This window comes from Alligator mississippiensis, chromosome 16 (assembly GCF_030867095.1).
Source record: "Alligator mississippiensis isolate rAllMis1 chromosome 16, rAllMis1, whole genome shotgun sequence".
In the NCBI taxonomy this organism is placed as follows: Eukaryota; Metazoa; Chordata; order Crocodylia; family Alligatoridae; genus Alligator; species Alligator mississippiensis.
The window spans coordinates 11,382,593-11,640,164 of NC_081839.1; the positions used below are offsets into that span (position 1 = coordinate 11,382,593).

At 47.7% G+C, this 257,572-nt stretch overlaps 2 protein-coding genes and 1 long non-coding RNA gene across 5 annotated transcripts; 2 read left to right on the top strand and 1 right to left on the bottom strand.

Annotated features, from left to right (window-relative positions):
* Nucleotides 1–1,732: 1,732 nt before the first annotated feature.
* LOC109284077 (uncharacterized) lies at nucleotides 1,733–9,743 on the top strand. The gene is made up of 4 exons (XR_009457860.1): nucleotides 1,733–1,795; nucleotides 5,598–5,714; nucleotides 6,847–6,898; nucleotides 7,172–9,743. It is a non-coding gene; the product is annotated as an uncharacterized LOC109284077 (long non-coding RNA).
* Nucleotides 9,744–27,434: 17,691 nt separating this feature from the next.
* LSM7 (LSM7 homolog, U6 small nuclear RNA and mRNA degradation associated) lies at nucleotides 27,435–35,835 on the bottom strand (the record flags this gene model as incomplete). Its single annotated transcript, XM_014599789.3, has 4 exons — nucleotides 27,435–27,983; nucleotides 31,007–31,078; nucleotides 31,214–31,304; nucleotides 35,626–35,835. Coding segments are annotated over 4 exons (516 nt in total), but the record flags the coding sequence as incomplete, so codon positions are not given.
* SPPL2B (signal peptide peptidase like 2B) lies at nucleotides 35,815–193,114 on the top strand. 3 transcript variants are annotated; one of them, XM_059719606.1, is made up of 16 exons: nucleotides 53,459–53,482; nucleotides 62,695–62,814; nucleotides 87,060–87,242; nucleotides 103,187–103,276; nucleotides 108,919–109,058; nucleotides 109,801–109,943; nucleotides 123,820–123,916; nucleotides 124,217–124,333; nucleotides 130,240–130,321; nucleotides 135,245–135,319; nucleotides 135,456–135,518; nucleotides 141,295–141,394; nucleotides 141,472–141,486; nucleotides 167,458–167,535; nucleotides 172,620–172,780; nucleotides 177,169–193,114. In XM_059719606.1, the coding sequence occupies exons 1-16, from the start codon at nucleotides 53,474–53,476 to the stop codon at nucleotides 177,484–177,486; spliced, it is 1,791 nt and encodes a 596-aa protein (XP_059575589.1). In that variant the 5' UTR covers nucleotides 53,459–53,473; the 3' UTR covers nucleotides 177,487–193,114. The 3 variants fall into 3 exon arrangements, with proteins under 3 accessions (XP_014455332.2, XP_014455333.2, XP_059575589.1); XM_014599846.3 differs by lacking the exons at nucleotides 53,459–53,482; nucleotides 141,472–141,486 and adding an exon at nucleotides 35,815–35,894; XM_014599847.3 differs by lacking the exons at nucleotides 53,459–53,482; nucleotides 141,472–141,486 and adding an exon at nucleotides 35,815–35,894 and having other exon boundaries at nucleotides 172,620–172,845; nucleotides 177,169–177,302.
* The last annotated feature ends 64,458 nt before the right edge of the window (nucleotides 193,115–257,572 follow it).

Consider the following 257,572-nt stretch of genomic DNA (forward strand, 5'->3'; position numbering starts at 1 on the left):
AGGAGGGGAAGCAAAGACAACCCCGAGGCTGCTCTGAGTGGAGACAGTCGGGGCATCAGGGCTGGACTGACCTCAGAACTGGGGCAGGGTCACGGTCCTGGGTCTCCCATCATGTGGTGAGGTCTGTACTCTCCTTTCCCGCAGGCAACCCCAGAGACTGTTGACGGGCACTGTGCATGAGTGCAGGGAGAGCAAAAGCCCAGGCCCTGGCTGGGTGAGGCCTCTCCTGGGGGAGACAGTGGCTGCTGCGCTGCAGCCCGCAGCAGCTGTGGCCCTTCCCTTCACAGCCTTGCTGCAGCCTGAGGTGGTGCTCAGGGAGCAGGACCCAGGAGGACTCCACGCAGGAGCTGAGCAGGCAGGAAAAGTCCCTCGTGTCACCCAGGCTGGGACCAGGGGGGCATCCTTGCGGTGCTCGGTACCACAGCCAGCAAAGCAGCAGCTGCAGGACCTGGTTCGACACCAGGAGATCCGGGGGCAGGAGGTGATGCAGACTATGAAGCCCCTTCCTGAAGCTGAGATTCCCTCAGAGACCCCACAGCTGGCACCGGGACACAACCTCCCCACCCCAGAGACCCGGTGTCAGTGCTCCCAGGGCCTCTGCTACCTGGAAGCCAAGGGGCCACAGGAGGTTTGCAGCTGCCTGCAGGAGCTCTGCCAGTGCTGGCTGGAGCCCCAGCACCACATCAAGGAGCAAATCCTGGAGCTGGTGGTACTGGAGCAGTTCCTGGCCATCCTGCCCCAGGGGATGCAGAGCTGGGAGTGGGGGCGCAGTGTGCAGACCTTCACTGAGGCTGTGGCCCTGGCAGAGGGGTTTCAGCTGGGCAGGAGGAGAGCGAGAAACTCCAGATGAGCATTTCACTCTGATCGTGGATGCTGCTGTCCCCATCTCCATGTGCTTGGGGGATGTTCCCACATAGCCCTGTCTCTCCCAGATCCCAGCTCTGCAGTCACATACTTATCTCATCCCCAGGTCACAGTGAGTGTGAAGGTCGAGGAGGTATCCTCTGACAAGTTGCAGTCCACTGTAGCATTACAGGAACCTGGTGATCCTGGCTGGAACAACCAAAGGTCCAAGGTGTGGACAAGCCTCTGGAGGAGGCAGGAGAGAGGGAAACACTGTGGCCTCGGGACAAGCCACCTCATGTCCCCAGACAGGAGCCCCTGCCCCCACCAGGAGTCAGGTGTAAGGCTTACTAAATGTAAGGCTCAAGTATGGGTCTGGGTGCTTGAGTGGTTGTCCTGCATTCAGGGGAAGAGGCTTCAATGTCTGCCCCTGTCTGGGATAGGCTTGCAATATTCGTTACCACGTGGCTGGGCTGGGACCAAGCTCTGATCTCTGTGGCTGGGCAGCTCCCAGGCTCGGCCCTGATCCTTCTCATTATGTGTGTGCAGCTCCCAGCACAAAGAAGCTGTATCTTGGGCCTTGTCGTGCTGCCATGGTAACAATCAGTAAACTTATTCAAGTTCCAGCGGTCAACGTTCACTTGCCCCTACCCCTTTTTCGTGCCCCCATGAGCCCTCTGTGCCCAGTAAGGGCATGGGAAGACCTGGTCAGAGTGAGTGGAACCAGGGCTCCCTGCCTCTAAAAGGACTGAGCAGACAGAACATGATGAGCTGGTGTGGCAGGGCACTGTGTGTGCCTGCCACTTTAAGGGCCTGGAGCTGGCAGCCACCAGGTGCCTGATGAGGGCAGCCATTTTGGAGTCCAGGGCTGCATATATAAACAGGGCAGTTTAGCTGCTGGAGGTCAGGCAAAAACATTGCCTGGTTGGAGTGCCGCTGAGAACATCTGGAGGTAAGGGAGGAGTTGTAGGGGATGGTTGGGAGGCTCCTGGTCCTGGGCATGACCTAAAACTGCGCCCTGCTGGGAGTGGGTGGCCTGGTGGGGCTCTCAGTGGTGCGGAAGCCCCCAGGAAATGCCAGGCCAGTTACCACCCTGGTGAAAGGTGGGTTGGGGCACCCAAGGGGAAAATGGTTTTGGGGGGCTAGGTAGCCTGAATGAAGGTAGAGAGGCTGAGTGGAGGGATCATGGAGGGGTCCTGTTAGGATGATTCTGGGGCCCAGTGTGGGGACTGGTGACTATGTGAACATCAAGATGCCATCTGTGAGGCTTGGGCTGCAGTATAGGGGAAGAAAGGAGCTGCAGAGAGTGCCCCCTGGCATTGGGGCACTAAAATGGGCAGCTTCCTGCCTAATTGACATCCATTAATGAATCAACTAACATCAAGGTGTGGTGGATGAGAAGGCAGGTGGTTGGCCCAAAAACAAGTAGGTGGGCCACTGGGATTCCCCCTGAGGAGGCCCCCTGTTACAGCTGGGCTAAGGCTGACACATGAGCTCCTATGACCACAGCTGCATCCACATCATATGTCAGCTGACTAATGGGGAATCTTGCACCCCTACCTGTCATGGCTAAGCCTGAAATTAGTGGTAATCCAGAGTGACTGCAAGCAGGTCTGTGAGGGCTGGAAGCAGCTGGCACAGGAGGCCCTGATGCTGTAGTGCTTGTGACTGCAGCTCTGGGAGGTGTTTGAGGATGTATTTTGCACAAGAGGAGTAGGAGCTGCTGGAAGATGAAAACCAGGTGCTTTACCAGTACCAGATGCTGAAGAATTACCAAGCCTTCATTTCCCTGGGTAAAGCTCTGGTTCTTGCTTTTCCACGGAGCTGTGTGGACTCAAACATGTTGTAGTCATCTCCTTGTGTTTCAATAGACTCATCCGCATGAACTTTTGGCTGGCAGTTTAAATCCACACTACTCTGTCAGTGACTAGACCTCTCACACTACGTATTGATATATCCTCCTTCATTTGATCCAGCCTCCTTCACTTGTGTCTTCCCCATTCTTGTAACACCTGGTGCTTCCATATTCAGCAGTTGCTTCACAACATAATTTCCCTTTGCCTTGTCAGTGTATTCATATCATCTCCACTTCATTGTATGTAAATGCACTAAGGGCTGTTCCTTTCAGAGTGATTCTTATTTCCTCCCACTTTTGCCTAGCATTTAATCTCCAAACACACTGAACAAGCCTAGTGTGCTCAGTTCTGTGATATCTAAATCCCCTTTCTCCTTTCATTACAACCTAGCAGAAGTTAATATGAAGTCTTATCTGCTGCTGCTACAACACATGAGGAAATGCATCGTTCAAGTCTTCCTCTAGTGATCTATGTATGAGTGATGTAACCCAGGCACTTCTACCAAGGGGTCACTGGAAGCTTCTATCCACATTCCTTCCTAATATCTTCATTTTAATGGACCAGAGACTCTGGCTCTGCTGTATTTATGTTAAGACCTGTGTTCTCAAGCTCACTCTGCAATTCTCAAAAGTTTTCTTTTCTTGTCCTCTCCCTAACATCCCTCCCCCAGATCAGACCCCCATCACAATGATAAAAAGAAGCGGGCTAGGTGCAGGGCCTAGTGAGAACCAGTTTTCATTTCCAGAGGATTTCTAATACAGGGGTTTGTTCTGGCTTAATGTCCAGCCTTGCAGTACTTGTCTTTTCCTAGGTCAGTTTGCTTTTCTCATGCTTTCTCTACCTTCCCTTTTCCCCAGAGGATTTTCTTAGGGAAGTGCTCAAATGCTTTTTCTAGCTCAACAAAGACCACATTGACTGGAGGTGCACTGATACATTGGTCCAATATTGGATTGGCACCAACATAAAGAAAATTTACTATATTGGAAATTGGCCATATCAGGCCATTAATTTTGGCTGATAAATGGCCTGTGCATGCATGCGGCTGCAGCGCAGCACAGGCAGCGAGGAGCACAGCCTGGCAGCTTGGAGAGCCGTCTCCAGCTGGTAAGTCTGGTGTGGCGGAAGGGGAGGGAAGGCGCTAGGCGGACAGATCAAAGTGAGGGAGGCATGAGGCTGGGCCTGGGGCAGGGCTGGGACAAGTGCTGCTGGGGTATGTCTGGGGGGCGACTCCTACCACTGTGCACTGCTCGGCCAAGAGCCACTAGTCCGGCAGCTCATCTGGTGCTTGCCTGCTCACCCAGCGGCTCCCGCCACTCATCTGGGAGGGCACAGGGGGAGGAGGGGTGCATGCCCCCAGATCTGTGTGTGGCAGGGCAGGCTGGGGCCAGGGCTGCACCAAGCTCTTCCCAGTGGGGCAGGGCTGTGCTGGGAATGGGCTATGGGGGTGGGGGGCTGCAGCCACAAATTCACCATTGCCCTTCCCCAGCGCAGCCCCGCTCTGCCAAGAAAAGCTTGGCACAGCCCCCCCCCCCCCCATGTCCTCCTAGATGAGCACTGGATGAGCTGCTGAACCAGCAGCTCCTGGACAAGCAGTGCGCAGCAGTGGGATTGGCTCCCCCACCTCCCCACACCCCCTGGACAAGCCATGGCTCCATCCCATGCCCACACTACCCAGCTGAGCAGCGCTTGCCCTGGTCCCAGCCCCATGCCTCCCTCCCCACAGGGGCCTTGATCTGACCCTGTACTGCCCTTCCCTCCCCCCACACCAGACTTACCAGCAGAAGGCAGCTCTTCATGCTGCCGGGCTGGGTATCAGAAATCCAATTGATATTGGCCAATATACCTTCTTAAAAATGGGCTATCGGTATTGGCCACAAAAATCTCTATTGGTGCATCCCTAACATAGACCATTTCTATATTGTGGCCTTTCACATGTTGTGAAATGTGTGTCCTTCTGCTTCCTTTTGTCCATATCCATGACTCCCAGGAATGTTGTGTTAAACCCTGCAGTATTCGCCATCCTGTGCACTCATCTCCCCTCCTGGGATGATCGTCCCATTGGATGGGATGATCAGAGCTGACCCTAGGGGTGTGCAGAGCCCGGAGAATATCAGCCTTTGCAGGGCCTGTGCAGGAAGAGGGGTGGCAAGCAGCCGGAGCGTGAAGCCAGTGGCATGTGGAGTGGTACTGCCCTCAGCACATGCCAATGGCACTATTCATGGGACCTATACAGCACTGTCTGTGGGGGGCCCCCCCAAAGTGTGGAGCCCGGGGTGGTTGCCCTGATTCACAACCCCCAAGGTATGGCTCTGGGGATGATTGCTGCTTACAGCTACAGTTATTCTAAAATCATCCTTTCCTGTGCCCTGGTGATGTTGAATTACCCTCTCCCAGAAAAAAAATCTCATTATCAGCCACCTGTCAGATGCTTTTCACTGCCACAAGTCCTCGCTTTAAACCTTCACTTTAGCTAAGCCCATTTTCACTCCTTTTCCTGGAATTACACTGATAAGATAAATGTTATCCATCCATAAGTGGGTCTAATATCTCTTCTTTTTTGTACCTTGAAAACAGTAAAAGCTTTATCTTTCTGCTCCCTGGTACATCATGGATCACTACATCTCCATGCCCATCACTGGTTAATGCCATTTCTTAGCCAGGAGTGGTTGGTGCCTTGTTTCCTATGACCATCCCTCCACTACCTGGGTGACAAGGACCATCATCTGTTGCAGGCTTCTCCCTTCAGTGCCTTCTCTTTCCTACATGCCCATCCTCCCTTGTCCATCAAGGCCCTCGTAGAGAAACCTTGAGTTTATTGGATCCATTCTCCAAATACTAGTTGGTTATTCTGCATCCAGTACCCAGTCACTAACCCTCTTTAATCACTGCCCCAAATAGGATACCGAGGTCCCACACCTGACTTAATCTGAAGCATCCAGCAAGCACAGGTGGAGCTCTAGGTCTGTGATAATGGAGACCATGGGAAAATCTCAAGATCAGAGGACCTGCTTCCAGGTGAGTTGTGGCTGTCCCCTCCACCCTACTCTTCTTTCAGAAATGCTCTGTGCCCAGAGTGCCAGGAGGACCTGGAAACTGCAGTTCTGCCCTGTGCTGCCCTTCCAGCATGCTGACTTCAAACATGGTACATTATCCTATAATGTGTCCAGGGAGGTGTTGTTCCCACTCCCTGAAATTCAACAATTTGGAGACAAGCAGCTGTTCCCTTCTTCTAATGACAAACCCTCTAATGACATGTTGGGGGACAATCAGGTTTGCTGTCTTGATTTTTGGCCCAGATCTCGTTTCCCTGGGATACCGTTATCTTAAATTTCCATCTTCACCCGGCAATCTGGGAGTTCATTCCCCAGACCAAGGTAGCCATACTTCTCTAATACCTTCTCCTAGGGCATGATGGGATTTGTAGTCCACCATGAAAATTGGCATAATATAAGGAAGCTCAGTGTAACCATTACTGTTGGACAAGAAGGAAGCTGAGGCTCTCCCTGGATTCTCCTGATCAGGTTAACATGGAACTTGGGAAGTGTTTTGCCATGGTCTCAGGCAGCATTAAATGGCTCCATAGCATGGGTGGGATTCAGAAACTTTCAGGTTGTGTGGGGAAGTGAATCCCCAATGGCTTGCACCACAATTGTCCCTTTTCTGTTTCACCTCTGGGGCCCTGAGTGTCATGAAGCCGAGACTCGGCACAGAGCCCAGGCTCAAGTTCATGCCAAGGCCTTACGTTGGTGCAGACTCCTGTGACACGGAGGCCACCTGGGACCCATCAGCAGAGGAAAGCTCCATGGGATATTTCCCTGTACCAGACCTTGCCCTGGAAGCAGGCAAGATGCACAACCCTACTTCTTGCAGAAGAGAGAGCCACAGCTCTAAGTCCTCCTTAGCCCGTTAGAACATGAAGTTATTCAGGTACTGTCCTAACCCATGTGTCCCATGTATACTTCTCCTAGCACAGTCTGAGGTCATGGGTCTGACAGGTGGGCCAGAAACTCTGAGATTCTGGCTCAGAACTGCAACAAGTAGGGAACATATTAGTCCAGCCCAGGGACCTGCCCCTCCCTCACCTAGGAGTGCACTGATGGAGATTTTGGGGGCCAAAGTAATAGCTGATTTTTTTTTTTTTTTTAAGGAGGCATATCGGCCGATACCAATCCAATTTCTGATACAGCTGTGTCCAGCTGGTAAGTCTGTTGTGGTGGAAGAGGAGTGGGGAGGGAAGGGGCATGGGGGTGCAGATCAATGCCCCCCCCCCCCCCCACAGTGAGGGAGGAAGTGGGGCTGGGGCAGACCCTGCCCAGCTGGGCAGGGTGGGGCACAGGACAGCTGCAGCTCATCTGGACACCAGTCCCAGCACCAGTGTGTGCAGAGGCAGGAGCAGCCACACTACTGCACCAAGTGTGGGAGGAGCTTCAACTTGTCCTCCAACCTGACCAAACACCAACTTATACACACAGGGGAGAAGCCACATTAGTATTTGGAGTGTGGGAAGAGCTTCATCCAGTTCTCCAACATGGGCTTATTCACACGCAAGAGAAGCCACGTTGGAGCTCAGACTGTAGGAACAGTTTCATCTGCTTCTCTAAATTGGCCCAGCACCAGCTGATTCACATGTGGGAGAAGTCACATCAGTGCTCTGAGTGCAGGACAAGCTTCACCTGATCCTCCAACCTGACCAAACACTGGGTCATCCACACAGGGGAGAAGCCACATCAGTACTCATAGCATGCAAAGAGCTTCACCCAATTCTCCCTCCTGGTCCAGCACCAGCTCATCCACAGAAAAGAGAAGCCACATTGATACTCAGAAGTATTGGAAAAGCTTCACTCAGTTCTCTGATCTGGCCTGGCACCAGCTTATCCAAATGGGGAGAAGCCACATCAGTGCTTGGAATATGGGAAGACTTTCAACCTGTCCTCCAACCTGACTCAACGCAGCTCATCTACATGGGGAAGAAGCCACATTGGTGCTCGCACTATGGGAAGAGATTCCTGCACTCCTCAAAACTGGCCCACCACCAGTGCACCCACATCCAGGAGCATCCATAATTTTGCCAGCAATGTGGAAAGGGTTTGGGGACATCTACCTGCTCAGCACTCGCCATTGTCTGCATCCAGGCAAGCAGACTCATACTTGTAGACTGCAACAATAGTTCACCTATTGTTCGACCCTTCTAGGGCACTGCAGAACCCAAAGGACACAGACTGGCTCCAAAAGTTTGAGGGGGAGGGATTAAAAGGAAACCCCTCAGACAGAGGCCAGCCCAGATGCTGGGGGAACCTGTGAGGAAATGATCTTTGCCTTGGAGCCTGTGCCATCCCCACCATTCTTTAAAACCAGTCGGTGCTCCCAGGGGGAAAAATGCCTTCACAATAGGGTGCCATCCCAAAGACAACTGGCTCCAAATGACACCGGGGACTGTCTTTGGCTGACTCCTAGCTTTGTTCTCTCTCCTGGCCCCGAGGTTCTGGTATGTGAGGCTCTTGAGTTGCAGGAAGGAGGACACTTATTGTTGGGGAAACATTAGGGCTGTGCGAAGCTTCAGGTGGTAATTAGATTTGGAGGAGATTCGGCCCGATTTGGTGGTGAATCTCCAAATAAAGAATTGAATCGGGACCAATTTAAAAGTCCGAATCGATTTCCTAGTTGGTAGGATTAGAAGGGACCTGAGGAGATCATCTAGTCTGACCCCCTGCTGTGGCAGGAAAGAGTACTGGGGTCAAACAACCCTGGCCAGATGTTTGTCCAGCCTCGTTTTAAAGACCCCCAGGGTAGGAGCCAGCACCACTTCTTTTGGAAGCTGGTTCCAGGTCCTAGCCGCCCTGACAGCGAAATAGCACCTCCTAATGTCTAGCCTGAAACTACCCTCTGCCAGCTTGTGTCCATTGTTTCTTGTAACTCCCGGGAGCACTCGGGGGAACAGGGACTCTCCCAATGCCTGTTGGTCCCCCTTGACTAGTTTGTAGACTGCCACTAGATCCCCTCTCAGCCTTCTCTTTTGGAGGCTGAACAGGTTCAGGTCCCTCAGCCTCTCCTCATAGGGCCTGCCTTGCTGACCCCTGATCATGCGGATGGCCCTCCTTTGGACCCTCTCCATATTGGCCACATCCCTCCTGAAGTGCAGCGTCCAGAACTGGACACAGTACTCCAGCTGCGGCCTGACCAGTGTCGCATAGAGGGGGAGGATCACCTCCTTGGACCTGCTTGAGATGTATCTGGATGTACAACAAGGTATGGTTGGCCTTCCTGACCGTGTCCCCGCTTTGTCGGCCCATGTTCATTGTGGCATCAATGATGACTCCAAGATACTTTTCTGTCTCAACACTGGCGAGAAGAGAGTTCCCCAGCCTGTAGGTATGCTGCTGGTTCTTCCTCCCCAGGTGCATTACCCTGCACTTGTCAGTGTTGAAACCCATCCTGTTCTCATCGGCCCACCCCTGTAACCTGTCTAGATCCGCTTGCAGCCTCTTCCTTCCTACTAGTGTACCCACTTCACCCCACATCTTTCCCAAAGATTCAAAGCTCTCCGAATCTTTGATTCGGAGAGCTTTGATTCAAGCAGTCCCTGGTGACTGCAGCAGGGAGCTGTAGCCGACTCTGAGCTGGTAAGTACTAGGGATGGGGCAGGGGGGAGGGGACCATGGGGGGACCTCTCCCAGCCCGCTCTGCTCCCCCAGACGTCCCATGGCTGTTCCTCCCCCACACCCACCTTGGTACTTTAAAGAAAAGTCCTGGTGTTCACCAAGTGCTGCCAGATGGGGAGGGATCCCTGCTGCCCCCCACTGCCCCATGCTGAATGGGGAGCTCTGCCATGAGTCCCCCAACCCCTGCTCCCCCAGTCCCACCACGGGTACCTGGCCTGGGCCAGGTCTGGCCCTTTTAAGGGGAAAAAAGCCAAGAAAAGCCCCAGGACTCGCCACTCCTGCAGCAACCTCAGGGCTTCAGGGGCTCATGCAGAGCCCCCACACATGGTGGGGGGCAACAGGGATTGCCCCCTGCTGGCAGGAGCAGTAAGTTTTGAGGAGGGGTTGGGGGGGGTTTCTTAAAGGGCCGGAGCTGGCCCATGTGGGGCACTTGGGGGAGTGAGGGGGGGTCAGGGGGCTTACACAGAGACCCCATGCAGCATGGGGCAGTGGGGAGCAAAAGGGATTGCCCCCTGCCCACCAGCACCCAGTGAGCCAGGGCTCTTTTTTTTTTTTTTACAAGTGCTGGGAGCTGGTGTAGGCAGGGCAGCCATTGCTGGGCTGAGAGAGGGGTGGGGAATGGTCCTGGTCCTGGCCTGGCTGATTTGGAGATTCAGACATTCAACTGCTGTCGAATCCCCGAATCAGTTCCCGATTTAATTGAATCGGGTCAGTGACTTTTGAATCACTGTCCCCCAAATCATCCGAATCTGAAGCGAATACTAGCCGCTTCACACAGGCTTAGGAAACATGCCCTGCCTTCCACCCTGACCTCCCCTTTCCTTCCCACCACATCACCCCTCTTCTGGGCCTGCACATGCCCATCAGGGTCTGCAAGAAGCTGCTACTGCCACTCCATGAACTCAGTTTGGCAGGTTTTGCTTCTTAGCCCGTCATCAGAACTCTGCACCACCAGTCGCCAGCTGTATTCCCTCCTTCTTCCCATTCTCTATAACAGACTCCTTGCTAATCAAGCCCTGCAACTTAACATGATATCCCTGTGGTTGGTCTCTCTGTCCTCTCGAGAACTGTGAAATGGGAACAGACCAGGGCCTAGAACCCCTCCCAGGGCCAATTGTTATGCAAATGGCATAAATACCAGCTTTATATTGGGTAAATAACATGGAGATAGACTGTTGCCTGTTGTCTTAATCTTATGTATTTTCTTGAGTTTTGCATTGCCTTAAGAAACTCTATTTTGTATTGCTCTGTAGCTTGATATAAGTGCTTGAACTTCATATGCTGTATGTGTGAGAGAATGGATGAGAGTATGCCTGTGGAAAAGGGAAAAACACCAGCTGGTGACTGACTAAAGAATGCAGACAGATAAAAGACCAAAACAAAAAGAATCCAAGCCAGAACAGTGAGAGAATAATATCAATTGAGCTTCAAGGAAGAACACAATAATAACACAGCAAAAGCCCAGAGAACTGGGTGAATTGACAAGGCTATAAAAGATGGAGCAAGACATACTGATTTTGGGTCTTGTTCTGCATGTCATGTGGAGCATCAGTCCATCTGATGAGATGGACTGGCAGGAGCGTGGCTCCCACTCGTGATCAGCTTGGCTGGCTTCTAAGTTGATCTGAGCACCGATAAGACTGGTAACATATACCAGTGCAGAACAGAAATTGGGGTATGAATGTGGGGGGGGGGGGGGTGTCTGTGTGTTAAGCGCTTAATCAATAAGCATAGCACTTTGCCTTATCCCCCTCATAAGGTCTCGCTCACGATTTGAGCAATTGGCAATTTGTGTAACACGATGTCTCTGTGATTTCCCAACCGCTTCCCCTGCCAGAGGAAATAGTCTCTTTTCTTGGTTAAATGTGATAGTAGGGGTAAAGGAGGTGCGACCTGTGACAGCTCCTGCCTCTTTGTCAGAAAGGTGGAGGATGTATGAATGCATCCTATGGGTGAAAGGCAGCACTGAATGGCAGGGGAAAGCAGGTGCTTCAAGTGCCAGAGGCCAGGGCCTCTCCACCAGGAGTGCCTTGTGGGCCACCAGATAAGGTATCATGAGCTCCTGCCACAGGGTGGAGTGCCAACATGGCACCCTGGCCTCGGCACCCAGTCCTCCAGCAGGCTCAAAGGACTCTGTACCTCAACAACCAGTAGGAACCCAGGGAGGAGGAGAGAGGTGACCTTCTCCCTTCCCCCTCCATTCCTGTCCATGCTACCCACCACCACCAGTTCTAAGCCTACCACCACCCTGAGCTAACCCAGAGGAAAAAATACTTCTAGGGGTTCTCAGGGTTGTTGGTTGTAGATGTGTCGGTCTAAGGCAGTGCTCCCCAACTGGCCTATCAGAGTGGGGTGAGTTTGGGGGGGGTGACGAGTAGCCAGAGCATGGAGCCAGTGGTGCGCAGCAGCTTGGAGGGGCCTGTATGGCATTGTCCATGGGGCCCCCCAAAGTGCAGGGCCCAGGGTGGTCACCCCGATTCACACCCACCATTCCCAAGGGATGGCATCAGACTGCTCCCAAGCCAGCTGCAGTGGGGTTTGAGGTGCAGCATGCAGTGAAAGCTGCCTCCACCACCTCCACCCTGTGCACATATAGGGCTGGCATAGTATGTATTATAGTGGGTAACCCAGTAGACCCTGGGTTGGATTTTAATTCAAAAAGTGATCTTATACTTAAAAGGTTGGAGACCACTGGTCTAAGGACATCAGCAGACAAGGTTCTTTGGGTAGATGTGATATATTTTACTAGACCAACAAAATAATTGGAAAAATTGTTCTTTGCAAGCTTTCAGGCACAAACACCCTTTTTCAGGCATGGGAAGAGACTGCTGGTGAATTTTATGCTCTCCTGGGTAGAATAGAAACCAATATGCAAAATGCAGGTCTGTGAACATGCAAATGTGAGGCAGGGAGGATCAGAGGGCATCCTTTTGTGCCCATGGCAGGGTGTCAGACTAGATGATCTGCTTAGGTCCCCTCTGACCCTACCAACTATGAAACTAAGTGTGAGACAAGTAGGTGGGGAGGGGGGGGTAAGAGAGAATGTTGAACTATTGATAAAAGAATGTAGCTGGTAAAATGCAGACAGGTTACCTGGGGTTATCAGATGGCAGGCGGTTATAATGTGCCATAAATCCAATGTCTATATTTAGTCCATTACTTTGTATCCAGTAGATTTAAGAAGTGAAGTTCATAGGCTCATCTATGAAAGGTGCTTTATAAATTACCTTTGAGGGTTAGAACTGAGAGATTGGAGAGAGTGTGGTTGTCTTGTAATAAGTGTGCACCTACAGGTAATTGGGTATTTTTGTCTTTGATAGATTTCCAGTGTGTATTCATTCTGGCATGCAGTTGTTACTTGGTTTCTCCTACATATTTTACATTGGTGGATTTAGTGCACTGGATGAGCTATGTTACATTTCTGGAGGTGCAGATGTAAGATCCAGGAATGGTGATGGTTCTGTTGTGGGGTGTAGCAATTGTGGAAGTGGTTGAGATGTGTTGGCAGGTTTTACACTTTTTGTCCCAGCATGGTTTGGATCCACTTGGTGTGCTTTAGGCCATAGGAAGCTTGTTTCTGGTGACGTGGTTGGCAAGGTTCAGTGCTTGTTTAAAGGGTAGGATGGGTGGTTCTTGAAATTTCTCTTTAAGAATTGGGTCTTCTTCTAGTATGGGTTGTAATTGTTTGAGGGGTGAGAGTTATTGATTTCCATCACATATTCAATCAGACTGCAGGTTTTGGGCCCAAATGGTGAAGATGTCCTCTATATATCTCAGGTATGGCATGGGTTTCATGGTGCAGTTCTTGAGGAATTCTTCTTCCAAGTGGTCCATAACAAGTTTGGCATATTGTGGGGCCATTTTGGTGCCCATAGCTGCGTCCATGGTCTGGAGGAAGCATTGGTTATTGAAACTGAAGTCATGTGTGAGGATGAAGTATATAAATTCAGTAATATCTTTAGGTCTGTACTCTGAGTTGTAATCTTGCTCTTGTAGATATGTAAAGAGGGCCTGGATGCCATCCTGGTGTGGGATATTGGTATACAAGCTAGTAACATCTATGATGGCTAGGAGGGTATTGCTTGGAAGGTAGTCTATGTTTTTAAGTTTTTGTAGAAAGTCTGTCGTGTCTTGGACAAATATCAATCTTTGGGTCACAAGAGGCTTTCAGATGGAGGAAACCAAATATTTCCTCAGTTAAGGTTCCATGGTCAGATATTATAGGTAAGCCCCAAAGCCCTATGGAAAATCCTGTCCAAAATTGGTTGCCCAAACAAGCTTATCAGTATTCTGAGACTTCTCTGCGACAATGTGTCAGCAAGGGTTCTCAGCAACGGGAATCAAACAGAACCATTTGTGGTGAAAACTGGAGTGAAGCAAGGTTGCATCATTGCCTCAACTTTGTTTTCCATCTTCATCTCCACCATAATGTACCTCGTCAACAGAAAACTCCCACCTGGAACTGAAATTGTGTATAGGATGGATGGAAGGCTCTTCAACCTTAACAGGTTCAAGTCCAAAATGAAGACCACGACAAAATCCATAACGGAGTTCCAGTATGCTCAATCTGAAATGGACCTCCAAACCATTCTTAATGTATTCACAGAAGTCTACGAGAGTATTGGTCTAACTCTAAACATTAGGAAAAAGCAAGTCCTTTACCAACCTGCTCCAAATGAAGAAACAAATCGGGCTGGGTGAAACAGCATGTTCCGTTTTAACTTCAGTTTCAAGGTTTTGACAGAACAGCATTTTGTTTCAAATTTCATTTTGAGTCAAAACAGCTGTTCTGTTTTACTTCATCAAAACAGTGAGGCTGTTTCAACATTTTGCCCATTCACTATGTAACAGTCACAGTTGCAACTCTGTTACTAATGAAGGTTGACAGCTGAGGATAGTTGCCACAGGATGGGGAAAAGGCGCGCCACACCCTTGAGAGCCAATGAGGCTCTGGAAGGAAGAATAAGAAGGGGAGAAAATGGGAGAGAAGCTGCCTTCGGGCATGTCCATATAGAGAGAAGCAAGTGAGGAGCCCAGCGACAAAGGATTACGAGGAAGGTCCAGTGGTAGGGACTCGCCCCACAGATGCTGAAAGGACTGGTGAAACAACATCCCTCAAGTGGCTGTCTCCCTGAAGAACCCAACTGCTGCAATGAGTCCCAGGGAACGGAGCAGTGGTGCGGAGAAGAGCCGCAGCTCCAAGTCGAGACGTGGCGGAGTGGCCTGGGGGAGAGGGTGCGTGGGGAGGAAATGCCTGACCCTGCCCGAGAGCAATGGGACCCCAATTCCTCCACCCAGACAGAGAGAGGGTGAGCAAGGAAAAAGGGACATGGTGAAAGAGCCATGCTCCACATGCCAGCGCAGGATGCTACCGGGGAATCCTGGTATTGCTGTTAATCAGCCGCTAATGAGGCAATTGCATTGTTTCAGTAATCGGCTGCTATCATACTTACTGTCTGTCAGATGACAAAGACCCTTGGTATACTGGAGAGCCCTCGGTGGTGGATCTGGCAGACTGCCCCCTTTTCCCTGGTCCTCCCGGGGAGAGAGTTAGACCAGATGAAGTAATAAAGCACCTGTATCAGACCTCGAGACAGCCTGGTTCTTCCCGTGAGTGCCTGCCTTAATAACATCTCCTCCCTCCCCCAATTTTGTTTAAAGATCAAAGTCATGGCAGGTGAGAATAGCAGGGTTTGGGGGTACCCGGTTTGGACCCACTGACACTATAATGGGGAAGCTCAAAACCAGTCTCTCATCTGGCAGGCAGATCGGGGCTCAACCCTGGGAGGGCTGCGGGGGATGTGCCAGTCCTCCCGGGGCTGAGGGCCCCCGATCTGCCTGCCAGATGAGGGAGGGAAGCCAGTGCTGACACTTGGCACTGGGGACAGGACCTGAGCCTGATTGCTCAGTTTTCCTCCCCAGTGCTAGATTGGGCTGGGAAAAGGAAGTCAGCCCTGCTGGGCTGAGTTTCCCACCCCAAAGCAACCATCAGGCTGGGGAAATTAATTTGGTACTTCCAGTCCACTTCCAGGTCTGCCACCGAGCATGTGGAGGGCCTCCCTCCACACTCTGCTGTGGGATGTTCCATCCGCCCCAGTATTGCAGCAATCACAAGCTGCACTAATACCTTGAGGTATGTAGAAAAAACTTTTAAAGCTGTATCTGTGTCCGAATCACTGATTCTCTGAATCGGCATCAAATCTTTAGATTTTGATTTGGCTGAATCAAATCAAGGACAGTGATCCGAATCAACTAATTGAATCACTGTCCATGATTTGGGCTGAATCCAAATCAAATGGGGCCCACGTCGCACACCCCTACAGAAGACATCTCAAGGGATTGGAAAAGTACCACCAATGGTGCCTTCACAGGATCCTTTGGATTAGCTGGAAGCAGTGGCAATGCATAGGGGGTGCACTCCCAGAAGCAGCTGCAGCAATTGCAGCAATCGGCCACAGCGATTGGCCGTTGTGGGATTTCCTGGGGGGAACCCCCACCACAGTCCTCGGGATCCCCCACGGGGGACCTTGCCCCACCCAGTTGGCAGGATCAGCCAGGGGGGATTCATTCCCCCAGTTGACAAGACTCGTCGCAGGGGGGGCATGTGCCCTCCCTGCCCAAGGTGGCACCAGTTGCCCATGCCTAGGAGGACAGACGCACAAACATCAGTGTCTTGGGCAAAGCAAAATCCAACAGCACTGAGGCCATGATCACCCAAAACCAACTTCACTGGACAGGTCGTGCTGTTTGTATGCCTGACTCCCGCCTTCCAAAGAGAATCTTTTTCTTACAGCCAAAAGAAGGTCAGTGAAATAGCGGACGGCAAAGAAAGTGTTTCAAAGACACCCTGAAGGCAAACATGAAGAGGTGTAACATGAACATCAACACTTGGGAGACCCTTGCTCAGGACCAGCCAAAATGGAGGAAGGCTCTTTGGGAGGGACCTCAATACTTTGAAACACCGTATTGACAGGTAGAAGAGGGGAAAAAGGAACAGGCAAAAAGAACATCCAGTGCAGCAACACAGTGCCCATCCCTCCTGGAAACACCTGTCCTCACTGAGACAAGACATGTGGAACTAGAATTGGGCTATGGAGCCACCTGCAGACTCATATTAAGATCCTTGGGAGACAATCTTACTTGTTCGCGAGTGATCGCCCATCAATCAATCATTATAGTCTTGCCTGGGTTTCCTTGTTTGGATTTTAGGGAGTATGTTCCTAAAATCAGTGGGGAGGTCAAATTTTGTGGGGGGATTAGTGGGGAGGTCAAATTCTGTAGCTTTTCTTGTAGTCCAGTTGGAAATGATGTGATTGGTTGTTTTCAGTTTTAAGGTAAAAAGGGGAGTTGGATCCTCCTCTATTTTTTTCATAGTAGATGGTGTCAGAGAGTTGTCTGTTGGCTTCTTTTATGTAGTCTTCACAGTTAAGACTAACTATAGCTCCTGCTTTATCTGCTGGTTTTATTATTGTTTAGAGATTGGATCTTAAAGATTCTATGGCCCTTCTCTCTGACAGGGAGAAGTTTGTTATGGTGGTGTTTGTTGATCAGTATTTCAGTGTTCATTCTTTCCCTGAAGCAGTCAATATAGATTCATAGATGATCTATCGAGGTCCCTTCCGACCCTAACGTCAAGTCCGACCCCCTGCACAGGCAGGAAAGAGTGCTGGGTTTAGATGACCCCAGCTAGATGCATATCTAACCTCCTCTTGAAGACCCCCAGGGTAGGGGAGAGCACCACCTCCCTTGAGAGCTGTCACGGAGCACTGAGGTGCCCTGCTCCTAGAGAAGGGAACCTGCCAGGGAAAGAGCCCTAGCAGGGAATAAGGAGCCCATCTGTGGTTTGCCAGGGCAACCAAAGAAGGTCAGCTGACCAGAGGGGGCAGGGCCTGGCTCCTATATAAAGCACAGACGGGAAGCCAGAGGGAGTTCCCTGCCAGCAGCCAGAGAGTCAGGAGCTCCCTAAGCCAGGGTGCAGGAAGAAGCCTGACCACAGGTACAGCGTATGACAGCTCTTAAGGCTTCAGCAATATTGTTATAGCCAGGCGACTTATGTTTATGTTATAGCCCAGGGGCTTGTGTTTTGTTGCTGTTAGAACCGGTGGTTTGGGTGAGGCTATTAGGGGTTGGAAGAGGCCTCATGGAGAACCTACAGTAATGTGGGGACCCCAGCACCAGTACGGGTGCAGCGTACGGGGTACGTAGACCCCAGCCCAGAGAGGGGGCACTGGGGCTTCTCAGTAGTGTGGGCGTAGCGAGCCCCAGGAGAGGGCAGCATTATTGAGGAGCCCAAGTGTGAGCACTGTGAGCCCCAGATAAGGGCAGCACTGTAGATAAGGCCCCAGAGAAAGGGCCAGAGGGAGCATGCCTCAAAGGAAGAAAGGCCCAAGAGAGAACAGGAAGGGGCCAGACAATGATAGAGCTGAGACAACAGCTATTCCATTGGCAAGGTGTGGACTGTGGCGTAGGGGAGGAAACGGAGCCACAGATAACGCCCCCTAGCAGTGGGGTAGTACAAAGGCAGCCTCCTGCTAATCAATACTGATTGATCAATTAAGAACAAGGCATGGCAGGTGAGTAGGCGGGCGGTTGCCCCGGGAACAGGTGTGCGGGCCACATTTAGGTTGGCCCAGATCATGTACCTGTCACAGGAGCCCACTCCAAACTTTGGCCACTCTCTAACTGGTGAAGAAGTTCTTCCTAATGTCTAGTCTAAATCTGCTCTCTGCTAGCTTGTGGCCATTATTTCTTGTAACCCCCAGGGGTGCCTTGGTGAGTAAAGTCTCACCAATTCCCTTCTATGCCCCCATGATGAGAGGCAACCTTGTGGCTGCCTATAAGTTCAACCTTCTCTTGTGGAGGCTGAAGAGGTCCAGGTGCCCTAGTCTCTCCTTGTAGGGCTTGGCCTGCAAGCACTCATATGGTTAAGGGGCCCTTCTCTGGACCCTCTCCAGGTTATCCACATCCCTCTTGAAGTGCGGCGCCCAAAATTGCACGCAGTGTTCCAACTGCGGTCTGACCAGCGTCCGATAGAGGGGAAGTATCACCTCCTTGGTTCTGTTCGTCATGCATCTGCTGATGCACGATAAAGTGCCATTAGCTTTTCTGATGAACATGAATCATCAGTGTGATGAAGTCATCTTGGAGTCCACTAGGACTCCAAGATCCCTTTCCGCTTCTGTGCTACCAAGCAGGTCACTTCCTAGGCAGTAAGTATGCTGGACATTTTTTTCCTCCCTAGGTGCAGCACTTTGCATTTCTCCTTGTTGAATTGCAGTGGTGGTCCGGGTTTGAATTTCATCCACTGTGAGGTGTCTAATCTGGTGGGTTTTTGGATTTTTTTTTTGGTGTTAATCTTTTCCACAATGTTGTCACAGGATAAAGAGTTGTTGAAAGTGACTTTTTTTTTTTTTTTTAGTTATGGAAATTATTCCTTAAGACAGAGGTGTAAAAATTCTTCTAGTTCTCCACATTTGTAGCATCTTATTAGGGTATTTTTCTGGGCAGAAATAAAGGCCTTTAGAGACGACAGATTTTTCAACTTTGGTAAGTGCGTACATGGAGAGATTGATAATAGTTGAGGGTTGACTGGCTCGTTCAGTTTCATCAGGTATGAGATTGCAATGCTGTATGTTGTTGGTGTTGTTTCTCTGATGGTTGTTCAGAGCCTGGGAAAGTTGTTCCTGTAGTAATTGGTTCCATCTTTTCTTTTTATGTTGGATGGATGTTGTAAATTTTTTATAGTCTTTTTGTAGCTGTTGTATAATGGTTGGGAAGATATCCTGATTTATTTCTTAAGTTTTTTGTAGCATGTATTGATTTCCTTCTTGAGTTGATCTCTTTTAGAGTAGGTTATGTGAAGGAGTTGATTTCTAAAGTGTTGTTTTTTTTTTTTTGTTTTTTTCTGAAGTTCTTCTGCAGTTTTCTGAAGTTTTTGGCACTTGTGCCCAAAAGAAGGCTTTTTCCAACTATTTATTTGGTCTAATAAAAGAGATCACAACTACCCAAAGAACCTTGTCTGTGGGTTCTCTGGTCTCGCCCAACTATGGCTCCATGCTGAGAGCAGAGCTGCTGAGGATTCACCTCCAGCAGCTCTACTCTCAGTGCAGAGCTGCTTCATTAGGATGCCATGGCACCCTGGGGTTCCTTGAGATCCTTTCAAGGGTGCCACACTAGGTTAGCACTGTTAAGTTTATAAACATGATTCGCAAGATAAACTCAGAGATTTCAAATACGAATCCATAGTGTCAGAACCATTCTGCCCTGTTGGGCTCTTTCCACATTCTTTGCCACAGAAGAACTGATTTATTATTTTTCTATAATATAAAAATGAGGAAAAACTAAGAGCTGGCATTTACTGAGAGTCACCCCACATCTATTAAGTAGTGTCTTCAGTTTATTGAGGGGTGCCTCAAATAGCTCCCTGTCAAGGGTATTTAAATGCACCCTGTTCACTAGAGCTGGTAGGGGAGAGACAAAAAGCAGCTGGGAAGGCATGTCCAGACATTGCTGTCTTTTTGGGCAAGCAGCAACTGAAGCCATACTTAGCTCTTATGCGAAACTTGTGATTCATGTGTTCAAAGCACTTTGCAAAGAAAGCTCAAAATTGTCTCTCACAGTGGGAAACCGGCAGAGAGGCTTCCCAACAACACTTCGCAAACTAGCCGCAGAACCAGGGCCAGAACTCGGTTCTCCTAATTGATGGATCGGAGCAAAAGCTAGAGCAGAGGTGAGCAAAATATGGCCTATGGGCCAAATCTGGCCTATCAATCGACTGGATCTGGCCCATGGCTGCCTCTGTGGCACTTTGCATGGGGCTGGCAGTCTGTGCCATGCTCCCACCTGCACCCACTGGCCTGGGCCCCAGCCAGTGTGTAGCTTCCAGCAGGGCAGTTCCCAGTACAGGTGCAGCTGGCAAGGTGCTGCTCTGTTTCTCTTACCTCTAGTTGCATCCTACCCCGCTCCTTCCCCTGCTGCACTGTTCTGAGCAGGGGGTGGAGATTTTAGCCAGGCCTCCTGCCCCAGTGTGCAGGCCTCCAGCCCCAGTTGCCTTCTACCTGCTCCATCTGCTCAGAGTAATGAGCAGCCACCTGTGAGTGGGTAGATCAGATGGAAGGCAGCCAGGAGCTGAAGCCAGAGTCCTGCACACTGGGACAGGAGCTGCCTGGCTGAAGCGCGCCCCCCCCCCCCCCCCCCCCCCCCCCCCTGAGTCCAGAGTGGCATAGCAGGGGCAGGAAGGAGCCTATGCTGGAAACAAGGGGAGCAGAACAGCACCCAGCTGACCATCCACTTCTACATCCCCCACAAATTCTTTCCTGTTTGTGAGTAATAAGTCAAGGAGAGCATGGTCACTAGTTGGCCTCTCCAAAACTTGCACCAGGAAATTGTCTCTAGCACTCTCCAAAAGCTTCCTGGATTGCCTGTGCACTGCTGTGTTGCCATCCCAGCAGATGCCAGGGTGACTGAAGTCCCCCAGGAGAACCAGGGCCTGTGATCTGGAAACTTCTTCAGACAACTAGCAGAAAACCTTATCCTCCTGGTCTGGTGGTCTATAGCAGACCCCCACCACGACATCAGCCTTGTTGCTCTCCATCCCCATCCTCTCCACCCCCATGGTTGTTCACCATCCCCTGTGGAATCTAGTTTAAAGCTTTGCGTACTAGGTTGGCCAGATGGTTCCAAAAGATGATCTTCCCGGTTCTTGTTAGATGGATGCCATCTCTGGATAGCAGTCCTTGTTCCCAGAACATGTGCCCATTGTGGAAGGATTCAAAGTCTTCATGCTTACATCACCTTTTCAGCCATGCATTTACCTCCATGTTGTGATGGTCACTGCCTAGACCCCTACCTTCCGCTGGGAGGATTGATGAAAAGATTTCACTATGTACCAGTACTGCTTAGTTCAAGAGGTTAAAGCTATCCCACTGCCCACATTCCTTGCTTACATATAACAGGTCCTGTGGAAGGTAGCCCCTATCCACCTATATCCCTCTGCCTCCTGGAGTTAGTCATGAGGCCCTACTTTGCCAATAGGGCTGTGCGAGGTTTCGGATTCGGAGAAGCTTCAGACACTTTGGCATCTGAAGCAGCATGTCTGGATAGAAGCGCTGGCCTCGTTTAGCTTCCCGAAGCGGTTTGGAGCTTCCTCGGAGATCTGGCCATAGGGTATAATAGGGAAACAATAAAATATCTATACTTTGTTGTTTTTTTGTCTGATTTGAATTAAATGTTTAGGGATGGTAAACTCTACAGAGAGCATTAAGTCTGCCAAATTTCAAGAAGATTGGTGCAGGGGTTTTGGGGGAACTGCACCCCAAATTCTTGAAAGGAAAACTCCTGCCACGCCTATGTGTTACAGCACAGTGGGGTCAAAACTGCAGGGCTGGTAGCTCTTGCTGAGGCCTCAAAGCCTGCCAAGTTTCAAGAAGATCAGTGCAGGGGTTTGGGGGGAGCTGCTCTTCAAGCTGCAGACAAGTACAACTCATGCCATGGGTGACACTGTGTGTGTTAAGGCGCAGCGGGGTGACAGCTCCAGGGATGGTGGCCCCTCCTGAGGCCACAACACCTGCCAGCTGTTGAGAAGATCAGTGCAGGGGGGTTCTGGGGCCCTGCGCCCCTAGCTGCTCACAGGCAAAACTTGTGACATGGGTGCTTGTGGGACTGACTCTGTCTGTCTTGGGGCAGGGAGGGGAGATACTACTACAGGCCTGGCTGCTAAGCTGCTGTGTTACCAGTTACAAATCAATCGTGATTCACTCAGGAACCAGCTGAATACCAGCTCAATACACGGGACCTAGCTAATGTAGCCAGTTAATTGCCATCAATTAGCACCTACAAAACCAGAGGAAATAATCAATACCGACAATCAACTGCCCCAAGACAGACAGTCAGTTGCACAAGCACCCATGGCACGAATTTTGTGTCAGCAGCTAGGGGTGCAGAGCCCCAGAACCCCCCTGCACCGATCTCCTCCACAGCTGGCAGGCTTTGTGGCCTCAGAAGGGGCCACCATCCTGCAGCTGTCACCCTGCTGTGCCTGAACACATGCAGTGTCACCCATGGCACGAGTTTTGCTTGTCTGCAGCTTGAGGTGCAGTTCCCCCAAGCCCCTGCACCGATCTCCTTGAAACTTGGCAGGGTTTGTGACCTCAGCAAGAGCTACCAGTCCTGCAGTTTTGACCCCGTTATGTTGTAACACATAGATGTGACAGGAGTTTTGCTTTCAAGAATTTGGGGTATAGTTCCTCCCAAACCCCTGCACCGATCTTCTTGAAACGTGGCAGGCTTCATTCTCTCAGTAGAGGCTACCATCTCTGCAAGTTTCATTCAAATCAGACAAAAAACAACAGTTAGATATTTAATTGATTCCCCATTATACCCCATGGCCGGATCTCCAAGGCGGCTCCGAAGCTTTGGCCAGATCAAGGCGGAAACCCGGTCCAGAGCTCCAGATTGGATCGTGGCCAGATCTGAAGCTGGATCGGATCGCTGCTGATTCGCAAAGGCCTACTTGCCAAGTCCTCTAGCAGTCACTGCTGCACCATCTCAGCAGGCATAGGGACATCAGACTGGTCCACTTCAGAAAAGCCCATTGCTGTCAGCTCTATATGCTTGTGCGCCATACTGTCAGCTCTACATGCTGGCACTCCATACCATTTACAGACACCAAATGGTGGGACATCCATGTTGAGGGAGAAGAGCCACAGGAGACCAGCCTGTATTACACCTTAATGGTATTGCACCTTCCACTCCTGAAAGAAGTCCTCAGCATGGATGTAAACCTGGCATGTTTTACTGATCCCTTTCACACCAGCAACCAGAGGTAAACCCTGGCACACATCCTTGGAATGGGCTAGGCTGCAGCTCCCCCATCCGTCACCTCAAAAACTTCTAATTGTGGTTCTGGTTGCACTTTTCCTCATACCTTTTAATTTATGCACGTCCCATATGTGGCCCCAAATAGTATTGGGACCATCTGGTCAGCCTGGCCCTCCTGGCCCTGTCCAAACCTTCCATCTATCAAACCAGGAAGGAGATGCTGGCAGGAGGCAGCCCAGGTAACTGTAGGGCTCTCTTCCTTTCTTTTGTGTATGTCTCCAAATAGGGTTTTGCTGGGCAGCATCACACAGCTCTTTAGAAATGTTCAAGGGTGGTAGCCAGACTCCTGTGCTGGTGTCCTTCCTTGACACCCTATTTGTTAACCTATAATCTGCATGTCTATTCTTGCACTCCCATTACTATTTTATTATTTTCCCCACTAAATTCGTTGTTCAAGTTCAGTGGCCTTTGTCTAACTCAGTGGATCTCAACATTTTCAATCCCAAGGCATCCCTTCAACATTTTTTGGAATTTAGAGGCACCCCAGCCAAGAACCACTGAGTTGGAGTCAAGTTCGTGCCAGGTGAGGGTGAGGGGGCAGACTCTCCCCCTCACTGTGCTTTTTCCACCATCTGTCCCCTCCCAGCCCTTGGTCTGTACCTGAAGGTCCAAGCACTGCTCAAATTTGGACTCAAATGCTGGTGACCAGAGCTATGTGCACACATCGGCCCCAGGAACATGGGAGGGAGGAAGGAAGGACAGGGGATAAGATGGACTGAATACAACCTCACAGCCCCATGGCTGCCCATCTGCTTGCACTCATGCAGCAGCGCAAGCTGCTGGCAGCACAGGGGCCAGCGTGGGAGGTGCTGGGGGTCGGGGGGCAGCCACAGGAATTGCTTGTCTGTGGAACGCTGGGGTACTTGGCACCAGGACAAAGGAAGAACAATTTCTTACCTCCTGGCAGAGGAGCTAAGTACTGCAGCACCCTGTGAAAATCACTGGTCTAACTGTTGAAAGGGCTTGTAGTTATTGGTAACTAGGCCTGTAGTCATCATACAAGAAATAGGCTGGACTCCACCAGTGGCAAGGTGGTATTTTAAAGGGAGAATGCTTTACCTGGCAGGGGAAATACCATGACCACTAAGGCAGTTTTCCTAGTCGTTGGGGTAAGCGCTTTTCTGGCATGGTGTAGTATCCACAGAGGTAATGTATAGCAAACCTCCCACTTGGTGCTCGAGTGGGAAGATCTTGGCTTTATGCTCACTTTATGGAAATGGGAGACTTCTCCCTAGCTTGCTCCTGTGGCCATACAGCTTAGGGCAAGCAAAGCTCGGGGGCATCCAAATCCTAAGCCTCCAGGTTTGGGCCTGCACATAGGATGCCTGCCAAATGATTTGGAAACATCTGAAGCCCCAGGTGGGGTTGGAGGTTTGCCATAGGGCCACTTATGGTTCTTGACTGACTCATGGATTTGGAATTGATTTAGATGATTTGGCTTGGAACACGAAAAATTTTCATGAAAAAAACCCAAACTTTGGCATGAAGCAGCATTGCTTTAGGGATATCACAGGATAATACATCCCCCAATATTTTATTGAATATTTCCTTCATTAGAGTCTAATCCATATTTGAACCTGGGTAAACCATCTGCCTCATCAGCCTCCTGTGGCAAAAGTTAACTCTGTGAGCTCCACATGTCAACTCTGTGCTGCAAAAATAAGAAGCATCTCTTATTTATTTTAAATCTGTCTCCTGTTAATCTCTCTGGGTGTCTCCTAATTTTAGTATTTTGACACTTGGTGAATAACAGTTCTTTATTCACTTTATGGACACCCTTCATGATCTTGTACACCAAGGCTGTCCAACTTCCAAGGGGCCAGGGGCCACATGCCCTACAGGATGCACCAGGGGAGTCACATACCCCATAGGCCACACGAGGAAAGCTACAACCCTCCTAGGCCACACACCTCATGGATGTACTGCAGGCTTCAACATGCCACACCTGAAACTTGAACCAACCCCCTTCAGGTAGACAGACCCAATTATAGACCTCTATTATATCCCTTCTCAATTTTCTTGTTTCCAAACTGAAGAGGCCTATGCTTTTCAGTCTCTTCTGCTACAGTAGCTGCTTCATACCCCTGATCATGCTGGTTGTCCTTCTCAGTCCTTTTTCCAATTTGACTATATCCTTTTTGGGGATATACTCCAAAACTGCACACAGCATTCAAGACGTGAATTTATTAAGTGGTGTGATGTTCTCACTTTTGTTTTCAGCTCCTTAATGGGTGCATCTACTTGCAACACTACATCACTTTAGCAATCTGCTATGGCAACATAGCGACCACGTGCGTCTCCATGTGACCAGCATCTATTTCACCATAGCAGCGTGCTCCGTTATAGTGTGCCACTACAGTGAAGTAGCAGCTAAAAATAACCGTGTGCCTAGTGTATGGCACAGTACAGGCTGCTACTACACTGTGCTTTAGTACTTCCATAAAGTACTAAAAGGAACTTGGGAAGTACTAAAAGGAACCTCTAAAAGGAAGTACTAAAGCACAGCGCAGCAGCAACATCACTGTAGGGACACAGGTAGACAAGTTTCATAGATTTCATAGACATTAGGGCTGGAAGGGACCTTGGAAAATCTTCAAGTCCAGCCCCCTGCCTGAGGGGCAGGAAGTCAGCAGGGTCATAGGATCCCAGCAAGATAAACATCCAAATTTCTCTTGAAGGCGTTCAAAGTAGGTACTTGAACCACCTCCGGCGGCAGTCTATTCCAAACCTTGGGAGCTCAGACAGTAAAGTTCTTCCTTATGTCCAGCCTGAAACGGTCATGGAGGAGTTTGAGACTGTTTGACCTCATCATCCCTTGGGGTGCTCTGGTGAACAGATATTCCCCCAGATCCTGGTGAGCACCCCTGATAAACTTACAGGCAGCCACCAGATCACCCCTGAGCCTGCACTTTTCCAGGCTGAAAAGTCCCATAGCTCTCAGGCTCTTGTCATAAGGTCTGTTTTCCTGACCTCTGATAGTTCAATGATAACTAACATTTTATTTGCTTTTTAGGTTGCCACTACATTTTATAACAATGTTTTTAGAGCACTATCTACAATGAGTGCAAGGTTTCTTTCCCAAATTGTAAGATGTACTTCAGATTACATACACAGTACTTGAAGTTGAGGCTACTGTTCCCCACAAGCATTACTTTGTACCTATCAACACTGAAGTTCACCTGCCACTTTTTTACACACACATTTTGGTTTTGTGAGCTCTTTCTGCAGCTCCTCACCATCAGCTTGGAGTTTGATTCCTCAGAAATATTTGTCTGCCTTCAATCCACTTCATGTTTGCATTAAGTCTGTCTATGCTTCTCAATGACAAAAATGTAAGAAAAACCATTTTCAAGTCTGTAAAGCACAGTTAGAAACATTCTGTATCTTTTGTCTCAGTACCCCTACCTGACCATTAGATAGGAACATGCTTTTCTTAATAAATTTGCTTGACAGAGAAAAAGCTGTATGTTCACATACTCAGACCTCTTTAGTATTGATGCTATGAGGTAAAAAAACGTAGCTGTTTCACACCTTCCATATTGAGCTTACACATTTTACAGTTAAACATTTACCCGTGACCCAAAAAAATCATTTGAATTGATAGATATGGAACATTCCACAATGCCTTTTCACCCCAGCAACTTTTCCGATTAAAAGAGATGTGCAAAAGCCAAAAGGAAACTAACCTTTTAATAACTTGTATTGATTCATAGCTCTCTTCTTGAGAAGCATGACATATTAAAAAAAAAAGTATACTTACAGATCAAGTAAAATTAAAATCATACACAATTGCTAATAGGTTCGCTTACAAGATATGTAAGTAGCCCAAGACAGAGTTCCTGGAGTTGAACATTTACAAAAGTGTTCTTTTCCTTGAAATTCTCTCTGTCACATAAGAGAAAACAGATACTTCAGAAAGTTTTGAAATCATGACTAAGTGACCTAAACATAATGGAGTTTTTAAGATGAACTCCAAGTTTCTGGGAGAAACAGAATTTACAGACCTACCACTGGCAGACTGGGTGGGGAAGAGGGAGAGAAGCAGATTCCTTTTTTACCTGTAGCATTTGTAAATGGTGGTAATAGTTATAGCAACATATATCCCTGTACCCTAAATTATCAGTGGGCAGACGCACAAGAACCATTAACAGAGCCTAAGATGATTCCTGCCTGCAAGTATTGAAATCTAGAACAGCAGTGCAATAATAAAAAAAATCATGTTTATTGTTTCAAAGTTTCATACTCGGTCTTCTGTGTACTTCTGCTGGCGGCTACCACTGTGAAGTCTTAACGTAGTCACTTTAAATCCACAATATGGGGAGCATCCATGTACAGTTTGTTAATACTTTACTTTCAACATTGATTGGAGAACAGTAATTAAAAATCTTTATTGAACCAAATTCAAACTTGTTTTGCAGATGACTCAGTGTATTGCTGCTGTTACCTGTGGCAACTTGTAAAACTAAAGGGTCAAAGTCACTCTGCCATCTATAAAATGAAAATAAAATTTTAATTCTTCCCAAGAAAGGAGATTTTGCATATATTATTGGTTGTTGCACCAGTGACTTGCAGCCTGGAGGCTTCAGTGAGAATACCAAGAAGCATTAGCCATCTTGCTGCTGAATGAAAGGGTTTGGAATAGCTTCCATTCCATCCTGTGGACAAATAAGAACTACAGATGTTCCTCTGCACACCACAAGTCCCAGCTGGCGGGTGTCCTCTGTAAGTTTATACTGGTCATCTGGATCTGGGGGGGGGGGGGGGAAGGTGGATGGAAAAAAAGAAAGAAAAGAATATAGCAGGAAGCTTAAGGTTAGTGACAGTGTAAAAGGAGAAGACAGTTCACCCACACAGCACACAACTTACATGTGCTCTCTTTGGGCATCTTTGCACTATTTAACTGAATCATTATTTTTTATTGCTTTTTATAACCTTTGATAGCTTCAGAAGTTCTTGAAAATCAAGGATTTAAATTGTCCATATCCTGTGATAAGACAAGCTCTGCTTTGAAGCATATGTCGCTCCAGTTCTTTACACTTTTCTCCAGTCACACTGGAGAAAAACAAACAGGTGACGAAAGACAAAAAGGACTCCCATCTGAAACTCTTCCAAATATTTTGGGACCAATGCAAAAAATAGTCCCAACCGGACTACTAAAAGGGAAACTCTTCCATGCATAATTGTTGTTTGTTCAGTAAAAATTATACTTGCATCTCCTCCACACTTAGTTGTTATATGCTGCCAAGATAAAAACAGAGACGCCCTTTCGCAACCCTGAAAACCATTCTTTTTTGGAACCTGAAAACATTTAGCAATTACCACATTTAGTTGAATCCAACATGAAGTTTGCCACCCCACTCAGTCAATATGGAAGGGGGCTGGAGATCCTCATAATAGATTCAAACACTGGTCCATGGCATGCACGAGCCCAAGCTCTGGCTTTGGCTCTGGGAGAGACCAGAGCTGAACCACTGCCAGTCCTAGGCTGGGGTAACTTGTGGATGTGGAAGATGGAAGTCATGGTGGGAGCACCTGGGGGAGACCACAGTCTGTCCTCCAACCCCACCCCTGCCTTTACTTTCAGTTTCAGCTCTGGCCTGACCCAGAGCTGCTGCCATTGCTTCTACTTGGCTGGGCTGGGCCCACTGCTGCAGACTGCCCTGGCCCCAAAGCAGAGCCATCACAAGAAGTAGGCGGTGGAGGGGTACAGGCAAGTGACAGGGACGTAGGCACAGCCACAGGAGGTACAAGGGGCAAGTGTCATGGGAGACAGGTACAGGGGTACAGACAGGGAGGGCAAGGGATAGGGGATCTGGCCCTTTGCTTCTTGCTTTCCCCAACCACAGTGGTGGCTCTGGCAGTAGTGGGGGCACAAATTTAAGGCAACCTTCGAATAATTAGGTTCTATACATGGAAAAGAGTAAAAAATGTATATTTTTCCATTATAGACCCTAAAGGGGGGGGGCATGTCTTGAATTCAAAGTCAGCTTGGATTTGGGTAAATACAGTACAGTAAAATCCCTGTTATCCAGCACAAGTGGGGAATGGGAGGTACCAGGTATCTAAAAAATGCCGGTTACCTGAGGCCAGTGATTTTCGGCCAGACATGGAGTGAGGGGGTGGGGGTGGCAGCAGCCGCACGTAGAGCAGCTGCAGTGCAGAGTGGTGGGTGGCAGGCAAGCTCCACCCCCACCCACCCAAATTCTGTTTAATAGTGTTTTGGTTACACAAATGTGGGATAACAGGGATTTTACTGTATTTAGGACTAAGCAAGTGTCTTTAAAAATCTGCTAATAGTAAAATTCAAACCTAAAACTGTGGTTGACAGGGCAGACATTGTCTTACAACAGATTAATTAAGTGCTCATGCACTTTTGTCCTTGCATACCCACAGAAAATAGTTTCAAGCTATTAACTTCAAGCTGTATAAGAATCAAAAAGAAAACAAAGTAAAATGTTATGGCACAACAAACCAAGTCAGAGTCAGCTGTACATTTTCATAGTTGTCAGGCTGCTTGTTTTGGCCAATTATAACATTTTATAGGAGTGATCCACTCATTTTCATAAAATAACCAAGAACAGTATTTTTCTAAGTAGCCTAAGGAATGAGACAATGAGCTCCTGCAGAGATCCATTTTCCATTTTGAGAGAAAAGGGTGATGTCAGATGCTGGACACAATTACTAACTAAGAAGTCACTGCTGTGTACAAGAGTACAGAGAGAAATCAACACCACCTGTATGTCCTGGAGGACAGTCAATCAAAATGACTTTTGTAGACCAGTTGTTCTCAGCTGGGGTGCTGTGATACCAGCACCACTGCCACTGAGGGGTGAAAGTGTCCTGTATGCCTCAGGCTTCAGCAGGCACATTGGAACCAAACTGGAAACAGCTGCAACAGAAGTGGTGCATCTGCCTGCATAACATAATACAGGCAGATGTATCTATCTGCCACAAGTCACTTCCCAATTTGGCTCTGCATGAGCAGTTCCACTCAGCAGCAGGGGCAGTGATAGTGCCACAGCAGCAATTGGTCTGCACCCTCCCCACTCAAGCCATATACAATATTTTGCCTACCCTCTGCCCCTTCAGTCCCTCAGTACTAACTCCCTGCGTGCTACTTGTGCAAACCCAGCACCTCAGTTGTTACAACACCAGAACTAGAGTTTGGGAAGAAATTGCCCTGGAGTAAGGGAAGAACTTGACTGAGTGATTCCTGATCCCCACCAGTGACCTAGAGCCATACATGGGGAGTCCACTGCTACACTGGGAGCAAATGTGTGCAGGGCCAGCCAGCAGCCAGCTAGGGGAGCACTCCCAGCCAGCAGCCTGAAGGACTGAATATAATATAATAATTACATAATCCATTAATAACATTAATCCATCAAACACTTAGTAATATAAATACACTAAAAATATAATATATTCTTTTTTTTAAATGGGGTGCCACTAAATTCTGAAAAATTTTGGAGGGGTGCCTTTAGTTTAAAAATGTTGAGAGCTACTACTGTAGACAATGAAACACTGATTCAGCAACAATATACTTACCGTACTTTTCTCCACAGAGTCACTTTTATTGGCCTAATACTTTTAATCTTGTTTTCCTTCTATGGATTAAACTGTCAGTCAGATCACAGGTACTAGGGTTCTCTGCCTTTTAGATGCATTTTATGGTTAAAATGGTTTGAAGGTGCTTTCAGATTTCACCATAAAGCAATCCTTATAAGAAAAGAAGCTTCCATAGTTAAAGGTTTCAAATAGCATATTACATACCTCTCATATATTCAATAGTACCATCAAGTACAAGATTTAGAAGAGGGTCAAATCCTTTCAAGACTCCACTAGCTATTAAAGACAAAAAGAAAAGACCCAAAGCATACAGTTAGAGACCATAATATATAAATACAGAAAAATACTTAAGGAAGAAATCTTTCAAAGTCAAGATGCAAGGAAAAATAACATATTCAGTTTGAAGCTCACCTTCCCTACCACCTTGAAACTTTACTCGAATTGTTTTGTCTATGTACTTTGAGAGATCCAAGATACTTTCTTTCTTCTTCTTCTCTTTATCCTGGAAAAAAAGAAAAAGAACTAACAGGAAGTAAAAGTAAAGCAAGGTCATCATTTGATTATGCCGATATACTGCACAGAAGAATAAAATCCTGTAACACAAGTTATTACTATTAACAAATACCAAAAAAGTGTCTGTATACGTGCATTTTTCAATGTGGACTGCCAATATCCCAACTATAGGTTAATCTAAGCCTAAAATTCCTCTTGCACAACAAATCCTTGTTCAATCTGGAACGCTGCATAAGTTTTATGTGACAACAGGTATACTTGAACTAAAACAACTACAGCCTACTTTATTAGATGGGTCCTTCAAATCCAAGTCAAGTTATTCAAAGACTTGACCTCACTCATATGTGTAACATATGCCCTAATCATTGATCCATCCTAACAAAGCACACTACAAGCCCTTTAGATTTCATTTTCAACAACAGCATTACTGACTTACAAATCATGTACAATGTTTCACTTTCTCCATATAGATAACGTAGCATAAGGGGGTAGGCAATTATTTGGGCCCACAGGCCACATAGGGAGTTTTGCTGAGGTGCCACGGGCCAGGTCAACACCCCACCTCTTCCTGATTCACCAAAACTCCCTATGTGGGATGGGGTTGTGACCAGACTGGGAGTGGTGCCCAGGAGCAGGAGGGGTGGGTAAGGCTGGGGTCATGGGGTGGGGTTGATCTGCTGCCCACAAGTCCCTGTGATGGGAGCAGGTTCCATGGGCAGGGGCATGCAGAGAACAGATTGTGGGTCTGCCCTGGCCCAGTCCTGTGCTACTACTACCCCAAGATCCTGGGATTTCCATGCAAACCAGCCAGGGACCATGCAGGCAGGGCACGCTAATCAAATCTGCCCAGTGGATTGCCCTGCCCGCAGTTTCCAGGTGGTCTCCATGGAGCCCCTGGGATCTTGGGGAGGTGACAGCGCAAGGCCAGGGCAGAGCCCCAATTCTGCAAGAAAGGTTGTGCACTGAGTGCATCGCAGCTCTGCCCCAGTCCTGCACTGTCACCAGCTACCCCAAGATGCTGGGGTCTCCCTGGCCCTGCTTGGCTGTTCTGCTCCCAAACAGTGCTCCCCACTGACCCATGGTCCCATCCCAGTCAAGTGCACTGCTGGTATGGCTCCCACCACTGGTGATGGGTGTGGGGTGGATGGGCCCAGCAGCAGTGGCAGCTGGAAGGAGCCACTGCTGCTTCCAGGGCTGCCAAGAAATGGGGTCCAGGAGCTGCCCTACCCCAGCCCCACTGTGTGTCCAGGCACACACAACAGCCCAGGCACTTGCCATGGGCCAGGCAAAAATCACTCTGTGGGCCATACATGGCCCTACAGCAGGGGCGGGCAACTATTTCGGGTGGAGGGCCATTTACCCAGTTTTGGCAGGCTGTCGAGGGCTGCATGGGTAGCCCTGCCCCTTAACAGGTGCCCCGCCCCCTGGTCACCATCTTGGGACCAATGTCCCAGTGTCTTGGGGCCAATGTCCCAGGGCCAGCACTGGTAGGGCCCAAAGCAGGGCACAGGCTGGCAGGGGCTTGTGGAGCCGGGTTGGGCTGCACCAGCAAGGAGAGAGTGGGGAGCTGGCCCAGCTCCATAGAGCCCTGCCAGCTGTGGCCCCACGCTCCTGCCACCCTGCTCTGGGCCCCGGGACACCAGTGCGGGCCCCGTGCTCCCACTGGCTCCCTGCCCACTCACTCCCAGTGCCCCCCAGTCCCACGGTACAGGTGGGGGACAGCACATAGCCCCGACCCCCAGGAGCTGGTGCCGAGCGTGGGGAAAAGTGGCCCCTCACCCGCCCCATGGCCAGCGTTCCCTGCTGCAGGCGCTCACAGCCCATGCGGGGCCCAGGCTGGCAGCAGAGCCGGGTTACATGGTGGTGCCTGCTCCATGGCCGGCACCCTGCACTGCAGCTGCTCGCAGCCCATGTGGGGCTGCCTGTGCCTGCTCTGGACAGCTCCATGTGGGCTGTGAGTGGCTGTAGAGCAGGAGGCTGGCCATGTGGTGGGCGAGAGGCCGTTTTTCCCCATGCTGGGAAGGAGCCCAGGGAAAAGCTGGGGGGGGGGGGGGGGGGGGGGGGAGCAGCCCTTCCCCCACCCCGTGGCCAGTGCTCCCTGCTTTAGCCACTCGCAGCCCGTGCGGGGCTGTCCGAAGCAGGCACAGGCAGCCACACATGGGCTGCAAGCGGCTGCAGCGTGGGACACCAGCCACAGGGCGGGCAAGGGGCCACTTTTACCCACCTGTGCTCAGCTTTTCCCCACACTCCTTCCCTGCCCGGGGTCCTTTCCTGACCTCCCCCACTCCTTACCTAAGCTTCCCACGCAGGGGCAGCCATGTGGTCCCAGGCCAGAAGCCCCAGCTGGGGAGGAAGAGACCAGGGAAAAGAGCCCAGGGAAAAGCGGCCCCTCGCCCACCCCATGGTTATTGCCCTGCGCTGCAGCTGCTCACAGCCTGCCTGGGGCTGCCTGTGCCTGCTCAGGACAGCCCCACGCTGCGAGCAACTGCAGCAGAGAGCTCCAGGCACAGGGCAGGGGAAGGTCCGCTTTTCCCAATGCTCAGCTTTTCCCCGGGCTCCTTCCATGCTCCTTCCCAGGGTGGAGGAAAGTGGCCCTTCTCCCACCCTGTGCCCAGAGCTCCCTGCTGCAGTTGCTCACAGCCTGTGTGGGGCCGTCCTGAGCAGGCACAAGCAGCCCCAGGCTTGCCGTGCCAAGCACGAGCTCCGGGCAGGCAGCAGCAGCAAACACTGCCCAGTGTAGGAAGCAGGTCGGGGGCCACAGCTGCTGTGGTTGTGCACAGCCCCAACGGGTGAGCCCAGAGCTGGCAGGGCCCAGGCTGGCAGCCAGGACGGGTTACAAGTTGGTGCTGAGCATGGGGAAAAGCAGCTCCTCGCCCAGCCCGTGCTCGGTGCCCCACACTGTAGCCACTTGCAGCCTGCATGGGGCTGCCTCTGCCTGCTCAGGACAGCCCTGTGCAGGCTGCAAGCGGCTGCAGCTGGGAACGCCAGCCACAGGGTGGGTGAGGGCTGCTTTTCCCCACGCTCAGCGCCAGCTTCTTCCCTGCCAATGAGCAGGGGGATGGGGCTGTGCACTGCCCCCCACCTGTACCACGGGGGAGGGGGGCACTAGGAGTGCGTGGGCTGGGAGCCAGCGGGAGCATGGGTGTCCCGGGGCCAGTGCTGGCAGGGCCCAGAGCAGGGTGGCAGGAGCGCAGGGTCCCAGCTGGCAGGAGCTCTGTGGAGCCAGACTAGCTCCCCAGCTCCCTGCTGGTGCAGCCCAGCCCGGCTCCACAGACCCCTGCCAGTCTGTGCCCCACTTTCAGCCCACCAGTGCTGGCCCTGGGACATTGGTCCCAAGATCGTGACCAGGGGGTGGGGCACCTGTCAAGGGGCAGGGCTACCCATGCAGCCCTCGACAGCCTGCCAAAACTGGGTAAGCAGCCCTCCTCCCAAAATAATTGCCTGCCCCAGGCAAGACCCTCTAGCCAGGAACATCTGGTTTTGGCTCCCGTAGAAGCGCTGGCACACTCCAGTCAAAATCCCCAGCCTTGGCTGCAGCCAGCACTCAGTGCCTCTGAGGAAAGCCTAAAACCACCCTGAGGTGTGGAAGAGAACAGACGAGGGACCAGCCAGGCCAGAAGCACGGGAAATCCCCACGTCAGAACCGAGACACTGATTGCTGTGCCTAGATTACCCAGATCAGCGTCTGTCCAACCTCTTCTTGAACGCCTCCAGCGATAAAGAGCCCACAGCTTCTGTTCCCTGCCTCCCTGCTCTAAGCGAAGATGTTTTCCAGGATATCCAATCTAAACTTAGGTTACGGCAACTTCAAGTCCCTGGCCTGTCGTGGGCGGCTCATTCCGGGGGCGCGGGGAGGGCGGCTGCCTGCTGCAGGGCGCACCCCCCAGGCTGCCTCCCTCCCCGGGGAGCCCGGCAGCAGCGGGGTGCGCGGTGGCTGCACTGAGTCGTGCCCCTCTCTGGCGCGGGGCTCCCGGGGCGGGCAGCAGGGCGGGGAGCGCCGGGCAAGGAGCGAGCAGCCCGCGCCCGCTCGTGCCCCGCCTTCCCCCCGAGCGGGGCGGTCACCCCACGCCTCGCGGCTCGGCCTCTCGTCCCAGGACTTGCTGTTCCAGCCCCGGACCCCCTCCGGGGACCGGGCGGAGGCGAGCAGCGTCCCCCCTGCGGACGCGGCATCCGCGCACGTGCTCGGCACCGGCAGGAGCAAGGGCGGGACCGGGCCACGGCCGCCCGCCCGTGCTGCCCCAGGCCTCGGCGCGGGCGCGGGCTCGGCCCAAACAAGCGGGGCCGGCCCTACCCGCGCAGCCGCAACCTACCGCCATTTCGCCCGCCGCGCCGCGCCGCCGCCCTCTCGCGCACCGCTTCCGGGCCGCGGCTGCCCGCCATTGGCTGCTCGGGTTGTTTTCCGCCCTGCCCCGGACGGCGGGGGCGGGACTTCCGCGCGGGCGCCGGTTGCTGGGTGACTGGGCTCGGCGCGCCCGGCCGGGCTCGCTCCGGGACAATCGGCGGCGGCGGCGGCGGCGTCGTCATGGCGGCGCGGGCCGGTCGGATCCAGCTCCGGCTGGTGCTGCTCTTCGTGGCGCAGGTGAATGCCCGGCTCCTGCGTCTGCCCCCGCTGCCCGGCCCGGCCCCTCCCCGGTGCGAGGGCTTCTCAGCCCCGCGCGCCATTCCCCGCCGTCCTGCCGGGTCCGGCCTGCGCTCCGAGCGCCCCGGCGGCTCTGGGGAGGGCAGAGACGGGCCGGCCCCTTCCCGCGGACGGCTCGTGTGCGCCGGCAGGCGACGGGCCTCCCCCCTGGCGCCCGGCATGCCCTCGAGGCCTTCGTCTCCTCAGGTGCCCTGGGGCGGAGCATGCTTCTTCCCGCGAGGGCCCGAAGGGCTAAGGGATCCTTTGCGGCTGGGTCGTGCCTGTGGCGTGAAGGGGAACCAGGGTCTTCGGGCTCAGTGGCCAGCCCCAAAGCCCAGCGCTGCTAGCAGAAATTCCCTTCTGAGCAGCTCTTCAAAACGTCTGCTCTGGCAAAGCAAACCAACTTCTTGGTGATTTCCAGGGACCACCTGCAACACTTGGGAGCTCGGTGTCCTCCTGCGCTTCCCTGGCAAGCGGTTCTTTCAGGCTGTCTTGCCTGTTCCACCCCAAGGAAATGTTCCTGTAGCAAGCCACGAAAACCTAAATGTTTGCCATCTCCCTGCATGGCAGAGGGCTGGGAAGTAAATCCCCAACTAGGAAATGGGGTTCCTATGCTCCTAAATGGTAGCAGGAAATGTGCTGAGGGAAATGAAAGGTCATGTGCAAAAGTCAACTGAACTTGAACCTCAGTCTCCTTTGTACCTGGGATTTCATAGATTTCATAGACATTAGGGCTGGAAGGGACCTCAGAAGATCATCAAGTCCAGCCCCCCGCCCAAAGGGCAGGACGTCAGCTGGGGTCATAGGATCCCAGCAAGATAAGCAACCAGTTTCATCTTGAAGGTGTTCAATGTAGGCGCTTGAACCACCTCCGGTGGCAGGCTGTTCCAGACCTTGGGGGCTCAGACAGTAAAGAAATTCTTCCTTATGTCCAGCCTGAAACGATCTTGTAGTAGTTTATGACCACTCGTCCTCGTCATCCCTTGGGGCGCTTTGGTGAACAAACGTTCCCCCAGATACTGGTGGTCACCCCTGATAAACTTGTAGGTGACCATCAGATCACCCCTGAGCCTGCGCTTTTCCAGGCTAAAGAGCCCCAGGGCTCTCAGCCTGTCATCGTAGGGTCTGCTTCCCCGACCTCTGATCATGCGCGTGGCTCTTCTCTGGACTCTCTCAAGCTTCTCCACATCCTTTTTGAATTGTGGAGCCCAAAACTGGACGCAGTACTCCAGCTGCGGCCTCACTAAGGCCGAGTACAGGGGGAGAATGACGTCCCGGGATTTGCTTGAGAAGCATCTATGGATGCAAGCCAGCGTTTTGGTCGCTTTACTAGCCACAGCATCGCATTGCAGATGTTCATCTTGTGGTCAATGATGACCCCCAAGTCTCTTTCTTCCATAGTGCTAACCAACATAGCACTGCCGAGCCTATAAGGATGCTGCGGGTTTTTTTTCCCAAGGTGGAGAACCTTGCATTTATCGGCGTTGAACACCATCAGATTCTCATCCGCCCACTTGCTGAGCCTGTCCAGGTCAGCCTGGATCACCCGCCTGTCTTCTGGCGTGGATGCTTTGCCCCAAAGTTTGGTGTCATCGGCGAACTTGGCCAGTCCGCTTCTGACTCCAGTGTCCACATCGTTAATGAAGATGTTGAACAGTATGGGTCCAAGGACAGAGCCCTGGGGGACCCCACTGGTCACAGGACACCATGATGAGTGACTTCCATCAATTACTACCCTCTGGGTCCGACCCCGGAGACAATTTTCCAGCCAGTGGATCGTGGGGGACCCAAGGCGACAATTGGCAGTTTCTCCAAGAGACGATCATGGGACACCAGATCGAAGGCTTTTTTGAAGTCAAGATATATGACATCAATCTCATCTCCCTTGTCCAGGTGATAGGTCACCTGGTCATGGAAGGAAATGAGATTGGTCAAGCAAGACCTACCCGCAACAAACCCGTGCTGGCTATCCCTTAAGATGTTGGCGTCGGCCAGTCCATTAAGAATGGCCTCCTTAATAAACTTTTCTAAGATCTTCCCCAGGATAGAAGTCAGGCTGATGGGCCTATAGTTAGCCGGATCCACTTTCCTCCCTTTCTTGAAGATAGGCACCACGTTGGCCTTCTTCCAGTCTTCGGGCACTACACCAGAGCGCCAAGAGTTTTCAAAGATCCGCGCTAGAGGCTGGGCTATGATGCTCGCCAGCTCCTTGAGTACCCTGGGGTGAAGATTGTCAGGGCCAGCTGACTTGAAGGTATCCAGCTTCTCAAGATGTTCCTTCACAAAGTCAGCATTAATGGAGGGCAGGGATCACCCTCACCCGGACTTCCCGGCCCTGTAGCAGGCACAGGCGTCCCATGGGGCTGATGAAAGACCGACGCAAAGTACCTATTTAATAGGTTGGCTTTTTCCTGGGCGTCAGTTGTCAGTTGCCCCATCTGGTTCAGCAGGGGTCCAACATTGCCCCTGCTTTTCCTCCGGCTCCCCACATATCTGAAAAAGGACTTTTTATTGTCCTTGATGCTCAAAGCTAGCTGGAGTTCAGTTGCAGCCTTGGGATCTTTCATTTCTCTTAGGATCCAGCACTGTGTTGCCAAAACCATGTTTTTTTCCTCCACACTCATGAAACCTATGCTGGGATACACTTGGGAAAGTGGGTGTAAGTCTTGGTTATATGTTAATATGTTACAATGGAAATTTCGTCCAGTTTTGTGTCTAGAAATTTTCAGCTGTAGCAACCTCTTAAATATACATCAGAAGAAATATTACCAATGCGAAGTGGATAGCGTCAGTTCTGACTGCAAACAACTCCATTGTAGTAGCATAGATATTCAGCATTGCAAGTAACACTGGGATATAACTGAGCACATCATTTGCTTGCTTTTTGATTACCAAAGGACCCTGAACTGTCCTGGAACCTTGTTAAGGACAAACGGAGTATCAAGTAGTGCCAGACTGCCTCTAAATCCTTGTAAGCATGACTAAAGTTATCCAATTGAGATGGGTTGCTCTGAATGTTTACAGGACAGTAACTAAAAAAACTTTATTTTTTCCCCCTTACATGTGGGCAAATTCTTCTTGAATCTGAGTACCAAAACGGAATCTCAGGTTGCCAAATGTGATCACTAGTAATAAGTGCCCTAGAGTAAACTGAGTCTTTGTTAACTCAGTGCTTTATGTCCGTAATTGGCAATTTTTTTCAGAGCTACAGGCTGAAATTACTCATCTTGAGTCTGAAGCAAGCTGGTGTTCTCACCTAGCTGCCACCTCTTTTCCATACTGTTGCTTTTCCTCTGATCCCAGCTGCAGTGTGCATGTAATGCCCCCACTACCTGTCTCCAGTGCAGGGCAGCCTCATGGGCCAGATGCTCCACAGGCTGAATGCTGCCAACCCCTGCTTTATGTAGAACCACACAATGAATGTGATCGGAAATTTTTAGTCATGTTTGTTTACTTCTGCTGCCAAAGTCAACAGATCAGCCTGGATTTACTAAGTAAGATGTATCGTTTTTACATAGTACATCTTCAGGTAAAAGAATTTTAAGAATCATTGTAATTCTCACTGTAACCTGGGTTGTATTTCCAGTGGTGGTAATGCAGAGATTTTGTTGTCTAATTTTATTGTCTTTATTGTCTAATTTTTCCATAACTTCTCCTGACTGCATACCTTGCTCAATAGAAGTCATCATATCATTGGTATTTTGGGGTGTCTACTACCATAATAGGCAAAAAATCCAATTTCATAAGAGTCTTAAAATTTCTAAAAAAATGCTATTGGAGTACACCTCAAAAGACATAACTTTTGAGCCAGGTGTTGGTCCCATCTTTTTCAGACATGGGGAGATAGCTACAGAGAGGTGAGGTAACTTGTCCCATGTCTAACAGGATGCATGTGAAACTTCAAGCATGAATCTTAATGATCTTAGTGTTTTTAGTGTTGTGTTGTAAGTATAATACTGTGATCTTCAATGCATCTGTTTCAAATTAGTGGTCTCTCAGGCTTACTGAGAGGTAAGTGAAGGCAGTGTCACAGAAATAATTCTTTAAGCAAAGACAGTTGTAACATCTAGCAGGTTTGGGCGATTTGTGTGGAATAGGGTCACTCTTAAATGTAGGCAATTTCTGTTTCTCTGCGTGACCTAAACCCAAGTTTGTCTTAGCCGTGGCCAGGCCTATGTTTGAAGCTCCAGGGGAGGGTGGGTGAGTTCTTTAGCTCTGGGCAGATACTTGGCATCAGAGTATTTGGAGCTTTTCAAAACACAGCAGAGCCATGTAGCTCTGCAGCCAGGGCACTGGAGAACAAACATCCCCAGATGCTTCCCAGAGGCCTCGTCTTTGAAGGTTCCCAAAGGACTGCAACCAGGAGGGCTTTGTGGGTCTCTAGATGTCCTGAGCAAAGACCCTTGCTTACAAGTGGGGTTGTGACTAGGTGCAGTCCAGAGCCCTGGTCCCAGTCTTGCTGCAGGGTGATGGGGAAGCTCTGTGTATAGGAGCTCAGACTGATGGCAAATGGCCTAAGCCAGAGGAGTGAAGGGCTGCCTCTGCATTGGGGTTTGGGGCTAGTGCTGCTCAAACCACTGACTTGGTGGGCAGGGTCCTCAGTTACTAGGCTGGGTCGGTCTGCTGTAGGGAGAAAGAGGGATGCATTCCTGTGACTACAGCATAGTTTGGTCACTGCTGGTAGGCTGTAGCCTGAAGACCATGGATACTGGGAGTGGGTACCTGAGTGAAGTAGCTGCTAGTATCCCTGGTCTGTTGTCTGGGCGACTGAGGCCTGGAGAGGGTAGGGGTGCAGACTGACTGGAACATTCATGCTCCTGTGAGCGTCCTGGTTTGGGGTCTGTTGTGAACCGCAGGAATGGGGAACGAGTACTAGAAGGTGCTGTAGGTACACTGGCCCCAGTAAGGGGTGTACGTTGTCAGTGACAGAGGATGAGTAGGCTGAAGGCTGTGGAGGTGGGGCCATGTGGTGAGCACCCAGAATACTCTGCCTGCTAGCTGAGGGTTGTTATAAAAGTGTTTTGCACGACCCTTTAGCTTTAGAGTGTCAGGCAGCATCTCTCTGGTCTGTTTTGCCATGGCCACTGTCTGAGTAGTAGCTTCCATATTCTTCCCAACCTGAAACACAGCCATGCACCTGTCCTGGGAGAGATTCCCTTCCTCACTAGGTCCTCACAGCAGGCCTGTTGAAACTCTGCCTGTGCCTGTCTTCAGCAGTTGTTACCCTGTGCTTGGAGGAGACCATGAGGTTGCTCATGCCCTTTGCACCTACATCTGACTGAGAACTGTCCTATCATTACAGAACTCTTTTACTTCTGATGTGTTCCTGATGAGGATGACCCTGGGATGGAGGCAGGAGCTGTTCTGGGTGGGGAGAAGCAACTTTCCTCCTCTCCTTCTGGAGGACATGAAGCTCCCAGATTACTTAGAATTGTAGAAAATTAGGGTTGAAAGGAGACCTCAGGAAGTCATCTAGTTCAACCCTCCTGCTCAAAGCAGGACCATCCCTAACTAGATCAGCCCAGCCAAGGCCTTGTCTAGCCCGGTATTAAAAGCCTATAAGGATGGAGATTCTAAAACCTCTCTGGTTAACCTGTTCCAGTTAGAGGTGCATCGATACATCAGATCAGCAGCTTGTCCGGGGTTGGGGGCGGCTCTTGCTCCTGTGTGCTGCTGGTCCAGCACTTACCTACCCATCCCTGCCGCTGTGTGCTGCTGGTCCAGCGGCTTGTCCAGTGCTCATCTACTCATCCAGCTGGTCCAGCCTCTCGCTGCTCATCAGGGAGGGCATGGGAAAGAGAGTGTACTCCCGGGTCTGCACAGGGCGGGCTGGGGCTGTGCCAAACTCTTCCCAGTGAGGTGGGACAAGGCAGGGCTGCGCACTGAACAGGCAGCGATGGTGCTGGGAGGGGGATGGGGGGGGCTACGGTGACTTCTGGGGTGGCTGCAGACCCTCACAGCCCCCTCCCAGTGCTGCTGCCACCCACCCCAAGCACAGGCGTGCCTTGGTGGAAAGAGCCCTGCCCCCCCCCCCCCCAACAGATCTGGGGGCACGCACCTCTCCCATACTTTCCTGGACAATGGGAGCCACTGGACCAGTGGGTGAGTGCCAAATGAGCCACTGGACCAGTGGCAGGAGCCTGCTCCCCACCTCCTTCCCCCTTGTGACCCCCAGACAAACTGAGGCTCCATCCCGTGCCCGCCCCACCCTGGCTGGGTAGTGCTTGCCCCAGCCCCACTCCTCCCGCACCACGGGAGCCTTGATCTGCGCCCCCTACATCCCTTCCCTTCCACCACACTAGACCTACCAGCTGCACGCGGCTCTTCAAGCTGCTAGGCTGGTATTGGAAATGCCTCATGCTGGAACCGCAGGTAAGTGGGGGGACTGGGGGGGACCCTGGGCAGGGAAGGAGTGCGAGGTGGGGGAAGCGGCTCCTTCCCTGCCCCATGGCTGTTGCCCTGCGCTGCAGCTGCTTGCAGCCCGCGTGGGGCTGCCTGTGCCTGCTCCCAACAGCCCTGTGCAGGCTGCAAGCACTTGCAGCAGGGAGTGCTGGACATGTGGCAGGGGAGGGGCTGCTTTTCTCCCCCCACACTCAGCTTTTCCCTGGGCTCCTTCCCTGCATGGAGGAAAGCGGCCCCTTGCCCTCCCCATAGCTGGCGCTCCGTGCTGCAGGCGCTTGCAGCCCATGCAGGGCTGTCTGGAGCAGGCACAGGCAGCCCCAGGTGTGCTGTGAGCAGCTGCAGTGTGGGGCACCGGGCATGGGGAGGGCAAGGGGCTGCTTTTCCCCCCCCCCTCCCCCCAGTTCAGCACCATCTTGTAACCCAGCCCCGCTGCCAGGCTGGCAGTGAGGGTGGGTTACAAACTGGTGCTGAGCATGGGGAAAAGCAGCCCCGTGCCCAGCACCCCATGATGTAGCCACTCACAGCCCTCCTGGGACTGCCTGTGCCTGCTCCAGACAGCCCTGTGCAGGCTGCGAGCACCTGCAGCAGGGAGCACCAGCCATGGGGTGAGCAAGTGGCCGCTTTTCCCCATGCTCAGCACTAGCTTCTTCCCTGCCAGCAAGCAGGGGGTCAGGGCTGTGCACTGCCCCATGTCTGTACTGCGGGGCTGGGGGGGCACTGGGTGTGAGTGGGCGGGGAGCCAGTGGGAGCATGGGGCCTGTGCCGGCAGGGCCCAGAGAAGGGTGGCAGGAGCGCGGGGTCCCAGCTGGCAGCCCTCTGGAGCCAGGCCAGCTCCTGTCTCTCTCTACTGGTGCAGACCAGCCCAGCTCCATGGACCCCTGCCAGCCTGTGCCCTGCTTTGGGCCCTACTGGTGCTGGCCCTGGGACATTGGTCCCAAGGTGGTGACCAGGGGGTGGGGCAGTGTCAAGGGGTGGGGCACCTGTTAAGGGGCGGGGCTACCCATGCAGCCCTGGACAGCCTGCCAAAACTGTGTAAGCGGCCCTCCGCCCGAAATAATTGCCCGCCCCTGCTCTAAATACTTCATCCTTTTCTACCTCGTCTGTCACCAGGTTGCCACCCCCATTTAGTAAGGGACCCACAGTTGCCCTGATCTTCCTCTTGTTGCTGCCATACTAAAGAAACTCTTCTTGTTACCCTTCATGTCCCTTGCTAGTTGCAACTCCAGTTGCACTTTGGCCTTCCTCATTTCATCCCTGCATGCCTGGGCAATACTGTTATACCTCTCCCTAGCTGTTTGTCCAAGTTTCCACTTCTTGTAAGCTTCTTTGTTTGTTAGCACACTGAAAAATGCTAAGCCAAGCTGATGTGCTACCATACTTGCTGCAGTTGCAGCAAATACTTCCTTACTTTGTTGCAGTTGCCATCCACTACTACATTCCCCACATCAGGTTGGTTTGTTCCTGTTGCCTTGAAGAGGTTTCTTTAAATTACAGCCAGCTCTTCTGGACACCTTTAAATACTCAGATTGGCCTCCTAGGGGATCCTGCCTATCAGTTCCCTGAGGGAGTCAAAGTCTTCATATCAGAAGTTCAGGGACCATCCTTTGATACTCCTTCCTTCCTTTCCTCAGGATTCTGAACTCAGTCATTCCCTTGTCACTGCTGCCCAAGTTGCCATCCATTACTACGTTCCCCAGCAATTCCTCCCTGTTTGGGAGCAGTAGGTCAAGAAAAACATGGTCCCTAGTTGGCCTCTCCAACACTTGCAACAGGAAGTTGTCTCCAACACTCTCCAAAAACTTCCTGGATGGTTTGTGTACTACTGCATTGCCCTCCTAGCTGATGTCAGGGTGATTGAAGTGCCCTACGGGAACCAGGGCCTGTTTCCTGATAGGGAAACTTTGGTAGCTGTTTGAAGAAAGCCTCATCCATCACATTCTCCTGGTCTGGTGCTTTATAGCAGACACCCACCATGATGTCACCCTGTTGCTCTCACCCCTGACCCAAACCCAGAGACTTTCAACAGGCCTGTCTCCAGTTTCACGTTGGACCTCTGAGCAATCATACAGCTCCTTTACCTAAAGCGCAGCGCCTCTTCCTCATCTCCCTTGCCTGTCCTTCATGAACAGTTTATACCCATTCATGACAGTGTTTCAGTTATATGAGCTATCCCACCAAGTCTCTCTTACAGGTTTCCCTCGATTTATGCTGTACATGTGTTCCTGGAGAACAGTGAATAAATTACATTTGCATAAAGTGAACCCACTTTACAATGGAACAAATAGGGATAGGTTCCCATGGTGGTGAGAGTGGGAGAGAGTCAGGCTGGGATTAGGGAATGGGTGGGGGAGGGGTGCTGCTCCTGGGGCTGCACAAGGCTGCAAAGCAGAGGAAACAGAGCGGCACTCACCCCAGCCCCAGCTGCAGCTCCGCCTGCTCCCACTCACCTCTGCTCCTGGGCTGTGCTGTGCTGTGGTACAGGCAGTTAGTGTTGGCTGCTCCTGGGGCCGCTGGGGCTGGGGTGAGTGCTGCACCCTGCGCCGCCCAGGGCTCCGCTTGCCTGCACTGACCCCAGCCTATGCTGGAGCAGCCCTGGGAGCAGCCGACACCAACTGCCTGCACCACGGCAGGGTGGAGCCCAGCAGCTGGGGTGAACTCAGGTGCGGGAGGGACAGACGGAGCACAGTGCAGCCCAGCAGCTGCAGTCAGCTGGTGCCAGCCACTCCCGGGGCTGCTGCAGCCAGGGCTGGGGCCATGGCCCTTTCCCCTCCCCCTACAGACTTACCTGCTTAGGCGGGGGGGGGTATCTATGCTGATCGCATGAGAGCGAATTCACATATAAAGAAAGCACATAAATTGAGGGAAACCTGTATTCCAATCTTGTCATTGTTCTGTTACTGTGCAAGGACTTCCAGCTCTTCCTGCTCGCTTCCCAGGCCCTGTGCATTTGTATACAGACACTTGAGGTGATTGCCCTACTTTCTCAGGAAGAATAATAAGGCCTCCTTTGTTGCCCCCTCCTACTTCTGCTTTCTTCAGGTCACCCAGTTCCCCCACTTACCTCTGGGCTTTGGCCTTCCAGTTTCAGAAGGAGCAAGCTAGGTATGCCTCTATGGAAAGAGGTGCTTTTGAATGTGAGGTACAGATTCATAAGCCACTTGAAAGTGTGGTACCAGTTTGTCTTATCACATGACTTACAAAATAAGCAACATGACCATCAATCCAGTTCTTGCCTGGCGAACAGTTTGGACACCTCTTCTCCCACCCTTGTTCTACAGATGCTGCTGCACAGCAGCAGAATGCATGCTTTGAAAGTCATCTCTTAAAAACAGTAAACACTACAAGCATCCATGCCTGCATCCCCCTTGAAGTTGTGTCACTGCCAGGAGACAGTGCTATACTCTAAACAAAGTCTGTGCTAGATGTTTCCACCCCATGCAGACAGGACCTGGGGGCAGACCACAAAAGAGGGAATTTATTTCCTACCACTTTCTCTCCAGCCCTGGATACCTTGTGAAGACTGATCCCCCAGGAACTTTACTTATCTTTGCAGGACCTGAATGGGACTCTTCAGTGTGCTGCCAACTTGTCCAATCCATCACCAGTAATGGTCACTGTGGATATGAGACCTGTGATGGGTGACTGTGTGCTAGATCTGGCAACACTTCAGGGAAATGTATCAGCTCATAATGGGTTCCTTCAGCTGGGCTTCTCCCCCACACACCATATTTATGGATCGTTTCCAGTGCTAATAGTGAGAGTGCTAAATGTTTGGAGGGAGGTGGTGTCCCGCTCTGTTACTGAGCAACCTCTGCTTGAGTCACTCTTCTTTTCTCCTAATCCACCTCATTCCTTCTTCCTGCTTGTTAACATACCAAAATAAAAGCCTTTATTCTTTGTTAATCAGTTCTTTACTGATGGGCAAGGCTGTCTTAGTGTTTTTTCACATGCTGCTATCAGTAATAAACTGTTTTCAAAAGGAGTGCCCAAGAAGGGAATTGGGGGGGGGGGGTTGGCCCTGTACCCCTGCCCTGTAACTGGCAGAGAGGGGAAGGGGAAGAAAGGAGGGAGGGGCATGTTCATAATGTTTTCTTTTCCACATTGTGCTAAAATGGAGAGGGCCAGGTTCAAAAACTGTGCGAGTATCATTGCCACAAGACTGTCCCCTGCCAATTCCCATTATTCAGTCTTTGGCAGTTCCCAAAGCCCATTCAACCCATCTTCCCCAACAAACATACTGTACTGTACGGTTTACAAGAGTTAAACAGGGTGAAACATGAAATGGTCTCGCTGGGGTATGGAGAAAAAAGCTCAGAGATGAGTAAAGAGCCAACAGACCTAGATCACGAGTTGGCAGTGTTCTTGGGCAGAGTGCCAAAAACACCTGAAACCTTGAGTTGGAAGATGTTTGTGTACCAGGGGCAGATGATGGGGCAGTCACAAAGGGCCCAGTCCTTGTTGTGGCAGCGAAGCCCAGGCCCCTTCCCCACCATCTGTCCCAAGGCGTGCGTGTACCTGCTGCCAGCAGTGAGCTGGGCAGGGGTCCGCAGAACCCAGTGCAGCTGCTTGCAGCCTCCCTGCTGGGGCCTGCCCAGAGCCCAGGCTAGCAGTGGCAGGCAGCTGGGAGGCTGAAAGTAGCTGCACTGGTCCATGGAGCCCTGCCCTAGTTTGTTGCTGGCAGTAGGTGTATCTGCATTTCATGGCGGATTGTGGGAGAGGTGCCAGGGCTGAGCTAGGGGGCTGGGACTAGGGAAGAAATGTGACATAGTTCGTCGACCACTCCTGGGGCTGCAGCAGGGAGCAAAGTGGGGGGAGCTGTCAGTGGGTGTGGGACAGTGGGGGCAGGGCTCTTGCTGCTACGCTGCCCCCAGGCGGGCTGCGGGCTGGGGGCTGTGCTGGGCTCTTTCTGCAGGATGCACGCTCCCACATCTGTGCATGGGACAAGAGCAGGCTGCCACTGCAGGCTGGGTACGGCAGTGGCACTGGGAAACCTGTGCCTCAGGTAATCAGCACAGCGGCACTTGTAGCTTATTGGCACACCCGTTTTTCAGTTCAGATCCCTGCACCCTTTTCCACTCATGCTAGTTAACAGGGAATTGTACTGAAGCACTTGTGTAAATCAGTAAAAACCGAATGACTTAAAAAAAAAAAAAATCTGGGAACTTATCAGTGAGAATCAGTAAAAACCCAGAAAGCAAAACATTACTTGTTCAGAAAGGATAGGCAGGGGGGAAAAAGGAGATGCTTCTATATACCTACAAGCAATGTGTGCATGTTTGGAGGTGCAGTGTGAAGTGGAAGGTAGGCCTGTTGAAAGCTTCTGGGTAAAGGTCAGAGGGGAGAGTGGCTGGGCGGGGAGGGGATGTCATGATGAGCACCTGGTACAGGTCACTAAACCAGGAAGAGAAGGTAGGTGGGGCCTTCTTTAGACAATTGACAGAAGCTTCCAAACCATAAATCCTGGTTCCCATGAGGACTGTAATTATTGAGACATCTTCTGGGAGGGAAATGCAGCAGTACAAAAGGAGTCCATGGAGCATACTGAAGATAACTTTTTGATACGGGTGATAGGCCAACCATGAGGGAAGCTGTCGTAGACTTGCTGCTCCCAAGCAAGAAGGAATAGATTCAGAATATGAAGGTAACTTAGGTGACAGTGACAACAAAATGGTAAGAGTTCAAGAGGTAAAAGGAGAGGTAGAAAGGAGAGCAGCCGAAAAAAGACACTGTGCTTTGGAAAAGCAAACTTTAACAGATTCAGGAAATTCGTGGGTAGGATCCTCTGAGGGGCAAGTCTTAAGGTAAAAAAATGTCCAGGACAGCTGGTTATACTTTTAAGGGTATGTTAACCCAGTTAACATACCAGTATAGGCTGTTCTTGCTCCATTTATCTGTATATCAGATACACGCTTAATTTGCCTAACTGCAAAATAAGAAGCCTATCCTAATTTTTTTGCCTATTGCTTTCTTTTACCAAAACAGATAACCAATCTTTGTTGCAGAGCTATGGAGCACTTCCCAGGACTGTCTGTCTTGTAGGTGTAGTATACTTCCCTTCTACTCAGAAGACAAGGTGAAGCTGCCTAGCATCTCTGAAATTGACTACCAGTCATCAGCTTTGAGGGGGAAGTCATAAAGCTGGCACTGCAGTTAGCAATTAAATGTAGCAGCTGAGATGCATGTGCATATGGTCACAAATGATTTAGATTTCTCTTGTAGTCTAAGCTTTAACTATGTATAGACAAAAGTGTGAAAACTGACATTAGCAGAGGGAATTGAAGTGCTTGGAAAACAAGGAAGGTCAGATTTCAAAAGGGATAAAATAAAACCCCATTTTTAGGATCCTGGAAAAGAAAACAGCAACCACAATGTTAGGCAGTAATAATGGCAAAACAATACCAATCCTGAAAAATAAAAAAGCATTGGAAGTCTGGAAAAACTAAAGATATAGAGAGAGCCCTTCTGAGCTGGTTTAGCTAAACTCATAGTGCAGGGGTTGTCAACTGGGTGTATGTGTACCCCCAGGGGTACTTGGGAGGGCCCCAGGGGGTACACATGGGCAGATGGTGGGAGGGCAAGGGCAGCAGTGCCCATCTGTGGGCTGTGTAGGTGCTGCCCAGGCAGCCAGATGCGTGGGGGTCGGGGGAAGCTCACATGCGGTGGCTACTGCTGCTTCCCACCACCCTGTGCTGCCGCCACTCCGCATCTGACCTCACGCCACCCCACCCCATCGGGGTCTGCATCCAGCCACATACCATCTCTTTTGAACACCCCCCCCTCTTTTTAACACACTCTGCATCTGGCCACACACCATCCCCCTCCCCCCCCCATTACACTGCAGGGGGGGGGTACAGCTATTAGGGTACATGTGCTGGGGATACACCTACTAAAAAAAGGTTGAAAACCCCTGGTATAGCAGATAAGTAATCCGTGTTGATGGAACCCCCTATTGACAGCACACAATTGAGGCTTTTCTGATTAGTAAAGAAACAAAGGGATGTCTAGAAAGATGAAAGCACAATTCGATTAGATTTAAGAAGCAGCTTGGATAGTGGCAGGATATTAATTTATTTTATAGCTAAGGAATGGATTGTTGAAGTTTTGTCAGAACTCATCAAAGAATATATTCTTTCACACATTTTCAGTCAAATCTGGTTTGCACTGGAAGGTCTTCCAGTGGTTTCAGTGTCATTTAAAGACTCTCATGTGACTCTTGCTATTTTAGGAAGCAACAAAAAAAAGGTTGAGAGTATTGCTTGCTGATGGTAGGGATGGCAGTGAGAAACTATTGGCATTGATTACTGTGAAAAGGAAAAAAATCCCTGCTGTTTTAAGAATGTGAAGAAAATTGCTAGTGTTCTGTGAATCGGGTATGAATGCTATGACAACAGGACATACATGAGAGCAAAGTAGGAGGGAAGGAGCGAGGGAGGAATAATGTTTTGTGATAACTGCTCAGCCTATAACAGTGACATTAAATTACAGATGTCCATCTGACTCCAAAGCCAGATGTTAGTCCAAATGTCAGTTTGGGTTCCTTTGTTGAAGAACTGCTACCATAACATAGCTCCACCCTATCCCACCTCCCCCCAACCCTCCAGGCAGCATTGGGGCTCAGCCTGGGCACCATCGCAGTCACTTGAAGGAGGGAGAAAGAGTCTGCAGGCCCTCCAGAGTCAACAGGAATCTTTGAACAAGTACCACTAAAGCACGGGTGGGCAAAATACAGCTTGCGGGCTGAATCCAGCCTGTAAGCCAATTCCATTCAGCTGAAAGGTAGGCACCCACCAATTAATTGTATCCAGCTCCATCAACACCTGCCCCTGCTATGGGGCCGAGTCCTGCCCTCTCCAGCCTGGGGCAGCACCTGCTGTGCTCCTAGCCTCCTCCGCTGGAGGGCACCAGCCTCGGTGAGCAGGCACAGCTTCTGGGCATGGCTGCTGCTGTCACTGCCCAGGGAACTGCTGAGATCCCCCAGCCTCCAGCGACGATGACTGCTGTCCTTGCTGCAGTGCTCTGGGCCACAAGTAGGAAGGGAAGCAGGGTGGGTTCTGTTGCAGCTTGCTTTGATCCTTCTTGTGCATGGCTCGGTGGAGGGGTGTGTGGATGGAGTGGGGGGCATGAAGGAGCTTGGCTGCTCACAAAGCCCTATGGAACAGCCAGGTGGGATGGGAGCAGCAGCAGGAGCCAGCATGTACTTGCTACAGCCCTGCCAGGCAGGCATGTGGGATGAATGGAGCAGCAACTGGCTCTCAGGTCCTTATCCCCCTTTCTCCTCTCCTAGTGGCTTCTCTTGTTGCCTGCTGTGGGCAGCTGCTTTCCCACCCTTTGCAGTGCTGATCCCCTCCTCCCCCAGCTTGGGGAGGGGCTGGGTTCAGCCACGTCATAGAGTGGGCGGAGGAAGCCACCCACACACGCATGGCCAACCAACGCAAACTCCCTCACACACACCCCCTGCCACCATACCCACACAAACCCCGCATACTGTTACCAAATTTGCCCATTACTTTGGGGTGTGCTCATTTATTAGGGATAGTTTCTAGGGTCTTGGTGATTCTGTCAATGTGCTGCTTGTGTTACTATATGGAGCTGTATTTCTCCCTTCTGCAAGCCCTCACCCCCAGTGGAGCTATCTTGCAGGACTCAATCTCAATGGGACTGGGTTCCTCCAGTCACCAAATCAGTCATACACACAAACACATACACAAATTAACATGACACGCCTGACCTGGCCGGGCTGATCAGCATGGACAGGCTGACACCCTCATATGCCAAGAATCAGTTCATAAGAGCAACAATAAAATGCAGTCAAACACAAGCACACAGGTGAACAGAATCCCTCTGAATCCGGCTGGGTGTCCAGCTGACACCCTCATGGGCCAGCATTCAGTTCATAAGGGCACGTCTGAGTCAAACTGGGTCAATCAGCCTGTACAAGCTGATCCCCTTATGTGTTTCAAACTCAGCACGTCCCAATCTTTGGCCTCTTGATGAGCAGACCCCACAATAATTTGGGCTTCACAGGGATCTTTAGCGTAGGTAAAAGAAGCGTTGCTGCAGAGCACGGGAGGAAAAAGAAGCAGAGAAGGAAAAATATACCCAATTACTACCAGTTTGACTATAAAAGTTATTTATTGCTAAGCATATGAAATATATAATAGTACTAGTAGTAATAGACATGCAAAAGAAAAACAAACACAAACAATGACAATACTACCCTGGTTTCACTAAGTATTTGGGGAAACTTAGCTCAAGCTTAACTAATACAGTTCGGGTTCAGAAGTTTATGCCTGGAGAGAAGAGATAGAGAGAGAGAGAGCGTTGGGGTCTCATCTAGTCCACGGTACTCAGGCTGCAAAACTGACAGGCACAGTCCGTAGCACAATCCTTGAAGAGAGAGACGATCTGCTCTTCCAGCGTCCCAAGAACGACAGGGGATGGTGTCAGCACAGGAGTTTTCTTCTTCTTTCCTTTTCCTCTCCTTCTCCTTTTCTCCTCCTCCTTTTTGCAGCATACACACTTACAGATTTTTATACCCTCAGTTCAGCTGCTTCAAGCACCCTCAGTAGTGTAAATCATTGTCTTTTCTATTGACAAGGGGTTATCTGGTTTGGACCATCTCAGGAAACTGATTGATAATCAGGAAACACTTAAGATTAGGGAGTAACCCAAATACTTGGGAGCCATCTTGAGATTCCTATGGATGGCAGATATACTGATGGGATATTTCATGGTTTCTTCAGGAACAATAGATACCTTGCAGCATCAGGATTATGGATTTTTACTTGTTGTGCACAAGCCTCAGCATGACTTTTCCAGATCTTACTATAGTCTTTTAACAGACTTAAAGCAATTATTGGGGTGCTCATAACCTTTTGTGGAGAGGACTTCCACCAGTCATCTCGGGAAAGATATGACAACACATGGGATTAGGGCTCCAGCAGGCTGGATGCTGCGATGAACCCTTAACCATTGTTCCAATGTTGCCCGTACCCCCTCGGACTCGGTCTCTTGCCTCAGCATTCCCTAACCCGGCAACTGAGTTTTAGTCAATCAAGTTTAAATAGGCCTCCCATAGTGGGACCGGGGAATGTACGTCCCGAGATGCCTATTAAACTTAGAGCTGTGTGTGTGTGTGTGTGTGTGTGTGTGTGTGTGTGTGTGTGTGTGTGTGTGTTGGGGGGGGGGGGAAAGTCCTTAGCAAATCCAGATTAGAACTGGTCTGATAAATGCTGAGCTGGGTGTGTGTGAACATGGGTTGATTAACATTGGAAGCACAGATTCCCCATCATGCAGCGCTCTCCTGCTTCTCTGGTCCCAGAATTCACTGCAGTCTCTGCTTCAGGCTTTCTGTTTTCCATCTGTCATGTAAATGAATGGTCATCTGGTTCCATCTCGGATGTAAATGAGATCTAGGGCAGTTGTTCACTCTTATCACCCTTATCTGGAGAATTTTAGTTGCGTCTCTCACTGCATCTTAATCAGTTTCGTTTAGGTAGAGGAGGGGAGGGAGCGGGGGTGAGTCCTTGTGAGTCAGACAGACTGCATCCTGTGCCAGGGTTGCCCAAGAATACAGAGCTGAGGCGTAACAATACCCCCCACCATACGCATATACACCCCCCACAAACACATCCGCACACATACCCATACCCCGCACACACCTGACCCAGACCCCCTCACACACCCTGCTCTCTGTGGCAGAAGGCCACCTCTGTTTCTTCCCAAAAACTCTGCTCTGTGACAGTTTGGTTAAGATGGACCCTGCAGAGGGTACACACCTTACCCTATCTCTTTAGGTAACCTGAGCTGGATACATTCCTGAGGGAGGGGGGAAACCTGCTCTCTCTGCCTATGTGACTGGCATCACATACCTGGGTGAGGGGCTTGGACTCCCTGGGGAGCTAGGAACTGCCAGTCTGCCCAGCAACTAGTGATGCATTTCAAATTGGTTGACTGACAGCCAACAGGTGCTGGCCTCCATTGGACCAGGTGAATGAGGTCATATGGGCTATATAAATTAAGGACTGCCCAGGAGGAGGGGGCAGCAGCCATGAGGAAGATGCAGAGAGAGAGAAGAGCTGAACCATCCGCGCTCTCTCTCTCTCAAAACTCATGATCAAGGAACTGCCTGCCTCTGGATGATACTTGTGAGTAAGCTACCTGAGATCTAACTAGATAGATAGCTTGCAGTAACTCAGATGCGTGATCAAAGGCTACCCAGCCATGCCAGTTTGCTCTATGGGATTTCTCTGATATTGCTGTACCCTGTACCCTATTCCAACCCTACCCCTTGTAACCAGTAAAGTTCTCCTTTGCACCTAGCATGGGAGACTTATTGGGAGTGGGTCTAGATTATGCCTTGGGGTCCCCTTGGTTTGGCTGACTGAGGGAAGCATCCCAAGTTCTTGAAGTGAATCAAGTAGCCTTGAGAGCTACTAGGCCTGTTTCCCAGGGTGCACAGAGCCAGAATCAAGCCCATCCCTGGGTGGTGGCAGTGTTACCCCCAGGCTAGTGGGTGTGCTCCAGGAAGGGGGTCAGCCAGATGTGAGGCTCCCCCAGTGAGGCACTCAGAGCCATGAAGGTGGTTGGGTGCAGTGAGGTGGATGGCTCAACACAGGAGTGCCCCCTACTGGCCCACCCTTCACCATCCGCCACATGCATCCAACAGTCCCACACACCCCACACCCTAACCACATATCCCACACCCCACACAAACACATTGACACACCCCTGCACACACACCCACATACACCCTGCCCTGCACCATACCCACACATACCCAAGTCCCACACGCCTCCCACATACAACCCCCAGCACTTTCCCAAAAGGAGTATTTCCTGGGTAAGGGGAGAGACTTCTGGTGGCAAAGATCAGAGGTTAGGGGGCAGGATTTCTGGTCACAAAATGGTCACCAAGGGGTGGGGCACCTGTCAAGGGGTGGACCTACCCTTGACAGCCTCAGTGCCTCACCAAAACTCATTAAGTGACCCTTCAGCCAGAGTAATTACCCACCTCTGCACTAAAGGGTGTCCTGTAGCTTTGGACTTAAGCGGTGATTGAGGCAGGGATTGGGGGTCTTTCTGTATCTTTTTTGTTGGGGTTCCTTTGGGTTTAATAGTGTGTTTGTTGGGAGGAGAGGGAGTTGTGGCAGTGAGGGGTCAAAGCAGCAGCCCCTCTGCAGGAAGGGGCCTGTGGGCTTGGAGGAGAGGTCCTAGGAGTAAGGGATGGGGTGAGATAAGGCTTCTTGTAACAGTACAGCTGGCAGTTGGGTAGTGTGGTTAGGACTGGTGGTATGGTTTGCTTGTGTTGGGGTTTGAGCAGAGATGGTGGTTGGGGGAAAGTGGGTGAAGTAGGAGTTCTTGGGTTTGGAGGTTCCTGTTTGGGGAGTCCCCTCTGTGGGTTGTTTATTTTATGCTGCTGTGTGCCATTTGGCTGGAGTGGGATATAAATCTAGTAAATACATTAATCAAAAATAAATTTCTGTCACATAGCAGATGGATCAAAAGCATCATTTCAGGCTTTAAGAAACAGTGCATATTGCTTATTATGTCATATTATTGATATAATTGATAGCAGAACCAATCAAAGCAATGTAGCTAGCACAAAAACTGTTGCTATTGGATATTTTACGTATGCAGATAGAAACCAGGAGCCAAATTGCTATAAATGTTCTGGCTGTGCTCTTGGTAACGAATCTGACTTCAATTGTTGTGCTGAACTGTCCAAGAAATTAGTAAAGAATCGTGAATGTTTGAGGTCAAGTCCGTCGGTGGTGATTAACATACAGACAAAAGCATTTTGATATTCCTCACAATTCCTTTAAAAAGATTTTACAAGACATGTTTTCTCCACTGCCTGGGGAGCATCCTTGTAGCCTGGGTGTTGGAAAAGTTCTGAATAGATGTATTTAGACTGGGTGGGTGAATGGGATTTATCTACCTATTTAGAGTGGGTGGGTGGGTGGTTCTGCTTTAAATGGCAGAAGCAATACAGAAATATTCCTGAATTAAAAAGGAACTCTTTTGTACTGTTACATTATGTGTACTATGCTTAACATATTCACGTGCACTGTAGCGCTAAAGGGTCTCGATCCTCCATAATCCTATGCCAGGGGTGGGCAAAATGCAGGCCAGATGCAGCCTGCTAAGCCATTTTTTGTGGCCCACAGGGCTCCTAAAAACATTTAGAAAATTAATATTTATCTGTCCCTGGTTCCTGTCAAAGATGACGGGAGCCAGGGGCAGTAGGACCCAGGGGAAGCCCCAGCAGGCTCCTACGACAACAGAGCTGGCCTGCCTCCCCCCCCCAAGCCCCTGCCTAGCAGGGGCTTCTGGCCCGGGACCATGTGGCTCCTTATGGCTACACAGGCACAGGAAACTCAAGTAAGAAGGAGGGAAGGGGGGGCAGCAGTGGAGGACTGTGGGCATTGCCTCAGTCCTTGGGGCTGGGCCACCTCAGCTCCTCTCCCTCAGGACTGCACCAGCAGGGAGGGTGGGGAGCTGGCCCGGATCCGTAGAGCCCCTGCCTGCCAAGACCCCACACTCTTGCCGGTGCTGGCCCTGGAACACCAGTGTGGGCCCCATGCTCCCACTGGCTCTCATGCCCAGGCGGTCAGCAGTAGCAAACACTGCCTGGCACAGCAAGCGGGGACATGCTTTCCTCCATGCTGAGCAGCTGCTGCCACCAGCACAGGGCCCAGGCTGGCAGTGGTGGCAGGTTACAAGCTGGTGCTGAGCACAAGGAAAAGCGGCTCCACTGGTACCCTGTGCTGCAGCTGCTCACAGCCTGCGTGGGGCTGTCTGTGCCTGCTCAAGACAGCCCCGCATGGGCTGCAAGCAGCTGCAGCATGGGGCACTGGCCACAGGGCAGGAGAGGATTCACTTTTTTCCCCCGTGTTCAGCACCAACTCGTTCCCTGCCAGTGAGCATGGGGTTGGGGCTACGCGCTGCCCCCCGCCTGTACCACGGGGCTATGGGGGCACTGGGAGTGAGCAGGCATGGGAGCCGGTGGGAGCACGGGGCCTGCACTGATGTGCCAGCAGGGCCCAGAGCAGGGTGGCAGGAGTACAGGGTCCCAGCCAGCGGGGTCTCTATGGAGCTGGGCCAGCTCCCCCCTCTCCCTGCTCGTGCAGCCCAGCCCGACTCCACAGACACCTGCCAGCCTGCGCCCCGCTTTGGGCCCCACCAGTGCTGGCCCTGGGACATTGGTCTCAAGATGGTGACCACAGGGCGGGGCACCTGTCAATGTGCAGGGCTACCCCTGCAGCCCTCGACAGCTTGCCCAAGCTGGGTAAGCGGCCCTCCACCTGAAATAATTGCCTGCCCTGCTCTATGCCATATTCCAAGTCATTCATGAAGACGTTGAACAAAACCAGCCCCAGGACTGGCCCCTGGAGCACTCCACATGATACCAGCTTGACATTGAGCCATTGATTACTGCCCGATGATGCAGCCAGTTTTCTATCCATGTTACAGTCTGTTCATCCAGCCCATGCTTCCTTAGCTTGCCTGGGAGAATGTTGTGGGAGACTGTATTAAAAGCCCTGCTAAAATGAAGGTGCACCACATCCACAGAGCCAGTCATCTCATCATAGAAGGTAATCAGGTTCGTCAGGCATGATGTGCCCCTGGTGAATCCATGCTGACTGTTCCTAATCACCTTTTTCTCCTCCAAGTGCTTAGAAATAGATTCCTTGAGGATCTAATGCATGATTTTTCCAGGGACAAAGGTGAGGCTGACTGGTCTGTAGTTCCCTGGATCCTTCTTTTTCCCTTTCTTAAGTACGGGCACAATATTTCCAATCATCTGGGACCTTTCCTGATTGCCATGAGTTTTCAAAGATGATGGCCAATGGCTCTACAGTTGCATCTGCCAACTCCTTTATCACCCTCAGGTGCAACACATCCAGCCCCATGGACCTGTATGTGTGCAGCTTTTCTAAATAGTCCCTTACCTATTCTTTTACCACTGAGGGCTGCTCACCTCCTTCCCAAACTGTGCTGCCAGGTGCAGTAGTCTGGGACCTGACCTTGTCTGTAAAGACTGAGGCAAAAAAGGCATTGAGCACTTCAGCCTCTTTTGCATCCTCTGTCACAGGGTTGTCTCCACCATTCTGTAAGGGCTCCACACTTTCCCTGATCCTCCACTTGCTACTGGCATACTTGTAGAAACCCTTCTTGTTACCCTTCATATCCCATGCTAGCTGCAACTTCAGTTGTGCTTTAGCCTTCCTGATGTCATGCCTTCATGCCTGAGCAATGTTCTTGTATTCATCCCTAGTTATTTGTTCACATTTCCACTTTTTATAAGCTTCCTTTTTATGATTTAGTTTACTGAAGAGTTCCCTGCTAAGGCAAGCTGGTGTTCTGCCATACTTGCTAGTCTTCCTGCACATCTGGATGGCTTCTTCCTGCACTCTCAATAAGGCTTCTTTAAAGTATAGCCAGCTCTCCTGGACTCTTCTCCCCCTCAGACTGGCTTTCTAGGGGATCCTGCCCATGAGTTCCCTGAGTGAGTCGAAGTCTGCTTTTCTGAAGTCCAGGGTCCTTACTCTGCTGTTCTCCATGCTTTTTTCCCCTCAAGATCCTGAACTCAATCATTGCGTGATCACTGCTGCCCAAGTTGCCATCCACTACTACATTCCACAACCAATTCTTCCCAGTTTGTGAGGAGCAGGTCAAGAACAGTACAGCCCCTAGTTGGTTGCTCCAGCACTTGCACCAGGAAGTTGTCTCCAACACTCACCAAAAACTTCCTGGATTGCCTGCACACTGCTGTATTGCCCTCCTAGCAGATGTCAGGGTGATTTGAAGTCCCCCATGAGAACCAGGGCCTGTGATTGGGGAAACTTCCACCAGCTGTTTGAAGAAAGTCTCATCCACTACTTCCTTCTGGTCTGCTGGTGTATAGCAGACCCCCCACCATGGCATCACCTTCTGTTGCTCTCACCAATAACCTTAAGCTAGAGACTCTCAACAGTCCAGTCTCCAGGTCCATACTGGAGCTCTGAGCAATCATATGGCTCTGTCACATCAAGTGCAACTCCCCATCTCCCCTGCCTGTCCTTCCTGAACAGTTTGTATCCATCCATGACAGTGCTCCAGTCATGCGAGCTCCCTCCAAGTCTCTGTTATTCTAGTTGTGTCATAGTTTTGTGACTGCAAGGACTTCTGCTTGTTTTCCAGGCTCTATGCATTTGTGTACAGCAGGGTCAGGCAATTATTTCAGACGGAGGGCCACTTACCCACTTTTGGCAAGCTGTCCAGGGCCACGTGGGTGGCCCCGCCCCTTGACAGGTGTCCCGCCCCTTGGTCACCATCTTGGGACCAATGTCTTGGGGCCAGCACTAGTGAGGCCCAAAGCGGGGCGCAGGCTGGTAGGGGTCTGTGGAGCCAGGCTGGGCTGCACCAGCAGGGAGAGGGGGGAGCTGGCCCAGCTCCATAGAGCCCCTGCCGACCAGGACCTCATACTCCTGCCACCCTGCTCTGGCCCCCGCCGGCACTGACCCCAGGACACCGCTGTGGGTCCCGTGCACCCACTCACTCCCAGTACCCCCCAACCCCATGGTACAGGCTGGGGGCAGCATGTATTCCCAACCCCCTGGTCCCCGGCAGAGAATGAGCTGGTGCCGAGTGCGGAGGAAAATCGGCCCCTTCCCCACCCCATGGCTGGTGCTCCCTGTTGCAGCTCCTCGCAGCCCGTGTAGGGCTGTCCTGGGCAGGCACAGGCAGCCCCATGTGGGCTGCGAGCGGCTACAGTGTGGGGTGCCGGTCACGGGGCGGGTGAGGGCCCGCTTTTCCCTGCGCTCGGTACCAGCTTGTAATCTACCCTTGCTGCCAGCCTGGGCCCTGGGCTGGCTCCAGACTCGCCTGTTGGGGCTGCTCCGCAACGGGAGCAGCTGTGGCCCCTCTGCATGCCACGCCAGGCAATGTTTGCCACTGCCATCTTTGGGCTGCCCAGCACATGAGCTCCAGGCAGGCAGCGGCAGCAAACACTGCTTGATGTAGCAAGCAGAGGGGGGGGGGCGCAGCTGCTCCCACTGCGGAACAGCCCCGACAGGAGAGCCCAGAGCTGGTGTGGGGCCCAGGCTGGCAGCAGGGGCAGGTTACAAGCTGGTGCTGAGCACAGGGAAAAGCAGCCCCTCCCATGGCCAGTGCCCCACGCTGCAGCTGCTCGCAGCCCATGTGGGGCTGCCTGTGCCTGCTCAGGACAGTCCCGCGCAGGCTGTGAGTATCTGCAGCAGGGAGCACCGGCCATGGGGCGGTGGAGGGACCGCTTTTTCCCTGGGCTCCTTCCCTGCCTGCAGTCCTCCCTGTCCTTACCTGAGGCAGCGTGGTAAGCCATATGGTCCCTGCTGGGGCGGGGGGGGGTGGACCCTGCTGTTGTGGGAGCCTGCCGGGCTTCCCCTGGATCTTGCTGCCCCTGGCTCCTGTCACTTTTGATGGGAACTAAGGGCAGATAAATATTAATTTTTCAAAATTTTTTAGGGTCCCCACGGGCCAGATATGGCCCACAGGCCGTATTTTACCCACCGCTGGTGTACAGGCACCTGAGGTAACTAGTCAATTGCCCCAATTTCTCAGGAAGTATGAGAGCACCTCTCCTGTTGCCCCTCCTGCTTGCTTTTCCTCCAGGTCTCCTGCTTTGCCACTTACCTCAGGACTTTGGTCTCCATTCCCTGGATGGACACCAAAATCAACAGTTCAATATCTAGTTGGCAGCCAGTATGAAGTGAAGTGCTCCAGGGGTGGTTAGTCCTGGGGCCAGTTTTGTTCAACGTCTTCTTCAACAACCTGGAAGATGGGATGGAGTGCACCTTCAGCAAGTCTGCAGATGACACCAAGCTGGGGGTGTAGTAGATACGCTGGAGGGTAGGGCTAGGATTCAGAGTGACCTAGACAAATTGGAGGATTGGACCAAAACGAATCTCGTAAGGTTCAATAAGGACAAGTGCAAGGTCCTGCACTTAAAATGGAATAATCGCATTCACTGGTACAGGCTGGGGGGCTGACTGGCTGGGCAGCAGCTCTGCAGAAAAGGACCTGGAGGTTACAGTAGACAATAAGCTGAATGTGAGCCAACAATGTACCCTTGTTGCCAAGAAGGCTAATGACATACTGGACTGCACTGGTAGGTGTGTTGCCAGCAGGTCAGGGAAGTGATTCTTCCCCTCTTTTCAGCACTGGTAATGCTGAGGTATTTTATGGCCTCTCAAGGGAACACTTAACACTTAGGATGACTGTTATTCAGGTTTTCTCTTCCTTGAGATTAACTGCTTTGATTGCACTTACCTGCACAGGCAGATGCAAACCATTCTTTAGCTAAGAGGTTGGTGTGTTGTTGTTTTTGGGGGGGGGTTTAGTTTGGATTCCTTTTTATAGGTATGTTTTCAATTTTTCTTGAGCTTTGGGCTGGAAAGCAGCTGCAGGTGAGGAACATAAGCCAATATGTACATAGACAGTATATACAGGGTTTTGCAGTCCTGTTATGTATAGGTTGGTTGAAATCAAAGCAGGTCACGTTCATTCCCACAGCAAGGACCGTGGGGTGACATCAGGGTGGGGAATTTCCTGTCTTTCTTGGGCCTGTGCCAAGTCCATGTTATTACTGTTATTGAATTATTCTGGGTTCACCTCAAAGCTCTTGATGAAGTGCAGCTCAGTGAAGTTGTACTCGGTGAAGTACAGAAGACCCTCGCCATTCACGGAAGATACGTTTTCGACATCCCTGCAAATGGTGAAATCCACGAATAAGGCGCTGTGTTCATGAACACTGTCTGCATTCATGAACACAGTGCCCCCAGCAGCTGGGTGGGGGGAGCCTGCTGGCAGCAAGTGCAGAGCTCCTGAGGAGCTTGTATGTAAGCATGTATTTAAGATGGGGGTTCAGCATTCGCGAATATTCGAAACCATGAATGCCAAACCCACGAATAACAAGGGTTTCCTGTATATGCGACAGCTCCTTGTACAAAGCTTGTGTCACCCTTTGGGCATCTGAATCACTTATTCTCTTGTACTGGGCCTTCAGAACCTTTGATTTGGTCCAGCATTGATAGCGGTCCCAGTTGTAGCTCTGAAGTGTTGCGTCTGCCATGATCTGTTCGAACCTTGTCTGGTTCTATTGGCCCTTCCTGGTGCTGTCCTCGCACCAGGTGGAAAAAAGAGCCATGACCTTGGCTTGCTTCCAGTTGAGGGAGCATTTTGAGGTTTCGGACATTTTGTGCCAGAGGGTGTAGTGAGTGAGTGAGATGCTTGAGAGTACACTGCGCTTGAGAAACTAAATCCCTGAGGTGGTGGTCTATACCAGGGGTCGTCAACCAGGGGTACGTGTACCTCTGGGGGTACTTGGGAAGGCCCCAGGGGGTATGTGGCAGAGGTACCTAAGAAGCGGTGATATAGGGGGCAGGGCTGCCGCAACCATCCATCACTGTACTGCTGCCGGGTGCCGCACACCACTTTCCAGCACCTAGGTATCCCCGCTTCTCCATGCCGCCAGCTTTGCATCTGGCCAGCCATCAGCACCCCCTAACCCCGGCACGGCCAAGTATTTTATGGACCCCTAGTCTATAAATACAGACTCAGCATGCCTTTGTCTAGCTTTGAGAAGGCAAATTCACATGTTGGGCAGGGCCTTTGATCCCAGGACAGTGGCACTGGGAGCAGGTTGCAAAGAGGTAACTGCCTTGGTATGGTGGGGGTGGGAAGAAGAGCAGTATAACTCCCTGTCAGTCTGCTGGAGACTATAAAATTAATGCAAAAACCTCCATAATGAAATACTTCAGAGTTGTTCTTTTTCATCCCAGGGCATTTTTAAAACAGTATGGACCACATTTTAAGCACTTTTAAGTCTGTTTGTCTGTCTCCTCACACTTTATAATGCTTTAAAGGGATACCCTAAGAGAACTTACTGTTTCCCTAATTGAAACAAAGCTTGTTGACTGTTTGCCTGCCTCTCTCAGGGTACTGTATTAATCCCATCACACTGATATCAAAGCACCTTGCCAGCAAAAGAATGCTATAAAAGAAACATCGAATTCCATAGGTCATGTCAAAATTGACAGATTGTGTTTAGTTGGCCATCGTCAGTTGTCAGCTAAACCATTTCACAGGGAAGTTTTTGGGGGGTTTTTTTTACAGTTTTGCAGGGTGTTTTTTTACATCAAAAGTTTTATGAGCCCTATAAGTCAGAAATATAAATGTGACGCTTTATAATAAGTAATACGGAAACCAAGTTGCTACTTTTTCTACTTCTTCTCTGAAGGGCTTTTTTTACTTTTGCGGAAGAGTGGTATGTTTATGATCTGTTTATGATTGAAATTACCTGTACTTATTGTTGTTAAATAAATGTTTTGTGTTTTCAGGTGTACTGTGAATATGGCATGGTACATGTTCTGTCAGAAAAGGGGAGCAGTAAAGGGAAGGACTACTGTATCCTTTTCAACTCTCAATGGGCCCATTTACCACATGACCTTGGCAAAGCTGTAAGTACTCTAGACTAAGGTGTAATAGTAATATTTTGAAGACTTTGGAGTGTCTAGTGTGTGAGGAGGGAACTGATATGGGTTCTAAATTTATTTGTCCATCTGCTAGTCAGACTAGAAGGTTAAGAGTCTTGGGAGGGATCCAAGTATGGTGCCCTAGTAGGAATCCTAAAGCTTGGGGAAGGAACCCCTCTTTTCCTAAAGGAATCTCCCATTTTCTAAACCTTTTGCAGGAAGATTGTAGCAAAGTGTTGTTTTTCCCCTTTGAATACCATGCTTTTGCTAGGAGATTTAGGGATACTATGATACTAAAACTTTGTGAAAAAGTGAGGTGAAACATGGGAAAGAAGGTAAAAGAAGAAAAGGGGATATAAGGTAAGGAAAACATGGTAGGGGTAAGGGGATCATGGAAAAATGGAAATCTATTTGACATATAAAAGGAAAGGGGCAAGGTGAAATGTGAGGCTAAAAATGGAAAATGGGTATAATAAAAATAAAAGTTAATGATTTATTTTAAATGTACATAATCCTCTGTATGTTACATGTTTATATATTAATTAGCTATTTTACCTTACTAATGTCATAGAGTATGGTAGTGAAAGTATTTTAAAAGCTCTGGAAATGCATTACTTTTTTTTCTTTAGAAAGTAATGGCTGCTTGGGAGCATTTAAAATGCTCTTTGGAATGTTAATTAACATGAGGAATAATTCATCACAGTGGTTTAATTTGTCACTTCTTCCAGTTCCCCTGCCAGCACCTCCTTCAATCATCAGCTCCTAGTAGTTGGTTCCAACTGGATAGTTTGCCTGTATTTGGATTTTTGTTGGAGTTGCAAATTAACCAGAGAACCAGAGTTTACTGTACAACAACATGGAAAAGGATCACCTAGTTCCAAATAGCATATTTACTTGCATACCATCTGCACCTTTTCCCCCCAAAACCAGCCCTCCAGAATTGGGGTGCTTCCCTTAAGTGAAAAATGTATCTGCCACTTACAGCAGCAGGGGGTGGAGTCCAGTGTTGACCCTCTCGCAGCCACTGGCAAGGCGGTTGCTTTTGGCTGAAGGATAGCTGAGCTGGTTGAGGGTAAGGGAACTGCTACATGCAGTTAGTAGCATCTTGATGAGGCTTGCAGTATGAAAGCAACACTGTTTGCAGGAACTTTATGTAAAGAGCTATATAAAGTTAAAGAAGTAAGACTTTTACTACTACCCTTGAAAGAATCAGCATTGTTGGTGTCCTATCACACCAGGAATTCCCACTGCCTCACCCAGGCTTCCTCTGGAATGCCACATTTCCTGGGCACACTATATGTCTAGGAAGGCCATGTCTTCCCCCCCTTCCCCCTTACGTTCTGTCTTCCAAAAACAATGGGTGCATGCCCACAACTTAAGATAAGGTGACTTAACTAAGTTGACTTAACTTAAGCGACATTGGAGCATACATGTACGTTACATTACATGTACATTAGGGATGTGTGAAGCAGGCAATATTCAGTTCAGATTTGGCCCAATTCGGGAGACAGTGATTCAAATCACTGTCCCAATTCGATTCGGCTGAATCTGAATATGAAGATTCGATGCTGATTCAGGGAATCAGCATTTCGGCCATAGACATAGCTTTATATGTGGGAGAAGTTTTTTTGTTTTTTCTACGTATCTCGAGGTACTGGGGGGAGGATGGAGCATCCCATGAGAGTTCAGGAGTGGTCCCCATGTGCTTGGCAGTGGGGCCCCCCCCTCCCCCGACCCAGGAGGCACCAGTTGCCGGGGGGGGAAGGCCTCCCCATGTGTTTTGCAGCAGACCCGGAAGTGGACCGAAAGTACTTTTGGTCCATTTCTGGATCCACTACCGAGCGCATGGGGGGACCGTGCCCCTTCTCCCCCACCCTGCTCCCATGAGATGGTCCGTCTGCCCCAACATCTCAGCGTTCATGAGCCGCTCCTGGTACCTCAAGGTATATAAAGAAAGTGTGTGTGTGTAAAGCTGCGTCTATGGCCAAATCGTCAAATCTCTTGGAATCGAATCGGACGCTTCCAATTCAATTTGGAGAGATTAATGGGTCTCCTGATTCAATTCAGATTCAGAGATTCGGCCGCTGAATCGGGCTGAATCTCCTCCATATCAGATCAGCGACCAAACCTTTGCACAGCCCTAATGTACATCTCCTTCGTATGATGGCATCTACCTTGTGAGCGAAGTCAACTTAATAAATGCAACTCAAGAAAATGCTCCTTGGAGGTGTATTATCTTGCACCATATTTAAGTTGACCCTGCTCCGTGTGTGTGTGTGTGTGTGTGTGTGTGTGTGTGTGTACACTGGCAGTTAAGTCGACTTAAATTTTAAGCCAGCTTAACTGTCAGAAAGTTAGGCTGTGTATACACACCCAATGTGCCTATGTTGGGGTGGGGAGAGGGGAGGACGTATGTGATAAAATACAGTAAACCATTCAGCAGATTAAAATAAAACAATATTTTGGGTTTTGGCGTTATTGCTATGTTAGTATCTGCTTCTCCCTTTCTGTAACATTTAGTGAGGGTAATGATAGTTAATGTGCATGTTTCTTAGGATAGACTCTGGATTCGTTTCTTGTGAACACTGACTTCATTTTTGTTTAGATGCGTTTAGATCTTGTGCAAAGAATTCTTTTTTTCAAAAACCATTTATCCATAAGATTGGAAGGCACCTCAAAAACACCCCTTGCATGAATGCTGAAGCACTGTTCCTAGACCTTCCTGATCAAAATGTCCATCCATCCACTTCTTGGAAATCTCCAATGGAAGATTCCACAACTTTGCTAAATAACTCATTTCATTGACATATGGTTTTACAGTTATGATTTGGACTTACCATATTTTCTTGTGTACCAGTACACCTTTCTTCCCAAATATCAGCTGTGTGTGTGTGGGGGGGGGGGGAAGGGGAGTGCATCTTAAGCAAGGAAATCCAGCCAAACCCCATATTCTTACTGTGCTGTACCCTGTCCAGCACACACTGGGTTATTTTCCCTTTCTGCATCTTGCTTTGTTAATGGGACGTTCAAGCTATGCTGAGTTTGTAGGGTTCCCTAGCTGCTGGCTGTAAACCTAGAGGTGGGCAAAATATGGCCTGCGGGCCAGACCTGGCTCACCAGGCCATTCTTTCTGGCCCGTGGAGCCCCTAAAAAATTTAGAAAATGTATATTTATATGCTCCTGGCTGGCTGTCAAAGATGACAGGACCCATGGGGAGCCAGCAGGACTCAGTAGCAACACCAGCCTAGCCCTGAAATGCCCCCCAGCCCCCTCCCACCCCTGCTTCTCCCAGCCTCTGCCTGCTGCAACTTTCACTGCTTCCCTGCACACCTGGCGGCCGCTCCAGCACCATGTGGCCCCTGGCTGCATCAACGAACTGTGGGAGTGCACACTGGCACCACAGGGCCGGGGGGGGGGGGGGGAGAGAGAGAGAGAGGTGTCATAGGGTGAGTGTCCCACACAGACCCCACATATACCCCCTCACATACCTCAGCCACCCTCCCCCACTCACAGCCCCCCACAAACCCAGTACCCACCCACGCCCCACATATCCACACACCAACAGCCCCCCACAAACCTATCCCTACCCTTCCATCCCCCACCCCCGAATATCTAAGAGTAAGACTTCATCTTAAGTTATTATATACAATCACCTCTATATACACTACACAAACACATGTAAATCAGGACAAAAATATTTCTTGAAATCAAATTAATGAATGTTGTAGATGTTTGATTTTTAGAATATGGCATTGTGGTTTTTAGTATTTTTCTGGTCCTGAGATGGCAAAACCCCTTGCTGAAAAGAGTACTCCTGGGGGCAAGAGGAGGGCCTTCTGGTGGCAAAGGTCAGGGGTTAGGGGGTGGGGCTTCTGATCACAAGATGGCAGCCAGGGGGCACAGCACTTGTCAAGGGGCAGGGCTACCTATGTGGCCCTCAACAACTCTACCTAAACTTGGTAAGCAGCCCTCCACCCAAATTAATTGCCCTCCCCTGCTGTAAACAGTAGGATTTCCATGTACTCACTATGCTGCCAGCAAGAACAGGGTTACTTTCCCTTTCCCTGGGGCAAGCTGCTACTGATTGAGCAGCAGCTTCTGTAGCAGAAGCCTGAGGTTATCCCTTGAACAAAGTGAAAAGGATGGGGAATGGAAAGTAACCCTGCATGTGGTGAAAGAATGTCCTCAAGTTGCCGACATGGCGAATACTGTTTCTGATGCTGCTTCTGAGGAGGGAATTGTCCACAGCCAGCCACTGGCTAGGGGATTAATAGAGCAGCTGCACACAGGTTGTTGCTCCTCCTTCTGCAGATGCTGCTGTTTTCACTGCTGGCACGGGAAAATATTTTCTTCTTTCCACATTTGGAAAACAAGGTGGGTATCAATTTAATGCTGGAGGAGACCTCTGGGACTAGAGGAAGAAATGCCAGAGGCAGCACTAGAGAAGAGAAAGGATATGGACACTCAAGAGGGTGGAAGCTGGAGGCTTGTGACTTCTGGCAGCAATTGGAGAAATTCACTTCCACCTGTAGTAGTTCATCTTGAGAACAGATGTGCAGCTCTAGCAGCGCAGAGGGAGGAGCACGTTCCACTGGTGGAGGAAGACAGGCCAGGCCTCACCAAAGTGGGAAGGATCGAGACGACCGCCACCAAGAACAAGTAATGGATGGTGGTGGTTGGAGGCTCCCTTCTGCAGTGGACGGAGGGAGCCATCTGCCAACCTGACCTGTTGTCTTGGGAGGTCTGCTGTTTGCCCGGAGCCCAGATCTGATGTCACAGGGGGACTACCAAGGCTCATTCAGCCCCCTGACTACTACCCTATGTTGCTCATCCACATGGGCACCAATGATACTACCAGGCGAGACTCTGAGTATATCAACAGTGACTAAAGAGCTCTGGGTGCAAGGGTGAAGGGGTCTGCGGCTCAGGTTGTGTTCTTGTCAATCCTTCCAGTCAAAGGAAAGGGCCCAGGCAGGAGCAGGTGCATCCTACAGGTCAACACCTGGCTATGGCTTCTTTGACCATGGGACATTATTCCAAGAAGATGGATTGCTGGGAAGAGGTGGGATCCACCTGCTGAAGACAGTCTCACTAACCTAGTGTGGAGTGCTTTAAACTAGGTTCTCCAGGGGAGGGGTAGAGACCAAAGCCCTGAGGGAAGTGGGGACATGGGAGACCTGGAGGAAGAGCAAGCAGGAGAGGGCAAAAGAGAAGGTGCTCTCATACTTCCTGAGAAAGCAGTGCAATCAACTAGTTACCTCAGGTGCCTGTACACAAATGCACAGAGCCTGGGGAACAAGCAGGAAGAGTTGAAAGTCCTTGCACAATCATGGAGCTATGACGTGATTGGAATAACAGGCTTGGTGGGAGCTCACATGGCTGGAGCATTGTCATGGATGGGTACAAACTGTTCAGGAAGGACAGGCAGGGGAGACGAGGAGGAGTATGTAACAGAGCCATATGATTGCTCAGAGTATGAAGCTGGAGATTGGCTTGTTGAGTGTCTCTGGGTTAGGGTTAGAGGGGAGAGCAGCAAGGATGATGTTGTGGTGGGGGTCTGCTATAGACCACCAGACCCAGAGGAAGTGGCAGATGAGGCGTTCTTCAAACAGCTAGTGGAAGTTTCCTGATCACAGACCTGGTTCTTATGGAGAACTTCAATCATCCTGACATCTGCTGGGAGGGCAATACAGCAGTGTGCAAGCAATCCAGGAAGATTTTGGGGAGTATTGGGGACAACTTCCTGCTGCAAGTGCTGGAGCAGCCAACCAGGGGCCATGCTTTTCTTGACCTACTTCTCACAAACACAGAAGAATTGTGGGGGGAATGTAGTAGTGGTCGGCAACATGGGCAGCAGGGATCATGAGATGATTGAGTTGACGATTCTGAGGAAAGGAAGGATGGAGAGCAGCAGAGTAAGGACCCTGGACTTCAGAAAAGCAGACTTCGACTCGCTCAGGGAACTGATGGGCAGGATCCTCTGGGAAGCCAGTCTGAGTGGGCAAGGAGTCTAGGAGAGCTGGCTGTACTTTAAAGAAGCTTTACTGAGAGTGCAGGAATAAACCATCCCGATGCAGAGGAAGACTAGCAAGTATGGCAAAAGAGCATGTATAGCTGGAGCATCGGCCTCAGAGAGTAGCAATCAATGGGTCGATGTCTAGTTGGCAGCCAGTGTCAAGTGGAGTCCCCCAGGGTTTGGTCCTGGGCCTGGTTTTGTTCCATGTCTTCATGAACAACTTGGAAGATGGCATAGAGTGCACCCTCAGCAAGTTTGCAGATGACACCAAGCTGAGGGGAGTAGTAGATATGCCAGAGGGTAGGGCTAGGATTCAGAGTGACCTAGACAAATTGGAGGATTGAGCCAAAACAAATCTCATGAGGTTCAACAAGGACAAGTGCTAAGTCCTGCACTTAGGACAGAACAATCACACGCACGTGTACAAGGTGGGGGCTGACTGGCTGGGCAGCGGCTCTGCCAAAAAGGATCTGGGCTTACAGTGGACAATAAATTGAGTATGTGTTGTTAGCAGTGTGCCCTTGTTGCCAAGAAGACCAACGGCATCCTGGGCTGCATTAGTAGGTGTTGCCAGTAGGTCAAGGGAAGTGATTTATTCCCTTCTATTCAGTACTGGTGAGGCCACATCTGGAGTAGTGTTCAGTTTTGGACCCCCCCCCCCCCCCCCAACTACAGAAGGGATGTGGACATATTGGATAGAGTCCAGCAGAAGGCAACAAAAATGGTGGGGTGGGGCATGACTTATGAGGAGTGGCTGAAGGAACTGGGCTTATTTAGTCTAGAGAAGAGGAGTCTGAGGGGAATTAATAGCATCCTTCAGCTACCTGAAGTGGGGTTTGAAAGAGGATGGAGCTGGACTGTTCTCAGTGGTGGCAGATGACAGAACAAGGAGCAATGGGCTCAAGTTGCAGCAAGGGAAGGTTAGGTTAGATGCTAGGAAGAACTTTCTCACTAGGAGGGTAAAAACACTGGAACAGGTTACCCAGAGAGGTAGTGGATGCTCCATCCATGGAGGCTTTCAAAACCTGGCTAGACAAACTTTGGCTGGGCTGATCTAGTTGGGGCTGGTCCTGCTTTGAGCAAGGGGTTGGACTAGATGACCGAGGTCCCTTCCAACCCTAATTTTCTATTATTCTTGGTTTGGGGACTTGCATTTTACTGCAGGTTTTTATACTCACTGTTTCATGTCCTGTTGTCTGGGGTTTTTTTGTTTTTGTTTTTTGTGGTGGCTTTTCAGATATTTGAAAAAAGGTGTCATGTTACCCCTTAGTGACCCTTTTTCATACTTGGCATACCTAATTCTCTCAGTTTTTCCTTTTATGGCTGGCTTTCCAATCACTTTACTGTCTTGTTGGTTACCTCTATATCTTCTCAAGTTTTTCTACAAAAACTAATTATTTTATAGAAAACAAGGGGGAAAAACCCCTCCCCCACCACCTATCAGTACATTCTGAATCCTGAATCTTCAGCACAGATTTATACCACTGGAACTACAGGACTAACTATTACTTGGTACTAAGTGATGGCAAGCCAGTGATATAATTTCTGAATGTTTGGTTTAATGGGTTAACTAGTGAACAAGTCTTAAGTTGTAGGGACTTAGTTTCAAATACTTACATATTATTTCTGTTTGTAAATAATATAACACTTTCCTTTGCTGATGGCTTCAAGGTGTTCTAGAAGTATTAGTCCTCTCAACTTTTGTGAGCTGTGTACTGTAAATATGGTTCTTATTTTACAGTTGGTTTAACAAGTCATTAGCAGAACTGAAACTAGTGTGCATGATGTGAAAGCTTGTATTTGCTCCTTAAGACTATGGTATTGTTATAAGTTACCTACTATCTGTGTAAATCACACCAACATGCCAGCTCTGCAGGGAGGTCTCTAAGTTAGGTGTTAAGTGGTTTGACAAAGTTGCAAGTTAAAATCATTAATAGACTACAATGAGCCTACTTCAGATGCTTATTTGACATGTCTGCATGTGCACTTTAATATTCAGTGGCCTATTCTACTGCACTTTAAAGCAACATTTAAAAAAAGTGTTAATATGCTAATGCACGGTAAAATAGGTTACTATGCATTGTGTCACCTAAGAAGCTTGTGCTACTGTGCACTAGTGCTGCAGCCTAATGCACAATTATTTAGTACCTCATATTGGAGGTACTAAATTTAATGTGCATTAGGGAAAGCGCATTAATGCATGTGTAGATGTGACCATTGTCATGCACATTAAATTTAGATTTGGCTTTTTAAAGAAAAAATACAAGGCAAGTCATTTATTTTCAACAAAGTCTTAGTATCTAATCTGATTTCCCCCCTCCCCTGTGTCAATTGAAGCATTTGGACAAAGTATATTGTGGAGCCTGTTAAAAGAGGCTGTTGACTTGCTGCTCCTTGTCTTCGCTGCTTTTCTTTCAGAAGAGTTTGTTTTCCTCTGAGGTACTTAAAACGATTTCACCTTACTATGTGCCATTTACTGTGTTACCTAGCTACAGGGCACTGCACTTGAGTTCTTGTACCTATTGCTGCTGACAGAAGTCGGGGGGTGGGGGGAACCAAACCAGTGCTTTACCAGAAGAGGAGTTGCATCAGTTTGACCTGGCTTCTCAGCATCTTTATAGCTTGCATGCTTCAGCAGGGCTTTTTGATGCTTTTTTTGTCTAATAGTTGATTTAATCAGCTATTGGTTAAAAGTACCAAAAAGCCCTGCTGAAATGCAAAAGCTATGCAGATGCTGGGCAAGCTGGGTCAAACTGCAGTTCCCCTTCTGGGCTTGCACTGCACTTGGTGCGTGGGTTCGCCAAGCTGAAAGTAAAGCGCTGAGTGGTTTTGGGGGGCTTTTTCCACATCTGTAAGCACCAGTGTGATCATGGGATCATACGAAAGCAGGACTGGAAGGGTCTTCATGAGGTCACCTGGTTTCAGTCCCCTGCTCAAAGCAGGATCATCCCTGACTATAAATCATCCCAGTTAAGCGACTGTCTAATCTGCTTGATGATTCTTCAGTTTTTTGAGGTAGTCTCCAATGCTTGATCACCTTCATAGGCAGAAATTTATGTTCAGGTGTAATTAATTGGTATCAGGCTGCTGCCTCAGGAGATAAAGAAAAAGGCTTCCTCAAAAATGAACAAATGACAATTTCAGAAAACACAAGGCATACACACATACCTTTTAACTACTGTGCATGTTCCTAACAATTTACAAAGGATTGCTGATAGCAGGATTATAAATTATAATCTGCAAGATATCAGTGGTAGCCATGTGTAGTGAGAAGGAACAGGAAAATGTTAAGTGGCTCTGTCCTTTCTGTATTAAGGCAGAGATACAAGGACAGTCCTTTCTTCTTGTACATACTTACTTGTCATGGAAAGGGCCTGGCTCAAAATCATTAAGTTCACAGGTGCCAGCAGAACATATCTTTATACAGTCATTCTTCTATGGTGAAAAGGAAGGCAGAAAAAGATAGTTTGACTCCCACATCTCAGGGTGAGTTTTTAATGGCTGGCAGGCAAGGAAAAACATCTTTACACTTGTAAATGGAGCAAACATGGTATGAAAGCCATGGAGACAAACATCAAGAGGGATGCGGATAACCTGGAGAGGGTCCAGAGAAGGGCCACTCGTATGGTTAAGGGCTTGCAGGCCAAGCCCTACGAGGAGAGACTAGAGAACCTGGACCTTTTCAGCCTCCACAAGAGAATGTTGAGAGGCGACCTTGTGGCCGCCTATAAGTTCATCACGGGGGCACAGAAGGGAATTGGTGAGTCTTTATTCACCAAGGCGCCCCCGGGGGTTACAAGAAACAATGGCCACAAGCTAGCAGAGAGCAGATTTAGACTGGACATTAGGAAGAACTTCTTCACAGTTCGAGTGGCCAAGGTCTGGAACGGGCTCCCAAGGGAGGTGGTGCTCTCCCCTACCCTGGGGGTCTTCAAGAGGAGGTTAGATAGGCATCTAGCTGGGGTCATCTAGACCCAGCACTCTTTCCTGCCTATGCAGGGGGTTGGACTCGATGATCTATTGAGGTCCCTTCCAACCCTAACATCTTTGAATCTATGAAGTTTCTAGAAGCATTTTTGAAGAATCCATTTTCTTACTAGAACTATAATTAAAGTTTTGAAAGTCTTGCTGCCTTTTTAAAGGTTTATTTATAAGAGTGTTTAATTCAATTCGATGAGTTCAGTTCAGGCTGTGACCAAGGTAAATTAGTTACTTATAACCAGGGATTCAGATTTTCAGTTTGCCATGGAAAAATGTGGTAAAACACAGATTTTCTCCTTTAAAAGAGAACATTCCAGGAAATATTGGGTTTCCCCTTGAGAATTTCAGCCTGCAAGGGTTGGGGAGAGCAGGAGGAGGGCGATTAGGCGAGGCAGTGCCATGTGCATGTATGTGCCGTCATGTGCACATGGTAGCCAGGCAGCATGGAGAGCAGCTCCTGCAGTTCTCTTCAGGTAAGTTGAGGAAGAGGGTGGGACCAAGGGCCCCAGAGGGAGAGGGATTTGGGCAGAGCTCGGCCTGGGGGTGCTGCCCAGCTGGGGCAGTGCCGTGGGGCTTGGAGCCCGGGGCCAGGGCAGGACTGTGCAGCTGCAGGCCCTGGGTGGGTAGCAGGAAGGAGATGTGGGCAGCTCGCCTGCGGGGCAGTGGGGGGGCTCCTTACTCCCTACTGCTACATGTACTCCTGAGGGAGCATTAGGGGCCGTGTGCCCCCCAGATTCGTGTGCCAGCATGGGGCAACTGTGGGCTGGCTGCTGTGGGCTCAGGGCTTCCTACCCTGCTACCCTTCCCCCTGGGTCCTTTGCAGCCCAACAGGCAGGACCTGGCATGGCAGAGCAGAGTGCGGTGGGGAGACTTGATGCTGCCTTCAGGAGCCCTGCACCGCCATGGGGAGGCACCCCTGCTCTTCTGGCAGCAGTGGGGGTGGCGTCAATTGTGCCAGGAGAAAAGGGGATGCCTCGCCATGTTGGCACGGGGTTCCTGGTGGCGGCACCAAGCCGCCCCGCCCCGCTGTGCCAGGTTCCATGCATTGGGCTGCAGAGGCACCGGGGGGAGCAGCCCACATCTGTCACCCCCCACACCTCTTTTGGGCTCTGCTCCATCTGTGCTGCCTGTGGGGGAGGGGGTGTAACTGGGCTCCAAACTCCACTCCAGTCACAGAAGCCACTACCTCCCATGGGTGGCAGGCAGGCAGAGCTTGGGCACTGCTGGGTGGCAGGGAGAGGGGAGGGAGGGGGAGGGGGCTGCAGACATGGGTCCCTGGCCCCATAGCCCTAGCAGCTGGGGGCCCCCTCTGGCAAGGCAGGAAGTGGCAGGCAGGTGAGGGGCACTGGCCTGGCCCCGGTGGGTGGGTGGAGGAGTGTGGGTTGAGAGGTGAGGGGCCAGGAACTGTGAGTCAGGAGTGAGAAGTAACAGCATTGGCAGTGAACCAGCATATCAGGATTGCTCAGTGCCACAATACACCGGGGGGGGGGGGCAGCTGCAGCTAGACCCACCTCCTAGTGAGTGTATCTGATCTTCTCGGATAAAACAACAAAACAAAATCAAAGCCAAAATTATATAGGTATTTAGAATTTCATTCATTATGATTGAGGTACTGTTAGGCCTCCAAATTGCTTAAAAGTTGTAAATATATCAATAAAACATTCTGTTAAATTGATACCTATATATAGAGTGGTGTTTTATTGTAATCATGGAAAAATGCAGATTTGGGGGGGGTTAATAGGAGAATTTAGGGGGTGGGGTCCAGAGAATTTGCCATTTCTTTAAACAGAAAACCCGAATCCCTGTTTCTAATTACTTAATTTTGAAATGTCCTATTATTGCTGCTATACAAAGACACAATTATATGTGTATGATTAATGTTTATTGGATTGTATCAAAAGGAAAGTCACTTACAAATCAAGGGAAGCGATTCTTCTGCTCCGTTCAGCACTAGTGAGGCCTCAGTTGGACTGGTTTTGGGCCCCATAGTTGAAAAAGCATGTGAGCAGTTTGGAAAGAGTCTAGTACAGAGCAACAAAAATGAGAGGAGCCTGGAAGTCAAGACTTATGAGGAAAGGCTGAAAGAACTAGGGTTATTTAGTCTGGAGAAGAGAAGATTTGCTTGAATACTTTAGTCTTTGAGTGAAAGCATCCCAGATTTGAGAGGCTCTCCATCTGTTTGGTATTCATTGTCAATTCTAGAAGGGATGTGTTGCTTGATGAGAACCAGGATAACTTAAAAAACAAAACAAAACATTGAAGTGATAATGCACCCTTACTTGACCCCAGTTTTGATGAGAAATGGATCAGTCTCCAATCCACTACATAGAATGGTTGCAGTTGTCTAGTTGTGGAGAAGCCTCAGGATCTTGATGTACTTTTCAGGTCATCTAAATATGGCCAGTACTTTCCACAAAGCTTCAAGATTGATGTAGTCAAAGGCCTTAGTATGGTAAATAAAGGTTACAAACAGGTCCTGATGTTGTTCCCAGCACTTTTCTTGGTCCAGGTGGACAGCAGGGGTCATGTCAGTTGCCCCACAGGATGGTCTGCAGCCACTCTGAGATTTGGCAGGACTTTCTCAACAAGAGGTAGAAGATGGTTCAGGGGGATGCATGTGAGGATGTGGAATGGAGAGCAATACCTCAATAGTTCCTGCGCACAGATTTACCTTCTTTCTTAAAGGTAATCATGATGTCAGCATTCCTCAGGTCCCCAGGGATCTCCTCGTTGTTCTAAATCTGAAGAATAAATTTGTGGAATCTCAGTACCAGTTCCTTGCTGCCAGCCTTGGAGGTTTTGACAAGTATGCCATCCATTCCAGTAGCCTTGTTGTTCTTGGCTTCCTTGTGGCATTCCAGACTTCTAGGATAGGAAGGGTGGTAAGGGATCCCCTTTTTGAAGTGTTGAGGTAAGGGTAGGCAAAATACAGCCCGTGGGCTAAATGCAGGCCACAGAGAGGCTTTGTGCATCCCTCAGTGAGTCATTTGGTCCCACCTGGACAAGGCATCACACAGTTGTGCCACATCCTGCCGCCCCCTGGGCACAAAGTGGGGCTGGCGCGTCTCTGTGGCTGGACTGCCTTTCTAGGCAACCCAGGTGGTGGCAGCTCCTTCCAGCTGCTGCTGCTGGCCCCAGCCCTGCGGTAGCGAGGGGAACCAGCATGCTTTAGCCTCAAATCTGCATACCCCACGCCAGCTCTGAGCATACCCGTCTGGGCTGAGCAGCAGCAACATGGGACAGAAACTGCTAATCAGCATGGTAAAAGTAGCATCTCCTCACCACTGCTGGTGCTTCTTGATGTAGCCACCCGAAGCCTGTGCGGGGCTGCCCTCTCTCTACGCTGCATCACCACTGCCTCTGGGCTGCCTGGCGGGGCAGTGGTGGTACTGCAGAGCAGATGCAGGGCAGTCCCACACAGGTTCCAAGTGGCTACACCAGGAAGTGCTGGCAATGGTGAGGGGCTACTTTTTACCCTGTGCTGAGTAGCAGTTTCTCTCCCCCACCACTGCTGCTGAGCCTGTGCTGCAGCTCCTGCTCTGGGCTCGCCTGTCAGGACTGAGAGGCAGCTGTGCAGAAACTGTTGCTCAGCACAGGGGGAGAAAGTGGCCTCTTCCCTTCACCACAGCCGAGCGGTTCTTGGTGCAGCCGGCAGAGCCTGCACTGCACCACATCTCACCAAGCTGCCCTGCATCTCTGTCACCGCTGCCTCTGGGCTGCCCTGTGGCTGCTCTGCACTGTCACTACTGCTGTGCTTGGCAGTCCAAAGGCAGCAGTAATGGAAATGAGAGCAGCCTGGCCTGGCACAGACTCTGCCCGCTGCACCAAGAACTTCCCAGCTCTGGCAAGGGAAAGTGCTGCTTCCTCCCCCATGCTGAACAACAGTTGCTGCCGCCTCTGCTGCTGCTACTCAGCCCTGAAGGGCGAGTCCGGAGCAGGCATGGGGCACGTGGGGTCGGGGCTGCCCAGGAGTGGCAGGACACTCCACAGCCAGGCAGTGTGGAGCAGGCTTAAGCTGTGCTGAAGTTGCTCACTGTCGTCGGTAGTGGGGAGTCACCACAGGGCATGTGTGCTCTGGGTTGTTGGGGGCCGGGGTGCTGACCAGCTCAGGGGTGTGCATATGGGGGGGGGGGCTCCCATGCACACCCCACCCTAACCACACCCTTTCTCTCACACAGTCGCATACACCCATGTGCCTTGGGGGTAGCCCCGCTCCCTGCTATATGCACACACCCCATCACACACGTGCACCCCAGCCACCCTCCCCTTCCACACACCCCACAGCTTCCCATACCCCCCACACAATATAGAAGGGTAAGACTTCATTTTGAGCTATTATGTAATCCCTTCTATGTATACAGCACAAACACGCATCAGGACAAATTTAAAATAAAAAATGTTATTATGGATGTTTTATTTTTTCTGGTTCTAAGATGGCAAACCCCACTTCCCAAAAGGAGTAGTTCCAGGGCCAAGGGGAGGGACTTCTGGTTGAAACGTCAGAAGTTAGGGGCAGTACTTCTGGTCCCAAGATAGTGACCAAGGGGTGAGGCCACGCTTGCAGCCCTCGACAGCTCCCCAAGACTCATGAACCAGTAAGGCTTTGTGAAGCTCCTGTAGCTGATTTGATTCGGAGGAGATTCGGCCCGATTCGGGGACCGAATCTCCCAATCCGAATCGAATTGGGAGGCCGATTTAAAACCTCCGAATCAATTTGAAGCATCTGAATCGTTTCAGAAAAGATTTGGCCGTTTCAGAGATTTGGCCATAGACTAAACAGGCAGCTGACACAGCTGCCTCCAGCTGATAAATCTTCTGGGGTAGGGGGAAGGTGGGGAGGGAGGGATTGGGGCTGGGGAGGCATTATTCGGGATACAGGTATGGCAGTGCTGAGAGCAGGGGCTCTGTCCTGCTGCTGCTTGCCTAGCCGGGGTGGAGGGATCAAGGATGAAGGCGTGGCTCACTCCGGGCAGAAGGGGGTAAGTGGCAGCAGAGCATAGCTGCCATTGCCGCACCCACATCTTCCACCATCCGTGCTGGCTGGCAATCAGTGGCAGAACAGAGCCCCTACTCCCAGCATTGATGCGAGCGCAGCAGCACTGGGAGCGGCGGCTATGCCCTGCTGCTGCCTGGAGTGAGCTGTCTGCATCATGCCCCCCACCCCCTTGTGCCAGCTGGGCAAGCAGCAGCAGGGCATAGCCCCACCCTGCACTGTGGCAGAGGCAGGCACAACCAGAGGCCATGAGAGAAGCCCTCATGGCTCTCCTGCCTAGCCTGACCCCATCTCCCACCTGGCCCAGCCTCCTGGCACTTTAAAATAAATAAAAAGCCCCATACTCACTGGCTTTGGCAGCAGCAATCGGAGCCTCTGAGGGCTTGTGGCAGAGCCTCCCTGCACAGCGCAGGGCAGTAGGAATCGCCCCCTCCCCACTGCCTGGCACCTGCATGGAAGCTGCCCCATGGCGCAGGTGCAGCGTGGCTCTGCAGAGCACTGTGCACTGTCTGGGAGCTGGGCTGGCTCCACCTGTCAGCTGGAGCCCAGCACCACTCAGCCCCAGAGGCCCCAGGTGCTCTGCCAAGCCACACTGCACCTGCACGATGTGGCAGTTGCCACGCAGGTGCCAAGCGGCAGCGGGGAGGAGGCGATTCCCGCTGCCTCCCACTGCTCTGCTCTGTGCTATGCTGGCGGGGCCTCAGCCATAAGCGCCCAGAGGCTGCGCTCACCGCTGCTGTAGCCAGTGAGTGTGGAGGTTTTTTAAAAAAAAAAGCATCCCGTATTCACTGACTGCAGCAGTGGTGATTGGCGCCTCTGGGCACTTGTAGAAAAGCCTCCCTGCTCAACGCAGGGCAGTGGGGGGCAGCAGGGCTTGGGCTTGCCCTCTCCCCTGCCCACCTGGCACCTGTGTGGTAGCTGCCCCATGGCACAGGTGGCATACAGCTCAGCAAGGCACTGTGCGCTGTCTGGAAGTTGGAGTAGCTCCACCTGTCAGCCAGAGCCCCAACAGCCCCAACTCCCAGACCATGTGGTCAGTGAGTGTGGGGCTTTTAAAAAAGAAAAAAGTGCCAGGACTAGGCTGGGCCAGGCAGGGGTTGGGGCTGGGCAGGGCAGCCATGGGGGCTTCTCCCACAGCTCTCCCCGTCCGAGCCGAATCACCGCATTTTCCAAAGCCAATTCGACCAAATCTATTTGGGACAGTGATCCAAATCTACAAATTGAATCACTGTCCTCCAAATCAACCAAATCCAAATAGAGTATTTCCCTCCAGCCAAAATAATAATGGTTTGGCCCTGCATCGAGGGATGGACTTGGTGGTGGTATCCACCACAGTCAACTTATGGCTCAGGGGTGCCTCAGAAGTGTTCTTTCTATCTAGCTTAGATAAATTTGTTGTCTTTGAGTCAGAGTGTTGAGCCATCCTGCAAGCACAGGGAAGTTGGACCACAGATGGCTTTCACTGCCTGGAAAAAACTGTTCAAGTATTTGGAACAACTATCCTTGACCTTCAATACGTGCTATCCTTGCACACACTGAGGAAAACCTCCAGATTGCGCTGGATCTGGATGGAGGCATTCTGAACTTTGGGCTTCTTTCTCAACATGAAGAAGACAGCTAGTTTGAGCTAGTGCTTCAAGGGCTAGATTAAACAAGAGTGGGGAGAGAGGGCCACCCTGTCTTATACCTCTCTAACCAAATGAGCTCAGTCAGAGTACTGCTGATTAGAGTCTGTGAGCGCTTCTTTATAAATTGCAACAAGCCAAGTAACAAAATTCCTAGTAAACCCCATGTAACTCCTTTTCAAATGAAAAAGCCTATTTAGTTCTGTCAAATGCCTTCTCTGCATCTAATAAAGCAATTAGCTGTTGGGTTTTTTTAGTCATCATTCCTGGGTGTGTTTATAGTCGTAGTTCTTCTGATGTTGCCCAATCCAAATCTGCCAGGGATAAATCCGGTTTGGTCTGGATTTATCAGCAAGCCAGTAACGAAGCATAATTTGTTGGCTAAAGCTTTTTTATAGGATTTTGTAACCTACATTTAACAGGGATATTGGCCTATAATTTTCACATTCCTCTTCCCCTTTGCCTTCTTTATGACAGAGTGATGGCAGTGTCATAGAAGGTTTTGGGCTGTTCTTTGCAATCCAATATATGATTATAGATCTTGCATGAAATGGGAGTGTTTTTCTTAGATTATAACTTATAAAATTCATTTAGGTAGCCATCTAGACCTTGAGCCTTTTTATTAGGAAGAGGTTTAATGATTTCTAGACTTTCATTTGATACATATTTTTTTTAATTCAAACTGTGTAGTATATAAGGAGGGTAAGTTCATTTTCTCAAAAAAATTGCTAATTTCTGATTTGTTTGTTTTTTTTGGTTGGTTGGTTGGTTTGTTTGTTTTAAAGGCCTAGAATCCCACTTTAATTGCTTCCCTCCTTGTTAGGATACCATCCTCTTTCCTGCAAACCCTGGTAATTATTTTCTTTTGTCTTTAAAAAAAAAAAAACCCCAAAAAACCAAGCAAGTGCTTTATCTTCTTTTATTCCATTTTTCACAAAAATCTCTTCAAGGCCCTAATTCTGTTTTTCTGTCTGACATTTCAGTTATCTGTCCCCTACTTTCGATTAGTTCTAATACAGTGGTATGATTTATGGAATTCCTCTGCCTTATTTATAGCTCCCAAAAAAGTTGTTTTGAGGTTGCTTTATTAATAAAATTTAGTAATTTCAATGAATTTGCCTCTAACTGCTTTGGCAGCACTCCATAATACCATAATTTCTTGCATACAACATGCACATTTTCCCTAAACACAAGCTGTGTCTGCATTTTATGTGAGGGAACTTGCCCTGCAGAGCTGTTGCAGGGTGTGTATCCCTAGCTGGACTTGCAGACTGCTCACAGCAGCCTGTGTCAATAGGCAGCCTGTCCCTCCTTAGAAATAGGGCAGCTATGCAAGTAGGTCAAGGCTGCATGGACTCTCCTCCTGTAAGGCTTGATAGTTAGAAGTTTTAAAAAGTGCTGCATTTCTAACAATCTGTATGTTAGAGTATTATGCAGTGGTAGACTATGGTGCAAGTTCCTTAGGAGGCAGTGAAAAAAGTTGTCATATATATTTGAGAGAGTTTTCATTATGAACAGAAATATCCACAGTTTCCTGATCTAACCACAAATGAATGTGCCATGTTTGCCTTTGAAAAATGTCCTTTTTTTGAAATGCTGCTCTTGCTATTACCAGGGATCCTGGTTTTCTCTGATTTAAAAAAAAAAATCAAATTCTCTGATAAAAAATCCCTAAATCCACAATTGAAATGCTACTATATATAGGTATAAATTGAACACAATGTTTTATCAATTATATTTACAATTATAAAGCAATTTGGAAACCTACCAGTGGCTCAGTCACTATAGTAAAATACATTCTAAGTACCTATAAATTTTTGGTATTTGATTTTGAGTTTGGTGTCATAGAAAATCAGAGCTCCTCCTGCTTCCTTAGCTTGCCAGGATGCAGGTCCAGGCCCCTCACTCCCAAGCCACAGCCTCCCCAGCCCTGCCAGTTGTTCGTCTTCTTGTGGGAATGCAAGAGAAGAAATAGTTATGAATCCCTTTTGCATTAAACAGATTAGTATATCTTTATTTATATTTTTGTTGCTCTGTGCTAGACTCTTTCCAACCTATGCACATCCTTCTTGAAGTGTGGAGTCCAAAACTGGATGCAATGCGCCAGGTGAGGCCTAAGTGCTGAATAGAGTGGAAGAATTGCTTCCTTTTGATTTGGGAGTGATTTGTTGATACAACCCAGTATGCTGTTGGCTTTTTTTCCAAAAAGAGCACACCATTGACTTATGTTCAGCATACGGTCTACTGCAAAGGTGGGCAAAATACAGCCTACAGACTGAATCTGGCCTGCCAACTGACTGGGTCCACCAAGCCCCACCCCACCCCCAACCGCAGCATGCACTGCGCACCGCAGCATGTACCTGCTGGCCTGGACCCCAACCAGCGCACACAGCTTCTGGTGGGGTTGTTCCCAGTGTGGCTGCAGCTGGCTGGGTGCTGCTCTGCTCCCATTACCTCCAGTGGGAGCCGCCTGGCTGAAGTTTTCCCCACCATCTGCAGCAAGGGCAGGAACGGGAGAAGGAGCCACCACTGGAGGCAAGGGGAACAGAACAGTATCTGACTGTCTGCAGCCATGCCAGAAACAGGTGAGTGGTGGGGAGCTTCAACTGGCCAACTCTTGCCTCAGGGCACAGTTCTCTGGCTCAAGCTCCTGGCTGCCTGCCACCTGCTCCACCTGCTCAGTGTGATGAGCAGCCCCCTGCAGGTGGGCAGAGTGGGTGAAAGGCAGCTGAGCAGGGGGTGGGGAAGCTTCAGCCAGGCATTCCTACTGGAGGCAAGGGGAGCAGAGCAGCACCTAGCCAGCTGCAGCCACACTGGGAACAGTCCTACCAGAACCTGCATGCTGGCCAGGGCTGGGTCAGTGGGCGTGAGCAGGAGTATGGCATGGGCTGCCACAGGTGTGGCTTGTCCCTATGCAGAGTGCTGGAGGGACAGCTGCAGACCTCACCACCCCAGGCAAGCTACACTGCACATACCTCCCCCACCACCCCTGCTGCCGCTTCCTCCCTCCCTTCACTCCCCGTCTGGCTCCCTGGACCTAGTGCCTAGGCAGCACCTCCTCACCCCCAACACACCCCTATACACCTTGCACCCCGCCTACCACCACAGGACAAGGTGTGCAGGGAGCAGATCAGCTTTGCCCACCCATCCCGTTCCTGATCATTGCTCCCCACCCACCCACACACTGCCAGCGCTGCTGCCATCCACCACCTTATGCTGCCACCACTCTGCATGTGGCGCCCCCTGTGCCCCACTTACTCCACAGGGGTCTTCAAACCCCTTCCTCAGATGACCGGAGTTTTTAGATACCTGGCACCTCCCATTCCCCACTCATGCCGGTTAACACTTTGTATGGCCCTTACCAGTTGCATGTCAAATCATCACTTTTGCTTCCCCTTATTAAGATTTATCTGGATCTAGGATCTCTCTCTCTCATAACATGCATATATCTACATATTGATCTTCTAGCTATCTTATTCTATTTCTTTTTGAGCAGTATTCATAGAGATCTTTTCGAGTAGTCACGGTATTATTTTACTATTTCAGCCATTGCTAAAAGTGGCAGCAGTGACATAACAATGCAAAACCAGCAGTTTTAATGGCAGGGGTTTCTGATTGGGGGAGGGGGGGGGCGGGGCAGGGCTGGGCAGACATTGCTGCTGGGTCCTGCCACCAGCTTCCTCTGGGTCGTACTGCCCCTGTCTCCTGTCATCTGCATGTGGCCAAGGTGTTTATAATCCATGTTTTTTTGGTCCAGTGATGATTATGGTCTGCGTTAATGAGGGGATATAGCTGGTATCTGGGTCCATTGCCTTGGTGAGAATAGGAGATGGGCTGTTTGGAGTTGGCCTGTAAGCCAAGATAAGCATGTCCTGGAAGGTTGCCTTGAGATTATCATTTTCCAGAAAGGTTGGAGGTTGTTAATGATGTGTCCCAGGTGTTCAAGCTGGGGGCTGTAGGTGACAACAAGAAGGATTCTGATGTGCTCATTTTGGGGCTGGTATTGTAGCAGGTCAAAGCAGGGTATGAGTCTGGCTGTGATTTGAGTGGCTACAGTTTTAGGATTGTACAGCTACCCCTCATGTAACATTGTAGCTAGTTTCTTGCAAAGTGCAACTTTAAGCCAAACGATGGTAAGCAAATCCAATTTCCCCATAAGAATTAAAGTAAATAGCAGGGTTAGGGTCCAGGGAATTTTTTTCCCCAGACAAAAGACATTATATATCCAGGCCCACAGCCCCCTGCCCCCACTCCCCTGTGCTGCAGCCTAGAGCGCACTCCCACAGGTAAGTGGTGGTGTGAGAAAGAGATTTAGGTGCCTGTAGGGAGGGAGCTGGGCAGCCAGGTAGGGCTTGCAGCCCAGGGCTGCAGTGCACGGCTGCAGGGCCCCAGAGGAGAGCAGGACATGCCACAAGTGGCTCATCTGAGGGAGGGCTGGCTCCCTGCTGCTGCATACACTCCTGGGGGGCAGGGGGGACCTGCGACCCCCAGATCTATACCCGGTGCAGGCTGCAGACGCAGGTTCCCACACTTTTTCCCCTGCCTTGGGACCTCTGCAGCCCTAAGGACACAACCTGGCATGGCTGAGGACAGCGGGGCGTGCAGGGATCTCTGCACTGCTGCGAGCTCCCCCCCCCCCGTTGCCCTGGCAACACAGCCTCTGCTTGTGCTGTTGTTTTGAGGGGCGCAGCGCCATGAGCAGGAGGCATATTGCCAGGGCAATGGTGGGGGGGGGAGCTGCGCGCCACCCCACCACTGCCTGCTGAGATTTCAGGGGAGCAAAGTAGGGCTGAGCTGGCAATGGCTAGCAGCATCTTGGCACGCCCTGCTTCCCTGCCCCACAGCCCTGTGGGCATGACCCAGTGCAGCAACCACCAGTGAGTTGTGCGGGGATCTCCTGGCTGCTGTTCGCTCCCTACAGGGGCCTCAATCCCCCCCCACACTTATCTGCTGGAACTGCTCTGCAGGTCGCCTGTGGCCACATGCATATACATATATGCACGTGGCACCCCCATCTCACCGCGTGTCTCACTAGCAGGCGACAACCAAACAACATTATAACGGGACATCGCATGACATTAAATGAGTATATTCCCTAATAGATCAGCGATGTAATAACAAAGCAACGTTAACTGGTACAGCATTACGTGAGGAGTACCTGTATTGTAAGTGTCAGAATCCTTGCTTCAGATCCTAAAGGTGTGCATCCCAGTTAGTGGGATCAGAGCAAATACAGTTGAAGGACATGTGGCCACATGGGAACTCCCTGCCTAGCCACAGTGCTGGTCTCCCCACCTGCCTCTGGGCACGCTGCCCACCTTTCTCACCTGCCATGCCTTGATGACACATAATTAAGGTGTTAATTAGGCGGGAGGCTGCCCTTCGAATGCCCTGGTCTCCTGGGCCTATGTGTGCAGCTCCAACCACCCCTAGAGTGCACCCCATGCCTCACAGATGTTCCTAACAGCCGAGCTCTGCTTCAGCCTGAGGCCAGGCTCAACTCATCCTGGTGTTAGGCCTCTCACTTTCTGCCCTATTACAGGCCACACTTTTATACAGCCTCCCTCTCAGTGAGGCCTCTCCCACTCCACCCCCTCTCACACAGTCTCTCTCATACTGCCCCATTGCGGAGCCGCTCTCATACCACCCCTCCTTTTCCCGGAGCCACATTCACCGTGCCCTCACCCAAAGGGTCCTGAGGCTTGTTTCCCTGCGCTCTCCAGCCAGCAAGCGTGTGGCCTCTTGGGCTTCTCCCGCGACCCTCATCCGAGCGAGAGCTGGGCGGTTTGCAGAACGCTGGAGTGACTCTGCCTCTCGTCCCTCCCCAGGTTGCCCACCCACCTGCCCTGAATTAGGGGCTCCTGACTCGCCCTGTTGTTTACCCGTGGCACTTCCTCAGCTGCTCCACCCAGTTGGCCTCTAGCCCACCTGTGGCCTCACATGCCTGAAGGCTTACCTGGACCTAACCTGGCCCCCATGTTAGCAGGGCCTACCCTTGAGCCCCTTGCTCACCGGGACCTACTTCATGCTCTTGCCTCCCAGGGCCGCATCTTAGGCCCCCTGTTCATAGGGCCTCCATACAGTCCCCTCTCGGCATTCACATGTTGCCACTATATCCCAGCCCCTAACTCTGGCCTTTCTTCTTAAACTCTGAGCCCCTCATTCTCACTGGGCTCCTTCCCCCACACATGCACAGGCATGTGCGCATGGCTCCTAACTGCTGGGCGCCTTGCCTCTTCACTAGGCTCCAGACCCCTTACTAGGCTCTCCAGGCCTCTCAACTGCCACTCTGATGCAGACTGTCAGGTGCCCCACTGCACCCCGCTCTACACCTCTACCTCCATGGAGGCCTATACTCTGCCACCCTACGCTGGGGCCTGGGGCCGCCCCCCTGCCCCGGCTCAGGTGACTGCAGCCATGCCTGGCCCCACTCTCCAGGGTCTTGCACCCCAGATAGGCTCAGGTGGCTGCAGCTGTACCTGGTCCCAAACTACCTCCAATGTTAATTGACCCACCTGAAGATGGGGGCTGGGGTTTAGGCACACCTACTTGCCTTCCACCGGGGTGGTAACTGGCCTGGCATTTCTGGGGGGGCTAGTCCACATGCCAGCCTATCTAGGTCTGCTTGTATCTGCAGCCTATCTGCGGGTGTGTCCACACAACCCCATATCTTGGTGTCATTGACGAACTTGGCCAGTGGGCTTTTCACCCCCTCATTCTGGTCGTTGATGAAGATATTGAACAGCACTGGGCCAAGCATCTCAGTGAAGCTGGGAGTGTGGTTAGATAGGCTGATGATATTGGATTGTGGGATTGTTGCAACATATATGTTTGAAAAGTTTTGCTTTCTTCATCTTCTTTAAGGAGGGCAGGCATTTGCAATATCTGCATCCAACTGTGAAGCCTTTCCCCTCCTGGTACATGGCTGTTATGTCCCAATAGCTCTGTATGCTGTTTGTTAGTTCTGCAAGTCTGGTGTTGGCTTCTTCCTGTTTGCTTTATAAAACATTAATAAAATGGTTCTTCAATTTCTCGGAGACTGTAAAACAGTTTTTCCAACTAGGCTGTGTGGTACTTGTATCTCTCATTTCTTTGTGACAGGTTTGTAACAAGGCAGTGTATCTTGGGTAATAAGTAAAAGGTTTGTAACAAGGCATGATGCCTATTCAGAAGAATTGGGAGAACCAAGGAGCCGCCAGCCTTATTCTAAGCAAGGCAACCAAGTCAGTGAGAGATTCAGTGAAGATTTCAAGCCAAGTGCTTAGTAGTTTGGAAAAATAATAAACAGCTGAAAGTTATAGGCAATGTTAGTGAAAAACTGTGCAGCCTGCCTGTGTATAACAAGGTAAGCAGTCTCAGTATTCGGGCTTCTGTGAAAAGTGCATCTTTTGTGTCTGACTTGAATTTTCAAAAAACCTTAACTAATAACCTAGTATTATAGAGATTTAAGTGTTCTATTTTAGTAAAACTTAATTTAATGTGTGTTTTTTTTATTATTATCTTAGAACTTACAGTTTTTTAAAATGCCAATTCTTGTTTCATATAAATAAAGAGTTGGTTTTTTTCCAAAACTTTTATAGTTGCTGTTCTGAAACACATTTCTCTATCCTTTCAGTCCCTTTTGCAGCTTCAGGATCAGACAACATCTGTCTTGTGTTCTCCTTCTGATGTGCCTGATGGGGGATTTAATAACAGAATCCCCATGGTGATGCGGGGGAACTGCACCTTCTATGAAAAAGTGAGGCTTGCTCAGATCAATGGAGCTCGTGGCTTGCTGATAGTTAGCAGAGAGAGACTGGTGAGTGTATGCTTAGGTTTTATTGGAAGTTCTATTATATCTCTGATATCAAATTCTTGTTTGCATAATTTAATGTTTCACCTGGTATTTTATTCCTAATTTTTGACATGTCTCAATTCTTCCTGGACCTGCTGTATTTAGTTTTAGACCTGGAGTGTTCTTTGTGTGACGGACCAGTAGGGGGAGTTCCTGCATTGAGCCACCCACCTCACTGTGCCTGACCACCTACCAAGCTCTGAGTGCCCCTCCTGGGGTGTCTCATGTCTGGCCAACCCCCTTCCTAGAGCACACCTGCAAGCTTAGGGTAACCACTGCCACCACCCAGGACTCTGGTCTGTATCCAGGCCCAGTGCCCCCTGTGGTACACAGGCCTTTTAGACCTTGAGGGTGCTTGACCCACTGTGAGAACTTAGGGTGCTTCCTTTAACCTGAAGCACAAAGAGGTGTCACAACTTCTTCAAAACTAGGGTGTCCAGACTATGGAACAAGCTCCCCCTAGGGTGGCCAGACTATGGAACAAGCTCCCCACAGAGGTGGTGCAAACATCTACCCTAGAGGTCTTCAAGAGAAGACTGGATGGTCATCTGGCTGGGGTCACCTAACCCCAGATGTCTTTCCTGGTCATGCAAGGGGCTGGACCTGATAAACCTTCAGGGTCCCTTCCAGCCCTATGATTGTATGAGTAGCCTCCCTTAGTTAGCCAAGCATAGGGAGCTTAAAGGCATGCCCTAATCCTTCTCCCGGCAAGTCCACAATGCTTATTATAGTGGAGATCTTTATTGTTTAAAGAGGTTAGGCATGGGGAAGGGTACAGGATAGAAAAGTATCAGATGATAACCCAGAGCAAACCATGTCAGCTTAATAGCTGTTTGATATGCTTCTGCATTACAGTAAGCTATATATCTAGATAAGTTCCAAGTAGTTTACTTACTTCAGCATCCTGAGGGGAAAAAAGAGAGTTGCCGATGTTCCAGTTGCTGCATGTAACTTAACACAGCTGCTCCCCGCTCCTAGGGTGTCTTAGCTCTATATAACCCTTTTGACATCACCTTCAAGACCCAATCAAGGCCAGGTGGTGTTTGAGGCTGACCAACCAATTTAAAAAGCACCACTGGTCACCTTAAGAGACTGACATGCGCTCAAGCCCCTGCCCTCATGCCATGAGGTCAGTGCTAACACAGTAGAGATGTGGAGTTCCCACCCGCTTACCTGAAGTCCCCCATGTCCGCAGTAACCTGGGGCAGCCAAATTGACAGACAGGTGAAAAGACAATAGCAAGGAAAAACCTAATAGAAGACTTTGGGAAGAAACTGGGATAGCATTCTTCCACACTTTCCCAGTGAGATGCTAGAATAGACACCTTCCTCCTAGCCTTACAGCCGTCGATGGGAAGCAGCCTCAAATACTGGGTGCTGTTCTTGACTTCATGCTAAAGTATGTTCAGCTCTCTGCCCATGCTTGATGCCCTACTTAAACAACTTTGGAAGCTGCTTTGCTGAAGTATAGCAGCTCAGAGCTCAGTGATCCTGGCATTGGAAAGGTGATCCTTAAAACTGTATTCTCTGCTGCCTACAGCCTTGAACCCAAGGTCTTGGCCTGACCAGCAATGCCATTGTTCCCAACCTGCTACCTTAATGTTGTTTCCAGAGGCTGGATAGAGCTTATCCAAGAGTTTGCCCACTCCCTAATACGTGGGTGGCTGGCTCCTATCACTAGACGCTCCACTTCTGCTATGTAAGTCCAGAGAGAGGAAAAGGAACTGTCTGGCCTGTGTGTATTTAGTGACTGACATTGACCATTGTCTTCAGAAAAGGAGAGAAGAAAAGAAGTACCCTTTGCCTGGTCCTCTGCCCCATTCAGATAACCCTACTGCTGAACTCATGCAGGTAGATGGCCAGGGGAGGAAGACAGGGCAGGGGGAGGAGTGCTGTCATCTCACCTGAAATATAATGGGATGACTATCAGCAGAACTTGTTTCTCCTGTGGCACATCAGGACATGTGCTTACCTGCTGCCCTATAGAAAAGGATGCAGGAAATGTGCCAACCCAGGCCCTGCAAGGGCGGGGAGTCAGCTTGGGGTTGACACAAAACTCAGCTGGGCCCAGGCAGGACTCCCAACAGATACCAGTCCATGGGGGGTTCTGTTTCCCATGGAAGGACCTGGGCTACCTAAGAAATGCAGAGACCATCCCTCAACACAGGAACTACAGCTACCCCACTGGCTTAAAGCGTGAAGCAAAGATCATGCAGTAGGGTCCATCTATGCCATGTCTGAGATGGAACTAGCTGCCTTCCAGGAGTAAATCCACAAGAACCTGGCCTAGGGATATGGTGGCCATCATACAGGACATTCCAGTTTTCTGCTACTCTTGTCTTCTATTGATACAAAACTAGACACCTTTATGTCCTCTATATTTCTCTTAAGAGAAAAATAGAGGACATAAAGGCATCCGATTTTGAATCAGCCGGCCTGTCCTCTATGATGGCCACCCTACCTAGGGATTTACAAGGAAATTTCACATTGGCTGGTGCCCCTGGCCTGTTCTTCAAGGAGAAAGATGGAAGGTCTCTGTGTGGACTACTGGACCCTGAACTGAATCACTGTGTGAAATCATTATGAAATGAAAGGGATATGAAATCGTTACCCCTTACTTCTAATCCTAGAGCTACAAGATCATCTAAAAACTCTCTGCATGTTTAAAGAACTTGATCTCACTGGTGCATGCAATATGGTTAAAGTAAGGGTTGGCAATGAATAGAAAATGGCCCTCTGAATCTGTATGGACATTTTGAGTACCTGGTTATACTGTTTGGGCTAACTAGTACAGCAGCCACTTTTCAGCCCATTTTCAGCGGCAAAGCTTGAAAAATGTGTATTTAGCCAGTCTTCTGCTGAGTTCCTTGCCTTTATTATGTTCCTAGAAGGTCTGGAAATGGAGCCTTGGAAGGTACAGGAAGTCTGCAGGTGGAGGGCACCCTAAAATGTCAAGGAACTCCAGAGATTTCTGGGGTTCACAAATTTTTATGAGCAAGTCATCACCAATTTTGCCCAGGTAATGACCCCCCTGTCACCATCCTGCTTTATAAAAACATTCAGTTCTGTTCGTCTGCTGAGGCCTAGCCTGTCTTTGAGCACCTGAAGCAATACTTTACCTTAGCATAGTGACCATATACCCCAGTTTGGCAGGGACACTCCTGGATTCCATAGCCTGGTCCCAGCAGGTTGGTCAAAAGTCCCAGGCTAGAGTCTGGCAGGGAAGTGGGGTGGCATGGTGCACCAGGCAGGCAGCCACGCAGGCACCCCTTCTGCTGTGCAAGCCCAAGGACGTGCCATGTGCAGGCAGGGTGGTGCCTGCTCCAGTCTGCCTGTCTTGCTCCTGCATAGGAGCAGCAGTGCCTGCCCAGCCACCTGCCTGGCATACCATACTGCTCCACCTCCCTGCTGGACTCTGGCTTGGGACTTCAGACCAACCAGCTGGGACAGGGCTATGGAATCTGGGAGGGTCCTAGCCAAACAGGGGTGTGTGCTAACCCTACCTCAGCCCCAGTTTTGGCTCACCCAGACCCAGCCTTGGCTTTGTGGTGGAAACAGCTGCCTCTAGCATAGTAAATGGCACACTAGTCTCTCAACAAAAGGGCCCAGAGCAGACACTACATTCGTGTGCTGCCTTTTTCTCCAGGCTCTTTCCAGCAGAACAAAACTAAGAAATCTTGGACTGCCATTAGAGTGGACTTTGGAGACTAACAGCATCACCTGAAAGGAAGTTATCATACAATTCAGGTCTTTAGCAACCGCAAAAAATTGGAATACTTTCAGAAAGCCAAAGTTTTTAACCACAGGCATCTCTGATGGGTTTTCCCCTCCCACACTGTTTGACTTTCAGGTAACATACCAGTGTGGGCCTCAAAGTGGGAAGGCAGGTGCTCTCTCCCAAACAGCTGAGTATGATACAGACTCTTCACAAGACATTCCAGAAGCTAGCCCTTTCCTAAAGCCCCAAACTTCATTAGTGTTACATTACCCTTGGATCTACCCTGTGCAACCACTAGGGAAGAGTGAGCCCCAAAAGACCAGCCCATCTCCATAAAGAAGAAATATTGCATTAGGATGGGGTTATGTTTACTAGGGAAAAGATCTCACTACCCCTGGCTCTGCTAGGTTGACTATCATATGTTTTTTGTCTAAGCTATGACTTTCCGCTGGCAGGACCTCATGGAACAAAAACCCATACTCACTCACCTCTCATTATTTCTGGTGGTTGTAGCTGCACAGACAGTGCAGGCCTTTGTCTATTCCTGTGACATGTGCTTGCACTAAAAGGCTTCCTCAGAAGACGTGAGGCTCCTCCAAACCTTTCCCACTGCCACCTTGACAGTGGGCTGCTGTTGCCCTAGATTTCCATCATGGAGCCAGCAGGCTTGAACAATTTTTGTGTGATTCTGACTATGACAGATCAGCTTACCCAATGGTCCATTTAATTTCATGTGGTACAACTCCATGGACTTCCAGATCGTTTTTCATCGGACTTCAGTTGACTGTTGGCTCTAGCGTAAAGCCCTATGGCCACTGGGAGTCTGCACCTACCTCTCCTCTGCCTCTTATCTCCAGAATGATGCCCAAGTTGAAAAATCAAATCAGATCTTCAAGCAGTACCTCCATTACTGCTTGAACTTCCAGCAAGACCATTGGTCTACCTTACTGAGAATTTGCATATAAAAATTTTGAGTACTCCTAGACCAGGCAGTTTTTTACTACCCTTGGTTTCACCCAGCACTACCCATAGGATCCATCAACCCAACAGCTATGGAATTGATTCAACATATTAGGTTCAAGAAGTACTGAAACAACACCTCAAAAAGGCAAAGGAAGATTATAAGGAAAAGGTGGACCCATGCTGCCAGCCAGGGTCTGCTTACTTCATGGACCAGAATGACTTTGTTGAACACCTTCATACCAGTTAGTCCTCATGAAGCCTGGACCACCACTTCCTAGGACCTTATTCCATTAGCTGGCAGATCAACCCAATGGCATATGAATTTCAACTGCATATATGGCAGTGCGAGGGGGGGGGGTGCATGTGTATGGTGGGGTGTGCGTGTAGGACTCAGCCTATGAACTCACACACTGTCCCTGCCTGCGTGCACGTGCGCACACACTTGCACTGCTCTTGCTTTCACACACACACACTGTTCCTGCCTGTGCGTACACACACGCACATACACACCAGCATGGCCCTGTGCTCCCCAGTCCAGGGATGCAGTCAGGAGCCATGTGGTGGCAGGAGCAGTGGGGGCAGGAAGGTAGTGAAATGCCTGGGGGTGGGGTGAGGCTGGGCTGCTCAGTTCTGCTGAGGGCTCCCCCTGGATCCTACTGCCCCTGGCTCCTGTCAGCTTTGATGGGCAGTCAGAAGAAAATAAATATTAATTTACTAACTTTTTTAGGGGCCCCGCAGACTGAATAGAATGGTCTGGTGGGCCGAATCTGGCCCATGGGCTGTATTTTGCCTGCCTCTGATTTATAGTGTGGGAAGGACTTCACTAGCCCCAATTTCTACCACCCCCTGTGACAGTTGAGGGACAAGAAAATACCTCACCTATGAAATCTTAGTTTCAAAGTGGATGTGGGGGAAATTTACCTTGTTAAATGGGAGGGATATTACCCTGAGGACTGCACACAGGAATCTGCAGAATACATCCATGCCCCTAACGTGCTGAAGGAGTTCCACCAAAACCACCCTGATAAACCAGTGCCAGTGCCACCCAGGAGCTGCTCTAAAGGGACAGTTGATGTTAGGCATACAGGTTTCGGACCAAGCCAGAATGAAGTTAAGTGGCAGGGGAGGGGAGGGCACGTGGGAGCAGAGGTTGTGGTGGGAGAGGCCAGGGCAGGAGATAGCAGGGGAGCCAGGTACAGGGCAGGTGGCAGGGGGTGTAGGCAATTCTTAGTGGTGGCAGATGACTTGGGGTCCTGGTTTTCACAGTTTGGAAGCCTACCAATGCCTCAATCACTATAATAAAATAAATTCCCAGTACCTGTATGTTTTAGTAATTGATATGGGGTTTTTTATCATGGAAAATCAGAGCTCCCCTGCCCCCTTAGCTCACCAGGATCCAGGTCCAGGGCCCTCTCTTCCCAAGCCACAGCCCCCGAGCCCTGCTGTTACCCCTGCCCCCCCCGCCCTGCCAAAGCAGAACCTCAGCTGCCAGAGCTACGGGGCCAGTGACCTGGGTCCGCAGCCCCCTGCCCCCCACAGCAGCACCTGAGCCCCAGCTGATGTCTGCAGGAGGCAGCGGCTGCTGCAGTGTAGCAGAGCCCAGCTTCCCCCCCCCACCCCCCCACCCCCGGCAGCTTGGCCAGAGTGGAACCCGTTGGGGGGGGGGGCGGGTGTGGGCTGCCCGTTGTGGGCTTGGGGAGGGGCGGGGGGGGGCAGCTCCCTACCACTGTGTACACTCCCTGGGGGATGGGGGTCACGTGCCACCCAGATCTGTGCGTGGGGTGGGTGTGGGCTCGGGCTCCCCGCCCCACTGCCTTCCCTTGGGGCATCTGCCTTCCCTTGGGGGTCTGGCAGGCCAGGCAGGGAAGCTCGTGACTGCTGCAAGCCCCGTGCTGCCCTGGCAACATGCCCTTTGTCCTCCTCAGAGTGGAGGCCCTGGGGGAGGGCAGCAGGGCAGGGAACCTGAGCCTGCAGCAGGCAGCCCTCACGCACCCTGCTCCGTGCACAGATCTGGGGGGCATGTGCGCCGCCCCCCCGTGAGTGCATGCAGTGGTGGGGAGCTAGCCCCCTGCCCCCCGGATGAGCCTCCCGCAGCCCTGTCCTGCTCCCCACTGGTGCCCTGTGGGTGCTTGTGGCCCCAAGCCCTATGCACTGCCAGGCTGGGCAGCAGCCCCAGCCCCAACCCTGGTCCTGCCCAACTCCCTCTGTATGGGAGCCTCAATTGTTTCCTCCTCCTCCCCCCCGCAACCCCCGGCCTGACTTGACTTGACTGCGGGAGCTGCTTTCTAACCTGCCTGGTGGCCATTTGCACGTAAGTGCACGTGGTGTCCCCTGCCTGACCGCCTCTTCCCACTCCCCCTGGCTAGAGCTCTGCCAACCTGCACAGAGCTCTTTGCAAAAGAGCAAAATCCAGGTTTCTCTGTTAAATTGAAAAATCCATGTTTCATAGTTTCATAGTTGGTAGGGTCGGAAGGGACCTGAGGAGATCATCTAGTCCGACCCCCTGCCGTGGCAGGAAAGAGTACTGGGGTCAAAAGACCCCGGCCAGATGTTTGTCCAGCCTCCTTTTAAAGACCCCCAGAGTAGGAGCCAGCACCACTTCTTTTGGAAGCTGGTTCCAGGTCCTAGCCGCCCTGACAGTGAAATAGCGCTTCCTAACGTCTAGCCTGAAACTACCCTCTGCCAGCTTGTGTCCATTGTTTCTTGTAACTCCTGGGAGTGCTCGGGGGAACAGGGACTCTCCCAATGCCTGTTGGTCCCCCTTGACTAGTTTGTAGACTGCCGCTAGATCCCCTCTCAGCCTTCTCTTTTGGAGACTGAGCAGGTTCAGGTCCCTCAGCCTCTCCTTGTAGAGCCTGCCCTGCTGACCCCTGATCATGCGGGTGGCCCTCCTTTGGACCCTGTCCAGATTGGCCACATCCCTCCTGAAGTGCGGCGCCCAGAACTGGACGCAGTACTCCAGCTGCGGCCTGACCAGTGTCGCATAGAGGAGGAGGATCACCTCCTTGGACCTGCTTGAGATGCATCTGTGGATACACAACAAGGTATGGTTGGCCTTCCTGACCGCGTCCCCACTTTGTCGGCCCATGTTCATTATGGCATCAGTAATGACTCCAAGATCCTTTTCTGTCTCAACACTGGCGGGAAGGGAGTTTCCCAGCCTGTAGATGTGCTGCTGGTTCTTCCTCCCTAGGTGCATTACCCTGCACTTGTCAGTGTTGAACCCCATCCTGTTCTCTTTGGCCCACCCCTGTAACCTGTCTCCATCTGCTTGCAGCCTGTTCCTTCCTACTAGCGTACCCACTTCACCCCACATATTAGTGTCATCTGCGAACTTGAGCAGGGTGCTTTCTTCCCCCTCGCCCAAGTCACTGATGAAGATGTTGAATAGTGCGGGCCAGAGGACCAAGCCCTGGGGAACCCCACTGCCCACATCCCTCCAGGTCGAATAAGACCCATCCACCACCGCCCTCTGGGTGCAGCCCTCCAGCCAGTTAGTGACCCATCTGACCGTGTAGGCATCAACACCACTGTCTCCTAGTTTCTTACTGAGAATGGGGAGAGAGACCATGTCAAAGGCCTTCCTGAAGTCCAGAAAGACTATATCCACTAAGACACCTGCATCCAAGGACTTGGTGACCTGGTCGTAGAAGGCCACCAGGCTGGTTTGACAAGACCTGCCCCTAAGGAACCCATGCTGGTTGCCCCTGAACATAGCCTCCTGTGCTGGCCCTTCCTGGACATGTACCAGGATAATTCTTTCGAAAAGCTTCCCCAGGACTGAGGTAAAACTCACGGGCCTATAGTTTCCTGGGTCCTCTTTCCTCCTTTTTTTGAAGATAGGGACCACACTGGCCCTTTTCCAGTCCTCTGGCACATCACCCGAGCACCATGAGTGCTCGTAGAGCTGTGCCAGAGGTCCTGCAATGACCCTGCTAGTTCCTTCAGCACTCTGGGGTGGAGATCATCAGGACCTGCAGATTTAAATACATCTAGTCCCTCCAGAAGTTTTTCTTTGGTAAAAGGGAAAATCCATTTTTTTTTTTCCATTTTTCCATGGGAAATGGAAAACCCAGATCCTTTCAGATGACAGAACTAGGAGCAGTGGTCTCAAGTTGCAGCAAGGGAAGTTTAAGTTGGATACTAGGAAAAACTTTTTCACTAAGAAGGTAGTAAAGCAGTGGAGAACAGGTTACCCCAAGAGGTTGTGGACTCTGCATCCTCGGAGGTTTTAAGACCTAGCTAGTCAAAGCTTTGGCTGAGATGATCTCGGTGGGGATAGTCCTGGTTTGAGCAGGGGGTTGGGCTAGGTGACCTCTTGAGGTCCCCTCTATTCCTATTTTTCTATGAATGAAGTGGGGGAGAATGGGGGCAAGCAGGAAGGAGCAGGGGCCAGGCTGCTTGACCCCTTATCTCATTACTGCCTCCTCTACCACCTCTTCCACTGCTTTCCCTGCTGTAGTGGTGGGGGACAACAAATTTAAGATGACCCTCCTATATTTAGGATCTGTTCTTGGAAAATTATAACAAATTTATCAATTTTTTTATGTATAGAATCTAATTATTAGGAGGTTGTCTTGAAGTCTGAGTTGTTTTGGATTTGCCTAAATACAATATAGGTGAGGCCAGTGGGGAATCTGTTGTAGAAGCCTGGTGATTTGAAGCAAGACCCAGAGGCTTTCAAGTAGGTATCACACTGCAGAAACAGCATCTTTCAAGTGACAGTTGGCAAGCCCTTCTCATGAGCGATGCCATGGAAAACTGTTTCCAACACTGCCAAGGTGCTGGCCAAGAGGATAGGACATCAGCAGGAATCTTGGTTTTCTCTGTTAAATCCAAAATTCTCTGATTTAAAAAAACAAAACCAAAAACAAACCCAACCCACAAATCCACTTTTTTTCATGATTAAAATGAAACACCACTATTTATATATCTATATCTATATAGATATCGGTTGAGCATGATGTTTTACTGATATATTTGCAATTTGGAAGCTTACCAGTACCTCAGTCATTATAATAGATTCATATAAAATTAATTCTAAATACCTATATATTTTGGCATTTGACTTTTTTTTTTTTATTATGGAAAATCAGAGCTCCCCCTGCCCCCTCCACTCACCAGAATATGGTGGACAGCTGTGGCTGTCTCCTTCACTGCTTTGTGGCATTGAGCAGCCCTGATATGCAGGCGCCCCTCACTTCCAAGCCATGACTTGCAGACAGAGCTGGCCTTAGGGTGGGCAGCAAGGATTACTGCCCAGGGCATCATGGCTGGTAGCAGAGGCATCCCAGCACCCCAGGACAGGGCCCCACCTCAGCTCGGCCAGGAGCAGAGGAGACGGCAGCAAGCCTGGGGTGCTTCTCATTCCTGACCTGCAGCCCTGCTGTGGGGGTACAGTTGCCCACCACCCCCAGGCTCCAGCTCCCAAGTGTGTGTGTAGGGGAAGGCACCCAACCATAGGTGACATGTTTGTGTGGGGAGCATAGGGAGATATTCACCTCCCTCCAGATTTCTACGCCCAGTGGGGCACAGGGCTGCAGCCTGGCTAAACTGGCACCGAACAGGAGCTGCCTTCGCAGCCTAGCCGGCAGAAACCAGTGTTGGAGTGTGGTGTGGGGCAGCGAGACTCGCTGCTACTGCTGCTGCCACAAATCTGCACCAGCCGCACTGCCATGGTGAGGTGCCCCCTGCCCACCACCACAGTGAGGAGGCACAAGCTTCTGCTATTGCAATGGCAAGCAGAGGGCACCTCACTTTGGCACCCATGGTAGCACAGTTGACGCAGGGCTTGCAGCGGCAAAAGCAGCAATGAGTTTCACTGCCGTGGTCTGTCCTCCTGCACCAGACATGGAGGTGGCTTCTGCCCAGTGCTGGTCCAGCCAGGCTGCAACCCTGCTATGGGTGCAGAAATCTGGAGAGACATTTTACCACCCTACCTTCCAACGTGTCAGCTCTGGCACCTGAACCCTCCCCACGAGTGTGCACAGCAGCAGGGAGCCACCCTAGCCAAGCTGCCTGTGGTGACATCCCATTCCACAACCGGGCCGCGCATTTCCACCTGGCCACCGCCTACTGCCCTGGCTGGGCAGTGCCCCCAGCCACCAACCCCGCCCCACTCCCTCCCTCATTGTGCAGGCTCTGCACAAGCTGCTGCCTCAATCTCCTCACAGGTTGTGTCTGTTCCCACTTCCCACACATGGCCTACGCCACCCTCTCCACTCTCAACTTGCCTAAAGGCAGCTGTGGGAGCTGCTCTTCACCAGGCTGCCTGGGGCTGTATTGCTAGCAATGCGCGTGTGTGTACATGCACATGGTGCTCCCTGCCTCTCATCACCCTCCTCCAGCCCCTTGGAGGCTGGAACTGTGACAGCCTGCAAGGAGAAACCTTCAGTTTCCTGCATTTTTCTCCTTTAAAGGGGAAAATTTGCATTTTTCTGTAGCAAATGGGAAACGCAGATCCCTGGACATCAGTGTAAAACTGTATCAAAAAAGACAATACATGTCTCTTGTTTAACAAGCTTGTCTTTTTTGGTTAGTAAACCAAATGTATGCTGTTCAAAGCTTAAAAACAAAATTCCTTTATTGAGGGGAATTAGGTTTGGGGTATTCCCTAGAATTGTGTGCACTTGGGTGAAGAATGTGATTCAAAGTCATAGGGTGGATGCTTAGATTATACTGTTTTTTTCTCAAGTTTATACCATTTTCCTTCCTAAATCTTTGTTTAATACTGTTTGTGAGGATAGAAATGAACACAGGTCTCTGGTGCTTACCGTGCATGGAGTGTGGTGGGATTTCTCTGATTATTAAATGTACTCCACTAGGGCCTCTGATATACCTTAAAGTAAAGGCACTATGGGATCTGATGCAGGATCCCAACAATTGCACTTCAAGCAATGCGTCATGTGCATGGCAGGAGGCACAATGTGGGATCCCACATTAGATCCCATTGTGCCGTATCACCAGTGCAGGGGGAGCTCGATCTTGATCAAGTAGCAAGCTTCTCTTCCTCCGTTTCCCAGCTTGGAAGCTCCAGTCGTCTAACCAGGGCTCCCAGCCATGGGAGCACATAGTGCATTTCCCCCAGCTGGGAGCCCCAGCTCCCAGTTAGCTGAGTGGTGTTTCCAGCTTCTAGAACATATGGGAGTCTTGAAAGGGTTCCCTGTGCTCCAGAAGCTAGACACCTGTTCAATTAAATTGATAGGAGCCAATCACTAAGTTATTACACTTTTTGTGCAATACCTTTGTGGCTTGTTCCTTATTTTATCACACCATTAATTGATTAAATATGTGGCCAGGTCATTATGTAGGATGTGATAAAACAGTTAATCATGGCTTAATTGTAATATCCATCAATGGCCTAGGTCTCGGGCTCCTTCACTGTTTGCTGCTTCACCACTCAGATCAGTCTGTAGAAATCCACATAGCTCCAGAAACCAGTTGTCCCTTTGACATCTTTGTGCCAGCTTTCTTCAAGATGCTTGCCTCTGGGGTGGGGGACAGTACTGGTATAGAAAACCACAGCAGAATATCGTCTTGTTGGGGGACCGAGCTACAGATTCCTGTGTACGAATTTTGCAGCTTCTGTAACATGTAAACATTGGATATTTGCCTTGGGTGTATCTCTCTGTATTTTCATTCTTTATACATCATGCATTACAAACTCATGACCACTCTTTGAAAGGAGATTTTAATAATTTGTGCTTTATATTTTATTTAAAATCTGGCTTGGGTTCTCTGTTAGTGCTTTAAGCGTTACCACATTGGTGAGGGAAGGGAAATATTTTTGTGATAGTAATGAATAACAGAACTTTTGCTCTCCATTTTCTCCGTGTTGCTGTTCATTTTTTGCGAGCGGAGAAGCTCTGTTTCCAGGACCCTATCACAAAATAGACTTGAAGGTTCTCTGGGATAAAGGTTACAACATGATAGGGAAAGGGGTATCATTGTGGCTGCTGTATTTTTTCACATACAAGATCAGCCAACAGGAGGGGTAGTATAAAGCAGTGGTTTTCAACCTTTTTTGTACCAGGACCCATTCATAAATATCAATGGCCAGTCCCAACTCAATACCCCTCACCCCCTACCTGCTGCCCCCCCATCCCCAGGTCCTACCTTCTGCAGTGTGTGGGGCAGGGGTTGGGTGTGTGAGGCAGTGGGGTGTGTGTAGGGCATGGAGGGCCCCAAGCAGCCCCTTGCAGGCTGGAATTTTGCCAGCCTCCAAGGGAAAAGCCACAGTTTTCAATGTTTTTCTCCTCTAAAGGAGAATCTATTTTTAAAGTTTGTTGATCCATTTTTAATGTTTGTTCGTGACCCTTTCATATGTTCTTGTGACCCACTTATGGGTCACGACCCACAGGTTGAGAAACACTGGTATAGAGGAAGTACAGTGCAATCCTGCTAGTTAGTTTTCTTTCCCTCCTAGCTCACTGGCTTCCTTGCAGGTGGGAGTGGGGGAAGGGGGGAGGGGGTTGAGAGGTCAGTGGGAGGGGATGGCCTCCTTATGCATAGTCAAAAAAAGAAAAGGCTTCTTAAATGAAATGTAAGCCCCACAACAACGACTATGCATAGACTGAAAGCTGGGAGGTATAAATAGCAAGCAGGACTCGTAGTAGAGATATCTTTTATTAGACCAATGAGACTTTTTCCAAAAAAAATTATTTAATTGCAAGCTTTCGGGCACAAACACCCTTTATCAGGCATTAGAGAAAAGATTGTAAAAGTTCTGCTGGATGGAAAACTCTGCTGGGCAGTCAGTTCAGAAGACTCCTCGGAGCAGACTGCCCAGAGGAGTTTTCCATCTATTGACTCCTCTGTGAAATCCTCTGACACATGAACTTTCTTTTCTACCCAGGAGAACTTGTATAGTCTTTTCTCCAATGCCTGATGAAGGGTGTTTGTGTCTGAAAGCTTGCAATTAAAGACATTTATTTGCAAAAATCTTGTTGGTCTAATAAAAGTTATCATCTCTACTACAAGTCCTGATCTCTTCCTGTAGATCAATACGGCTACAACCTGGATACCTGATGCACAGGAGGTATAAACGGTTTTTGAAACTTCACAAACTCTGAATGTCCCAAAGCAAAGGACCAGAAAGGTAATGGTTAAATTTGTCTCTAGTGCCATAAAGAAGCTGAAAGCTGTAAGATGCTAACAGGTTTTACCCATGCCCACTCTGAATGCCTTCAAGCAGGGTTCCAGGAAAATTTCCTTTGAAAGCTCCACAATACCACAGTAGCAGCCATGGAGGTCAGGCAAATTCTCGTTTTCAGGATCACCACTAGTGGCCATAAAAAGGTGAAGACTAGTTTTGAAGGGTGAACCAGGTGAAGACTAGTTGTGACCTCACCTCACCTCACCCCCCCCCCCCCCAATCTATAACTACTCTCAGACATGGGGCCTGAATGTTTTCACTTGCAGCTCCCCTAATTAGAAATGTTTACTGGCAATGGACTTGCACACTGCACACCCTGTCAGTGCCATTTTAACACAGAACGGTAAGATGAGCAAACTCATTTCCCCCCACCCCTGGCTGGGAATGCCTGCCAACAAGGGTTGCCATCACCTTGGATGCATAGTGGGTGCAAGCAGTGTTTGGGGATGGGTGGAGAACTGGGTGGCATTTTAGAGAAGATGCTGTAGTTTTGATAAATTGCCATTCATCAATAGATTCTGTAGCTGGGCATGCAGGAGTCATAAAATCATAGAAAATTAGGGTTGGAAGGGACCTCAGAATCGCTTCCCTTGACCTGCTGGCAACACACCTGCCAATGCAGCCCAGTATGGCGGTAGCCTTTGTAACAAGGGCACATTGCTGGCTCCTATTTAGCTTATTGTCCACTGTAACCCCCAGGGCCTTTTTTGCAGCTGCTGCCCAGCCAGCCAGCCCCCAGTGTGTACCGGTTCATGGAGTTGTTCCATCCTAAGTGCAGGACTTTGCACTTGTCCTTGTTGAACCTCATGAGATTCCTTTTTTGCCCAATCCTCCAATTTGTCTAGCTCACTCTGAACCCTAACCCTACCCTCCAGTGTATCTACTACTCCCCCCAGCTTGGTGTCATCTGCAGACTTGCTGAGGGTGTACTCTATGCCATCTTCCAGGTCACTGATGAAGATATTGAACAAAATTGGTCCCAGGACCAATCCCTGGGACACTCCACTTGATCCTGGCTGCCAGCTAGACATTGAGCCATTGATTACTACACTCTGAGCCCGATGCTTCAGCCTCTCCCCTTCACTCAGGCCATGGTGCTGAGAGAATGCAGGTTTGGATCCTCCAAACCTTTCATTCTGGCACTCTGGTTGGGCCTGTTTAAGAGCCTATTCCAGGGCTGTTATGGTTCTCCTCTTCCTTCCCCCATTGCTGTTCTCAGATTGCCTAGGATCTGCCCCTGAGGTGGCAACAAAGCACAGCTTGATAGAGGTGTTTCAGGTCAGGATCTGCGACAGGTCTTTTATAGTAAGATCATGTTGTCCACCTGGTGCCTGAAAACTGATTAGTATCCTGCTCCCTCTTGTACTGGGACTTTCAAACCTTGGCTTTTGTCACTCACTAAACATCAAATGGCAACCTCACATTGCCACCTCTGCAGATTCCTTGGTTTCCCTCTCCCCGGCAATGGAGAGGAAATTGAGAACTGAGTGAATCTGTTTGGAAAAGCCAAATTGGAAGGATTGTAGTCTCCCACAAAATGGCAACAGCTTACTTGCAAACCTAATTTATAAAAGGCAGGTCACGTCTATTGTGCTCATGATCCCAGAGCTGTAGAATTGTGATGGGGACCTGGAGTGGCTGCCTCATGGGGACACTAAGCACTGTGTTAATGTGGAGCTAATTAATCCTGTTGGGGTAGAAGGCAGATGTGTAACCTAAAATAAGTTGTTGTTTTCCATATCAGAGTTATCCATGATTTATCTGGGTTGTTTTTGATACAGAGAGGTCTAAATTATGCTGTAATATCACTGTGCATCATCTATCTACTCAATTTCATTATGCTTTTAAGCCTCAGCACGTAATAAGTGTTATGTCTGCTGACCGCCCCCCCGCCCCCCTTTCATTAATGTGTTTGGTTATTTTTTCCTTTCAGTAATAATGCCAGAAGATTGCTATGTCTTGTTATTTTCAGAATCTCTTCCAAATGTTGGAAATGGAGCTCAAGCCTTTAATCCTCCATTAAAAAAAATCCAGTTAGAGATTCTGTTCTTACCCAGTTGTTTCTGACTTTCAGGTTCCTCCAGGAGGTAATCGGAGTCAGTATGAAGAGATTGATATTCCTGTGGCTCTTCTCAGCTACAATGACATGTTAGATATTGGCAAGGTAAATTCACCATAGAACATTTTCTATAATAGTGCAGCGTTGTGTTTGCAATGCATCTCGGAAGTAGATGTTGAAATAATTGCTTTTCTGAAGAAGTGAACTGTACATTTTAGTTTTGAGCATCCACCAGAATGCAGTTTCCAAGAGAAGGGACAATTCTTTATCTTCACTATGAAATCCAGTTGGCACTGAGATAACGCGATTCAAAATGTCATGGTATTTAACAGACAAGGTTCCTTGGGTGAATTTGATATCTTTTATTAGACCAACCCAATTATGGTATTTAACATAAACACATAAATAAGTACACGTAGCACTTTTCTGCTAAATATTTTTAGTAAGACTTGAGTCTGCAAATTGTTCAATAAAAGTGAATTAACCAGAACTCAGGGTATTTTTGGGTCTCATGTCTTGTCAATTGGGGAAAAAAGTACTTTTCTACATATTGGCAAACAGGTTCTCTGTCTTTTCTGTCTTGAATTTATGGAGAACATAGAGCTAGAAAAGATCTCTTCGATGATCCTGACAGCCCCTCTCACAGACAGCACATCAGATTCTTCTTTTCATAATCTGGTAGTCAGGCTTCTTTCATAAGTGGAACACTATTGCAGAATGCTACTGTCCTTTATGGTTAGGAATCTTCTTTTCATTTCTAGCCTAAATTAATTCATGGTCAGTTTTATACCCATGTTTCTTAATGCCACATTTCTCTCTAGCTTAAAAAGCTCTTCTTTTCTCCTCCTGAGTGTTTACCCTCCTGAATATATTTATGGACAGCATTCATATCCACCTTCAGCCTTTGTGTTGCCAGACTAAAATAACTATGCTGTTCTAATATCCTCTCGTTCTCCATTCCCCCAGTCATCCTGACAATCCTCTTTTACATCTGTTCACTTTTAATTCATTTTTCTTGAACTTGAGGGACTGGAATTGCATACAGTATTATTCCAGCTGCGATTTATATCAGTTCCTTCTACAATGTTATGAATACCTCCCTGTTTCTACTAGAAATACTTTGCCTGATATACCCTAGGATTGTATTTGCTTGTTTCACAGCTGCATCCCATTGATTGATTTATATGTCAAATACAATAGCACTATAAATCCAGGTCTCTACTTCATGCCTTTCCATTATGTGATCTCCAGACTGTTTGTTTGTGCCACCCTTGCCAACAAAGGCTCAGGATAGCTTAAAGTAATAAAATAATTTATCAAACAAAAGACAGACGAGAACAGAATAACATATACAATCAAGTAGAATATTAAAAATATAAAACATTCCCCTCCCTTCCTCCAATATTCCAGTTTAATCTTACTTGCTAATTGCCTACCAAAATAGGGAAAGTCTTACAGCATTTCCAAAAGATTTCCGTGCTTGGGCTTTAGAGAGCCTGAAAGTGGGGTGGGTCTTCTAAGGCTGAGGAACAACTATTGAGAATGCCCTCCCATGCGTTTTTGCCACCCAGACTTGTTTCATTGATGGTGCTTGCCAGAGATTGCTCCTGGTTGACCATAGGGATTGCAATAGGGCATAAGGAAACAGGTCCTTATAGGTCAAAACCTTGCTGTGCATCTGGAAAACTGTTGGAAGCCAGTACAGACTGAGGAATACTGGAGATATGGGCTCCTGGGGACCATTCCTGTCAGAACATGTGCTACTGTGTTCTGCATCAGTTGCAGCTTCTAGAGGGTCTTCAAGGGAAGAGTGTATTGCAGTAGACTAGCAATGAGGTTATGAAGGCATAGATAATGGTGGCCAGATCCAAATTTGTAAGAAAGGGTTACAGCCTTCTCAGCAGCCGGAGTTAGTGAAAGGTACAAGTGGAGGCTGAATCCCATCAATATAGGTGTCCCAGTCTCCCCAAGTCAGGTGTTCTGCCCAGTGCAATCTGTCTGGTTTCAGCTTCAACTGCTTCACCCACTTCCAATCCCCAAATGTGCTGGGAAAAGACTGAGACTTCTGAGGTCCAGATCAGATGAGAGAGAGCTGGGTGTTACAAGCATACTAATGACAACTCACTCCAGGCCTCTGCACAATCTCATCCAGCAGCCTGAGATGCATGTTGAACAGGAGCGGCAGCAAGATGAAGTCCTGGGGGATCTTCCAGAGAAGGTTGTGGGGGGACAATGAGTACTTGCCTATTGCCACCTTCTCAGACCTCCCTGCAAGGAAAGAGTGAAACCAGTTTAGATGGGTCTCATGTATACCTGCCAGGCCAGGTAATTGCTTTTATCTGCACCTCATGATATATTGCAGGAGTTCCCAACCCCCAGGCCACGGCCCAGCACCAGTCCGCAGGAGGGCTGGGTGGCTGCCGGGCTGGAAGTGACCACAGACTGGCAAACTGCAGACTGGAAGTGACTGGTATTCTGTGGCCCGGCAGCCAACCCTTTTTTACACTGAGTATAAAATAGGGTTGGCTACCTGCCTACAGTATGCTAGTCACTGGTGGTCCGCAGCTTGCCAGTCCATGGTCACTTCCGGCCCATGGCTTGCCGGTCCTTAGCCTGAAATGGTTGGGAACCCCTGATATATTGTATTAAAGGCTGCTGATAGATCAAGTAAGATCAGCAGAACATGGTTTCCCTGACAATCTCCAAGTGAAGATTGTCAACCAAGGCCACAAGTGCAATTTCCATGCTGTATCACGGTTGAGAGCCAGACTGGCAAGGATCCAGGAATCCAATAGCATCCAGATATATCTGGTGAGAAACCATCCATTCAGTGACCTTCCCTAAAAAAGTGAAGTTGGCAGTGGGTAATAACTAGCATCATATGACAGTTCCTTGAGCATCAGCCAGGCAGTCACAAACTTAACATCTGGCACTCCCCTCCTAGGTTCTGGAGGGGGTTGACAACCCCTGTCAGCAATGGTCCCAGTCTCCCTTGGCTGGCTTTTAGAAGTCAGGTTGGGCATAGGTCCAATTGACAACTGGTTACCCCCTCTCCTATCCTCCTCTCCCCCCCAAGCAGATCCTCTGCATCAGCGGACAGCAGCAATTGCAACCGATCCATATACACATGACAAGACTGAGCTTCCCACAGTTAGGGATGTAATTACCGGTTTTAAAAATAATCCATTTAACCTGTTATAATTACAGTGGTTAAACGATTAATCGGTATGACACCCCCCTGGCCTAGCCCTTGTGGGGCTGCTTCAGCCTGGCCTGCAAGGCTCTCCTGCCCAGCCTAACACCAGCGGAGCACTTCCAGCCCCCTGAGTTGTGGCAGAGATGCAGTGGCTCCCTGGAGCCCTGGTTCCTCAGAGCCACACCTCACAATGAGCCAGGTGGGCTAGCAGGGCACACCATGGAGCTGAGCCACAGGCCCAGGGGAGCTGCCCTGTGCTCCCTTACCTCCATCTTGCCCCTACCAGGCCCTGCCGCCTCCGCAGGTCTGGCTAGTGGGTGTGTTGGTGCCACCGGCTGCTGCAGTGGCAATTGCAGCAACCAAAGGTGCTGCATCTTGCTGCCCAGAGAAGGAGCTGAGCTGCCTTTTAGACAGCAAAGTAGGGGGAAACGGGGGACTCATACCTAATAGTTAGGCTTTGTGGACCAGGCCCAGTACAGCCATTTGCCGCCCCCCAGCTGCCTGTTGCAAGCAGCCTGGGCTCTGTGGTGGACAGCAGGTGCCTGCCCAGAGCCTGGGCTGCTTGTGGCAGGTGGCTTGGAGGCTGTAGGTGGCTGCACCAGGGTCTGCAGAGCCTAGCTACAGGTACTAGCATCCCTCCCTCCCTCTTCCCCTCAATACTCTCCTCCCTCCTTCCCTCCTGCCTGCCTTGCCACCTTCTGGGTTTTGCTAGGGCATTGTGCAGCTTCTTTTCCTTGCTAGATTGTAACCCAGCCTGTGCAAAACGATAACTGGTAAACTACTTTGTTCTCACTGGGCTTGTCAGCTAAACAGTTGTTTAGTTGTTCACATCCCAGCCCTCAATCCTGAATTCTGACTGCAGCAAAAGTGCTGTGCTGGATATGGGCAATTTTGTCTGCAAAGTAGGTCATAACCAATTTAGACCTACAAACTCATTGCAGTGGACTGTAGAAGACTCAGTTTCTAGGTGAAGACCATTTGGATTAACCAGGCCGTGTGCCATGCAGATCAGTTCCGTTGGACAGCATTTTGCAGATGCAGTGATATTGGAAAAGAAAAGCTTCTTCACCCATGCCACTGTCACTGGTGTTGCTATGACTGTCCATTATGAAGGATCCATCCCACAAATTCAAACTTATAGCAGAAATTCTTATTGGTATCCAAGTGCATGACCTTATATTTTATACTATTGAATTTCATCCTATTTCTTTTACTCCAATCCTCAAGGTCATCCATTTCTTTTTGTATAGTGTCCTGGTCTTCCTCTATATTAACAATGCCTCTTGCTTTGTCATCAGTAAAATACTTCCTGTGCCCAAGTTCTTAATTAATATTAATCAAGGTTGGCCTCAAGACCAGTCCTTAAGAATTGTACTAGTAATCTCCTTCCAACTGATACTTCCCCTTTCATCACTGGCCATTGCTGTTTTTTTTCCTGTAGCTAGTTCCTTTCATACCTTACAGTTTCTGTGCTTGTCTCCACCTTTGCTAGTTTTATTAATGTCTAACTGCTTGACTGTTGACATTCTCAACCAGACCATTTTTCTAGTGTATCAAAACTGTCAGTATCAAGCTAGGAGCATTTGTGGTAAAGTGGGAAGAGTTTATCAAAAGTTTGTTGTCTTTGAGGGGAGCATGTCAAGTTTTTTAAATAATCTAATAATATTATAATATCACTAGATTTAGGGCTGCTTTTTTGGGGAATCTCTTTTTTGGGAGGGGTGAAAAGAGGGACTACTTGAAACGGTAAAGGTGTATGGGTCAGATTTTCAAAAGTACTCAACATTGGTCTAACTACTCCTATTGAAAACAACTGAGTCAGTGAGCTGTTTTGAAAATCCCAACACATTTTTTGAGAGGAGGTGGGTCACATTGTTAAAGTATGTCCTGCAGACACTGAAATTGTGAACAGCTAATATCAATATCAGTCTGACGTCTAAAGAACAGATCCAAAACAGGATTGAGGTACTTACATGTTAGGCATTAACAGAATCCAGAATCCTGTATGAGATGTTTAGGCTTCCTACCCACAGGGAGAGCTGGATGCCTCATAGTGATGAAGGGCAGATGTTGAGCAGGGAGCTTCTGAGAAATCACTAACAGGCATTGTGAAATACAGAGAGCTATATAAAATCCTGATCTGCAGAAGTTAGGCAGGCATCTTTCTCAGGACTGCAGTCAGATGCCTCTATCCATATGGGAACAAAAGCTAGAATTGTCTCCCAGTATAAGTACCTACAGCTATTCTGCAGACACCCTACAGAGGTCATTTTTTTTTTCTTTTAAAACAAAAGGGGAAAGAGTATGAAGGCAGACACACTGCTCACCTTTTTTGGATTGCAGTTCTAAACTTACATGGATTTAGATGAAGCTTTAGGCATGTATGGTTTGGGGTTTTTTTGGATCTAGCCCAAAGTGTAGAAGTGACAAAAGCACTTTCATACAGAAAGATGGTGCTATAAATTAGATGTGGGGGGGGTTAAGGAAATAGTTAATTCTGATTAAGCTGAAACATTAAGCTTTCTCTAATTCATACATGTCTCTGTTGCAGAGTTTTAGCAGATCAGTGAAGGTGGCAATGTATGCACCAAATGAACCTGTGCTTGATTACAACATGGTGATTATTTTTGTAATGGCAGTGGGCACTGTTGCAACTGGAGGCTATTGGGCAGGAAGCAGGGATGTGAAAAAGTAAGTAGTACAAATTGAATCCTGTGCCAAAGTTCTTAAGAGCTCTTATCTTTCAAATAACAGTTAGTGAATGAAAACCAGAGAAATGGAACGTACTTCTGCTGTTACTACAGTGGCTGTCTACAGATCTGGAATTGAAGTATGTCAGAGGCCTAACACTGACAATTTGGGAATTATTACAGTATTAACTGCTTGTGCTACTCTAGCGTATCAACTTTAAAAAAAAAAAAACGAGATGGCTTTTTATGAGTCTTGGCATAGAGAGAAGTTCACTTGTCTACCTGAAAATGGGGATGAATTATATTACACAATATAATGTGTATTATCTTTTCTTATTTTAAATACAGCGTTTGTCATCAAGCCATTGTTAAAATGTGTACATTCTCTTTTCTGATGGAGAGAAATGATCTGTGTAGCTTAGATTTTTAAGTGTTCTCACTTACAAGCATTCTGAATTGGTTATGACTTACTCTGTAATAATTTGTTGTCTATTCAGTGCAACTAGTAGGTCCAGGATAATAATGTTGGCACAGTTAAGACAGATTATACCTGACACATTTCCTTCTCGCATAAATTATAGGTTTTAGTCTTGTGTTGGGTTCTGCAGAGGCAGATCCCTTAGTGTAGTTCCTTGTGCGTTTTAGTAGGGCTCTGTGTAAGCAAAGGTGTGTTGACTAAGATTAGAACCCTTGCTCTGCTGCAGGAGGAAGCATCTAATTCTAGACATGCTGCTCTCTTTCAGGCGATATATGAAGCACAAACGTGATGATGGGGCAGAGAAACATGAAGATGAAACTGTTGATGTCACTCCGATCATGATCTGTGTATTTGTGGTGATGTGCTGCTCAATGCTCGTCCTTCTTTATTTCTTCTATGACCAATTAGGTGCTTTTTGCAATATTTCTATTAAACTGTTTTATTTTGTTCCTATTAGACTACTGTTGCTCAGTGTGCACTCCTAGTTTGAAAAGTGACTTAAAATGGCCATGGAATCACCAAGATTCTTTTTGTTTAGAGGTGTACCTAATTATCCCAGTGATTAATACCATATTATTACATCTGTAGCACTGAAGATCTAGAGCTGTTGTTTGAGGTTGAACTTCTTTTCTGGCATGTACATCAACAAGGACTGTTTGCTCCCACTGCAGGCCAGGTTCAGCCCTCAGTTACCCTTCTGTAGCTTTGTTGAAGTAAATGAATTTGCAGAGGATTTAACTGGCACCAGAATTTGGGTAGTAGATTCTAGACTGGTGGTGATTTCTAGTCACTTCTCAGAGTAGAATGCACTTCAGAAATTGCTTTCTAATTTAAAATGCATAATGCCCACAAAAGCCTCTTTCTTAGGAGCATTTACTGGTCCATCTACGGGGTAGTCTTCAACACAGAAACAGTGCCCTCTTATGGTTACAAAAAATGAAGTTACTTAGGCACATTTTTCATTTGTAATGCTACAAATTCAGGGGAATTTTGTAACACTATAGAAATGTAGTGTGCAATGCTTATCCATAGGTGCAAGTGCCCACTAGCCAGGAGTGAAAAAAAACAGAGCAGGAGCATGCACTGGGCACTGCTGGCATTCTGCAGCCAGAGGTCAGTGAGCAGAAGTCTCACCGTGTCTTGCGGTGAGGAGGTTCCCAAGGTCAGTGCAGAGAAAAGCACTGATTGCCTGCTAGTCTGGAAACTGCCCCCTGCTGGGAGTGCGGAGCTATAGCATGCCTGGTAAGTGTCCGTTCCAAAGGTTCATCTTCTACAGGCCGAGCCTGGAACGGAAACTTGCCACCTGCATGCCTGTGCCCCATGTCCATCAGAGAAGGGAGCTGTTGTGCCTGCTCCTCTTGTGCAGGAGGAGAATCTAGGGCTACCACTATATGCATGGTCTACTCGTTTAGCACCTTTGTGGGATACTAAGCAGCACTATGTATGCGCTTGGTGAGATGATCCAGGCCTTAAAAGGCCTATCCTTGAGTGTTTCTCCCCGCTCATGTCATCTTCCAATACTTGTGTGGCTAATGAAGGCAATGTCATGAGGGACAGCATGGAAACCAGCCTTCTCTGGGACCAGACTCTGGGTACAGGACGTGAGCACCAGCTGGTTGGAGCACATCATCCTGGGGTTCTTGGATAACAAGCAGTGACAGTAGAACTTCCAGATGTGCCAGGCCACCTTCATGAAGAGCTATGCTGAGCTGGCCCCCATCCTCAAATGGGAGGGCATCAGGATAAAGCCACCCCTCACCATTGGGAAGCACATTTCCAGTGCCACCTGGAAGCTCACAACTCCAGACAACCTCTGGTCCATTGCGAGCCAGTTCAGTGTGAGCATTTCAGCTATCAGCGTGGCTCTATGGAACAGGTACCTGGCTGGACAGCCAGTGATGGCACCATGCTTCATCTGCTTCACCAACCTGATGGAGGTCATGGCCAGATTTAACTGGATTGAACTTGCTGAACTGCATCAGTGTCATCAGCAGAACTCATCCCCATCATGTTCTCTGCCCACCACAGCTCAGAGTATGTCACAAGTCCTTCTTTTCTATCATGCTTCAGGGTCTCATGGACCACCAGGAGTTTCAGTGTCATCTGGTTGGAGAAGGTTCACAACTCTGGGGTCTTCCACAACTCTGGCCTACTGGATCTTGTAGAGTGGGGAGAGTCCACCTACAGAGCTCTAATAATTTGGGACCCAGCCTATACATACCTCCCCTGGCTCGGGGAGCTATGCACAAAAGGAACAGTTCAATGGCCTCATCAGTTGCCATGAGACTGTGAAGTGTGTCTTTGAGCGCCTGAAGGTGCACTGGAGGCTGCTAGAGATATGCCTTGATGCCAACAAGCACTATCTGCTATACTTTGTCACTTCCATCTGTGTCCCGCACAGGATCTGAGAGGCCAAGGGGCAGGTTTTCAACAATGCCTGTGTGAAGGAGCACAGCACCTCAAGATTTGCCATGGTATGCCTGCATCTAAGTGAGTGTCTAGAGCACAGCAACCACCAGGAAGCTTGTCAGGGAAGACCTGGCAGACCACCTCCCAGTACTCAAGACATGGAGTGGGAGGGGGTCATGGGAGAGTAGGAGGCCAAGAAGTCTCAGGTCTGTTTCTCTTTTGCAGAACCAACACTTTTTAAAAACATTTTAAACCATTAAATAATCTCTTTACTTTACTTTCCTAAAGTACTTAATGAGGGAGCAGGGGGTTATCCCAGGCAAGAACAGACTTGGGTTTTCTTGGAAACATCTATATTTCCAAACAGGCAGCAGCCTCAGTGTTTGTTTTTTCGGGGAAGGGGTTGTTTTTTATTGTTTTTCTGTTTTGGGGTGGGTTTTTTTACCTTTTAATAAAATGCTGAGGGAATGGGGGTGGCAGGTGTGGGGGGGAAGGGGGAGTGAGGATGAGTGAAGTTGGATGGCCAGGCATTCAGCCAGGCATTCAGCCAAGTGGTAGGCAACCTTAGGTGTCATGGTAGGGTGAGGTGCCACAACATGGACCACGAGGAATGCTCACTGGATGCCTGAGGAGAGAGGCTTGGGCGAGGGCTGTGGGAAGCTCTGGTAGCCGATTCAATTTAGAGGAAATTTGGCCCGATCTGGCAGCTGAATCTCCAAATAGAATTGGGAGAGCCATTAATCTCCGAATCAAACCAGAAGCCTCTGAATCAATTCAGAGAGATTCAGAGAATCAGCCTAGACTGTACAGGCAGGCACTAGGCAGTGCCGGCAGGAGCAGCTGGGGGAGCAGCCAGACGAGCCCAGGCTTCTGCTGGCAGCCCTGGGAGAAGCTGCAGCTAATCTGGATGCCCCCCTGCCCCCTCCCTCCTGGTCAGGGTGAGGCAAGCAGTGCTGGCATCCCCGGGAGGAGGCATAGGGGCTATGGGGAATGATCAGGGCCTGGAGAAATGAACGGGGGCTTCCCCCCAGCTCCCGCTTCGATCCCTCAGCCCCCATGGCTTGTCCCAGGGCTACCAGCACTGCTTGCCCCAACCCTGCAGGGGCTGGGGGGAATCACTGGGGAGCTGGGGGAATGATTAGGAACTGGGGAATCGAACCAGGAGCTGGGGGTAAGCCCCTGATCATTCCCCCCAGCCCCCGGGTCTTCTCCTGGGGCTACCAGCACTGTCTGCCTCGCCCTGGCGGGGGGGGGAAGCCAGAGTAGCAACTGGACGAGCTGCGGCTTTTCCCGGGGCTGCCAGCTCAAGCTGGGGCTCATCTAGCTGCTCCTGCCGGCACTGACTGCCGGTATAGTCTATGGCCAAATAAGATTCAGCGCCGAGTATCTTCATATTTGGCTGAATTGAATCACTGTCCCTCTGAATCGCCAAATCTGAATCCGAAGTCAATGCTTTCCACTTCGCACAGGCCTAGTGTGTCCTTCAGCATGGAGTGTTGTGAAATCATGGCCCTGCGTGCGACCAGTGAATCAAAGGGACTTGACGAAAGGAGACTCCCAAGTGGACTTGTCAGGAGGCTCTGACTCCTCCCTGGTCTTTATCTGGGCCAGAACCTTGGCAGATGAGGAAAGGTGCTATACGCCTCGGCTCCCCATCTCTTCTGTGAAGATCAGAGACCTGGCACTGGTGCTGGACTGTAGACAGGAAATCTGGGGGCCTGAGAGTCTGTCAGTACTCTAATCAGGGCCTCAATTCATCTGCCACCACTGCTCTTTGACCAGAAGAAACAAGGCTACCAGCATCCCCTCCTTGCTCTTCTACTTCTGTTTCCTGCGACAGGCCATTCTCTGCACAGAAGTCTTATTCCCCTGCCTTAGAATGTCATTGTTGCCAGAGCCTGCCAACCTGCTGGTCACAGGTGTCTGGGCTGAAAACAGCAGAGCAGCCAACCGGTCTCTGTAAATATATTGACATTTTCTGATAAAATGGAGAACAGCGTATTAACTATTCCTCCACACGCTATTGAAATTCTGGGTGCAGGACAGTTTCTTCGCAGGGACAGTTCCTGACTGTGACGCATCTGTGGCCAGCCCCTCAAGTTTTTCCACTGGGGGCTGGGGTGGGAGCAACTGGTCATAGTTGAATTTCTGCCTTCTCACTGCCGAACTATGGCTTTCTTGCTGATATGTCCCTAGCAAAGGTATCCCTGTTCCAGATGCAGTTAGTTGCCTGGGTTAAAGCCAGTCCTTTGTGGGCCCTTCTTGTTTTAGAGGACACAGCCCAGCCAAACTATTTTGACTCCTAGAAGGGGATTGTAAGCTACAGTGGTTCCATCAATAGGGTCGGTATCCCTTTGAATGTGAAGACCAGACCTCAAAGCTACCTGAGAACATGGTACCAGTTCTGTGCTCGGCCTGATCCACAAGTGATAAAAGTGGCCACTGATCTGGCCTGTGCCTAGAAGGCAACTCATCCCACTGCTCCCTGTCCTAGGGAGAGAGCCTGTAAGTGCCATGAATGTCCAGTGCAATGCCAACTTTGAAACCCACCCCAAAGAGGCTATAAGTGCCATGACCATATTTTCCTACACATGCTTTCTATATGCTGTGCTACACCCCCTCCCAGAGGGCAGAACATTGTTCCTTTCCTTTCCCATCCCATGCCAGGACTACACATTTCCTTAAAAACCCTACCACTTCCTGCAGGTGAGAGACCTGGGAGTTGGTGCAGGCAAGGTGAAGGGGTAGACATTGGGGGAAACGCATGGCATGCTAGCAAGAAAACTGCTTTCCCCATGCCCAGTGCAGCCTAGAAATTGGAAGTTTTTCCAACCACTTTCCCAAGATCTTGCCAGCTCAGGACATCCTATTAAAATTGCAGGGACTTTGGTTCATGTGTGGAACCAGAGTGTAGTCAGGACTTTGTCAGTTCCCTGCTCAGCTCCTGGGATCACTTCTCTGTGGCTGCTACAGTCCAACTAACAGTTTGAGTCAGTGGGCACATCAAAAAAATCCCAGTGTCCAAAAAAAAACAACAAACCACTGCAAAAAAACAGCACAGTGCACTCAGCAGTAGTATGCACAACCAGAAACAGAGCCTAGCCATTCAGAGCCACACTCTGGCTGTTGGCCAGGCTCTGTGTGGCCTAATCTATACTTCTGCTCCTCTGGGAGACCCCGAAGACCCCAGATAAGGATATTGGGGCCAGCACAAATGCTGGTCCCAGCCTCCCCTACCCAACCCTACCCAGGACAATTTGGCACAAGCCAGAGTGCGTGTTTAGGGGCTTGCCCTGGGACACAAAGCAGCAGCACAATTATGTACCTTGCATGTGTGTGCTCATCTGGACATGCCCAGTGGAATCACTTTGATTCGCTGTTACTGAGTCAACCTCGCTGGTACTTCTGCTAACTGACTACCTCACCATAAGCCACCTCCCACTTGCTAATGCATTGAAATAGAAGTCTTTTGTCTTTACTAAGTGGTCCCTTGCATTCCTATCAAGAGTTCCCACTAGGTGCAGTAGGAGGAAAAATAGTTTGTAACTAGAGCATCTGAAAGCTGGGAGGAGCTGAAGGGGCCAGGACCAGTATCTCTGCCAAGGGATTGTTCTGGGGTAAGAGAGAAGCTGTGCTGAGACTCCTGATAATTTGTTTTTACCTTCATGCTGAGGAAAGGTGGGTCTGGCTAGGGAAAGGGACATGTCCAGCTGCCACAGGACTGCTTTTCACTCAGTGGCGCTCCCTTGTCTGATCGCAGAGCTTAAGTAACAGGGTATCCATTGTCTCTGTCTCTCCCCACCCTGAGCTGTTGAGGCTGGAGCCTTGCATCAAGACCGGGGAGGGGGAAGTGTAAATGTAGGGACATGCACAGGGCATGGCTACTATTTTGATACTCGGGAGTCACAGCAGCATACCCTGAGAGCCATTGCTGTCACCACCCCAAATTCTAGCACTGATCCACCTGTCAGCACCACCACGCTTCCCACCCCACCATCCAGCACCCCAGGGCAAAGTAACTGCTGGGTGCCAAGGATGCATCCAAATGCAGGATTGATTTGGGATACATGTGTGTCATACGTATTTTCTACTGTCGTGTTTGCTCTCTATTTATACTTCATGTTAAGTGATGTTCAGTTCATTTATATGTTTAAATGAACTATGCCTTGAGTATGAATGTATTTTTGTACCTTTATCATTTGACTTGAAACAGACAGGAAGGTGATTGCTAAATCAAATGTTAGGATTGTCCCAAAACAGACAATTGCTATTTACACATTAGAGAAAAACCCAGTCTCTGAAATATAAATATGGAGTTGCTAGGCATATCTGTTAGCCAGGGAAGTGTTAATGATTTGGAGGCATCAACCCCAAATAGTGACCGATTGTATTTCAAAGGGAAATACCTCTGTTTACACACAAGGATTAGAGTGCATTTTAAAAAAAAGTTTTACACTGGGATATCAACTATTCAAGATAGATATAGGTGTTAACTGAGGAAATACGATTAAAAGTTTATCTGTAAGACAATTGTATGCAAAAGATATAAATATTTCTGTCTTCCTGGAATACAGTATTGAATCAGGATGACACCTGACATAACAGGAAGAGACTTCAGAAAGAAGTCTGCATAATGCATGGGATCCTCAGGATTTGAATAGGAAAATATAGATAGGATAGATAAGGTTAAGGTATTTAAGAAGTGCTTGGTGAAGCAAATGGTTGTCCAAATACCCCTGGTCTTGTAGAATCCATCTAGGCCCCCAGTGAGTGTCTACAAATGCTTCCAAATGCAAGGATATACTCACCTGGTAGGGGAAACACTATGACCACTAAGGTGGTTTTCCTACTAGCAGGGGAAGACCACTTTCTTTGTAGGGGGTAGTACCTTGACCAAGGTAAGTATAGTTAGCCTCCCACTTTCACTTCCAGTGGGAAGATCTTAGCTATACGCTGACTTTATGGAAATGGGAGACTCCTCCCTAGCTTGCTTCTGTGGCCATACAGCTCAGGGTAAGCAAAGCTCTGGGCTTGGGCTGGCACATAGGATGCCCGCCAAAGGATTTGGAAGCATCTGGGCCATGTATGGTTCTTGGAATTGATTTGGCTGATTTGACTTGGGACACGAAAATTTTTCCTTTAAAAAAAAAAAAAAAAAAATCTTGGCTACACAAGTTACGGTGATAGGGGATTGTTCTCAGGCTTTCCCTTAGGCTTGCTCCTTCGGTCTTTTGGCTAGGGGCAACTGAGGACTAGGGGGCATCTGAACTCCAATGTCTCCAGGCTTGGGGCTTGCACATAGGATGCCTGCCATGGATTTGAAAGTATCTGAAACCTCAGACTGACGAGTCTGGGAGGTAGGATACTTGCCTGTGGTAGCACCACACAGACTTGAACAATTTTGATCTGCTCGGTTGATAGAATTCGGGGCTGATTTGGCCTGAGAGACAAAATTAAAAAAACAAAAAACGGCAACCTAGGCCCCCAGTGAGGGAAGCTGGGTTAACTAAGGAGGTGGCAGGATGGCAAGCCAAGAAAATCCTCTTTGAATAAACTGCTAGGTGCAGGTGTTGTCTCAGAGCTATATATGTAGCCAGAAACATGGCGAGGCATTTTTTCCTATTGTTTTTTTTCTTGCATTCTTTCTTTCCAAATTGCCAGTTTCTGAGTTTTATGATCTATTTTCCTTGTGTAATTAATCCTTTGTCTGTCTTACATGCCTTGCTGATTGTCTGTTGTAAAAGTTATTTTCAGAATAACATAACTATAGGCATTTCTTTTATGCAGAATGGAGAATCTATAATTAGCAAACTAAAGGGTAACAATCCCATAGGCCAGTGAACTTCCTCTGCAAGATTTGCAAGGTCTAGTCTGGGGCAAATGAGACAGGTTTGGTGGGATAAGGAATAATTCGAGGGACAAAATCCCTGCAGATTCTCTGAAGAGCAGTGGAAAAAGGCTTAGAGTTGTAAGAGGCCCCCTTAATATCAGAATCATAGACAATTACAGTTGGAAGGGCCCTCAGGAGGTCACCTAGTCCAACCCCTGCTCAAAGTGGGCAACTATATCATCCCAGCCAAGGTTTTGTCTATCCGGGTCTTAAAAACCTCCAAGGATGGAGACTTCACAACCTCTCTGGATAACCTATTCCAGTGCTTTACTACCCTCCTGGTGAAAGAGTTTTTCCTAATATCTAACCCAAACTTCCCTTACTGCAACTTAAGACCATTGCTTCTTATTCTGTCATCCATCACTACGGAGAACGGTCTAGCTCCATCCTGTTTGTAATCACCCTTCAGGTAGTTAAAGGCTGCTATTAAATCTCCCCTCAGTTTTCTCTTGTCCAGACTAAATAAGCCCAGTTCCCTCACCCTCTCCTCAGAAGTCATGAGCCACAGCCCCCTAACCATTTTTTGCTGCCTTTCACTGCACTCTCTCCAGTTTGTCTACATCCATTCTGTAATGGGGGGCCCAAAACTGGACACAGCCTCACCTGTACTGAATAGAAGGGAATAATCACTTCCCTCAATCTGCTGGTAACAATCCTACAAATATAGCCCCATATGCTGTTAGCCTTCTTTGCAACAAGGGTGCCACCTTTGCTCATATTCAGCTTATTTTCCAGTGTAACCCTCAGGTCCTTTTCTGCACAGGTGCTGCTTAGCCAGTCCCCAGGTTGTACCAGTAAATGGGATTGTTCCATCCTAAGTGCAGGGCTTTGCACTTGTCCTTATTGAACCTCATGAGATTTCTTTTGGTCCAATCCTCCAGTTTGTCTAGGACTCTCTGAATCATAACCCCACCTTCCAGTGTATCTACTACTTAACTTGGTATCATCTGCAAATTTGCTGAGGGTGCACTCAATCCCATCTTCCAGGTCATTGATGAAGACATGGAATAAAACAGGCCCCAGGACTGGCCCCTGGGGCGATGCCAACTAGACATTGAACCATTGATTACTACCCTTTGAGCTTGACAGCCCAGCCAATTTTCTATTCAGCTTACAGTCCATTCATCCAACCCATACTTCCTTAGCTTCCTTGTAAGACTGTTGTGGGAGACCATATCAAAAGCCTTGCTACTGTCAAAGTATATCACATCCACTGCTCTCTCCACATCCGCACAGCCAGCCTTCTCATCATAGAAGGCAATCAGGTTGGTCAGGCATGACTTGCCCTTGGGGAATCCATGCTGACTGTTCTTAATCACCTTCTCCTCCAAGTGCTTTTTGACCTACTGATTCCTTGAGGACCTGTTTCATGATATTTCCAGGGACTGAGGTGAGACTAACTGACCATTCTGTAATTGCCCAGATTCTCCTCCTTCCCTTTCTTAAAGATGGGCACTGTATTTGCCCTTTTCCAGTCATCTAGGAGCTCTCCTGATCACCATGAGTTTTCAAAGATAATTGTCAGCAGCTCTGCAGTGACATCAGCCAACTCCCTCAGGACTCTCGGGTGCATCGTGTCTGGCCTCATGGACTTGTACATGTCCAGCTTTTTTAAATAGTCCCTTACCTGTTCTTTTGCCATTGTTAACCACTCTTCTCCTCTCCAAACTGTGCTGCTAGCTCCAAGTTTGGGAGCTGACGTTGCCTGTGAAAATTGAGGTGAAAAAGGCATTAAGTACTTCAGCGTTTTCCACATTATCAGTCACTAGGTTGCCTCTGCCATTCAGTAAGGGACCTACACTTTCGCTGATCTTCCTCTAGTTACTGACATAGTTGTAGAAACCCTTCTTGTTACCCTTCACATCCCTTGCCAGTTCCAATTCCAATTTTGCTTCGTCCTTTCTGATTTCATCCTTGCATGCCTGAGCAATACTCTCATACTCCTCCCTAGTTGTTTGTCCAAGTTTCCACTTCTTATAAGCTCCCTTTTTGTGTTTTAGCTCACTGAAGAGTTCCCTGCTAAGCCGAGCTGGCCTTCTGCCATACTTGCTAGTCTTCCTACACATTGGATGCTTTGTTCCTGCACCCCCTCAGTAAGGTGTTTTTTTTTGGTTTTGGTTTGTTTTTTGGGTTGTTGGGGGGGTTTTTGTTTTTTAAATACAGCCATCTCTCTTGAACTTCTTTCCCCCTCACACTGGCCTCCCAGGGGATTCTCTCCCCATCAGTTCCCTGAGTAAGTCAAAGTCTGCTTTTCTGAAGTCCAGGGTCCTTACTCTGCTGCTGCTCTTCTTCCTTCCTTTCCTTAGAATCCTGAACTCAATCATCTCATAGTTGCTGCTGCCCAAGTTGCCATCCACTACTATATTCCCCACTGATCCTTCTGTTTGTAAGCAGTAGGTCAAAAAGAGCCTGGCCCTAGTTGGCCTCTCCAACACTTGCACCCAGAAGTTGTCTCCAACGCTCTCCAAAAACTTCCTGGGTTGCCTATGCACTGCTGATTTGCCCTCCCAGCAGGTGTCAGGGTGATTGAAGTCCCCCATGAGAACCAGGACCTTTGACCTGGAAACTTCTGCTAGCTCTCCAAAGAAATCCTCATTCACTTCATTCTCCTGGTCTGGTGGTTTGCTGCAGACCCCCCCCACCATGACATCTCTCTTGTTGCTCTCCTCTCTGACACTATCCCAGAGATTTTCAGTATGTCTATGTCCAGTTGCATGCTGGAGCTCTGAGCAATCTTACAGCCCTTTTACATAAAGTGCAACTTTTCTTCCCTGCCTGTCCTTCCTGAACAGTTTCTGCACATCACCCACTCCTATTGTCATACCTGACAGCTCTAAAAATCCAGGCACCTGGCCCAGGGGTGTGAAAGCCCCACCCACTTGGCAATAGGCTTTTATGCAGGCTCATAGATAGCAGAGTTGGGGAAGTGGGTCAGTGTTCACTAGTAATGTGTTAAAACTTATAAATGACCAGCTTGGCTGGATGTTGCTGTCTGTTCCCCTTGCCACTGGATGCAGGATACTAGAAGGGGGAGCACTGGCTTGAAGTTATGGGCTGTTAAAAGGCACTGGCTGTTGGGGGTGGCAGTAAAAGATGGTTTGTTGGTTGCAGGGGAAGACACTCAGCAGGAAGGAGAGGGGCTCCACAGACCTGGGGCTTCAGCCACAGTATGCGAGGTGGAGGGCCTAGGACAGTGAGATGCAATGCCAGGGCTTGCTGTGATGTCAAGGACACAGGAAGCTTGGATAACTCCAACAATGACAAAAGTGTCATTGGAGTTATCTCTGGGCAGTGATGTTGTGACTCCAGTTCTTGGCTCTAAACATGTTATAGGACACCATGAACTCCTGCTCCTCCAGCACCCATTGTGGGGCAGTTGTAGACTGGAGGTGAGGGTTTCCTCCCCTTCCGGTTCCAGGGAAGCACTGAAGTCTTTGTCAGCTTTGGTAGAGACAGTGGTATCACAGGTGTTGTGGGGCTTCTGGTGCACAATGGTCTCCCTTGAGGCTGTGTGACAGCTCCTTGTAGTAGGCAGTGGAACATCCCAGGCCCACATGTGCTCCCGATCACAGTTGTGACTCTGGACTACCATTTCAGCTATGATGAGTTCAAAAATAGCCTGGCTTTGTTGGCTTATCCTCACTGAGCACTGTGTTTCCATCTCATCCCAGATGGTGAGAAAATCCAGTATCTCTGCCTGCCTCCACCTGGTGGAGATGAGGAAGAAGGGGCTGGCATGGACTTTGTGTGTCCTGGCTGCAGGTGCCATGCTCTGAACTGGTGCTGCAAGCTGTTTTGGTGCAACCTGAAGCAGTGAGCAGGTTAGGTAAGAGGCCTTGACGTGCCTTTGCACTGAGCAGCAAGTGGGTACAGTGGCATAAGATTGGCTTCCTGACCCTAGGGTAATAGAGTTTGGTGTGAATCACACACCAGGCTCCTCAGAGTTGAGTTGTGGTGGGATGCAGGATGACTGAGACATGCCTGGTTGCACTACATGTAAAACTGTCCACACACATTACATGTGGTGCTAGAAAATGTAGTGCTACAGAGAAGTTCTTCTTTGAAAGCGGAATATTTTTTGGTGGATTCACTTTTTTGTGCTAAAGGTGGCACATATTGTGTTACAAACGTAATATGTGTCCATAGCCTATGTTTCCATGCTGCAAAGCAGAGTATATACTAGTTAACACTTTAGGACCATAATCTGATTTAGATGTCTTTAAGAATTTGTCTCTGCTACTAGTCATTTTAATGTTGCTAAAACATAGAACACAGAAATCAGCATATTTTTAATATTTTTAATATGGTAAATTACTGTGGAACAGTCTTATAATTGCTTCAGAAAAGACTGCCATAAATTAAACTTGAAAGGTTTAAAGCATAGAAACAAGCTCCAATTGCTAACCATTAAAAATTAGTTTTAGAGCAGTATTTGTTCCACTCTTTATATAATGAATAAAACTCAGCTGAATGGACCAATTGGATTCATGAACAAAACTGATAAATCTGTAGCCATTGAATATAATAGGGTATGTCTCTATTACACCTTCAGCATTCTGGGGAGGGTTGCTCTCAAATATGCACCAAAACTAGAAGTGTGACAGTGATGTTGGTCCTGTGGGTGGTCCTACTGTGATTGCTCTTAATTCTTTGTCTTTAGTATGATTAGGAACAGCCACAAAGGACACTAAAGTAGCTTTACCACCTTATTTCTGGATTTAGTGCCTATGAACAGGAGCAAGTGGAAGGGTGTGCTCAAGACCTTCCTTGCCCACGGATACCCACAATGACCAGAGAAATATATTGCTAATAAGTGCCCCATTTTTTGGTCTAATTTGATGACAGACTTAAATATTGCTTGATATAGCTTATTACCCATTAATAACTTAATCCACACAGTTACATATTATTAAAGTAGCATAAAAGCTGTAAATAAAAGCTGTAAATCCCCAACAGAACAATCACTACATTGAACCTATATACACCTATCTATCCCAAAATGTGATGTACCTCATCCAGAGTTCCAGATCATCCAGGGATGATCCTGCCTCAGGAGGGAGTTGGACTAGATGACCGATGGAGGTCCCTTTCAGCCCTACTTGTCTATGATTCTCTGATACCCTCACAGAAACTAGGTAGGTGAAGCCAAACAGTCACTACTTCTAGAATGAACATACGCAGAAAAGTAAGAAAGGATAACTGCACTCTGAGACTAGTGTGAAAATATTTTTCACAAAAGTATCACTCCATCCTTACAATCTTTCTCCTAAAAGGAAACTTAAGTAATAGCTTCAGAAGATGGGGTTGGGAATAGAAATTTATCATTTTGTTGGGCAACAAAACCCATGGACTTAACAGACAGTGGCTTTATGGTCCATTACGCTTCACCTCTCATCTTTGCACCACTAACTTCTCAGTCCTCAACCCATAAATGCCCATTTCTCTTTCAAGCGTTCCAATTGCTTAATATAATTAAAGTGAGAGCAATTGTTGTAACTTTTAATTAATTGTTGTAACTTTCTTTTTCTGACTTAATGAAGGGCACTTGAAACTCAAAGGCTTGTCTTCGATCTCTCCCAACTGTGTAAATTAGTCTAATAGATATTGCCTCACCTCACAGACCTTGATTCCTCCATCAAAGCACATCAGCCATCCCAAGATGATAAGCTGAAATTCAGTATTTGAATAGTAAGAGATCTCAGGTGCATATATTTCAGAATCCCACTAAGTTTTGCTTTTACTGATTAGAAGTAGCCTCTCCACTGCCTAGTCATATGAACATCCGTTAACTTTTGTGTTGGACTGACAAATCACTTTTTATTTACCTGAAAAATGCCTTTGGATGGCACTGAAGATGTCCTGTGATATGTTTTAAAGGGGTCTTGTTTTCTCTAGTACGAATCTTGGGATGTGTACAGCACAGATGGTTAGGATTTTGAGGTATGTGTGTTATACTACCACCACTGACTAATGTTACTCTTTCAGTTTATGTTATCATAGGTATTTTTTGCCTGGCCGCTTCCATTGGTCTCTACAGTTGCCTGTCTCCTTTTGTAAGAAGATTCCCATTGGGAAAATGCAGGTACATGGCAATTTCCTAACTTTTTAAAGGTGAAAATATGCCTTTTGAGGTCCAAATCCAATATTTACTGTGAATGTTTAATCTAACTTCTTTCTCTATATAATGAGTTATGTACACATATGTTGATTTAAGGGGTGTAATTTGTATAGAGGACAAAAAGCAGTACAATTTGTGTAGAGTACAATAATTATTTTCCAATATAAGTCTGTTTTCCAGAAAATATATTGAGAGCTTTATTTAACATGTTCCTTATTTCCTGTTTGCCTATTAATGTATGTTTGATGTTCTTTCTACTTTCAGAATCCCAGAAAACAACTTGCCATATTTTCACAAGCGTCCACAAGTCCGGATGTTGCTTCTAGCCGCATTCTGTATCTCTGTCAGCGTGCTCTGGGGAATCTTCAGAAATGAAGATCAGTGAGTCCATGTTTTATTTCCCGCCTCAGATAATATAAACTGAAGATTGTGTTTCTGCCCAGTAAAACAAACTGGCTGATATCCTCAAAGTATGACATGCTCCAGAATTTAGAGAGAAAAGAGGTTACAGTATTTAGTCAACCGAAAATTCCCAATCATTCCTTTCAGGGATACCGCACTTCATTTCTGTGGTATATTTGGAGCTCATTGAGGCATTTCTCATCAAACTGTCTTCCCCACTAAGCCTGTTTCCATAGGACAGCACAATACTGACAAATGCAAGGTGCTACATCTAGAGAATAAAAATTAAAAGCACAAATATAACATGGGTGAAAGGTGGCAGGATGGCAGTAGGCCTGTGCAAAGTGGCTAGTATTCGCTTCAGATTTGGCCAGTTAGTGATTTGAATCACTGTCCCAAATTGATTTGGCTGAATCTCCAAATCAAACAGGCCCCATCCCATGCCCGCTCTCTCAGCCCCATCAATGGCTCCTCTGCCCAGCCTCAGCATCCTGGCGCTTTAAAAAAAAAAAAAAAAAGAAAAAAAAAAGCCCCACACTCACTGGCAGCTACCAGGCAGAGGGTCAATCCCCACTGCCCCGCACTGCATGGGGGAGCTCTGCCACAAGACCCCAGAAACCCTGATGGCACCTGCAACAGCCGGTGAGTGTGGGGCTTTAAAAAAAAAAAAAAAAGAGCCAGTACCCTGGGGCTGGGCGGAGCAGCCATTGATGGGGCTGGGAGAATGGGTGGGGGTCGGGGGGGCTCTGGGGGGCTGGGGGAACAAGCAGGGGATGGGGCCTGGTGGGGTCCCCCCCATGGTCCCTTCCCCCCCTCCTCCAGCCCCCCTACTTACCAGCATGGAGTCCAGGTCCAGCTCCCTGCAGCAGCAAGCAGGGACTGCCTGAATTGCCAAAGCTCTCTGAATCTTATCCGAATCAATTCAGAGAGCTTCGAATCAATTCGGACCTTTTTATTGGTCTCTTGATTCGATTCAGATTTGGAGATTCGGCCACTGAATCAAGCCAAATCTCCTCTGAATCGAATTAGCACCCAAAGCTTCACACATCCCTAGATGGCAGGGCTCTGGAGAAGGATCCTGGGGACTTGGTGGGTCACAGACTCAATATGAGTCTGCAGTATGACAGCCAAAAAAAGGTAAATGTAGTTTTGAGCTGTGTCAACAGGAGTAACAGGTAAAAGACAGAAGGTGATAGTGACAGAAGGTGATTTAAGCCTCATCTAGAGTTTTGTGTGCAGTTCTGGGCTCCACAGTTTCAAAAGTATATGGAGAAATTAGAGTAGACCCAAAGGCCAATAACAAAAATTCATAAATGTTTTGGAAAGAAAGCCATACAAGGAAAGGTTGACAGGAATGGGTATGTTCATCTTGCAGAAAAGGGATATAGTAGTCCTCAAATATCTGAAAGGCTGCTGTAATAGAGGAGGAAGACATCTTTTCTTCCTTGCTACAGAGAGTAGGATGCAAAGCAATGGCTTAAAATTGTGGCAAAGTAGGTTTAGACTGGATATTAGGAAAAAAGTCACTGTTGGAACAGTGAGGCAGTGAAATAGAGTGCCTAAGAAAGTTGTGAAGTCTCCTTCATTGGAGGTTTTCAAAAAGAGATGGGATAAGCATTAGACAGAGATGATCTAGGAGTAACAGTGCCTGGATCCCTTTCTGCTGCTGTGGTGCTGAGAAAGTCATCCCCCAGCCTGTAAGTATGCTGGTGATTCCTTTGCACTTTTCACTTACCTTTGTTAAACTGCATCCTATTCTGTTCTGCCCACTTTTTCAACCTGTCCAGATCTACCTGGATTCATTCCGTACCCTCTAGTGTGTTAACTTTACCCTATAATTTGGTATCATCTATGAATTTGGACAATGCTTTCCATGCCCTCATCCAAGTCGCTGATGAAGCCACTGAATAGCACAGGTCCAAGGACTGAGCCTTGTGGGACTCCACTGCCCACATCTTTCCAAGATGATATCAACCCATCCACCACCACTCTCTGGGTGCGACCCCTAAGCCAGTTTGCTGCCCACCTGACCGTGCAATCATCTACATCACAGCCTCTCAGTTTATTTATGAGAATAGGATGAGATATCATATTAAAGGCCTTCTTAAAATCCAAGTAAATGACATCTACCACAACTCCTGCATCTAAGCATTTTGTGATCTGGACTCCCACAAATGTGATCCTTAATAATTTTTTCAAAGGTTTTCCCAAGGATAGAGGTGAGACAAACCAGTCTGTAGTTACCCAGATCCTTCTTCTTCTCCTTCTTGAAAATAGGGACCACACTGGCCCTTTTCTGGTTCTCTGGGACCTGACCTGAGCACTGAGAATGCTCAAACAACCATGCCAGTGGCTATGCTATAAAACTGGCCAATTCCTTTAGCATCCTTGGATGAAGATCATCCAGGCCTGCTGACTTAAATGCATCCAGTCCTTCCAAGTGCCTCTTCATGGAAGGGGATCCCAAGCTACACAGTACCTTGCAGGGGACCACATGGTGCAGCACAGGGGTTCCAGCACAGCTCAATTTTAATTGCTCCCCCTTTCAGCACATCACTGTACTCTGATGGTCCTGGGAGGAGGTCTTAATTTACTCTAGCAGTAGTTCCCTCCATCCTCCCCCATAGAGACACCAAAACCTAGTGCAAGGGATGATAATACATACAGCAGGGTAGCACCTCTTCTCACAGGCATGGATGACATTCCTCTCCCTTCCAGCTGGCATCTTTTACCACTGATATACACCCTCTATGATTCCAAGCAGGCATGCCACTGCTGTGTTTTGCATGCCCTAATAGCTTGTTTCTTTGTGGGGGCATGTTTGGGGTCACCCAGTAACATCACCTTAAGCAAGAACACAGGACCCTTTATTCCCCTAGCAAGTCTGTGGTGGAGGTGATCTGTGTGGAGGGAAAGTGGAGGAAGGATGAGGGATTGGTATGGTAAGGTACTGGGACTGTCACCATGTAGGAGCACTGATACTTACCAGAGGTTGTCTCTCCTGTGGCTTCAGTTAGTAAGAGGCGGGCAATTATTTCAGGCAGAGGGCTGCTTACCAAGTTTTGGCAAGCTGTTGAGGGCTGCATGGGTAGTCCCACCCCTTGACAGGTGCTTTGCCCCCTGGTCACCATCTTGTGACCTGAAGTCCTGTCCCGTAACCCCTGAGCTTTGCCACCAGAAGTCTCTCCCCTTCCCCCAGAAATACTTCTTTCAGCAAGGTGTTTTGCCATCTCAGAACCAGAAAAATGCCAAATTATATTCTAAAAAGCAAACATCTACAGCATTCATTAATTTGATTAGAAAAAATATTTTTGTCCTGATTGACATGTGTTTATATAGTGTACACACAGGTGATTGCACAAAAGCTTAAAATGAAGTCTTACTCTTGTATATTGTGAGGGGTGAATATAGGTTTGTGGGGGGCTGTGGGTGTGTGGGTATGTGGAGAAGGGTGGGTCTGGGGTTTGTGGGGGGCTATGTGGGGGTGAAAGTGGCTGGGGCATGAGGGGGTATGGGGTCTGTGTGTATGGCAGAGCAAGGGGGGTGTGGGTGCGTGTGTATGGTGGAGTGTACATGTGGGACTCACCTTATGGACACACACACACTCTGCCCTCTCTGCACACACACCCTCTGCCCCTGTGCTCACACACACACACGTACCTGTGTGGCCCCATGCTCTCCAGTCCGGCAATGCAGCCAGGAGCCACCTGGTGCCAGAGCAGTGGGGGCAGGAAGAGAGTGAAATGGCTGAGGGTAGGGAAGGGCTGGGCTACTTAGTCCTGCTAAGGGATCCCCCTGGGTCCTACTGCCCCTGTCTCCTGTCAGCTTTGACAGACAGCCAGGAACAAATAAATATTAATTTACTAATTTTTTTTAGGGGCCTCATAGGCTGGATAGAATGGCCTCATGGGCCAGATCCAGCCCATGGTCCATAGTTTGCCCACCCCTAATTTAATTTGATCCTGGGCATTGTAAGGAAGAGGATTAGTTTGTTGCATGTCGTAGTTTGGTTAAGCTACAGTAAGGCAGAAAAGGACCTGTGAATTATTGTGAACCATAAACTGAATGAGCCAACAGCATGCTTTTGTTGCAGAAAAAAATCCCATTACATTCAGGAGAATTCAAGAAGAGTGATTCTTCCACACTGTTCAGCACTAGTGAGGTGTAGTACTTGGAATGGTGGACCTGGTATGTCCAGTTTTGAGCACTACACTTGAGGAATGAGTGGATGAATTAGAAAGTCCAGCAGAGAGCAGCAAACATAATTAGAGGTCTGGGAAATAAGATTTACAAGTAAAAGCTGAAAGAGCTAGATTATTTAGCTTAGATTAGACATCCATAAGAACTACTTCACAGTTAGGGTGGCTAGGATCTGGAACCAACTTCCAAGGGAAGTGGTGCTGGCTCCTACCCTGGGGGTCTTTAAGAAGGTGCTCGATGCCTACCTGGCTGCGGTCATTTGAGCCCAGTTTTCCTCCTGCCCGGGCAGGGGGTCAGACTTGAAGATCTACAAGATCCCTTCCAACCCTACTTCTATGATTCTATGATTTAGTCCATAAAAAAGAAGTGAAGCAGGATTTAATAAGTCTTCAGATCCCTGAAGGGGGGTTGTAAATTGCATGGTTATAGACTACTGTATTTACTTGAATCCAAGATGAGTTTTTCTTCTTCATTCAACATGGTGGGATGGGAGCCCCTCATCTTAGATTTGAGTACAAAGGGGGGTGCAAAGTGGGGTGAAGCAGATAGCTGCTATGGCTTTGACTCTGGCCTAAAGCTTGCGTTGGAGCCAGAGTCAGAGCTGCAGCTGCAGCCTGCCCCCCAACAGATTCTTCCCCCTGTGGCTTCTGCCCTCTCCCACCTCTCTCCCTCTGCTTACTGTCAGGCCAGCTCCAGGTCCATTCCATCCCAGGCCACAGAGCACATGGAAGTTCAAGCCCCTGCCCAGCCACGCAGCAGCTGCAGCCCCACAATGCTGCTGTGTGGCTGGAAAGGGGCCAGAACATCCACATGCTTTATGCCCTGGGAGGGAATGAAGCCTGCATCTGAGTTAGACTAGATGACCTCCGGATGTCCCTTCCAGTTCTGCTTGTCTATGAGCCTATAATTCAGCATTTTGGACTTCTTACAAGACTGATGTCAATCATGTTTGTACCCCAAACAGCTATTTCAAAAGTGAAACACTTATATATGGCCTGGTTGCTGTAGCTCCTTTGGAAGGAGCACTGGGTGCATTTGTTGCACCAGATGGCAAGGAGGTCCATTACCTCTATCTTCTTGCAGCTGGATAGATTGCTTTACAGATGTAACAGAAGAGTGTGCCATTGACATTTTGTATGCAGGTCACTAATGACTCACTCAAGAAGGGCCTTCACCACAGTCCTATTACAATGAAGACCACGTTCTCAGAGTTGGTGTTCACACCCTTAGATAATAATGCATGCGATACTAACTCACAAATGTACCGACTTCTGTTTCTGAGAAAGTTGCAGCAAGGGGATGAATGTTTAATAGTAATATCTTTTCTGAGACAATTTTAATGTTCAGGTTTTTAGGGTATTGTTAGAATATGAAGGGAAAAGTGCTAAAGCCAGTTTCTTTTTATAAGCATAATTGGCATAAACAAAATTCAGCTTATTTACTAAAATAATACTTATTTTTATCAGATAAGAAATGAAGTGTACATATTACATCTTTACCCATTTTTAGCTTATTTATATAGGTTAATTTCAACGAGAAAAAAAGAAATCAGTGAATTTGCAATATGGCATGCCTGAGTCTTTGTCCTAAACTGATGCCTAGTGATTATTCTTATCCTAACTGTGAGTGACTGAGCTGGATTTCTTACTGCCTGCTTCAGGAAAGTAACACTTTTGTTTCTGTAGGTGGGCCTGGGTCCTGCAAGATGCTCTAGGAATTGCCTTCTGTCTTTACATGTTGAAAACAATCCGCCTACCTACATTCAAGGTATGGAGACATACAAAACCCTGAATAAAGGGCCAGCTCATACATGGTGCATAAAATGGTAGTTTGTAATTAAACCAGCACATATTGGTTGAGAAACATGTTTCTGCTTCTAAATTTGTGGAGGGAGGGAGGGGGATTTAATTAATATAATGTAGGCAGAGACGTTTAAAAAATGGTTTGTGACATGCTATTTGAACAAAATTGGGTGACCTCTGATTCTGTAGACTTGGCTGCTGAAACAAAATAATCTCTATTTAATCTCTGGTAGTTTTCCAGTGCATTGATTATGAAGCTAGAAGGGGAAAACTGTGATTGTCTAGTGTAACAAAAGCCATAGTGCTCTACTGAATCAATTCCCATTTGAACTGGAGCGTACGTCTATTGAAAAACTTCCACTCTTGATTTAATCACCTCCAGCAGTGGAGAATCCACCACAATCCTTATTAAGTAGATCCAGTGGCTAATACCCTCACTGCTGAAAATTGGGTGGCTTATTTTTAATCTAAATGTGCCTAGCTTCAATTTCCATTGATTATGCTGGAAGTGTTAGTTAGACCTTTGTCTGTTAAGCTGAAGAGCCTTCTTTTATCACATTTATGTTGCTAAGCAGCTATTTGCATGATGGGGAGGGGGCACAAAAATAGCAGCAGCCACTGCCCTGTGTACTGCCACCACCCAAGGCACAGAACTGGCTTCTTACACCTCTCATTACCACTTAATTTTGCATTGTTAAACAGAATAGACTGAGGTTCTTCAGTTTCTAAGAGAAGAAAAATCCTTTAGTTTATTCTTGTGGTTCTTTTCAAAACTCCACAATTCATCTAGATATTTATAGTATTGTAGGACTCAGTACTGGGTACAGTATTTCAATGGTAATCACACCAGTACCAAATGTTTCATTTTCTTCCGTATCACATGCCCCATTTTCCCAGAAATTAGCTCCTGTAATTTAGGACATGTATACTAAGCAAGGAAATTGCATTAGTGGCCAGCATTGTGCATGCTGCTCAGCTACCGCTGAGCACGCTCCCACGCTGAGGCTGAAGATGGAGGCTGGAAGCTGTGCATGCTCCTGATTTTTTCGGATGGAGCCACAGGCTGTGCTTGCTCCCAGGCTATGGATGGAGCTAAGGACTGTGCATGCTTCTGGGCTGGGGCTAGAGCCAGATCTGTGTTTCCAGCCTAGCTGCAGCTGCTGAGGTATTGGCTCTCAAGAGGCTGCCATTCTGGCACTGCTTCTAAATCAGCATCTGGGCCTGGTTCCCCTCTTGCCCCTCACCCCACCACCCCTAATAAAACTACTGCTGGACTCCCACGCTGCCAGCTGTGGACAATAGGAGCCCCACATGCTCACTGCACTGCCCCTATGCAGCATGTGCAGCATTACTTTTTCTTTTCCCCAGCAGAGGATCGAGCTGCACAAGCTGCTACTGACTCAGCTCAGGTGTTCCCACGCATGGCTCCATTGTATTTCCTTGCTTGCCAGCAGCATAAGCGCAAGCAGACAGAGTAGAAGGGAGCAACAACTGTGGCTGCTCAGTTAACCCCCTTGCTGCTGGCTTTCCTTCAATAAAGTGAAATGGGGGGAGGGGGAAGAAAGGGAGAGTAACTTCACATATTGAAGGGACACCTTCAAGCTACTACTGGGACAGGCCTCTTCTGCAGATGCTGGTACTGAGGGAAGACTTCTCCACAGCCAGCCAGCAGCTACAGGGTTAATGAAGTAACCACAGTGTTGCTGCTCCCTACTGCAGCTGTCCATGTTTAGGCTACTGGCAAGAATTTTTTTTCCTTCACTCTGCCTCTTGAAAACAGGATGCATGTTTTATCCAAGAAGGAAGTGGTGACTATGCTATGTGAAAAACTACAGTAATGTTCCTGCTCAGTGTTCCCTTATTTGTGCATCCAAGGATCTCAGTAGCCCCTTCTGGTCATGGGTATCCACCATGAGCCTCAGTCCTTTTCAGAGACATTGCTTCCTAAAATAGAGCCCCAAAAATTCTGGGGTATTTTTGGTGAAAATAGGGTAAAAACGGTTTTCAGGAACCAACTGTGTCATAAGTCTGAGGGCTGCCTGTAAACTAGCCAATTTAACTAGGACTAAGTAAGAGGAGCCCTGCTCAAGGCATAGGGCTGAGCCCAATGTTGAGCAGGGCCAGGTGAAGCACAGAAAATTCATACTGATCTCTGAGGGCAGTCTCCCCAACTGGATAATCATTTCTTCCATCAAGGTGTAGCGAGCAAAACAGCAGGGTGACACCCAGGGAGGCCAGAGTGGGGGCAAACAGGACAAATGTGGCTGCTAGGGAGTACCGTGGCCGCCTCTGAGGCGGGTACTCTACAGGTGACTATGTCATTAGCTCAATAACCACAAGCAAAGGGATCCACATCAGACTAGCAGGTTTCAAGAGGGTACTATGGCTGTTCTGCATCCCTGTCAGACTCAACTCAGGGGCTTTTGACCAGCTAAAAGGGACTGGACTACAGAAATCAGGACTGTCCTGGTTTGCCTGGGACGTATGGTGACTGTATCGTTGTGATGCAGGTGCACAGACAAGTGAATGTGGTTTTGGGCTGCATCAACAGGAGTATTAGGTATAAGACACCAAAGGTGATAGTGTCTCTGGGCACTCTTTACACATGCTCTGGGGATGGGGAGATTGGTGCTTTAATTAGAGCGGTCCGAGAGTTGCTTTAATTAAAGCACCACAGCGTCTCGTGTATTAAGATGCCATGCTTCAAAATGACGATGGGGGTGCTCATTCAACGAATTAGTTCAAGTACCCCTGCTGCCATTTTGAAGTGCAGGGATGCTGATACACGAGATGGCTGGACCATGGTAAATACCGTGCAACAGAGCAGCCTCTGCGCTTGAGTACAGGCATCTACCATGTTCAGCACTAGTTAGACCTCAGCTAAAGTATTTTGTACAGTTCCTGGCTCATTGTAAGAAAGATGTGGAAAAAATGAGGGGATCCAGAGGCAGGCAGCACAACTAATAAAGGAGTTAGGAAGCAAGCCATACAAGAAAAGGTTGAGAAAGTTTAGTTATGTTTAGCTTGGGGAGATGAGATCAGTGGGGGACAATAGCAATTTCCAAATATTTGAAAGTCTATCCTAAAGAAGAGGGGAAGACCACGGCAGTGGTTTTATACTGCTGCAAAGCAGGGTTAGATTAGATCAGGAAAGATGTACTTACTGTTAGAACAGTAACACAGTAGAATAGACTGCCCAGGGGACAGAGGCATAACTGGGCAGTTCTGCATTTGGGGCCATTGCTGGTCTGCTGGCAATGGTTGGGAGACTGGCACAAGAAGGTGGTATTTTTGCAGCAGCCCCCCAACTTGGCACCTGCAGCTGGTGCACAGGTCACACATATCTCCAGTTACACTACTGCCAGGGCAGTTTTAAAATCTCCTTTACTGGAGGGGTTTTTAAGAGGAGGCTGGATAAGCATTTAATAGGAATATTATTCCTGTATTTATTTAGGGAAGTGAGGTCCCTTCTAACTTGGTGATTCTGTTATCTGTGATTCTGTGTACCTGCAGAAACTTGTGGAAAAATTAATTACAAGGGATTTAGTATAATTGCGTATTTATAATGTAGTAGTGCAAAAAAAATGGTTGGTCACATAATTCATTACAAGTTATCAATATTCTTAAAATTAACTTTTACTATTCTTTTGCTTCCTTTATTGGTTTTCTACAATTCCTCCTCTTCTGTGTTATAACAATTACTAACAACTTCATCTATCTATCTATCTATCTATCTATCTATCTATCTATCTATCTATCTATCTATCTATCTATCTATCTATCTATCTATCTATCTATCTATCTATCTATCACTTTTTTAGTTTCCTTTAGTTCTTAGGTTCCTAGAGCCAAACAAATGAAACCCTTGACCAAGTCTAGCCATGATGTCTTTCTAGTCTAATCAGCTGAGTTGGATTATTTTTCTAGATAGACATTAAAAATGTATTGAATTTTTATGTACAATCTACTGCCCTTTCCATTGTTGCCATCATATTCCTTTAGATCTCTGACTATTACCCATAACTTCTGAGAGAGAAAGGAAAAAATCTGTAATTCTAAATTTCAGTCCCTAAATACAGTTCTTCTCTACATCTAATCCAATCCTTAAAATGTTTGAGAGCTTCAGTATCAAAGCTTTAATTTGTCTCTGAAGATTATGTACCAATTATGCACATTCTCTTTATGATCTGTACATTGTACTTTTTAAATGCTGACAGTCTTCACGTTGTTTGGAATGCACAAACAGGCAGGGAGAATGCAGTGTGCTTTGCTTATCTCGAACCCTCAAGAAGGGTTTCTGCATTACATAAAGACTGCCTTACAGCTTATTGTCCTACAGCCTGCCTTTCATTCTCATTTCTAAGGGTAATGCACACATTCTTTTATATGTTGTGTCTACATGATCATTCTGGTTCAAACTGAACTTTCTCTCTCATTAATAGTAGTTGTAATTAGCAACATTTCTCACAGGATTAGGAAGATGGGCGTTTTGACTTTGTGCAGAACTACCATCAGTGCACAGTATAGTTTGGTCTGAGCAGTGTTGCTATCTCAAGGAATTTCTACTGCCTTTCATACACAGTTCCTAAAAAATCAAAGTTGCAATGTATTTAAACTTCACAAAACAAACATATTTATTGGCATCTTTCCGGAAGTACTGTATAATTTTGTATATGAAGATCACTTCCTTAATATGCTGTGTACAGCGGGACTGATCTTTCTTTGTGATATATTTGTGCAGTGTTGACTTAAGAGAAATAACTGAGTGGATTGAATAATTCTTGAAAATGTTTGATGCACTATTCTTATACTGCTAACTACAAATTATTCTCTACCAGCTAATGTATAGTATATACAATATCCACTGAAGCTCTTATCTTTTCCCCAGGGCTGCACCTTACTCCTGCTGGTTCTTTTTATATATGATGTGTTCTTTGTATTTATCACACCTTTCCTGACAAAGGTAGGTAAAGTCGATCTACAATCCAAATTGCTTAAAGAGCAGAGTGCGCCCAACAGAGTACATTTGTGTGCGTTCTTAAATTATTCCAGACCTGCCAATTGACATGCTAGCTTACACTTTTCCCTCTTTCTTTCAGACTGGGGAGAGTATAATGGTAGAAGTGGCTGCAGGCCCATCTGATTCTGCTACTCATGAAAAGGTACTATATGCATTTTGAAAATATGAAACTAGCACTCAGCTCTTAATCTGTCAACTTCTCAAAGGGTCAAACAAAGACCTACTGAAATAAAGTTACTAGGGCAGCTAGTCTCAACCATTTCAGTTGGTAATATAAAGTGCTGCAGTGCTTTATGGGAATCCAATGCATTTGAACTGGCACATTTTTAAAGCATCTACGGGTGGCATTCTGTTCTTTCCTGGTCTGTTTTCTGGACGTATATAGGTCATTTTTAGTACTTCTGCACCCAGGGTATTCTGTTCTAGACACAATAGTCCTGCATACATCAATGACTCTGTATACAGGTTGACTGACAGAGAGAGCTATTGTTAGCCCAGGGGTGTTCTGCAGACCAAGTGGGGTTTGAACAGACTGTCCTACCAAAATCAAATACTCCAAAATAATAAGTTAAAATAAATTTTAATAGGTGTTAATATTTAAATACGAATTGTATATGAATGATATGACAATATAGGGTCGGAGTGTCACTGTAACTCTGATGGTCCAGGAAGTGTGTACAAGAGGAAAGCTTTCAGGGCTGCTTATAGATGTGAAAAAAAAAAAAGAAAAACCAGTGCTTTACTTTCAGCTCGGTTTGCCCCCACACCAAGCACAGTGCATGCCCAGAAAGAGGCATCACATTAGTTTGACTCAGCTTGACCAACATCTATATAGATCGCACACTTCAGTGGAGCTTTTTGGCACTTTTATCTAATAGCTGATTGAAGCGCCAAAAAGCCTCACTGAAGCACCCAGTCTGTACAGATGCTGGGTCAGACTAATGTTCTTGCTCTTCCAGTAAAGCACTGGTGTTTTTTAACATCTGGCAATGCCCCAGATTACCTGAGGAAGGGCACTTGAAGCCAGAAAGCTTGTCCAAAAGCTCTCCCAACTATACAGTACTCCAATGAACAATATCACAAAAAATCCTTGCCTCTCATACAGTATGGGTAAAGCATATCAAACAAAATAATCTAATATTCAGAATTGACCAACTTTTAAATATTTAAAATAAAAAAGTATTAATCTTAAATGTACTAAGTGCCAAAATCTTAGAAGTCTCACATAGGGAGCGAACCTATTAGGGAAAACAACTTCTTACCTAGGTTTAAAAATGAAGTTTTAAAGAAGGACTAATTTTGGTTCATCTGCAGATAGGCCGTTCAGCAAGAACCATAGTTCAAGGTTGATGACCAAAGATTCTGAGGTGAATCTGGATTTTTATACTTGATTTCTTGGCTCAGTTTCAAAAGTTTGCTAAATAAGGCAAGAAAATATAAAAATGTACCTAATAATTTATATCATCATTGATATTAATATGCCTAATTTTGTCCTTTTTTAAAATTATGGCTTGCCCTAAACCAGATTTAATTGGTATAAAACTACTAAATATATTCTAAGGATGGAAGTAGATATCACTTTTGTGCCTTCATAAAAAATGTTAAGGTGGCACAAAGTGAAAACAAACAGACATCCATATGTTCTGTGGCACCACCAATGGTCAAATGTGTGGCTGCAACAGAAGGTAGTAGCAAATTGGGCTGCTATATTGCATTCCCATGTTGTGTTTGCTTATGGCAGAAGGGCCTGGGCAGTGTGAAGCTGCTGGTGTTTTCCAGCCTTCCTGGAGCAGAGGCTCCTCAGGCTTGAGGAGACCTGCACACACCAGGAATTCCTGGTTAGGACCAACCCCCTTAAGCTTTTGGAGTACTTGCCTCCAGAGACAGATCTGTGTAAGTGGGAAAAGTCAAGGCACCTGCTAAAAGCCTTCCCAAATGAAAGTCTTCTAGTGCATCTGAAAGACAACCAGGCTTGTTCTCTGATGGGCCTCAAGTAGGAAGGAGTTTAAAAGCTATGGGGTGACTGGCAAGAGTAACCTCCCACGTAGTTTTGCCATATGAACTTGGCACACACATAGAATTTGCAGAAGGTTGTTCTTGGCTGATCTTAGGGATCACAGTTGAACACGAGGGAGAAGATAGTCCCTTAAGTATATAGGAATCTCTGTTCTTCTAAGGGCTTTATCGGTCAAAATCAGCACCTTGAATTGTGCACAGAAAATTGTTGAAGTCAGTGCAAACTGTGGAGCACTGAAGTAATGTCCTCCTGGTCACCTGCCACAGTCAGAAAGTGAGCCGCTGCCTTCTGCACCAGCTGCAGCTTCTGAACTGTCTTCAAGGACAGCCCCAGGTAGAACACATTGTAACAAGGTTACAAAAGCATGAATGATAATGGCCAGACCCAAACCCGAATCTGGCTTTCTCATCAGATGGATTTGGTGAATGGTGCTCCTAGCCATTGCAGCAGCTTGGAAATTCAAGTGCAGTAAAAGGATCCAGCAGTTCCCTCAGGCTGGGAATATAAGTGACAAGGAGAAGCTGAACCCTTCATTGATAAATGTTTCTATCCTCTCCCAAGTTATGAGGTCTGGCAGCCACCATTACTTTTGTCTTGTCTGGTTTCAATTTCACTTAGTTTACCTGCATGCAGTTCCCAACTGGAGCTAGGCACTAGGTAAGGGTTGAGACTGCATGGCCTAGGTCAAATGAAGAAGAAAAACAGAACTGGGTTTCACCAGCCTATTAAAGGCATCTCACTCCAGGTCTTTGCATTATCACATCCAGTTACCTCACATACATATTGAACCAGAGGGGCAAGAAGATGGAATCCTTGGGGACCCACGGAGAGGTCCTGAAGCAATGATAAGCACTCGCCCATCACTGCCCTTTGGAACCTTTCTACAAGGAGAAAATGGAACCAACTAAGAACAGTCCCACAAATAAATGCATTATTAGTACCTCATGGTCAACTGTATCAAAGGCCACTGAAGAATCTAACAGGGTTATTGGAGTACAGTTTCCCATGTCGATCTCCAGGTAAAGTGTATCAACCAGGAGCACAAACACAGTTTCCTTAATATACCAAGAATGAAAGACAGAATGATGGGGGTTTGGGAATCTGATACCATCCAGATGCTCCTAGAAGTGGCATGGAACCACCTATTCAGTTACATTTCCCAAAAAGAGAAGATTGGAAGTGGAATTGGAAATAGCTAGATGGGAAGTCACCATCACAAGATTTCTTTTTCCCCTCTGAGTCACAGCCCAACAATTGCAGACTTAAGAATGGTTGGCACCTTGCTTCCCAAAGGGAGGCATTGATAACCCCTTCTAGCAGTGGCCCCAACCTCCCCCCATCTGGCTTTTACAAGCTAGAATAGGTATAGATCCACTTCACAACTGGATACATGTTTCCCCTTCAACCTAAATACATGCTCTGCATCAGTGAGCCACAACAATTAAATTGATCCACATAGGACAGAGAAAAACAGGCTTCCTCTACCCTGAATTCAGATTTTGTAGATAAACTGGTAGCCCCAAGACATGCTGGATATGAACACTCTTGTCTGCAAAGTAGTCACAAACTCATCACAACAGGGTTGTAGTTGACTCCATTTCCAGGCAGAGATAACTCAGATTTACCTGTCCATTCACCACTTTGAACAGTTCCACTGGGTGGCACTTTGCAGAAGCAGTGGCAGTGGAGAGGAGCTTCTTTGCTTTTGCCACTGCCATGGCATAGTCCTTTAAAAGTGATCAGTGCTGCAGTCAGCTAACTTTGGCATAGTTCATGAGCCACCTGGGTTCAAAGCACCAACCTTCCTGCTTTAACTGCCTTATCACCTCTATATACCATGGGGATCTGTGCCACTGCAGGGGTAAGAATGGACACCTGGGTGTAATTGTGTCTATGAACCAGGTCATTATACAAAATGGTAGAATATTAACAACATTGTTGTCAAGGTCAGTGAAAAAAGAGAGTCTCCCCCCAGAGAGTTCTTGAATCCCACTAGCTCCAGCAGTCTCTGTGGGCAGGCCAACCGAACTGGTCTACTCAAACGGGCCTCAGCAGACAGGGATTTCCATCTTTGGAAGGTTAATGGTCCAACCATGACAGTATACTCTTATTGTTCAGAATCCCTGTTTCTAAGAAGGTATAAAATGTTAATTCCAACTTGTGTCCTGCCTCACATACCAGTCCAGTTATTACCTGGGAAAACAGCACGAGTGTCACAGAGATCATGAAGTCTTGCTTCAGCCAACCTTGGTGTGCATGGTGAAGTCACCCAAGCCATTAAGACTGGGTTTTCTTAACACCACTTCCAAGACCAGCTTGGCTAGTTTAGTCATCGAATCCATGGTGCAGTAGGGTGGTTGATACTCCAACAGAATCCCCAATCCATCCCCAGCATCAAACACGAGGTAGCCATGCTCCATGTTGGGCAAGTTAGGCAGTAGATACCTTTTATAGGGTAGATTTTTGTACAGACCATTGCTACTCTGCCTCCTTTCAGACCTCCAAACTTAGGCTGATGCTGCAAAAAGTACCCAGCTGGCACCACACCTGACATACAGTTTGGTGGTTAAAGTGTTGTCCTGGGAAGTAAAAATGTCCTAGTTCAAACCCCATCTGGGTGAAGGGAACCAGAACCTTGAACCTCCAGCTTCCCAGGTGAATGCTCTGGCCACTGAGCGATGGGAGAAGAGGGATGTATGTACACACACCCCCACCCACCCTATGGGATGAGAGAGGGATATTTACACACAAGCACACACACACTGAGGTATAAGACAAAAGAGGGTTGTGTGTGGGTACACCCAGGCTGAGCCATGGGACAAAAGAGGCATACACATATGCGCTCAGCTGTGGGACAAAGTGGGAATGTGTGTACATACATGCGCACGTGAGCGTGCATGCACTGCTGTATGGGACAAAAGAGGGATGCATACACAAACACAGCTTTTCTATTTCTGAGGTTAATTCCAGTAGTTACAAGTTCTGGGGGCTATGGCTGCTATTGCATATGCTCTGGTTTACACATTAATGTAGCTGTCCAATATGCAGGGCCATGTTTCTAGAATTTAAATACCCCTGGATATGTGACTACCATAAAAGACAATTTAGATGACCAGGAAAGAATAAACTGCCACCCTTATACTGTGTACTTTCTGTGTAGTTGGCTTTTATGTTTTAAATTGTAAGCATTTCAGTGGAAAGAAATTAATTTGCTCTGTTTGTCGAGACTAAAATATGGGTAGGCGTGAATTAAAAACAGACAAAAAGACCCTGAATATGGGTAGGTGTGATTAAAAACAGACAAAAAGATACTGGGTACTTCAGCTGGAGGCTCTCCTTTTAAACATGCCAAAGTGAAGAAATTTTCTTTTAATGCTGTTATTAATCTTGTCCTATTCTGCTTCTGCTTTGTAGTTCATAGGGTACTTAAGATCACCAGCTGTTCCAGAACATCTGAAAATACCTTTGCAAAAATAAAAAAAAAAATTAAGATACAACAGGAACCTTTAGTCAGTCATTATGTGGCTGTCAGCATGGCCATTGGGCATTTCTAAATGAGTTTATCAACTTACCTAAACATCAGTGACTTCTCTTAACTAACGCAGGAATTTGCCTGTCTTATGTAAAATTAAGTTGGATTAAATGTAGAATAACTTGTGATTTTTTGCCACACTAAAAACCTTAGTTTTGTACTGGTATTCAGCTGTTCTGGGTCAGTGCCATACAGCGGTTAAATATATTTCATTAGTGGTCAGTAGAATGAAAAGTAATGCTCATACAAATCCATTCAAGCGTTGGCATACTTATATAATAGATCTAGGAATGACAAGAGGGGCTTGCGCACTATACAGTAAATACATAAGTGAAATTCTTTATAAAGCATGTCTCTCTTGCTTTCAAGCTCCCAATGGTCCTGAAAGTTCCAAGACTGAACTCTTCACCCTTGGCTCTTTGTGATAGGCCTTTCTCACTCCTAGGATTTGGAGACATCTTAGTTCCAGGTATTTCTGTTTCTGTTTACCAGACACCAAGATATAAAAGAAAAAGTTCTGATTGACCTGTCCCCTTTCTCTCCCAGCTTCCAATTCAAGTGGTAAGTTTGAAATGACCCTTCCTTATCTGGTGTATTTATTAACACAACATTGTTTCCTCTAGTTTTGCCCTGTTTCCTTTTCACAATAGGAGAATTGCATGAAAACAACATATATTAATTTGGTGCTATGTTTGAGACTTCCATAGGGAGAGCAGTTAAGGAATTTAAAGGAATGAAGGTGACGGTGGTTGGCCATCCTTATATTTATCTCATCTAATGAAGTTGTATGTTTTCATAACCATATATTCTGCTAAACTCTTAGCTTTTGTGGTATTTGATTGCATTGGGTCCCATGGGGTAATTTTGTTTGTTTGTTTTGTTTTGTTTTTTTCCTAATCTTTCATGAGTTCTAAATTTGTCTTTTTTCAATGTAATTGGTTTGCATTTTCTTTGGTTTGGAATTAATCCAAAAGACTCTTTAAAATTTCACCAAAACTTGCATGTTTGAAAAAAAAATACCCTGGAAGAATTTTTTTATACAAATAACTATATTCTGCTGTTGATGAGTTGCCTCAAGACTGATTTCTTCTTTTCTTGACCTTTTTGAGAACCAAGTACTAAATGGAGTTTCATGAAAATTTACACAAAAAGTGTTAGCATTTAATGAAAAAAAGTTTGTATTCACGCAAGAGATCCTGCTGTTGGATATTTTGATCATAAATTAGGTATCTTTTGAGGGTTTTTGGATTGACAAAAGCATTAGTTAATGCCAACTAATCTATAATTATTAAGATACAAGCTATAAATTACTGCTATATACGCTAATATAGAAATCTAAATACATGTAAAGGATATAAGTTATGTACGGTTGCTCTTGGCATATGCACAGTTGCTGTTGGTATAAATATTGAATTAATGAAGCTTTTACATTATGGACTGTCTTTTGTAACTAAAGGGTGTGTATTTAGGGTATGGATGGATATAACATTTAAAGCACTTTAAGTAGTTTAAAAGCATACACTTTTAATAACAGTGATGATACACAGTGTGGTAGCACTACAATTTGACCCAAACTGTATTGAAAACAACTCTGAATGAAATAGGGATAATTTTGAAGTGCTTCAGGTTACGTTGTTCTCCTTGCTAAAGTGTAATTGATTAGTCAAGCAGCATCCCACAGTGCTTTGCTTCACCATCCTTCCTCCTCAGTGACCCCTCTGTGGCACACTCCCAGTTCTACTACTCTGGAGTCACTGACCCTGCATGTAACATTTGAAAAGCTTAAGTGAGAAGCAAGCCGTTGCCAGTATTTGCTGGACCGCTCACTCACCTACCACTACAATGATTGGTTGGTACCACAGAATGTCTGATGTCAGTGAAACAGTCCACTAACTGAAGGCAAGCCAAAGTCCTCTACTTTCTCTCCAGCTGGGGCACAGAGTCCCTGAGAAGGAACCAGTAAAACCAGGCTGTTTACAAATGAATTGTGGTGGAGATGGCAACTCTTGGAAACAATCTGGACTTGCATCATTACCAGACAAAGACAAAGGTCCTAAAAGCCCATTATAAGAACATTTGGGATACTAACTGGGTTTTGGCTGCCCAGCAAGTGATGTACTTATGCTATGAGGAGCTATCTCTGATCGTCACTGGGAATCCTGTTTCATCACTAACCATGGAGTGAACCCAGAGCTGTCTAACAGCTGTAATGGCAGAGACCAGGAAGAGGCTCTAGCCCTAAGCACTTCCTGCTGTTTGGGACCTCAAAGCAGGAAATGTATCAGCCACTGGGGAAAGACAGGTCAGATGACGCAGACATTGAAGAGGAGCACCCAGCTTCCTTTTCCTCAATCTTCCAGTGCCAAGGATTTAGCCAGTTGGAGGGCATTCCTGAACTGTTGGACACCAGGCCTACTGGTGAGTATCAGAATATCTACGCATTGGCAACATCATTCAGAATCCTTACAAGGTGGGGAAGAGGGCTCCTGTATTCCACCCATTAAAAGATGGTGAGAAGATGGCTTTGAGGGCATTCATGGAATTTGGGGGTGCAGCTCACAGGGTTTTATTATTTGGGGGGTTGAATATCATTTACATTAATACTCAGTTGCATCGCTCCTTTACAAGGTTAAGATGGCCCAACCCCATCCCTACTTCTTGGGCAGGGAGCCAGCTGAAGCTCAGCTCTCCCCATTCATGCCCTGCCCACATTTAACAGTTATTTGCCCCCCTCCTCAATCCTTACATACACCTGATGTACTTTCAAGACTTGGGAAAGTGATGGGTCATTCCATCCATTGCTCATCATTAGATATCCTAATGCAAGGAGGAGTTACAGGCATGGGAGCAGAACTGCTCCTTCTCTCTTTCCTGCAGCATGAAACAAATGCCAGCCAGTATCATCTCCAAACCTCCCCATCATTTGTTTATTAGATGCCCCCCATGCAGAGAGAATTTAAATGCAGCCATGAAAGTGGGACTATTCCTTCCCCAGCATGGATTGACATAAGCAAAACCCTACCTCTGTTCCCTCTCATCTGAGCCCCTACTCTCCAAGCAGAGGGTCACAGGACTTGTATAATTTCCCCAGGCAACAATGCTACCAGGGTTCAAAGTCGGACAGGCATTTAGAAAAACAGTGTTTTTATGCTGAAGCAGTATGTTCCTCTTCTCTCATATTCGTAGAGTGCAGAAATAACCAACAGACTTAAGACTTTTCATGCATGCATTCCAGAATAAAAATCTTCAAAAAAAATCCATCACATAGAACAATTCTTCAGCAAAACTGCAAGCTGCACCCCTCTTCTCTTAAACACAAGTGGCCAATTTAACCAGGGAAACTCCCCAAGAAGCAAGGTTTACAGTACAAAGATCCAACTAGTTAGTCAAAAGTCAACTTTCTTTCCATGTAGTTTGTGTGATATGATCAACTTTCTAAACAAGCCCTGAAAGTGGTAGACTGTAGATTGAACAGGTCAGGCTCCACACAGGCCTATACATGGTATAAGAACTTCAGAAAGTGATGGCAAGCAACAGAACTTCCCAAATGCAGTGAGGGAAGCCTTGGGGAAGAGGAAACTTCAGGAAGCGGTAGGCAACCAAGTGCAAAATGTTCAAGATTCAGCAAGAAACCCTTTCAACTTGGACATAGATGTGGAGTACAGAAAGCATTCTTTCTCCTTCAAATGCAGCCTGAAATAACTTAGGTCAGTGGTTTTCAGCCTGTGGTCCATTGAGCCCTGGAGGTCCACAGACTGTCTTAGGGGTTTGTGAAAGATGACTATGATCGATCAAAAGTATGTGAATATCCACACTTACAGTTCAAAGGGGTCCGCACCTCCATTCAAATTTTTTTAGGGGTCCTCACATGAAAACCACTGATTTTGAGAAAGCTGGCTCACTCCAGGAAAACGTTTAAGTGCATTATTCGTACCCAATTTTGAAGCATGATGTACTAGTACTTAAGAGGTATTTATGCAAATCTGGATGACCTTGGAGGAGGAAGTGTAGATTAGCTGGCACCTTATAAACTAACAAAATAAGCTTTTTTTAAGCAGCAGCTTTATCAGGTTCTATGAAGGGACTGCAGGAAGAAGAGCTTCTACATAAAGTAGACTTACAAAGAGTAAGGAGGGAAAGTAAAAAAGGAGGAAGTGCTGGTTGAGGCAGCGTGGGCAGAAGAGAGCAAAACAAAGCAGTTAACCCATTGAGGGCCATAGGAGTTATAAAAGCTGATCCAGCTCATGGGAATAAGAATCCATAGTTGTGGTTTAGACCAGGGCTGTCCAACTTCAGCGCAACCAGGGCCTGTACATTGCAGGGGCTGCATGTTATGGGTGCTGCATGCCTTTTGGGGTCCCCACCAGCAACTGCCATATGAACCTGTAGCAGATCTAGGACCCCAGGAGCATCTTTGCCCCCTTGTGGCCCTGCAGCCCCTGCTTTACTCTGGCTCTCTAGATATCTCCCCTTCCTCTCGCCTGCCATGCCTTGCTTGAATTAGTCAAACTTGGTAAAGGGAGGCTGCCCCAGGAACCCAGCATGGCTTCTCACCCACTGTCAGTCAGTGCATTAAGGCACTCTGCAGTTTAATGGCCTCCAACCTCCCCTACAGCCATGCCTATGCCTTGCAGATGTTACTCATTACTCATCTCGCTGGGCCTTGGCCTCAGTCCAATATTATGCCTCTTCAGGCCTCTAGGTCTTTACTGAGTTCACTGCATTTTGGGGCCCCGTGTCTTACCTAGACTCTGTGCTCTGGCCCATGTCACTCCCATCTTGGCCTCAGGCCAGCCTGGTCCTGATGGTGACTTGCCATATCTCAGATCTCTCTCCTTAAAGACCCAGACTCATTCCCCACAATCTCTGATCTCTGCCTCTCACTGGCTCAGGATTCACCCACCAAAGTCTGGTCCTACCTCTCACGGGCTTGGGCTTTGCTCCTGTAAGACTCAGGTCTCGCCCCCTTACAAACTCAGGATTTTCCCCCTTCTGCAGTCCTTACAGACTTACAGGTTCAGGATTCATTCCTCAAGGGCTCTGGTTGGATTTGCCTGTAAGTGGTTCAGATCTTGCCCCCTTATGGGTTTAGTCTTCACTCCTCAAGGGGCTCTGGTCTCACTCCTCCTGGGTTCAGGCTTCCCCTTTCCCAGCATCCTCCAAGCTGAGCCTGGAGCCTAACCCCATGCTGAGTTTAAAAGCAATCATGTGCCCCTTGGGCATATCTGGGATCTCCAGCTTCCCGTGTTAGTCCCTCCAGTCTAACTTATAACAAAGGTATAAGCCCATTGGCTATAATGCACACTATAAGCACCCAGGCTGAATACCAAAACTGAGCTATTTACCAGCCTTCAGTTCATTCCTTCCAGTCCCCAGGGCAAGTGGATCCCAGTCAGTCCCCCTCCGCTCAGTATAGAGCTCTTTCCCTGGCAGCCTGCAGAACCTGACTGAGTCCCAGGCTCTCCTTGACCTAATATACTCCCTAAGCCTTGCCCCTTTGGGTCACGTGTCTTCCTAGGTCAGCTGTTAGGTGTATTCCACTAGGTTTACTGGCTGACCTAACTGCTGTGGCTGTGTTTTTCTTCCCTAAGCTGGGCTCTGGCCTGTTGTAGTACTGCTGTGCCACTAGCACTGCAGTAGGCACTTACAGCCTATTAGTCCCCCATGACTTGTCCTTTGCAGCCCCTGGCAGGCAGCTCCCTTCACCCAAGACTTTCTGCAGCTCTTCTCCCCTTAAAAGTATCAGGAAGTCTCTGGCTCCCTGTTACAAACCCCAGGTTGCAGCACAAGCCCTTCTCTTCCTGTCAGAAGTGCAAAGCGCTTACCAAGCCCCGTCTAGCTATGCTGCCCTGCTCCAGAGACCCCAGTTACTGCCACATCAGCCTGAGCAATGCAGGGAATGGAAGTTGGGTAGGAACCTGTGGGCTGCCCATTAACCCTTTGCAATCTGGATGCAACCTGTTGATCACCATTTGGACAGCCTTGGTTTAGACAGTACAATCCAATTTGTGGATGATTTTTTGTTCTGCAATTTCCAACTGAAGATGGCTTTTAAATTTTCATTATCTAAGAACAGCTACTTGGAAGTCAGTGATGGAAAGTCCAGGGATGTTAAAGCATTCTGCCACAAGCTTATGTGTCTTTCTGGAATTGATGTCAAATTGGGGTCCCATCATTCTTTCACATAGGTATCCCTGTCTGTCCAAGGTAGACAGCAGAGGGCACTGTTAGCAGGTAGATAGCATATTTGACATTAGTAAAGGAGCAAATCTTAGATGTTAGACCACAACATCAACAGACCAGATAAAATGGATTATATGTTGATGAGCGGACACAGCTGGCATCTGGGTCCAGAGTAAGATCTGGTGCCTTGGTGAGAATAAGTGTTATGTGGTCTATTGCTGGAGAGATGCCATTTGAGATTGACAGGCTGCCTGTAAGCCAGAGCAGGTTTGTCCCTCAAGGCTACTTTGAAATGGTCATCGTTTTCCATAAGGGGCTGGAGGTCATTAATGATTAGCCTAAGGTTTTCAAGCTGGGAATTCGGAGTGAAAACAAGAGGGTTCTGTTGTGCTTGTTTTAGGATTGGTATTGTAGCAGCTTGGACCAGGAACTGACCCTGTCTCTGTTCATTTGAGTGACAACAGTTTTGGAATTCTATTGTAAGTATCTGTGCTCCAGTTCCTTAAGGTGTGCATCCTTGTCAGTGGGAGGTCCTTTGTCCCAGTGCTTCTCACCATTTTTGGACTCGAAGCACCTCTCCATATTGGGTAAATTGAGTGGCACCCAATATCAAAAACTATTTTATGTATTACAGTGTTTACTTCCTTGCTGAGAGACCTCTCAGTGGAGGTGGCGACTCATCTAGGCAGGGACAAACCTGAGCCTGCACTTATCTGCTTAATTTATCTGTATATCTATTCATAGCTCATAGCATTCCAGGGTGCCCTGGCACCCTGGTTGAGAATCTGCTTTATCCTACTGAAGGCTAGGCTCTGCTGTTAGTCCTATCCAAGAAATTTCAATCTCTTACAATATAAACAGTACAAACCAAAATTGTCCATCCTCTCCAGACTTTAGGAGAAGTGCCACTTTCCACTCTGGTTTTGCCCAGTACGACATCCTGGTTTCTCCTTTTTGCAAGTTCCTTTACAGCCTGCCTCCTTCTGCTCTCTCCTCTGGACTTTAAGCCTCCAGTGGGAGACTTCCTTAACAGAATGTCCCATAGCTGAATCCTTAAGAGGGCTGGCTAGCCCGTCTTAAAAGGAAAAACCACTCAGTTATATATCTCCCCTCCCCAAGTGTGGAGTTTGAGACCCACTCATCTGAATTTAGGCTCCCACTGCTGGGCACAGGGGGCGTGTGCACCCGGATCTGCACACGGGACGAGGGTGGGCTGCCACTGTGGGCTGGAGCCAGGGCTGTGCCGAGCTCACCCCGGCAGGGGCTGGGCTGGGCTGGGCTGGGCTGGGCTGGGCTGCACTCGGGGTGGGCGACAGTGGGAGCGCTGGGAGGGGGGCTGCGGGGGGAGGCTGTAGCCACCACAATTCACCATGGCCCCGCTCCCAGTGCCACCGCCCACCCAACCCTGCCCAGCCCCTGCCGGGACGAGCTCGGCACAGCCCACCTTCATCCCGTGTGCAGATCCAGGGGTATACGCCCCCTGTGCCCTCCTGGGGTGCATGGAACAGCAGGAGCCGCCCCACACCCCTGAACAAACCACGCACAGCTCCTTCCCACGCCCCACCCCTTCTGTGCAGTGCCTGCTTCTGCCCCAGCCCCACTCCCTCCCTCATTGCAGGGGCCTCAGTCTGCCCCCCTACCCTGCACCTGGTCCCTTCCTTCACAACAGATGTACTAGCCAGACCTGGCTGCTTGCTACACTACCAGACTGCGCTGCTGACTGCCTGTGTGGTCAGCTGTGACTGTGTATATGCACGAGGCATTGATCAGCAACGTTATCAGCCACATCAGCCAAAAACAGCCAATTGCTGATACTGTCAATTTTCCTTATATTGGTGTCAGTCTGATACGGGACCAATGTATTGGTGCCCCTCTAAGTCAGACTGTTCCATTCGCTTGAAGATCACTTTGCTTTGATCACTTCCATATCCAGCATATTCTATTATTTCCTTTCTCAGTTTCCCATAATTTCTCTGGTACTCTGGAGAGCCCTTTTTGGACTGGGCACCCTGGTTTCAATACAATATGATAACTGACAGGGTAGTTCTCCCAGGTTTGGTCACGAACACTTCTGGATTATCTCCAGTAGGGTCCTTGTTTCCACTTGCTGTGTTTTGGACAGGTTCTGCCCCAAAGGCAGTTGTACTGACTGGAAGTCAAACCTTTTCTTGCACATTTCCATATTTTCTGTCAAACAGTTGAGCCAGTAAGTGTTTCTCGGACTCTCCATGGTTTCAGGAGATTTATGTAGTCTATCTGGGACCTACATCACTTCCTCAGCAGGTGCACTTCAGAATTTACCTCCCCAACTCATCTTACCACCTCAGAGGGCCCCACCCATTTGGCTAATGGTGTGCTTTCTAAATGAGGGCAGTAACAGTAGGACCTAGTCCCTTGATTGATATATCAGTTGTGCATATTCTGATTGTAATGTTGTGATTGGGACTGTTTGCACAATTCAGAGGTTCTCTTGGCTGAATTCCCTCTCAAAATCCAACCATTCCAATAGCTGGAGAACATACTGCACTACATTTTGAGATCTCACCCTGTCTGCCAGGCCTCCTGAAGGAGGTCTAATATAACATGAGATTCTCCCCCTTACAGCAGTTCAAAAGGTAAAAACACCATTGATGATTAGGAAAACTCCTGGATCACAAATAACAAATAGGGTAGAAGAACATCCCATTTCTTGGGTTCTCCTGTCACCTAACTTGCTTAAAGTTTGATTAAATATTTCCGCCAATCCATCTGTCTGTGTGGAGTAGAGGCTCTCACAGGTGGACTTTTAAAGGTCCCTGTAACAGGGTTGCCTGTCCCTTTAAGAAGGGGCTGCAAGTCTTGTTGAGTAGTTACAGGTATGGCGAGACTCCTGGTAAGAGTCTCCTATGACCCCTGCTGATTTCCTACCCTTTGGGCAGGGGGCTGGACTCGATGATCTCCCGAGGTCCCTTCCAGCCCTAATGTCCATGAAATCTATGAAGGCAGTGGCTCACTGGGAGCTTAAACACTCCAGAGAGAAGAGCATCAGAGCAGCAAATGGTGAGGGAGCTCTTGTGAACCAGCGGCAAGCAGTGGGCTGAACCACGTGTTATGTGAAAGGTCCAGACTGCTATGCTAAGACCAGAGCCACAGCAGTCCCCTCCCAGTCAACAGGGAGGGGACAGAGAGCAGGAGAACAGGGTTTCATTTTCTTGGTCTTTTTTTTTTTTTAAGATTGTTTCATTGTTTTTGGACTGGCTGATTAGCTCTTCAGGGAGCAAAAGCCCACAGGCAAGGTCTATACTGCTGCTAGTGATCAGGACAAACACAACGCCCTGAACTATTAGTATATCCTATGGGAAACCTATGCATGAAAATATTTTCAGCATTTCTGTAGCCACTGTTTGGGCCAAAGTGCTACGAATAGCTACGGCCTCCAGATAGTGGGTCCCGTAAATCCACTAGGACTAGAATGGAGCCACTGGTGCTTTGTTCCAAGGGCCCCACCAGTCACTGCCTGAGCATAAAATCATGGCCTTCCCTTACAGGTACTACCCCTCTGTCAGGTTGGCTGCCCAAGGTGTTTTCCCTAGGGCCACCTAGGTCACATTGTACCCCAACATCTTTACCAGAGCTTTTACTAGGTGTTGCCCCTGCTGAAACTGCTTCTCTTCTGATCCATCAGTATTTCATAAAATTATAGAAAACGAGGGTTAGAAGGGACCTCAGGAGGTCACCTGGTCCAACCCCCTGCTCAAAGGAGAACCACCACCAACTATATCATCCCAGCCAAGGTTTTGACTAGCTGGGGCTTAAAAACCACCAAGGATAAAGATTCCATAGCTTCTCTGGGTAACCAGTGCCAGTGTTTTACTACCCTCCTAGTGAGAAAATTCTTCCTAATATCTAACCTAAACTTCCCTTGCTACAACTTGACTGCTGTTACATGTTCTGTGATCTGCTGTCACTGAGCAGTCTAGCTCCATCCTCTTTTGAACCCCCCTTCAGGTAGTTGAAGGCTGCTATTAAATCCTCTCTCAGTCTTCTCTTCTCCAGACTAAATAAACCCAGTTCCCTCATTCTGCCCTTAGAAGTTGTGTGCCCCAGCCCCCCCTAACCATTTTTGTTACCCTCCTCTAGACTGTCCAATTTGTCTACATCCTTTCTGTATTGGGGGCCCAAAACTGAGCACAGTACTCCAGATGTGGCCTCACCAGTGCCAGATAGAAGGGAAGAATCACTTCCTTTGATCTGCTGGCAACACATCTACCAATGCAGCCCAGTATGCCGTTACCTTCTTTGTAACTAGGACACGCTGTTGGTTCATATTCAGCTTATTGTCCACTGTAACTCCCAGGTCCTTTTCTACAGAGCTGCTGCTTTGCCAGTCAGCCCCCAGCCTGTTCCAGTGCATGGGATTGTTCTGTCCTAAGTTCAGGACTTGCACTTGTCCTTTTTAAACCTCATGAGCTTCCTTTTGATCCAGTCCTCCCATCTGTCAAGGTCTTTCTAAATCCTAAACCTACCCTCCAGCATATCCATTACTCCCCACAGCTTGGTGTCATCTGCAAACTTGCTGAGGGTGCATTTCATCCCATCTTCCAGGTCTCTGATGAAGATATGGAACAAAACTGGTCCAAGACTGATCCCTGGGGCACTCTGCTTGAGAGCTGCCAACTAGACATTGAGCCCATCGACTACTACCCTCTGAGCCTGATGATCCAGCCAGTTTTCCATCTACCTTACAGTCCATTCATCCAACCCTTACTTCCTTAGCTTGCTTGCAACAATGTTGTGGGAAACCATATCAAAAGCCTGGCTAAAATCAAGATATATCATGTCCACTGCTCTCTTCATATCCACTGAGCCGGTCATCTCGTCATAGAAGGCAATCAGGTTGGTCAAGCATGACTTGCCCTTGGTGATTCCATGCTGACAGTTCCTAATCACCTTCTTCTCTTCCAAGTGCTTCCAAATTATTTGAGGACTTGTTTCATGATTTTTCCAGGGGCTGAGGCAAGGTAGACCAGTGTGTAGTTCCCTAGATCCTCCTCCTTCCCTTTCTTAAAGATGGGCACTGTATTTGCCTTTTGCCAACCATCCAGAACTTCTATGAATTTTCAAAGATGATGGCCAGCGGCTCTGTAATCACATCAGCCTTTACACCCTCAGGTGCATCCCATCTGGCCCCATAGACTTCTACACTTCCAGCTCTTCTAGATAGTCCCTAACCTGTTCTTTCACTGCTGTTGGCTGCTCACATTCTCCCCAAACTGTGCTGCTAGGTGCAGTAGTCTGGGAGCTGACCTTGCCTGTGAAGACTGAGATGAAAAAGGCATTGAGCACTTCAGCCTTTTCCATATCATGTCTCTTCCCATTTTAGTAAAGGACCCTGATCTTCCTCTTGTTGCTGACATAGAAACCCTTCTCGTTACCCTTCACGTCCCTTACTAGCTGCAACTCCAGTTATGCTTTAGCCTTCCTGCTTTCATCCCTCAGTGATGCTCTTGTATCTCTCTTTTGTTGTTTTTCCACTTTTTGTCAGCTTTCTGTCCAATCGGGAAACTTCTTCTAGCGGTTTGGAGAAAGCCTCATCAGCCTCGTCCTCCTGATGTGGTAGTGTATAACAGACACCAACCACAGCATCACCCTTGTTGCTCTCCCCTCTGACTATAGCCCAGAAAATTTGAACAGGCCACTTCCAGTTTCATACTGGAGCTTTGAGCAATCATGTGACTCTTTTACATAAAGCACAGCTGCTCCTCCTCATCTCCCCTACCTGTTCTTCCTGAACAGTTTGTTCCCATCCATGACAGTGCTCCAGTCATGCGAACTATCCCACCCAGTCTCTGTTATTCCAATCACATAATTCATAGATGCTAGGGTCAGAAGGGACCTCAATAGATCATCAAGTCCGACCCCCTGCATAGGCAGGAAAGAGTGCTGGGTTCAGATGACCCCAGCTAGATGCTTATCTAACCTCCTCTTGAAGACCCCCAGGGTAGGGGAGAGCACCACCTCCCTTGGGAGCCCATTCCAGACCTTGGCCACTCTAACTGTGAAGAAGTTCTTCCTAATGTCTAGTCTAAATCTGCTCTCTGCTAGCTTGTGGCCATTATTTCTTGTAACCCCCGGGGGCACCTTGGTGAATAAAACCTCACCTATTCCCTTCTGCGCCCCCATGATGAACTTATAGGCAGCCACAAGGTCGCCTCTCAACCTTCTCTTGCGGAGGCTGAAGAGGTCCAGTTTCTCTAGTCTCTCCCCATAGGGCTTGGCCCACAAGCCCTTAACCATATGAGTGGCCCTTCTCTGGACCCTCTCTAGGTTATCCACATCCCTCTTGAAGTGCGGCGCCCAGAATTGCACGCAGTACTCCAACTGCGGTCTGACCAGCGCCCGATAGAGGGAAAGTATCACCTCCTTGGATCTGTTCGTCATGCATCTGCTGATGCACGATAAAGTGCCATTAGCTTTTCTGATTCTTGGACTGTGGGAGGACTTCCAACTCTTCCTGCTTGTTTCCCAGGCTCCATACATTCATGTACAAACACCTGAAGTAACTAGCCAATTGCCCTACTTTCTGAGGAAGAATTAGAAAGCCTCCCCTGCTGCTTGGTCTTCCTCCAGATCCCCCACTTCCCCACTTACCTCAGGGCTTTCATCTTCATCCCCCGGTGAAACTAGTTTAAAGACCTCCACATTAGGTTAGCCATCCTGCCTCTGACGATGCTCTTCTCTCTCCTTCAGCAAATGGATCCTGTCTCTTCCTAGTGATCCTTCTTCTTTGAACAATATCCTATGGTCGAAGAAGCCAAAGCCCTGCTGGTGACACGATCTGCACAGCCATGCATTGATCTGCATCTGCAGATCTGACTGATAGGGGCTGAGGTCCAAACAACCCTGGGTCAAACAGGAATATTTCATCTAGTCAGCTTTCTAGGGGCCCATGATCATCCCGGTCCTTCCTACTTTTTTCTGTAAGATAGTTATCTAGTCATTGGACCCCGGTTCTGGCCCATCAGCACTGGCAGTTATTTCTACTGTCTGGCCACCAAATGTCAGTTTTACTTTTGTGGGGTTACAAAGTCTGACATCCCCATTGATGCAGGTCCCATATACACTCTACTATCGTCAGCTGGTCAGGGTCCACAAACTAGTCTTGGATAAATGTTTGCTCAGAACCTGAATCCACCAAACCTAGGACCTGGGTATCCCCTATTTTAAGTGGCATCCCATAGCCCCTCTGCCCTGGGCTCTGTGTCTGAACCACAGATATCTAGGTCTGCGTGTATCTGTAGTCCGTTAGGCAATCTTTATGGCAGTGACCTGTTTTTTTTATAAGTAAAGCCAACAGGGATGTCCCCTTTTTCTCTCACTAGTGATGCATCCCAGAGGGATTCTTTTCAGTTATTGAATTGTTAGCCCCGTGTTGCTGTGTGCACCCTTGCCTCCGCAGGGATCAGAGCAGCGTTCTGGGACCTGAAGTAAAACCTGTCCAAAAGACCTAGTCACAGAATGTCCTCCTGTTTTGGGGTTTGGGTTCTTCAGTCCAGCAGAGTATTTTCTGCATTCCAGTTTGGCCTCTAGCAAGTTTTCAGTTGGTGAACTACCTCATTGATAGTGCCACGTGGGAAATATTTGGCAAAATTGCTCCAAGGTTGTTATTTATCTCGGTGACTGAGCAGAACTCCAGTTTAAGCAGTATGTGTGGCCACATCCCCTTCTGCCAGGTGGCACATGAGCAATCTTCACTGCACATATGCCACACTGCCAAAGTTGGTGTGGCCATACCCCTATCACCACAATCCTGAATCCTGGCTCTGCCCCTGTGTCTGTTGATCAGAGCGGGGGTTGCTTCTGATGGTAAATTTGGCCAGGTATGAAGTTGTTTGAAGGCCAGGGGGATATTGTTGAGAATATTTCTCTCGAGGTCTGGTGTTTTTTGAGGGTAAGGGTGCACTGATGACATGGATAAGGAAATCACTCAAAGGAAGTTAATGATAGACGATGAGCATATCTCACTGGAGAGTGGTTACTGGTGGGATCAGTCTTGGGACCCTGTCCTATATGATTTGTTATCAGTAACATGGATACTGTCAATGTGACCTCATGAAATTTGTGGCTGACATTATCCTGGGAGGTATTGTTAATAAATAAGAGGACTGAATTATTATCCAGAAAGATTTAGATCACTGATTCTCAAACCAGGGTGCTGCAAGATCCTTTAAGGGTGCAGTAGGATGCTGCTCAATATTAGCACTGTTAGGTATGCAAACACCTACATATGATTTACAAGGTAAACCCAGAGATTTCACCTCGGAATCTGTAGGAACTCCAAAATGTTTTGCATGTTTTGCAACAGAATTGCTCTATTATTTTTCCATAATCAAAAGAATGAGTGAAAACTAAGAGCTGGTATTTTCTGAGGGGTGCCTGAAGTCTAACAATGGGTGTCTTAAGTCTAAAAAGGTTAAGAACCACTCATTTAGAAAAACTTGTGGAATGGAGCATTAAAAATTGAATTAAATATAAAAAGTATGAAGTGCAGAGTCCTACAATTAGGAACCAATAACAAGGGCTTCAACGAAATGGTGAATGTAATATAGACTAGAGACATCTGAGGAAGAGGCAGCATGAGTTTATTACTTGATTTCAGGATGGCTATGTTATCACTGCAAAGCATCTGTGAAAAGACGCATCCCAAGATTGCATTTATTAGGTTCTATGCCAGTGATTCTCAACCAGGGTGCCCTCAAATCTTTTGAAAGGTGCCCCAGGGTGTGAGGAGATAAGCAGATAAGTGCAGGCTTAGGCTTGTCCCTGCCTAGTGAGTCTCTCATCCCCACTGCCCAGGCACTCTACAAGAAGGTAATCGCTTTAATTATATACGTTAAATTTTGAAATTGTTTGCCACTCAATCCATAAAAGTTATGGAGGGGTATCTTGAGTCCAAAAAGGTTGAGAACCGCTCGTCTATGCAGTGGAAACAAGGAAGTATTAGGACCTCTGTATGCAGCGTTGGTGAGACCCCGTTTATAATGCCGTGTGCATTTCTGGAATTCTGAGGACAACTAACATGGGCTCATAGGAGCCAAAGGGCTGGAAGAAGCCTCATGAGGTCATCTAGTACAGCCTGCTGCTAAAAACAGGATCATACCTGACTAAACCATCCCAGCAAGGGTCTGTCAAACATGCTCTTAAATATTTCCAGGGTGGAGAGTTCACAACTTCCTAGGTAACCTATTCCAATGCTCAACGACCCTCATAGTCAGAAAGTTCTTTCTGATTTCCAACCTGAATTTCCTCTGCTGTAGCTTGATGTTATCGCTCCTAGTTCTGTCCCCTGTGGCTATAGAGAAATTTGAAGACTGCTATCAAATCCTCTCTCCAGCTTTTCTTCTCCAGACTAAATAACCCTATCTCTTTCAGCCTTTCCTCATAAGTCATGCTTCCCAGACCTCTAATCATTTTTGTTGCTCTCCACTGGACTCTTTTTTAATCTACCCACATCCTTCGTGAAGTGTGGTGCCCAATAGAGCAGAAGAATCGCTTCTCTTGATTTTTAAGTGCCAGTCCTGTTGATACGGCCCAGTAAGCTGTTGACCTTTTTTTTTTTTTTTTTATAACTAAAGCACACAGCTCTCATTCAGTTTATGATCTGTTGTAATCTCTGGGTCCTTCTCTGCACTACCGCAACCTAGCTAGTCATTCCCCAGTCTATATTTGTGCATGCAGTTATTCCTTCACAAATGCAAGACTTCGCACTTTTCCTTGTTGAATTTCATTTGGTTGATTGCGGACCATTTTTCTGGTGTAAACAGGTAATTCTGGATCCTAGCCATACCCTTCAGACTTCTCCGCAACTCTACCCAACTTGGTGTAATCCATAAATTTTCTAAGCATACACTCAATTCCATTGTCCAAATCAGTAATAAAGATGTTGAACCAGACCCAGACCCTTGAGGCATTCCATTTGATACCTCTTCTCAACTTGGACATTGAGCCTTTGACTACTTATTGAGCATGATGATCCAACCAGTTATGTATCTACTTTACAGTGCTTTTATTGTGTCTGTGTTTCCATAGTTTGCTAATAAGAATGTCATGGGAGGCAGCATCAAAAGCCTTGCTAAAGTCAAGGTATATCACATCCACTACTGTCCCCGCATCCACCAAGCCTGTCACCTTTTCATAGAAGGAAATCTAGTTGTCAGGCATAACTTGCTCTTGGTAAATCCATGCTGGCTGTTCATGATCACCTTGTTCTCCCATGAGGGCTTTACAGAACATTCCTTGAGGACCTGCTCCATGATCTCTCCAGATTTCGAGGTCAGACTGACTGGTTTTTAATTCCTTGGTTCTCCTCTTCCTTTTCTTAAAGATGAACACGATGTTTGTCCTCTTCCTATCATCTAGGACCTCACCTAGCCTCCATGACTTTTCAAAGGGGATAGTCAATTGCTCTGAAATTACCTCAGCCAGTTCCTTCAGTACCTTAGGGTTCATCCCATCAGGCCCTGTTGACTTTAAAATATTTAGCTGATATAAGTAATCCCAACCTGTTCCTCTGTTACTCTAGGCTGGTCTCCTTCCCTATCTTTGCTGTGTTGCCAACTGCACTCATCATCTGGTAGCTACCTGTATTTGGGAAGACTGAGGTAAAAAATGTGTTAACTACTTCAGCCTTCCCTGCATCATCTGTAACTAAATTGCTTTCTGCATTTCATAAGAGCCCTATGATTTCTTTGGTCTTCCTTTTACCCTTGCCATACATGTAGAGTCCCTTATTTGTCTTTTATGTTGCTTGACAGCTGCATCTTTAATTGTGCCTTGGCCTTCCTAATTTTCTCCCTGCCTGCCTATGTGATACTCTTATACTCTCTCAAGTAATGTGACCAGTTTTCCACTTTTTATGAGATTCCTTTCTGAGTTTCACCTCATTGAAGAGATTGTGGTCTAGCCAGGCTGGTCTCCTGTTGCACTTCCCATTCTTTCATCAGATCAGGATAGCTTCTCCTGTACCCTTCAAAGGGCCTCCTTTAAAGTACAGCCAGATCTCCTGGACTCCTTCATGCTTGAAACTTACCTCCCAGGGGATCCTGCCCACCTGTTTCCTAGGTATGTTAAACTCTTGGTTTTTTGGTTTGTTTTTTTGAAGTCTAGTGTCTATTCTGCTGCTTTCCTTTCCTACCTCCCCTTAGGATCTTGAACTTTGTTATTTTGTGATGACTGTTATCCTTGTTACTTGCCATCTTCACATTCTCAACCAATTCCTCCCTGTTTGTGAGCAGCAAGTCTAGAAGAGCTTCCCTGCTAGTTTGCCTCTCTACCATCTGTCTCAAAAAGTTATCCCCAATATACTTCAAGAATTTTCAGGACTGCTTGTGGACTGCTGTGCTTCCCAGATGTCACTGTAATTAAAGTCCCCCATGAGAATCAGGTTCTGTGATTTGGAAACTTCTGTCAGTTATTTTAAAAAGACAGTGTCCACCTCTTCCTCCTGATTTGGTGGCCCTGCTTAAGAGAATCAAGACTTATGAAAGATGATTTAAAGGAGCTTGGCTTGTTTAGCACAGATGGCAGAGGATATGATTGCTGTTCACGAGCAAATTGGTGAAAAGAATATCAGGGAAGGAGAAGAGCTGTTTTAGGCAGAAATACGAGACCAGCAAAGGATCAGAAAGCTTCAAACTGGCTGCAGATGAATTTGGATCAGAAATTAGAAGATTTTTAAACGTCAAAAATAAAATTTTAGTATAGTCTTCCAAATAAGTAAGGGCAAAGAGCCTAAATTGCTTTAAGGTTCAAGTGGATACGCTTATAGGATGTATGGGATGATAGGATAGAGAGTTCCAGTTCATTAGTCAGTGTCTGTGATATGTAGAGTTATATGTTTGCAGGCCCTTGGTGAGGTATAAATGTAGCTCAGTGTATGGAAGGTGTTTTATAATTCCAAGTGTCAGAGCTTTTCCTGGGACTTTGCACTCCCCCCCTCTCCTCCGTCCCTCACTCCATGAATGTTACTGGCTTCTGAGACTGTTTTACCTTCCTCTGAAGTACTGGAATACTGGTCACAACTAAGACTCGTGGTTTTAGACTGAGGTGCACTGAAGCTCTTGACTATACTTAGAATATCTAGGGCTTTCCAGGTGAAGATCTTGTTCTTAAGGTAACACAGATCACTAAATTTGAGGTCATGAAGGCTTTTTTCCCTATCTCAGATTGACATGGACTGTAGGTGTTTTTGCCTTCCTATGTGGCACGGGTCATGGTCCTTTTCCTAAGATCTTCTGAGCGTATATCAGCCAACTACTTCCTCCTCATTGCAGTGGCTGGGCATTAGCAACACCCTTGTCTCCCCTGGTTTTACCTATAGTATGTTATCTAAAACACCAAGAATGCTGTATATTAGTGGTGCTCATCCTCCAGCTTGCAGGCCAAATCTGGCCTTGTAGGGCTGTGTCATCCAGCCCTTGGGGCTCCCCATAGGTCCAGAAATATGACGGTAGGGGAGCGCAGTGGCAGTGTTAATTGCCTTAGCTCTGAAAATGATTCTGAAAGCTATGGCAGTTAACAGTGCCACCAGTCCCATAGCAAGTGGGACTGTATTGGCACATGGGGTCAGTTTGTGGCCTAATCTGGTACATATGGCAGTTCACCAGCAGACTGACTCAGCGCATTAACCCCACACTGGATCCACCCATGGATTGACCCCACCCACAGGATCTGGCCCAAAGGTGTTGCTAATTCCCTGCCACTGCAGTGATGAGGAAGTAGTTGGCTGCTATACACTCAGAAGATCTTAGGCAAAGGACCATGACTCTGGCCTGGCCCCACTCATCCAACCCACAGGGCCAGAAGCTTGTGTACTGTGTTGTTCTGTGTTGTTAGGTGAGGGTTTGAAGTGGTGATATTAGGGTTTCCTTCAGTTAACAACTGCAAGCAAACACAGGATTCTGGACTTAATGGCCCAAGAGACCCCTTAAAATCCTGTGTTCCTATTTCCTAATTATTAAGTCAGACAAATGTTTCAAAAGAGCCTCTTTATTTATTCACCTTTCAGGAATGCCACCTACAGTTGTTGCTGTTCCTGTTTGTGTTCCAGCTGCTGAGGTTCCAAGGTCAAAGCCTGAGGCTAGAGCTCCGCAAGTAACCAAACTGAGATGGTGGAGAAAAAAAGAGCAAGAAGGAGAGATGCTGACACCTCTGGTAGCATCCTCAGAGAAGAGCTATGCTGGAGCCTGACATTAACAGATGAAGTACCATCAGGACCACTGTGCTGACCTGATCAGCTGTGAAGGATCTTCCAGACATGCCAAATGCCAAGCTCACTGGAGAGGTTGTGGACATGGCAAAGCAGACTATGCAGATGCTGATGGATAATTTCTGCTTGGAGAAGGGAAAAAGCAGTCTCTCGTAGCCATCCTCAGCTTCTAAGTCATGCTACATTTTGTACCCTATGACCAGACTTTCTTAGCCCAGAGCCAATGCTAAGCTTATTTACCTCAGACCTGAATGGGTTCCCCTTGGCATCAGGCCTACACACTCAAGAAGAGTTACTCATGCCTCTTCCCCTCCTCTGCCTAGCCCCCATGCTATCCCTTCTAGTCTCACATCTTTGTCTTGCATCCAAACTTTTTCCTTCTGCAGCCCTGACCATTATATGAACAGACCCTGATGACAGATCCATTATATGAACAGACCCTCCACTAGCACAGTCTTAACCACTGTCCCCCACCTGTATCTCTCAGATAGTTCCTCCCTATCTCTCCATTGGCCTTGTTGACTGTAAGTCCCCATAACTCCATGTTCCAGTATGGGAAGGAACTCTGTAGCACATTCCTACCAAAAGGACTAAGGGATGTTGGGGAGAGAACAGTTTTCTAGAACCTCACAAGGACATGGACAGTACTTGCTCAGGAAAAGCAGCATGTTATAGGACTTCCGTCTCTCCACCATATTCATACTATGTGTCAAGACATTGTTCCACCACTCTCCATCACTCTTAGACTGCCTACTTCCTTTCTCTCAGTTCACAAACTGCCACTACTCCCACTTGTTTCTACAATACAGTACTAAGTGTTTGGGTTTTTTATACTATTTCTTTGTTAAACTTTCTTCATATAAATAAACACATTTTATGTGAATCACATTACACAACACAAATTTTACACAGCTACTGTCTTCTTGCCTGCATCATCAGGGGCAGTGGGGTAGAGTTCCTGGAGACCTTGGTATTGTGGATCTTGCTTGATCAGCTGGTAATCATCTGTGAATTGATATCAGTGGCTCATGACACCCTGAAGTGTGGCTGATACTCCTTTGCAGTTTATTTACCTTTAGCCTAGGTGCACTTAGGCACAAGATGGCAATGTGCCTGCCATTAAGGGCCTTAATACAGTTTAGAAACCTTATAAAGGCAAATCCAGGTATGACCTCCTGTGGGTTAGAGAGTCTGAATAACCTTGTGCTAGTATGTGCTGGCTGGCATGGCAAACCTCCTGGATGGCTGATCCAAGCATAGATTATCCCATCCCCAAGTGTTTGGCAATAGAGTAGAGGTTACCAGGGGTTGCTAGCTTCCAAATGGCAATTGTCATCTGTTTCTCCGTGCTCGTGGGCACCCTCATGTTACTGGCTTGATTCTAGAGCAACACAGCAAACTCAACACTGATCTCTAAGATTACCACTGTGCATTCTGAAGTTCTGCCACCATTCAGGTCCTTGTCATCACCATCCATTTCTTCAGCACTTCTGTCTCTGGAACAGAAGCAAGGTTTGACAGTATACAAGCAAGCCTCTTATGGAGCCTCTTATTTCTTCCTCCTCAAACACATAGGTCTCAAACTGTCCAAGCACAGAATATATCTCAGGAAGCATGTTTTCAGTGCCACAACAGTCGAGTCCTAAGCTGCCATGCTGCAGCATACCAGCTGGCAGAGGTGTTCAAACAGGGAAGAAAGCATGACCACTTGTGTGAAACCCCTCTGCTGTTAGGTGGATAGTAGAGCAAGTACTTCATGGTGCTGCTCATTCAAAGACTGGAGGAGATTGGCATCCATCCTCTGGTCACTCTGAGAATGCTATAGACATGTAACTGACCAGTTCTACTGACAATGTGATGATTATAGGAAGCACAGACCAGAAGCATGGGGGTCAAATAACCATAAGAATCTGCATTTTACACTCAGCTGTCTTCTGAAGTCTCTGGGAAATTGTGACCAAAAGGGAGACTAGCATTCCTGCCTACTAGCCCCCTACTTGTGAAGTAGCACAACTGCATGTGCTTCAGCAACGTTTGAATTAGTGTAGTGGGGAGAGTGTGCAACAGTATGCTACCTGTATGCCACAAAGTAAAAGTACTTCAAATAAAGATGGAATTTTGAAGTGCTTTATGTGTATATCTGTCCATACCTTTAGGGCACTATTTCAAAACTAAGGTGCATACATCAGTGGCAGCAATACATTGATTCAGAAGTTGCAGGTCTTTCCTCTGGGAAAAGTAGGCTGCAGGCTGGGATTCCTGTCCTTTTCCTTCCTCCTCTCCCTCTTCTGTGCTGTGAGGGTAAGATGCTTTACCTTGAAACAAGCTGCCACTTGGTTGAGGTTGCAGAACCATTGGAGTTAGTTGGCAGCGAGCTATTCCCATCTCTTGATGTTGACATCTGTTTTCTTAAGGCATGTCTTTAATGTGTCCCTGTAGCATTTCCTCTGGGCACCTCAAGATCTCAAGCTGTTGCTAAGCTGGAAGTAGAGCACTTGTTTTGGAAGTCAAGTCACACAGCATCTGGTCCAGCAGAGTTGGTGCTTGAGGATCACTGACTCAGTGCTGGTAAATATTGGTTTCAGCAAGGGTGCTGGTAGTTGTGTAGTGATCTTCCCTCTTGATGTGGAAGATTTTCCAGAGGCATTGTTGGCGATACCTGTCCAGGCTCTTGAGATGATGACAAGACATCACCCACATATCACATCTGTAGAAGAGTGGGAATTGTAAACCCAGATCTTGATGTCTTTCCAGAGATGGCAATAAGACATACCAAAGCAATTTCCTAAAGAAGGCACTTGCACACTGGATCCTATGCTGTATCTCTTCATCAGTGTTTACTTTGAGAGAGGTGACTACTGAGGTAGGGGAAGTGCTCAATCATCTCCAGGGTCTTTGGATCTTTCCCTCCATGGTAATTTGGGGTGGAAGGGTCACATTAATGGCCTGGGGTAGCCTGATAGACCACTTCAGCCTGATGTTGAAAGAGAGGATGAAATTTGGTAGGCTTCTCCAGAAAGATCCAGCATGGTCTGGAGGTTTTCCTCAGTGTGCACAAGGATAGTGCAGTTACCAGCAGATTGAAAGTCAAAGATAGTTGTTTTGAGTACTTTGTTTTTTGGGAGAAAATAAACCAAATTGAAGACACCTACATCCATTTGGTATTCGGTTCCAGAAGGAAGGTGGTCCTTAATGAGAACCAGGATGACTATAAAAAAAAATGGAGAACAGAGTTGGGGTGATGACACATCCTTGCTTGCCCCCAGTTCAGGTGACAAATGGATTCATCTTGAATTTGCTTCATAGTCATCTGGTCATGGAGAAGACTCAGGACTTTGATGTGCTTTTCAGGGCATCCAAATATGTAGCCCAGCAGGCAGGATCTGGTGCGGGAGGGGAGCACTGTACTGCCATGCCTGCCAAGTTGAGGTGCCCCATTCCCACCCAGCAGCAGCAGGGTGCACAACTCAGCGGCGCTGCCACACCGTATCTTGTGGTAGGCACTCCCTCCCGTGCTGGGTCTCGCCTGATGGGGTGCAGAGGTGGCTTCTGCCCAAAGCTGGTCTGGTGCAACTGCAGCCCCCTACCCCACTGTGGGCATAGAAATCTGGGGTGGGCATGTGCCCCCTTCCCCCCCACCCCCCGATGCATCACCTGTACCCCTCCCCTTGCCTGAGCTTCCCTTATCTGGAGGGAGCAGAGGAAGCTACTCTCCACCACACTGCCTGGCTGCCACATGCATGTATATACACACACATGAATGTAGCACCCCTTGCCCCTTGTGTCCTGCTCCCCCCAGCCCCTTGCAGGCTGGAACTCTGCCAGCCTGTAAAGGGAAACTCATGGTTTCATGCATTTTTCTCCTTTAAAGGAGAAAATCTGCATTTTTTCCACAGCAAACTGAAAACCTGGATCCCTGTTAGTCATGATGTTGGCATTCCTTAGGTCCCCAGGGATCTCTTCATCGTTCCCAATTCAAAGAATAAATTTATGGAGTCTCAGTGCCAGTTCCTTGCTGCGATCCTTGAAGATTTCAGCAGATATACCGTCTGGTCCAGTAGCCTTGTTGTTCTTGGTTTCCTTAATGGCATGCCAAACTTATTCTAAGATAAGAGTGTTGATGAGGAATCCCCTTTTGGGATATTAAGGGATAGAGTTGGTGGCGGTATCTGCCACAATTGATTCATAATTCAGTAGTGCCTCAAAGCGCTCTTTCCATCTACCTTGGATAGATGTAGTGTCTTTGAGGAGCATGGAGCCATCGTGCAATCACAAGGAAGTAGAACCATGGAAAATTGGGCCGTAGATGGCTTTCGTCGTCTGAGAAAAGCTATGCATGTCATATTTGTATGCATAGAGCTGGATCTCCTTGTCTTTATCTTGCCACCACTGGTTTTTGATTTCCCAGATCCACCTTTGAGCTTTGGCTTTGAAGAGCTGGCACGTGTCCTTCTGCTGAGATGAAACGTCATCTTTCCAAGCAGAATGAGTCGTAGTAGCAGTAGTCCTCTCGGGGAAGACTTGGATCTCGGTGCCACTCTCATCGAACCAGTGTTGCTGCTGATGAGTGGTATAGCCAATGGATTCAGCACAGACCATCCTCCGTGCTATCTCCATTTGTAGGCAGGGTAGAGAGCTTTTCGTGGCGACCCTGTTGGAGATCCTTATATAGACCTCCAGTCTTGAAGAGATTTGAAAGTCCTTCTCGTTGCTTTTGGTTGTTTTCAGTGTTTCAGAGCAAGCCAGATGTTCCTAATCCATCTCCAGAGATGGAGCAATCACCTACCCTGAAAATCTTCAAGAGGAGACTGGACAGTCACCTTGCTGGGGTCACCTGACCCCCAGTTTTCTTTCCTGCTTGGTGCAGGGGACTGGACCCAATCATCTTCCAAGGTCCCTTCTGGCCTTGCAATCTATGAATCTGTGAATCCAAGACCAAGGGTCACAAGACATTTGTTAATGTCTGCAGGGAGCTCTGTAAATTGACTGACGAGCTGATTCTTGATAGTGAAGCCAACACTGTAAACATGCATGTCCTGGGCCAGTTTCCTCTTTCAGAAGGTGTAGCCTCCACCCTCTTCCCTCAGCTGACCCTTATCCAGTCATCTTGTCTCAGAACTCACTCAGGACTGTAATGTCAGTGTAACTCAGTAGTTCCCTAGAGATGATGGCAGTTCTTTTGGTCATCCGTTGCCTTGATTATCTATCAAGGTTTGAGTGTTCCATATTGTGAAATAATTTTCTTCATACAGTGTTTTCAACCTCAGAGAGTTTGATCCTGCTGAACAGGCACTAGCCAGGAGCAGATAAGACCACCTAGGTTTAGGGCACCTTTTCTAGCCCCTTCCCCATGTAGGGCAAGCAGAGGGGATCCTGAATAGGACAACTCAGTCACGGTAGCAGCTGCCAAATTGCACCCCTGTCTCAACCCAGGTGCAAGATGGTCATCAGGCCATTTCCTGCTTGGTGCAGGGGACTGGACCCAATCATCTTCCAAGATCCTTTCTGGCCTTACAGTCTATGAATCTGTGAATAATTTTGTGAATAACCAGTTGCATGTAGATTCATGGCTGGACTACTCCTGTCTCCATCAGTACTGGTCCATCACCACAGGGCTTTTGGAGGTTGGTACAGACGAGCATGTTGCTTCTTGTCGTAGAAGCCTACACATGACTTTATTTAACATGAGGAAGTTGGTGCATGGAAACAGCAACCACATGATCTTGATGCAGTGGAGATCTCAGCCCAGTGGCAAGAGAAAACCCTAGACAACAGGAGACCTCCATCTGGCTGCAGTCTTCTCCCATCTTTATAACTGTTGAGATTTTGACATCTTCCACCTGATCCACCATTGAGGACTTGGGATTGGACTATGGTTTGTCTGGAACCTCCCCTCTGGCCTGTTTGTCATGGGTGACCTTGCCAGGAGTGTGAGACTCTGGATAACATAGCTCTGAGGATTGTTGGGATGCACAAGCCTCTCCACCACTAGAAGGTCTGAGTCCATAGAGAGGTAGGGTACATACACACTGAGAACATAAGTGTCATACTGGGTCAGACCATTCATCCATCTAACCCAATATCTTGTCTCTGATAGTTTGAGAGCCAGTGGGTGCTGGCCAGTATACTCTGCTCTTTGTGACCCCTTGGAGCACATATTATTAACTTTTGATCCATACCCCCCTCCCATTTTTTTGTGATAAAATCACTTGCTACACACTTAGTGCCCCTCCTCCAGAAACAGGGAGGGGCTTGTAGTTTCTTGCGTAAAAGGGTACATGGCAAGCTTTTAAAGGGTACATAAGGGACTGAAAAATGGAAGAAACAAAATCAAAGAAACAAGAATGCATTCTGCGATCTTACATGTTACAGTGCGGCTATAGTGACAAAAAGTATTGAGTTTTTTTTAACCGTAACATAGAATTATAAGTGAACAAAGTAGTGAAACACATAAAAGTGGGTACATGACCCCCCCAAAAATTTAGAACCACTGATATCAAATTTATTAAGCTCTCAGTGCAAGCTCAGTATAGTAGAAGCATATATAACTTCTGTGCAATCCATAAACTGAGCTGTGCACTTGCTTGAATATATCAGCACGGTAGAAAACAGACTGTTAGTCATAAGTCAAACATCAATGGCACCAAGAAATCATGGTCTGTAAGCTATCTTAAAAGTACTACAATGCTGTTCAGTCTCTTTATCAAAATGGGTGACAACTCTCTAAAAGGCAGCACTATAGGCAAGGATCTCAGAATCTTAGTGGACCACAGACTCAGTATTTTAGACTGCAGTGTGACACAGCTGCATAAAAGGCAAATGGGGGGTTGTGCTGCATCAATAGGAACATTAGGTAAGATATGAGAGGTGACAGCACCTCCTTATTTAACGCTACTTAGGCTTCATTTAGAGTATCGTTTGCAGTTTTGGGCTTCACATTTTGTTTTGTATAGATATGATCCTGCCTCAAGAAGAGGATAGGTGACTTTTGAAGGTCCTTTCCAGGGCTATTTTTTATGATTCTACCATCTTACAATTTGTATATGTGTATGTATGTACTCATATATGTCCTTTAAAAATCTATTTTTTCTTTACTCTTTTAGGCTTACTGGTAGCTTACTGCCATAGATTTGATATCCAGGTGCAATCCTCCAGAGTCTATTTTGTAGCCTGCACTATAGGTATGTATGATGCTGGTGTTTCTACGAAAGTAAAGCCAGAGTGTCTATATTAATTTACCTTGCTCTACACCTTACCTCACTCTCAAAATCAAGCATTGAAACAGTTAAAAAAATAAAAACTCTCCACCAGTTTTGAGGCTGGACCGTTCATTCCCAGTTTATCTGCTGTGTTACCATTCTGAGCTCCTATCTTTGTCCCGAGTAGAATTATGCTCTTTGCTGTTGTTTTATGCCCTTGCTAGAATTCCCATGTTGTTTTACAGGTGATTCATGAATGTTTGGGATACATATGGAGCCTGTAGTCTTTTTATGACTATCACTAAGCTTTCTTTATTAGACAGATTTTGGACAGCTCTGAGTTGATTAAGCTGAGTGGCCAGTGGCCAGATCCAAATCGGTTTTGTACTTGGGATCTTGGAATACCTAAAAATTAGGCACTTTGCCTGAGGAGCAGAATCCAAAGGGACAGTCAGTAGTGAAAGTAGTTGTCTTCAAAGGGTGATCCAGATCATCTCGTCCAAGAATATCAAACATTTTGGCCCACGGGCCAGATCTGGCCCATAGAATTGTGGCATCTGTCCTAGAGGGTCCAGGAGTTGTGGAGTAGGGCAGGATGGTCAACCAAAAGTCAGAGTACAGAGGTCTGTTGAGGACATGTGTCATAACCACTGCAGTTCTTTGCCTGCTGTGGGCTCTACCCCTAACTATCCTGCTTCCAATTCCAGGTCTGGCCTCTGAGGAGCCCCACAGTCCCCACCCCACCCAAGGGGCTGAGTTTGACATCCCTAACCAAGGCAATAAGCAGGCAGTGCCTGTAGCAAGGAAGTGTTGAGCACAGAGGTGTGTCTCAATTCTGCTTCCTGTAGTCACCTCTGATTTCCTAGAGGAGAAGCATTGAACTCATTGGGAGCAGCATTAAATTCAGACCTAATCACATATCTAGGTCTCCTCCACTTCCAGGGGAGCGCCCTTATCACTGAAGTAGAGAGTTGGGTTTGTTTTTTCTTGTTCTCCTGGCTCCATGTATCTTACACTCTTGGATCTCTAGTGGCCTGGTTCCAACAAAAAAAGGGTGCCTTCACTCAAGAGCCTTGGTGATTTGGGCACTTTTCTGAGAATGGGAGATATTGATGTGAGCCATCAGCCATCAAGCTCTTGGATAGCCTAGAACCCTGGCTTCCCCCTTCCTGGGCAAGTCATCTAACTGCTAACCTATTGTATAAAAGTTGAGCTGTTCTACCACCACCAGCCATGTCTGAGAGTAGCTGAGGAAGGCTGCCTAGGTTTAGGGCACCTTTTCTTCTCCCTTTCCCATGTAGTGTGAGTAGAGGGGATCCTGAATAAGACTGGTCAGTCACAGTAGCAGCTGCCAAATTGCACCCATGTCTCAACCCAAGTGCAAGGCAACCATCAGGCTACAACCACTTGCATGTAGATTCATGGCTGGACTAGTTCTTTCTCCATCATGACTGGTCCATCACTGCAGGGCTTTTGGAGGTTGTACAGGAGAGCATGTTGCTTCCTGTAGTAAAAGCCTGAACTCACTCAAGCCTTTAGGGGTGCTCTATGGACACCTAATGGCTTGAAACGTCAGTAGAGTTTAGGTGTCCCTCAACACCAATCTGGATATTGGCAGAGCTTAAAGCAGGGGTGGGCAAAATGCAGCCCACAGGCTGGATCCAGGCCGTGGCTGCCCTCATGGTGCTCCACATGGGGCTGAGCAGTACCCATTCTCACCATGGTATCCCGCACCATGCTTCCGCCAATCCAGGCCCCAGCCAGCATGCAGCTTCTGGCAGGGCTGTTCCCAGTGTGGCTGAAGCTGGCTGGATGGTGCTGTGCTCCCCTCACCTCCACAAGGAGCAGCCCAGCTGAAGCTTCCTCCCCACCCAAAGCAGTGCAGCAGAGGCAGGAGGAGGAGCTGCCACTGGAGGTGAGGTGAGAGGAGCAGCACCTGGCCAGTTGCAGCCACACTGAGAACAGCCCCACCAGAAGCTGCGTGCTGGCTGGGGCCTGGACTGGCAGGGCTGTTTTGCTCTCTTCACCTCCAGCTCCAACCGCTGCACTGCTCGGAGAAGGGAGGAGCTTTAGCCAGGTAGCTCCTGCCCAGTGTGTGGAGCCCTGGCTCCAGCTACCAGTTGCCTTCCACCCACTTTACCTGCCCAGTACAATGAGCAGCCACCTGGGAGCTGGAGCTCCACATGCTGGGCAGGAGCCACCTGGATAAAACTTCCCCACGTGGGAGGAGCAGAAGAAGCAGCTGCAGCTGGAAGCAAAGGGAGCAGAGCAGCTCTGCTGGCCTGGGCCTGGGCACAGGCCCTGGCTGGTAAGTACAGCTTCCAGTAGGGCTGTTCCTGGTGTGGCTCCAGCAGGCTGGGTGCTGCGCTGCTCCCCTCACTTCCTGGTGACATTGTGTGTCTGGCTGGCTGCAGCCACACTGGGAACAGCCACACCATAAGCTGCATGCTGGCTGGGGCCTGGGACTGGGGCCAAGGCCTGCGGCTTTAGGCAAGATAACAGTACTGGTTGTCCCAGGTGGCATTCAGTCCCATGCAGAGCATCAATTGGATGAACTCTGCTCCATGCACCCCCTTCCTCCCCGCTCCCTCCCCTCACCCAGGCTGGCTTCCAGGCAAGCCCCACCCCACCCCCCCTGCCTCCCTTTCATCTCCCTCCACCCACAGGGCAGGGTATGCAGGGAGTGGATTATGTGCGTCTCACTCCCAAGCATTGCTCCCCAACCACGCAAAGCCCCAAAGGGAGTTTGATGAGTTGTTGCCAAGGGAAGGGGGTGCGGTGCTGACCCAATCTATAACAGTTCGTCAAAACTCCCTGTGTGGCCTTTGGGCCCAACTACTTGCCCATCCCTGACTTAATGCTTTTCAACCTTTTTAGAATCAAGACACCCCTCCATAGACTCCAGAAAATGGAATCTCCATAGACGCCCTTGGAAAATGCCAGCTCTTAGCTTTCGCTTCTTTTTTTGACTATGGGAAAATAATAGAGCTATTCTTCTGTTCAGAAAAATCACAACAGTTCAGAATGTTTTTAACACTATAGGTTCCTATTTTAAATCAACTGGTATGTCTTGTGAATCGTGTGTAGGTGTTTGCACACCTAACTGCTAATTTTGTACAGTACCCTGATTAGGCATCACTGGTTTAGAGCAGTGCTTCTTAACCTTTTTTTAGACTCAAGGCATCCCTCAGAAAATGCCAGATCTTAGCTTTCACTCTACTATTTTTCCAAAGTAAAAAAAAAAAAGAGTGACTTTTTTCTGTTGCAAAGAACTCAGAAAGATCACAACAGGTCACAGTGTTTTTAAGATTATGGATCCCTATTTGAAATCTCTGGGTTTATTTTGCAAATTATGTTTGCATACCACTGTGTTAACTGTTAGGTGTTAACAGTGTTAGCATTGTATGGCATCTCACACTACCCTTGAAAGGCTCTCAAGACACCCCAAGGTGCTGCGGTATCTTGGTTGAACATCACTGGCTTAAAAAATAATTTAGTGACCTAAGTCACTTCTGACCGTGTACACAAGCTTAAGCCAAAACACATAGGGAATTTTTCAGACCAAAATGGGGTATTTAATAATTCTGGTCATCCAAGTGGTTTTGTGGCCACAGCAGTGAGGTTGATCTGGATTGTTTTTCATGGTTTAGGAGACTAAATTCCGTGTAAGGCATGTTTAGGCACCAGCAAGGACAGTTTGGATCTGGCCATAAGCACATTAACTTGGAACTTAGTTCATTTAAGGTCTGCTATTAAAAGAGGAAAGTGTTTCTTCAAGTTTGAGATAAACAACCAGTATAATTGCAAAATGACAGGCAGAAACATCAGAGGGCTTCAATTTCAGAAAAGGCTGTTGGTAATTTTACTACCTCCTAACTTGAAAACACAGTCTATAATTTTAAAGCAAGTTGTCTCTGGAAAGTGATGCCTTTCACTTTGGGGAGGCTCTAGGGTTGTGACTGACTTTTGGCTGTATTCAGTGTATTTCACTTAACTGTGTATTAAATATATGGAATTTGTAGAATTTGCAGACTCTCATTCTGACTGCAACATATATTTCATATTTCTTAAATGTGTAAACCCCTTTAAGTCCATACTTAAGATAGAAAAGTTTGAATATACTAGCAACTGAAGGCACCAAAAAAGCTTTAAGAAAAACAACTGCCAGAATTGTAAGAATTACAGGTTCCACTGAATCTCCAATGGTGATTTAATGGTACTTTACATTCCTGTTATATTTCCATTCAGAAACTTGGATTATTAAGCATGACTCTAATTTTGAATTCCTTGATTAAAACTGCAGCATTCTACTCTGAAATCAGCTGTGTAAAATTGCCACAAAAATGTAGTAGTCTAATTACAAAAATTACTTTCATACTCTTTGCCATATTAATGAAATGAAATAAAGTAGATATTACTTCCATTACTTACCTTGCTTTGGTAGAAGTTTGCTTAGCTGACTTAATGGTTCAGTAAATGCTATAAAATATTTCTAAATAATATTAACTCCAAGTACTGGGAATTTTTGTTGAGGAATTAGATTTATCAGCCTACACCTGACATACTTGCAGGAACTTGCAACTTTGAAGATATTTTATATTCAGTTTAATATTTTCTGCAGTATATTATACCATAAGTAGAAATAAATTTTTAATGAGTAGTAACACATAGCTAGATATTTGCTTAATGGTGTTTCACTAAATAAGCAAAACCTATAACCAAGAATTTCCAAGTTACAAGCAGTGTACCAGTTGTAGTAGTCAGACAGTAATGTTATCTGTATTTTGTTTACATTTCATTAAAAAATAGTGTATGTTTTAAATGCCAGTGTTTTGATTATTTTTAGCACTGAAGTGATGCATAGAATTTATTTCAGTTTATTTCACTTTCAATTATTGAATTAATTACACCACGTATACTAAACAGTAAAAGGAGTTTTACTTAAATATCATAAATTAATATCATAACATAAATTAACATTAGATGATTTTTCAGGATAACAATATGGCCATTATTGAGCAAAACTGTCTGAATAACTTCATTTTGCATTTTTTATCTCCTTTTAGCATATGGCATTGGCCTTCTGGTGACTTTTGTAGCCTTGGCATTGATGCAGATGGGTCAGCCAGCTCTCCTCTACTTGGTACCCTGTACCCTTATCACTAGCTTTGCTGTTGCTCTTTGGCGAAAGGAGCTTACAATGTTCTGGACAGGCAGCGGCTTTGCGGTGAATACCAGTTTGATATGACTGTCTTCAAGAATAATAATACTATAAACCTAACTAGAATTAAAGTTGAGTAAAATATTGTAGTATTACCCAACAAAACAAAGATCTTTATATTTTGAAGTTCTCTTTTTGATCCTAAGTATTGTTTTATTTGCTTTAGTAATTGTTGGACATGATCTTGTGATTGTTACTTTAATGTTTGTGGGCAGCAGAACTGACCAGCGTGAAGTAGATAAGTGCCTTCCTAAGCAACCTGATCATTACATAATTTGGGGGGATTATGATGTACATTTTCATTCATAGTTGTTTAATATAACTTCAGATAGTAACTCCCTTAAACTTATTCATATTTGTAGATCTTCCTTTCATAGCCTAGATCGTGTGGGGGTGAGGTGGGGAGCGAGTGTAGCATCTCAAACCATCATCTATGACTGGTCTGTTTTTACTTTTTGCTGTAAGTTAAAATTCATCCAGTTTGAAGGCAGACAGTATTGTTTGCTGAAAGAAGAAAACAGTACCCCAAAATAAGGGACAGTTCGCTGAATAGGTGTTTAATACAAGGGAGAAAAATTGTTGGTGACTGTAGTAGAGAGAGTAAAAGTCCTATTCTGATGTCAGGCAGCTTCTTTCAGGAACTGTGAAATATTGTCATATATCCTTTCAATCAACACACTTTTGTGTTATTTTTGAACTATAAAATGTTTATTCATAATGTTCTGCAGTACCAAGTATAATTTGTTGTGCATTCATCATGAAATACTGTCCAGTGAAATTAGGGTTCGGTGGGATCAACAGAGTTTGGAGCACAGGGAAAGGTCCCACAAATACAGACATTTCCAAAGCTGTTCTTTTGCTCAAAGTGAATTAAGTCAGTTGTTCAGTACTTTTGATAAGCTTTGGTCTTGTCTATAGTTGATGGGGTTTCCAATATTGTTATGATGGTGAGCTCTCTAAGGGGAAATCCCTTAGTTTATGCAGGCCAACACGGTTTTTGCTAGTATATAATACCAGTTTTCTGAAGCTAGTCTGGGCCTTTGCTGGTTTACTTACATTGGTTTGGTTTATGATTTTTTTTTCATGCTTCAAACCTCTATAGCTATTCAAGCAAAACTTGTTAAGCGTAGACTGGGCCTCTTTTTGAAGATTAAGTTACTGAAGAGGGTCCTCCAGTTGGAGAAATATATTAATATCACTGCTGAACCAGAAGCCACACTTTAAAAAAAACATTCTTGTGCTTAAGTATTTCATCACCATACAAAGTTTCTACAGAAGTATATAGTGTGGTGTACAATAATCCTCCTAGGAATGCAGTGTCTACGTTTGGCACCCCAAAAAACAGTCTGGGTAGGGCCAGTGGGAACTTCCTGCTGTGGTAGAATAGTAACAAAGCTAGGTCCCAGACCATTGCAAGAACAGTAGTAAGACTCTTACTTCTTTACTATAAATAATAATTCTTTATATAAGTTCCTGCACATTATAAAGGGTTGTTTGCACACTATAAGCCTCATTGAGATGCTACATGTAGTTTTAAAATATGGTCATTTTATTCTGTAGGCAGTTCACAGTGTAAAAATAGACCCTCGCCTATAGTAACAGCTTGAATTTGACTTGATAATGAATATAACTTGACTTGAAGCTTGCAGAAACTTGTCTAGGTAAAATAAAAATATCAAATACTATATTTACTCAAATATACAATGAGGTATTTTCCCCCAAGCAGCATGAGGGAATAAAACTCCTCATCTTATATTTTCACATGCAGTGAAGCAGGGAGCAGGCAGCTGCTGTGGCTCTGACTCTGGCCCTGAGCCCAGGTTGGGGCAGTGTCAGACCCACAGCAGCCTCCTGCCTTTACTCCCGCTTCCCCTCTGCAGTCTGTTCCACTAGTGATCCAGTGACAAGTCATTGACCATTTCTGTATTTTAGATCTTCAAATCTATAATGAGAATAAAAACTCATAATAGAGATTTTTAAGTTCAATTACTGTTAAACTGCTTTGAGATCCTCTGAAAAGTATCAGTCATTATTTATCATTAATGATCAACGAAATTTATCACTATGAAGAAAGCATTGGCAGAACTCCAAAACATTTTTCCACCTAAGAAGGAAGTAATACATGGACAAAAACAGTAGTTATATGAATCGTAGAGAAGTAGGGCTGGAACAGACCTCCGTAGGTCACCTAGTCCAACCCCTCTACCTGAGGCAGGATCATCCCTATCCAATCCAATCTATACAAACCCATTGTCTACCCTATTAACAAAACTACACAGTCAACCTTGACACAAGCACAAGACATAACGCCCTAATCTGCCACAGGTAAAGCATGACCATGGTGGCCAATGTCTTGCTGCTTCAGAAGTTGTTAAAATACTCTTGAGAGATCCAAGAAAGAGAGCCATGTCTCCTGCTACAAAGGATGGCAACCCCCTCCCCCCCCGCCATCTATACCAATCTAACCATGAGGTAAAATATTTTCTGACCCTGAAAATGGCACTTTATCTGAGCCTAAGCATAAATGCAAGACCTTCTAGCCAGGAACCTCCAGGTTTAAGTCCCAGCAGAAGCACTGGCACACCCTACTCAAAATCCTCAGCTCTGGCTGCAGCCAACACCCACTACTTCTGAAGAAGGCTTTAAAAAAGACATCAGGAGTCTCTGGGGATGGAGTTGGGACGGATGGGCCAAGCCAGGCTGGACTGCCACCCACAATTGCCACCCCACTCTGCCACGCTGGCTCATGTCAGCACCCCTCTTCCTACAATGCCGGTCACATCAGCACTTCTTCCTCCCTCCCCTCCTCACAGGATCAGTACCCATACTTAAGTGGCCGTCCAGCCCAAATAATTGCCCACCCCTGGTCAAGAACCTACTGAATTGCGCTCCCATCCTTCAGTGCTTTCCTGGTGCCTCCTAGTTTTATGTCATTTGCAGATTTAATCAAGAAGCTTTCTATGCCAGCATCCAAATCATTAATAAACACATTAAACAGTACCAGGCCTGGGACAGACCCCTGTGGGACTCCACTCAAAACATGCCTTTCCGATATGAATCCATTTATAATTACCCTTTACTTGCAGCTACTGAGCCAGCTGTCTGTCCATCCCATAGTAGTTTAGTCTAGCTCATATTTCTCCAAAGATTGAGATCAATTTTGACACAATTTGTTCTTAGTAAATCCGTGGTGGCTGCTTGTGATCAGCCTTTCCTCATCCAGATGCTTGCAAGGGAACTTCCTTAGGATATGCTGCAGTAACTTCCCAGGTATTGAGGTGAGGCAAACCAGTGTGTTGTTCCCCGGGTCCTGCCTTCTTTAAAGAGGGACACTACACTGGCCCTTTTCCAGTCCTCTGGTACCTCGCCCATCTCCCATGACTTTGAAAATATTATTGCCTATGGTTCCAAGATCATCTCTACCAGTTTCTTGAGTACCTGGTTTGAAGTTTATCAGGCCCTGCTGATTTTGAATTCATTCAGACCCATCTAAAGCTCTCTGACTGTCTAATATTAAATTGTACTGGTAATTAGGTGTTCTGACTTAACTGTTACATCTGTCTCTGCAAAACTGTTGCAGCTTCCATGCTGTTTCATTCAGGGTTAAAGTTTGCAGTTTGGCTTGCAACTTTAGGAGCGTGCACACTTAACAACTTCATTACATCTGTTGATGCATGCTCATGAGTGCCAATTCCCTATTCCTTTTTAAAAGTTAAATGTATGCCTGACACTTCCCAAATCAGTTAGAAATAATGAACCCTTTAAGCTTTAAGTTCTAAGACTTTAAGCATTTTATGAGCCTGCTGTGGACATTTCCTTTTGTTTTTGTGAATCGGTGGGACTTATCCCAAAAGTAAATCTTTTGGGGTTTGAAGTTACTGCAGTTGTAGCCCTCTTGTTAGCCTTTAGCTAACATTGTTTTTACCTCTACCACCTGTTATCATGTAATTAATACTGGACACTCAAGCAGTAGACGGATGAAACAATTTTACTACTTTAAAGTGGTGAGAAAGACATAGCACTTGTGAGTGCATCAAATGATCCATTTTATGTTTTGTGCACCCATTTGCATCCTGCATAAGTGAACTTAAATCAGGGCACCTTATTCCAGAATGAAAACATTCTTAAATTACTGTAGTTTGACATCCATTACCTGTATCATAGAGTGGACACATGGACCAGTTATTACAAATCACTTTAAAACTCAGTACATTTCCCCTATGTTTTCAGTCAGTATAATTGTTTGGTCAGTCTGCACCCTCAGTATGATGGCTGGTTTCCTGTAGAAACTAGCATGTTTTGATCAGTCACTGCTAATGTTGCCCTTAGTAGAAGTAGTAGCTCTTTCTTCTCACTTCCCATCATTCTAAAAAAAAAACAATTTTCTTTTACAGAAAGACCTACCTCATCCTCCTTTGATGTTGGCTCCCATCAGCTGTCCTGAACCCCCCAAAGATGTAAATGCACCAGCATCTCAACAAGAAGCAGAACAAATGACCAACCCCACACTTCATGCAAAGGACCAAAGCAATGCTACCCTGAGTGTAGAGGAGACCCAGAACCCCTCCCCAAATACTGGGGAGCTGACTGATCCCAGCACACAACTAGAACAACCAAAAAATTCCAGCTCACATATAGAAGAATCAGCTGATCAAAACAAGGACAACTGTGAAAGCAAAAGTGTCGAAGTAGAAAAGAACCAGTTGGACTAGAAGATGTAATAGGAAACCCTCTTTCCCCTCCCCCAATTTTTCTGCATAAAACCAGTAAGTAATTAGACTGGTTCTGTAGTGGTCATACTCGCTGAAGAACCTCACTGGGAATCTGATCATCAAATTCAAGAATACTCTGCCTCCAACTTCAGATACAGCTGTGCACTTCAAACACCTTTCTGAAATATGGTGCTTTACCAAGGTTCTGATGTATGAATTTTAGTGATCATTTTATTAGTGGATGCCTTTACCTGTTCCTATTTCATTATACCAGGATAACAGTAAGAACTTTTATGTATATGGCACTCTGCGCTTGTGTGGCTGTGGTGCTGCTTTAACATAGTGTAGGTTAATATGGAAGAAAAGCAGTGGACAAACCTGCTACAATGCAATGCTGAGAGGAAATAGAGTAGTTTTAGCACTTTCCCTTCTGAGACTATTTTCTACTTGTAAAAGCCATTGATGCAAGTGAATGGTTTAGTATAAACTTATGCTCCAGAAATGCTAAGAACTGGCTAAATTACGAGCCTTCTGAAAGGATTTATATTACCATGGTCATTAAATTAATCTCTTAACTTTTTGTTTGTTTGTTTTACTCCTAGGTACTGGGTTGGATTATAGTCTAGCTCAGTGGTGCTCACATTTTTGGACCCCATGGACCAGATGAATGGCATGGAGCCAGTCCATGGACCATGTTGGGTCTGCACCACCTCCGTGCACTGGGACCAGGCTCTGGGGCCCACGCCACCCCGACCAGGCTGGAGCCCTATCCCAGTGTACAGGGGGCAGCACAGGGCCTGATCCAGCCTGTGAGCCATCCAGCCGATATTGGGCCCTGTGCCATCATAGCCCAGCCCCCCGTACACCAGTGTCAGGTGCTGTACCACGCTGGACACCTGATCTAGCGCACAGGGCTCCCCACAGGATCCGGTTGGGAGCCCCGCAGGCTGAATTACAAAGGGCCAGGGGCTGGATCCGGCCCATGGCCTGGGGATTGAGCACCCTTGATCTAGATTAAAAGGCAGGATGAGTGGATCTACTAGAAGCATCATAAGCATTCCTATGAATTCTATGGCTGTCTTTGAAAAAGGATTGATTAGACTTTCCAGAGTCTGACACAATAGATAGACTCATTATATATGTTGGTTTAAAAAGAGAGCCCCTTATTTGTCTCACAGATCAGGAAATAACATTAATTCGTGGTTACGGAATTGTCTCTTGGGAAATTTTGAAGACAAACTGATATGAGAAATTCAGCTATTTTCTATGAGCCTCTACTTACACTTGTTATCAATATAGGTTTGATTTCTAATGTTAAAGAAAATAGTTTGATCTCTTTTTCAAAGGAGCATGTGTGGTTTAACAGTTAGTTTGTTTGTATATATTGCTTGGATTTAGGAATTAGTTACAATTTTGTAACTGGTCATCCAGCTCAAGCCATATTTTGTCTTTATCCCAGGCGTGACCCAAGTGTGATCTGCAAGGTTCTAAAATGAGGCAATGACCATCTTGACTTTTCCTTGTGCTGGAGAGTAAAGGTCCTACCTTGCAATGTCAGGGTTGCATCGTCACAGTGAAGATGAAGGAAACTACAGTCTGTTCAGTTTTAACATAATTAGGCACAGCTGGTCTTAGCAAGCTGCCAGTCCAGCTTGAAATATCCCAAATGTGGACATTTCTTAATTTCTGATTAATTTCCTTAGGCATTAATGGTGCACATGTAGAGGGACAGTTTAGTCAAATTAACATTAGATTATATAAAATCAATTTTGTTTGAGAGAGTACTGAATCAAGGCAATTTAATTTATTTTAAGACATTAAATTCTGTTTTGAACTTTATACATTCCAGTCCATTAAAAACAATGTCCTGAAAATAGAATGTGATTTGCTAACTCAAGTGGCAAAGGCATCCCTCTGCCACTCATAAATACTACCTTCTGAGCAAAGATATCTTGCACAGCAGTGTGGCACTTTGAAGAGTGTAATCTCAGTATTAATGTACAGAGCAATGCATTTACATTAAGAAGTTTCCACTGGCTTGTTGGGTCAAATTCTGAAAGACTTTTCTTTAGTATCTGTGGACACAGATCCCATGTCAACTCTGACTGCGCTTTCTAAAAGTTTGCATTGTATCTTTTGTACTGTAAATTTGTTTGCTTTCTCTCTATCACCTCATGTTAGGTGGACAGTATTTTTTTTCCAGGATAATGGAAGCCTATTTATAAAATCACATTTTGGGGTCAGCAGTTTACCAGTTTCTGCATAAGCCTGGGGGACCTTAACCTAGGCCCTGTCTACCAAGTTGAGTGAACTCTGGGTAAAATGATAGTGCGTTTCTTTAAAAGTTTCCTGTATTCTGGAGCCTGTGATATATTTAGTCTGGTTTTCAAATGAACCAAATGCAACGTGATGAGTAGTGCTGAGATTTTTCCCATTTTATTTTCCCCTCTCCTGTTTGGTCTATATTACAGTTTGTGACACTTCATCACTGGGAATTACCTGTACTCTCAGCTTTTAGAGAACTTTAAAGGCACTTGGAGCACCACAAATGTGTTGTCTGTCCATACCCTGAGACTAATCTGAACCAGACTTTAGGTGCGCAGAACATTAGAGAAGCTTCTGTTGGACACTTCAACCAGTTCTATTATGCCTTAATGTAAGCCATTTTATAAATATATTATAAATTATAAATATGTTAAACATTTATAGAAGAAAAACTATCTTTAAATAAACTTGACAAATGCCAGCGAAATGAGAGTTGAGCTTAGTGTGTCATGAAATCTGAATTTCCTCTTGGTTTGATTTTCTTTCAGCCATGTTAACCATTATTTTTATATATTTATTATTCCGCCAGAGTTCAGGCAGTAAAGTTTTATCTATCTCCTTGAAACTTAAATTTTAAAATTTGTTCTTATTTCTACTAGGAAATTACAGAAATTGGTACATTAGAAGGGAAAAAAAACTATTTCTTTCCTATGTTGTTCATAATACAAATGAAATAAAAGAATTCATAACATTAGAACTCATTTGTAATAGACATTATCAAGTCATCTTTATTGTGTAGTCTTGGCTAACCTGCTTAGAAAAGATCATTTTACCCTTGCTTTTGAGGATTATCGCGTCAAATGTGCACTTCATCTCCTATAAAGACTGACGTGAGAACATTTGATGCTTTTAGCATACTAAAATGCAATATTTCTGGTTCTAGAATGTGAACTAGAGTTACGAGTCCCATTCATTGACGATTACAATATTGTATAAATCAAATTGCTCTAATACATTGGTTTTCAACCTTTTTTTCATTTGTGGACCCCTAAAAATTTTTGACTAGACATGCTGAGCCCTTTGGAAATTTTGAATGGAGGTGCAGACCCGTTTGAATTGTAAGCGTGGGTATTTGCATGCTTTTGATTGATCATAGTCATCTTTCCCTTAGATATAATGTGTGGACCCCCAGGGGTCCACAGACAACAGGTTGAAAACCACTTCTCTAATATATGTGTTTGGCCTCTGAACCTGTGTAGTGCTGTAACAGTCTTTTCCATTAGAGCCAAGGCTGCATTTTCTATTTTATTTCTTAAACAAAAAAAACTCCTTGATGGGTTTGTCCCTTAAAATTCACCATTGGAAAGAGGTAAGAGTCTCAAAAGTATGATTTCTTATCTAACAGCAATGTTGTCAGTCTAACAGCTAACTATTATTGAAAGGTACCTTTTAGAAGTTACATTGAGGTGAGTGATTAAGGAAGGGCGGTTAGTGCCTGAAAGCTTGTTTAACCTCTCTCCCATCCGGTCCAGTAAAAGATGCTACAAAAACCCTTGCCTCATACATTTCCTGGAACATCACAGCTACAACAGTCTGTCCCCTCTACTCATCATATTGGTTATAATGTTTATATCCTTCACATAGCTCATTTTCTGTTAAGCAGGTATAAAAATCTGCTTAAAGAAAATTAAGAAATCAAAGAATTTTGATTTCTTCCACAGATCTGTATGTCTGCAGCTAAAAACACTTGTTTTTGTTGCACACGCTTTTATTGATCTTTACTCCTTAGATCACTCTGGCACAAGGAGAAAGAGAGAGAGTTTCCTTACTGGCTCTGGTATCACTACATTGCAATTAATACCCCAGATTCTGTGTTCAGTTACACTATGTAAATTTTCATTAAAATATTTTTAAGTAAAATCTTTCAGTATTAATAGAAACATCTATATCCTGCTTCTAAAGATGGCAGTAGAAATAAGCCACAAACCTTCACAAGAGGAGGAATTTAAACTTGTGAAACCTCTAACATTGACTTCGGTAGGAGTGGATCCAGATGGAGTGCAGTGGCCCTTTCTGATCAGTCCTCAAGAACAGCAGCTGGAGACGTTGATAAGTTCCCCCAGGCAGATGAGAATTCCACATCCTCTTCTCCTCCATGCTCAGATGAATGCCCCCTTCCTTTCCCCCTACCCCCGTCTGCTGTTGCCACTGTCCCCACTGACCCAGGAGTTGAGAGAAATGCCAGAACCCTTCTGCCCACTCCAGCCAGGCTCTGCAGGGGCTGGGCTCAGCCCAGGACAGCAGCAGCAGCTAACATTTTCCCTTCCCTGCCTGGTCCCCCAAGGTATTCCTCACCAGCACAGGGAGGAGGAACCTATCTGCCACCACCACTGTCCTAGGCCAGGCCCAGCCCCTGCACAGCCTGGCTGGAGCTGGGCAGAAGTGGCTGGGCAGTGGGGAGAGTGGCAGCAGGCAAGTGGGGGAGGAAAGAAGATGCGGGGCATGGCACAGGCCTCTGACCAAGGCGGAGAAGGATTTTTACCTGCTTTGGAGAGTTTAAAAAAAACAACAGTCCCTGTCTGCTGTTCCTGTAATACTCTGTCCACCCTCGTGCAAGAAACTGGAAAGAGGTTGGGAGTTGGGGGATGTAGCAACCCCTGTAGCACTGAACTCTGCCTTGACAAAATCTTGGATATGCTTCTGCTTACAGTTAACTTGTAATCAATGAAGTTCCCAACCTGTAAAAGAAAAAACTAGAAGTTTTCATTCACTTTTCCCTGCTTCCTTCCCACTAAGATTATTAATAGCATTTTAAAAATTAGATGACCTTTGGCTCTATTTTTCTTCCTCCTCTGCCTTAACCATCTCTGATTTGTTGTTATAGCTGATTTTGACATCTCAGCTAAATGTTCCTTTTCTTTAGATTTTACAAATTTCCTTAGGGTACAATATCCCTCTTTCTCCCTCACGTTCAAACTGTCATGCTTTTCTCAGAAGTGCTTATTGCCATGATAAAGATTTGTTTTTGCACCCACGGTAGGTGAGATTCAGATCACAGAGCTCCGTTGTAATGATGGTAGTATCTATTCTTTCTAAAGTGTCTTGGAAGGGAATAGTATCTGGAAGGTGGCAGAAAGGGCTCCAGTGATAATACTTCCGTTCCACATTACCAGGACAGTGGGAGGCAGAGCTCTGAGGATGTGGCTACATTCACTGGGCAACTAATAGGAAGATGATGAATGTGTTTGTAATTTTAATTTATCTCCTTTACTGTCCTAGACGCTTTCCTAGGCTTCTATAAAAACATAACATAGAATCATGTTCTTGATTTGTTTTTCACTCTTTCATGTAGGGGCTGAAATGGAGTTGCTGCCAGAAACTGTTTCTATATGAAAACACCTAATATTTTTTGCTTTGTGAGTTTGTTCTTTCCTCCTTTCAGCTTTTGCCTCATGGATGAACTCCTGGATATATTTCTGTTTTCACACCTATTTTACATATTAAAAAGAAGGGTGCTGCAATGCCCAGCTCCTGTGAGAGGAGGTAAGCACTGACTACTCCACATGCTGGGCACCCTGTGCCTGTCCTAGTGTCCTGACACCATTGCTTGAAGCCCTTCCCACTAGCTTCAGGAGCATGAGAGGAACAAGAAAATGAGCTGAGCTGAAGAGCTCAGCCCCCACTCCTTCAGCAGCCTGAGCCAAACACTTCCAGGCTATAAACTGCACTTTGCCATGGCCGACAAGCAAATGCAATTGTACTTTTTTAAACCTGGCTCATTACCATGCTCCTGTCATGCTCCCAGAGTTGGCAGGGAATGGTGACCCCAGTCACTGGCATTCAAGTACCTGGAGGAGCAGCTTCAGTGGTGGGGGATTGCAGTCATCCCCTCAGGGGCAGAGACGGGGCAGACAGCAGAAACACCAGGGCATGGCAGAATTTTGCTCCCTCTGCCCTCACCTGGCACCAGTCTGTCACCCCCTTCTAACTCCTGCAGGAACAGCTGCTTCCTGCAGGGGCCTAATTACCCACTCTGTAGTTCCTCAATCTGCCCTGCCTAGCAGCTTCATGCACCACCCTCCACTATGGTCTCATGGGTACCCTGCCCAATGCTGCCCATGGGATTCTTATAAGAGTGCCATGGGGTGCAAGGAGGTAAGCACTGTAAGAAATAAATCGATCCTTAAATAGGATGCCGCTAAATTCAAAACAAGTTATGCAAGGGTGCTTTGATCTTTAAAAGGCAGGCAAGGTTCTTTGGGTAGATGTGATATCTTTTATTAGACTGACTAAAATGTTGGGAAAAAGTTCTTTGCAAGTTTTCAGGCACAAAGACCCTTCATCAGGCGTAGGGAAACTGCTGGAAAAAGAAGCAAATTTACAACAAGCATGTCTGTGAAAATGCAAATCCATAGATCAGTGGTTTTCAACCTTATCAAGATCAAGGCATATAAAGCCTTGGGATATAAAGCTCCAGTAACTATATATATTTTAGTCAATTTTATTAATGACCACGAAACGAAACAATGTATTTGCTACTGGTTTCCATCATTTATAATGTTATTATTTCAGTATTATTGTTATTAAAGTAAATGGTTAGGCAATTAACATGAACCTGACAAATGTTTTACTCCAAGTTCTGACTGCTACTATGATGCATGCTAGGGATGGCCAACCTGCAGCATGGGCACCACAAGGGGCACAGGCAGCTTCTGGGTTTAGCACATGGCGTATTGGGATGGGGAGAACAGGTAGAATAGCAGCAGATGGGGCAGGAAGCAGAAAGTAAAGCAGCAGATCTGTCAGGGAGCATAGGGATGGAAGCAGAAAGCAGAGCAGCAAATCAGGCAGGGAACCCAGGGCTAGGAATAGAAAGTAGAGCAGCAGGTTGGACAGGAGAAGTGGATCAGAATGACACTTAGGGAGAGTGGAGGACTAGTTTGTGGCACATTGCCTAATGTTTGTCCCTCACCTGTGCATGCAATTTTAAGGCTTTAACATTCTAAGTTTAATTTTCAAATACCCTAATGATGACTATGATACACATTGTTAAATCTTTTTTGTTTAAATCTGAAGATCTAGGATGGATGTCATCTTAGTCAGGTTAACTAATTTATGAAGTATATTACAGAAGTGCCTTGAAGATCCCATTCAGAATCAGGACTCCATTGTGCTGGGTGCTATAAAATGACAGCCAATCTTTTGGCATAGTTTCCATTTTTTATATGTCTTTTCTTAGTTCTTGTTAAATATAATTGTCTGACTTAGGCCATCATGTTTATATTTGTATGTGAGATTAATTTTTTATCTTGTCTTTCAGTGGAAGCTCATGATTTATGGACATGTCTTGCTTACAGCTTTTAATAATTTGTATTCTTTCTAAGATCCTTATTTTTTCCATTTTACAATGACCAAACCTGGGGCTAGAACAATAAAAGAAACTCTGTTAATACTAGTTTTACTGGAAAAGCTTCAGTCTAAAAAATCTTTACTCTTGGAATCATAGAGAAGTAGGGCTGGAAGGGACCTCCATAGGTCATCTAGTCCAACCCCCAGGCTGAGGCAGAATCATCCCTATCCAAACTATCCTGTACAAACTAGGGCTGTGTGAAGCTTCAAACACTGATTCGATTCAGAGGCGATTCGGCCCAATTCAGGAGACCCATTAATCTCTCCAAATCAAATCGCAAGCCTCCGATTTGATACAGAGAGATTTGATGATTCAGACATAGATCTAGACACAGCGTTGTATATTTTTTCTACATAACTCAAGGCACCAGGTGGCTCGTAGGCCTGTGCAAAGCAGCTAGTATTCGCTTCATATTTGGATTCAGCCGATTCGGGGAACGGTGATTCAATTCAGTGATTTGAATCACTTTCCCGATTCAATTCAGCTGCTGCCAAATTTCCAAATCACCCAGGCCAGGCCCATCCCCTGCCTGCTCTCCCAGCGCGGCAATGGCTGCACTGCCCACCCCAGCTCCAGGCTTTTTGGAACATGTCCCCCTCCCCCCCACCCCAAACTACCAAGTACTGCCGGGGGGGGAGGGGGAGGGGGAAGGAACGATCCCCACTGCCCCATGCTTCATGGAGCGCTCTGCATGAGACTCCTGACCCCCCCCCTTGCTCCCCCAGCCCCTCCACGGGTGCCCCACCCAGCCCAGCTCCAACCCTTTAAGAAAAAAAAATGAGAAAACCCTCACACTCACCGCTCCTGCCAGCGAGGGGCGATCCTCACTGCCCCCCACTACCCCATACCATGTGGGGGGCTCTGCACAAGCCCCCGAGGCCGCTGCAGGAGTGGTGAGTCCCAGAAGATTTTTTCCAAAGATTCAGAGAGCTTTAAATCAATTTGGACCTTTCAAGTGGTCCCCGATTCGATTTGGATTTGGAAATTCGGCCACCGAATCGGGCCAAATCTCCTCCAAATCCAATCACCACCCGAAGCTTTGCACAGCTCTAGTGGCTCGTGAACACTGAGATGGTGGGGTGGATGGAACATCCTACAGGAGTGCAGGGGGGGTCCCCAGCGTGCTCAGCAGCAGACCCGTCCACTTCCAGGTCCGCCACGGAGCATGCAGGGGACCCCCCCCCACCCCCCCCGGCTCAGTGACTGGTGCCTCCTGAGTCTGGGGGGGCACCTGGGGTGCCCCCTATGGTCAATCGTCAAGCCAGGGGGTGCAGAGGGGTCCCCCACATGGTCAGTGGTGGACCTGCAAGTGGACTGGAAGTACTTCCGGTCCACTTCCTGGTCCACTGCCAAGCACACAGGGGGCCACCCCGCACTCCTGTGGGACACTCCATCTGCCCCATGTTAGTGTTCACAAGCTGTGCCTGGTACCGCAAGGTATGTAGAACAAAAACATATAAAGCTGTGTCTATGGCCATATTACTGATTCTCTGGATCAGAATCAAATCAGATTCGGATTCGGCCGAATCGAATTGGGACAGTGATCCTAATCAGCGAATTGAATCACTGTCCCCCGAATTGGGCTGAATCCAAATCCAAATCTGAATCTAATACAGCCCGCTTCGCACACCCCTAATACAAACCCATTATCTATCTTATTAACAAAACTACACAGTTAACCTTGACACAACCACAAGACATAACACCTTAATCTGCCACAGGTAAAGCAAGGGAGCTATGGTGGCCAATGTCCTGCTGCTGCAAAAATTGTTAAAATACACTCAAGAGATCCAAGAAAGAGGGCCATGTCCCCCACTACAGAGAAAAGCAAACACCCCCACAGTTGGTACTAGTCTGACCATGGGGTAAAATTGCTTTTTGACCCCAAATATGGTGATCAGTCTGACCCTGAGTAGAGGGGCAAGGCCCTCTAGCCAGGAACCTCTGCGTTTAAGTCCAAGCAGGACTTCTGGCACATTCCAGTTAAAATCCCCAGCCTTGGCTGCAGCCAACACCCACTGCTTCTGAGGAAAGTGTAAAAAGAAACCCCTGACACACAGCAGCAGGAGCAGAAAAAATTACCTCCTGGTCCCATGTGGTAGCAAACAAGTTCATCAGGGCCCTGCTGAACAGAATTCAGACAGCTCACAAGCTGTCTGACTGCTCTTTTGTTATCTCATCCCTAGTTTGTCCACTTCTTTATCAAAGTGAACTTTTTTAGGTGTCTGGTTGCAGCTACATTTTTTCATGAAGACTGAGGGTAAATAGGTATTGAGTGCTCCACCTTCATAGCATCTTCTGCTACGATGGCATTTGACAGTGGACCCACAGCTTCCTTGGTCTTTCTTTTCTGGCCAACATATTTATAAAACCTCATTTTTGGTGTTTCCTTGGTGACCTGCCCATTTTGCCCAATGCCTGTATGCTTTCCTTTTTCATCTGAGGTTCCTAGAACCTCCTTGTGCAGCCACGTTGGTCTCTTACCATTCTTCTTTGGCTTCCATTGGGTCAGAACAGTTTGTCATTGGGTCTCCAATATTGTGCTTTTTAGAAGCAACCTCCACCAAGTCTTTCCTATTCGTCAGGATAAGATCCAAGAAAGAGAATCCTCAAGCTGTAGCCTCGACCTTCTAGAACAAAATCATCCACCACACAAGTTAGGAAGTGGCTCAACGTTTTACGTTTGGCTGTATGGTTCTTCCAAGAGATGTCCATAAAACTGAAGTCTCCTATCAGTACCATCTCATAATTTTTGGATAAGTTTGTCACCTCCTTGAAGAGTGCCTCATCCACCTCTTGTTTCTGACTTGGAGGCCTGTAATCCCCACCATTATATTGGTGCTGCATCATTCATTTTTATTTTCACCCGCATACATTCTTATTCTTCTATCTTCTTCCTGCACCAAGGAGAAAGTGTATGTGTTTTGGACTATGACAGAGGGCATATTTAATGTGAATCTAGCCTCTTGTTCTTTATGGCATTTCCAGCACATTTTTAAATATTCTACAGTACTACAATAGAACAAATGGATTTTACTACATTGTTTTAATATAATAAATGCTCATGCTTTTATATAATAAACATTCAGTCTTTTAATGTCAAGATTGACCAGAGGGAGGCCTCCCTAACTTTGATTTAATAATTTTGGTTTTAGTAGAAAATTTGAATTTTCTCTTTCCAATTGGAAGGCACATAATATTGCCAAAAATTGCCTTTGTTTTGTTTTGTATGGGGGGAAAGGGAGGTTGATATGGGGGGGGCGTTGTTTTTTGCCTCCAAAAGATGTTAGGAGAGTTTAAGCAACAGGAGAACGATGGCTTTGTGTCACTGTACTACTTCTGAGATCTAGGTTCATTTACCAGCTGAGGCACACGTCCTTTGTGACCTTGAGCAAATCCCTTCTCTTTGTCCCTCATTTCCCCATCTGGAAAATGGAGATAATGCTTCCTTTCTCTCTTCTGTCTTGTCTGTTTCTTTTGTAAGCTCTTCAGCAAAGGGACAGTCATTAAAGGACAGATCTTATTAGGTTACTAAGTGTGAAATCTATTCCACTGTGCTCAAGTCCCTGAAAAAATGTCTCCGTTTTTAACTCTCTATCGTCTTAGCCTTAAGACTAAATCACAAAAACAGTGAGCAGCAGGACCTATTCGTCTTTTATGTGAACTATTTTACCATTATTTGATCAGAGTGGAATCACATCTCAGGCACCTAATAGGTGGAATAAGAACTATCCTTTAGTGGTTTTGTACAGTGCCTAGCATAATAATGCCCTATTCTTTATTGGAATTTCTTGGCGCTATCTTAGCACAAAGAACATTTAGATGTGCATGTTTATCAAAAATTTTACATACAAAGTTTGTCCCCGCAGATGTGATTTTCCTTTCTCAGAACATTTGTCTTCGGCTATTTCTTGTGGCCATGCTGCCAGTGACCCATGCTATTTACCAATATAGCTGTGTTCCATAAACTGTTATCCATCATTGGAAAAAATTACATCTAGCAGTCTCTTTCCAGCAGATTCATAGCATGAGGTTCATATGTTTTTGCTTTCTTTGCCGAGGTGAAGATGTTATTTAATGTTTATGCCCTTTTCACACTATTTTACTGGAGTGAGTCCTTATAGCATTTGCTTAAATCAGTGTTAAATGTGGACAAAAGGGCTGAATTCCATATTGCCTTATCCACCTGATTGGCATATGCATAGCTATGTAATAGCATTTTATGTACTTATATAGAGTTTGGGATTTTTCTTCACCCTATTATACCTGCTAGAAATAACAGTGAGAGCCTTTCCACCTTTTATTCCAATAGTCTGATAGGGAATTTGCCTGGAGAGCAAAAGGTCCTCGTTCTAACTCCTGCTCATCCAGAGAATGTTTGAGCCTCAGCAAAGTGCTCTAGCCACTAAACCATGGGTTACCATTGCCCAATCCCCTCTCCAGTGGTGAGCAGCCATTCATTTCCTTGTAAAAGATTTTACGAACCATGCCAGCTGCTGTCAAGTAGCTAAAACAGCATAGATATTCCACTTGAGTTAGTGTCTCCCTGTCTGAAGGATAGTAAATAGTTCTTGAGATTGATACTTAGCACAAAAAGTTTGAGCTCATGGTTGAATACCACTGGAGAGAACTTTCACTCGCTAACAGTCAGCAAGTCTTTACTTGTTCCAGTTGTGTTCATTTTTTCAGCAATAACTATTTCATTGGTTGCTGATCCCAGAGAGCCTCTAATGCATTGCACACCATAACTCTCAGAGCTGAATACTTCTACAAACTACCAGAGGTGGCCTCTAGCATTGAAAAAAGAGTTTTGAATCTTCATTGTACCTAACTTTCACATGCAGATTGCATGGTATCTGAATATAGAACAAAGTTAAAAATGTTCATCTGTAAAGGCTGATCCCATTTTCCTAATGCAGTTTCACAAAAAAGTACTTAGATTTTGTGTACAGGTGGCAGTGGGTTCCTGCCAGATTACTGTGGGAGCGGGGAAAGAAAGTTTGAATAAATGGATAGACCATGCATTTCATTATGAAATAAAGGTTATTCTGATGGAAGCGTGTCAGGAGCATAAACACCACAGAACAAGAACTAAGCTTTAACTTGCATCCTGTACTGGCAACAACATTTTAATGTAAAATGTCATTGCACCAGAACAGTTTTCTGTATTGAACAGTTTTGCAGCTTTCAGTGTAGATTTAGACAATACTAAACCATCTCCCTATTGATTCCTCTGCCATTATAATGGTGAAAGAATTGAAGAAAAAAGACATAAGAATGTCTGTACATTGTTTGGACATAGCCAGCATGGCTTTATCAAAAAGCTACTTTGGATGTGGAGCAAATGAAATAGTTTAGGCTAAGTCACAGATCAGTTTTTAGAGGATTTAAGAGACAAAAGCCACACATAATTGTATTAAAATATTTAAAAAATTATTTTTTACATTTCTTGGGGTGTTTTTTATATTAATTCCTTTTGGGCTTACCCCTGATGTGACATAATGCATAACCTGTAGAACAAAGCATGCCTTTGTAGAAGGGCTTTGTAGATGTCTAAAAAATAGTATATGCACTAGGTTATGAAGATTGTAAACACACAGGCTGCGTCCCCATGAGCTGGGGCATGTGGTTGCCACAGGGGAAAAAATTGTGCTGCTGCTTTTCTCCTTAGTGCATGCCCCTGCACATCAGGCACCTGGGCTGGCCGGAGCAGCCTTACCCTGGGTCCTGGGGACCTCCCAGGTCTCCAGAGGTGGCGATCTGGGTGTGCAGAGCCTGGTCATCAGCTGGAGTGTGGCTCTGGTCAGCCAGGCTCCAGTTTTGAGTGGCCACATGCTTCACCCTGTTTTTTTCTGGTGTGGGTTTTTTGACACTAGGATTTGGTATCAAAAAAACCCACTGCTAATTAGCAGTGCAGCAAATGCCTGCATGTGCAGTTTGCGGCGCTGTTGACCACATGTGCATGCTCGTTTAGATCTGCTCATAAGGGATATTAATTTCAGTGCCTGGGGATTCATACACTTAATTCTGTATATCTAGACATAGGGAATAAACTCTAAGCTGTTCTTCCAAGCTATCCTGTAGAAAGTTATGATCTAAAGCTACAATACATTTTTCTGTTGTTGTGAAATCTTTTCTTTGTGTTTTGTTGGAACTTGCTTTAAAAATTTGCTACAAGAGCTGGCCCGTGTGGACAGAGTAAAACATTAAAACTCTGTTAAAATGGTGCTCTTTACACATGCAGCAGCACTGCAGTGTTAATTGAAACTGTGGATATGGAGCATAGATGGGACCTAAGAGATTGGTGAATCTTGGGAACAATGTAACAGGTTATAAGTAAGATACATTTGTTATTCTTAAGGCATACTGATAAAAATAATATTTTAATCTGATTTTAATCATACACGTTTCACCGACTTTGAAATCATATTTGTACAAAATTTTATTTGCACAATTTTAGTCACTAAAGATCTAGGCAATTTCATAGTATAATTAGGTCGTTCTTCCCTTATACTATGTAATCAGCAAGAAATTTGGAAGTTGTTGGACAGGGAATTGCAAAGTGAATGTAAGACTAGTTAAATTGCATATAAATAGTTTTCTACAGAAGAATGCTATTAACAAATGGTATAAGAAACTTTTACTGGCAATATATAATAAAGAAAATGGATGGGTCATAATTATAATGTAACTTTTATCCTCCTGTCCTTAACAATAAAACACAGCCATTGCAAAAAGATTCAAATGTGTCTTCTCCAAGTGGTGAAAGCACAAAACAGCTCTTCTGTTGGATGTTTCCAATAACCACTACTCTGTCATAACCTCACTATTTGCATCAACTCTGTAAATCAGTCTGAGGAATTTTTTTGCCATATGAGCATTCTCAGAGCTCAAATTACCATGTCATGCTTCTGATATTAGCCAGTCCCTTCTGACTGTACTGTTTTGTTTTCACTTTCACAGCATATCACAATATATTGTTATATATGTAAATACATCGCTATACATGACATTCCAATGACCAAATGTAGGTTTGGTTCCTTCTGTGATGTTAACATGAAAAATGTGTGTTTCAAAACTAATAATTGAGAGTTGGAGGCAGGGCTCTAAATTAGAAATATCCAAAGGGTTTTTGGAGTGACATTTTACTGCTACTCTAGGGCAGGGCTGGCCAACCGGTGCCACGAATGTTGGCGCACAGCAAATCAGGGAGGGGACAAGCAGACAGCAGCAGGTAGGCCAAGGAGCAGAAAGCAGAGCAGCAGATCTGGCAAGGGAAGAGGAAGGGAATCAGAGTGGCGCTTGGGAGGGGTGGGGCTAATTTGTGGCACATCTGCCAAAAGGTTGGCCCCACTGCCCTAGGGTCTGGACATATATACATTTGTAGCAGTTTATAAAGGGGAGGGCATGCAACTGCTGTTATGCTGCCGCTCTTGCATCTACGTGAGTCTCCGGCAACACAAGCCGAGCAGAACCACTCCACCTGTAACCCTGCTTCATCCAGGGTCAAAACTGTGGAAACTGCGTTTATTTGTATTACTATAGGCAAATGCAGATGTAACAATTACAGTGTAACAGCTGCTTCAAGGTCCCAAGCAGGAGCTTCCCCTCTGCTTTTGAAGCCGCTCCAAGTGGGCATTTGTCCATACCCCTAGAAGGATGATATCTAGGTTTATTTCAGGCAGGCAGGGATGATGAAGATAAATGTAAACTTGAAAAATGACGATTATTTGTACTGATCCAAATAAACCTATGTTTTTTTGATGATGCAGGGGGGGAGTGGGAAATTCTGTTGATTTTTTTTTTTTAATTTTTTATTTTGTTTCGGCTTTGCTGGTTGCATTTCTTTTTTTGTTTAAAGAAAATTGCAATTTACTTTCATTTAGCCTCGTTTAGGTTACAAATGTAAATATATTTTTAAAACTGTTAAATAAAGTTAACTTTTGCAGTGGATTTTGTTTAATTATTTCTCAGTCATTATAAGTTTTAAATCCAGTCGTTTGATGCTTCTTTTTGTTGTTTGCACTGTGACATTACAAATTGACTCCTCTTATTTAGAAGTCAATTCTAATAATTTTAGTCCTTAAAAAGAATTTTGCTTAAAATTATTCAGAGTGTATGTAATATTTCATTTCCAAGTTTCTGTTCATAAATAATCTAGTGTACTGCCATACTACAATATTTTTAAATTTCTGCGTGGATCCACACAAACCAATCTGTTTTCCCTTTCTAACTCCTGAATTACTGGTAACAATTGCACTTGTAAGACGAGCTGTAGTAGGAAATTCAGTCCCATTTTACAGCATGTCCTATCTTCAGGGAGTTTTGCTTGTTTTACTGAAAGGCAAATTTCTAAACAGAATGCATCTGCTGAACTCGAAGTCATGTATGCAGCTAAAGATGGCAATGAATGTGGCATAAGTAAATACTCTTTTCGCCCTCATGTCTGTGGCCCTTGTTTTTCAATTCAGGCATATTTAACCTTTACAGATTAAATGTAGTACAAGTCAAAAACTGAAAATGGTTCTTGTATTACCTGGTTTTAAAAATGACAGCAAGAAAGCAGCAATTCTATTCAAACTGTTGCTGGGGGACTGAGACAGGTACTTCCATTCATACAAAGAAGACTTAAAACCAGAAAGACTGGTTTTGTGGAAATAAAGAATAGAGTAAATATTATGATACAACCTGTCCACAAAGACTAGTTTCAAATCTCTGCAGTAGTTCTATTTGAAGGGATTATTACAGTAACTGCTCATGGAACTTGCATGATATAAAATTATGCTGAATTTCAATCACAAAAATATTTTAAGCTAGAAAGAGACTTAGCATTTGACCTCAGACCAATTATACCTTGATTTGTCCTGGATTCTAAATGTCACAAGATTGCCTTATACATATATCCCCCTTCCAATTAGTTCTCAGTGGGTACATCTACATGTGCGCTTTACTGTGGAGTTGACTAATTAGTAATTAGTACCACAGGTAAGTGTCACCATCTACATGTGTGCCAGTATTAGGGCAACGTAAATTAACTCTGCCATAAGATAATAGTGTCCAGGGACAGTACTGTCTTACAGCAGAGTACTTAACTCCACTGAAATACGTGTAGATGGTCACGGGCTGACTGGGGTGTGTGGGGACTGCCTGCTGCCTAGCCCCACACTTTAGCACCATTGTGCCCCAGCCAGCCCCTCCACTGCCCAATGCCACCACCTGGAGCCTGGGGTTGACCCCCGAGCCTGCTGCCAGACCGGGGTGCTTTACCCCAGCTCAAACTGCTGCTGTCCCCATTGCATGTGTAGATGCTGCACTCAGGCGCAGTTGACTCCAGTGCAAACTTCTGGAGTTTATTTCTTTGCATTAACTGAACCTGTAGATGAACCCAGTGAGAGGCTGAATACACTGTCATTTCTCTGTCACCAAGTGGCCAGTGGAAGTATGCTTCACTATGGTCAGTTGGTTCCTGGGGATTTCCCAGTACTGAGGAAAACATAGTTGGGTATGTGGCTGGGTTAGAGCTGCTAGCAGTTATTATAGGGACAACTTTGGTGGTGCAACTCATGGTCTGTGCCACCTGGCATTTCTGCTGCGACCACTGCTGCCTTGGACAAACATCCAATCTATAAAATGGTTCTGCATGTGGTCCTGGCCTTGAAGGCCATGCTGAGCCTGTGTTGTGTGAGCTTGTGTGTGAGATTGCATGGAGAAGGAAATGCCAGCAGGCCATGACCACCAATTTGGCCACAACTATTCATGCAGTAAGTAAGGAACGATCATATACATGGGAGATGCTCATACGCCTGGTGCCACCAACCACTGGAATGTCTGTGACTACGTACAGCTTGCACGCCGCACCAGCAGCTGCCGTCTCCAAGCTGTGTTGGCTGCTTCACAATGTGTCTGGGCCGGTGCGGGAATATCTCCAGACTATGGAGCAATATGAGAAGCTGGTAGGAGCAGATAGTCATGGCCTCCTGGGATGACAAGCAGCAGCACATGAACCTAGCTTCTCCAAGGACACCTTCATAGAGATCTGTGCTGAACTGGCCTCCTGCCTCCAGTAGCAGATTAGCTGGATAAGGTCGCTCTTATCATGATGGTGATGCACTTCTCAATGGATATGGAAGCTTGTGATCCCCAACATCCTCTGGTGCCTGGTGAACCATTTCAATGTGTTGGGAAGTCTACAGCTGGTGAGGCAGTGTGGGACATTAAGTCTGATGATCCAGTGGGTTATGGCTCTGCAGATTGTACACCTTGCTGACCCTCAGGAGTTCATGAATGGCTTGCCAGCCTGAGGTTCCCCAACTGCATCAGAGTTGTCAATGGCATGCATATCATCTTTCTTTCCCCTGCCACTTGTGACCACAACTTCAGCAACTACAAGGGTGTAACAGGTGCTCCTAACCCCTGTTACGTTTAAGAATGAGAGGGCAGCGCTATAGAGCTGCAATCTGTTGCAGGCAGCTGAGTTAGGGCCAGCTGAAGAAAAGCAAGCAGCTGACAGAAGGCAAAGACAGGAGCTAGCAATTATCTAGAAGTGCTGAGCACTGAGCTACAAGGAGCAGAGCTCCAGGAAGTTAGCTAAGTTGTGGCTGCCGTGCAGTTGAGGAAGCTGCAGCAGAGGGGAGCAGGAGTGGGAAACCCCTGTGCACTGTTGAAATATGAGGTGGTCAGAAGGGATTCATGTATTGTAAGGGCAGGGGGTACCTTGGAAGCTCATCAGGTCCAGCCCCCTGCACCAAGCAGGAAAGATAACTGGGGGTCAAATGACCCCAGCAAGCTGACTGTCTAGTCTTCTTGAGGAGTCCCAGGGGAGGTGATTGCACCCTCTGGAGGGAGTTTATTCCACAGTCTGGACACCCTGACTGTGAAGTTTTTCCTAACGTTGAGCCTGAATCGGTCTTCCAGGAGTTTGTGGCCATTACACCTTTTTTTTCCCCTCAGGTGCTTACCGAGCCCTCAATGTACTCCCCTAGTGTAGCGGTAAGCTGCTACCAGGTCCCCTCTCAGCCTTTTTTTCCTCAGGCGAAAGAGTCCCAGATCCCTCAGCCTTTCCTCATATGGCTTGCCTTTTAAGACTCTGATCATACAGGTGGCTCTTCTTTGGACTCTCAAGCTTGCCCACATCCTTGTTAAAGTGTGGTGCCCAGAACTGGATGCAGTACTTGAGCTGCAGTCTCACCAGTGCTTAGTAGAAGAATCACCTCCTTGGCTTTGCTGGAGATGCATTGATTGATGCATGCCAGAGTATTATTTGCCCTACTAGCTACAGCATCACGCTGCTGGCTCATATCCATACTGTGGTCTGTTATTACCCCAGGTCCCTTTCATTTGTGGTGCTAGTCAGTTTGGTACTGCCAAGCCTGTAGGTATGTTGGGGGTTGCGTGTCTCAAGGTGGAGCACTTTCCATTTATAGATTCATAGATCTTAGGGTCAGAAGGGACCTAGGTAGATCAAGTCTAACCCCCTGCCTTGGGCAGGTGCCTGTCTAGCCTCCTCTTAAAGACCCCCAGGGTAAGAGAGAGCACCACCTCCCTTGCAAGTCCATTCCAGATTTTGGTAGCCGTTACTGTAAAGAAGTTATTTCTGATGTCTAACCTAAATCTTCTCTCCATCAGTTTGTGGCCTTTGTTCCTAGTGACTCCAGGGGGTGCCCTGGTAAACAGAGCATCCCCTATTACTTGCTGCCCACCCCACCTTGATAAATTTGTAGGCAGTCACAAGATCCCCTCTCAGTGTGATCAGCCTACCCTGGGCCAGCCTTCTCTTGCAAAGGCTGAAAAAATCCAAGGTCCTCAATCTCTTCTCATAGGGCTTTGCCCACCGGCCCCCAACCATATGAGAGGCCCTCCTCTAAACCCTCTCAAAGTTGTCCACATCCCTCTTGAAATGTAGCCCCCAAAACTGGACGCAATACTCCAACTGCAACCTGACCACTGCCGCATAAAGGGTAAGTATCATCTCCTTGGACCTGTTTGTCATGCACCTGCAGCTGGCTTTATTGATCACTTCATCACGTTAGCGACTCATGTTCATCTTGGAGTCAACAGTGACTCCAAGATCCCTTTCCACCACTGTACTGCTGAGAAAGTCCTCTCTCAGCCTGTAAGTGTGCTGGTGATTCCTTCTCCCTAGGTGCAGCGTCCTGCATATGTCTTTATTAAACTGCATCCTATTCTGTTCCGCCCACTTTTCCAACCTGTCCAGATCTGCCTGGATTTGTTCCCTACCCAGAGGGGAACAAACTATAGGGGTAGGGAACAACTATATCTGATCCTGGGCTACCTGGGTTAATCCAATCCTGGGTTAACTTTACCCCATAATTTGGTATCATCAGTGGATCTGGACAGAGTGCTTTCTACACCCTCATCCAAGTCACTGAAGACATTGAACAGCACCAGTCCAAGGACCGAGTCTTGTGAGACTCCACTGCCCACATCTTTCCAGGTTGATACCAACCCATCTGCCATTACACTCTGGGTGCAACCCCTAAGCCAATTTGCTGCCCTCCTGATCATGAAATCATCTACATCACAGCCACTCAGTCTATGTATGAGAATATAATGAGATACCACATAGAAGGCCTTCTTAAAATCCAAGTAGATGACATCCACTTCGATTCCTGCATCTAAGCAGTTTGTGACCTGGTCATAAAACGAAATGTTAGTGAGGCAGGATCTACCTGCTGTGAATCCATGCTGGTTGCCCTTTAGCATTGCTTTCCCCACTGGACTCTCACAATGTTGCCCTGGGGGGTCAGGCCAACTCTCAGGATCTCAATATTGTACTGTTAGACAAGAGGGTGTGACACAATTGCACATATACAAAACACACACAAATCAATTAGGTGCACACATACACACACACACATACACGCGCACACACTACCAGCTCAGGCACATACACATCCAAACCAGCTAGGCACATGCATACTTATCACAAATTCAAGCACATACACTATACACCCCAAAAGTTAGACACAGATCACTAATTTGTATATCATGCACACAATGCCATATATACACACACACACACACACACACTAGCAACTCAGATATACACACATTCAAAATAACCAGTCTAGGTTCATGCACACCTATCACCAGTTTAACCCCATACATGCTACACACACTACATTTAGACAATCAGTTACCAGTTACCAACAACTGCACATCCAATACACATACGTGGATTACTAATTTATATAACACACACACACACACACACAATGATATCTATATATGCATATATATATATATATATATATATATGTGTGTGTGTGTGTATTCACTTATTCACGCATATACCACCCACCTACACATACACACAGGTGAGTTCCTAAGTTGGGTGTTGTGATGTGTATGTATGCATGTGCTTGGTATACATGGGATACCTGGGAAAAGGTTAAAGTAAGAAAGTAGAAGTGTAGGGAGTTAAGGTTACTGGAAATGAAAGTTACCAGGACCAAATTAGAACTGGTAGACTGACTAGAGGGGCCTGGGCTGAAGAACTGAGGCTCAGGGGTAACTTTAGGTTAATTGATCTTAATTGATTAAAAGACAACACCCAAAGCCTGCAGAACAGGGAAGCATGCTGGCACAGAGGCTGGGTCTGGAGCCAGAGCTACGGGGAAGCTGAAAAGGGGACAGGGAAAAATGGGACTAAGGGAAAGTGTGGGTGTTAAAGAGGGGCTCTAGGTGTGGGGGAGCCAGAGAAGTCTGGGAAGCTGCAGGGAGTGGAAGCCTGAAAACAGAGAGACGGACAGCAGAAAATCACAGAAAAAGCAGCAGGAGAGACTGAGAGGCGGCAGGCGCAGCAGGAAAGCAGAGAAAGGCCGCAGAAAGTCACAGGGAAAAGGCAGTAGGAATTGAGAGGAGATCAGGAAACTAGTGGAGAGGGGTGGGGGCTGGAATTGAGAGAGAGAGAATGAGGCTGGAATTTTAGATAAGGAAGGGACTGGGATTCAGTAAAACATGACCCAACTTGGGGTTGCAAATGACAGTGGTTTTATTGAATAGGGGAGATGGTGACACAGTGCCAAATTGGTTCCCTTGTGTGCGTGCGTGCGTGCGTGCGTGCATGAACACATGCACACAATGGCAGCAGGGATTAGAGGGGCTTGGTGCAGGGGCTGAAGTCCATGAGGAGAGAGAGAGGCAGAGAGAGAAAGAGAGTCCAAATTGTAGGAGGAGGTGTGCAGGTAATATTTACCTATCCAGGCTGGAAGGGGTCCTTGAGGTGTTGTCCAGAGGGGTTGCCAGCAGGGCCTCTGGGTGGATAGGTGGTGTGTCATGGTGCTGGTCCAGATGGAAATGGCATTCCCACTGGGTCTGTCTTCACTGCCCCTTTTTATATGGGCAGACCTTGTGTGACCCTAGTGACAGGAAGCATGCCCAGGCAAGGGTCAGCCCCTGGTGTACTAAGCATGTGTGCTCCATGCAGGGATGTGCAGTTTCTGGTGTCTGTAACAGTGAGAGTTGCTGGTTTTGCAGGGTCCTTTGTCTTTCAAATGCTGGTCTTGTCTCTGTTCCTGGGCGAGGTCCGTGGTTCCTGGGTGAATCAATGCAAGGTGATGGCCCAGTCATTACAGGCCATTCAGTAGAGGCCTGCTACCATTGTATTTCAATCATTCCCAATCACACTCATTCATTGGGGAACCAATTTACATGGGAGGGGTACGTGACTTATACAGTTGCAACGTGGGATGCCCGGGCAGAGGACAGAAGATGGAGACTTGACATATAAAACAGAAACTTGACATGACTTTGGTTCACTTACAAACACAGGCCTAACCCATACATTATCCATATGAAAAAATAAAAATGAGTATGAAAATGATGATAATACAATATACAACAGCAAAAATCAATACAAACCTAATAATAATACAATATAAAATGGTGGGTATCCAAAACCAAAAACTTGCTACCAGAATCATAGAATCATAGAAGTAGGGTTGGAAGGGACCTTGTAGATCTTCAAGTCTGACCCCCTACCTGGGCAGGAGAGAAACTGGGCTCAAGTGACCCCAGCCATGTGACTAAGGGAAAGTGTGGCTTTAAAAATAAAGATGTTTAAAGCTTATCCTACATCTTAGCTTACTTATACTTATCTATAGGGAAAAGAGAGGGAGAGAAAAAGTCAGAAATGATTGGGGAAGGGGAGGGAAAATTTTTAAATTAAAAAAAAAAAAGAGAGAAAGTGGGGGTTTTGCCTCAACAAATGTGATCCTTAATAATTTTTTCAAAGATTTTCCTAAGGATAGAGGTGAGACTAACCAGTCTATAGTTACCCTGAGTAACTATAAGTACTCTATAAGTACTCTGAGACCTGACCTGAGTGCTGGGAGTCCTCAAACAGCTGTGCCAGTGGCTCTGCTATGACACTGTCCGATTCCTTCAGCACCCTTGGATGAAAATCATCCGGGACTGCTGACTTAAACACATCCAGCCCTTCCACATGTCTCTTCACTAAGTCAGTGCTAACAGTTGGTGAGCTGGTTTCCCCTTTATGCCTGTCTATGATGCAGCTGGGAGCTTTGTCCTGATCCAAGTTCAGGAATACAGAGGCAAAAAACTCATTGAAGAGCTCCGTTTTTTCCCCCTATCTGTCACTAATTGCCCTAGTTTCTCTTGTAGGGGGCCTATGCTACACTGCGACTTCTTTTTGCTCCCTATATACCTGACGAAGGACTTCTCAATGATTTCTCAACACTGCACTTCATCAGGTTTTGATCCACCCAACTTGCTAGCCTGTCTAGGTCTGCCTGTAACTGTAGCCTATCTTCAAGCATGACCATGTTTCCCCATAACTTGGTGTCGTCTGCAAACTTGGCCAGTGAGCTCTTCACCCTCATATCCAAATCGTTAATAAAGATGTTGAAAAGTACTGGACCAAGCATCGGCCCCTGCAGGACACCACTGCCCACTTCTCACCAGGATGACACAGATCTGTTCACTATGACTCTCTGGGTCCTATCCTGCAGCCAGTTTCTCACCCACCTGACTGTCTCAGAGTTAAGCCCACAATCCTCCAATTTTCTTGTGAGGACATTGTGGGATACTAGATCAAAGGCCTTTTGGAAGTCTAGGTATCCAATGTCAACTTGTTCTCTTGTGTCCAGGTGGTGAGTTACCTGGTCATAGAAGGAGATGAGGTTGGTAAGGCAAAACCTGCCCGTGACAAAGCCATGCTGGCTCCATTCAGAATCTTACCTTCTGCAAGCTTATCGCAGATAGATTCCTGGATGAACTTTTCTAGGATTTTCCCTAGGATGGAAGTTAGGCTGATTGGCCTATAGTTATCTGGGTCCTCCCTCCTGCCCTTCTTGTGGATAGGCAAAACATTGGCCCTCTTCCAGTCCTTGGGGACTTCTCCACAGTGCCACGAGTTGTGGAAGAGTTTTGCCAGGGGTTCCACAATGACTTTGGCCAGCTCCTTTAGCACTCTCGGGTGAAGATCATCTGGTCCTGCTGACTTGTATATGTCTAATTTTATTAATTAGTCATACACCAATTCTACGGTAATATTAGGAAGGTGATTATTCCTACCATTCTCATCCTCTACTCTACCTGGCAGGGTTTTCTCCTAGCTTCAGTGAAAGACCAAGTCAAAGTAGTCATTCAGGAATTCAGCTTTCTCCTGGGTGCTGGTAACCAGCTCTCCTGAGTTGTTGAGTAATGGCCTCACACTCCCATTTGTTTTTCTCCTGTTGCCTATATACCTAAAGAAGGACTTCTTGGTGTCCTTGATTCCCACTACTAATCTAAGTTTGGTCACTGCTTTAGACTGTCTTATCTGTTCCCTGCAAATGCAGGTCATCATGGAATAGTCCTCCTTGGGGCCTGTCCTAAGCTTCCATCATTTATAAGCTTTCTCCTTTCTTAGGTAGACTATGATTTCCCTGTTTAGTAGGTCTGAGCGAAGCGGCTAGTATTCACTTTGGATTCGGATTTGGCCAATTCAGGGGACAGTTATTTGATTCGGTGACTTGAATCACTGTCCCGAATCGATTTGGCTCAATCTGATTTGGAGATTCAGCTGTTGCCAAATCAGCAGAATCTCCGAATCAAACAGGCCCCATCCCCCACCCACTTTCAATGGCTGCCCTGCCTGGCCCCAGTTCCTGGCTCTTTGAAAAAAATAAAAAGCCCGCACTCTGGCTGCTGCCAGGTGGGGGGGGCAATCCCCGCTGCCCCCCACTGCCCCACGCCATGTGGGGGCTCTGCTATGAGCCTCCGACCCCTGCCCACTCTCCCAGTGCCCCCATGGCTGCCTAGCCCAGCCCAGCTCCCAGCCCTTTAAAAAAAAACAACAAAAAAGCCTGCACTCACCAGCTCCTGCCCAGTGGGGGGCAATCTCCGCTGCCCCGTGCTGTGTTTGGGACTCTGTCTTGAGCCCCCAGAAGCCCTGAGGCTGCTGCAGCAGCCGGTAAGTCTGGGGTTTTGGGTTGTTTTTTGTTTTTTTAAAGGGCCAGGACCTGGGGTGGGTGGGGCAGCCAGGGGGAGGGCTGGGACAGTTGGCGTGGGGTGGGAGGTGCTTGAAGGGGGCTGAGGCAGCAGGCAAGGGATGGGGCCTGGCAGGGGTCCTTCCATGGCCTCCTCCATCCCCCCTTCCCTGCCCTCTACTTACCAGTATGGAGTCCAGGTCCAGCTCCCTGTGGCAGCCAGCAGGGACTGCCCAAATCGCCGAAGCTCTCTGAATCTTTTCCAGATCTATTTGGAGAGCTTCGAGTCAATTTGGACCTTTTAATTGGTCATCTGATTCAATTTGGATTTGGAAATTTGGCCACCAAATTGAACTGAATCTCCTCTGAATCGAATCAACATCCTTAAGCCTAGTTTAAAGCCCACCAGAGTGCTGAGGGAATTAGCAGAGGTCATTGCGGGACCCCTGGCACGGCTTTATGAGCACTCGTAGAGCTCTGGTCTGGTGCCAGAGGACTGGAAAAGGGCCAATGTGGTTCCCATTTTCAAAAAAAGGAGGAAGGAGGACCCAGGAAACTATAGGCCAGTTAGTCTTACTTCGATCTTAGGTAAGCTTTTTGAGAGAATTATTCTGGTGCATGTCCACGAGGGGCCAGCAGGGAAGGTTATGCTTAGGGGCAACCAACATGGGTTCATTAGAGGCAGGTCCTGTCGGACCAACCTGGTGGCCTTCTATGACCAGGTCACAAAATTCTTAGACACCGGGGTAGCAGTGGACGTAGTCTTTCTGGACTTCAGGAACACCTTCGACACTATCTCCCACCCCATTCTCATTAAAAAACTAGGGGACTGTGGCATTGACACCTACACAGTTAAATCGGTCGCTAACTGGCTGGAGGGCCGCACCCAGAGAGTGGTGGTGGATGGGTCATTTTCAGCCTGAAGGGATGTGGGCAGTGGGGTCCCCCAGGGCTCAGTCCTCGGACCCACACTGTTCAACATCTTCATCGGTGACTTTGACGAGGAGGTAAAAAGCACCCTGTTCAAATTTGCTGCTGACTCTAAGATGTGAGGGGATGTGGGCATGCTAGAAGGGAGAAATAGGCTGCAATTGGACCTAGACAGGTTACAGGGGTGGGCAGATGAGAACAGGATGGGTTTCAACACTGACAAGTGCAAGGTGCTGCACCTGTGGAGGAAGAACCAGCAGCATAGCTACAGGCTGGGGAAATCCCTTCTTGTCAGTGCAGAGGCAAAAAAGGATCTTGGAATCATTATTGATGCCAAAATGAACGTGGGCTGACAGTGTGGGGACGTGGTCAGTAAGGCTAACCGTACCTTGTCATGCATCCACAGATGCATCTCAAGCAGATCCAAGGAGGTGATCCTCCCCCTTTATGCGGCACTGGTCAGGCCGCAGTTGGAGTACTGCGTCCAGTTCTGGGTGCTGCACTTCAGGAGGGATGTGGACAGCATGGAGAGGGTCCAGAGGAGGCCACTCGCATGATCAGGGGCAGCAGAGCAGGCCCTATGAGGAGAAGCTAAGGGACCTGAACCTGTTCAGCCTCCACAAGAGAAGGCTGAGAAGGGATCTAGTGGCCTGTTACAAACTATTCAGAGGGGACCAGCAGGCATTGGGGGAGTCCCTTTTCCCCCAAGCACTACCAGGAGTGACAAGAAACAATAGTCACAAGCTGGCAGAGGGTAGATTCAGACTAGACATCAGGAGGCGCTACTTCACAGTCAGGGCGGCCAGGATCTGGAAACAACTTCCAAGAGAAGTGGTGCTGGCTCCTACCCTGGGGGTCTTTAAGAGGAGGTGAGACGAACAGCTTGCCGGGGTCATTTGACCCCAGTACTTTTTCCTGCCATAGCAGGGGGTTGGACTTGATAATCTGCTCAGGTCCCTTCCGACCCTACCAACTATGAAACTATAAGCTTCACACAGCCCTACTGTTTAGCCAAGAGGGCTTCCCAGCCCTTCTGTTACCTTTTCTCTGCATGGGAATGGACTTCCTTTCTGCTTCAAGGATCATGTCTTTAAGGAACAGCCACTCTTCATATACACCTTTCGCCTTTGGTCCCTGGTCCTGCAGTACTTCTACGAGTGACCTAAGCTTGTTGAAATTTGCATTTTTGAAGTCCAAGGCTTCAATCCTGCTATCCAATTTGTCTGCCTTACATCAGACAGTGAACATGATGGTTTCATGGTCACTGTTACCTAGACTTCCCTCTATATTTAAGTCAGTCACAAGGTCATTCCCTTTGGCCAGGACCAAGTCTAGCAGAGAGTTACCTCTGGTTGGCCCATGTACCTCCTGAGTCAGGAAGAGCACCTCAACACAGGTCAGGAAGGATTGCGACCATTCCAACTTGGCTGAGTGTTCCTCCCAGGAGATATCTGGATAATTAAAATTGCCCATGATGACCATGTCACATGCACGTGCAGCCTCAGTCAATTCTCGGATGGACTGTAGATCGAGTTCCTCCCCCTGGTTTGGTGGTCTGTAGTATACACCTACAGTTAGATCTCTCTTGCTATGCCCCCTCAACTTGACCCACAGGGTTTCAAGCAGTCCATTTTTGGAACTGATGTTGGCCTCCAAGAGGGTGTACTGCTTTTTCACATAGAGAGAACTGCCTCCACCTTTCTTCCCCACCCAGTCCTTTGTATGCAGGGTGTAGCCCTCTATAGCTACACTCCAGTCATGTAAGGAGTCCCACCAGGTCTCCATAATCCCTACTAGATCATAATGCACACTAGAGAGTAGGAGGGCTAGCTCCTCCTTTTTGTTCCTCATGCTCCTGGTGTTAGTATATAGGATGAAACCTTGAGGGATGTAAGCCTTGCTTCTGGGACAGTGAAGTCAGTCTAGGCTTTAGCTCTGAAAAGGGACGAACTCCTGTGAAGAACAGGCTGCTGAAGAGAAGTACACAGGCAAATGCAGGCACCCTGGAGGAAGCCAGCTGATAAGGGTGGGAGTTTGCTGTGCTACAGAGACCCAGGAGGGGGTTAGTATTTTGATTTAGACAAATTTATTTTATATTGGGCATATTGGCTGCAAGACATAGTTGTGGCTCTAGGCAAGAAGAGAGGCCATGGTGGGTACCTGGAAAAGATACTGTGTGTTTAATTAATCAGCTTCAAGCTTGGAGATGTGCAAGTGCCCAGAGACCCTGTCTGGGACAGGCAGGGGGCAAGTGCTCAGACAACAAGTCAAATGAGGTGGCAGGAGAACTGTGGGTCCCAGGAGGAGCTGACTAAGGGGAAGGATGAGCCCAGATAAAGATTAGCTAAGTAAATTGGCTGAGGTCAGAGACAGGAAGAGATGCCTTGCCCAGGAAATTGAGCTGAGAGCCTTGGTCAGACCTAAGGTGGCCATCATAGAGGACATTCCAGTTTTCTGCTACTCTGTCCTCTATTGATACAAAACCAGACACCTTTATGTCCTCTAATTTTCTGTTGAAGAGAAAAATAGAGGACATAAGGGCATCCGGCTTTGTATCAATAGAGGACAGAGGACAACTGGAGTGTCCTCTATGATGGCCACCGTAGTCACACCAATGCAGCCTGACAACAGGTGGGGCAGATTGAAGCAGCTCAAGGCTCACTCCTGGTGTAACTATGCCTATTTTCTACCATGGGTATTTCCCAGGCTCCTGGGCTTTGCTGGTTGCCCCTACCTCCCCTCCCCCTTTTTCTGCTGTATGTCAGGGTGTTTTTAAGCCTTCCTAGAATCACTGGGTGTTGGCTACAGCCAAGGCTGGGGACTTCGACTAGGGTGTGCCAATTCTCCTGCTGGCAGCAAAGCTGGAGGCTCCAGGCTAGAGGGTCTTGCCCCTCCACTCAGGGTCAGACTGCTTGCCAGATTTGGGGTTAGGAATGAATTTTACCCCATGCTCAGATTGGTATGGGCTGTGGGTTTTTTGCCTTTCTACCCAGGAACTCTTGAGCATATATTGACAATATTTTAGAACATTGGCTGCCATGGTTCCCTTGCTTTACCTGTGACAGGTTAGTGTTAGATTTTTCTTGCATCAGGATTCAGAGTAGTTGTGGCAGGAGGCTTGGTGCTCCTGCCACTTTAAGAGTAGGCAGACTGGGGATGAAATGGCCCACAGGTGTGGCCTGGCTTGCTTACAGTCATCTGACCCAGGAGGAGGGTTGGGCCTGGGTAGCAAGCCCAGCCTCACCATCGGAGCTTCCGCCCATGTCTGGGTTTGGTGCTGCAGAGACAGTGGTCTGCATGTTCCTTCTGGTGACAGCCAGGTGGGGGAGTGCCTGTGATGTAAGAGGTTTCTCTTGGTGGTGTCTCTCAGGGAACAGGCAAGAGAGCTACAGAAGGAGGTGATGAGGCTCCAAAGCATCCTCTGCCATGAGAATTTCATTGATTTAATGCCAGAGAAGACCTCTGAGACTGTGGAGGAAGAACTGTCAAAGGCAGTGCTAGAGAAGGAAGGGGATATGGACTCCGAGGAAGGTGGAATCTGGAAGCTTGTGATCTCTGTCAGCAAGCAGAAATCTTCATTTCCACCTGCAGCACTTGGCCTGGAAAACAGATATGGAGCACTAGCAACAGAGAGGAAGGAGCATATTCCATTGGTGGAGGAGGACAGGCCAGGCCTCTCCAAGGTGGGAAGCATCAAGACCACCACCACCCAGAAGAAGGTACAGGTGGTGGTGGTTGGAGACTCCCTTCTGTGGGGGACAGAGACATCCATCTGATGGCCTGACCTGTTGTCTCCGGAGGTCTGCTGCCTGCCCAAAGCCCAGATCTGAGATGTCACGGATGGATTCCCGAGATGCATCCAGCCCTCTGACTACTACCCCATGCTGCTCATCCATCTGGGCATAATGATACTACCAGGGGTGACCCTGAGGCGATCAAGAGTGACTACAGTGCTCTGGGTGCAAGGGTAAAGGGGACAGGGCCTCAGGTGGTGTTCTCCTCAATCCTTCCAGTCAAGAGAAAGAGAGCGGGCAAGAGCAGGCACATCCTGCAGATCAATGCATGGCTGTGCAGGTGGTGTTACCAGCAGAGCTTTGGTTTCTTTGACCATGGGATGATATTCTAAGAAGACGGATTGCTAGGAAGAGAAGGGATCTACCTGACAAAGACAGGGAAGAGCATATTTGCTTGCAGGTTTGCAAACCTAGTGAGGAGGGCTTTAAACTAGGTTTGCTGGGGGATGGAAACCAAAGCCCTGAGGTAAGTGGGGAAGTGGGTGACCTGGAAGAAAAGCAAGCAGGAGGGGGCAACAGGGGAGGCCTTTTCATTCATCCTGAGAAATCAGGAAAATTGGCTAGTTACCCTAGGTGCCTGTACATGAATGAACAGAGGCTGAGAAACAAGCAGGAAGAATGCTTGTTGTCATTAACACCCATTAACATTACTTAATGAGTGTTATACTTAATGGGCGTTAACAAGGGTTAAAATGGGGGTGCCAGACAAGTTTGCTCTTTCCATGGGGGAGCGAAGGGTTTGCCTTGATTCCCCTCCTGGTTACTCTTTATAGCAGAGATGGGGAACGTCCAGCCCGTAGGACTCTATTTCCCAGCCTCTCCTGCCCACATGGCTCTGTCTTGGCTACAGGCAGGCTGTCACTGCTGCAAGGAGCCGAGCCAGAGCCACCATCCCTTGCATGCATGCCCCTGCCTGGAGTGTGCAGGCTACAGATCACGGCTCTGTCATGGCTCGGGAGCAAGCTGCTCCCGCCACAAGATCCCAGCAGCTCCGGAGCATTCCCCTGCACTGCTCTGTGCTGCCACCATGGCTGAGGCTGGGTTCTCTGTGGAGACTGGCACAAGCTATGCAGGTAGGGACAGCTGGGAAATGGGTTCCCTGGCTGACCAAATCTGGCCAACGGCTCAGAAGTTCCCCATCCCTGCTTTATAGCCTTCTTCCCAACTTTATAGCTATCTTTAGCTCCGTACATAATTTCCCATGGCTGCTGTCTTTTTTTTATGAAATTGCACTTTTCTGGGGAAGAACAGTTTCAATTTTAACACTGTGAGTGTCACTGATCTACCCTTTACTTTATGTGGGAATGCTGCAAAATCTTTTGGATTCATATATTTTTTACACAAATTAACCAAATTACCCACAATATAGTGGCTTCCTTTTCTCAGCAGATTTACTGTCACTACCTCATAAGGCTGTAGCAGCCTGTAGTGCTTTTGCAGTTACACCACAGAACTGAGCTCTATGTTTATCAACCTTTTTCTTAAGCTGCTCCCTTTTCTACAACAAATTCTTTAGCTCTTGCTTCTGATTCTGAATTAAACTTGCTTAGTAGGGCTGTATAAAGCTTCAGTCCCTGATTCAATTCAGCTGAGATTTGGCCCAATTCGGTGGCCGAATCGCCGAATCTGAATTGAATCAGAAGACCCTTTAATGTCTATGAATCGAATCAGAACCCTCCGAATCAATTTGGGGAGATTCGGACATAGACACAGCTTTAACTGTTTTTTCTACCTACCTCTAGGTAGCAGGCGGCCCGTGAATGCTGCAGTGCTGGGGCACATGGAGCATCCCACACAAGCACGGGGGGCTCCCCAGAGCACTCGGCAGCAGACCCAAAGTGAACCAGAAACACTTCTGGTCCACTTCCAGATCTGACGGGGAGTACACAGGGGGCCCCCCCACATTCCTCCCAGCTCGGTGACCAGTGCCTCCTGGGTCTTGGGGGGGCACCCGGGGTCCCACCATGGCCAATTGCTGAGCTGGGGGGGCACTTCCAAGTTCGCTGCTGAGCATGTGGGATGCTCCTGTGGGATGCTCCATATGCCCCAGCATTGCAGTGTTCACAAGCTGCGCTGGTACCTCTAGGTATGTAGAAAAAACATTTAAAGCTGTGTCTATGTCCGAATTGCTGATTCTCTGAATCAGCATCAAATCTTCAGATTTGGATTTGGTCAAATCAAATCAGGGACAGTGATCCAAATCAACTGTCCCTGATTTAGGCTGAATCTGAATCTGAATTGAATAGGGCCTGCTTTGCACACCCCTATTGCATAGTGCTTTGCAACCTTCCAGAGAGCCCACACGCCTCCTTATTTACTTCTGGTTTCGTGGCAGTAACCAAAACATTGAATTTGTTACAAGCCTACTTTAAGGCATTATGTCCCTGAAAGGCACTCAGACTCCAGGGACAAGTACCTTTTTCTTGGACCCATTGTTCTAACAGGGTCCACTTCTCTACCAGCATCTGGTCCCTGCCAGTAGGAGGATACTGGTCTAGGGTGGTCATTCTTGGCAACAGGTTGTGACCCTAGTCACCAAGAAGGACTAGCTACTATAATTTGTAAGTGTCTCAGGTATCCTTTTCCCAAGGTCCAAAATGACCTCCTTCCATGGTCAGACTCTGAGAATTAGTAAATGACCTAACTCAGTCATGTTTAAAAGGCTAAACTGACAATCTGCATTAACAGTTGCATGATAACCTACATCCACAGTTGTGCCTGGGGAAAGACCTTGTCTAATGGCTAAACAGATGACCTCCGACCACGATCGTCTGATGATTGCCTCTTACAATCATACCTTGAAAACATGCGTCTTAGATCTCCCAAAATGACATGATCTGCCCTGCATCCCTTCGAAGACCAAAATGGCCATGCTGGACCTACATTACATAGATCCAAACAACATGGGGGAACTTACATCCACAGTCCACACCCATTACCCAGTGTCCACATTCTCCACCAATTTGTTGCATAATGGGTCTTATACCAGGCAATGAGACTAAGACACAGTTGTCCTGAGCTAAAAGCAAGTTTACTGAGCCCTAACAGATACAATTCTAATTAAAAACTGAAGTAGCAGGAGCAGTTTAAAAATTAAAGCAGCATTAGCAATTAAAATTTGAGGTTTGTAGCTAGTCAAAGCAGATGCTCATCACCCCATAATGTTACGAATGTAACTGTGCTGGTTGATCAGGCCGTGAAGTCTTGTCCAGGACTACTGGTTCCCATGTCTGATGTTGAGACAGGATCTTGGATCGGTGACAGGATCTCTTCAGGCTTCCTTCAGGAGTGTTCCGAGGAGGGGTTCCAATTCTTCTTCTTATATACCTTATCGTTCTCATTAATACATTAGCATAAACTCTTCTCTACAATACATATTAATGAGACTTTCTGCTTGCCATATAGGATTATCTGTAACTGGAATTTTCCAGTAGCTAAAAGCGAGTTTATTCTTAGGTAGGGTTAGTTTTGCCATTGATTTTTTCCCTTTTCTTCCCAGACAAATGTCATATTTTAGTCAGCTCAATTCCTGTTTCAAGTTTGGTTATCTGACCAGGGTCTTCCCAGACTTCTACTTTTCGTCAGGGATGGGTCATGATCTTGGTGACCTGTGTGTCAAATTTCTGTTGGGTTGCATATTGTTGCAGCTAAGAATAAGCATGTCCAGGAAGTCCTGAAACTTGGTGAGGCCACAGATGAGGTGCCCAGAAATAAAAAGGTGGGAGTGAAGTTCAACCAGAACCTCAGGAGGAGATTCTGGAGGTGGAGGGGCTGCAGCCTGGCACACTCAAGTGTCATGTGTGTCAGGGTCTCCCTCTGCCTGCAGAAGGGGCAGGAGACCAGGGTATGGGTAAAGCTCACCACATACATGCCCGCGGCAATGGCTCCATGGAGGAACCACCATCTGAGGCCCCCAGTGGCTTATGGGATGAGGGTGGATTACAGGTTCAGCCACTGGGGTGCCCCAGCTATGCCCTCCCCAGAAGCTCCTGTGAGCAAGTAGCCCTGAGCCACTTGCCAGGGAAGTTGTTATACTGTTGGGGCCTGCGCAGGTGCTGGCCCCAGGCTCTAGCTGCCCCTGGCTGCAGATCCGGCAGGAGCAGGGCAGGGTTATTTTGCCCCAAGTGGCACAACTTGCCCCACACCAAAGCGTTTATCCGGGCACATGTGCTGACAAAAAAATCCCCAGCTCAAATTTGTGCTGCTCCTATTTGAGCTGCTGCAAGCACATGTGCCTGCATGTGTGGGTGTGCCTATGAGGGGAAATTTAGCTCACCTTGCTCTGCCTGGGTATTTCATTGGACAGTGCCATGGTAAGTGCTCTATTAACTACCTACTCTCAGTACCTGCTGCCCCCCTTCCCTCCCCAAGAGGAAAAGCTACCTCCCCGGCACCATAACTTTTCTCCCCTGTCCTTTCCCTGCCTGCTCTCTCCCAGGCAAGAGTGTCCTGCCAGTGCAGAGCACACTTCTTTCAGCTTGCAAGTAGTGACCCTGCTGAATTTGCTCTGCTATTTGTGCAGGCCATTGTGCCTGGGCATGTTCTGGAAAGGTGGAGGGGAGCTGCTTGTTATGATAGCTGTCCAATAAGGTTTGCAATCCCACAGAACCTGCAGGCTGCCATAGGAATTGTCCTGTGCCTGCATTACAGCCTCCTTGCAGTAGGAAACTCCCTGGCAGTAACGGCAGCCACTGAAGGTGCCCTGAGATAGGAGCTCATTCCTGTCCTACCCTAAGCTTCACATGTCCTGCCCAAAGAGCACCACCTTTCACTCACTGCCACACAAACCAGCTTTGCCTTGATCCCTCAGGTGCCCACTACCCTGAAAGGTGACAGTGCACCCTGAGGTGGGACTCATGAAATAAACTGTATGTTTATGCCCTGGGATGGTTGGGGGTTGATTGAGAGAGAGGGTTTGGGGAGAAAGTGAAGGGAGAAGGGGAAGAGCTATGGCTACCTTCCCCAGCTACCTGCAGGTTGGGGAGGAGTGCTGGCTGGCAAGTGAGGGCTGGCTGAGCCTGGCCAGCAGGGCAGATGACTTATCCACCTGCCTGCTTGCCCATCCCTGAGAGGCAGCCACAGCTGGGTTTCCAGCCACCTGCAGAAGTAATTTCAATTACTTGCTGGGTCACTAGTGAGTAATTGATTTTTTTCCCATGCTAGATGCCCAGTCTTCTCTGCTTGGAGGTGGCTTTCCCTGTCTCAGGCTGCTGACCAGCAGCCCATGTTCCCCAGCTAGCCTGGGGAAGTGGATATAGAGGATGGCTGGCAAGCAAGTTCTGGCTTAGCCCAACTATCTGGCTGTGCATCTGCCAGCTCTGGAGAGCCCGTCACAGCTACCTATGCCCAGGGGAAAAGCTGAAGTGCCCCCTGAACCTAACCTGGCAAGGGAGAGAAAGCATTTCTCTGAAAAAAAGGAGCCAGATGGGGGTGAGGGAATTCAATTAGCATCATAATTGACATTTCCCTGCCCTCTGCCTGAGTCTGGGGGGGAAGCACAGGGAGCCCCTCAGGGACTGGGGTGGGGAGTCTGGGATTGGGTATGCAGGGCTCATTGGAAATGTAGGACTTGGCTAGCAGTGTCTCGGTAGATTTCATAGACATTAGGGCTGGAAGGGACCTCGGAAGATCATCGAGTCCAGCCCCCTGCCCCATGGGCAGGAAGTCAGCTGGGGTCAAAGGATACCAGCAAGAAAAAATCCAGGTTTCTGTTGAAGGCGTTCAAAGTAGGTGCTTGAACCATCTCCGGAGGCAGGCCATTCCAGACCTTGGGGGCTCAGACAGTAAAGAAGTTCTTCCTTATGTCCAGCCTGAAATGGTCTTGCAGGAGTTTATAACCATTAGACCTTGTCATTCCCTGGGTCCTGGTGAACACCCCTTATAAGCTTATAGGTGGCCATCAGGTCGCCCCTGAGCCTGCGCTTTTCCAGGCTGAAAAGTCCCATGGCTCTCAGCCTCTCATCATAAGGTCTGTTTTCCTGACCTCTGATCATGTGCATGGCTCTCCTCTGCACTCTCTCAAGCTTCTCCACATCCTTTTTGAATTGTGGAGCCCAAAACTGGACACAGCACTCCAGGCTTGGCCTTGGTGAGGCCGCATACAATGGGAGAATGACGTCCTGGGATTTGCTTGAGAAGCATCTATGGATGCAAGCCAGCATTTTGCTCGCTTTACTGGCTGCAGCATTACATTGCAGGCTCATGTTCATCTTGTGGTCAATCCTGACCCCCAAGTCCCTGTCATCCGTAGTGTTAGTCAGCATAGCACTGCTGAGCCTATAGACATGCTGCAGGTTTTTCCTCCCAAGGTGGAGAACCTTGTATTTTTTGGTGTTAAACACCATCAGGTTCTTGTCCGCCCATTTCCTGAGCCTGTCAAGGTCAGCCTGGATTACCCCCCTGTCCTCGGGTGTGGACGCTTTACCTCAAAGTTTGGTATCATTGGCAAACTTGGCCAGTCCGCTTCTGAATCCAATGTCCACATCATTAATGAAGAGGTTGAACAGAATAGGTCCAAGGACAGAGCCTTGAGGGACCCCACTGGTCACAGGGCACCATGATGATTGACTTCCATCAACCACCACCCTCTGGGTCTGACCACAGACCCAATTCCCCAGCCAGCGGATTATGGTGGACCCGAGGCCGCAGTTGGCCAGTTTTGCCAAAAGATGATCGTGGGATACCAGATTGAAGGCTTTTTTAAAGTTGAGATATATGATATCAATCTCTTCCCCCTTGTCCAGGTCATAGGTCACCTGGTCGTAAAAGGAAATGAGATTGGTCAAGCACGACCTACCCGCAACAAACCCATGCTGGCTGTCCCTCAGGGTGTTGCTATTGGCCAGTCTGTTAAGAATGGCCTCCTTGATAATTTTTTCTAAGACCTTGCCCGGGATAGAGGCCAGGATGATGGGCCTGTAGTTTGCCGGATCCATTTTCCTCCCTTTCTTGAAGATAGGCACCACATTGGCCTTCTTCCAGTCTTTGGGCACTACACCAGAGCACCAGGAGCTCTCAAAAACCTGTGCCAGAGGCTGAGCTATGATGCTAGCCAGCTCCTTGAGTACTCTGGGGTGTAAATTGTCAGGGCAGGCTGCCTTGAAGGTGTCCAGATGCTCAAGCTGTTCCTTCACAAGGTCAGCATTAATGGAGGGCAGGGAACCATCCTCGCTTAGGTAGCCCCGTCCCGTAATGGGCAGGGGCATCCCATGGGACTTGTGAAAGACTGACGCAAAGTACCCATTTAGCAAGTTGGCTTTTTCCTGGGCGTCAGTCGTCAGTTCTCCCTTTTGGTTTAGCAGGGGTCCAATGTTGCCCTTGCTTTTCCTCTGACTCCCTACATAGCTAAAAAAGGACATTTTTGTCCTTGATACTTGTAGCCAGTTGGAGTTCTGTGGCAGCCTTAGCTTTCCTGGTTTGCTCCCTGCAGGTCTGGACTCGAGCAGAGTATTCCTCCTTGGAGGTGGATCCTGTCCTCCATCCTTTGTAGGTCTGTCTTTTTAGATGCAGGAGGACTGCTAGTTCCCTGGAGAGCCAAGGGGGCTGCTGTGCCCTCTTGCTGCCTTTCCTCCAAGATGGAATAGCCTTAGCTTGTGCATCTAGGATTGCTCCCTTGAGGAGCAACCACTCTTCCTGGACACCCCTCCCTTTGGGATCATGGTCCCTTAGGGCCTCACCAACAAGTCTCCTGATCTTGTCAAAGTCAGCCCTCCTGAAGTCGAGGACCTCTGTACTGCTGACTGACTTGACAGCTTTTAGGCGGATGGTAGAGGTGATCAGCTCATGGTCGCTGTCACCCAGCTTCCCTTTGATCGTTAGGTCGCTGATTAAGTCATCCCTGGTTGCCAGTACCAGGTCAAGCAGTGCTTTGCCTCTTGTTGGCCTGTAGACTTCTTAAGTGAGATAGAGCTCATACACACATGTGAGGAAGCTTTGCGACCGTTTGGATTTGGCTGTGCGCTCTTCCCATGAGATGTCTGGTTAGTTGAAGTCCCCTGTGACAACCATGGACCGGGAGCATGCGGCCTCAGCCAATTCCCTGGTGAACACCTGGTCAATTTCTTGATTCTGGGAGGGAGATCTGTAGTAGACGCCCACCATTGTATCTCCTGTGCCATGTTCCCCATGGATTTTAACCCAGAGGGTCTCTAGTCATCCAGCCTGGGTGCCGATGTTGGCTTGTAGGGACGCATAGCTCTCCTTGACATAGAAAGCTACACCTCTGCCCCTTTTGTTCACTCGATCCCTATTGTACAGGGTATAGCCAGCTCCCTGTTATCCCTATTATTTGTGTTGAGCAGGAGAACAAGTTCCTCCTGTTTATTCCCCAAGCTTCTGGCATTGGTCCCTTGGGGACCCTTGCCTTGCCTGTAGCTTGCTCTAGGGTTGGGGCAGGGGTAGGCTCCCTTAAATGCCTTGGCCTGCTGGCTTTGCAAAGGTTGCTCAGTGGGCCAGCAGTGGCGGTAGTCCCCCCATCCCCTGGCGGGCTTAGTTTAAAGCCCAGTGGAGCAGGTCAGCCAGTCTGCCTGAGAAGAGCCTCCTCCCCAGTGGAAAGAGGTGGAGGCCATGCCTTCCCAGCAGCTCACTGCCTCTCTCACCAAAGAGTGGACTGTGGTCATGGAAGCCGAAGCCTTCCCGATGACACCAGCGCCACAGTCTTTGGTTGACTACCTGGATCCTCCTCTCCCTCTTCAGCCTGTAGCCCAAAACTGGAAGGATCAAGGAAAACACCACCTATGCCCCCAACCCCTTAAGCCTCGCTCCCAAATCCCTGTAGCACCTCATGACCTGGCTGGGAGGGTTCCGAGCCATGTCATTGGTGCCCACGTGGATAAGGAGCATAAGGTAGTGGTCAGTGGGCTGGAGGAGTTTAGGGATCTTCTCTGCAATGTCTTGGATATGGGCTCCAGGGAAGCAGCAAACTTCCCGGGCCAAGGGTTGGGGCAGCAGATTGCCCCCTCTGTCCTCCTCAGGATGGAATCTCCCATGGCAAATACTTTGCATCTTGTCTTGGGGAGAGCGGGGGCAGTAGCTACAGTTGAGCCTGTGTTGCCTGCAGGGGCTGGCAACTCAGCAGGCTCTCCTGCTGCTGCAAGAGGTTTGTACCTGTTACAAAGCTCCAGCGGGGCAGAGGCCTTGGTTTGGTGGGCCTTGGGGCCCTTGACCACCTTGGTTCAACCCTGTGGCTGGACAGAATGGGAGGTCCCTGGGTCCTCCCTTGTCCAGGAGGGAGACCGTGGTCTATCCTCCGTCTCTCAGGGGAGAAGGGCCTGGCTGTAGGAATCTATCTCCCGCTCACAGTCCCTGATGGCGCATGGTCTCTGGACTATGGCTTGGAGACAGTCACTGTCTTATCATGGTAGTCACATGCAGTTCATGGTAGGGCAGGAAGGGATGGTGTGTTCCTTCTCAAGCATCTGGGCCAACTTGTCATGGTTGGAAATGCTGGTCTTCACTGCAACCATCAGTGGTTCAACATTTTGTTGCTGTGGATGGTCCAATACTTTGTTACTGTTCCTGCCCCTAGCATCCCTGATTTCATTAACTTAATTTTTGTTCGGATCTCTAGCCATTCTTGATGGTGTCCTTGAACAACCATCTCAGCTGTGATCTGCTTATAGATCATTTGGTTCTGTCTGCTGCCTTTCGTGCCCTTGGCAATGGTCCTCTTCTCACCCCAGATTGCAATGAGGTCCAGTATCTCACCATCTCTCCAGTTTGATGCCTGCCTGATGGGGTGTAAGGGGCTCATTTTCTGCCTCTGGTGCCTCTGGTTGACGAAGGTGGGTCATTCTTCTTTGGCTCATTCTCTGCCTCTGGTGCCTCTGGTTGATGAAGGTGGGTATGTAATAGGGTATGTATGGGTATGGGTATGTTGGCTTCTCAGCCTCTTGAAAGCTTAGATCAAGTTTAGCTTGCACTGCTTGCTCTGCAGGCTGCTTGCACTGATTACACAGGGTCATACCCCCAGGGGTGGGAGCGAGAGTTGGCTTGGTGCCAGTACCATGCTCTGGGTGGTAGAATTCAGAGGGTGGAAAGTTTGTCCACCCACAACAAGAGGCAGGAGCAGAGACAACACATCCTGCACACCGATCAGGAGGGAACAGTGCATCCTGGGATGCTAAAGACCTGAAATTTGATCAAGTTATCTCTGCAGAGAGATCACACATTACTGTAACACACACACACACACACACACACACACCCTGGCCCTGGGGTATGGCACAGCCCTGTGCTCCCACAGTCCAGTGATCCAGCCCAGGGCCATGTGGTGCTGGAGAATACTTGCAGGGAAGCAGTGAAAACCGGGGCAAAAAGAGGCTTCTGGTTGGGAAGCCGGGGTGAGAGAGAGCTGGGGGTGGAACAGGGCTGGGCTGGCCTTTCTCCTGAGTTCTGCTGGCTTCCCCTGGGTCCTACTGCCCCTGGCTCCTGTCATCTTTTACAGGCAGCCAGGAGCAGCTAAATATTAATTTTCTAAACTTTTTAGGTGCCCTGCAGGCCAGATAAAATGGCCTGGTGGGCTGGATCTGGCCTGCAGGCCATATTTTTCCTGCCCCTGGCCTAAGGTTAACATGTAACAACACCCTTAGATTGTGCTGGGAGTCAAACTCATTTGGAAACAGGCCATAATAATGAAGGTGTAAGCTATCTCCCTACACCAATGCTATTAGCCTGACTTTAATAACTTTACAAATGTTATAATTTTCTCCAGTAATAAGCATCTAGAGGAAAAAAAGACTGATCGCAAGTAGTCAATGTGGATTTATAAAGGACAAATCTTACCCTATAAACTTGATCTCCTTCAACAAATTAACTGGTTGGGTGGATGAAGGGAAATGCAGTGGATAACATGTAGCTGGACGTAGTAAGATTTTGCACAGAAGTCCCACATAGCCTTCTCCTAAGCAAAGAGAAATGTGGGCTAGATAAAATTACTGCAAGGTGGATAACTGGTTCAATAGCTGTAAGCAAAGGGTAATTATAAATGGATCCAAGTGGATCCATTGCCAATGGATCCAAATGGCAAGGAGTCTTGAGTGGAATCCACAGAGGTCTGTCTCGGGTCGGATTCTGCTTTAATACGTTTATTCATGACTTGGATGCTGAAATAGAGAGCTTGTAGAGCACATTTGCAGATGACACAAAACTAAAAAAGATTGTAAACACACTCAAGGATGGAAGTAGAAGTCAAAAACACTTAGATAAATTGGGAAACTGGGCTACAGCCAATAGATTGAAATTTAATGCTGATGAATGCTACACCTAGGGAATAATAAGCAAGAACACAAATATAGAATGAGTGACAATTGGCAGTGTGGCAGTACTATGGGGAAAGATCTTGAAGTCTTGGTGGATCACAGACTCAACAGGAGTCTTCAACTTGATGCAGCTGCAAAAGTAGTTTTAGTGTATCTTGGCACCTTTCCCTTCTCTACTGTCCCTGGATAGCTCAATCTGCATCCACTTCTCTCACTGAAGGTACCTGGCCCCTCTGCAGAGAGTAAGAACAGGGAGGAGAGAGCAGCAGGAAGGGCTTCTGAGGGGAGTCCTCTGGAAAGGAAGGGTAGCTCAGTGGAACTACATTCCTCCCAAACCTTCATGCCACCCTGGGCCATATCACACCTTCCTAGTCCAGATCCAACCTCTTCATGAGCAGGATCCAGCTGTGATCTGTAGGTTGCTGACCTCTGTTCTAGAAGGCATGGTACTAACACACCTGTTACAAGAGGGTGTTAGATCATGTATGCCCCTGATAAGGAATTAACGTGAGACCGTGTCTGCCATGCTAATAGAGGATTTCAAGTTGCCCAGCTCCTTTCACATAGATCAACCAACATTTCCAAACAAATACATTAATTAAAAGAAGCTGAATATTACCTTCTGCTGGCATCTTGAATTATCCTGTATCCTGTACCTGTCATGCATTCTGACTTATGTGTTACACATAAGTCAGAATGCATATTCATGTATTCATGTTATACATGAATACACATAAACATGTATGCATATTCCAGTTTAAGATTACCTAAGCAGTTTATTTATCAGTTGTGGCAGCTTATGTGTTAATGGATTTTTTTAATGGATGTGATATACCTTGACTTTACCAAGACAAGGTTCCTTGGGTGAATTTGATATCTTTTATTAGACCAACCCAAATGGTTGGAGAATAGTTATTAAGCAAGCTTTTGGGTTCAAAAACCCTTCATCAGGCTCAGGAAGCTGCAGCAGTTGGTGTGTGCTCTTCCTGGATGGAATTGACTTTAGCAAGGCATTTGATATAGTGTTCCACAATATTCTTGCAAGCAAGCTAAGGAAGCATGGGTTAGATGAATGGACTGTAAGGTGAATAGAAAACTGACTAGATTGTCAAGCTCAGAGGGTAATAACCAATTATTTAATGTCTAGATGGCAGCCAGTCTCAAGTGGAGTGCCCCAGGAGTCGGTTCTGGGGCTGGTTTTGTTCAGTATCTTCATCATTGACCTGGAAGATGGGATGGAGTGCACCCTCAGCAAGTTTTCAGATGACACCAAGCTGGGGGGGGTAGTAAATGTGTTGGAGGCTAGGACTAGGATTCAGAGAGACTTTGACAAATTGGAGGATTGGACCAAAAGAAATCTCATAAGGTTCAATCAGGACATGTGCAAAGTCCTGCATTTAGGACGGAACAATCCCATGTGCCAGTACAGTCTGGGACCAACTGGGAAAGCAGCAGCTCTACAGAAAAGGCCCTGGGGGTCACAGTGGACAATAGGCTGAATATGAGCCAACAGTGTGCCTTTGTTGGCAGAAAAGCTACAGGCATACTGGGCTGCATTAGTAGGAGCATTGCCAGCAGTTCAAGGGAAGTGATTCTTCCCCTCTATTTGGCACTGGTGAGGCCACATCTGGAGTACTGTGTCCAGTTTTGGGCCCTCCACTATAGAAACAATGTGGTCATATTGGAGTGAGTCCAGCAGAGGGCAACAAAAATGGTGAGGGGGCTGGGGGACATGAGTTCTGAAGAGAGGCTGAGGGACCTGGGCTTATTTAGTCTGAACAAGAGAAGATTGAGAAGGGAATGTAATTGCAGTCTTCAATCACCTGAAGGGGGGTTCCAAAGAGGATGAAACTAGACTGTGCTCAGTGGTGGCAGATGACAGAACAAGGAGCAGTGGTCTCAAGTTGCAGAAAGGGACATTTAAGTTAGATGTTAGGAAGAACTTTCTTGCAAGGAGGGTAGTAAAGCACTGGAACAAGTTACCCAGAGAGGTGTGGAACCTTCATCCTTTAAGGTTTTCAAGACCAAGATATATGATCATTACTTACATGCGTTTATTTACAGTTTGATTGGATATATTCAAATATCTTTGTTTCATTGAAACTTTTGGAACTGGACAGAACCTGTTCTCTTGTTGACACAGATGACAATTAGTTGGGATTTATGTTTTTGTGAAAGTTATGTTTCTGGAAGGAAGGATTCCTTACCTACTTCCTTCACCAGGATGTAATGCTAAGTGCCACCAGTTTGTATATTTATTATCTTACTAATGATTTTCACTGACAAGGCTGCTTTATTTTTAAAACCTAAGAAACATAACGCCAATACATCTATTAACACTAAACTATGATTAATAAATCTGGCTGTGTTAATTATTCCTACTAACATGGATAACTATGATATTGTAAAGCACCAGGTCATAGGTGATCTGGCCTAATGGTAGGGCATTGTGAGAAGGTAGAGGCCAGGGACTGAGTGAGGCTTTGGCAGTCCAATTACTAGGTCCAGAGGGAAGTTCAGGGGAAGAGTCCAAAACACAGACCAAGGCCAGGATCAGGGTATCTGATGCTGAGTGACCAGGTCCAAGGGACAATCCACATGCCAAAGTCCAAGGGCAGAGCCAGGGTCAGGAACCAGGAGGCTTGTCCAAGCCCACCTTGGCCAGAACTCTTGGCTGGCCTGGAGTCTGCTGCCATAGCTAGGACTAAATGGGTAGACAGAGCTCCCAGCAGCCAGGACCAGAGTGGGAGCAGGAGCCAGCTGGAGGGGCTCTGAGGGTATGACTGGGATTAGAGCAGGAGCCAAGCAGGGAACCGGAATTGGCATGAGGACTTCTGGGAGCAGGGCCAGAGCTGGAGCCAGGACTGGAACATGAGGTGGAGCCAGGGGCCCCAGAAGCACAGTGGGCACCAGAGCTGGAGTGTGAGAGCCCAGGAGCACAGTGGGCTCTGGAGCCAAAGCCAAAGTCAGGAATGGAGCCAGAATCCAAGTGGGAGGCACGACTGGAGAACCAGAAACTCCTAATAACAATGAGGGCTACCACAAATTAAACCCCAGGCCCTCCCAAGTACCACTTTAATCCCTTTGCTCTGCCCATTCTGCTGCTCTGCTTTCTGCTTCCTTCCTTGTGGTTCCTGAGCAATCTGATACTCTGATTTCTGCTCCCTGGCCTATCTGTTCCTGTGCTGCCTACCCCAAGGGTGAGGACAATAGTGTGGCAACCCCTCATCTTTCTCTGGGCTTGTGAGAATGATTATCACCAGCACACCTTCCCCACACAGCCCTGTAAACCACCTGGATGGGAACTCACACTATACAGAGATGATGAAGCTGAAGCTGTCAGCTATTTTCCCTTCCAGGTCACAATAGGATTACCAAGTGGTGAAGGCATCCTTCTCCAGAAAGTGAGTGGCTACCTAGCCTGAAGGACCTTTCCCTTAGTGATAGGGCTGCATTGGAGATCTGGTGATGTGGACTTGGGACCCTCTGAAGCTGCACAGTGGGAAGAGTCCCCAGAAGATGTCTCTACCAGGTACTCACTGGAGGGCCCCTGAGACCACCATGCTCTTCTGCCCACTCCTAGTAAGTACACCTAGGCAGAAAGTAATGGCAGAGGGGTTTGGGGGTATGAACCTCTCCAGCTGGTGACCCTGGATGTGGGCTTGCTTTAGGAAGGACCCTGGCTGTGCAAAGGTGAGTGAATCTGGTCCCAAAGAAATGGCTGCAGGGGCTCCCTCCCCAGACAGTAAGTGGACTGTAACTACTACTGATAGCATCCTCACTATTTCAGTGAAGTCAACATCTCATAAGTGGCCTGTACTAATGTCTGCTGTTGGCTTGTGTTCATGGTTTCCAGCATCTCTGAGAGTGTTGCATATATCTGTGACCTCTTGTTGCAGGGTCATCGCTTCTGTGTTGTTTCCACTTTCTGAGCAATGATGCATATGTTGTCCTCCTCCCTGGCCTTCTAACCAGGCACACCATGACCAGTCATGTGGAACAGTGCAGAAGATGCATGGGTTGACTACCCTGAGGGAGAGACTGCCATTCAAGTCCTGAAGGACTTTGAACATGGACTGGAGCACTTAAAGCACACAGTGGACTCTAAGGGCATGGAGACTTCCTTCAAGGGCTTTGCAGCAGGGTAAAGGCCTGGGGCACTCATTGCCTCTCCTCCTCACCCCTTCCTTCCTCCCTCCCTTCCCTGTCTTTTGTATTCAAATCACTCTGTTTGATATACTGCTTTGTGCATGTCCTTTCACAGCAACTAATGAAGTGAGCTGAAGCTTACAAAAAATCCAGGCTATGTATTTCTGATTTACTTAGTCTATAAGGTGCAAATGTCCCCTGCCTGACTTTAGACAACATAGCTAACTACCTCTCTCTGGGTGCATCTATATGAGATGCTTTCCTGCTAAGTAGCGTAGTTTACTGCACATTAAGCATGTGCATCTACATGTACACACACTTACTGCACAGTAAACCTCACTAATTGCAAGTAAATTTGCTACCTGCAAATACAAGTAGCAAATTTACCCAACAGTAATTACTGCACAGTAGTGCTCATGTAGACACCTGACTAGGAGCTGTCTGCTGCCAGGGCAGGCTCCGCCATTGGAGCCCAAGTGGAGACTATGTCTCTCTGGCCCAGCAGCAGGGAGCTCCAAGACACCCTGTTCCAAGACCATGATCAGGGAGTTAGTAAAAATCAGTCTAAAAATGGCTGTCCATAGAGTTTGTAAATAACTTTTCCTGTCTAAAAACATAAGTCTGCCAACCTGCTTGATTGAAGATCCATCTCAGAAAGACACTGGGCAGCCAAAGCTTGATTGAAGGAGAGATGGAGCAGAGTAGAGCAGCACCACCTTGTAGCTGAGCAGAAATGTAGCATGCTGCAGGAAGCCTTCTCTCAGAGGAGAACCTTCCTGTTCTAGCTGTGTGCTGCTGCTGAGTCCAGTTCTGTAATACTGCTGGTTGCAGGTAAGTTTCTTTTGGGGGGTCTGTGCTGGGACAGGGACAAGAGGTGGCAGGGGGAAGGGTGGGTATGGGCTGAGGAGGGCAGCATGCAGCAGGGTGCAGTTGGGGCATCAGGTTGCAGGCATGAGCAGGGAACCCCTACAGTAGGGGAAGAATTATGTAAAACCATTGCTGCAGTGTTATCAACCCAAGAACTTTTTTTTTTACTATGCACTTCCTACTGACAACCAAACTTTTTTTAAACTTTTTTTACTATGCATGGTATTAAACCCCTAATTTTAAACCCCGTTCTTCTAGCTGGGCCCTGGCAGCAAGGCAAGGCCTGGCAAAAGAGTTACATTTACATTACGTAAAACATATATCAGTAAAAACACATATTAGTAAAAAAGTTTGGTTGTCAGTAAAAAGTTTAGATTGTCAGTAAAAAAAAACAACAAAAACAAATCTTGGGTTGACAACCCTGATTTTGACTGAGTATAAACCAAGTAGCCTTTATTCACTGTCAGCTGGCTGGTCAAGCAAACTGACAAAGGGATAAATGTCGGGGAACACAAAGCCAATTTTCCTCTGCAAAATATGCACCTTTATACAAAAGTATTCCTTGAACCATCTAGTCACAGACTAACACACAAATACATACAGCTAGGTAACACCTTACTGTTTCTTTTGTATTTTAGTATACTACCATTTTGATGTTCCCTATGTTCCTTGTTTATATTGAACTTCCAAGTCAAGTAGGAACATACACCCTGACTAGAATAGTTTTGACAAAGTACACAGCAGAGGACATATTCAATAATCAATTAATGCTTGTGTGGCATGCTGTGGCAATGAGGGACATCTACAGAAGTAGCTTTAGCAGCAGAGGGATTTGCTTGCACAGCTGCTCGGTGGTGGCGAGAAGTGGTAGCAGCGTAGGCCAGGTTGGAAGTGATCCACATGGACAGCTAAGATTTCTTAAAGCCACTGCCCGCTGCTCTCCGCTCCATTCCTAAATGTTACTGACTCTTGCTTTTAGAGTGTGTACAGAAGTTCAGGCAGCCTGTTGGGAGGCTCTAACTCAAGGTGCTTTACACAAAGTGCTGTGAGTTAGAGCACCACTGAACCCAAAAGACTCCTGCTGGGTGAGGGGAGGCTCAGAGCCTACCTTCTCTGGCCCAGGGCAGCAGGCAGGGGGCACTCCAGAAGCCTCCCAGGAGGTTCCCAGATGACCCCTCTCTCCAGCTGTGGCCCCCTGCCTACCAGCTGGCAACTAGCAGTAGTGACAGGGGAGGGATGGAATTCCCCCACTGCATGGCCCCCCAGCTATCCCTTCTGGGGTTTTGGGGGAAGCTGAGCTGGGCCCTCAAAGTGGGGGGGCTTGGTTCCCCCCTGCACCCCAGCTTCAGGTGGTCTGCTGCTGTCAAGATGCCCACATGGGGGGTGGGAGAAAGAAGCCCCCTACCGCACATGAAGCTTCCCACAGTTACCCCTGCTGGTGTCTTGGAGGAGCCAGGCTGGTTCTGCAAGATGGAGAGGATCCCTTCCCCCCCACCACCCCTTGTATTAACATCTTGACAGCAGCAGCCTCATAGCTGCCACATCTGGAGTTGGGGTGGGGAGGGAAACAGAACACCCCCACCTCGTGGGCCTGGCCTGGCTCCCACTAACGCCCCAACATTGGTAGTCAAGCTGGGTGCCTGAGGCGACGGGATCCATTCCCTGCCCTCCAACCCCAGCACCAGGTGCAGCAACCTCTGCTACTGTCAAAATTCTCGCAGAGGCAGGGGGGAAGGAGCCCTCCACCTTGTGGGCCCACCAAGATCCCCCCAAGACCCACGCATGGGTAGCTGGGGGGTATGTGGGGCAGAGATGGTTCCCTTCTCCTCTCCTCCCCAACTTCCCTTGCTGCATAGGGAAGAGATAGCAGTTTTCCGTCTCCTCTCTGTGACAGCTCTAGGGGTGGGGCTGAGCAGGTGCTCGCTTACACAAGCACCAGTCCAGCTCACAAAGCTGCATGGGATGCAGGTGGAATCACCCAAAATTAACCCTCTCATGGAACCTGTACACTGGTTCCCTAAGGCACTCTGTCTTAGAGCGCCCCCGTCAGATACTTCATAAGACAAGGGTTACATTTTTGCATGACTGCCCATTTTAAAAGCATTCTGGAGCCATGAACATTTGTTGTGTTATGGCTACAGAGCACTTTAGGAGACCTCATCACACAAAAAAATGTAACTTCTGTACACACCTTTAGGCAATGTCCAGTCCTAACAGGTTGGTGAATCTGATTATTGAGCAAGCTGTAGTTTCAAGAACCTGGAAAAATTAGTCTTTTCCTACCATCCAAGGGAGGTCTAGCCTCTGGCTCAGCCAAGAGAGGACATCCCTGTTGCACCTCAGGTACGGCCTGTGAGGGGAACACCCAGTTCTATAAGAGGAACTTTGTGCATACTTTATCTGTATATCCTCATTAGTATGCAGGTTTAGGGGGCTACTTGCTCCTGTTTTCACTGTTTGAGCTTTACTGTTTGAGGTTAAAATCTGCTATTGCAAAGGGCATGTGCATCAGATACTATGTTCACTGGCCCTCCCTTCTAATACTGTGAAGAGGAAAAGCACAAAAATGTTGCTAATGCAAAGTTACACAAAGGTCACTGAGCAGCAGGGATCCTGGTTTTCCCTGATAAAATATCACAAATCCTCTGATAAAAAATTGCAGATTCTCTGATAAAAAACCCAAAGTCTGTGATAAAAATTAAAGGGCCCCACGCCCCTCCAAGCCCTGCTAGTGCCCCTCAATCCCCCCCACAGCCTCCCCAGTCCTGCTCATGCCCCTTACTCCGCCACAACAGCCTCCCATCCCCACACACACAAACATATACACACAGACATACACACACACACCCCAGCAGGTAGGTGTGTGGGGAGGGGATGAAGGGAAAGGAAGGGGTTGGGGAGCAGATTGAGAATGGTGAGGAGGAGTGCACCTCTACATCTGCTCCCAGGAGCGGGGGATGCAAGGGCAGCAGTGCTCCTCTGCAGGCCACACACATGCTGCCCAGCCAGGGGGGAGGGGGGCTTACACGTTGCAGCCACCACCACACCACTGCCCTCACCCCCCTGGCCCTGCTTTAGGCAAGCAGCATGGGGAGTGGCAGCTGCCACCGCACTGTTGCCACTGCACGGCTAGCAGCAGCTGCCCCCACACTGCACTTCCACTCACACACAGCAGCAACCAGCATCACTGCACCGCCTCCACTGCCACACCCCACACCGCTTGCCCAGAGCAGAGCCGGGGGGCCAAGGGCAGTGGTACCCCTCTGCAGGCCACAGATCCCCACCCAGCTGTGGGGGAGAGGGGGTCACACATGATGGCCGCCACCACACTGTATCCCATGTGGCTTTCCTGCTGCTGGCCGAGGGCAAGCAGCATGAGGTACAGAGGTGGTAGTGAAGTGGTGGTGGCAGCCTCTCTCCCCGGTGGGTGGGCATGTGCAGCCCACAGAGTGGCACCACTGCCTTCACCCCACCCAGCCCTGCTCCTGGGAGCAGGCACAGAGTGAGCTGAGGTGGGGGGCTGGCGGCATCCCTCCACTGCTGCACCCTGGGGCACACTCTGTTCACTCCCCCCACACCTGCCTACCTGCCCGCCCAGGCTGAGGGAGGGAAAGGTGGGGAAATTCCCACCAGGTGTGCCCACCAGCCAGCATGCACTCTGTGTCTTCCCCCAAAGCAACCTTTCTCCCTTAGCCCCCATCCAGCTTCCCACCCAGCCCTGCCCCACAATCCCCAAGACCCACTTACCTCCAGGAACAAAGACTGATCCTGAGGCAGCTCAGTAGTAATCTGATACCCATAGTAAATGAGAGTATCGGACCCCACCCTTCCCCCCATCCCTTCCCCTCCAGGCAGGGTTGGGGGTTTCCTGCTCCTTTTGCAAGCTGCTCTTGCAGGCTTGAACTCTACCTGCCTGCAGAGTTCTTTGCAAAAGGGAGAAATCCGTGGGTTTCTCTGCTAAAAGGGAAAATCCGTGTTTTCATAGATTCATAGATTCATAGATGTTAGGGTCGGAAGGGACCTCAATAGATCAAGTCCGACCCCCTGCATAAGCAGGAAAGAGTGCTGGGTCTAAATGACCCCAGCTAGATACTCGTCTAACCTCCTCTTGAAGACCCCCAGGGTAGGGGAGAGCACCACCTCCCTTGGGAGCCCGTTCCAGACCTTGGCCACTCGAACTGTGAAGAAGTTCTTCCTAATGTCCAGTCTGAATCTGCTCTCTGCTAGCTTGTGGCCATTGTTTCTTGTAACCCCCGGGGGCGCCTTGGTGAATAAATCCTCACCAATTCCCTTCTGTGCCCCCGTGATGAACTTATAGGCAGCCACAAGGTCGCCTCTCAACCTTCTCTTGCGGAGGCTGAAAAGGTCCAGTTTCTCTAGTCTCTCCTCGTAGGCCTTGGTTTGCAGGCCCTTGACCATACGAGTTGCCCTTCGCTGGACCCTCTCCAGGTTATCCGCATCCTTCTTGAAGTGTGGCGCCCAGAATTGCACGCAGTACTCCAACTGCGGTCTGACCAACGCCCTATAGAGGGGAAGTATCACCTCCCTGGACCTATTTGTCATGCATCTGCTGATGCACGATAAAGTGCCGTTGGCTTTTCTGATGGCTTCGTCACACTGCCGGCTCATGTTCAACTTGGAGTCTACTAGGACTCCAAGATCCCTTTCCACCTCTGTGCCACCCAGCAGGTCATTCCCTAGGCTGTAGGTGTGCTGGACATTTTTCCTCCCTAGGTGCAGCACTTTGCATTTCTCCTTGTTGAACTGCATCCTGTTGTTTTCTGCCCACTTGTCCAGCCTATCCAGGTCTGCCTGCAGCTGTTCCCTGCCCTCCGGCGTGTCCACTTCTCCCCATAGCTTTGTGTCATCTGCAAACTTGGACAGAGTACATTTCACTCCCACGTCCAAGTCGCTGATGAAGACATTAAAGAGTATCGGTCCAAGGACCGAACCCTGCGGGACCCCACTGCCCACACCCTTCCAGGTCGAGACCGACCCATCTACCACGACTCTTTGGGTGCGATCCTCTAGCCAATTCGCCACCCACCGGACTGTGCAGTCATCCACATCACAGCCTCTTAATTTGTTCACCAGTATGGGGTGGGATACCGTATCGAAGGCCTTCCTGAAGTCCAGGTATACGACATCCACCCCTCCTCCTGTGTCCAGGCGTTTCGTAACCTGGTCATAGAAAGAGACTAGGTTGGTCAGGCACGATCTGCCCGCCACAAACCCATGCTGGTTTCCCCTCAGCATAATTTGCCCTGCCGGGCTCTCACAAATGTGAGCCTTGATAATTTTCAAATTATTTTTCAAATACTTTACCAAGGATGGAGGTGAGACTGACCGGCCTATAGTTGCCCGGGTCCTCCTTCCTCCCCTTTTTGAAAATGGGGACCACGTTAGCCCTTTTCCAGTCCTCCGGGACTTGGCCTGTGCGCCACGAGCATTCGAATATTCCCGCCAGTGGCTCTGCAATGACGTCGGCCAGTGCCTTCAGCACCCTGGGATGGAGCCCATCCGGGCCTGCCGACTTAAAGGCATCCAGTTCTTCCAAGTGACTCTGCACCACCTCAGGATCTACGCATGGAAGTCTGGCGCCTTGCTGCTGCCTCTCTACAACCCCAGTGAGAGACTTGTCGTGCCCCTCGCTTAGGAACACTGAGGCAAAGAACTCGTTGAGGAGTTCAGCCTTGTCCCCTCTATCTGTCACCAATTGCTTCTGCCCATTTAGCAGGGGTCCTATTCCTCCCTGGGCCTTCCTTTTACTCCCTATATATCTAAAAAACAATTTCTTGTTGTCCTTTACTTGGGTTGCCATCCTCAGCTCCATGGTAGCTTTGGCCCGCCTAACTGCCTCCCTACAAGCACGAGCAGAGGAGGTATATTCATCTTTAGTGATCTCACCCTGTTTCCACTTTTTATGTGCTCCCCTTTTGGCCCTTAGGCTGCCCTGGATTTCTCTGGTCAGCCATGGAAGCCTCCTGGCCCCTTTCCCTTTTTTGCCTCGCTCGGGGATCATCTTGCTTTGTGCCCGAAGGATCGTTTCCTTTAGGCACAGCCACCCTTCTTGGGCTCCCATCCCATCAAAACTCCTACTCTGCAGTGCTTCCTTGACTAATCGCCTGAGTGCATTGAGATCAGCTTTCCTAAAGTCTAGCACTTTCACCCTACTAGTTACCTTACCCACTCGCCGTCTTATGTTGAATTCTATCATAAGGTGATCACTGTCTCCCAGATAGCTACCGATCTGGAGGTCCCCTATCATGTCATCTCCCGTTGCCAATACCAGATCCAGTATGGCATTCCCCCTAGTGGGACCATACACCTCCTGTGTCAGGTGGAGGTCCTGTACACAAGTTAGAAACCTGCGTGAGCGATGGGACCTTGCTGTCTGTGTCTCCCAGCAGATGTCCGGGTAGTTTAGGTCCCCCATGACTACTGCCTCTTTAGCTTTTATGGTCTCCGAGAGTTGCCTCAGGAGCCCCGCATCTATTTCTTCCCCTTGGTGTGGGGGTCTGTAACAGACCCCTACCACCAAATCCCTTTCTCCTTGCCCCCCATGTAGCCTAACCCACAATCCTTCTACTTCCTCAGCCTCGGATTCTGTCTTGATGAGGGTTGATGTATATTGCTCACTGACATAAAGTGCAACCCCCCCCCTTTCTTCCCCGACCTGTCCTTTCTGTACAATCTATAGCCCTCAATATGTACCGCCCAGTCATGGGATGAATCCCACCAGGTCTCTGTTAGCTCCACTAAGTCATAGGTGTTTAGTGCAAGCAGGAGCGCTAGTTCATCCTGCTTGTTCCCCATGCTCCTAGCATTAGTATATAGGCACTTGAGCCCTGCGACTGGCACCTTTGCTGCCCCCCTGCTCCCAGTCCCATGGGGCCCATTGTTTCTTACCTTCTTGTTCCTTACCTGTTCTGTTGTGCTGTTTTCTCTGATTAAATCTGTGTTTTCGCTATGAAACTGGGAAATCCATGGTTTTCTCCATTTTTCCGTGGGAAACAGAAAACCCGGATCCCTGATGAGCAGTCACTGTAAACTCTGCAAAGATCTGCAGTGGGGCAGCCCTCAGTTTGAGTGTAGAGTCAGCACACTAGGGCTGTGCAAAATTTCATCAGGAGTTTTGATTCAACACTGTTTCAACTCATTTCAAGCTCGAAACAGTGAAATCAAAATGAAACAGAGAGCTTCAAACTGCCTCGAAATGAAACAAGGCAAGTCGAAACATTTGAAAATTTTTTAAACATTTCCAGTTTCGAACCTCAAGCTGGGCTTGCCTGCAGGAAAACAGAAACTGAAGTAGGAAGAGGGAGGGGGAAGGGGCAGGGAAGGACTGGATGGAAAAACTGCATAAAAGGCAGCATTGTTTGAACTGCCCTGCTTTCTGCCTTGGTGTCAGTTATACTGAGCTGTGTGTTTCAGCAGCTCAGCATCAGACAACTATGACTGATCTTCTAAAGGATTCCCTACTTGCTAGCAAGAGAGATTTCAGATTCAGAATACCTTTTTCTTCAAGGCTCTTTATTTTATTATATTAATTAATTTATTCTTTTGAATTCTATAATTATATTGGATGTGATTACTGTAGAATTTAATTTATATAGGAAGCAAAATACGTTTATATTTTATTTCTATACATTTAAAGCTTTGCAGCATACATTATAGAATTTATATAGGGATAAAGCCATATTTTTATTTGCTTTTATACATTTCTTATTTGTACCACACACCCTACGCTCCACATACCTACGCTCTTGTACCTACACTTTTGAATTTATACAGGGACAAAGCCATATACTTGCTATTAAACATTTCTGACTTGCATCACACACACACCTAGTACCACCAAGGCTCTTGCACCCACACTTTTGAATTTATACAGAGAGAAAGCCATATACTTGCTGTTATACATTTCTTATTTTCACCACACACCTAGCACCACCAACACTCTTACATCTACACTTTTGAATTTATACAGGGACAAAACCCATATAATTGGTGTTATACATTTCTTCTTTGCACCAGACACCTACATTTTTTAATTTATATAGAAACGTGAATTCATTTATATATTGGTAGAAAAGGAAGACATGAAACACACCATGAAGTGTGGTGGAAAGGCAGGTGGTCACACTGGCCTGCCTTCAGGGTAGGGCAGAAGAGGGGGTAAAGGGAGAGCGGTAAGTTCCCCCCACCACCAAACTGAGATACAGCCTCTTTCCGCCAGCTAAAAAGGATGAGGCTGCTACGTGTATCAAGGAGATGGGAGCAGTGCCAGTGCCACTGCCTGTGCCCAAGACTTCATCCCCTCCATGAGCACCAGCCATAACACACCACCACCATGATGGCAACAATAAGCAGCGGCTCCAGCACAGCAGCCTACTCCACCTGTATTTCACTTTCCATGCTAAGCCTTCGAGTGCTAGAGGAAGAGCTGGCACTGGATCTGGATCTCATTGCCCTAGCAAGAGAAATTCTGGGTAAGAAGGGGGAATCAGCTGAGTTTGTCCTTGACACCCCTCAAGTTTCCTCTAGAACCAAGTCTCCTTCCCCAGAAGGCACTTTGGAGGAGGTGGAGGCAAGTGGCTCAGCTGAGTCCGCTCTTCCTCTTGTAGTGCCTCTGCCTGCTGAGGAGGAGGAAAGTGCAGCAGGATCCACAGATGACCCTGCACCCCAGAAGTGAGTGGGTAGTGTGGTCTGGGATCATTCTGAGCTGGCAGATGATCCCATATATGCTATCTGCTTGCACTGCCGAGCCAAAACCAGCTGGGGCAAGGAAACAAAACACATGAGCAACACGGGGTTACTGATGCATCTCTGCAAGCACCACCCCCTTGCCCTTGCTCCTCCTTAGCCTGGTGCCAATGGGAGTGTGCCAAAAGGGAAGTCTCCCTCTTGCTCCAAAGCCCCCATCCCCCCGAAGCAGAGGCAGGCCACCCTGGAACAGTGCGGGAAAGGCAGACAGAAAATGGGGCATGTTGCAAAGGTGAGCGAGATCACCCAGAGCACTGGGGAGAAGCTTGCTGTCGGTGGCCAGCCATTCTCCCTAGTTGAGCGGCCAGGGTTCAGGCGGCTCATGGCACTCATGGCCCCATCATACCAAGTGCCTGCACACACCACCTTCAGTAGGACGGTGGTACCATCCCTGTATGAGGCATGCAGGGAGTATTTGAGGGAGGAGCTGTGCAAGGCAGGTCTGCAGGTGGCCTTACACTTCACCTCAGACATCTGGAGCAGCCAGGTTGGCGATCATGCCTACTTCTCCCTCACAGGGCACTGGTGTGACCAGTCAGGCCATCGATGGGCTCTCCTTCAAGCTAAGGTGATGTATGCATCCCACATGGCAACTGAGATAATGGGGGCAATGAGCCATTTGGTGCAGGGGTGGCTCACTGGGCAAGGCAAGCTCACCCATGGGTTCATGATCACTGACAATGGGGCCAATATGGTTAAGGCTGTCCAAGATGCCAACTTTGTTGGCCTCTGCTGTGTGACACACAGGTTACACCTTGCTGTCAGGGACATCTTGGAGGGGGACAGGGCTGCTGATGACAGCACCAGCACCACCAGCAAGCTAATTTCAAAATGCAGGAAGGTGGCAGGCTACTTCCACCGGAGCATCAAGAGGGACAAGATGCTGCGGGATAAACAAACAAAGCTGAACATCCCACAGCACAAAATCATGCCGGATGTGGAGACTCAGTGGAACTCCACATACCTAATGCTTGAGAGGCTGGTGAAGCAACAGAAGGCTATCCATAAGATAGCCTTGCTTGGGGAGATTGGGATCAGCGGGGCCCCCTGAACAAAGCTGAGTGGAATACCATTTCCCACATCTTGGTGGCCCTCAAACCTTTCCTTGAGGCCACTGAGAGCCTCAGCACTGCAGATGCCCTCCTTAGCCAGGGGATCCCCATAGTGAGGGAACTTCAGACCCAGATGGCGAGCTTCCAGGGGATCAATGTTCCTGGCTCAGGCAAACCACTGTCACCAGACATGCAGGCACTGGTGAGGCAGCTGAAGGAGGGCATCAGGAAACAGCTTGATCCCTTGCTGTCCAGTACAGTCCACATCCTGGCTGCCATGTGTGAACCAAGGGTGAAGGGCACCATATGCAGCAGCCAAACACTGAATCAGTGGATGGAGGCACTAGTAAAGAAAGAGAAGCAGAACAGCAGAGGCAGGAGGACGTGGAACAGGGGGATCTACTGTTCCATGCTAGTATGCCATTCCACCAGCCAGTCTCCTCCTCCACCACAGGTGCTGCCAGTGTGGGTCAAGGGCATGGCTTCTGTGGTGGAGTCCAGAGCCACCATATCCCACCATCAGGCAGGTAGTACTCACACCTTGGTGGCTGCCTATCTTGCCAAGGACACAGATGCACTGCTGTGCAACCCCTTGGCCTACTGAGCAAGTCACAGCCAGATGTGGCTGGATCTGACACGATTGCCCATGAGCACCTGTCCTGTCCACCAACCAGTATTCCAAGTGAGAGGTGGTCAGCATTGCTGGTGATGTAGTGATACTCCACCACACCTGGTTGGATACTGTTTTGGTGAAGCAGCTGGTGTTCCTGAAGGTGAACCTCCCACTGCTTTGGTTCCCTAAGCTCCAGGTGCAGACAGACTGAATGCCACCCTCCTCACGCTGTCCACACCTATTTCTGTTTTCATTTTTTAAACACCAGTTACTGCCCTGCTCTCAGCTGGAGGGGGCACTCACTGCATCACCAGCCAGCAGAGGAAGAACATGTCCCTGCTGAGCTTGTTCCCCTGCCAGGATGAACTTAGAAGTATGGACTGGGGCTATGGGGAGCTAGGAGGCCCCAGGTCCTGGGCATGACCTCTAAAACTGCATACTGCCATGGTAGGGAATCCTGATGGTACTGCTGGTGGTGTGGCAGCCCCGTAAATGCCAGGACCAACAATCCCCTGGTGAAAGGCAGGTAGGAGGTGCCATAACCTCCAGCTAATGCATGCGCACACACAGTCCTGGCTGAAGAAAGCCCAGACTTGTCACATCTTTGATGGGCCTGAGGCTTGCTGGTTGCAGTGGAGTTGTGAGGCTCCAAGTGAGCTCAGCTTAGCTTCCTGGGATGCCAGCTTTTGCATTGAAAAACCCATTGTCAGGCTGAGGAAGCACCTGCAGTCGGTGTGTCTCCTGGTCCTGGATGGAAGGAATTGTAAAGAAGCCAGAGCTTGGCCTGGCATGCAATGCAGGCAAGAAAACCATTGAAATGGAAATGAAGGTGTCAGGGGGTGAGGGATAGGCTGGGCAGGGCAGAGGGGAAAGGAGATGTAGCAGTGCAGGTAAAAGTGGAGAGGTACCTGGGAAGTCAGATGTCTGGCAGGTTGCAGTTTGTCAGAATTCCACTGTCTATATTGAGTCCATGAATTCCTATACCTAGGAGGCTGAAGAAGTGAAATTCATAGACCCGTGTGGCAGGGCACTGTTTGTGCGTGCCACTTTAAGATCAGAGCCAAGCAGCCAGCAGGTGCCTGATTACAGCAGCCAATTTTAGATTGACGGCTGCCTATATAAGCAGGGCATTTGGCCGCTGGCGGGCCAGGCAGCAACATTGCCTGGCTGTGAGGCCTCTTGGAACACTCTGGAGTTAAGGGAGGAGCTGTAGGGGATGGTCAGGAGGCTCCTGGTCCTGGGTACGACCTAAAACTGCACGCTGCTGGGAGTGGGTGGCCTGGTGGGGCTCTCAGTGGCACGGGAGCCCCTAGGAAATGCCAGGACAATTACCACCCCGGTGAAAGGTGGGTTGGGGTGCCTTAACCCCAGCTCCCACAACTGGGTGGGTCACCCACTGGTAGGGTCCTGAGGGCGAACCCCAGGAGTAAGAGTGGAGCTAGAAGGGGTCCTGATAGGATTCTGGGGCCCAGAGCCATTTTCTGAATAAAAAGCAGCCAGTGAATCTGTGAGTCTGTGCTGTGAACCAGCGACAGTAAGGAAAAAGATAAAATACAGGGGCTCTCCAAAAAGTGGAAGATGGTACAACCGAAGACAGAAAAGCAGACTGGAATGTGAAAAACAACATGTAATTGGTAACAAAATCTGAGGTGAACATATGCAAAAAGGTGAATGGTGATTGGTGAAGAAACCTCCAGAAGCTTCCAGGTTTTAGTCAAAGTCTGCCCATTGACCAAAGAAAAGGAGTCAAGGTCTTAGACGTGCTCATAGCAAAAAGGCATGTAAATGAATGAAATGCATAGGCAATTCCATGCTAATGAAGCAAACAGTAAACAGAGGTGGAGCTTGAGGTGGGAGGAGAAATGGGTGGAACAGAAAGCGGGACGAAGGAGGAGTGAATGTTAATGAGGATAAACCAAAGTGTATAAATGTAGGGTGAACCTGTTGTTTGGGGCAGGACCCCGTCTCTTATGGCGTGAGGCCCTTGTCCGAAGCTGTCTCCGTTCTAAATAAAGCTGTTAGGAGCAATGTGTGCTGGTGTTTGCTCCCTGCTTCGCTCTGGCTAATGAGTAACAGGATCCACGGGTATTTGAACCGTTGTCTCCCTAGTCATTGGGCAACGCATGGAGTCGGAGTCTAACAACACAAACTGCAGGTGCTTCCTCAGCCTGACAAAAGGTTTTTCAACCCAAAAGCTTCCAAAGATATATTTCTCTAACTATTCTGGTTTTTTCATAATAAACATATAAACATAAAATCACAAGATAAGCCATCACACACCATGAGTAACATATCTCCAACATAACATCTTTACTTCTTGCTGTCAATTCCTTTATAAAAAGAAAGGCTTCGTGACAGTTTGCCTAGGCTACCTGAGATGCTGCTGGTGTGACTCTGCTAGTGCTACTCACGCCGTTATTTTATACCTGCTGCAGTTTAAAGTGGTGGACCGGTTGAGACTGTAGGGGAGGAGGAGGCCTCATTGGAGCACACTACCATGTTGTGTAGATGCCCCAGCACCAGTGAGTGCACTTTAACACACACACGTGTCACCCACCCATGTCTTGAGTTTTGCCTGTCAGCAGCCAGAGGTGCAGGGCCCCAGAACCCAGAAGCCCTTGCACTGATCTCCTTGAAAGCCTGCAGGCTTAGCAGGGGAAAGCATGCCTGCAGCTTTCACCCTGCTGTGCCTTGACACACACACAGTGTCACCCATGTCATGAGTTTTGCTTGTCTGCATCTTGAGGTGCAGTTCCCCCAAACCCCTGGACCTATCTCCTTGAAACTTGGCACACTTTGTGGCCTCAGCAGGGGCTACCATCCCTGCAGTTTTGACCCCACTGTGGCTTAACGCATACACGTGAAATGAGTTTTGCTTTCAAGTTTTTGAGGTGCAGTTTCCCTGAAATCCCTGCATCTATCTCCTTGAAACACGGCAGGCTTCAAGCCCTCAGAAGGAGATACCATTCCTGAGGTTTCATCCAGATCAGGCCAGGAATGACAAAGTTATAGACTGTTTCAAACTTCCCCATTATAGCCTATGGGCGAAATGTCAAAACAGCATTCAAATAGCAAAACTGTTTTGACGAAACAAAATGGAACAGCGGTTTTTTAATAGAAATTAAATTCAAAATGAAACACCGTTCTGTCAAAATTCAGGTTGAAATGGAACGGTGCCATTTTGCACAGCCCTAGTCAGCACGTGTGAGGGAATGGGAGTCATTCCCTATATGGTCTTATAGCTCATAAAATCCTCAGACTAAAACTGCTCATGAGCATAGGCACCCTATAGTGGGTTCAAGTGAAAGCCTGATACTCATTGTATCCAGAAAAGCTAAAAAAACCCACCTGTACTTGCTGTTTAAGTAGGCCAAGGTCTAAAAAAGCTGGAGTTGCACTGAAGAAATTATGACCCAATTTACAAATGCATAATGTTCCAATAAGTTTGGTAGCTGAAGTTCACTGAGGGAAGCTCTAAATTATGTATGTGTAATACTCCCTCTGAAAGGTACAGACTTCTGTGCCTACCTGCCTTCCTGAAGTATATTATAAAACCATTCACATGATGTATGACTTTATTCCTGTGTGGACACCTCTGTGAATGATCTGGGACTCCACTAAAGAAGAACATGATCACAGGATTTGAGGAAGTATTTGAGACTACTAGAGCTGCAAATTTTTAAACAAATAGAGCAAGGTGCGTGCTGAGAGGCACTGAGATCACTTTTATAGGGGATATCATCTCCACCAAGGGAGTGAAACCTGATAAGGCAAAAATTAAGGTTAAATGGTGTTTCTTGGAATAGTAAGTTTTCTAGGCACCTGCATAATTTGTTAGCAAAAACAAATCATTGAGGGTACTCCTCAAGACTAAAAATGAATGAATGGTGCTGGAATGCAGAACAGGAGGAATCACAACTTGCATGGAAGCAACAGCTGATGCAAGAGCCACTAGCTCACCTTAGGGACATTAATTGTGGCCTCCACCACCCCCATATATTAGCCTCATAGATCTTAGTCTCAATGTATTCATTCCACCCTCTTGCCCTATCAGGACTCTTCCAATTCCCTGGGCCTCTGGCCCTGTCCTGACTTGAGTCCTTCCTGGATTTCAGCTCTGTTTTGGCCTTAGGTCAGTTCTCCCTGTGCCTAGGTCTTGGCCCTCCTCAGCCCTAGCCCATCTCCATCTCTCTGTCCAGGACTTGGCTCCCTCAGTGATAGCTCATCTCCATCTTTCAGCAAAGGCTTTGGGCCTTTCAGCCTTAGCCTGCCCCAGATCCCATAGGCCTGTCCTGGCATCAGCCTCTCCCAGGCCTCAACCCATTGTCTGGGCCTTCGGCCCTCTCAGCATTGGCCCTTATGCGGCCCTGCCTCTTGCAAGACTGAAGGGCAGAGGTGAACATTGACTGTTCTCAACCAACAGTTCCTACCTTAGCACCGAAAACAAAAACAGAACCAGATCAACAGCAGTAGGTTGATGGCTTCAGTGCCTCAGAGAGACAGATTCTTTGTCAATCAGGGAAGAAAGTGAAACCTCCTGAAAGACTCGTATATCCCGGGTGGTACTTGTAAAGGTATCCCCTCTTCAAACGAAGGGATGGTAGCGGGTGCTGGTGCGCTGTGGGAAGTGAAACAGCCTGCTGTGCGCAGTTTCCCTCCTCTCCCTATACAGCAAGACCAGGACAACATGATAAACTTAATTATGTATACATTTAATAAGATATAAAAAATATAAAATTAACATATTTATATATACACACAATACAAGAACTATAGGCAATATATGGTATATATCATGTTTACTCTAAGCCATTGGGTTCCCGGGATGGGCTACTCACTCAGACCTCCATGCCTTTGGGGTTCTTTCCTCCAGTCAGCCTTCAGCAGAGACCAGTGGGGTGATAAACAGCTTTATCTTTATTGGGAAACAGGATTCAGGAACACACACACTCACAGCTTGCAGGGAGAACAACACCAACCAAACTGCACCCCCAGGGCATCAGGGGAAAAGACTGGATCGTAACACTGCTGCCCCCTCCACGATCCTGAAACGTTCCGAGTTAAAGTAGGTACTGATGAACATTCGACTATTTAAGAGGAAGCTCCCCGAGTAAAGAAGGGGGATGCGGTATATGGAATGTACCTTGAAGGGGAATCCAACCGGTACTTGTTTGCATCCTTACTTTCTCTCCCTCTTGTAGAGATAGCAAGAATCATGAACGCCTTGTGCCTCCTGAGGCTGGGGGGGCACAGTGACTGCCCACAGGCGGCAGTGGTGGCATGGTGGTGGTGAGTGAGGCTCACCCACAGGCGGCCATGATGACTTCGGCGGTGAGGGCGGGCCAAGAGGGGACTGCCCACAGGCAGCCAAAGCAGTGTAATCACCCAGGTGGGGGGGTTAAACAGCGAGGCGACTGCCTGCAGACACCGCTGGCAGTGGCGGCAGCAGTCAATCCCAGCAGGGGCACAGCCAATGTCAGGGGGTGCATGTGCACCCGTGTGCACCCCCCCACACATCACAAACGGCAAGAATACAGCCGTGTGGTCACAGTGCTTCTTTTGGTGCCTTTGAATTTTCTGCAGCTTGTGGGAGGCATTCAATGGTAGCACTGCCGTTATGGCAGGGAGGGTACTGTGCAAAAGTCTCCCAATCAGATGCTGCACTGGAGCATACTCAAGACCCATAATGGGCATGTTCTGCAAATTGAGCAGAGCCAGGTATAGATCTGAGCTGTCCTGCAAAGTCTTCTTAAATATTGATTTGATGGTCTGAACCGTGTGTTCAGCCTGACCATTGGATTGTGGATAACCTGAACCAGAGTGGGTGATGGTTATGCCCCATTCACTTGCAAATTGTTTCATCATGTAACTTGCAAATGGGATGTGGTCACAAATAATTTCTTTAGGTATGCCATGGCAAGCAAACACAGACTTCCTTTTGGCTACTACCATGCCAGCCATTTTGTCTGGCAGGTGCAAAACTTCAGGGTACTTGGAGTAAAACTCGACTCTTATCAAATAAGACTGTCCCCATAGGTCAAAAATGTCCACTGCCAGTTTTATCCAAGGCAGATCTGGGATCTCATGTGAGATCATAAGCTCTTTCTGAGTACTGGGTTGGAGCTCTTGACAAGGTGTGCATTTTGCAATCCATTGCTCTATGTGGACATTCATCTGAGGCCAATACATGATTTGTTGAGCTTGTGCTTTTGAATGTGTATGCCTTGATGAGGCAACTGAAGCAATGTCAACAAGTTGGTCCTCGCACTGTGTGGAATGATTATTTTTGGTCCAATCATGAGCAAATCATCCTGAATCCAGATTTGGTCTCTGAGAGGCCAGCAAGGCTTTAGTTCAGGTTTAACTTGTTTTTCCCTGCTCAGCCATCCATTAAGATGCTGAGCTTGAAGGGCTTGTAGTTCACAGTCAGCCTTCATGTGCTCCTGTAACTGCTGGAGTAACTGGCCACTGAGTGGCTCCATTTCAGAGCCACCTTTTCTGAGTGGAAAAGATCAGGTTTGGGGGGGAGGGGGAGCATAGTGGCTCTGGAAAGCATGTCAGCCACTAATATGTCTTTGCCTTTGGTATAGAGAACCTGGATGTCATATTTTTGGAGCTGCAACAGCTGAAGCCTTTTCTATGGGCTTTGCAAAAATCGGGGGATTGTGATCCAACTAGACCCATACTTGGGTGCCATACACATATTTGTGCAACATCATCATGGTGAAGACAATTGCCAGAAGTTCTTCTTCAATCTGTACATGATTTCTCAAAGATTGTGTTAGATCCCTCGATTATATGCAATTGGTTGCTTCTGCTGAAACAGACATGCTCCTAGGCCATCTTTGGATGCATCGGCTTGGATTTCCAGTTGCTCTGCTGGGTTAAAGTACTTGAGCACAGGTGCCATTGTGATGGTTTGCTTGAACTTATCCAAAGCTTCCTGATGCTCAGGTCCCCATTGCCAGATAACGTCGTTCCTGAGAAGCACTCTCAGAGGGCCGTCAGGCTTGACTCATGTGGAATGTAATGCGCCCAGTACTGAATGGTTCCGAAGAGTCTCTGAAGACCATTTTTGTCTGTTGGAGGGGGCATCCTGTTGATGGCTTCCACGTTGTCATTGTCTGGTTTGACACCATCTTTTGAGATGACGTGGCCCATATACCTAACACTGTCGACTAAAAACTGTATTTTATCCTTATTAAACTTTACTCCTTTCAGACCTGATCTCTCCAGGACTTGTTTCAGGATACGGCCGTGCTCCTCTTTGGTAGCTGCTGCAATAAGCATGTCATCTGCAATTATATGGATTCCCAGAATGTCACCAAAACATTCATGATTCTTCTGTTGGAATACTTCACTAGCCAACTAAATACCAAAGGGAAGGTGATTGAAATGGTACCATCCCCGTTGGGTGTTAAAGGTACACAACTCTGCTGATTCCTTGTCCAATTTGACTTGGTAATAGCCATCCTTTTCATCAAGCATGGTGAACAATTTTTTACCTAACAAACTCTTCTGCACATCCTCTACAGCAGGAATAGAAAAGTGCTGCCTCAATACACTGGGTTTAGACAAAGTTGTAGCAAACCATCTTTCTTTTGTGTGATCACAAAGCTATTGACCCAGGGTGGGGGCTTAGTCACCTTCATAATGACTCCCATAGCTTCCAGCATTTTGAAAGTGGTCTTCAACTTGCCTAGGGTTGCATAGGGAATTTTTCTACACCCATGCACAACTGGTGGTACCCCCAGGTTGACATAGATGTGGTGGGTACCAGGAAATTGGCCCAGACCTTCAAAAACATCTGCGTATAATTTGAGAAGGTCCACCTTGGTTGTAGGTACTGTCAGGGCCATTCCATGGACTCGTCTGATAAGGTCTAAGGTGGTGCATGCCACTCTACCAAGTGTTGGTGGGTCACTATTGTCTGTTATGTAAAAAGTTAAATGGGATTCATTAGCACCAGATTTGCAGTGTGCAATGATTCCACCTTTTGGTTTCATGCGTGCGCCACCAAATGCAACCAATGTAACATGAGCTTGAGTCTTGCATACTTTGCCTTGCAGGGCCTTTGCTACGTTTACTGTATAGTGTTTGCTTCCGTTCCAGTATCTAACTTAAAATAGACTGGCAAGTCAGCAATCGTAACTGTGCTATACCAGGCATTTGGGTTATCAAAGGTTTGTGAGTGCTTCTTTGCTGACATTGTGCCCATATATAGGGTACTGACACCTTTTTCAGACTTTGGAGCCTCTCCCTTTTATATGCACATTTTCGCAGAGTAGTTCACTCCAGAGCATTTGTAACAAGTTTCCCCAAAAGCTGGGAAGTACCTAGATGTGTATGTGTGTGTGTGTGTGTGTGATGGGCTAGCTGGTTGTGGCTTGGCCCGAAGGTTTTGAAAAGTTCAAAAATTAATTTTGGCAGGGGGAGGGGAGGGAATTTCCTTTTCCCCACCAGTCAGGCCCTGGAAAAGGAGAGGGCTTGCCCCCCCTCACCCAGGAGCCAGGTAGGGAAACCAGACCTGAGAGTAGACTCACCTCTCATGTGGCCTGATTGGTGTCCTGATTTTGTCCCTCAACATAACATCCTCAGCAGGTCCAGATTCACAATGCTGTGCTCTATTTCTGATCTCTGTAACAAAATCATCTATGCCTGCAGCCTCATTGTATCTAAGTTGCCAGAACTGATACCTTTCAAAAACAAGTTTTTTTTCTGGGTTCACAGTCGTTCTTGAATGCTACTAGCCCCAGTATAAGGGTTTTGTTATTAGGGTCTGCAAACACACCTTGCATGTTGTTATACATTTCTAGGACTTTATCCCCAATGCAGTGAAGCATGACTGCAATTTTATAATCTTCTGCCTCTTGCTCGGCCTTTGTGACTGCAAGATATAATCGAAGCTTCTGTTCACATCTCCTCCAATTCTCCCCAAGATTTCCAGTAAAGGATAATGCTGGTGGAGGTTTGAAATGCTCCATTTTTTTAATTTTTTATTTTTAGCTGTGGGTGAAAGCTATAACCCCCTTAATCAGGCTGCTGGTGACTCCACCAAGAGACAGGTCACTTCTGACACCATATAATGTTTACTGTAAGACACTGGGTTCCTGGGCTGGGGTACTCACTCAGACCTCCAGGCCTTTAGGATTCTGTCCTCGAGTCACCATTCAGCAGAGACAACTGGGGTGCTAAACAGCTTTATCCTCACAGCTTGCAGGGAGAACAACACCAACCAAACCACACCCACAGAGCATCAGGGGGAAAGAGTGGACCGTAGCACCGTTGGCCCCTTAAAGGTATATTCTATATACCACAGTATATATATATGTGAACGCTCTATATATAGGTGAGGGACCAGGTAGTCAAAACAGGGGGAGGGATCACATTAAATGTTATGCAGTCTTATACTCTAATAGGCTGCACAGTTCACAAAGCATAGGGTGCAGGGTTGGCACAGTATGAGGTGCAGAGTCTAGGGGAGAATGGACAAGGCAATAAGCTGCGTTAAAGCAATGTCAATGGCCTGAGGAAGGACAGCCCCAGATGGGGAGAATGGGAGCCCCAGTATCCTAGCTGCACCCCATGACCCACTCAAATAACCCAGCTAGCCGGGCCTCAACCCAAGACCCCTCTTTCCCTTAGGAGGCTACTCCCAACTGTTTGCCACTGAGTAGGAGGACCCTCCCCACCGTGGGAATCCCTTTCCCTGGCAACTCATGACCCTCTGGGACCTGATGAGGCAGCACTTGTTTCTCCTGGCGAGACATCTCCTCCCTCGGCAGGGGGTGCTCAGCTGCTCAAGACTGTCCTGCCCTTTGGCCCTCTCTTGGCCCTGTGCACTGTCTCGTGCACAAGTGGCCCCTCTCACCCTGTGCACTGGCTGTGTGAAACACCATCATTTCATTTCACTGTCCATTTCGCTGTTTTGAAGGGACAGTGTTTTGTTTTGTCATTTCATCTTGTTTCAAAGTACTGTCCCATTTCGTTTCATCGAAACTGTTTTGCTGTTTCGACTCATTTTGACATTTCGCCCATAGGCTATAGTGAGGAATCATAAAAATGCCTAAAATGCTGTCATTTGCTGCATGATTTGGATGCAAATTGCAGGGATGGTAGCCCCTTCTGAGGGCATGATGTCTGCCAAGTTTCAAGGAGATAGGTGAAGAGGTTTCTCAGAATCTGCACCTCAAAGTCTTGAAAGCAAAATTTGCCGGCAGCGGCAGCCTCCTGTCATCCGGCACGCAGATCCAGGGGCTCGCATCCCAAGAAAGGCTGCCGGGCTGTGCCAGACTCCTCCTGGGGGTTCAGGACCCTGGATCTGCATCGGATGACAGGAGGCTGCCGCTGCTGCCCGGGACCAGCTGTAACAGGGAACCCTAGCCCTGTTACCAGAAAGCAGGCTGGTCCCTTTAAGACTAGAACTTTCTGGGCACAGCATGCTGGCAGGGTAGGGGTTAAAATCTGAGCCTGGCTGGCTTGTCAGGTGACTGGAAGGGGGCAGGCCAGAACTATAAAAACCCTGGCCTTGGTGGCAGTGAGAGGCAGCAGCTGAAGGGGAAGGAGGTTGTGCTTTAGAGCTCCCCAGAGAGAGTTGGTTGCCTGTCCAGCTGTTGTGAGAGGGGAGCTCCTGAGGACTCTCAGAGAAGTGGCAATAGCCCTACAAGGAGCAGCATAACAGATGGCAGGAAGCAGAAGCACAGAGCCATGGGAAAAATGTAAGCTGGCATGTGGCCTTCTTTCATTTTTATTTTTTGTATTTTTTTTTGTAGTTACAGCCCATGGACTTACTGCTTATATTTTTTTGGTAGATAACTGGTGGCTTGTGGATGAGGATGTAGGGGAGGAGGAGGCCTCATTAGAGCCTTGGGTGCAGTCATAAAAGGCCAATGGCACTAGTGTGTGCAGCCGTATAGGGCCAGCATCTCGGAGCTGGGTGCAGGACTTTTAAGCCAGGCCTCAGTGGGGGAATCTTGGCTAGTAGCCTGAGCTAAAAAAAAACCTTGGTGACCTTGGGCAGTGGGAGCTCTGGGCTGCTGCTCAGCCTTGAACTTGTAGCCTTCTGGCTCCATGGATGGGCCTCTGGGCCAGAGAGCCTGGGCTTCATATTGGAAGCAAAAAGAGGGCCATGAGCTGCAAGAGGGTTAAGGAGCTAGAGCCTCGGAGTCAAACACCATCTGGTGGGTTTAGATGGGTAGGCGCATCTAGAGTAAGATGCGGGGGCAAGGCCCATGGTGGCTGAGAACCCCAACATAGAAGTACAATAGACAGTCTCCACTTGTAAGAACATCTAAATAATACTTATATCAAGACATGGCAGGAAAGTAAAAGTGGGATACAAGACCAAAGATAGAAGGGAAACATTAAGGGACTTCAAGGGCACCCCTCGTAGGCCACAGATAGCAAATAAGAAAAGAAAAAAAGTGCTGCTGGGGAGGGCAACCTGTTATACTGCTGCTGGGCGCAGCCTGTACCCAGCAGCAGGGAAGACAGATGCTGCCACTGGCCACAAGCAGCAGCAGCAGCCTCCTGTCATCCAGGCGAAGATCCAGGGCCCTGCACCCCCAGGAGGGCTGTGGGGCTGTACTGGACTCCTCCCAGGGGTGCTGCACCCAGCACTGGAGAAAATTGCGGCTGCCACCTGTCCCAGGCAGCAGCAACAGCCTCCCCTCATCTGGCACACAGATCCAGGGGCTTGCACCCCTAGGAGGAGTCCAGCACAGCCTGGCAGCCCTCCCAGGGATGTGAGCCCCCAGATCTGCACTCCAGATGAGGAGGCTGCCCTGTCACCTGGGACTGGCGGTAGGCACAGGCTGTGGTTGCAAATGAACCAATTGGAGAGTGGGGGTGTTAGTCCTCTCTCTGGTCCAGCTCTTTGCCTCACCCCTGGGTAGGGGCAGGGAAAGCCTTTCCCCTGCAATCTCCTGTTATGTGGGGAAGGGGAAATGCCCCACCAATCACCTTGAGCCTCCTCAAAACTGGCACGTTGGGCTGCCATTGGCAAGCCCACCACACTCACAAAGACCTATTTAAAAGCTGACGAAAAGTGGAAACAGAAAAGTGAATGGTAAAGACTCGCTCCAGAGTAACATGCTAATAACCTCTCCTCTGTAGATGGGTATTAACTGATCTTCTTATATTAATTATTTTTGTACATATGGCTAGAGGGAAGATGTACTGTTAGAAATTCTAATTTGGAGACGGTCCTTCCCAAGCAGAAGCTTGCTTACTGCTCCCCAAATAAAGCTTGTTTTTTCACTTGTTCTCATTCATGTATGCCTGTTTTTAACCCAGTGACCACCAGAGTGGGGATCTGTAATAGACTGCCAAGTCAGGAAGAAGTACTGGATAAAGCACTCTTCAAGGGAAGCACAAGAAAAAAGGCTAGAGACCAGTGTCAGCACAAGGAGCTTCCAAGAGCCCTCAGCAGCAAAACAAAAGTGTACAAGCAAAGGAACAATGAAGAGGCAAACCAGCAAGGAAACAAACCAGAAAATAGCAAGAACTTGCAGGGACAAAATCAGGTAGGCAAAGCTAAAAAATGAACTTCACCTGGTAAGAGATGTTAAGGATGGCAAGATTAGGTTCTATGAATATTAGGGATGTGCGAAATGGGCCATATTCGACTTGGATTCACCTGAATCGGGGACAGTGATTCAGATCACTGTCCCTGATTTGTTTGGCCAAATCTGAAGATTTGATGCTGATTCAAAGAATCAGCGATTCGGCCATAAATGCAGCTTTAAATGTTTTTGTTACGTACCTCAAGGTACCAGGCACAGCTCATGAACGCTGCAATGCTGGGGCAGATGGAGCATCCCACAGGAGTGTGGGGGGCTCCCCCATGACCCCCAGCTCAGCAATCAGCCATGGGGGGGACCCCAGGTGCCCCCCAGATCCAGGAGGCACCAGTTGCCAAGCGAGGGGTTGTGGGGAGGCCCCCCAACATGCTCCCCGTGGACCCAGAAGTGGACCAGAAGTGCTGCGGAGCATGCTGCAGAGCCCACCATCAGAGCATGCTGATGGTGGGCTCTGCAGCATCGTCAGCAGAGCTCTGCATGAGCTCTGCTCTGCATGACAGATTAGTTCTGGGGTGCTGCATGCACCCCAGAACTAATCATGCCAAACATACTTGATCTCCATCTTTGACAAAATAACTAAGTAGATAGATGAAGAGAACGCAGGGCACGTGGTGTATCTGGATGTCAGTGTTGGTTTCTGACCGAGTCCCACATAAACAAATAAAGAAATTGAACAGATGTGGGGTAACTAAAACTACTACTGAGTGCATCTACACATGTGCTTTACTGCAGAGCTGATTAGTCTCCTGTGCAGTAAAGCATCACCATCTACATGTGCACTAATACTAGGCCACAGTAAACTAACTAACTCCACCGTAAGATAGGACTGTCCCCAACAGCACTATCTTATAGCGGACCAGGTAACTGCACTGAAATGCACGTGTAGACAGAGACAGGGGCTGGCTGGGACACAAGGGTGCTAAAGTGTGGGGGCTACCTACCAGCTAGCCACATTGCTCCATACTCTGGGCACCCTCATGCCCCAGCCAACCCCTCCACTGTCCACTGCTGCCACCTAAAGCCCAGTGCTGACCCCCAGTGCCCCCTGCCAGCCCAAGGCCATTCTTCCTCAGCTCAAATTGCTGCTGTCCTTAGCACACACGTAGATGCTGAGCCCAAGAGCAGTTTCTTCCAGATCAAATGACTCCGGAGTTTATTGCATCGCATTAATTGCACGTGCAGATGCACCCCTAGGTGGATAGACAGCTGGCTCAATGGCAGCTAGCAAAGGGTAATTTGGATCCATATCAGAATGGCAGGAGGTTACAAGTGGAATCCAACAATGGTCTGTCTTGGGTCCAGTGCTGATCAACATACTTAATAGCAAGCTGTATGCTAGAACAGAAAGCTTCTTAAGCCAATTTGCCGATGACACAAACATGGGAAGGACTGCAAACATGATGCAGGACAGGAGCAGAATTCAGGAGTCTAATCACTTGGAAATCTGGGCTAGATCCAACAAGATAAAGTACAATGCTGACGAGTGCTCATTATCTCCCAGTGATCCATGTGGGGGGAAGCAGGAGGGCTTCTGGGCTTCCAACTAGGGAAGAATAATCAAAACCACAAAAACAAAGTGGATGATACCTGGCTGGAGAGCAGCACCGTGGAAAAAGACCTAGAAGTCTTGATGGATCACAGACTCAATAGGACTCTTCAGTGTGATGGCTGCGCATAATTATGTTGCCATGCAGGAATAGCCATGGCCTGTACACCTTCTTCATCCAGATGTGTACTAATATGAAGCATGCAGAAATGGAGCTGGCCAAAGCCTATGATTCCTGGACTTAGACTCAGGGATAGAAAAAGGCCCTGTGTGTATATCCCTCTTTTGCCCCATAGCTCAGAGTCCACAGGCAGGCAACAAAAAGGATAAAGAGATTGAAAGGTAAGCCATACAAGGAGAAGTTAAAAGAAATATTCCTGTTTAGCTTAAACAGGAATGCATACCAGTCACTTAAAGTAGCAGCAAAGTAGATTTAGACTAAACACCAGGAAAAACTCCTTCAGTGTTAAAGCAGTAAGGCTGCCTGGAATAGACTGCCTGAGGAAGCTGTGGAAGCTCCTTCATCGGAGGGTTCAAGGTGAGGTTGGTAAGTAGTGGTTGGGATGATTAAGGCATAGATAGCTATGCCTGGAGTGTTTTATGAAAAGCAATGGTCAGATACCTGGAAATTTGTGCTCTTCAGATGGATCACTGGGAGATAGCAAGAAGAACATTACAACCTAGAGCAGGTGGAAATTAGGGAGGACCATGCTGAGTAGCAGGAGAATGAAGTAAAGCTCCATAACTAGCTTAGTTATGAAAAAAAATTAAAGCAGCTGTGATAATTTTATCTGGGGATACAAAAAGAGGAGTTCTGGCTGTCCAGCTGGAGGGTGCAATGTATGGAATTATGTTAGCTGTCCCCAGGTTTCAGAGCAGAATAGAGGATGCTTGATTTCTTTTTCTTTTTCCACCTGGGCTTTTCTGGATCCCAGATAGGGCTGGGAAGGGAATTTTTTCCTCCTCCTGTGGCTACAGCTGTTGGGGGGGGGGGGGGGGGAGGAGGGAGTTGGCTTTTTGAGAAACCTAGGTTGTTAGCGGCAGCCAAGATTGGGGATTTTGACTGAGATGTGCCAATGCTCCTGCTGGAACCAAAAAACCGAGGTTTTTGGTTAGAAGAGCTTGCCCCTCAATTCAGGGTCAGCCTCATCACCACATTTGTGATCAAAAAGAAATTTTACTCTATGATCAGACTGATACAGATTGGGCGGGGGGGGGTTGCCTTCCCCTGTAGTGGGGGTTAGGCATGGCCCTCTGACAGTCCTCATCTTCCTGTTTTACCTGTTCAAGGTTAGGGTGCTGTTGTTGTCTTGTACAACATGTCTTGTAGAAGTGCACCAGGGTTGATTGTTCAGTTTTAAGAATAGGTTAGACAAGGACTTTGTATGAGATGGTTTTGCCTTGAGCAGCAGATTGGACTAAATGACTTCCAGAGGTCCCTTCCAGCCCTACTTTTCTATGATTCTATGAACTTCCTCTTTTTAATGGCAGCCTTTTAAGCATTTGAAAACTGCTGTCATGCCCCCTCACCCCCTTAATCATCACCTCTCCAAACTGAACAAAACTAGTTCTCTCAACCTGTTTTCAAACCTTGCATTTCAACTTCATTGTCATCTTCACTGCTTGCCTCTAGTTTCTCCATTTCCTTATTGAACTGCTGAGACCAGAACTCCAGCTGAGGCCTAACCAACTCTGACTACAGTAATGCTATAATCTCCTGTACTTAACATATGATACTTCTGCTAAAGCAGCCTCAAATTGCTTTTTTTTTTTTTTTTTTTTTTTTGTGGGGGTTGGTGACTTCATGTTGATGACACCTGTACATGTGACAGGGGTGTATTCCCCTAAATTGAAACAGTGCAGTTTTAGTTGCACGCTTAAAACCCCAGCATTTTAATTTAGAGGCTTCTATTACTGTTATGGCAAGGGGCCCGATCCTCTCTCTTCCCCCCCCCCCCCCCGGTGGGCCTGCCTGGGTCCTGCAGCTCAGAAGTGAGCTACAAGGGCCCCAGTCCTTCCCTCTGCAGCAGTGGTGTCCCCCAGGGCCATCCATTGGTTGGTGTTGCCCCAGCTCAGGCTCGGGGAACAGTTAGATTGGGCTAGGTGCTGCCTCCGAACTGGGACAGCTCTTGCCAGCTAGGCACTTGACTGGGTGGCCCAGTGGGGCACTGCCGCTGCAGAGGGAAGGACCAAGCCCCTGCAGCTCAGGGCCCACTGGCAGCAATCCCCCAGCCACAGGAGAGGTGGGCAGGTTCCAAAGAAGAAGGGGGAGGGGGGGAAAAAAAAAAACAAAAACAGGTTCAGGCCCCTCATGGCTTTTTTTCCGGTGGAGCCTGCCTGCTTGAGCTGCCACCAGGCTGTGCAGCCCTTAAGCTGCAGGGTGGCCCAGTCCTTCCCTCCATGGCAGCAGTGCCCCTCAGGACCACCTGCCCCAGCTCAGAGGCAGCACTCAGTCTGATCCAACTCTTTTCCAAGCCTGCCTGGGGAGCAGCAACTAGCAGGCTTCCACTGGGTGGGTTCGGGGAAGAGTTGGATTGGGCCAGGTGCTGCCTCTGAGCTGGGGCAGCAGCCATGCAGCTAGCAACCCACCTGGGTGGCCTCAAGAGGTGCCACCACCTTGGAGGGAAGGACTGCCCCCACCAGAAGCTCAGGGGCTGCGTGGTGAGAGGCCTGATCCTTTTTTTTTTTTTTTGTGGAACCTATCCACTTCTCCCATGGCCAGGGACCAAGCTGCTGGCAGGCACTGAGCTGCAGGGGGCCTGGTCCTTCCTTCTAGGTAGAGCAGGTAGCAGAGGTTTACCAGTGGTCAACAGAACTGGGCCATCAAAATAGCTCGCTTTTTAACCAGGGAAGTTCAGGCAGCCTACCAGATCTTGAGGCTGCTTCATCCCAAGATTATAAGGTTCTTAAGGCTGCTATATTGAACCACCTGGTTCTGATGAAGGAAACATATTGATGTAGGCTTAGGCAGGAGATATTGTATTCTGACTCTCAGCCTTGAGCAGTTGTTCAAAGGCTGAAGGACTTCTACACACACTGGTTAAAACCTGAATCATGCACATTATTCAAAATAATGGAACTGATGACATTAGAACAATTTTGCTCCATAGTCTCAGTGGGACTTCAGAAGTTGGTCAACTGACAATGCATGTCCAGTCTGGATGATGCTTCCCTTCTGGATCCCTTGCTTTGAACCTGTAACACTCACTCCCATTTCTGTTTTCTTTTTAATTTGTCTCAAGCTATCAGTTGTTGCATTCTCAGTGACATCCCTTTTTAAGGGGGATTTATAGATGTTTGTGGTGGGCCTGGGCCCATGTTCAGCAAACAATAAATTGGCCAGTCTAGGTAAGGCCACCCATATGGTAGAAAACTTAATGGAGGCACACTTGCACTGTAAGGCTGCCCAGGAAGCTCAAGGAGCTCCAAGTTCCAGTGGAAACCAGATGCAGCTGTAAAGGGGCTCTTTGTCTGGGACACCACTATTTGGACCCACACCTCAATCTCCTTCAAGACTTCAGTACAGCAATCTGTCCTTAAAGGACAGTTTTGGGGGAAGAAGGGAACTTGAAGAAGGTTGAAGCAGAATGACAGGTACTGGAGTAGTTTTCTTACCTGTTTTAAATGTTGTGAGGAGGACCACTGGTACAGGCACTGTCCTCAGATGGATTGTGAATATATGCAGACCTACACACCAGCTGCACTGAAGGAGGGCCCAGATAGGTTATGTGGGCACAACAGTATCGGGATGTGGCCAGGCACCAGAAAAAAGTGGAAGCGGCAATTTCCAGTTGCTACTGCTATCATGAGCGACTGATGCTTCCCAAGACTGGGGGGCACCATTTGTAGTTGGCAGCAAGTGGCGAGCGAGGACTACCTACAGACTCTGGCAGCAGTGTCAGGGGTGGGGGGAGGACAGTGCCACAGAAGCTGGTGGCAGCTTTGACAGTGGCCAATCTCAGGGGGATCATGTGCACCCCCATAGCCCCCCATGTGTCACCTATGACTTGTATCATTAATTTTTCACCTCCCCACAATTTGGCATCTGGGGTGGTTGTCCCTATGCCCCTGCCACCTTGTTATGTCACCTATATGGTGCCTGTTAAGATAGGGGTGCCCACATAGATAGGGACTGATAGATTTGGGTCTGGACAGGCTTTGTACCTCAGCGGCTTGTGGAACCAGACTTCCCAGCAGCGAAGTGTGTCTACGTAACATCTGTGGGGGTATTATGCCATACCCCACAATCCCAGCAAGCCTAACTATTGGGGAGAATAGGTCAAAACTTCTGCTGTGGCCAGCCACCTGACCTACCCAGTTGTGATTGATCAGGATTGGGCTCAATGGCCAAACTGTTACAATTGATCCAGAGGATCAAGATAAACATGATCAATCCCAATCCACCACTGCCAAGCAACCACTGGAGGAAATGTTCCCACTTTCAGGCGCAGGATTGTTTGGACCCCATCCCACACCTCACTAGGAATGCGAGAAGGCCAGGAAAGAGGCACTCTTGGGTCAGGGGAAAAGGCATTGGGCTACAATACGACCTAGATGACTCGGGGGTAGGTTCAGCGGGACGGCATGCCCCAGGAGGTCACACTCAAAAGGTGGAGTGGACCAGGTAGGATAGGGTCCAGATTGCATCCACAGTCAAAGGAAGGATTCTGTGTTTACCCACTGTTTGGTTGGTTGGGCTGAGCCAATGGTGTCCAACCTGGATTTTCAGAATCCTCCTTTTGAATTATAGGGGGATCCACTGGTGAGGGCTGCAAAAGACAAACCTACAGGGACCTGGAAGTACCAGTTGTTAGTGCCAGAGCGGTACTGTAATTAAGTCTTAAGATTAGCCCTTGATATTCCGTGGGCAGGTCACTTGGCAGCTGAGAAGACACTGAAGAGGGTGCTCACTAGGTTTTTCTAGCCTGGTGCTTATCAAGATATCAAAGTTCAAGGTGCTACAGTAGACCAGGCAAGTGAACCATGGGGTACGTCTAGTGGGGAAATGGGAAGGTTCCCAGATGAATCATGTTAATTTGCTAAAGTCCTGCAGGACCCATGAAATGTGTAATCTTTCTAGCTGCTTATTTGAGACTTGTCTGGCTCCCTCAGGGGCCCTCTCAGATGGCAACATGCGCCTCACCCTGGGGGAAGGTTTAACCTCAGTCCAACAAATGGAAGCAAAAGGCCTGCTAGAGGAGTTTCATAGGAAAGTAGGGCTGGAAGGGACCTCATAAGGTCACCTAGTCCAACCCCCTGATCAAAGCAGGAACATCCCTGAATAAATCATTCCCAATAAAGTGTTTGTCTAACTTGCTTTTGACATTTTCCAAGGATGGAGATTATATAACTTGTCTAGGTAGGTTGTTCCAATGCTTGACCACCTTCATAGTAATTAGGTTCCTCCTAATTGCCCACCTAAATTTCCCCAGCTGAAGCTTGAGGTCATTGCTCCTAGTCCTATCCCCTACAGCCACAGAGGAAAGTCCTTCTCCATCCTCTCTATAGTTGGCATGCAGGTATTTGAAGACTGTTATTAAATCCCACCTCAATCTTCTCTTCTGCAGACTAAAGAACCCTTGCTCTTTCAACCTTTTCTCATAAGTCTTGTCTACCACATCCCTAATTATTTTTGTTGCCCTGCACTTCGCTCTTTCCAAACTATCTATGCCCTTTTTGAAATGTGGGACCCTAAACTGGACATAGTACTCCAGGTGAACAGTGTCATATGGACTAGAAGAATCACTTCCCTTGATTTGCAAGTGACACTCCTATTACTACAACCCAGTATGCTGTTGGCTTTTTTTTTTTTCCAACAAAAGCACACAGTTGGCTCATATTCAGTCTATGGGCCACCATTAACCCCAGATCCTTTTCTACAGTACTGCAGCCAAGCCAGTCATTCCCCAGTCTATATTTGTTAATCTATCCAGGCCATTCTGGATTCTAGCTCTGCTCTTTGAAGTGTTCACAATCCCACCCAACTTGGTGTCACCAACTAATTTGCTAAAAGTGTATTCAAATTATCAGTGAAGATATTAAAGAATACCAGACCTAGAACAGACCTCTGGGGAAATCCACCTCCTCCCAACCACGCACTGAGAATGACTTGCTGGTACAGGCAGTCCCTGCACTTATGACACAATTGGTTCCTGAAAACCTTATCTTAAGTCGAAACATTGTAACTTGGTACCAATTTTTTCATAAGAAACAATGTTATAAATGGGGGGGTTGGTTCCTGAACCAAGGCCCGATACCCTATTTTCACCCAAAATACCCCAGAATTTTGCACTTGATCAATTATATATGAGTAATATAGCTACATCAATGTATTTATATTGTAACTAGCAATCATATTGATTTGAGATGACTTTGCTGGACTTTTTGAAGGGCTCTTGGTTGGTCTTTTTGAAGGGCTCTGGGCTGGAGTCTTCTCAGGACTCTTGGCTGCAGGTTTTTCTGGAGTCTTGTCTGCTTTCTTAAAGAAAGTGTCCAAGGAAGTTTGGACAGACATTATCCAGGGAGATCAGTGATGCAGCAAACTTGTTCACTGGCATAGCATCGCATCAGATCAAGCGTTGTAAAGTCGAAACCGATGTCATAAAATTGAAACAGGGTATCAATTTATAAATGTTGTAAGTGTGAAACATTGTAACTCAAAACGCTGTAAGTCAAGGACTGTCTGTGCAGTGATCCAACTTGTTATATATCTACCTTACAGGACTTTAGCCTACTCTATGTTCTTAGCCTGCTAAAAAGAATGTAGTGGGAGATGGTGTCAAAAGCCTTGTTAAAATCAAGGTATACAATGTCAACTGATCTCCTGTCATCCACAGAGCCTGCCACTTTATCATAGAAGGAAATTGGGTAGGTCGGGTATGACTTGCCCTTGGTGGATCCATGCTACCTTCCTGATCCCCTTGTTCTCCTCTAGGTGCTTCACAATGGATTCCTTGAAGACCTGCTCCATGATCTTTCCAGATCTGGAGGTGAGACTGACTGTTCTATAGTTCCCCAAATCCTTCTTCTTTCCTTTCTTCAATATGGGCACTATATATATGTTTCCAGTCATCCAGGACCTCACCTGACCTCCATGAGTTCTCAAAGAGGATAGCCAATGGTTCTAAAATCACCTCAGCCAATCCCTTTAGTATCCTTGGGTACATCTCATCTGGCCCAGCCAACTTGAAAGCATCTAGCTTCTCTAAGTAATCTCTAACCTGTTCTGCCATTACTTCAGGCCAGGGATGATCAACCTCCAGGCCACAGACCAAATGTGGTCCACGGAGCCATCACATTTGGCCTGCAGGGCTCCCCAAGAGATGGGAAATATGGTGTTGGGGGAGCTCATTATTATGGCCACCTTAACACCCCTGTCAAATTCCCAAGCCCCATGCAGTCAGAGCCAGGCTATGTCCCCTTCCCCCCCCCCCCCCCACAAGCCTGGGTTGGAACCATGCCCCCTCCCTCCCCCCAACAAGGCTGAGGGACACCTTCTTTTCCCCCACAGGGTCAAGTTGAAGCCAGCCACACCCTTCCCTCATGGGGCTAGGTCAAGCCCCCTTCCTTTCCCCCATGGGGCTGGGTTGTTGCTGAGCCATGTCCCCTACCCCCAGCAGAGCCAATTAATGCCCTCTTCACCCCTCCAGCCAGGTCATGTCTCTCACAGGGCAGAGTAAAGCTCCCTTCTACCCCTGTGAGGCCAGGCTCAGGCCAGGCTATCCCTGTCCCCTCCATATGGCCAAATGGTGACTGCCACAGTGGCCTTAGGTGCTGGATCAGAGCCATCATCCGGTCCATGATCAGACCAGGTAGTACCCATCTGGCCTACTAGGGAAAAAGGCTGAGTACCACTGCTCCAGGCTGTTTGTCATCTTCCCTATCTCTGCTGCCAACTGCACTCATCATCTGGTAGCTATCCTTATTTGTTAAAACTGAAGTAAAAAAAGGCATTAAATACTTCAACCTTCTCTATATCATCTGTAGCAAGACTGCCTTCTGCATTCCATAAGGGATCTATGATTTCTGTGGTCTTCCTCTTGTTTTTGACGTACCTGTAGAATCCCTTTCTATTGCCTTTTATGTCCCTTGCCAGCTGCATCTCAAATCATGACTTGGAATTCCTAATTTTCACCCTGCATGCCCAAGTGATATCTTTATATTCTTCCCTAGTACTATGACCATATTTCCACTTTTTGTAGGAGTCCTTTTTGAGTTTCAACTCTGAAGAGATTACTGTCTAGCCAGCCTGGTCTCCTATTGCACTTCCTATTCTTCTGCCTCATTGGGGTAGCTTTCTCTTGTTCAAGAGAGCCTCCTTGAAATACAGCCAGCTCTTCTGGACTCCTTTTCCACTCAGACTTGCCTCCGAGGGGATCCTGCTCACCACTTCTCTAAGTCTGTTAAAGTCTGCTTTTCTGAAGTCCAGTATGCTTATTCTGATGCTCTCCTTCCATCCTCCTTTTTAGGATCTGTCATTTCATGATCACTGTCACCCAAGTTACCTTCCACCTTCAGATTCTCAACCTATTTTTCCATGTTGGTGAGCAGTAAGTCATGCCTTTGGCCAAAGACCAGTTGGCCTTTCCACCGTCTGTATCAAAAAATTATCCCCAGTCCGCTCCAAGAATTTTCTGGACTACTTGTGCACTGCTGTGTTTGCCTCTCAGCAAATTTCCCAATAATCAAAGTTCCCCATAAGAACCAAGTCCTGCAATTTGGAAGCTTTCATCAATTGTTTAAAGCAGGCCTCCTCCTCCTGGTTTGCTGGTTGGTAGCAGATGGCCACCATGACATCCTCCCTAGTGTTAAACATTAACAGCATAGCAAAACAATTCACTTAAAAAACGGAAATAGTGTTATATGGAGTTAATAATTCCTAGCTCTTTAGAATAAATGTCTTCAGTAGTACTCCACAACTAGACTGGATTAACTACTGTTCCAGGTATATTCTGACAATGTGGTTCTTTCCCCTTTTAAAAAACATTAAAATGTGGATCTTCCCTGAAATGTGACTCTCAAAATATGTGGTCCTTGTTTATTGTCCTTCTCTGGCTCTAAACTTCGATCAGTTGACAAGTGAAGACACTCTTCTCTCTTTTCATCCCATCTCTTCCCATCAGTACATCTTCTTGAACACCACTCCATGGTCAAAGAAGCCGAAGTCTTGATAGCAATGCCATCTTTTCAGCCATGCATTAATTTCCAGGATGTGTGCACTCAGTGAGAACACTGCCTGGGCACCCTGTTTCCTTCACCCTTGCATTAAGAGCAATGGAATCATTGATCTGCTCAACTTCATCTCTGGCAGTATCATTAGTGCCCACATAGATGAGCAGCATGGGTTAGTAGTCAGTGGACTAGATGAGTCTTGGCCCATGACATCTTGGATACAGGTTTCTG

What these genes read in the sequence shown, in the direction of transcription:
- SPPL2B (XM_014599846.3), top strand. Translation starts at nt 35,838, where the DNA reads ATGGCGGCGCGGGCCGGTCGGATCCAGCTCCGGCTGGTGCTGCTCTTC. An exon ending in CACATGACCTTGGCAAAGCT is followed by an intron (nt 62,815 to 87,059) that starts GTAAGTACTCTA and finishes CTATCCTTTCAG; the next exon opens with TCCCTTTTGCAGCTTCAGGA. An exon ending in TTTCTTCTATGACCAATTAG is followed by an intron (nt 109,944 to 123,819) that starts GTGCTTTTTGCA and finishes TTACTCTTTCAG; the next exon opens with TTTATGTTATCATAGGTATT.